The sequence below is a fragment of the Callospermophilus lateralis genome, chromosome 5 (genome assembly GCF_048772815.1).
Source record: "Callospermophilus lateralis isolate mCalLat2 chromosome 5, mCalLat2.hap1, whole genome shotgun sequence".
Taxonomy (NCBI): Eukaryota; Metazoa; Chordata; class Mammalia; order Rodentia; family Sciuridae; genus Callospermophilus; species Callospermophilus lateralis.
In genome coordinates this window covers 154,626,170-154,914,527 of record NC_135309.1, presented here as the reverse complement: position 1 = coordinate 154,914,527, position 288,358 = coordinate 154,626,170, and positions in this window count along the sequence as shown.

Genomic DNA, 288,358 nt, shown 5'->3' with positions numbered 1-288,358 from the left:
GTATTCAACCTAAATACAAAAACTCTTTAAAAACAGCTGGTGGTAGAAAGTGATAATATAAGACATACAATGGATTTGACGTGACATCACTGATTTGAAGGTTTAAGGGACCACGTGATAAGGTAGGTGTCCAGGCTCTAGAAATTGAATGGTGTTTGATTATAAGCCAGTGATGAGATCAACCTCTCACAAACCCACACAGGGATCTGCATTTGACCAATATTTTAATCAGCTTTTTCACTGCTGTGACCAAAGAACCAACCAGAAAAGTTTTAAAGCAGGGAAAGTTTATTTGAGGCTCATGGTTTTGGAGGTGTCACTCCATAGACAGTTCCATTGCTCCAGGTTCAAGGTGTGGTAGGACATCAGGGTGTAAGTGTGTGGTGAAAGAAAGCAGCTCAGGGCACGGCCACCACCAAGCAGAGAGAGAGTCTGTTCACCAAGAACAAAATATATACCTCAAAGGCACATGTGCCAATGACCCAACTCTTCCGGCTCCACTCTTCCTGCCTATAGTGAACACTCAGATAATCCTTTTCAGAGCATAATGTACTGACTACTTTAAGGCCAAATCATTTCACCTCTGAACTTTCCTGCATTGTCTCACACATAAGCTATTGGAAAACACATCATATTTAAAACATAACACCTTATAAATCGTTGCTTTGTAATATGCAATTTTTTAAAAAGCACTTATTTTTTGAAAATTTATCAATATATTCACATTTTCCTTGTTTTGGGTTAATTTTAACGTGTTATCATTCTACTATAATGAGATCACTAGATCACCTTTTATTTATTATAAAAATATAACATGTATGAACATGTACATCTATTCATGAGCTTTGGGGGTACACTTCGTATCTAAACCATAATAACCAACAACCTGAACAAACAAGGAGAGGCCTGGCCTTGACTTTAGCCGTATGAGACCATAAACAGGAAATGTTTGACCAAGGGTTTTAAAACTGTGAGATAATAAATGGACACTGTTTTAAGTGACCCACCTGTGTTGAAAACTACTCCAGGCTGAGAGCACAAAATAGAAAATCGTGTTGCCTTCAGACCAAGTGTGCCTTCTACTGGTGAGAGGGACCTTTGGCTATGAACTGCATGTAAGGAGTACGTCCTCAGCTGGGGGAAATGTACATCAATGGCAGGTAGCACCACCACACTCCCAAAGAGAAATGAGCAGGGTGCCCTCAGAAGTCATGAACTTGTGCACTGAGCTAAGATTCACTGGTAAAATGTGAGGCTCTAACATGGGTTGAGAACACCTTGCGAAGAGCCTCAGATGGTATGCTAATAAACTTTTATCTCTCATCAATGAAAAGCCATGGAAGCTTTTATTTAATTACTTATGTATGGTTCTATATGAGGAAATTACCACTAATTTAAAGCAAAGATTGAAAAAAAACAAATGTTTTAATTTTAAATCAGGTAATATGATTTAGAGATTATTAATTATAAGTAGAGCTTTTCAGCTGTGATAAATATAAATATTTTTTTCTGTGTTTATGTAAAACTTTGACCCTGATTTAATTTTTCTGGACTTTGCCTACAATTAAAACATAGCCCAGAGTATATAAGATCAAGTGAGAATATATTTTTTAACTGATACAGAAGTCAGTCTACAAAAGCCAAAGATACACACACACACACACACACACACACACACACACACATATACATATTTATTAATGGTCATTAGTTCACGAATCAGCATTGGTCTCAGCGGGCCTACTCATGTCTCTGAATGTAGCTGCAGCTGAGCATACAAGCTAACTATGGCTAGCTCTCCTGAATATTTGTTTGTAGGGTCTTAAACAGTGTCAGGTAAGAAAACTGAACTTTCCTCTAAGACAATGACTTTTATTGTCCTACAAACTATGTCTGTCTCATTATGAAACTCAGCCTTATAAATTATTGAACATAATCACCTGCATGTGCTTAAGGAATGAGTTATTCACAGGTGAGCTTGGCAAAGCCCTTGAGTAACTGATCTCACCACTCGATGGTGGGCAATGTCCTTTTGCAAGGATGTTAGGTGCAGGGAAGCATAACAATGAGCATCACTACAGCAGTGCATGTTTTTACTGTGCCAACTTCCCTACATGGTGGTGATGAAACCAGATGCTTTCTGAATCAAGAGGTAATAAGATTTAAAAAGGGGCCTGAATGATAGAGGAATGTGGTGCCTACAGCAAAACTGTGTGTGGAGGGTCTGTGAAGGTGATTTCAGGGACAGTTTCAAAAGCAATGTCCTGGCTAAATACTCTTGGAGAAAAAAATCAATTTTTGGCTATCATATCCCTTAAATAAAGGCTCATTTCACCACAGACTATTATTTTGAAGCATATACTTTGCTAACATTAACATTTGTTTGCAATGTAATATTTATAAGCACCATGAATTGTACACTGTACTAGCCCGTTTGTCTCTTCTCCACTCCCAACCTGCTCACAGTGTGGAAAGTTCCATGATATATTGTGAAAGAAGTTTTGCAAATTCAGCCGTTTTAATTTGTTTATTTTGAAGAGCATTCTTTTTTTAAGCATACAACACTATCAATATACATTAAGATGTTTGTCTATGTATTATTCATTCAATTTTATCTTTCTTTTTCTTGAAAGACTATACTTTTTCCTATTCTATTGCTGATAAGATCTAAATGGAATTACAGAACAAAATGCTTAGGATATTTAATTTGATATAATATGAAATGATAAGAAATGTTGAGTTTATTTATTCTGAAAGTGGTCCTATAATAGCAATTCCACAAATCTAAATAAAATGTTTGGGCATCAATAATGTGCTCTTAGATAATTCTATTTTAATATTCATCCAGGTAAACAAATGCTACTATGTATTATACTATATAAAAAGGTTACAGAGACTAACATTTATAAACATCTATGACCAACAAAGTATACAGTCCATATGGACTATGTATCACATGGAACAAATGTTAACCCCATACTTATAATTCACAATTGATTTGATTTATTTCCACACTCTAAGAGATATAGGTCATTTAGGCCTTGTTTGAAACTGAAGAAAAGTATTGCCATTAAAAGTCAGGAAATGATAATGAAACCTGGAACAAGTTATTTCCAACAATCTGAACTTATATGTCCTTGTTAATCAATTCTCTTTCCTCACTGTGCATATTAAAAGTAACACTTATCTAGTTAACAAATTCATTTAAAAAATTTGTTTTCATTAATTATATATGACAGTAGAATGTATTTATGCACTTTGATATGCCATACATAGATGGAAGAGAATTTCTCATTTTTCTGAGTGTACATGTTGCAGAATCATATTGGTCAATCATATATATATATATATATATATATATATATATATATATATATATATATATATACAGTAAAAATGTCTGTTTCACTCTACTATCTTTTCTATCCCCACATCTTCTCTCTTCCCCTCCCATATCTTCCCTCTACCTAATATAAGGTAACTCTATTCTTTTCTAGTGCTCCCTGCCTTATTGTGAATTAGTATCCATATATTAAAAAAAAAAATTGGCCTTTGGTTTTGTGGGATTGGCTTATTTCGCTTAGCATGATATTCTCCAGCTCCAACCATTTACTGGCAAATTTCATAATTTTATTCTTCCTTAAAACTGAGTAACATTCCATTGAGTATATATACCACATTTTCTTTATCCATTCATTCATTCAGGGACACCTAGGTTGGTTCCAGTCTAGCTATTATAAATTGAGTGCTATAAACATTGACGTTGCTGCATCACTAAAATATGCTGATTTTATATCTTTGAGGTATAAACCAGCGGGTGGGATAGCTGGGTCAATTGGTGGACCCATTCCCAGTTTTCTAAGGAATCTCCATACTGCTTTCCATAGTGGTTGCACCAATTTAGAGTCCCACCAGAAATGTATGAGTGTACCTTTTTCACCACATCCTCACCAACATTAATTGTTGCCTGTATTCTTGATGACTGCCATTCTGACAGGAGTGAGATGAAATCTTAAAGTAGTTATGATTTGCATTTCTCTAGTTGCTAGAGATGTTGAACATTTTTTCATATATTTATTGATCAATTATATTTCTTCTTCTGTGAAGTGTCCAGTTCCTTAGCCCATATATTGATTGGATTATTTGTGTTTTTTGGTGTCAAGTTTTTTGAGTTCTTTATATATCCTAGAAATTAATACTTTATTGGAGGTGGATGTGGTAAAGATTTTCTCCCATTCTGTAGGTTCTTTTCTCAGTTTATTGTTTTTGAATTCATCCCATTTAACAATTCTTGATTTTACTTTTTGAGCTTTAGGAGTCTTGTTAAGGAAGTCAGATCCTAGGCTGACGTGGTGAAGATTTGTGCCTATTTTTTCTTCTATTATGCACAGGGTCTCTGTTCTAGTGCCAAAGTCTTTGATCCACTTTGGTTTGATTTTTGTTCAGGGTGAGAGATAGACATTTAATTTCATTTTACCACACATGGATTTCCAGTTTTAATTTCATTTTGCCACTCATGAATTTCCACTTTTAATTTCATTTTGCTACACATGGATTTCCAGTTTTGCCAACACCATTTATTGAATAGACTTTTATCCAGTGAATGTTTTCAGCACCTTTGTCTAGTATGACATAACCATATTTATGTGGGTTTTCTATTCTGTACCATTGGTCTAATGTCTATTATTTTGCTGCCAATGCCATTTTGTTTTTATCACTAGAGCTCTGTAGTATAGTTTAAGTCCTGGTATTGTGATGCTTCCTGTTTTTCTTTTCTTGCTAAGGATTGCTTTAGCTATTATGGGTTTCTTATTTTTCCAAATAAATTTTCTAATCGCTTTTTCTAATTCTATAAAGAATGTCATTGGGATTTTAAAGGGAATTGCATTAAATCTGTATAATGATTTTGGTAGTATGGCCATTTTAACAATATTAATTATGCCTATCCAGGAGCATGGGAGATCTTTCCAACTTCTGAGGTTTTTTTCAATATCTTACTTTAGTGTTCTGTAGTTTTAATTGTAGAGGTCTCTCACTTCTTTGGTTAGATTGATTCCTAGGTATTTTATTTTATTTTTTGAGGCTGTTGTGAATGGAGTAGTTTTACTAATTTCTCTTTCAGTGGATTCTTCGATGATGTATAAGAATGTGTTTGCTTTATGGGTGTTTATTTTATATCCTGCTACTTTGCTGAATTCATTTATTAGTTCTAGAAGTTTCTGATGGAATTTCTAGGATCTTCTAGATATAGAGTCATGTCAACAGCAAATAATGATAGTTTGAGTTCCTTTACCTATTTGTATCCCTTTAATTTTTTTCTTCTGTCTAATTGCTCTGGCTAGAGTTTCAAGAATGATGTTGAATAGAAGTGGAGAAAAAGGATATCTTGTTCCAGTTTTTAGAGGGAATGCTTTCAATTTTTCTCCATTTAGAATGATGCTGGCATTGAGTTTAGCATATATAACTTTTACAATGTTGAGGTAAGTTCCTATTATCCCTAGTTTTTCTAGTGTTTTGAACACGAATGTGTGCTATATTTTGTCAAATGCTTTTTCTGCATCCATTGAGCTGATCATATGATTCTGTTTTTAAGTTTATTAATATGATGTATTATTTTTATTGATTTCCATATGTTACACCAACTCTGTATCCCTGGGATGAATCCCACTTGATCATGGTGCACTATCTTTTAATATGTTTTGTATGAGATTTGCCAGAATTTTAATGAGAATTTTGACATCTATGTTCATCAGGGATATTGGTCTGAAGTTTTCTTTCCTTGATGGGTCTTTGTCTGGTTTTGGTATCAGGGTGGTATTAGCCTCATAGAATTAGTTTGGAAGGATTCCCTTCTTCTATTTCATGGAATACTTTGAGAAGTATTGGTGTTAATTCTTCTTTGACAGTCTTGTAGAACTTGGCTGAGGATCCATCTGGTCCTGAGCTTTGCTTGCTTGTAGATTTTTTATGCTGTTTTCTATTTCATTACTAGATATTTATCTATTTAAATCATTTATGAACTCTTCATTTAGTTTGGGTAGATTATATATCTCTAAAAATTTGTCAATGTCTTCAATATTTTTTATTTTATTAGACTATAAATTTTCAAAATAGTTTCTAATTATCTTTTTATTTAAGATGTGTCCATTGTGATATTTTCTTCTTCATCTTGTATTTTAGTAAGTTGAGTTTTCTTTCATTTCCTCTTCACTAGCATGGCTAGGGGTTTATATATTTTGTTTATTTTTTCAACAAACCAACTTTTTGTTTTGTCAACTTTTTCAATTGTTTCTTTTGTTTCAATTTCATTGATTTCAGTTCTGATTTTAATTATTTTCTGTCTTCTACTGCTTTTGGTGTTCATTTGTTCTTCTTTTTCTAGGGCTTTGAGATGTAGTGTTAGGTCATTTATTTGTTGACTTTTTATTCTTTTAATGAATGCACTCAATGCAATAAACTTTCCTCTTAGTACTGCCTTCATAGTGTCCCAGAGATTTTCATGTTGTATCAGTATTCTCATCCACATCTAAGAATTTTTGTATCTCATCCTTGATTTCTTCTATTATCCATTCATCATTCAATTGTGTATTATTTTGATTCACTTTATTATAGTAGTTTTTTTATTTTATATTGATTTCTAGTTTCATTCCATTGTGGTCTGATAGAATGCAGGGTATTATCTCTGATTCTTTGTATTTACTGAGAATTGCTTTGTGGCAGAAGATATGATCTATTTTAGAGAAGGATCCATATGCTGCTGAGACGAAAGTATATATGCTCCTTGATAGATGAAACATTCTATATATGTCCTTTAAGTCTGAATTATTGATTGCATTATTTAGATCTACAGTTTCCTTATTTTGTTTTTGTTTGAAAGATCTGCCTGGTAATGACAGAGGTGTGTTAAAGTCATCCAGTATTGTTGTGTTGTGGTCTATTTGACTCTTGAAATTGAGAAGGGTTTGTTTGATATACATTAAAATTTATTTTTTAAGTCTGAGCTTCAAAAACTGCAAAGCTATGGAACTTCCTCCACTTCAAACTGTATATTCATATCTGAAGATGCTTTACTTAGCATGGCCATTATTTGATATATTACTATGAATACTATAAAAGAGCTTTCTATGATTTATTCCCCCCACTAAATCAATTATAAATATAAATGCATCATCTCTAAAAAATAGTCTTTGATTTATCTGTCCCTGTGCCAAATTGCTAGTAAATTATCTCTACATCTGTTATTTCATTTTTTCCCATGTGTAAACTTCAACATCTCAACTATTAATTCTCTAAAAGTAAAATGTTCTTTTTTGACTCATGTCATACTAAATGAAGCATGCTCAGTGTCTCCTATACTTTCTAGAATGTAGCATTTTCAGCTATATCCTCCAAGAGTATCCAAACTCTCAAAATTATGACTTTAACCTAGAGATTATCACAACTAATTATCCCTTATCACAACTGCTAATTACTATCCTGGTTACATTATATCATAAAATTGCTATTGAATCTCAAAAAACACCAAATATTAAGTGAGAGAAACCTAATAAATAGCTGGCATGGGTGTCAGAAATGCCAATCCAGTAATAGAGAATCTGAGGAGCAAGGAAGAAAAGAGCTTAACCAAAAGTATGAAAGATTAAACATGAATATCAGCTAAATCCTAGCCTCTACTTTTCACACAGTCATTTCCAAGTCTTCATAATTCTAACTACTTATTCCATAATATCTTTCTGTGGATCCAGTAACAAAACCAGGCTACAGGAACTCAGAAAATTTCAAAAGCAATTGTGCCACTCTTTATATGAAATGTGAAGCCAGTGACTTTGGATAAATAATGATATTGCTGATAATGTATTTTAAATAAAGTTTTTCATATATACACACACGCACGCACGCACACACACACGTTTGTGAGTGTGTGTGTGTGTGTGTGTGTGTGTTTAGTTTGTTTTCTTCGGATTTATCCAGGTCTAAACACATTGTTGTGTTCTAAGATGTGCAGCCTCTGCTGACATCTGACCCCTGCCTGCTCCAAACAAAGACATCACTGACTGATCCTTACTGTCAATTCCTTATCCATTGAGTGACAAAATTCACAAATGCTATTTACATGTATATGTAGAATATGATAGAACTAGCAAAATTTTTCAGCCCCCATTACACTGGGAGTGTAATTATACAAGAAAAATTGTTTAATTTACTCTTTAGTGTATTAAAACATCATATTTTCAACATTGTATTTTCCCATGTGAAATGTCCATTTTATAGATGTTTTTCCATTTAGATGTTTTTCCATATAGATGTCCATTTTATAGATGTTTTATAGATGATTTTTTTTTCAAAAGCTTACCTTGTAGTGTTATCTTATATTTTTATTATATTTTTGATACATAGAATCAAAATACTTTAAAATGTGTTCTTTTTAAAGTATCTTTCTCATTAGCAAAGCTGAGTCTACAATAACTCATCTTACCTCCTTTAAGATATAAACATAGAGAAGGTTTCACTTGAATATAATTCTCTGCTCCTTTTTTTCTATAATTAATTGCTTAATGAAACCAAATATTTTCACTGTGTCATACTTACATGGCATTGACTATAAGACATACACAAAGAAATGCTGAGTATATCACTCTCATTTGTAAAACTATGGTATGCAAAATTCACTAATTTTGTATGTGGCCAGCCATGTTTATGAAGAGAGAAGCCCCAGTTTTTCCAGATAAACAATAGGCAGTCACAGATCAGTTGTGTCCATTGTCACTGCTTATTATAACCAGAAACATAAAGGCTTCTAGTGAAGTTTTGATACCTGGAAGACAACCACAGCAGAAGTGCCTGGAAAATTTAGAACACCTCAATGCACCCAGATAGGGAAACAGTAAATAAATGAAAGAGTTCTATCTAGGAATGTGTTACAGGGATAGCCTCCAAAGCTAAAGGAAAACCTTGTATGCTGGGGTCCATGAATTTGCCACATATTGTCTGTTCTACAATGTCATTTCTTAGGGAAAATCAGCCAAGTGATTCACTTCATTCTGATGTAATATTCAATCCATCACTCTGATTTATTAAAGTAATCTATAAAGGGAAAATATAAAGCAATCTTGGATGAAATCAGTAGCACCTATATTCATCCACAATATCAACTGCCAACAGTTGCTATTATCAGGCAATGCACACACACACACACACACACACACACACACACACACACACACACACAATTATTCTAACCAGCCTCACCTGATTTAAGAAAATATACACCTTAAAAACACAGTACAGGGGCTGGGGTTGTGGCTCAGTGTTAGTGCAATTGCCAAGTACGTGTGAGGCATTGGGTTGGATCCTTAGCATCACATGAAAAATAAAATAAAATAAAGGTATAAAATATTTTGAAAACACACTAGAATCTTGTATAAAATTAAGGAAAAACAAGAGAGGTTTTATGTAAAAGAACAAGTAATGTCCAGCCACATTTTCAAACATTAGCAGTTTCAGATCTAGTTGACAAAAAAAAAAAATGGAGGTCAGGAATTGGACAAAATTTTATACCCTGGAGAAATTATATTCTTCATGTTCCAAGAGTCCAGAGTTACTGAAGAGTATGAATTTACAAACAAATCATCCCTAGATAAACCAAGAGGAAGTCCTAAAAGTTCTGAACAGTAATGTCAAGAGGAAGTCCAAAACGTTTCCAGTGTAGAAGATACACAAGTTTCAAAACTACTTTTTTTTAAAAGAAGGCATTCAAACCCATAAGTCTGAATTAGAAGATCTAGAAATATTACAAAAAGAAGAAGACAGGGTCTGTGTTTGAGGCTTGGGAAACTCCAAAATTCAGAGTTTGAAAATAAAAACTTACAAAATTAGTACTATATAAAAAGATCATCCAAAAAATTTGATAAAATAAAAAGTAAAACAAATTATTTATTTGATACATCACATATATGTATTTATTATTAATATATGCTAAATATTTATGTATATAAAGGTATAAAGAACTATATATGTGTTTTATACTTTGTATATATATATATATTTATGTGTATGTATATTTATAATATATACATCATACATACATGATCATGGGAAAATAGTTTTGAAGAAATAATGACTGCAATGTGATTGATTTTCTTCTGCTTTTCTTTTACATAAAACCTTTCACTTTCAAGTATTTTAGGGTTGTTTTTATTCCTTTATTTCCAATAATTATAGTTGCTTGCTTGCTTTAGCTAAATTGTATTTACCAGTCTTTTCAAAAATATACTTATAAAATTTAAAATATTCATATGCCTAATATTATTTCCAGTCGTTCTCTATTAAGAATTTTGTCATAGACAGGGCTTTGTATATGTTCTCTGTGTTCTCTACAATTCCTCATCTTTCTTGTTTGTAGGTTAGGACCACGTGCCCCTTTCTGGTCAATAGACTGCTCAAAATAGATTTGCAACATGTGACTTTCAAGCAGAAGCAATTAATGGCCAACTTCTCTTCTATCCCTCTCTTTCCCCATCACTCAAACCTTAGAACAGGTGTTTTGGAATGGCGGCACAATAGGTGAGAAAGGAGCATGTGCCTGGTGTCACTTCTTGGAAGACTGCTTCACATATGAGACTACTGTCAGCTATTTGTAGTGTACAAAAGAAATTCTAAAAATATAGACACAGACAGGTTGCATATAAATACACAGAATATGTTGCATTCCTTTTCTGTGGCTGTGATATAAAACCTCACACTTAAACAATACATTTATTATCTCCGCGTTTGTGGTTCAGAAGTTCAGGCACAGGTTCACGGTGTATTCTGTGTTTTAAAATGCTGCACAAATGCACAATGTCATCCAAGAACAGGGTGTCATGTGGAGGCTCTGGTAGGGATGAATCTGCTTACCCACTAGCATGGTTGTCAGTATATTCTTGCTGACAGATGTGGGGTCCATTGCAGCCTGCTTGGAAGGATAGGGAGGCAGAGACACTAGCAAGCTGGGTACAACACATATAAATCATGTGCATGCAAACGTACTCAGCCTGTCACTTTCATTGCATTATACTGGTGAGAAGAAAGTGAAGGTTCTGTCCACATGTAAGGGAAGAAGTTTCCACAAAGGAACAGACACTTACGTGTGACACAAAGGTGCAATGTAAACCCTCTAGGTATAGGGAGGAAGAAGTGGCTAAGCCAACATCAGAGAAAAGTGGGTTATCAGACAAAAAGTACAAAAGAGATTAAGGGGAATAGATCATAAATATTTTAGGGTGAATTATTCAAGCTATATTAAAAATCCTGTGCATGTTCACTCAATAATAAGACTTCTAAAAACTAGAAACAAAAACTTTGATTAAAGGGGGAAATACTAAGGCTACTCTAATCAATTGCTAGAAATGCTAGTAAAAGCTCAATGAAATCCCATATCATATCAATAGCATCAACAACTATGATACTCCGAGAACACTATACCAAATAATTGTATAAAATATATTAGCTTGAAGTATAGATGGTATATTTATCAAAACAGATTACATTCTGGGCAGTAAACAAGTCTCAATATAGTTAAGATCTATGAGTTCATACAAAGTGTTTATTATGAATTAAATTCTTATGACCTGCCACTCAGAAATGAACATATTTAAACTCTACCTCAACGTGAGGTCATTAGAAGGTGAGGTCTTTGAGATATATTGAGATTTAGATGAAGTCCTGGGGAGGAAGCCCTCAGGAATTGGATGGGTGTCATTATAAGTGTCCTTGGAGAGCTTATGTCCTTTTTCCAACATGTGAGGACATAAAGAGACTAAGGCCAGCGACACAGTAAATAGTCCCTCACCAGATAACAAGTTTGCCAGTATGTTGGTCCTGGAATTCCCAGACTCCAGAATTGTGAAAAATAAATATTTGTTGTTTAAACCACCTGACTTATGGCATTTTAGCTAAATTACATAGTATTGCATAATATTGGCCAAAAATTACATTAAAAAATCAAGGTCAACAAATTATCTAGGTGAATCTCAAATATTTTAAAAGTAAACACTTAAAAATAATGACTATGTATTAAAAATGAAATCACAAGGAAATATTTATAAAATTATCAATTAAAAATACTAAGAAAAGAGAATAATAAATATTGTAGGATTGGTTAAAACAAAATTTAGAATTAGATATGTAGCTTGGAAAAAAACTAAAAAAAGATATATCTGAAATCCTCAGAGATCCAAAAATATTAAAGGAGTTAGAAATGCAAGAAAAATTGCTCCCAAAGTATAAGAAAAAAAAGAAATAGCAAAAATCAATGTAACATAATGTCAGGAAGAAAATAAACAAAGCTATAAGTTGAATATTGGAGGAAATTGATAAAATTAATAATCTCTGAATAGACCAAAAAGAAAAAAAAAGTAGGAAAATATTGCCAATACTAGTAATAAAAAAGAGTTTGCCTCTTATCAAAATCAGTTAGACATCAAGAATATAATAAGAGACTATGATGAACAATTTGTAACAAAAGTTAGAAAATTCCTGACAACTCTTGGTGGGTTTGACACAGTAATGTTCAGTTATTGTAATAAAGTTAAAAACTGTGAAAAAAAAAGTTAGAAAATTTGTTTTATATAAAATGCAGATTCCTTGAAAGAAGAAAACTTACCACAATAATAAATGATGAACCATAGCATGTGACTAGCCCTATGTTCTTTTAAAAAAGAAATAATTATCAACAACTTCCTTTAAGAAAACACCAAGTGCAAAGTGTATCAGTGTTTGATTCCTTAAACATTAAGGGAGACATGGCAGCTATCTTTCATGAAGCTTTTCAGAAACTAGAAATATTATTTTTTCACTTTTTTTATATAACTAATATAACCATAAAAAGATAAGGAAAACAAGCAAGCAAACAGCAAACAAAACCCCAAGTTTACAAGCTAATTTTCCTCATTAACACAGGTGCAAAATTCTTTCTAAAATACTAACAAATTTTCTGGCTATTGTGTTGCCTGCCTGTAATCCCAGAAAGACTGAGGCAGGAGGATTTCGAGTTCAAAGCAAGCCTCAGCAGATTAGCAATGATACTTAGCAACTCAATGAGACTCAGTCTCTAAGTAAAATATAAAAATGGGCTGGGGATATGGTAGCAAAAATTAAAATAAAATAAAATCCCTGGTACCAAAAAAAAGAAAGAAAGAAAGAAAAGAAAAGATACTATCAAATTCAATTAAGCCACACAGAAAATAATATTGTATCATGACAAAGATATTTATCTCAATAATAAAAGTTCAGTTTACCTGTGAAAAATAAAACAACTTAAGTCATCATATCAACACAGTAATTGAGAAAACCTGTGTGATCACTTCAAAGTATGCCAATTTTTAAGTCGAACTAAATGCTAATTTTAAAAGGAAAATTCCTAAACTTGATGAAGAGTCTAAACAGTAATAACAATCAGCATCATGCTTAATGTTGAAAACTGCTTTCCCCATAAGACAGGAAGTTTGGTTATTTTAAAGCACTCAAAAATCTCCAAAGAGCATGCTCACTTAAGGCTTTCAGAAGAGGAATATATGGTACAGCAAGAAAATGGGAATACAGGATGCAAGTGGGTCCAGGAAACACCCAGGCATGAGCTCCCAGGGCCCACCATGTTTGTACATAGAGACAGAAAGCTGACCTCAGGTGAACCACCAAGATCTGCATGAGGATCTTAGCTTGTTAGCATTCTCTGTGTTCCCCTCTGGTTATGCAGTGATGTCTGTCTGTGCAGTGATGTCTGTCTGTTATGTGAGGTTAAAAGCCATCAAAAACTAAACTGGCCCCGGTTTTGATACCTGGAGGACCTTGAAATCTAACTGCCTATCACCAATCTCATTGATTTCAATTTGGTCAACAGTCAAAAGTAGGCCTACAGTTACATCTACCACAATTGAGCCTTCTCCATAGTTTGAAGACAAAATGTGACCATTTTTGCCACATCCAGGTGGAATATATTAGAAATCATATCTATTATAATGAAGAAATGGAAAAAGAAAAAAAAAGAACCTGAAGTATAAAAGAAAGATGGAAAACTACTTCTCCTTAGAGATAAAATCACTATATAGAGAGGAACATGAAAAAAATGATAACAATGTAAGTATCTAGCATATTAAGCGAGGTCAATAGATATAATCTAATGTATAGAAATGGATTATATCTGTATATATTAGGAGCAAGCAATTAGAAAATTTTATTAAAATAAAAATTGCTCCATTTCAATAAGAAAACTCCAAAATACATAGAAATAAAAATTTACAAAGAGTATGAGATACATTTACATTGAAAATCATTTAAGTTTTGAGTGAATTTTAAAAAATACAAAGTGAAGAAATATACCATGTACATGGATCTGAACACTCAAGATTGCTGAGATAGTCACCCATCCTGACTGAACTAAATACTTAACACATTTCCAGTCAGAATTCTGGCTTTCATAATTCCTAAAGTCAAGGAGAGCAGAAAGAAAGGAAACAGGTTTATTTTCTTTCTTTTATAGGGGTACTAATCCCATTCCAGTGGGTTCTACCTTCATAATCCAATTATCTTCCAAAGTCCCCACTACCAAATATCATCACATTGAAAGTTCAGCCTCAACATATGAATCTCTTAGGAACTTGCTTAATCTATTTGTAGCAGGAAGAATATGCTTTATAAATGTAATGTAAATTTTCAGTTTAATGAAGCTTATCCAAATGCACCCGTGAATTGTAAAGCAATTGATAAATCTGCCTGTATCTCAGAAAATTAATCATAACGGGTGATATGGACTTTCATATTTAGAAATAATATTTTTACGGGTAAGCAGTAAAAAGACAATAATAAAAGCACAAGATCAAACAATGGATAATAAAAATTATAATAAGAAAGAATGTCTGGTAGTGTGGCCCCTGTTAGAAGAAAAACTTTGAGGATAGGATACCACAGTGGCTAAGGGAAACCAAAGGTTCAAGAGCTGGCAGTGTTAGCAGTGGCAAATGTTATTGGGAATTTGTACAAGACAAGGGCTGTAAAGCGAGCATGACTTATTGACAGTAAAACCAGAATGAGCAGTTTTGATGAAGTAATGATTAGAAAAAATATGATTTTTAAACATGGATTAAAGATTAAAGAAGAAAATTGAATTTTTGCCTAAACAGTCACTCCAAGAAGATACACGAAAAAGACAACAGAAGAAGTCAAGAGCTGGTCATAGACTTGAGAAATGAGTACCTAAGTCATGTTGGAAAAAATTACAAAGAAATAACTTGAAAATGCTAGAAATACAGTGAGCTGTAAATTAGGAGATACTGGAGAAAAAGAGTGACTTTGAATTATGAATAGAGTAGACATTAGGGGGACATTAATTTAACTAGACCCATTAACAGAAGTCTGCCCTTATACGTGTAGTGTGGTATCTAAGGTAATGGTAGAAAGTCCAGGTACACTTCTTTTTTTGGATTTTATTCTTGCTGAAATACAGAATTTAAAAGATAATTTCTGAGAAGAGAGGTAGGAAAGGTAAATATGGAAACATTTGATTTGAAAATGGAAATGAGCTCTGAATGGGAAAACTAAAATTAACACTCTGTGCGACTGTCGGACAGTCTTGGTGCTTTACTGGCTTTGCCTGTCACAGTGATGTTGATTGATTAACCACCAATTCTTCTCTAAAGTTGTCCAGTCAGGATGTTGACAGATTTGACACTCTCCAGGTTGATTTGACTTAAAATACAATAAAGTGCCGATGAAGTTTTTTTTTTTTTTTTTTAATGACTGTTTGAATATTAAATGATGGAATCCAAAGTGTGGAGCCAGGGAGGGAAATATTGTCGATGAGAACACAGCACATGAGAACGAGGCGGGAAGTTGATAGGTCAACTCTCCTAAGTGTTTAGAGCTGGGGCACCGGTGGTATCAAGTTAAAGCAAAGGAATTGCCAAGTTTCCTTTGTTTTTGTTCTATCAAAAAACAATGTCTCTATATTGTCTGAGTTTATTTTAAAGTGAGGAAAAGTCCAAGGATATGAATTTTCAGCCTCATGGATCTGATGATTGAAGAAGGGAAATGATCATTTCTAAAAGGGTAGAGAGCATTGAGTGCAATATAACCAATAAATGCATAAATCACACATCATGGTGATGTGGTTAAGGTACAGAAGAGAAGACAAAATATATGTGACATCATGTTTATTGAAGGAAATGTAGTAGTTTGGGGTTATAGTAAAATGAATGGGTGGAACTGAAGAATCTGACTCAGTAAAAGTTCAATTAACCAGAACTGAATTTACCAAATAAAATAAGTGTTTATTGAATAGCAGTATATGTAGACTTGATGAATCTTCAAAGAGCCAAGTGATAAGTGGCTGCCAAAAAAGACTAATTGCAACTGCTCTAGAATTTGCCCTGGACCAGAAGCTATGCCTTACAGAACAACTGACTTTATTATTTCTTTTAAATTTTCAACTCTTTAAATTCCCATGCATTTGGAATAAAATTAAGTGTGTGCTGTTTTAGAAAAATCTCTGAACCAGGCATTTTTTGTCCTGAATCTGTTACTAACACTGAGATGACCTCTTTGAAAAATGAGCATGTATTTCTAGCTTTAACTTGATTAAAAGACATAATCAGTATAAAACACAAGAAGGTGTGTGGAAAATAAATGTTCTATATTGTTTGGTCTTTTTAGTCCTTTCTTTGTACCTAATTCTAGGAGGCATGTGCCTCTGGAGCCCAGTGGTTTCTCTCCTGCTGCAAGACTTGTGTAATTTGTGCCAATCTGTGCTATAGGAGAAATTGTATGCTGCCTACTTCACAGAGCTTTTAGAGAATTGAGAATGATAATGCATGTAAAAGTACATTGTATCCCAAAGAATTATATGAACACAAAGTGCTATGAATATTACTTAAAGTACTAGTTTTAATGTCTTCAACAATACACTAGACAAAAGTCACAGCTGAATGTAGAAAAGTAAAACCCAACCCTCAAAAATCTCAAGCTCATGAGAGAGAGAGGAATTTCCAAAACATATAAATGATGTAGTAGTACATATCAGTTTGTATTAACATTTGGATGTGCAAAGTGAATATCATGTCTTTGGCTGGTCTACAACTAGTCTGGTCCTTTCAATCTTTTATATGGTAGTCAGTGATGAAAAAAAGATGAATTTCAATAGGATAGAGAAAGTTGAACATTCTGTTTCTTCTTTATAAAGAAACAAGTTAAAAGAACCTCCAGTCTCATATTTTTCTGCCCTCCCCCACTCATCCCAGCACATTCCAGAACTGTCTGTGCAAGTGGAAGCATCAGGTCTCCCAATAAGTGAGAGTTGGGGAACTACATGCAAGATGTTCCTGACTCTTTCTGGCTTCGAAGACAATATGTCATTCTCCTTGCCCACAGTAGTCATGGTCCTTCTTTGGGGATCAAGTATCACTCTCAAGAATCATTGACGTGATCCTTTTGAAGATTCAGCTCTTCATCATGAAATTTCCTGGCTTCAGAACCAAGAGTCTGTCACCTCCTCCATTCATCCAGCCAAGATGAGGGAGAACATGATTCAAATATGCTGTGAATAACCTTGCTCAAATTATGCCCAGGTCAAATGGAGCTAAACCATCTTTGGAGCCTGGACCTGTCCTCACTGTCAACTCCTCTGCATCTTCTCTACCTGGCTGGATTAAGTGTGTCTCTGGGGCCTCTCTGCACAATGGTTCCTTCCAACAATATAAATTAAGAGTCTAGATTTCATCTCTGCTTCTCTTGTTTAATAAAACTTCCTATCTCTTTGCTAAGGCAGGAAAGGATAAAATTTGAATAAAAATATAATTTGTCTTCTTTACTTTTTCACAACTGATCTCCACTGACAGACACATACTCTATTAGTACAAAGAGCAAAGGTCCAGGCTCTGATGATAAAGGTGTAAGGATGTCTTCTTTGCTTTAAGAGAAAACACTATGAATTGGTTCCTATCGGTCAGTAGTTTGATTTAGGTAAATAAGGAAAACAATATAAGTAAATTCTTTTCAAATAAAAGCTGTATATCCTTAAACACATTCATTTTCTTATTTCAAAGTCCTTTTTTCCTGAAGTTTTTTTTTCTTTTTTACATTTTTTCCCTTTACATTTTGAGTTTCAAACCCAGGGATTCATGCATGATAGGTAACTGGTCTATCATCAAGCTATGCTGTAAACCTATTCTAATATATACAAGTTATCACCCCAAGAGAGGAACCTTTATTTTTAAATTCATTCATTATTTGCTAATTTTTTACCTTGCTCTTGTCTACTCAATCTAAGAGAGAAAGAGAGAGAGAAATTGTCTATAAAGTGTTATCAGAAAGGTAAACATAAAAATACCATTTTTAGTGGTATAAAATACCAACTTCTACAGAGAACTAACTACTTCATCATTGTTTTAGCACACTGACAGCACATTACAAACTAAAAACATGGGTATAGTTTTTGTGGAAAGAACAGAAATAACATGGAAATTGAGGAAAAATTAAGAAAACAAAATTTCATATTGTGCATATTGTAGTTTCTGCAAAAATCACTATGAAAAAAAATATTGAGGAAAAAAATTTTCAGTAACCAGGTTACATCAGACCTCTTCCCCTTTAGAAGAATTTCCTAAAGTCAGGTTGAAAATACCACAGCGTCTTCCCCATCTTCCACATATCTTTATTTGACATTTTAGTTTATCAGTTGCTTCAACCAGATAATCCAGCTGACTAGTACCCTAATTCCATCTGCAAAATTGCTTCTGAGTACCTAGAATAGTGGTTGAATGACTGTGAAATAGGAATCTTGGCGGGGGGGTGGGACATTGTTGGAATACTTTTCTGACCTTGGTGTGCTTACTTTTCAAATTTCATAATCAATAAAAGACTTATTAAAATAAAAAATGAAGTGTCAGACACCTTTCAGATGACACAAAAATGAATAAAAAAATTGATAACTCTCCAGTTCAAGTAATAAAACGTTTAGAGATTGAGAGACACATATTAACAATCTTCACAATAATCTGTGTTATAAGAAACCTGTTTATAAGTACGATGGAAAAGTCCCATAGAAACAACAAGATAGTGCTGACTCTCTTGGGAGATTCAAACTGAGGAAACTCTTCAAAGAAGAATATGATCCAAGTTTGCTAAAGAATTTTTGTGAAAAGCACAGAGAGAGGATGAACCAAAATTCCAGGAGAATGCATAGCTGCATAGCTGTGGATGAACAAAAGCACCTCATGTTTAGTAAATTGTGGGGAGACTATCTATGAGGTGTCAATGTGGCCAAAAGAAAGAACCAAACAACAGAGAGAATAAAGAAATGACATGGTGAAAGTAGACTGGAACAAATTTGAGAATGCCTTCAGTGCTCTTGCTAAGGAACAATAAAAACAATGGAGGTCAAAATCTAGAAACCCAGGTATGTGTCATGTATGAGCATGTGTGCACCTGTGTGCTTTTGAGCTAGCTATGGCCATTTTGTGCAATATGGGCAGGATGACTGGGGCTAATGCTGATAGACTTAAAAGCAGAATGAAAAAAATAATAATTTACATGTTTAATTAGTACAACACTCCAAGGTCAAATTTCCAGGCTAATGTAGTTCAACTCATTTTTATCTATGAATGCTGTAAATATGATATAGATTATGAGGGAATCCAATTGGATCTTTGGAGAGTTTTAAAATGGAATCAGGTTAGCTTCTTTATCTCCTCATTGCTGTTTTCCTTTCTCTATTTCCTTTCCTCTGTTCATGTTTGCTCAGCATATGTACTGCTTTCATATTTTAATCCTTGTTCTATTTATTTATTTATATTAACATTACCAGGTTTTATAAGATAATCCAGTTATGCACAGGCTCTTCTCCTCTACTGCTACAGAATTGAGAATTTATTCAAATACTGAATGAAATTGATTCGATTCATTATTACTGAAGCAAGCAGAAGATTGCCATCAAGTGAATTTGGGCTTATAATTCATGATCACAGGATGAAGAAATAACACAATTCAGGAAAATGGATGAGAGTAAAGAAGCATATTTTAAATATGTATTTGTGTGTTCACAACTGAGATAGTTCTCTGAGGAAATTATATTATATGGATTCATGACAATAACCACCTGCTATAAATTTTTTTGTGGCATACTTGGAAGACGGCACTGCAGACTGATCACTGCTAACATACACACCTTTCACAGGAGAAATGCACCAACAGACCACCGTCACAGCAGGCTGGCTTCATTCCATGAGCTGTTAATAAAACCACACACACTCCAGTAATAAGGAGCCACAGACGGTTATTTCTACAGAATATTAAATAAACATTTCTACATTTATCTCATCTTTAAAGTTTGATTTCAGGTATCAAATATTGAATGAATAAAGAGCCTTTGGTCTTTACTATTTTCTCTCATGGTATATAAACTATCTTCATGTTTTTTTTTTTTTTCTGACACCCTTAACTGATATAGCAGTCACATATTTTTTTTCAACAAAACTAATGGTTATAAAACGAAAGTGTATACATTTAAAAAGCACCATATATAAAAACATAGGTTCAAATTTAATTTGGAATTTTTATCTACTATTTGTAATAATTTAACTAGTGCACCTCAGTTAGACAGAAGAGTAGGAATCATTCTGACATAATCATACATGTGTGGAATAGAATTTGCTTCAGTTCAGCTGCCAGTACTTCCTCTTCCCTCCCCTGCCTCAGCTCTTCCCTCCCCTGCCTCATCCTATCCCATTTCCTCTACTGGTCTTCCCTCTATTAATTTATTGCTTTTCTAACTGGTGTTTTATCAATATACATAAAGATGAAATTTACTGTGCCATATTCATGTATGTACATAGCACAATTTTTTCAAGTTCATTCTACAGTCCCTCCTTTTTTCTACCCCTCTTCCCTCTCCCTCTATTTCTTCTACTCCACTGATCTCCCTTCTATTTCTAAGGTATCCCCCCCTTATTTTTCTCTAGCTTCTGCATATGAGAAAAAAACATTAGTCCCTTGACCCTTTTATAACTGTTGAAAAATTGTATATATAACACAGCTACATATACACAAGGTTGTGGAGAAAAAAAATAATTTTCAAAATGATGACCAAATAAAAATGTAAGATAAATATTCTACAAATATGAAAGGGACAAAAGAAACAAGTATCTTTTTTTGAATATGTAGTAAGGGTCATTATTTTAGACTTAATAATGACCCCCACTGGAAGTCACACCCCAATTGTCATAACTCAGTCCATAGAATCTGTGACTATGATAATTTACATGGAAAAAGAGGAACATGAAACATGTGATTAAGGATCCAAAGACTGGGAAAAAACCTGAATTTTCCAAGTGGGGACCGGGCCAAGAAATGACACTAAAATGAGATAAAAATTGGATAACCTTGGATTTGACATTCAGTTTTACAAGTTAGAACAAAAGCATGATTCATGAAAGAAAATAAGTAAGTTGGACTTTATGAACATTAAAAACTTTTCTGCAAAGACACTACTAGAAGAAGTATAGCCATTTGATAAACCAGGAGAAAATATTTGCAAAATATATATCCACAGAAGGATGTGTCTCCAAGGTGTAAAAAAGAACTCTCCAACTTCAGTGATTTGTAAACAATCCAATTTAAACATGAGAAATAAAGCTGTATAGAAATCCACAAAAAACGATAGACAGAAAATACATATATAAAAAGAATCACAAACTATGATTAAAAACTGAAATTAAAACAAAAATGGAATATTAGTACACCACTATCAGAATGCTAAAATATATTCTTAAAAATGCTAAATATACCAAGGCTGATTTAATGTGTGCAGGAACACAAACTTTTTTCAAAACTGATGGATAGAGAAACTTCTCAGGGTAATGAAACTATAAAATACTGTAATACTAGATATATCATGTCATGTATAGGTCAAAATACATAGGTTTACAATAAAAAAGAGAGCAGAACTGCAATGTCTGAACTTTAGTTAGTAATAATGCATAGCTCCAGATTCTTCAATTCTGGCAATTATGATAATTTAAGATGTTCAAAATAGGAGACGCTATATGGGAACTCTGTACTACTTCCTCAAATTTTCTATAAATCTAAAACTGTTTGCATTTAGCCAAAACATTCTCTTAATTAGTGAAATAAGGATGCTATATTCTGGCTTCATTTAAACTGTTTTTTATTATAAACAATATTTCTTGCCACCATGTATATAGTAGTACCACTACTGGAGTTTTGATGATTGAAAATTTTTTCCTGGCTTTATGCCCTGGGAAACACACTGCATTTAGATTTTTTAAAGAGACTCTTATTAGTTACTGTGATTTGGAGATGCTCTTCAGGTTTTATTCTAATAATGTAAAGACTTCGTCTTCTCCGCCACAGGAGCACTTTTGCTCAGTGGATTGCATTTATGTCATTCTGGATACTCCTTATCGGGAAAAATCAAAGGAAATGAGCCTAAGTACAAACTCCAAAAATATATTTGATGAGTGTGATTGGCCTGATTTGTGACGATGTGTGTGCTGCTTAACTCACTGAACTGATTTCATACCATATCTACAGACCACAGTTGTTCAATCAGTTGTGCTGGGCTGCGGTGCCTGAGCAGATTTCTTAAAAGGACACATTGTCTTTTAGAGAAGCAGGCAGGGTCCTTGGCCTGCAGGGAGCTCTCTCTTAAAAGGAGGTAGTAAATCTAATGGCAGAATTAAGGCCAAGTTGAGAAAAGTGGAAGGAGAAAATCCTCTCAAAACCCCACAGCTAGAACCACATCTCCGTTGGAAATGAACAGAGAACCAAGGAGCCAGAATCCTTTGGACCTATGACTTTGTATTTACTTTCTTCAAGTAGTGGTGTTAGCAGGAACATCAATCTTCATTGTAAGGCTTTTACAAAGTCAAGAATCTTTTCATTCAACATTGGGGAAAGCTAAGCCTTGCTTGAAAATGGGAAAGCAGGGATGAATTGACACACATGAACCACCCACATGCAGAAGTGCCATGAGCACGCTTCCACTGCAGGGAAGAGTCCTCCTGAAGATGGCTGGACACCCAAGGAATAAGCTATGAAGGTGTAGGTGTTCTTTATTTTCAGTACAAAATACAAATTTAAACTTTTAAGAACACATTTGTTTCATTTATTTTTATTTGAAAAGAATCCCCATCTCAGAGTCCTCCAAACAAGAAGCACACACCCAGGTCCCCAGGTGCTGTTCTCTTTACTGTGTGCAGGAAAGGGGAAGAAAGACCTAGACTGCCCACCACAATGATAACAGTGGCAAGTAGGGAACTGGATGTTTAATTCAAGGAGGGAGTGACACTAATGATTTCTAGTGAGACTGAACTGAGCACAGCAATAGGCTCTATGGAGACTTAAAAAATTGGAACAACGGTGTATTTCTTATCAGTAGCACAGAAATATGAAATAAGCTGCAACATTTTTAAATTTTGAGAAGAAATATTTTATCATCTAGAAATTATGCATTCAGGTAGAGTAACAATCCCAGCTAATATAGCACAATAACTTCTGAATTATACATGAGTTCATAAAGTTTATATAAGTGTATCATTTTTGAGGTGAAATGAGTACAACAATAATTTGAGCATCTAGTTACAAGCATGAAAATGAATACAAACTGAAAAAAAAATTAACTCAGTTGCTAAAGAGACCTTGAAAACTGCTTGCATATTCTAAGATGAACTCAGAGCTCTCAAATTAATATCACCAATAAAAATTGATCATAAACTAAATGGTAAAAATAACTGCAAATTTTATTGATATGATCAAAAAGGCACATGCAATCTTCAGAGAAACAGAAGATGCAATTATAAATCTATAAAAAGTAGAAATCACAAAACTTAGAAAAAGTAATTGTCATTAAAATATTTAGGAAAGGACACCATTTAACCTTGAAAGATAGAATTTTCTTATAATTGCAGTTACAGAAGATAAAGAGTATACTTCAGTCCTTTGGAGTCTGCAGAAAATAATATGCTGCTTTAAAAGAGCATCGCGGTTTAGATCTCAGGCTTTAGATTTAAATGGCCCAGACACTTATTTTGGATCTGACATTTATTAAATATGGCACTTTGGCATGTTCCTTAAACATTCTCTGGCTTTACCTCTGTTCAAAGGAGCACTAATCTGAGTTACTAAAAAAATAAAGATGGAAGCAGAGCTGGAATTGTAAGAGCAATTTAGGATCTACAATGCTAGGCTGTGGGTGTGAGGGAATAAGAAAACTGAGACCGGAGAGGATTAACACAGAAGTTGTCAAGTTAAAAGTTGAGCATGGTTTCTGAGGAAAACACAGCTAGATTTTGACCATGCATAAGTTTGCCAATTAAAACATAAAGAGATTCAGTTAAATTTGGATATTAAAAACAAATGTGGATTTAGAAAAGGGGAATCATTTTTGTTTTCCCTCAAAAATGATGGTTGCAATTTGGAAAATACTCTGATCTCAGAAAACTGCAAGCATAGCAGTTCAAACAGAAAAAAAAAGATATTTTATTTGTTGCTGTTACTATAAAAATAGGTAAGCAGGGCTGGCAGAAAACAGTCAAGCAGAATCAAGTGCGAGTGAGCAGACAGCATGATTGCTATGTTCTGACAGGAAACAAGACCCCACATGGTCAGCCAATCATTGAGATGAACAGATGAGGGAAGCTGATTCTGCCTTCCAGGGTTTTCTCAGACTTGGGGACAAGTGCAAGGTCAGAGTCTGTGAGGCAGAGAGACTCTAACTCAAGTTAGACCAAGACAAGGCAAAGAAGGTAAGAACTAAGCAACTGAGACCATGAGGTCATAACCAACAAATCTTTGCAGTTTTTGTTTGCATGTTTGCTTTGTATAAATATAGCACATGCATTGGGTTGAATACGCTTATTTAAAATTCTTATCTGGAACTTGTACAATCTAGCATGTAATCAACTTGTAAAAATCTGAAAGACAAACAGGTCCTTTTAGATCCATTGGAGAAATGATGTCATAGGTTAAACTCAAGTTGCAGAAACAGACATGTGTTGGGGGAATCAGAGTTATCTAAGCAGAAACCTCTTCTGTAACTGGGATAGAAAAAATGTGCCCTGTCATTGGTGAATTACTGAAGACTTAGTGTGGACAAATCTGAGAACTTGAAATCCCTAGGCAGCAGAGAGAGGCCCAGATTTTGTGCAGTTTATTTCCAGGAGTTTTTCCAGTTATCAGGAAAACAAAATTTCCTTTTTGCTTTCAACAAGAGGGAAGAAAAGCGACCATTTATAAATAAGCCAGAGCACTTTATTACACTTGACATGACTTGCCTTAAAACAAAACAACACAACCTATTTTCAGAGTCTAACCTATTGAGGTTCTGTCAGGAGCTAACTGTCCTGCAGAAAATGACACATATTGAGGCTTTTGTATCCATTCAGTCCTATCTGAGGGACAGAGAGGGAGGAAGAGAACCACTTGAGAAGTTCATAGCCCTGAGGCCCAGGCTCACTAAAGGACTGAAACATGGTCATTAAACTAGAGATTGCTCACAGTCGGCCTATGGCCAAACCTCCACCAGCAACACCTGCCAGAGCCCATCCTCCAGGCACAGGACCACCCCTTCTGACCAACAGACTACCACAGGAACTCAGGCCAAGCCCAGATCTACCCACACCATTCTGCACAGAACCCAGGCTCACAATAGGCCTGGGTCTACCCCTTTATCTGTAGGTCAGACACCCATCAGAATCCTGCCTCCAGCACTAGACCACCTCTTCTGACCAGCAGACTACTTCAGGAGCCCAGACCCACCCCAGATCCACTCTCATAGACTTGTGCAGGACCCAGGTCCAGGGTAGGTCCAAGTTCACCCCCACCCATGCCTGGGAGCCTAAGCCTAATGCACTTCCATCTTGGGCACTACAGGCATTGCCATAGCCTTCTTCATGCTACTGCATGAGCCCCTAACTTTTTGATAGTAGACAGGGTCAAGAAAATGCTGCATCTCAGAGCAGGCATCCCAAAGAGAGTGTGAGGCCCACCCTTTCAGCCCCATCTCTGTAAGACATTGCTCCATCTTGAGGCACCTTAACTATTCTATTATCTTGAGTTACCTTGGCTATTGCTGCCACCAACTTTAGATCCAGGCACCAGCAGAGGGTCACCAGCAAGGCCTGAAAGCCCAACATAAAGATGAGGTACAGACAATTTGCACGGGTACTACAAGAATATAGGGAAGAAACTGTAATATCTTAGATCCATGCTGCAATAAAGGAAGACATGTAGACAACATTAACAAGGGAGGAAAGTGCCCCCAAATAAACCAGGACACTACAATAACAGACCCCACGGATAGCACAGTTGATGGAATGTCAGAGAAGGAGTTCAAAAGGTTTATTTATTTTTTTTTTCTTTTATTATTTTTTTTTATTTTTTCATCTTCCATACATTTGATTTAAATGAGTTATGCATTTCCATTTTTACCCCAAATACAGATTGCAGAATCATATCAGTTACACATTCACAATGCTTACATAATACCATATTAGTGACTGTTGTATTCTGCTGACTTTCCTATCCCCTACTATCCCCCCACCCCTCCCCTCTCATCTTCCCTCTCTATCTCATCTGTTGTTGTTCCATTCTCTCCCTTCCCCCCCTTTCCCCTCACAACCTTGTATATGTGATTTCGTATAGAAATGAGGGTGTCCTTCCGTTTCCATGCACTTTCCCTTCTCTCTCCCTTTCCCTCCTATCACTCGTCTCAGTTTAATGTTAATATTTTCCTCATGCTCTTTTCCTCTGTTCAGTTCTTAGTTGCTCTCCTTAAATCAAAGAAGACATTTGGCATTTGTTTTTTAAGGATTGACTAGCTTCACTTAGTATAATCTGCTCTAATGCCATCCACTTCCCTGAAAATTCAATGATTTTGTCATTTTTTATTGCTGCATAATACTCCATTGTGTATAGATGCCACATTTTTTTTATCCATTCATCTATTGAAGGGCATCTGGGTTGGTTCCACAGTCTGGCTATTGTGAATTGTGCTGCTATGAACATGGATGTGGCAGTATCCCTATAGCATGCTCTTTTAAGGTCCTCAGGGAATAGTCCGAGGAGGGCGATAGCTGGGTCAAATGGTGGTTCCATTCCCAGCTTTCCCAGGAATCTCCATACTGCTTTCCATATTGGCTGCACCCTTTTGCAGTCCCACCAGCAATGTACAAGTGTACCCTCAAAAGGTTTATAATTAAAATGATCTGTGAATTAAATAATGACCTAAATGAGCAAATATAGGCAAAAATCGATCACTCCAACAATGAGTGAAGAGAGCAAATACAGGGAGAAAAAGATTACTTCAAGAGAGATATAGAGATTCTGGAAAAAAAAAGTCAGAAATTCTTGAAATGAAGGATACAATAAATAAACCAATTAAAAAAAACTCAATATAAAGCATAACCAACAGACTAGATCACTTGGAAGAAAGAAGTCAGAAAATAAAGACAAAGTATACAATCTGGAAAATAAAGTTGATCACACAGTGAAGATAGTAAAATACCATTACCAGAACATCCAAGAATTATGGGACAGCATCACAAGACCAAATCTAAAAGTTATTGGGATAGAGGAAGGCACCAAGTTTCAAACCAAAGGAATGCACATTCTGTTCAGTGAGATAATATCAGAAAATTTCCCAAGCATGAAGAACAAATTGGAAAACCAAATACATTAGGCTTACAGGACACCCAATGTACAAAATTACAACAGACCTACACCACTGCATATTATAATAAAAATGCCTAGCATACAGAATAAGAATAGAATCTTAAAAGCTGCTAGAAAGAGGAATCAGATCACATATAGGGGGAGACCAATTTCTATCTCAGCAGATTTATCAAACCAGAACCTCAAAACCAGGAGATCATGGAACAACATATACCAAGCTCTGAAAGAAAATGGATGACAGCCAAGAATCTTATACCAGAAAAACTAAGCTTTAGATTTGATGCTGAACAAAAGTTAAAAGAATTTACAACTAGAAAGCTTGAACTGCAGAACATACTCAGCAAAGTATTCCAAGAAGAGGAAAGGAAAAACAACAATGAAAATCAACAGAGGAAGGTATTACACTAAATGAAAATCTAACCAGAAGAGAAACCAAGTCACATTAAATACTAATAATAAACAAAAATCGTTGGGAATACAAATTATATCTCAATAATAACCACAAATGTTAATGTCTTAAACTCTTCAATCAAAAGACATAGACTAGCAGATTGGATCAAAAAAATTCAACAATATGCTGCCTTCAATTTCAAACAATGAAATAGAAGATGTCATCAGAATCCTACTAACAAAGAAAAGCCCAGGACTGGATTGATACACAGCTGAGTTATAAAAGACTTTTAAAGAAGGACTAATTCCAATACTCTTCATTTTATTTCAGGAAATAGAAAAAGAAAGAGCACTTATGAACTCATCTGAGAACAACTCATCAGAACAATATCTCTAATGAAGATACATGTAAAAATTCTCAAGAAAATTCTGGCAAATTAAATACAAAAGCACATCAAAAAGATCTTGCACCATGATCAAGTGGGTTTCATCACAGAGATGCAAGGTTTGTTCAACATACAGAAATCAATAAATGTTATTCATCACATCAATAGACTTGAAGATAAGAATCATATGATCATCACAATAGATGCAGGAAAAGCATTTGAAAAATACAGCACCCCTTGATGTTCAAAATACTAGAAAATTTAGGGATAAGAAGAAAATATCTCAATATCATAAAGGCTATCTATGCTAAATCCTAGGCAAACATCATTCTAAATGAAGAAAAAATTGAAAGCATTCCCTCTAAAAACTGGAACAAGACAGGATGCCCTCTTGCACTACTTCTATTCAACATAGTTCTTGAAATAATGGCCAGAGCAATTAGACAGACGAAAAAAATTAAAGGGATATACATAGGAAAATAAGAACTTCAATTGGCACTATTTGCTGATGTCATGATTCTATACCCAGAAGACCCTAAAAGTTTCACCAGAAAACTTCTATAACTAGTAAATGAATTAAGCAGTAGTAGAATATAAAATCAAATCCATGAATCACATGCATTTCTGTACATCAGTGACAAATCCACTGAAAGGAAAATGAGAAAAACTACACCATTTAAAATAGCCTAAAAACAAACAAACAAACAAACAAACAAAAAAAACCTTGGGAATCAACGAAAGAGGTGAAATATCTATAGAATTAAAATTATAGCACCCTAAAGAAAGAAGCCAAAGAAGACCTTAGAAAATTCATTTCTTCTCTGAATTTTCTTGCATTATCTCACATGTGAGCTTTTGGGGGACACTTCATATTTAAACCATAAAAAGAACCTCTTCCCAGAAACCATGTCAATGGTAATGAAACAAAGAAAAAGAAAGTGTTGAGAAAAAAAATCTCCAGCTTAGAATTATATTGAGAATTTTCCTAACAAAAATCAAGAGAAGTTGATGCCCATAGGCCTAAAGGAAATGTTGAAAGAAATTCTTAAGAAGAGAAGGAAAATAACATACATCCCAAATGCTATCTATATAAATAATTGAAGAGCATTGAAAAACAAGTAATTTTCCTTTTTCTTATTTGAACTGAGTAAAAGTTATTTGCAAAGAATTGTAGCAAAAAAATGTGTGTGCCTTCATATTAGTCAATATCACCAATATGGATTTTTAAATAACATAAATGTATCTGACACATAAAATAATCAAAAGTCCAAAAGTGCCTTTCTTCATTTTCACATGCTATAACAATTAGAAATGCCCCATTTTCATAGAGCATGTATTTGGGTATATTTTAAGATACTGATAAACAACCTGCAAAACATCCACAGAATATTATTGAGAATTAAGGAAAGTAATACATCACATCAAAGGTGTATGGATTGTAGGACCACCTGCACAAACCAAATTCCTGGATGCTGAAATCTCTTACATAAAAAACAACCTTATTTGCTGAAAACCTACATATATCATCCTATATAGTTCAAATCATCTCTAGATTACTTATAATGCCTAACACAACATCAATGAAAATGGAAATGATTATTATGTTATATTGTTAAGAGGATAATGAAAGAAGAAAAACTCTAAACCTCATCCATGCTCAGGACAAGTGTTGAGAAGCAATTCAACATATTTTGATTCACACTAAGTGAATTTCATCATGTAGAAGACACAGGAACAGATGGCTGACTAAACTATCTAATAACTAACTTGTTATCAAGGTGTCACCTCTTTTTTTTCTGAGAATTCAGGTCTAGATAATTGCTTTGAGAGTGATTATTTTTAAGGAAGTAAAATTTGAACATAAAATTTGGACACTTTCTATTGTACTGATTTGACTTTGAGATTTTTAGTAAAATGTCCTCCTTATAAAAAATAATTTAACCATAAATATTTAATTCAATATCACCTACAACAATTTTTCCAATAGTAAAGCTTTTTTTTGTTATTGTTTTACATTCATCATTTACTTAGCCTCACTTGGTTGAAAATTAGAAGATATGTGAGATATGTGATAGTTTGCTATTTCTCTGTAAGTGTGCGTGGTTGCTGTTGTTTTTACTTCTCTATGCTGCTAACAGGCAAATTTTCCCTCTAAATTCACCTTTTTAGACACTTGTTCTTATCAGTGATTCAGAAAGAAAAAAAATATCATTTTAATTATTATGTTCTTTCTCAGATTTGCTTATAAAGTTCAATCTTTAAAATATTTACTTGTGATATAATTTTGGTTCTTTTATTTTCTATGTGACATTATGGTTGTTCTTCAATTGTGTGCAGTTGAACTTTTACTTTGAATGAAGAAATCTGGAAATAAACAGAGCTCCTGCCCTCACAATAAGAAAATCTCAGATAATCTAAATTATCATTATTTCTTTAGGCCATTAGGAGCCAAACTCAAATTGTCTAAAATCTAAGAAAATAAAGAATCTTAAGTGAAGAGATTAAAGTAATCATTTGCTCAATGCATGCCTCCACACAAGGACGTCAAACAAATAGGTACAAATTCAGAAAAAAAATCACAGCAAACTTCTAAAATCTCAGTTTGAGCAAATATGAAACCACTTACCATAAAACAATTCTCTATAAAGACCAATATGGCAGTTTCCTCACAGAAAATAACTGCTTAATCTTGACTTGTTCTAGGGTATGTCACGCCACAGAAAATCATTGGCTGGTGATAGTTAGCTACCTTTTCTCTTTTGAAATGTCCTCAAACAATATAGCTCATTTGCTTCATTAATGCCAACCAAAGTCTTGCTGTCTTAAAAAACCTTACTGTGATGGTGAATCTGGATTGTCAATATGACTGGATTAAGAAACTTCTGGGTGTATTGGTGAAGGTGTTTCCAGAGATGATTGACATGTGGGACAGCAAACTAAATGGGTTGTATCTGATTTGAATGTGAGCAGCACACCCAATGGTGTTGAGACCAACAATGACAGACAGTGACACCATCTCTCTCTTGTGTGGGTGCTTGAATTGCTGCTGTAACTGCCCAAGGATGCCATACTCAAGTTCCTTCACATTTTCGAAGAAAATTTGAATCAAAGATTCTCGAGGGAGTTTCCAAGTCTCCAGCCCTGAACTGGTATTGAATGACTGGTACCTTTTATGATACTTCTCTGAGAAGCTACTTGTTCTTCCAACTATCCAGTCTGCAGATGACCATTATGACGCTAGTTGGATTCTGATACCAACATGCTATATATATGTATATACTATATATATGAATCCTGTTGATTCTGCTACTCTAATGAACTTTGACTTGTGATAATAAAATGTTTGCAATAGAGACTGTCTCATAATGCTTTTTTCTTCTATGTAAAGCTTACATTCCTTCCTAATCTCTATAAAGCTTTGCTGAAATGAATGAAATAATAGATGGGCTTCGTCAATACAAGTTTATGAACAAAAGTCTTTGTTAATTTTGATTCAGATTTAATTTTTTTTGAGAATATGAAACTCCATGGAAGGTCATCAGTAAGAAAAATTTCCTTATAATTATGGGCCTTTTTTTGTTTGTTTTTTCTACACAGGATACTTGAAAGAAAGAAAGCTTAGGGCATGTAGTAAAACCAGAAAAAGATTCTCTCCTGGTAGAAACAGAGAGAGAAAGAGAACACCGATACACAAAAGATAACAGTTGGCCAGGACTCTTCAATGTGGACTAAAAGCTGTCACAGAGCAAGGATAATAAGATATCTTGTCCCAGAGCACAGATAAAAATGTACTATGGTTAGGAAAATGAAAAGCAATAACCTGAAACCCTTTGTGCACAGGGAAGGATAGAAAATACTTCCGGCAGAAGAGACCCAGGGACATCTTGAAAGCATTTTAATTTTCACACACTGAGGAGAGGAAGATGAAACATGTTTTGGAACAATACTTACCAGAAATATAAGATGGGGTTTGCTTATTCAGAAAAAGTGGAAATCACTGGAGAAATACTATGAATTGAGCACTTTGATATAGGTGTACTTAAGAATGAACCTCATTCCAAATACACATTTGGAGGGCCCAAATGTGACTCCTTTTGTTTATAGCAAAATCCCACAGGTAAATATAGAGTCTTGACATAGCCAGCTACCAAATTAACTGCAAAATAAGGCTAGAGAATTATGAAACTGGTGGTATATTCAGAGAAACCGAAACAACCATAAAATTCAAACATATCTCATTTGCTTTGAGAGTTAATCAACTCTTTTACTAATGGCTTACAATCCTAGCATAAAAGAAGCTATGCCAATTGCAGGTTATGAATACTTTTTATCTCAGTCTTTACTCTTGTACACGTGACATCTAGCCTTCAATAAATAATTAGGTCACATACAAATAAACAAGGTTAGTTTTGTGTGTTTGTTGGCAGGTGGACCAGCTCACTCTGAACAGACAAAAATAATCAACAAAAGCAGACTCAGGGATGGCCCAAGTGAGGAATTACACAGGGACTTTATTATTAGTATAGTAAATACTAGGAATAAAGCAAGACATTGACCAGGGAAACCAAATTATAAAGAACAATAAAACAGACATGCTATTTGGGGAAAAATTTAAAGAAAAAAATAAGCAGTCACAGTGATAACTAATGCCATTGATATGTTTACCAGTTAATTCAACAATAAACTGAAGATGGATCCGTGGAAATTACTCACAATAAAATGCCATGAAATGATTAGTGATAATAAATTCCAAGATTTTGACTCTCTTTTAAATGGTCCTAAAAGATAATTTGTTGCCTGATACAAAACTAGTATTAAATTTTGCTCCTAGAATATATAAAATCAAAGTGTTTCATTACTGTATGGAAGATGAGAAAGGGGAGTGACAATTAATAAAATCAGGTAATATTATTTGAAGTTAGACTGAGTATATTGTAAAACCAGGATCAATCGAAAAAAAATAAGAAGTATAAATTATAAATCAAAAACTAATGTAAAATGCAACCATAAAACATAATTAGTGATTAAGCAGGCAAAAAAAGAAAAAGAAAAAGAAATGGCACCAAGGACAAATGTAATGAAGATGAAGAACTCTATTATAAGGATGGTAAATTTTTTTCCAAAATCTTATATATTATTAATTATATAAAATGATATAAAACATAAGATTCCTCATCTCAATTTCATTTCTGTTATTTTTTTATATTTATTTGTTTTTGATACCAGGGGTTGAACCCAATAGTGATCAACCACTGAGCTACATCCCCAGACCATATTTTTTTTAATTATTATTAGTTTTTTAAAAAAATTTGAGTCAGAATCTTGCTAAGTTGCTTAGGGCCTCACTAAGTTGCTGAGATTGGCCTCAAAATTACAATCCACCTATCTCAGCCTCCTGAGCTGCTGGAGTCAATTTCAATTTTTAAAAATAGAAGGCATAATTAGGAGTTGTCTATAGTAAACACATGTAAAATACAAAGAAAGATAGATTAAAAGTATTGCAGATGATACTCATGGTGCACACTCATCAAAAGAGAGCTGATGTGCCCAAGGTAATATATATAATGCAGATTTCAAAACAAGTAGTATCATCCAAGATGCAAAATAGAGAAGCTGTTAAATATGCATGAAACATTGTTACAAAGGAAGAACAATGTGACATAAAGACAAAATTATCACAAATATGCATGTACCAAAAATGAGCTTGAATGTATCTGATGTAAAATGTAATAGGGATGAAAAAATAAATTTTAAAAATCCTTTTGAAAATTTGCTCACTCGTTAAAGTAAGTGGTACTATTTTTCACATATTGTTTGCAAAATTCAAAATTACTGATAATATCAAAATTTTATGTGGAATAAGAACATATAGAAATATCTTCTCTTACTAATTGGAGTATAAAATATTGGAAATAATCATTATAATTGTGTAGCAGGTGATAGTAAAACTAAAGATACAATTACTTTTTATAAATATAATCCAATTTAATTTTTGAGATAAATAAAACAACCTTCTAATGAAAATGACCTACTACAAGAATATCAGTTTTTATAATGCTAAAAATAAAATGTCTATCAGTAGTTGAATGGGTAGACAAGATTTTGTGCATGATACCTGGCATGGAATGGAATGAACCACAATATATTCAAAATATGGATGATTCTCAAATACATTATGCTAAGCCTTTAAACTGAGCCTATTGAGGGCATTTCATATGACTCTATTTTTATAAAATTCAAGAAGAGGCAGAGCTTATCTTGCTTAACCAAAATCATAAATTATTTGCTTTTGAGAAGGCAAATTTACTGGAAAGATTATGGAGCAACTGTCAAGGGCAATGTTACTATTTGATATTTTTCTTTGTATAGTGATTTCACAAGCATAAACAAAATTTATGAAAGTAAATATTCTAGTTACGTAGTTATGTGGTTTCTTTTACATACAAGACATTTCTCAATAAGGTTATTTCTTAAATATATGATAGTTATGACATTGTAATTTATGACTGAACTAATACATTTTAAAAGTGAGACAATAAAAGGCATTTACTAACATGTAGAGGCCTAGTAATTTTAGGAACACACCCTTTTTTGTAGTATTGGGGATTGAATCCAGAGCCTCACACATGTCAGACAAGTGTCCCACCACTGACCTACATCCCCATTCCATCATGTTAATTTTAACTCGAGAAATCTACAAAATTTTTATTTAGAGAATTGTATTTTAATTTGGTCTGTATATAAGTGATAGGTTAGCATTTACCCGGAAGAAAGATGTTACCCATTAAGAAAATCTTGAACAAATCACAGCAAGTAAAAAGCTTTATAAGCACCTATAGTAGTCAAATAGCACTACTTAATTGAAGTATTAGAACTGTCAGAGCACACTTAGGGGATTACAAGGTTTAATTCAGTATGTCCAGGAAAAAATTTGAAAGGTTAATGTCTTCTTTTGCCGCAGTCCGGCTGCAGCAAACTAACAGTGGGGGAGACAAACAACTTGTGTAGATTGATACAGCAGGAGAGGGAGCCCTTTATTGTAGGACAGGAGCAGTATTTATACATTCCACACAGCTTATCTAATTAACATAAACTAGATACAGCAGTCAACCAATAAGGAATCTCCACACTTAATGGCTCACTGGCGTTACTTCACAAACCACTCCCTCTGGCATTTTGCCAGGCGCCATCCAGACTTGTTTACAGACTCTAACATTCTTTTATTGTTGTTGAGTGCCTAATAGATTTCAGGCAATGTTTTATTTGATCCTAAGGACAACTCTGTGATAGTGTCTGCTTTTAAAAACCCACATGTATGATGCCTTTAACATGTACACTATAGTCAATAGGTCAAAAATCAAATTAAATACTTGAAAATTTTGAATTGCTAAATTTTGATATCTGAGAACAACTCATCAATATTGGAGCTCCAGGACCTATGTAATTCTTGGCTTTCAGAAAATATGAATTTTATTAGTCAGACACAGAAATCACACTACAAACATCATCAGGAAGTCCTTTGTACAAACTCAACAAGCTTACCAAAAGTTAAATACGTACAGTGGTTTCACATATATTTCAGGAGCCAATCAGTTTCAGTTAATTTCCTAGCATTCTCAAAGCCACCTTTTTCGCCCCAGCGCCAGTTCTCATACAAGACTCAGAAATCCTTCCCAATAGCATCAGCTTCTGTTCTACCACCTTCTCCTCTTTCAGAAACAGTCTCTTTATTTGTCCTCCCAAAGGGCTTCCATCATTTACTGCAGTACTTGATGTGTTGTGTTTCTCTGCATGATACCATGATGGTGGTGTTCAGGTCAGGCAGTGAGACAGGCAAGCCAGAAAAGCCATCCCTGTCCTGGAAAGGGTCACTTTTGCAACAGAGCTGTCAAATGCTTCCTTAAAACCCTTTGATTAAAACAAACATGCATACTCCAAATTAAGTACCTTGCTTATGAATTAGGAAAGTGTTATCACAGGTTTGAACAGTTTGATTATTGTAACTACTTTAGAAGTTATTTATTAGTTAATTCCTGTAAAATATTTTAATAACATATCCATTTTGCTGCAAGCCCAGGTACTAATTTCAGTAATCAAACATAAAAGCATATGCTGTTTTTCTGCACTGCATAATACCGAGCATTAAGAAAGTAAAACAATGCAAGTGCATTAACATGGAAAATAGTATTCCAGGTGATTCATGAAAGTCATCAATAAATTTTAGCTATTACTATTTATTAGTTGTATTGCCTTGAGTAAATAAGTTAGCTCTTTGATTTTTATTAAAATAAGAGCCAGGATATATATTATATATGTATGTATGTGTGTATGTGTATATATATATACACACACACATATATATATATAAAATGTACTTATATATTTGTATATAATGCATTTAAATAAATAAAATAATGAAGTAAGACATGAATAACTTTCATTTACTCACATATGCAGCAATATTATTATTCTAAGCTAATGTCACTGTGACATGTACCAAAGTGTGCTGACCTAAGTCTCCATGGCACCTGCACTACTAAACTTTATCACACGCTTGATACGTAAAGGAATACTATAGCAATCTAAAGTCTTTGTTAGAATTTTCATAAAGTATATTTGAACCATTGCACATGATTAAACACAGGCAAATTTTTATTTCACAGAAAAAACAATGTGCTTCTTTTGTTGTTGTTGTTGAGTGCCTAATGGATATAGATACCCACAAAGCAATTATTGTAACTACAATTAAAGGAGCCTATTTTCTAGGTTCTTTCTAAACATGAATAATAAATAATCCTTATTCCAACCCTTAGGGAACTTAAAATTTTTTTAAGGGAGAACAAATTGAATGAAATAATCTGAATATATTTTAATAGTAATTAAGTTCATGGAAAGCCACAATAAGCAGTAGGAAAATGTAATCAAGATTTTTCTGTATGGTCATTACAATTTGTACATTGTTCCATTCTCCATACTAAATAATAATAATGATATATTAAATATCAAGTTTAGGTTCAAAATAATTTACAGAATAGAGATGACTAATAAGGAGCTGACCAAAACAATTGACAGAGTGATAAAAAATAGCTGGGAATTATTTAAGTTTCTTCTAATACATGGGCTGAGGATGTTGCTTAGTGGTACAAGTGCTTGCCTGGTATGAGTGAGGCCCTGTTTTCATCCTCAGCATGGCAAGAAAAAATACATATGTATGTAAACAGAAAATATGCATTATGATTTTAATGTATAAATTAAAATATCAGAATTACTAAATATCAAAAATATTAAAAATCAATGTAGACATACTAATAAATTAATATAAATATACTTAAAATTAATGTAAAACATGCTTTTGTTGCTTTTATTCAAAAATTTTATATATAACAGACAAATACTCATTGAAACAGAATAAGACCATAACAGACTCAACTATTTCACATACAGAATGGAAGAACTACTAAAACTTTGAGGAAAATATAAATAATGCATGAATCTTATCAATTTGTTATTCATATGAATAAAAGCAATTAGCCTTGTACCTCTTCCCATATGCAACATAAATTTATAGATTCAAATATTATCAGAAAAACTTGAAAATGTTTATAATACATCATGAATGTATGTTAACTTATGTACTAGAGAACAGTTCCATTAAACTTGACCAAATGTGTATCAACAACAATAATATTTTTGATAAATATGTCATAAAGCATGAACAATGAATCACTAGGACTAGAGAATATATTTCAAATGTATGAGGGTTAACATGTAGCACCTATAATAATATTTTCAATTTAATAGGAAGCCAATTTTTCAATTCCAGAGAAAAAATATACAATTTAAAAATGTGCAAAATATATAAATAGGAAATTTAAAGATAATTAGATCAAAATAACACTACACTTGTATTCAAGGAGATGAATAAAACAACTCAAAAAATAATATTGACAAAAAGGAAATAAATGTGAGCATTACATTTGGAAAGGAAATAGATAAAGAATAAGATCAAAAAATTTATAGTAAGATGCAAATAAGCACTTAAACTTTCGGGAGGGTCCTAATTTTTAAACATCTGAATAATGTATATCTTATCACTGGGAACTGCAATTCCATAGTGTTCTTGGTGATTTTTCACATATATAAAAGTATTTTTAACTAGTTGTATAACAAAAACTTAAAGGAAGTACAAAAGCATTAAAGATAATCAATAACAAATTAACATAGGTTAAGCTTGAAATGTTTGAAGATATTTGATAATCAAATGCACATCATGGACTAGATTCCATACTAGAATGAGGGAGGTGTTGCTAAGGAGAATTGGTGGGAGCCTAGGGAAACTACTGAAATAAGAAATGTGAATGAGGTAATAGCTTTGCATCTCTATCAATGTCTTAATTCCAACATTTACGTGTCAAGATATGTGTTTGTAAGAAAAGTTCTTATTCTTAGGAAACACATTGAATTACTTAGAGAAAATTGTCATAATATCTTTACATTTATCCCAAATAATTCAGAAAATAAATTGCATGTATGTATGTTTGTGGGTGTGTAGAAAAAATAATTAAAGCAAAGGTAAAAATGGCCAATCACTGAATATTTATTTTTGAATTATGTTTCAAATAACAATAAAATTTTACAAAATATTGAATAAAATAGATGACTACATGTACTCCTTGATATGTGTATTTAATTTCTTAATATATGTACTTTTATACTATGTGTTGCTTATAAATGCATGCATAACTATAAGCCAAACAAAGAATTGTTTAAATCAAGTTTATGAGGTTTGCTCTGAAGAAGAGCATACAAACATATTTATTATAAAAGATTGGGGTTTTATTACATTTTTTCATGTTAGAATTTTTTAAAATTGTTTCTCCATTATATTATTATCTAAATCAATATAAAACAAAGAAAGTTAATGAACAGAAATAGAAAATAATGTTTTTAATTATTTTAAAACTTATACTTCCCAAATGTAGTGTAAATGAGGATGGACGACCAGTAAAATTAACTTTTGACCAGTGGCTACAAGAGCACCTAAGACCAAACAGAGCTCCCAGAAAACAGCATTTCCCCAATGCTGAAATGCACACTGGATGTCAGAACCACATGCTTCAAACACTGTACTATCACTGGGAGCCTGGTTGCATCTGAGACTGTGAAGTAAATCGATAAACATTCCTGGAGGGCCTGGGGTTGGGGCTCAGCGGTAGAGCGCTCCCCTAGCATGTGCAAGGCCCTGGGTTCTGTCCTCAGCACCACATAAAAATAAAATAAAGATATTGTGTCCAACTACAACTAATATATATATAACATTCCTGGAGGAGACCAACAGGTTTGCTTTGCAATTTCCAGCCTATTAAGGACACAGTAACTGTCAGTGAATTGCTACAAAATACCTACACTTGTACACACCCATGCATACAAGTGCCCAGGTAACATACACACACACACACACACACACACACACACACACACACACTCCTTGTCTAAAGAGCTTCAGACAGGCCCAAATAGTGTCTTAACCAGAATGAATGACTTTTTTTTTTTCAAAATTCCTTTGCTACAAGTACATGGTTGAGGAAGATGGGTAGGCATGCGTAAATAAACATAATTGGATCACCAATCAAAAACGTTGACCAAAAAATAAAGGAAGGAACAATGAAAATAAATGTAGAATGTAAGAGACATTTTCACATAAGTAGAGGTGAATATTCTGATGAAAAGGAAATCAAAAACATCCACCAAAAATCTTCAGATTGTGCTGTACATACCTAGGTGTCAAATCAAAAGTGTAAGGATTATTGAAGATATGTCAACAAAAGGAAATAAAAAATTAGATTGACAGATCTTAAAAAAAAGAATGCAAACATAAATAATGAAGTCAAAACAAAACTAAATGCACCAGTGGAAGTAATAAAAAAGAAAAATCAATGAAAACTATACACAATATGGGTAGCATTGTAACTCTAAGAAGAAAAGTAAAAGGATTTCTGTACACGTCAAAATAAATTAGTGGAATATAATAATTTGCACTATAGAAAAAATAGCTAATGTTTGTAAAATAATTACCTGTGGGAACATAAATATTTTATATAGTAAAATACTTTCTAATATTAAGAATTTAATAATTAAAACTTGTTGAAATTAATTCTGAAGCAGAAAATATTTCTCACACGAACACCAAGAAATCTATGATTAGAAAAATATTCTCCCATATATGGATCCCAGAACAAAATCTAAATACATGCTGCACTGCAAAAGCTACATTTGAAAAAACGTTCCTATAATTTTCAGAAGTAAAAAATATCAATATTTTAATATCAAAGAAGTACAGCGATAAAGGGAAAATTGAGTGATGATATAAACTTTAGAGACCAAAAATCTAGGGCAAGTCATTAAATAAGAAAATGTGGAGACCCATAATTACTGAAATCCATCATGAATAACTTGTAGTCAGGAATATGCAGGTATTAATTTTCATGAAACAAAAATGAAAGACTAAAGGAAATTTTATCTTTCAGCTCTTTCAGTTCATAAAAATATGGAAAAAATACTAAGCAATAATTGTGAGAATCTAGTCAATGTAATAATTTATTAGATATAATCGTTATGTATAGAAAAATCTTCACAAGTGCTTATGCAATAATCATAACTTGTAAGTATATGTATATATTAATAATGACAAAGAAAATATACTGTGATGAATGAATTGAGTAGATAAAACCTTCTATAATTAAGATAGTATTTTTTAGAAAATTTAAGCACACATAGACTTGTATACACAAACGTATACACATAACTCTTGCAAAAAATGTTAAATTGCAGAAGTGAATTTCATAAAAAACAAACTTTCAATAAAAACAAAATAAAAATAGAAAGTGTAGAATATTTTTAACATAATCTTCATTACATTTCTGTAAATCACAACATATGTGAACACATAACAAAAATGTTACACACATAAATACTTCTATTAATTACAAAATAAGACAGAATGGAAGATTCTAAAAGTGTTTATGGCAAAAGTGTCAATAAGTCTGTCAAACTGTGTAAAGTGTAAATAAATAAAATCAAATCGTGAGTTGTTTCAGCCAGCTTTTCCGTGCTCTGACTGAAATACCTGACAATATCAATTTAGACAAGAAAACATTTATTTGGTTTCACGGTTTCAGAGATGGTCAATGGCCAGTCAATTCCATTGCTCTGGGACTGAGATGAGGCAAGATATCAATGGCAGGGTGCTGTGGTGGAGGAAGAACCAAGCTTATGGCAGCTAGGAATCAAAGAGAGACAAGATATAGTGAGGGACAAGATATTGTGAAAGACCATACCCCCAGTGACCTATGTCCTACGGCCACACTGACCTGCTTACACTTACCACTCAGTACTCAATCAAATGGATTAATCCATAATGACATTACAATTCCATAATCTAATCTTTGACCTCTGAATATTTTTGAATCACCTAACACATAGCTCTTTGGGGGATATTTTCAGATCCAAATCATAACATAAAATAATGAAAATATAATTATGAATTAAAATATAAATATAAAGAGTAATAATTAGAAAAAAAGAAAACAGAGTAATAAAAACACAACTTGAATTAGCCAATACAATCTAAGTCATCAGGAAAAAAAGTAAAATAACTTAAAATATTAAAAATAAAAACCACTGCTAAAATTATAGCTCAATCCTTCCTTTCTGGAAATAAATATTTCATCCACCAAAACTAGGACAATTTTAAAGAAACGTAAGTATCTTAAATCTGACATTAGAAGAATATAAACTCTAAACTAAGTATTTATCATAATGTAAAGGAATAAAAACTTACTTAAAATGCATAAAAATACTGAATTATTTTCTAAAGAAATATTAGAGAAGGATAAAAGTGAAAGTTGAAATGCTACATTCATTTTCTATTGCTACATTGACAAATTACCCAAAGTCATCTCTATCTAACTAAGATTTGCTCCAGCACTATGGAAAACATTTGGTAATGAAAATTCATTTCTATGATTGACATAAATAAAATGACATTTTATGAATGTTTAAGATTATCAGTTATAAATCTTACTTCATATGTATTAGAAAGTGGGCTAAACTTACCATTGATTTATTTTTTAATTTGTTTTAATTAGGTATAGAAGACAGTATACTTTAGATACTAAAAAACATAATATTAACAATCAGGATATGATTTCAAATACTGTTTTGAAAAAACATGTAAATTTTCTCTATTTGGTTCTTTTTAGTCATACATGACAGTAGAATCCATTTTGATATAATTATACAAGCATGGAATATATCTTTTTTCTAATTCAGACCCCAAGACCTCTCCTTCCCCTTTCCTCTGCCTGATCCCTTACTGCTTTTGATCTTTCTGTTATTTGCCCTTAGTTATTTTTTAATTAATTTTGGTTTCTACACGATGAGTTTCACTGTGGTATATGCGTCTGTGTACATAGGAAGTACGTCAGATTCATTCCACACTCTCCAAATTTGCTATCTTTCAGATTCTACAATTGGTTTTCTATTCTTAGACTCTTTATGTCAGACTGTGTGTGCTAATATTGAAAAAAAACTTGATGAGTATACAAGACAGTAGTATCATGTAATTATAATAATATTATGCATGAGATATCAGTAAAAGCTTCTGACCCACTGTCTATTGTTAAGACAATAATACAATTTTAAATTTTTTAAATGCATTTATCATTATTGAAAGAAATTTCACCATATAATTTTAATACCATATATGCAAATGATATTTTCTCCTCAAACATGTGAACACATTATTATGAGGTGAAATAAACAACAACAGAAAATTCCCATTTTTTAGGTCTGTGACTCCAAAAGGTATGACAAAACTTGAGGGAAAGTGTTACTGAATCTGGTTGCAGCCAAAAATATTTTCAACCTGTTTTGGCAAGAAAGGAATGTAGAAAATATGTGTTAAGTAAGAGAGCCTCACTGACCTATATATAATTAGGTCCATTCCCAAGCCTATCCAAAGGGATAATCAAAATATGAGAAGGAAACTTTCATATCCAAAGAATCATAAGGTTTTGTTACCTCATTGGCAGTAGGATAAAACAAAACCAAACAAAGTATAGGGGCAAAAATGCATGTGAATTCTGGAAAGAATTTGAAAAGGAAGTAAGAAAAATCTAGATTCTGTTCAATGTATCAATGAGAATTCTCAAACTAGAGGTTCGAAATCCATTGTGCTTGCTTGGTATGTGTACATCGCTCTGTTGAATAAGTTAGTTGTCTTAAAGCTAGACAAAAGATTTAACTCAGTAAATCAAAATATTAAGAATTTTTGGAATAATACAGAGAAAAGAATTAGAATAACAAGTTGAAATGACCTCAGATGAAATCCTTGCACATAATTTATAACTTGTATCTCACTTGCTCATTCATATCTGTCCATTTATAGAATCCTTGACTTGTTAAGTAATTAATGAAGAATTGAGGAATGCATTGGTAAAAAAAAAAGTTATTATAGTGCTTATTCTGTTTTCAACTAGGATTGTGGTTTGGAGGTACTTGCTTGGAAAGGGCTACCTTATTTTAATGATGATAATTATATTCTAGGGTGGAAGAGGTCAAGTTGTAACAATATTTGCCAGAGGCAAACTGAGTGATGGTGGTCATTATAATGGACAGAAGGTCCAAAGTTTCAACTAGAGCAGTCTGACTCACAGTGCTTTCACAGAAGCAAAAACATTGTGAAGCCCTTGGAGAAAAAATAAATGATCTCTCATCAGAAATCCTACTTATTATGCATTAAACAATACAAATATGAGTCTACTGAATACACAATGTGAGACGTGACATTCCGAAATAGAATGGATTGGCTATAAACAGATCCTTTGATTTGTATCAATTGAAAATCACAGAACCTGACGAACAAAACTGATAACAAATAAACTATAGATGAATTTGTATTACTGCATAAGAATACATTGATCTAAACGTGCCCCAAATATTCAACAGCTACATTATGTGTTTGTGTGTATGTGTGTGTGTATTTTATATATATATATATATATGTGTGTGTGTGTGTGTGTGTGTGTGTGTGTGTATCACATATATTACTCATAACATATATTATATAACATATGTATATTATATGCTATATATATATATCATATCATACATATGATATATAGTTTGGGAAGCTGAGGCAGGAGGATTGTATGTTCAAAGCCAGCCTCAGAAATGGTGAGGCACTAAAGCAACTCAGTGAGACCCTGTCTCTAAATAAAATATAAAATAGGGCTAGGGATGGGGCTCAGAGTTTGAGTGCCTCTGAGTTCAATCCTGGTACAAAAAGCAAACCAAACCAAACCAAAAAACCCCAAATTAATAACATATATAAAACGGAGATGTGTGTATAATATGCATAAGTGCATATGTGAATGTGTGTGTATAGCAGCTGCTAGAAGGAAGGAATTATACACACACACACATATGTGTGTGTGTGTGTGTGTGTGTATATATATATATAAATTATATATATATATATATATATATATATATATATTAGCTTTAAGTAACCATTTTTTTAAAAAAGGAGAGAATTGAGATTTTTTTTAATATTTATTTTTTAGTTTTAGGTGGACACATCATCTTTATTTTATTTTTATGTGGTGCTGAGAATCAAACCCAGTGCCCCAAGCATGCCAGGCGAGCGCGTTACCACTTTAGCCACATCCCCAATCCTAAGTAACTATTTTTTTGATTTTATCTCATGATTTTATGGGTGAAGAATTTGAACTTGGCTGCAGTGAGAAATCTTTCAGCTCCACATGGTATCAAATGGTATCCAATGTGGTTTTCTGCTGGCAGCTGGGCTATCCTGGAGGCTTCAAGGCTGCTTCACACTTAGGACAGGGTCCCTGCGGGATTGACTGGGCCACTTAGCCTCTCCAAGCCATGTCAATACCTTTTCTGTGGTTTCTCCTACAGGACAGGCAGGACACTTTTATTTATTTATTTGTTTGTTTATTTGTTTATTTATCTATTCTAATTTGTTATTCATGAGAGCAGAATGCATTTCAATTCATAGTTCACATATAGAGCACAATTTTTCATGTCTGTGGTTGTACAAAAAGAAGACTCACACCATTCGTGTCTTCATACATGTACCTAGAGTAATGATGTCCATTTCATTCCACCATCTTTCCTACACCCATGCCCCATCCCTCTCTCTCCCACTCCTTTGCCCTAGCTAAAATTCCTTCATTCCTCCCATGCTTCCCCTACCATTATGGATCAGCATCCACATATCAGAAAAAACATTCTCCCTTTGTTTTTTTTTTTTTTTTTTGAAATTAGCTTGCTTCACTTAGCATGATATTCTCCAACTCCATGTACTTGAAAATGCCATGATTTTGTTTTCTTTTAATGCTGAGTAATATTCCATTGTGTATATATACCACAGTTTCTTTATCCATTTATCTACTGAAGGGCATCTAGGTTTGTTTCACAATTTAGATATTGTGAATTGTGTTGCTATAAACATTGATGTAGCATGCTGTTTTTAAGTCCTTTGGGATTAGACAGAGGAGTGGGATAGCTGGGTCTAATGGTGGTTCCATTCCAAGTTTTCCAAGGAATCTCCATACTGCTTTTCAGATTGCTTTCCATACTGTAGTCCCACTAGCAAACTATGAGTGTGCCTTTTCCCCTGCTTCCTTACTAACACTTACTGTTGTTTGTATTCTTAATAGCTTCCATTCTGACTGGAGCTAGATGAAATGTTACAGTAGTTTTCATTTGCAATTCTTTAATAGCTAGAGATGTCGAACATTTCTTCACATATTTGTTGATTGATTGTATATCATTTTCTGAGAAGTATCTGTTCATTTCCTTGGCCCATTTATTAATTGGGTCACTTGGTTTTTTGGTGTTAAACTTTTTTTGGTTCTTTATACATCCTAGAGATTAGTGCTCTATCTGATGTGTGAGTGGTAAAAATTTGCTCCCATTCTGTAACCTCTCTCTCTCTTCACCCTATTGATTATTTCTTTTTCTGAGAAGAAACTTTTCAGTTTGAATCCATCCCATTTATTGATGCTTGATCTTATTTTTTTGTGCTATAGGAGTCTTATTGAGGAAGATTTGAGCCTACATTTTCTTCTATTAGGCACAGGGTCTCTTGTCTTATTCCTAGGTCCCTGATCCACTTTTGAGTTGAGTTTTGTGCATGATGAGAGATAAGGGTTTAATTTCACTTTTTTCATGTGGATTTCCGGTTCTTCAAGCCCATTTATTGGAGAGGCTATCTTTTCTTCAATATATGTCTTTGGCAACTTTGTCTAGTACGAGATAACTGCATTTATGTGGATTAGTCTCTGTGTCCTCTATTCTGTACCTCTATTCTGTCCTCTATCGGTCTACAAGTCTATTTTGGTGCCAAAACCGTGACATTTTTGTTACTATTGCTCTGTAGTATAGAATAAGATCTGGTATTGTGATACCACCTGCTTCACTCTTCTTGTCAAGGATCCCTTTGGCTATGCTGCGTCTTTTATTTTTTTCCAGATAAATTTCATGATTGCTTTCTCTATTTCTATGAGAAATGTCCTTGGGGTTTTTATTGGAATTGCATTAAATTTGTATAGTGCTTTTGGTAGAATGATCATTTTGACAATATTAATTCTGCCTAAATCCATTAACAAGGGAGAACTTCCCATCTTCTAAGGTTCTCTTTAATTTCTTTCTTTAGTATTCTTCATGTTTATTTTAGAGGTCTTTCACCTTACATTAAGTTGATTCCCAAGTATTTTAATTTTTGAGGCTATTTTAAAGGGGTTGTTTTTCTAATTTCTTTTTCAGAGAATTTATCACTGATGTGCAGAAATGCATTTGATTAATGGATATTGATTTTATATCCTGCTACATTGCTGAATTCATTTATTAGTTCTAGATGTTTTTTGATGGAATTTTGTGGATCATGTAGGCATAGAATCATGTCATTGGCAAGTAGTAATAATTTTGAATTCTTCTTTTCCAATCTGTATCCTTTTAATTTCTTTCATTTGTCTAATTGCTCTGGCTAGAGTTTCAAGAACTATGTTAAATAGCCAGTTTTTAGAGAGAATGCTTTTAACTTTTTTTTCCCCATTTAGAATGATGTTGGCCTTGGGCTTAGAATAGATAGCTATTGCAATGTTGAGATATGTTCCTGTTATCCCTAGTTTTTCTAGTGTTTTGAACATGAAAAGGTTCTGTATTTTTCGATTGCTTTTTCTGCATCTATTGAGATGATATTTAAGTCTATTGATGTGATGAATTACATTTATTGATTTCCTTATGTTGACCAACCTTGCATCCCTGGGATGAACTCCACTTGATCATGGTGCACTATGTTTTTGATATGTTTTTGTATTTGAATTGACAAAATTTTATTAAGAATTTTTGCATCTGAGTTCATTATAGATATGTGATCTGAAAGTTTTTTTCTTTGATGCGTCTTTGATATTGGTGATATTAGTCTCATAGAATGAGTTTAGAAGTGTTCCCTGTTTTTCTATTTTATGGAATAATTTGAGGAGTATTGGTATTATTTCTTCTTTAAAAGTCTTTAGAACACACCTGTGCATCTGTCTGGTCCTGAGCTTTTCTTGGTTGGTAGTTTTTGATGGTGTCTTCTATTTCATTGCTTGAAATTGATCTTTTTAACTTGTGTATATCATCCTGATTCAGTTTGGGCAAATCATATGACTCTAGAAATTTGTCTATGTCTTTAATATTTTCTATTTCATTTGGATACAAATTTTCAAAATAATTTCTAATTATCTTCTGTATTTCTAGTGTTTGTCGTAATATTTTCTTTTTCAACACAGATGTTAGTAATTTGAATTTTATCTTTCCTTCTCTTCATTAACATGGCTAAGGGTTTATTAATTTTATTTATTGTTTCAAAGAACAAACTTTTTGTTGTGTCAATTTTTTCAATTTTTTCTTTTGTTTCATTTTCATTGATTTCAGCTCTGATTTTAGTTTTTCCTGTCTTCTACTGCTTTTGGTGTTGATTTGTTCTTTTTCTAGGGCTTTGAGATGTAATGTAAGAGCACTTGTTTGTTCATTTTTTCCTCTTTTATAGAATGAATTCCATGCAGTGAATTTTCCTTAGTACCGTCTTCATATTGACCCATAATAGATTTTGATATGTTGTATAAGTGTTCTCATTTACTCGAAGAATTTTTTAATCTGCTCTTTGATGTCTTCTACAATCATTGTTCATTCAATAGGATATTATTTACTCTTCAGGTATTGGACTTGTTTCTATTTTTTATTTTATCATTGATTTATAATTTCATTTCATTATGATCTGATGGAATGCAGGATAGTATGTCTACTTTTGTCTTTTCTAAAGTTGTTTTATGGCATAATATATGGTCTATTTTAGAGAAGGATCCATGTGCTTCTGAAAAGAAAGTGTATTAACTTGTTGAAGAATGAAATATTCTATATATGTCAGTTAAGTCTAAGTTGTTGATTGTATTATTGAGCTCTACAGTTTCTTTATTTTGCTTTTGTTTGATATATCTATTCAGTGGTGAAAGATATGTATTAATGTCCCCCAGAATTATTGTGTTGTGGTCTATTTCACTCATAAAATTGAGAAGAGTTTGTTTGATGCACATAGATGTTCCATTGTTTGGGGCATATATATTTATAATTTTTAGTTCTTGTTAATATATGGTTCCTTTAAGCAGTATATACTATTCTTCTTTAAACCTTTTGATTAACTTTGTCTTGAAGTCTGCTTTATTTGATATGAGGATGGAAACCCCTGCTTGTTTCTGCAGTCTATATGAGTGGTATGATTTTTCCCAATCTTTCAGCTTCCATCTGTGGATGTCTTTTCCTATCTGATGAATCTCTTGAGGGCAGGATTTTGTTGGGTCTTATTTTTTTTTAAATCCAATCTGCAAGTCTATGTCTTTTAATTGATGAGTTCAAGCCATTAATATTCATGGTTATTATTGAGACATTATTTGTATTCCTGGACATTTTTGTTTACTTTTGGTTTTTAACTTGACTTGGTTTCTCATTTGATTGATTTTCCCTCTAGTGTAGTACCTCCCTTTGCTGATTTTCATTGTTGTTTTTCATTTCCTCCTCATGGAATATTTTGCTGATGATGTTCTGTAGTTCAGGCTTCCAAGTTGTAAATTCTTTTAACTTTGGTTTATCATGGAAGGTCATTATTTCATCATCAAATATGAAGCTTAATTTTGCTGGATAGAAGATTCTTGATTGGCATCCATTTTCTTTCAGAGCTTGTTACATGTTATTTCAACATCTTTTAGCTTTCAGAGTCTGGGTTGAAAAATCTGCAGAGATCCTTATTGGTTTCCCCCTATATGTAATCTGATTCTTTTCTCTATGGCTTTTAAAATTCTCTCCTTATTCTGTATGCTAGGCATTTTCATGATAGTATGCCTTGGTGTAGATCTGTTATGTTTTTGTACATTTGATGTCCTGTAAGCCTCTTGTATTTGATTTTCTAATTCATTCTTTATGTTTGGAATATTTTCTGATATTGTTTCATTGAATCAATTGTTCATTCTTTTGGTTTGTAACTCTATACCTTCCTCTATCCTAATAATTCTTAAATTTGGTATTTTTATGTTATTCCATGTTTCTTGAATATTCTGCTCATGATTTTTTACCATCTTCACTGTGTGGTCAGCTTAATTTTCTGAATTAAATATTTTGTTTTCATTGTCTGAGGTTCTGTCTTCCAAGTGATCTAATATATTGGTGGTACTTTCTATTGAGTTTTTAACTTAGTTTATTGTGTCTTTCATTTCAAGAATTTCTGTTTGTTTGGTGTGTTTTTTTTTCAGAGCCTCTATCTCTTTATTGAAGTATTCTTTTACTTCCCATATTTGCTTATGTAGCTCTTTATCAAAATGATCTTTTGCTGCCTGCATTTGTTCTCTTATATCATCTTTTTAATTCACAGAACATTTTAATTATGTATATCCTGAACTCTTTCTCTGTAATTTCTTTTGCTGTGCTGGCCACGGATTCCAATCATGTCATATCTTGGTTTGTTTGGGGCACATTCTTCCCTTGTTTTTTCATGTGATTCATGTGTCTTCTAGCACCAAAGATCCAAGATGCTACAGTTTTTACCTTATAGGATTATAGTGTCCCCGAAGGGTTCCAATACCTCTCCTTGATATTGCTCCTAGGTCCCAGCCAATGTCCAATGCTGAGAGTTGCCCCAAAGATGATGACAAAGATCTCCCAAGATGGTGGTAGCTACTTTCAGAGATGGGGGTATCAGGTCACATTGGGCTGGGTGGTGGCATTGGGTGGCATGTTCAGAGATGCAGAGATGCACCTCTATGGCATGCAGTTTTGTGGCTGGTGGTTGTTTCCAGACCCTGACCAGTATTCCCCAGTGCAGGCACCTGCAGGTGTGGGTCTATGGCAGTGCTTGTCATGTCCCAAGATGGAGGCAAACAGGGGAGCCCCATGTTGGTAGATGAGGGTCCACATGGAAGTGGCAGCTGGGTGTCTTTCATGGGAGCAGCAGCCAGGATTCCTACATGGGTGGGAGGTGAGGGGTCCTGTATGTGTACTGATGCTTGTGGTCCTGCTCAGGCATATCAGCTGGAGATCCTGCGTGGTTGAGTGGCTGAGAGTACTGTGCTGACACTGAGGCCTAGGGACCTGCGCTTGCACAGCACCCAGGGTTCCTAAGCAGGAGCAGCTGTAAAGGTCCTCCAATAAACTGCAGAGAAACAGTATTTCCACTACTTGAATCTCAGGTCACAGAGCAATACAGAATGTAGCCGTCCTCTAGACTGCCATCTTGGATGGGATTGGAAATCTGGTTTTATTCTATGGAAATTATTGCATATGGGACTCGAGCTAGTGTATTTTTCTTTTAAGAGTATGGTCTTACGAACAGTAAATGATAACATTTTGCCATCACTTCCTTATCTATTATCCCTAATGAGTTCAGAAACCCAATCTGTCATTTAGTGAGGTGAAAAGAGATATGTTTAGTATTAGGCAGCAGATCTATATCTATGAGAATATGTTTGCCAGTGCAGAGAGAAAGAAATAGGGTGAGGCAACTATTGGCATTTTAATCAAAATTTTCATGATGATCTGGAACAATTTGAGAGTTATGGACATCTTGACAACACCATCTTCCAATCTATAACATGATATTTTGCTCCATTTTAAAAATTTTATTATTTTCTTAATTGTTTTTATTAATTCAATATAGGTATCAATAATAGTGGGATTCATTTCAGCATACATACATGAGACATATGTTTTCCATCTTTTCCCCCAGTACTTCCTCTTTCACTTCCTTCCTCCCTTCTCCTGTTTCCCTCCCTGTACTCTACTGATTTTCCTTCTATTCATTTATTTCTTCTTAAATTGGTGCTTTTATATATATATATATATATATATATATATATATATATAAAGGTGGGGTTCACTGTATTATATTCACATTTGCACATTACCTATTTGGTCAATTTTGTTCCCAGTTCCTTCCTCCTGTCCCTACTGCCTCCCCCACAGTCTCCTTCCCTTACTTCACTGATCTACCTTCTATTTTCATGGGATTCCCTACTTTCCCCCTTATTTCACTCTATTGATTTTCTGAATCTGATTCACTTGGTTTTACATGATGATCTCCAGTGCTATTCAGTTATGAACAAATGCCAAAATTGTTCTTCTTTATGACTTAGTAAGACTACATTGTGAAATATACCACATTTTTCTTTATCCATACATCTGTTGAGAGACTCCTGGCCTGGTTCCATAGCTTGGGTACTATGAATCACACTGCTATAAACATTTATGTGCCTGTATCCAGACAGTATGCTAATTTTAGTTCTTTTGGATAAATACCTTGAAGTAGGATGGCAGAGTCATTTGCTGGCTTTATTTCTAGTCTCTGGAGAATTTCCATACTGATTTCCAAAGTTATACTAATTTGTGGTACTAATTTGTACTAATATGTTCTACTAATTTTTACTAATTTACTTTCCAGAGTGGTACTAATTTGCAGTCGTACCAACAATGCATGCGTGTACCTCTTCCACCACATCCTCACCAGCATTTATTGTTATTTGTATTCTTGATGATTGTCATTTTAACTGGAATGATATGATGTCTCAGTGTAGTTTTCATTATAATTTCCCTGATTGCTAAGATTGTTGAACATTTTTTTCCTATAATTGTTGGCTATTTTCATTTCCATTTCTTCTTTTGATTAACATTTGCTTAGTTTTTTGCCAGTTATTAATTGAAGATTTTTTTTGTATGTATCCTTTTTATGTATCTTTATATATTCTGGATATTATTCTCCCATCAATGAGTAACTGTCAAAGATCTTTCATTCTTACTTCGCTGTGTGGAAGCATTTTTTTCATATTTTATGTTTTATCTTACCAATTTTCAGTTTTGTCTCTTGAGCTTTAAAGATGTTATTGAAGAAGTGGTTGAGTGTGCCAATATGTTGGGTGGTTTATGCTATTTTTTCTTCTAGAAGCTGCAAAATTTCTGATCTAATTCCTAGGTCTTTGAACCACTTTTAGTTGACTTCTGTAGAGGGTGAGAGATAGCAATCTATGCTTATTCTTTTGCATATGGTTATTTAGTTTTCCCAGCAAAATTGGTTAAAAAAAGTTTTCTTCAATGTATGTTTTTGGCATCTTTGTCAAGTATCATATATTTGTATCCATGTGGGATTGCTTTGGTGTCCTCCATTCTATTCTATTGTTCATCACTTCTGTTTTTATGCCAATATCACACTGGTTTTGTTACTACATATCTATAGTATAATCAGAGATCAAGTATTGTGCTGTCTTCAGTATTTCTCTTCTTACTTAAATTTGCTTCAGCTATGTTTTCATCTTTAGTTTCTCTCAGTAAGTCTTATACTTTTGTATACATTGTTTATACATATATCAGTAAATTCATCCCTACGCATGTCATTTTTTATTTGCTTTGATTAAAAATAATAATATTGACTTAAATTTTGTGTTCCTTGTTGCTCAATATGGTTATAACGCAATGAACCTGATTTTTGTATATGACCTTGTGTCCTGCACGAGCTGGGATCATGATGATAATGGTGACTAGAAGCAATAGTGATCTTTCCTTTTCCATGTGCTAATGGAAAAACATCTAGCTGTATAATATTAAATTATTATATTACATAATAGCATATTATATTATATATTATACTTATAAAATAGTCTACATTATAATATCTTATACTATATGTTTTATATTACATATATTATTTATTATAATATTATATTTTATTATTAAATATGTGCTTAGTTGTAATTTTGTGGGGTGGTATAGATATCCTGTATTTGGGGGCATTTTGAGTGGTCTTAATATAGTCCTATGTTCATGGGACTTCTTTCTATAAATTTGATGAATTTATTCCAGGCCCATGGGCTTAGCTCTTTTAATTGGCTATTAATTGGCTATCTTCTTCAACTGGCATTTAAATTCTCTTGGAATTTTCACATAGGTAAGGGAGTGTAAATCAATTAACAGTGTGAGATTACCTCTTATGAGTTAGAGTAGCTATTATCAAAAAAGCAAATTACAGATGCTAGTACAGATGTGGAGAAAGGGGATTTCATTAGCACTATAGGTGGGAATACAAATTACTGAGACATTATGGACAAAAGTACATGGATCTTCCTAAAAACATAAGAACAGAACTACTGTGCAACCAGCAATCCCATTTCTGGGTATATATCCAGGGAAAATCAAATCATTATATCTAAGAGACATCTGATATAATTATTTTTGATAATTTTTTCATTGTAAAAATTTGAATTCATTAATCGGACATTATTTCCCTATGTACATGAATTACAATAAGATCAGTAGGATTGTATTCTACATTATGTAAAACAAGAAGAATGAGAAATTATACTTCATCTATGTATGATGTGTCAAAGTGCATTCTACTGTCATGTAGAACTAATTACAAAAAATTTTAGAAAGTAAGAATAGGAATTTTAAGGAGAATATGATAAAAGATTAAGAAAAAAAATTAAATTCAAAAGTAAGATATTCAGCTTCAAAATAAAAACAAAAGTTTGTATGAGTAAAGATACTTTAAAAATTTGAATCTATTATATTTCTATGCATGCAACAAATAAAATGTCTTACATTTCATATACTACGTGTGCCTTTTTGACCTATTACTTAAACTTTGTTTTCTTATACATATATCACATTGGTTAAGATAGCTTACAAATATCTACAATGAATATCTATAATAAATATCTACAATTAAATCAATAATAATAAAATAGAAAAAACATCTCAAAATAAAATCAACATAGTATTTTATTTATATATATATATATATATATATATATATATATATATATATATATATATATATATATAGTAATTACAATTTCCTTTCCTTCTAGGGACCTGTATTAATCGAGTGGAAAAAGAGAACTATATATAAAAAGCTGGGCTTGATAAATAATCTGAGCTCAGTTCACAATGTGAAATAGTTTATTATGCTAACTCTTGATATTATGGGTTAAAGGAGGTTGAAGATCTAGCTTTTCAGTATCCGTAAATGAGACCTTATTGAAAATAAGGTCTTTTCAGGTGATCAAGTTAAAATGAGGGCATTAAAGTGTACCCTATTCCAATATGATTAATGTTCTCCTAAAAAGGAGATTTGGGGACAGAAGGGCAAATATAAGGATACAGGGAGAACACCATCTGCAAGTCACAAAACACCTGAGGCCCCCAGAAATTAAGGGAAAGACTGTAACGAAGATTCCCTCACAATTCTTGGAACAGTGATCCTTGGAATGTCAGGTTTGCATTTTCAGCCTCCAAAACCACAAAGTGATATATTTTTTCTGGTTGAAAACATGAGTTCTCTGGTACCTGGTTACAATATCTCCAGGAAACCACGATATCTGAGATGACAATTTCGCAAGTAGCAGTTTAAAATGTTTTTAGACTGAAAGTAACAAACTATCTAAATGCTAGTAGTTTATATGTTTTACTTAAAAATATTTTTAGAGGGCAGTAGCAACTCAGAGCTGTCTATCAAGTCATTGAAGAATTCATGGTAAAGATACCTCAGTCTATCTCTGTTTTTCTTCTTATGGGGAAGGTGACCCCTGGTGTGGATGAGACACTAAGGATCTAGCCATTTTAGCAGAAGGAAAGGAGAAAGATATAAACCAAAGTTCCTCTATCAAATCACAGTCACATCTTTCCAAATGTTCATGTTTTCTCGCAAACTGTCAGAAGGCATATGATCACTCATTATCTGTAATTAAGGAGAACACAAAAATAAATATTATAATACTACAGTCTCTAAAAGGAAGCCAGGTCAAGGAGAAGTAGTTTAGAAATAATTTGGATATCCCACCATAATGTATACCAAATGGGCTTATACAGTGGGTGTGTCATGTTTAGCCATTCACTGAGTGCCAGCCTAAGGCAATTGTTTTGTGGGACAGCAGCATGCATTTTCTTTCATAAAGGAGAAAACATTGAATCTGGACAAGCATGTCCATGAGGTGAATAATAGCAAGCAACAAACAGCCTGTTATGGTTTAAATAAGAGGTGTTACCCAAAACTCATGTGTGAGACAGGGCAAGAATTATACAGAGGTGGAATGGTTGGAAGTGAAAGTTGTAATTTAATCAGTGGATTAATTCATTGATATGGATTAGATTACAACTCTCACAGTCCAACTACTGCGCCTCTGAGTGGTAACTGCAGCCAGGTGGGGAGATGCTGGAGGAGGTGGATCACTAGGGGTGTTCTTTGGAGCTTACATTTTGTGTCATTTGAATGGAGCCATCTCTCTGTTACCTGCTCCCATGTCCTGAGCTGCTTTTCTCACCCATGCCTTCCAGGGTGTTGTTCTGCTGTACCTCAGACTCAGAGCTATGGAGTCAGCCATCTATGGATTGAGACCCCTGAAACTGTGATTCAGTTTCCTTCTATAAATTGTTCTTATCTGGTCTTTTGGTCACAGTGACAAAAAAAAATAGTTGATGAAAACCTAAACTACTGAGGTTTTCAAATTCCTATTTTGGTTTATTGTATCTGCACTTGCATGCTTATTTGTAAATGATCCACGAAGGACATCGGAATGACAGGTGTTATTTTTTTTATAGGGTACGAAAGAGCAAGAATTTGTTAATATTCTCTATGCAGAAATACAAATTTATAGGGAGGGGGAACATGGGAGGAATATAGGAACTCTAGATAGGGCAGAGGGGTTTGAGAGGAAGGGAGGGGGCATGGGGTTATAAATGATGATGTAATGTGATGATCATTATTACCCAAAGTACATGTATGAAGACATGAATTGCTGTGAATATACTTTTTATACAACCAGAGATACAAAGAATAAAAAAGAAATACAAATGTAAATACAAAAAAAAAAACAAGGTATTTTTATACCAAAAAAGCATACTGTAGTCATTACACATTGATGCAATGTTATAATACCTTATTACTACAGCATTATCTTTAAATTTTTGTATTTAACTTAGTGAGAGATGTTTTACCATTTGTTTTTACTTAGTGAGTAGTTTGAGTTGTTAAAAATACACTTAACAACCATCTAGTATATAATATATCTGGTACCAAGAATTTGCAGTATTTCTTTCATTTATAATGAATTAGTTTCCCTGTCTATTTATTAAAACAATAATTTTAAATTATAATGAAATAAATTCTAATTAAATATTTCAAAATGTGCTTAATCAATTATACATTATGATGTAATGGAATGACAATTAGATGTATTCCCTCACTGATGTTTTGCAAAGGGACAGATGGATTAACCAGGATGCAAGACTTGCTGAGAGAATGAAGGGCAATTATTTTTTTAATTTTAAATGAATTTGGATGAATAAGAAAACATATATTGAAAATATCCTTGATATCATTAAACAACTGATGTTCCACACAGGCCAATTGGATGTGATGACAATCAGAGTTGATATAAGTGTATGCTATAAAAACAAATACAGAGTTCCTCTCCCTGATATGGTACTGGCTGATGCTGAGTAAACTACCAGGCAATTGCACCACTTACGAAGTTCATTCATTTGCTGATTAGTGGATTATAAAATACAATCTGGTTAAACATATGGAGAGGTTTCTTTTGTCTGACATAAAAGCAATCTATCTACTATGGTCAGGTCATTGTCATTATAGTGGCTCTAGAGTCATCTATCAATTTGCTCCATGATTAGCAGCAGGTGACTCCCAGGCTCAAATTGCTCTTGTAAGGCTAGCAGGAGAGAGCTGGCCAAGTAGAAGTGGGGCACTTCCCCACCAAGCTTCATTTAAAGACATGTCTCTAAAAATTCCAGGAAGTGCCTTTCACTCACTTTCTACTGGGCACTGCTAGTTTTAAATATTTAAATTATGTATAGTACATTCATACATAATTTAAATTATGTATATTTATTCTAAATAAAATTTAGGAAGCTATCACTAAAATGGGAAGAGAAAATGGATACTGGGACCACACTATTAGAAAAAGCAAGCAGATTCCTCACATGAGAGAAAATGTTCGACCCTTAACTTTCACAAAAGAAGAAAAAAAGTGTGTTTGGGAGGGTTGGAATCCTTTTAAAACAAAAGGGGGAGCAGTGGAGCAGAGGAAGATTGAAGGAGAGAGAGCAGGGAGAGGAAAATAAAGAAACAGGGGAAGGAAGTGGACTAAACTATGCCCTGTACGTACATGAATGCACCACAATGAATTCCACCTTCATGTCTACCTGTACATCACTGACAAAAACTTCAACCATAAATGAATAGAAGGAAGATCAGAAAGTAGAGGGAGGACAGGGAGAGGGAGGAGGGGAGGAAACGGAGAATTACTGCAGATTGAAGTGAAGCAAATTGTATTCCATGCTTTTATGATTGAGGAAAGTGAACCCTAACATTATGCAAAATTATAATGTAGTTATTTTTAATAAAAAGAGAAAGAAAGAAACAGGGTAAAGGTAAGTGTGTATTTATGGAATGGTAGATAAAGTGAAAATTCTAAACTATTTACCATAGGATAAAATTACATGACTGTGATATATGCTTGGATGTGGTTAAAACATTGCTACCTCACATCATATGAGTCAAGTATGTCAATACAGGTGAATCCGAAAGCAGGCTTTGGTTCATGATATAGAAATTTCAGACCAATGAAGAAAACTGTGAAACCACATCAAGGGTGTGTATGTATATTGACTGAAATAGGTAATTAGATTACATCTCTCTTCCTAGCCATTTTATTTTATTTTTTTTAATTTATTGTATACTCTGTGATGTGAACTTGGTGACCACTTTAAGAATAGTGGATTACAGGAGTCTGGGGATGTGGCTCCTGGGTAGAATGCTTGCCAAGCCTGCCAAGGCCCTGGGTTTGATCCCCAGAACAACCAGAAATTAAATAAATAAATACATAAGTAGTGGACTTAAGAATTTTGTAGTGATTCATTTTTTCTTATGGATACTCATCAAAGAGTCTTTTGTTGAGGTTGTAAAATAATCACTTATCAATAATGCTTCATAGAAAAAAATCATATTTCATATAGAAAGAGAAGACATAAAATACTGTCCATTAAACTTCTCATGAAAATGAAAGACATTTCTAATAAGTTGTTTCATATTTTACTACAAAAACTCCTTCACATGTGGTGTGAGTATTTTTATTAAATATTTAATTAATGTATCTTACTTAAAAAATAAGGAAATATCTACTTCTGTATATTGATGAATACTATTTATGTTGCTTTGTATTTATTTTTCAGAAAAAGCCTTCTGATATAAAATTTTCTGAATATTCCAAAATTTATTGAGACAAGAATTCAATCAATAAACAAGTTTCATACTTGTATACTTGTTTTTCAAATTATTTTAAATATACAATATTTTATACATTTATGGCATCAAATGTGATATTTTAATATCTGAATGCATTGTGCAAGCTATTTAACATAATCATTAGTTCATATTTATCCATTTTTGGTGGTGCCAATACAAAATCTGCTCTGATAGCAATTTCAAATAAGCAACATATTACTGTTAACTGAGGTCACCAAGATGTTCAATAGATGTCCTGTACTTATGTATCCTGTGTTTTGACAGACATCTTCTCAGTTCCCCCACCTCAGGGCTTACCCTCAATCAATGCTATTAGTGTCTTCTTTCCAGGGACATCTGCACAAGAACCTTTGTGGTAGTTCCAAGAGCGTATGCTGTTTATGTAATTGCCTAATCATAGACTTATCAAAATTTCAGTATTCTCTCTAGAGTAATGAGTAAAATTTCAATATTTTCAAAATATATTTTTGTTTCTCAGGAAAGGAAAACATATTAAAAGAAAAAAGTTCAACCACTTTTAACATTAAAACTATTTCAAGACATTAAATTCACCTTTGAAAAACAAGAACACAAATTTAGCCATTTTTTTTTACAAAGTTTGATTTTACATGTACAATATCAATATCCTGAATGCTTAATAATTATATATGATTATGGCTTGAAAATATTTTATTTCATCTTTATTTTTGTTAGGAAACACTATTTTATGGCTTTGCTAATTATGCTATGGATGTCCCTACATGATTTGAAACATGAAGAATTAACTGTCACCTGGTTTCTTTAACATATAAGTGAAAGTATTTTTGATTTTCATACCTCTACCAGTTTCTTTTTTTTTTTTACAACCAATCCCCAATGTATTTTATTTTATCTTTATTCCTTTTACTTCCACTTGTGTCTTTCATTGAAATTTTATTGTTTGTTTGTTTTAAACCTATGGCCTTACACATAAAGAGGATATATTTTATTGAATTTATATCTGCAGTGGGTAAGGGACTGCAGGCAATTCTCAAGGAGTGATCATTGGGAATATATAAAGGCATACAATTTTCGCATAAGAAAGAAGGGAATGCAAACCCACCTATTCTTTCTACCATCATGCACATTAAAGAAAAATTGGCTTTGTAAGTTTTCAAAAGCAATAACTATTTACAGAGCCAGAAAATCTAGGAGAAAGAAATATTTGTCCCAAGTTAAAGCAAAGTCAACAATACAACATAGAAATCTACATTAACGTGAAATTCACAGTAAGATACTTTAAAAAATATTCTTCTACCTGCAGGATTTGTCTAATCATGTCCCCTGTGGACTTCCAGATATATAATGTGACTCCTTCTCCATGGCATGGAAACAACACAGTCTTCTTTCTTATTCTCTGCCATAAATATTAAAGCACAATGTTACTTGTAGTCCTCAGGTTTTACTTATTTATTTTGAAATGGAAAATTTCTAAAACTCTATCAAAAAATTAATGCTATTCTCTCATAAATAACTGAAATCAGAATAATGCTTTAAAATGTCAAGAATGTAACAAAGCATTTGACAACAAGATAAGATAGAATATTCCTCTAAATTCAAAGGAAATTTGTTAAATATAGAAGTCTCCTTAACTAGCCTCCAACAGGGGACTGGGTGAAAAAAATCAGAGCTAAAGAAAAAGAATCATGTGTACAACAAGTACAATTACGACACTGGGTTATTCACACTGTGGAACAAAAGTTTAGCGCCTGCAGCTTTAACATCTCAGGGCTGAGCATGTAGCTATGGTAGAGTGTTGTCTAGCAAGAACCTGGGTTCCATCCCCAGTACCATAAAAAAAAAAAAGAGAAAGAAAATTTAGTAGATGTTATATTACTTTTGAAAATTCCTTAAGTAGCCATTATATTCAAAGACAAAACATAAACTTCAGTGTTCTTAGAAATAACATGTAGAACAATTCTAAATAGAATGATTAACATTTTCATACATAGTTAAAAATATCAGACCAGAAAACCAGACTCAGGAGATACAGTCATAACAGAGATATTTCAGACTTCAGCTGGTATGACTTCTATCACTCTTTCAAACAAACTAATGAAGACCAAAGGGTTCTCATGCTTAGAATGGTATTCAAGAGTCAAGTTCAAAATCTCAAGTGGCGGTATTCTTTGGGTTTGCACAGGGTGTAATGTCTTGTCTTTTTTCCTTTACTGTTAGATTAGCCTATCATTTTATTCGGTACTTATAAAAGAGGCAATCAGAAAAGAGAGACGTAAATTTAATAGATGTAAAAATAGAGAAAATGTGACATTTGTTACTGGGGAGCAGGAAGTGGACTTCATTGAGGGTCTCTTCATCTACAGGAATAAATTTTGCCTCTCCTTCATCTTTGTGTAATTGGAGTTGAAGTCCCACTTGCACGAGGGACTTCATAGAGATGGCTGTTGCAGGCTGAGTTATTTCCCTCTCCAGATTCTTTTGTTGAAGGCCTAACCCCCAATATCTCAACATTCAACTGCATTTGAAGACTGAGACATCAAAGAGTTCATTAAGTTAAAATTGAGATCAGCATGACAGGCTCAAATTCAATTTGGCCAGAGTTTTCATTAAAAAGTGATATTAAGACACAAACACATAGAGGGCAGACGATATGAAGATACGGCTAGAAAATTGTCATTGATATTCAAGGAGAAAGGCTCCGAAAGAAAGGGCTTACTTTTAATTTAGACTTAGAGCTCCCCAAACTGTGAGGAAAAAACTTTCTGTCATTTAAGCCACTCAGTCTGGGGGACTTGGTTATGAAAATTCAGGCAAACTAATACATTGTTTTTTGTTTTGCACTTTGAATATAAAGATGAAAATATGAATTGACAAAAGTCTAATTCTACGCATTACATAGAATATATAATTTGAATAAAATAACATGTTTAACAAACAGCAATCTTATTCAATGGTATATACTTCATCTGAATACTTATTTTCTTATCTGATACCAGCTCTTGTTCCTTAACACAAGATAAGAATATGCAAGTATTTTATAGTACCTGATGCTCAGGTGGGGCCTATACCGAACCTGTAATTGATCACATAATTTAACTATAGCTTCCTAGAAACAAGTGAATCTTCAAACTAAGTGGGATAATGAACATTAATCTTTACCAGCACAACAGTTCAGTGTGACAGAGTCACAAAAGCTTTTAGATTCTCAAGGCTCTGAGGATGGCAAAATTTCATATTGTTAATCTGAATATAAAACAAAATAATGTATGGTTCTAGTGTTAATCATTTTTCTGAATAGAGAATATAAAATCATTGAATGTTAAACAATTAAAAATTGTGTAAAAGATTTTTTCATAATAGAACATAATCTGCCTTGTGCTGTCACTTTTGGGATCAGAGTACCAAGATTTGTGACCCACACTTTTATTTGAAAGATTAATAGCCTACCACTTAAATAAATAGGGAGTTCCTTTGCAGGTAAGGTGACAGATGATTCTTTTTCAATCTAGTGTCATTGTTGTAGGATTTCTAAGTCTGGACTAACAGCAACTTGCTTTATAAGTCTCTAAAGAACAAAATCAGCAACTTTCCTATACTCTCTAACCATCAATTTTTCCTGAATTCTATCAGCATTACATTAGGCACTGGAGTTGCAAATGTCACTTTCTAGGACAGGCAACACTTGCTATTTTTTCCCTATTAACTTCTTCATGAATTTGCAAAATGCTGAAACAAAGACATATCTCTGCCCTATAAAAGAACATGTGTTAGTTTCCATCACTATAAAAAGTACCTGAATAATTAACTTACAAAAAAGAAAGTTTATGTTAGCTCCCAGTTTCAGAGGTTCCAGGCAACAATCGATTGCTCTTGTTGATTTCGGACCTGTGCTGAAGAGGCACATTAGGCAGGGAGTGTGTGATGGGGCAAACCCACTCCCCAATGGCCATCAAGGGAAAGAGAGCAAGGGGGCTGGAGTCCCACTGCCACCAGGGCAGGAACACCCTGAGGACTCATAGCTTCCCACTAACATTTTCACTACCACCCAAAAATGCCACAAGCTGCACACCAAATCTTTGACACATGGGCCTTTGCCATGTTTTAGATCTATAGAGTACATTCCCATAGAAAGGAGGTAACAAAGTAGATAGAAGGAAGACATTGTTACAGCACCTAAAACGTTTTGCAACCTGAGAGATGAGAAAATCCCAAATTTGTGTGTGTACGTGTGTAAGTCAGTTTTCCTTGATGTGACCAAAATACCTGATATGAAAAATTTAAAGGTGGAAAGATTTATTTCTGGCTCATGGTTTTAGATATTTTAGTCCATGGTCAGATTATTGTTTGCTTTGAGCATCAGGCAGAAGGTTGCAATAGAGAAGTGGTTCCGTTTGGGTAGCAGCAAACAGAAGAAGCAGAGGGAGCTGGGCATAAGCAATACCCTTCCTGGACCTGTCCCCAGACCAGCTCAGCTCTGCCAAGTCAATTATCCATTGATGTCAGAAAAAAATTGCATTTTTATTTTTAATCAAAAACATAAGACTATATATATTTATGGAGTACCATATGAAGTTTTGTTAGATGTATGCATTTTGGAATGTTTAAATGAGATTAAATACATTTATCTATTTTTTTGTACCAGGGATTCAAACCAGGGACACTTAAGTACTGTGCCATATCTCCAACCCTTTTTATTTTATTTTGAGACAAGGTCTCAGTAAATTGCTTAGGGCCTTGCTAAGTTACTTAGGTCCTCACTGAGTTGCTAAGGATGGCTTTAAACTTGGGATTCTTCTACCTCAGCCTCCCAAGCTACCAGGATTGCAGGTGTGTGCCACCACACCTGCCAAATCTATCTTCTTCAATACATTATTTTTATGAGTAAAAATATTCAAAATCCTTTTTTTCCCTAGCTTTCTGAAATAAAAGGATACCATTATTATCTATAATCATTTTACTGAGCAAGAACCTGTCACAACTTCTTAATGCTGACTCCGACAATACCCATTGACCAACTTTTCCGCACTCTTCCTCACTCCTACTCTCTCCAGAGTAGGTAATCTGATAGTCACCACTCTATTCAGAAAATGTTTTCGATTTCACGTATGAGTGAGAAGTGCAGTTCTTGTCCTTCTGTGCCTGGCTTATTATACTTTACAGGCAATTGTTTCACATTAACTCCAAGATTGAAATCCCTTCAGGTACAGCAGGAAGGAATGAAAGCTGACCTCAGTCCACCATGGCATGAAGGATTATCTAACATTCACCTGTAGTTAAAGTAGAATAATTTGTGCACACAGATCATCCTTTCTACTAACCATATATCCTCCTTTCAATTAAAATTCTTGCAAAGGCGTAGAAAATGAAGCTCCTAAAACTTAAAAAAAAAAAAAAATGATCCTGGCCAAAAAAAAAAAAAGTTTTAAAGGGCAATTATAATGTACACTATCAAAATTCTTGATAGTGATATGCCAGACAAAATATAGACAAATAGAATGTAACATTTAAGACTGATCTTAAGGTTGGAAGAAAACCATGGGAGAGAGAGAGATGAAACAAAGGAAGAAAGGAAGAGAATGATTTAGGAAATAAAACACACATAGAAAAAAAATGGTAATAGGAAAATGTTAGAATTTTAAATGCTGTTGATCCATAATGAAATGTAACTTTATTCCTCCTAATTTTTTCTGTATTTCTTGTATCTCAACAAGTGTTTTATTTTCAATTTTTAAAACATCATTTCAACTATCAAAAGTAGGCCATTATCTCTCTGTGTTTTCAGTTCAATGTTAAAGAGTTTTATAAAAATAATAAATAACTCAGAATCCAGTTCTTCATCTGCTAAGAAGACTGCGTGCCTGCTCTACTAGCCATCTGCTTCAGAAGCCATGGAAATCTGGTCATCCCTTCCCGTCGCATTCCCCATATGAGGATGAGAACATGTAAGGGACCCCAGGTTCCTGTTCTCCATCCAGCTCACTACAGCCAGGTTCTGAACATAATTTTGTTTGAATTAAGTTTTGGTATCTCCCCCCACCCCACCCCTAAAAAAAGTTTAATATCATTATCCTCCACACATCTGGCAGAAACACTGGCAAATGCAATCAGTTCCTTTCTCTTGACTCTATAAATAAATTCCATTTTTATTCCATTCTGCTGGCTTGTTTCCCATAAATTTAAAAGAGCATAACAGCAACTTGTTTGTTGTATTGATTTTACAACCTTGAAGGTGTTTTTAATCTGAGGAAAAGTAAACCTTTATTAACAAGTTGTCACTTTCACAGCAGATAATTCTAAGTTACAGGATTTCATTAGGAAAGGAAAACATCCCCATCCAATAATATGGAGTGCTTAAAATGGTATTTGCTAAGCCTGTTGATGTCTAATTTTCTAAAAGTATTACATTTAAGAAGTTCATTTGTCTGTATTACATAATACTTTGTAGGTTACTTATTTTAAACTAATGTTCACCTATATCTGCTCAACAGAGAGGAGGACAGCTAACGATGCCTTGATGCTAGTACAGGAAGAGGAGCAGAGTAGGAAGAGTTACAACACAAATAAGAGGAAAGAGTAAAGTCACATAAATGAGGGGTGCATTACAGGCAGCTTCAAAGGACCAAGCCAATCAATCTTTTCTAATTTAGACATGTTATAAGGTAGTTCTGCTCTAAGGAAAGACTTCTTTAATTTCAACTTTTTCTTCTACTTTAACCACTTGACTAACTCAATTAGAGCAGACATCTTTCAGTTACCAGTTAACATGATTAATTGATGTTCTGCACCTACATTTGCATGCTTCTTGACTGGGTGGAGAAAGTGCTAAAGTCAGCTGTCCCTTAGGGTATTGACTCAGAGAAGCAAAATTTATTCTTCTCCCTGCTGGATGGAGAAGAACTTCCATAGAGGCTGGAGTTTACTCCTATTATCAGACATAACTAGAGGTACCCAAACAGATGTTTCTAATAATTCTTCCTATCCTAAAATTTTGGAAATTAAGATCAGAACAGTAGACTTTCACCCTAAACAACTGTTTACCTTCCCAAATTATGGTTAATGATAGAGAGGATTTCTGTCTGACTCCATGGTATAAATGAAATCTAATATAAAATTGCATTTTGGAGGTTATACATTTGGAAAAATTAAGCTGATATATTTATTTCTATTTATTGCAAATCAAGTATTTAGCCCGTCCTTTAACACGATTCACCAGGGAAAGAGAGAGAGCAAATGCCTTTTCAAAGAGATTTGTGCCATGTTAGGGATGAGGAAGAACTGAAAATGGGGAAAAGTCACAATGGCAGAAAAATCGGGGATACAAATAAATCTCCTCACTCTGTGATCGTGGAGGAGATGTAGGGGAATCAGGAAAGGAAAGCAAGAAGAGAGATGGGCACCTGAGAGTTCCCTGTCTCCCTCACCTCACCCCCATTTACAGGACTACATCTTCTATCATATACCTTCCCAAAGCAGCTATGATAAAGTCAAATGGGTCCTGATCCTGACCTAATTTGGCAGAAGGATGTTGGATTTGGGCGCTCAATAATTTTTCTTGGAGTCTATGTGTTTAGCAAGATATGTAGGAGTTGCCCTCTCCTAAAGTTCCAGAAGTACCTAGGAGGTTGCTCATTTGCTCACTGACAAGCTTACCAGGGAGATATTTGGAACTGGATTTGAGTTACTTTGTAGTTGGGCAGCAAGACAAGAGATCAGAAATATTTTCAAGGTCAGCCGTGCCCCTGCTCCCTTGGGAAAAAAAAATATGAGAAAAGGAAACACACAAAACAAAACAAAAACGAAACATAAAATTACAAGAATGAACTAAGTTTAAAGAGCTTCATAGTTTTTCTATCCTACAACCTGCAGAATGGAGATGTAGCAGGTAACTGGCACTTAAGTTTTTCACCTGTTTGCATATATCACGTGTACACTGGTCACCACCATACACTTGCTTTTCAAAGCAATCCTGGCTCTAAATTACAGTAAATCCTTATAAATTTTAGACAATATATGCCACTTGTGAGTATGGTGTAATGAAGATAGAATGGGTTCAAATAATTTTAATTACTAATATAAAAGGAATTGTATAGACCAGAACCTTAATTACAAATATATTGGATTTAACAAATGTGTACTGTGAATCAGCTCAAGCAACTTACAAGAACACTAGCAATGTTACAAGAGGAAAAGGTCAGGTCTTTGAGATACTTTGTTTTTAAATATGACTGAAAGAAAAAAGGTTCTGTTATGAATCTTAATGTTCTTAGTAGTTTTTTCCTTGGTAATTCTTTTAACCAGTCTATGGGAGGACATGATGGGCTAATTATTCTGTCAACAAAAGGATGCAATCGTGTAGAAGACAATAAGAAACAAAAGAGGAAGCATCAGGATACTTCCTTTTGTTCTTTTATGATGTTAAGCACCATGCTGTTCCATGTTCCTATAGGAGTAGGATTTCATGCCTATTGTTGGTCTAGGGAAAATACATGCATATACCAAGGTATAAATATGTGTATATTATATTTGACGTGTATCTATATATTCCTTTCCCTATCTTAACAATGTGCATTATATGTGTGTTTGTGTACTATGAATTTATGAGATTTTCCTTCAGTTATTTAGAAGACTAATGTTATTTTTTAAAGCAATTATGACTATACTATAAGAATCCAAAATTTGAATTCTGTGTTTATATTTGAGATCTTTAAATAAAAGTTAAACCATTTTAATTCTTTAAAAAAGGAATTCCTACTCACCCGAGAATACTTTATGCCTAACAATTCATGACAACACATGACAATTGTAGCATAATTTGTAATACATATAAAATAAAAATGAATCCCTAAGGACCATGTTTCCTACTCTCAGCAGGTGTGTATGTGCTTTTACATACTTTGTTGCAGGGACTTGACATTCATAAATAAAGGCCAAGTGGTAAATATCATGGCATAGCTTTTTAGTTTCTCTACTCCCCACTGGTCTTGACCTTCCTAAACTTTTGCATGATGTATGAATATTGAGTGTTCAAAAGAGTAATATATTTTGCTGCAAATAGGGTAGTAAGCAAAAGGAAAAACATAGTAGAAGATTGTGCCATGATTCATTAATCTTTGTCTATTTGTAAAGAAAGAATTCACCAGTGTTTCTTGGCAAGGATTTGCCTTTTTAATTAAAAAAGCAGCTCAAGAATATGTATGATAACGGGCCTTGAAGGACAAAGCTCTGCTCACCACACCCCCCTATTTTCTCCCTGGTGACCAGCATTTTGCTGAAACTCAACACATTTATTAGGAAAAACTAGAGGGATCCCAAAAGCAACACACATGAATAAAGGAAGAGTAAAGGTGAAAAAAAAAAAAAACTATATGATCATTTCATAGGATTCATTAAACACTTTTCAATTCTTATGTGGGAAAGGAAGCTGAATTACACTGACCAGTACATTTTAAAATTCTATCCTTATAGAGAAATAAAAACAAAACGTCAATTCCAAATTTATGTTTTGTTTATTTGCTTTTTTTAAATACAAACTGAGAAGGCAGTGATAGTATGAAAAATCCACAGAAATGACCAAATAGTAGTGTTAAATTTAAAATTTAGCATTGGTCATTTCTAGCTATTGAACCTTGAGATGATCCATGCCACAGTATCTTATTATTAATGGTAATGATAATGATAATATAGGTCTCTCTGAAATAAATACTAAGAATAATCAGATGGGTAAAGCACATGAGAAACACTCTCAAATAGTAGCTACTCAAGATGTAAAAAAAAAAAAAAAGAGTTTCTTTTTCTCCTTTATCTCCACTTTTTAGTAGAGAAACTATGAATATCTTTTCTATGCTTCAGAATTCTTGGAAATTTTAAATAATTTAGATGTCTGGAGTCAAAATCTGATGTCCTGATATAATGATTTAATTGGTCTTAGGCTAGTCTGGACTACCCACACACACACACACACACACACACACACACACACACACACACGGACACTATCAAAGGCCATTTCAGTAAGCAAAACATAACCAGCACCACCTCTAGACATGGTGCAAGGACAGTGCCCCAGACCCAGAAGCTCCACCTGTGCACCTTACCCTGGACATCCTCTAACAAAACCTCTACACAGAGACTGTGTAGTTAGAGAATCTCTAACTACAGAGACTGTTTATACCCATTTTTATGTCTAGTAGTCATCAGTCAATATTATTTGGGATATTCATCAGTGTAATTATGTGTAGAAGTAGAAAACTCAGTGTCATTGTATGGATAGTGATTCCATTCTCTAAACATAACCATGAGTCTATACTCATCTACTCTCAAAGAGCATATGAGTAATTTCTAGATTTTTGTTTAGTAAAAATAGGGTTACTGGGCTGGGTTTTTGGCTCAGTGGTGGAGCTCTTGTTTAGCTTGTGTGAGGCACTGGGTTTGATTCTAAGCACCACATATAAATAAACAAATAAATAAATAAATAAAATGAAGGTTCATCAGCAACAAAAAAAATCATATATTTAAAATTGTAATGTATTCCACTATTGTCATGTATGTAAGAAATAAAAATAAATAAATTTTTAAAAATAGGTTTTCCATTGTACTGAGGGATACATATTTGGTTAACATGTATCTGTTGTATATTTTTCAAGCAATGGAAATTTTTGTTATATTATATTCATGAGGTCATATTTTTGCAAAACTGACAATTTTACAAATTGTTTCAATTACACTACTACATAAAAATATGAGATATTCAATGTTGCCTGTTTTTTTTCCCAACACTTGCATTTGCCAAAATTTTCATTTTGTCCTTTATTTTTTTATGGTAATTTAGTGGTATCATAATTGTACTTTGCATTTTTTTGATGATTATAAAACTGAGCAGTCTTGCATTATACAGATAAGCTTATTTGTGAAACTTTTTTTTGTCCCAGACTGTTCCTAAAATTCTGTCTATATTTTTCATTATTTTTAAGTTATTTTTTTCATATTAACATAATGGTCTGGAGACCAAGAGTTTGATGCTGCTGCTGTTAAATAATTATTATCAAAGATATTGCATCCTTGGATGACTGCCTTTAAATCTCTTAATGTTATACTTTAACACAGAATCCCTTAATAAACTTTATGTCAGATCTATCATTTTTTTCCTTAGAATTCATGATTAGAGGTTTATTGTTGTTGTTGTTTTCTGTGTATTTTTGAAGAAAAAGCTGCCTTCTCTAAAAGAACATAATTTTTGTTTGTTTTCAAGTGGAAGCTCTACCATAATTGTTGAAATCTAATTACAGTATCCTAAAACAAACTAGCCCTCAAATAAATCACCTTATCCTGTTACATTAGAACTTGTCTGATTCAATATCACACTCTGCTAGTTACTTAGGGTATTTGAACAACTATCCTGTAACTCTATCTACTGTGGAGATGGAAATAGGAGGATCACAAGTTCAAGATCAACCTTAGCAAAATTTTGAAAAATATAAATAAAAATTAACTTTTAAAATTTTTTTAAAAGGGTAAGATGTAATCCATGGTTGAGTCTTGCCTATTATGCATAAGATCTTTGGTTTTATCTCTAGCATTGCTAAAAATATAACAAAAGTGTAATATCTGTTGCATAAGGACCTTCAGTTTTATTTTCTTTTCTTCAATTTCATTACCCATATTTTTGTTGTTGTTTTCTGCTTCTCCACATGAATTACAGAGTAAGTTGCCAGTTCTACCAAAAAGTATTTGTTATTTTGATGGTGACAGTGTGGATTCTACAGATTTACTTTGAGAATTGACACACTTATAATGAAATCTTCTAATCCATCACAAAGCTATATCCTTTCATTTCTTTATATATCTCTAAATTCTCTCAATAATGATGATATTATTGCTTACAGCATGATTTCATGCTCATATTTAATTGAATTTTTCCTAAATTTTTTTTTCTGTGTTTAAAGCAGTTTTGTAAAGATAAAATTCAAATAACATGCTATGTATTAAAAGTATTTATTCATAAAATTGAATCACCACTTTCAAATGTAGAATATTTTCACTATTCCCAAATGAAACCCTGAACCCATCAGCAGTCACTTTACCTGAAAGCCAGAGACAACCTTCAGGCCACTTCTCAGTCCATAGATCTGCCGATGCTGGGCATTTCATACACATGGAGGGCTGTGGTCCCAGCTCAGTGGTAGAGCACTTGCCTAGCATGTGTGAGGCACTGGGTTCCATTCCCAGTACCACATGTAAATAGATACATAAAATAAAGATCCATCAACAACTAATAAAAATATTTCAAAAAATAGAGATGGAGTCAAACAGTATAGGAGCTATCGTGATAGACTTCTGTCCCTTCAGCAGGAAATAAGTCCACTGAGGTGTGGACAGTTGCCTCTCTCCTGTAAAGCCCATGGGATCGCCCTACTGTTGACAGCCAAGAGGAGCCCACAGCAACAAGGCGGTGGTCCTGGCTTTAGTTTCTGGAGAACATTACTGTAGGTCCCAGCTAGAAATACTACCACACAGTCCCTGGTGACCAGGACAACAGCCCAAGCTTCCCTGCCAGTGGGTAAGAAGCACATGTGGAGCCAGTGGGTAACTGAGAGCTGGGGCAGCCTGAGCCCCTTTCCACATCCAGGGTCCTGGAGCTGTTGACCCTGGACGTTGGCAAGTTTGGTTACTGTTTCCTGGAGGGCAGAGCTCCAGCTACCCCAGGATGTCCTCCAACCTGTCACCTCTGATGAGCTTTAAATAAAACATTCCATCATACTACCTCCTGGGCTCCTTCCCTCAGGCACTCACCAATGTTATCCACACCCACCAGTTCAGAATTGCCATTCAGGGCATAAAAACCCCTGGAGTTTGGACTTGTGCCATGCACTGCACAATCATGCAGCTTTGTTGATGGCTCTAGGGCTTTGCATGCTCAGTGAACCTAGGGGAAAAATGTGTACCAAACTGTCCCTCAGAGCTGCCATGACAATCGGTGGGCCAATTGGATTTTTCCTATTTTTATTTTTCTGTGTTTAAAGCAGTTTTGTAAAGATAAAATTCGGATAACATGCTATGTATTAAAAGTATTTAATTATATTCATAAAATTGAATCACCACTGTCAAATGTAGATGCATAAAAGAGATATTATTGTGTTTCCTCCCTTGATGTAAACTTCTTGAATAAAGATTGTCTGTATCAAGTTAGATATTATGCTCATTAAGTATTATAAGGTTTGACAAATGGTAGAAACTCAAGAGATACAGAATGTATGATTGAATAAATTAATTCTTTTTATGAGTAAGCATGGGACTTCCGTTAATTATATGAAGTACAACATTTCTAGGATCATTAAAACATCAGGCCTTCTCTCACCTTAAGGTAAATGTTAATACTTCATTACATGAGGAGTCAATGATGATGTAGTGACATTCACTGACTTATTCCTGATGCACTGTTTCCCAGCACAGAAAATATAAAACACACAAAACCAGAGGACAAATTTTATTTTTTTTTAAATATTTCTGTGAGCCCATAGATATGAGACTTAGGAAATGGAGTCTAAGCACCAGGTTTGAGATTTATCCATCTACAACCTGTTCACCTCTCCCACTAAAGGGGACATTATAAGTTATGATGTCTGAGTAAAGATTGAAACACTGACATGAGAGAATTACTACATAGCACCTTGTACTAACAATACAATTTAGATGCTTGGCTGATAACAAAGCAGTAGCATTTTGAACAAATTTTTTTCATATCTCTCACTATAGGTATATAAGCTTTTTGGAGGATTAGAAATAGTTGTATATTAGCTAGGCATGATGGTGCATGCCTATAATCCCAGAGATACCGGAGACTGAAGCAAGAGGATTGCTAGTTTAAGGCCCATCTCAGTAATATATTAAGACTCTCATCAAATTAGTAAGACCCTGTCTCAAAATTTAAAAAAAAAAATTAAAAATAAAGGACCAGAAAAATAATTCAATGGTAAAGCATTATAGGGTCAATCCCCATGAAAGAAAAAAGAAAAGAGAAAAATAATTCTTAACTAAGAGCCTTATTATCTCTTAACTATAGGTTAAACCAAAATTGCAGTTATCAAAGTATTATCTAGACTAGTGTTTAATCTAGATATGCAAATTCTGTTTTAGACCACTTTTTGTGCTACTGTGACAAAAAGTCCTGACAAGAACAGTTTTAGAGGAGGAAAGTTTATTCTGGGGTTCACAGTTTCAGAGGTCTCAGTCCATCGATGACCTACTATTCCTTGAGGCTCTAGTGGTAAAGCAGAACATCATGACTCAAGCTTGTGGCAGACGAAAGTGGCTCAGGACATCCAACATGGAAGAATTGAGAGAGAGAGAGAGAGAGAGAGAGAGAGAGAGAGAGAGAGCGCACAATGTTCACCAGGACAAATATAAACCCCAAAGTCCTGCCCACAATGACCCACCTGCTCCAACCATACCCTGCTTTCAATTACTCTCAATTAATCCCAATCTGGAAATTAACTCACTGAATGGGTAAAGGTTCTCATAAAACAGTCATGTCACCTCTAAGACTTCTTGAACTGTCTTCCACATGAGCTTTTGGGGGACACCTCATTATCTAAGCCAAAGCAAATTCATATATATATGATTAGTGACAGAGTTAAAAAGAAAAGACTACATGTAAAGATAATTTCAACTTTACAGAAACTTACTGAAATATGTATATCACAGTCATTTTTTATTTGATCTTTAACTGTATCAGTAGCTGAAATACCAAATAATCAATCTCCTTTTTTGTAAATCCCAACTTTAAACCTTAAGTGAATACTTTAAAAATGTGAGCAAGGATCTTTATTTTGTTGAGCATGTTGAATTTCCAGTTTGGTGTGTGTGTGTTTGGTGTCACACAAATGACCCTAATTCATTCACCTTGAATTCAAGAAAGGAAAGTTCAGCTATAGTACCCGGCAGCTAAAATTCATGATGTGAAGATGGATTAGTCGCATCTCATCTTGAACTGGCATTGAACTTTATTCACCCTCACAAGCAACTTTACTTGCTCACAACTATGAGCCACACATTTTTCTTCTTTGACAACAATGGAGATAGACATGCAGCTTAAACAGTCATATGCATGCAGCATCTGTTGCTTCTAGGCCAAGAAACAAGTGTTCTCCCCTGAGGAGGGAATGTCATAGGCTTCTAGAATTTCACAAGTCAACCAGCCCCAGTGTATTTTATGCCTTTTTTCTATTCTTTTATTAGTGGTTACTTAGTCTTAAATTATATGCTCCTATCCTGTACCTGAGTGTGGGTAAAAAGTGTTTTCTACATAACATTGTCCGTTCTTGGGTATACATAAAGTTCTTTTGAAAGCTGGAATTCTAGAATTGTAATTTCTGATTGAAAAGTTCTATACATTTATAATTTTAATACAAATCTCCAAATTATCTTTAAAAACATTTTGTTCATGTATGTACTCACCAACACTTGATAAGATTTTCATTTCTCTGAATCCCTGCCAATGATGAGTGTTGTTGAGTTCATTTAAAAAGTTTGTAAACTGATAGGTTAAAATCATCATTTATAATTTTTTTGTAATTTAGTTGATAAATGATAAGCATTAGTACATTTTCTGATGCTTGTGACTTTGAATTGAAAACCTCATTCATTTGTATTGGCACTTTTACATAGTTACAGGGGGTATATGAACTTTTCCTCCAACTGAAATATATCTCCACTTATTTAGAAACTTAATGTCCTGTTTTCATTTAGAAGCACTGTACTCATTCCACATTCACATGTTTATTTCACCTAGTTAGATCACAACTTTACAATAAAAATTAAAAGTGCACCTCTATTTTAAAGCCTCCTTTGCTGGCACTTGCTCAGTTCCGACTGTTTCCATCATTGTCTCTACTCTTCCCCAGTCACTTCTATCTCTTATTTATCTTTCTATCTGTTATAGTGAAAGCTTCATCCCGGAGTTTCATAAACTGACTTCCAGACCACTCACGCATAATCAAATCAAGCCTTTATTGAAGCACACTGGTGGCGGCTGACCAGAACATAAAGCTGTTCCCGTGATCAGCCCCGAACAATTGCAAGGGCACTCCTTATAAGCCCAAAAACCGCAAAAGGGATGTTCAGGGGTCTAGCCAATGCAAGCAAGCCAGGTTACAGAATCGAGAAAGTGCAGTCAAGTGGAGGGAAGCCTAACCAATCAAAGCCCAGTCACCCCAGTTACAGAAACAGAGCCCCGTTACCCTAGTTACAGAAACAATGCCCCATTAGGTAGTTCTGTGTTCTTAAAGGTTTCTATAGTAAAAGGAAAAGAACATCTTGCCCAAGTCATGAGCCTTCTACTTGGCATGGTTGTTTTACAGAATGGAGTCACAAAACAAAATGGAATCACATTTGCTTTTACTATCTCATATTTATTTATTTATTTATTCTAATTAAGTATATATGACAGCAGAATGCATTTGGATTCACTGTACACAAATGGAGCACAACTTTTCATTTATCTGGTTGCATACAATATAGAATATTCTAAGCAAAGTAAGCCAATCCCAAAAAACCAAAGGCCAAATGTTCTCTCTGATAAGTGGATGATGATCCACAATAGTGGGGGTGGGTGTGGGGCATGGGATGAGTGGAGGAAATTTGAATGGGCAAAGGGGAGGGAAGAGAGGGGGTATGGGGGCAAGAAATATAGCGGAATGAGATGGACATCATTACCCTAGATACATGTATAACTTTTAATTTTTATCATGTCCTAATGCTAGCATCCAAAATCAGAATCTAGGCCATGGAGGTTACATAAGCTTTTATCTGTAAATATTCCACCCTTCAGACTTCCAATGAATTATCAAAAGATGCTTTTAAAATGTAAAATATTTCAAAATTTTTATCCAAATATAGCACAGGAAGGATCACATTAATGGGAAAATAGTCAGCTAGGTTTTGTAGTCCTCTGAAATTTCAACATGACCTCTACACATCTAAAGAAAACACAAGCCCTGATTCAGCCTTGCTGACTAGCTGAGAGGGATTTGGATAGGAAGCACTTTTATTTCCTCTGATGCAGTTTATCAGTGCTCTTGGCACATGCAACCAAAGAAACCCAGTAGCCATATGGTGACTGTTAATTAAGACTTTTATTTGACCCAAATATTTATATTAAGTAGCGGCTAGGGGAGGGGCCCATTCAGAGTAACATAAGATTTCCCAGGTGAAAACTAGGAATCCTTGGTTTGACTAATGTCTACAGGGAATTTTTAGAAAAAGGATTAGGGAAAAGGGGCAAATAATTTATTTCTAAAGATAGTCAAAGTCAAATAAAGTCCATCATTGTGGGAATTATTAGAATTGTTTGAAAATACTTCAGTTTGCTTCTTGGGCATGTGTTATGACAGCATATCTCTACCTGCTCAGAAATTGGTAAGAAGATATGACTTATTGGCTGAAAAAGTATGAACACCAAGACTTGGTGTCATTTCTAGGGGGAAGGCTGAGAGTCATGGCATGGTTTGAGGGAGGGCCATGATAAAGTGGCATCTTCCACAGCTGAGAATTCAAGTGATTCTTTATTATAGGAAGATCTCTTTGGCAATAGAATTTATTTGCATAAATTCTTCAAATGACTAACGCTGGGGAATGTTTTATCCAGTGATACCCATTCTCAGAATGAAATACCATCATGCTGTCCTTGAAGTCTTAACATGACTTTAAACTCCAGAATGGCCCCCCAAAAAATCAACTTCAAATTCTAGTGAAGTTGGAAGGAAACATAATTTCAAATATTGACAAATCATTTCCACGAGATCTCAAGTCCATTTTGGGATTGTATTAAAAAGGTATTAAACTTAGGCCAAATATAACGTCAGATACAATCGATGTATACATGTACATCCATCCGGGACTGATTTCAAGAACATGGGAATATCTTATTTCAAGTACTTGGGAATATCTCTAACATATTTCTTGGTTTTTAAGTTGATTACTTGGTTCCATATTGGTCTATAAACAATAAGGCTGAGGTGCTCAAAATGCCCTATCCTACCATAAAGAGTTGGAAAGCTTAGCATAGCGGAAATGCAGAAATGGATTTATTGTGTGCAATTCCTCAGCCATATTCTAAATCTCCCTGGGAAAGATTACCAAGGGAGTCCACTTCCTTTTCAAGGTATTGACAATTGTTCCAGTAATAGGAGTAACACTCTTTTTGAAAAATGCCACTATAATATAGATATGATGAAGCAAATAGGTAATGTCGATATATTATATTAAGTAATAATTTATTTCATGAGAAGTACCTGTAGAAGTTTAAAACCACAAATCAATTTTTTATTCTTTTTTGTTTTTATTGAATTAATGTTACCTTGGGATAATCTGAATACTATGAGAACTTTGTGTTTAATGATTCCTTTTATGATATGGATGTGAGGTGTCCCCCAAAAGCTAATGTGTGAGAAAATGAAAGAAAGTTTGAAGCATAAATGATTGGGTTATAAGAGTCTTAACCCAATCAGTGAATCAATCCCCTGACGGGATTAACTGGGTGGTGGCTGAAGGTGGCTAGAGTGTGGCTGGAGGAGGTGGGTCACTGGGGGCATGCCTTTGGGGGGTTTATATTTTGCATTTGGCAAGTGGAGTCTCTCTGCCCACTGATCACCATGTGAGCCACTTCCCTCCACCACACTCTTCAGCCTTGATGTTCAGCCAGCTGTCTATGGACTGAGACCTCTGAAACCATGAGCATGAGCCTCCAAATAAACTTTTCCTCGTATAGTTGTTCTTTTCAGGTCTTTTAATCACAGCAACAACAACAACAAAGTTGACTAAAACAATTCCCTTCATTAAAAATCAATCAATCAATCAATCAATAAGGTATTAGTATCAAGAGACCAAAGAGGCAACTCTGAGCATGGTCTGTCTTTTTCCTGTTCTTACCTCTCCTCTCCCCTGTCTTCTCTTCCACAGGAGGCTGTACATAGAAACTGAATTCACCTGATTGGGCTGTTTTGTGGCCTCTGTTGCCTCCAGCCAGAAGAATGCAGGGTTTAAAGCAAATTCAGTCAAATAGTTGAATTAAAAAAAAAATACACCTAATTCCTAGGAAAGTTTTGTTTTATTTAGAAAAAAAATGTTTAAAAAGGTCACTATTATATTTAAATCTGGTTTATTTTCAACAGGGAGCAAAAGAAAACCTGTTGAAACCCTTGTAACATCAAAAAAGTTCATGATTTTAAAAAATAATAAAAAATAAACAGAATGGTATTGTAATAGCTTAATAAAATAATAGGAAAATTACAAATTAATAACGATTTTCAATAATGAGACTCAAAAACAAGTAATTTATAAGTATCCTGTTTGATAATTTCAAATTATCCTCAATTTATTTAGATAAGAAAAAATAAATAAAATTGAAACAAAAGTGGTTGTTATATGACAGAACTATATTGAAGATAATCTAATATTTATCACTAAGCTTAAAAATTATTAATAAAGTTACACTTGTTAGTGGTTAGGGTTATAGAAAATGACTAAAAAACTGTAAATATCCCCATTTATAGTTCACATGTGAATGTTGATATGTCTGCATTATTAGAACATTACTCTGAAATAAAATGAATAAATTCTGAATGTATATTGCAAAAACAATTTCAAAAACATTGTATTAAGAAAAACAATCAAACACAAGAGACACAGTATCACGTAAACCCATGTGCATGGTTCTTGAAAGAGGTAAAACTATGGAGTATGAAAAAATGTAGTTTTCAGGAGCTACTATAAGGATTATCTATAATGGGACACAATGAAACATGTTTGATTGATTAAAATGCTCCATAACTTGATTGCTATTATAACTACTCAACTATATGCATTTATGAAAACTCAATAAAGTATAATGTAGTATTGATTTTAATGAAGTAAATTATATCTCAGTAAGTGAATTCCAAAACTGGTTCCAAAAATTTAATACAGGAACAGCCCAATTTCAATAAAAGAAATAAAATAATCACAAAGAATTATTTTCAAAACAAGCATGCAAGCAAGTTTGTTCTATAAGTATTTCCAAATTTTATGGAAAGGCTCCTTAAACCTTTAAAAAGCAAACATTTTCAAGATCTCAATATGCTACTAGTGTTTAATCTGTAGGTAGGAAAAAGCATTTCTGTTTTACCTTCTACTATGAACTGCCACTTAGCATAGATTTGGTTAACTAGGAGGTCATCAACAATCTTTTATTACATAAAATGAAGCAAATAAATTAAAATGACAGTACACTTCAAAATAGAATTTAAATGTTTTTTATAGCAACTGGGGAGCACAAACAAAATGTAAATTCTTTTCAACATTTTATCAACATATTGTCATGTCAAGATTGTTCAGTAGTTCTTTAAAAAGTAGTTCTTTTAAAGGCGACAATTATGTCAATGATTTAAATAATTATTTTAAATAATTAATTTAAAATCCTTATTTTTTAAAATTTAAATCCTTATTTTTTATTACTAAGCCAATTAACAACACTTAACATATTTTCTTCTTTAAAATAACTCACTTTTTTGTGAGATAGACAAAGATGCTTCCATAATACAGACACCTGGAGGGGGAGGAGTGTAATTCAGTGGCAGATCACTAGCCTAGCATGCACAAAGCACCAAATTCAATTGCCAGCATGCAACAACTATACACATATATAATATTCAATATATATGTGTATATGTATGTATTGAATTTTATATATAACAGGTGGATTTGCTTTGAATTTAATAGGTCATGCAAACCAATCATACAGCTGTAACAACTGGTGTGCATATACATTGAAAAAAAAACAAAAATAAATTTAAAAATTATGCGAATCTGTGAGGCAAGGAAGACAAGATTGACTAAGATCCTGGGGAAAACAAAATCTTCCTAATGGTTGCTTTTTTTTCCTGGAAGCATTTATTGATTTGAGGTATAGGTTGTGTTTGGATGGTTCTACTTATACAATGTGGAACTAAAAGGGCTAAGAAAAAGTCCCTATAGTGTGCACACTATAGGGACACTGCTACATCCATGTTCATAGCAGCACAATTCACAATAGCAAGACTGTGGAACCAACCTAGATGCCCTTCAATAGACGAATGTATAAAAAAAAAAAATGTGGCATTTATACACAATGGAGTATTACTCTGCATTAAAAAATGACAAAATCATAGAATTTGGAGGGAAATGGATGGCATTAGAGCAGATTATGCTAAGTGAAGCTAGCCAATCCCTTAAAAACAAATGCCAAATGTCTTCTTTGATATAAGGAGAGTAACTAAGAACAGAGTAGGGATGAAGAGCATGAGAAGAAGATTAACATTAAACAGGGATGAGAGGTGGGAGGGAAAGGAAGAGAGAAGGGAAATTGCATGTAAATGGAAGGAGACCCTCAGGGGTATACAAAATTACATACAAGAGGAAGTGAGGGGAAAGGAGGAAAAATATGAGGGGGAGAAATGAATTATAGTAGAGGGGGTAGAGAGAGAAGAGGGGAGGGGAGGGGGAGGGGGGATAGTAGAGGATAGGAAAGGCAGCAGAATACAACAGACACTAGTATGGCAATATGTAAATCAATGGATGTGCAACTGATGTGATTCTGCAATCTGTATACGGGGTAAAAATGGGAGTTCATATCCCACTTGAATCAAAGTGTGAAATATGATATATCAAGAACTATGTAATGTTTTGAACAACCAACAATAAAAATTAATTAAAAAAAAAAAAGAAAGAAAAAGTCCCAAGGATAGCATGCTGGATCCCTAATACAGAATGTTGTTTTTTTGTTGTTGTTATTTTTTCCCTTGAGCCATTTAGTGAACGGTAGGATGATAGAAAAGACTGAGTGTGCTGGGCTAAAGTTTTCTAAAAATCTGAATGAGAAGCACTGACTCTTAAGATTGGGGATATTAAGTGCCATGAAAGAGAGAGGCCTCCTGAAATACACGCCCAGTCTCACCTGATGATATGACCAGAGTTTGGATTTATAAACCTCAAAAAAGAATTAAATTTCCCAGAAATTTTCAGTTCTAGGGACAGATACCCTGGAGGCTATCAAACCTCAAAAAGATAGAATGGAATCCCTTGGAGTCTTTCAGTGCTATGGACAGAGACCCATCAGGCCTGGGAGCAAGGAATAGAGCAAGGGCTGGCATGGAGCAATCTTAATCAAATACCAACCCATCTCTGTTCAACGTATATGCAAACTTCTGGTATAAAAGTGACATAATTTGCAGCTTCAAAAGCCAGTTTTGATATATATCATGTAAACAAAAATCATTATGCTTAAAAACATGAGATAATGACCAATAATCAAAATAAAAAATAATAATGGTTAGACACAGATCCACAAATAATCCAAAACCTGTGGTCAGAATAACAACATTTTAAAATAACTATGACAAATGTAAAGAATTTAGATATAAAAAACTCTAAAAAGGCAAAAAGTTGCATGAACTTGTGAAGAATATCAACCAAGAATCAGAACATATATAGAACATTTGAAATTAACATTTTGTACCAGTCCATAAATATAACAAAAATAACATGTAACTGAAACATTTGAATACATAAAATTTTGATAAATAGGTTTAAGAGTAAACTGCATAACTGAAAATATTAATTTACTCAATTTGTACTCTAATAACAAATGCCCAAATGATAGTGAACACAATAATTTAAATATTCATCATTATTTTTTGAAAACTTGAAAAAGAGAGCCTCCTAGGTATTTTAAATTTCTGTACCTTGATATGAATGGTGATTATAAAGATGTTTGAAATTCTTTGAGGTGTTCACACACATTATATTGTTGAGTGCAATGTTATATCTCAAAGCAAAGAAAATGAGTTGTGGGCTTGTCAAGAGTCATTTTTCAAAGTATAAGAAACAAACTGGACTAGAAACACTTACACAGGCCATTATGTCACCGTGTAACATATTGAAGAATGTGTAAATTATAACAGAAACAAATTAGGCAAATATCAATTACAAAGGAATACCACAATAGCATCTAAATCAGCAAATGGGTGAACTTATTCTAGGAAAAATTGAACAAACCATTCAGGAACTACTTTGCATTCCAGTGTCTTTCCAATTAAAGTTTATTCTTTATCATTAAATCAATGTCTAGCATGAACTTAATGTATTAGTAAATTAAACTCTTTCACAGTTGAGAAAGATCACTTAGTTTCAGATGATATATTGAGATATAAAAATAACGAAGACAGGTGAGATAGTTAAAAGATCACCCACATGATTAAATTGATGTTTAATGAAGACCTTCATGAAGACAGTAGCTATGGGGATGATAAAAATGGAGAAACAAAAATATTAACACATTTGAAATAAACAATCTTCATTTTTAGTTATTGGAAATGAGGAAGATAGGTTGAAAGTAATCAAACAGACCAAAAATTTTCTCTAGTATTTGGGAAGATAATATTTTCACTCAGAAATGCAAAAGAGAAAAATAAATCTAAAACATACAACTGGTGATGGGTTAAACATGAACATATCGAACTTGATATTCTTATGAAACTTCACAGAACATCGGCTTGTGAGTAGCTAGATATAATGGTCTGGAGTTCATGTGAATGACCTGAAGTAAATATGGAGATAAGGGAGTCATCTTGGTAAGCATGATAATAATATCAACACCTAGTAAATACTAGATGCCAATCACTGTTCTATGTGCTCTCAATATCTGCATCACCATTTATCTCCACAACCACCAAATGAGGTGAGTAATACCATTGGATTTCCATCTGTCAATAGAGGCAACTGAAACACAAAGGGTTAGGTGACTTACCCAAGCCCACAAATCTCATAATTCATGACGGTGAGATTTGAAACCAGAAAATGTACAACAGGACCTAGGCTCTGACACACTACATTACACACTGCTCTTAAGGAGAAGGTCGTTGAAGGGATGAGAAGAGGTGATATCAAACAAGGAACACTTCCAAAATGATAATAGATGTTCTGCACATCAAGGTGAAAGTCAACATTGAAAGTACTGTCAGAGGAAGAGGAGACTAGGGAGGGAATGGAAATGGACTCTCTTGAAAGGTAGGAGGAAACGAAGGAGTGGAGGGTCATGGTAATCAAGACAAAGGGGCATCTCAAGAGCAAGGGAATGGTGGTTTGGCAGCTTGAAGTGCAAAAGTGAGAGGCAAGATAGAAATAAGTAGCACCTAATGAGCATTGCAATTAAGAAGTTAAGAGAGGACAGGTTAAAGAGTTCGTCAGGCATATGCCAGGCCTAGACAAGAGTTCAGGAGAAGTGGTGGTAGCTTGTCTTCCCATGAATTTTAGTTGAAATATTAAAGACAAATTGAACACTTTTAAGTTCAGGAAGTAGACATTTTATTATAAAATGATACCCAATTGACTTAGTTATTCACACTGCTATAACAAAGGATCCTATTAGGGGAGTTGACATATGCTACTTCTGTGATTTCTGGAGGCTGGAAGTCCAAGATTAGAGATCAGAGCGACAGCCTGGTTGGGCTCTGGTGATTCTCTCCCTGTTGCAGATTGTCTAATTCTTGTGTCTTCACATGGTGCTAAAAAGCCACAGGCCTCTCTTTTACTTGGGCACCAGCCCCATCTATGCGTGCTCCCAAACGTGACTAACTATCTCCCACAGGACCCACCTCCAAACAGCATCACTTTGAGGAGAAGGATTTCAACACATAATTTGAGGTAGACACAAACATTCCACCCTTTTAACTAATGTTTTAACATGTTCTGTAATTCTATTCTAAAGAAGAAGAAGAAGCCACTTCACTAGTACTGTTATAAGAATAGGCTAATATATACCCTCAGAAATACATCTTCGGGGCAGGATCAGTGGCTGTGAGATATTTTTATCTCCACACACTAAAAACCATGAACTAGTTGATGCTTTCAGAAAAAAAAAAAAAAAGTTTGCTTTCTGCAACTTTTATGGCAAATGTCCTGAATAACTAAGGACAGATACCCCTAAAATTTGATGTCTTCTCTAGAATATAAGAACTAAGAAAATTATAAATTGTGCTTTTAAAGAAAAAAAATGTACACTATTATAAGTACAGTTTGTGAGTGATCAGAAAAAAACTATGAATTTAGAATTTCATAAATCTTATCATTTAGCATTCTTGATTTCAAATATAAATGAAAAACTGGGCATGGTAGTCTATGCCTATAACAGCCACCTTTGAGCTGTGGAGGCATACTTGAGGGCAGCACAGCAAATTAGAGAACTCTTAGAAGAAAAATGAAAAGGGCTAGGGAGGTAGCTCAGTGTTAAAGCATCCCTGGATACAATCATCAGTACTGAAGCACTCCCACAAACAGAAAATAAATAAGAGTAAATGCCTAGATATATTAGAAAATATTCTGATATTTTGAAGTTACAGGATGATTTTGAGAGTCTGTGGTTTTTCTTGGTTCTTCCCCCAAATAATGTTTACAGACTGATATTTGTACCCACATTGTGGTAACTTTGGGATTGACAGAAGGGACAAACTGTACAGAATTCTAAATGAATTTCATAAACACAATCCTGGGGGCAGAGAGGGTCCAAAGCAGTCTGCAGTCTACAAACCAATTTTGATGCTCCAGCAAATACAAGCTTCTCATGGAAACATCAGTAGTTTGAAATATATTTTTCCTAAAAGAAGTCTGCATCAGAAGCCTTTGAAATTGAACATGATGAAAACTTCAGAATTATATTAAAAATAAATTAAATTAACTTTAGCAAGCTTCTATTGCACAGACATCAGTCATCAAAAATTGTTCTAGCTTCTGCCTTTAGTTCAGAACTGAGAACAGAAACTGGACATGAAGTGATTAAATATAAACTAATGGGATGGGAAGGATAATAGTCATAGTATAATTTTCTAGGATGTAAATCAACTTATGGAAATTTGCTAACTAATTTCTCCAAAAACAGTATATTTTATAGTGTATTAAATGATTCTTCTTTATTATTTGCATTTAAAGACAACTTTCTTGGCTTAGCACTTGATAATGAAAAATTGGGGGACCAGTTTGGAGTTTTAAGCCCAAGGTCAATATAAGATTCCTTAGAGAACCTGGAAGCATCATCCCTGAGTGACTCATTCCCAACATAATTCTATAGGGTTGATCACTTTTCGTTTACTTATATTGAGTCAATATTTTCAGATTCTTATTCAATCCTAGTAATGAAACATTTTACAGCCATATCATAAATCATATCATATCACATTGAGATATATTTATAGAGATAGACATGAGGGAAATAAACTCCTCTCTCTTAACTTTTGAATAGTGAATAAAAGTTAACACTATGATGAACTTGCCATCCCCTATATACTTAACACACATAAATTCCTGAATAGGCAGGAAGAAAGTAAAGATTGACAAAAATAGGTTATCTCATGTAGATTTAAAATGTTTAATTTTCTTGTGAAACTATTACTCAGCCTGAAAAAAAAATAACTTGCAGTTTTCCTGAGCTATTGTGTGTTGTGTGGGCCCACACAGCAGGCCTACTACTCAGGGTAGAACAAAAGAGTCAGGACCTAATTAATTGTTTAACCAGCACCCATGGTAATTTGGATTATTTCACTCTGGGATATAAATATGGACGTGGTCCCTTGAATACAAGTGACTTCTTCAACTTGTCAGGATGATGAAAAGAACTATTAATATTGCACTTGTGACAGCAGCTAGGCAAACTGTCATGTTTATAAGAAAGCTCTGAGAACAATTCATGCAAACTGCAATGCAGCCTGTCATCTCTGGGTCTTGTTTGCTCTGGGCAAAGAGTTTATAACAATGTACTGACAGGTTGCAAAAATCAAAAGCAAAGAATGGCATAACAAGCGCTATTGTGAAGAAGAAAAAAGATTTCAGAGAATGGAAAGAGCAAAATCACATGGAGCTTGACCAACATGACTTGATTTCAAAAACGATTTCAGTCTTCTCAGAAACTGAGAAAATAGAAATGTGGAATGATTGTTCCCAAGTAAATAAAATCAAATAATTAAAAACAAAGTTAAAGCAACATTCACTGCATAGAGGAGATGACCAGAAATAAGAACTATGTTGATGAGAAGTTAGAGAGGAATAATATTTTCACCTTTGCAATTAAAATAAATTAGAAGGATTAATTCTAAACAGGCTACTTTAAATGAAATCATCACAAAGACATTAGTAAATAAGTCATAAACTCAATTTTTAAGAACTAGATATTTCACTTTGGTTTACTGTAATTTTCAGAACATATCAGTTTCTTCTGAGTTGTTGTCCTGGAAAATTGTGCAGTACATGAGAGAAAACATCATTTTCTGGAAAATTAAAGATGTCCCTGAAGAATATAAAAAGAAAATTTTCTAAAGTGAGTAGAAGGTGAATTTTCTGGGATAAGAAACTTAGTTTTGTTTTATTTGTATTCCTTCAGTGCTATAAACTTCTAGAATTGTTAGGAAAAAAATGATAAGACTTTCTTGCCCTGCTAAGACCTAGATTGTTCCCCGGGAGTCAGGGGGCCTGGTGGAGAAAGAAAAGAAAAAGAGCTATATGCAATATGGTTTGCAAATAAGAATCCTGACCAGAACTTCACAAGAGGCACTAGATGTCCAACAAATATGGCTGAGAAGGCTTTGAGGCAAGAAATCTTAAGTAGAGTCACATGAATAAAGATGCCACCAGTAAAGTAGTGACCGTGGGGAAAAAGATCACATGGCACAGCCCTCAGTCTTAATTTATCTTATTTCATTTTAAAGTTGGTGGTAATAAATGTAGTGCAAATTGTTGTATGTTTTGAGTATCTCATTAATATAATGAATAATGTATATCCACTAAATCTGACTGTGCAATTTTATGCTAAGAAAACTCATGATGAATCTGTTGCTTATTAAAGCTGATAACATCTTTAGAGCAAAACCAAGAAGAGAATGTGTCTTGATATATGCCTTGTCATACTTACTATGTATGATACCAAGATTTTATCTTAGAAATAAAAATAACTAGTATATTGTTTATCCTCAATTCACAAATAGAAAATTAACTCCCAGTCACCAAAGCAGTGTACAAGCCTTCTTTCACCAAAACTTGTGTACATTTTGTGCTTGATTCTGTAGTTACCATACGGTAAGAGAAGGAAATGCATTAAGTCCGTGTTCTAATAAGTGCTGCTGTGTGTTGTTTCTTGTGGTGTTAGTCTTCCTGTGTTTCTTCTCCCTATGATTTTTTGTTAATTGTTGTCCACTGTTTTTCAGAAATCCCCATATAAAATGCTCTTCATTTTCTTAAAAGGTCATGCCATCTCTGGGAGTTCTCAAAGAATAAAGATAAGGAACATGGACATAGCCAAGAATCTGATTTCTTTTCCCCTCCCAGGCACTAATAATTCTCATGATAAGTAGATTTATTTTATAACTAACTGCCATATTAGATTATGGTTTATTTCTCATTTCACTCAACAAGCATTTAGTGCTTAGTAGAGTCACCTGGTGTATCCTGATGAACAAAACATAGTTCCTGTACTCAAAAATAGTTGGGTCATGATGTCTTCTTCTAATGGAAGAGAATTCCTTCTGCAACCATGATACGCACCACAGGTCTGGATTCCTCGACACATATCTGATCAAACCAGAGACTGCAGTTAAACCCAAAGTTTAACCTCCATCTACCTGTACTCTTAGGTATCTGAGCTTCAGTGCCTGGTGTCCTGGGGCTATGAACTTCTCCAGAGCATTAGCTTCTCTCCCTAGCCTCTTCACTTTCTTTGGCTTCAATAATCCTAATCTATTTCTTTGACATCCTCATCCCTATTGACTTTTTTTGTTCTGTTATTTTCTTTTAGTTGGCATTGCCCCCTGCCCAGGTGAGACAAAATGGAGTGGCATGAGAAGAATCACCCTCTGAGAATGATGTTCTGTATCCTAGGCCCCAAGTTTGGACCTTTGTAGTGGATATGTCCCTGTAGCTAGTAACTCACAATGATTTTCTCGTCCCTTCCTTATCCAGGCCATGAGGAGATCTTGCTCAAATATTCAAAGGAAGAAAATATTGAGTTTCCTGAAAGTAAAGCCCACAAAAGCACAGGAGTCCCATCTCACGTATGTCTTTTCAGATTTCTGAGTGGCAGATATTCCTTACCTGAGTTTCCTGATAATCCAAGATAATTTATGGAATTTTCAGTTTGTCCAGACTTTGTCATAACAATGGATATGAGGACTTGGAAACTCTTTCTTTACTTGCTGGAGTACAAGTTGGATGTTCCAATATTAGCGACATGAACCTAACTTGTCAGTTTACATCCTCCAGGCTTTAGTGATTTGAACAATGAAAAAGACACAGGGGAAAAATAAGTTTTAAACACAGATACAGCATACAAACCAGGAATCTAAAATGTACTTCAAGAATTGTGATATACGTTTGGGAATGAAGCATTGAGATCTTGCTTCCAGTGGCAGTATTTTAGATATGGGGAGAAATGAATTACTGTTTCAAGCAGAGGAAACCTGGTGAGGGGCTGGGGTTGTATGTAGCTCAGCGGTAGAGCGCTTGCCTTGCATGTACGAGGCGCTGGGTTCGATCCTCAGCACCACATAAAAAGTAAATAAATAAACCAAATAAAGATATAAAAAATAAAGAAAAAGAAAACCTGATGAATTGACAATTAGAAAGTTTGGTACAGGATATAAAATGAGAATGAACAGTGGGAATTTCAAGGTTCACAGATCTTTTTTCAGCAGTGTTTTTCATAGCTTTTGACTGTGCATGAAAGTGTCATGAGAAAGGCAGACCAGCTCACTTAGGGGACCCCTCCATCACTGGTGAACTTCATCATTAAGAAGATAGTCAAGGGGTGGAGGACATTCAGTGCCAACTCAAAGTACCCTTGATTGATGTACCATGTTATCACTGAAGGTTGAATTCCCATCTTGTCAAAAGTGACAAGAGTCTTAAACATTGAAGCAAAAAAAGTTTTCATCCTCCAGTTATGATGAAGTCATGGTTCTAAAGAGTTGTCTTATGTAAATCTGTACCATCTTATAAAACAAAACTTAAAAGTGCTGTCATGCTTAAAACTTGGAGGGGTGCTCTTGGCGGGGGCTTTTAAGCAGCTTTTGAGAAATTAATGTCACCTGGAAGCATTTTATTGACAATTTAATGATTGACTTCTCAGATTCTTCTGAAAAGGCAGGAATTTGAAGGTGAAAGCAATGTCACTACTATTCAAATGACTTGCTCATTCTGAAAGGCAAATTATTTCAAGCCCTAGTCTCTTTGAAAATCTTGGGTAAAAATAATTTTGATTCTGGAACAGGTTGATTTGGGGCCATGTGTTTCCATAGAATGTCAGCTCTGTTACATAAAAATTGCAATGCATGGTTAGGGTTTTAAAAGAAAGTAGGATTCCACTTATCTTGCTTTATTGTTATAGCATGAGGTGCTCACTACATTCTGGTTTTTGTTTGGGATATATTAAGACTAAGTATATCCTCATGGTATCAGCATGAATCACACTGAGTTCATCATGGCAACTTGGAACAATAATATAAAATCTAAATATACCTAGAATAACCTGCCAATTTTGTAATCACATTCAAAATGCATTAGTTTAAATTGATCCCCAAATTCATCTATGGTTTGGGACACGAAACAGTTCAAAAAACTTTAATCTTTGAATAAATTCAGAGTTGTTTTTTTTTAATCAGAACTTATGAGTTCCATTCCTTCTGGAGTATCACTAGCCTGCACAGTTCATTCCCAGTGCTGGCTGCCAGGGCAATCCGAGGAAAGAAAAGCAATAATATCTCTGAAAGGCAAACAGAATCTGGAAATTTGAGAGGAGAGTTGAAACTTGGAGAGGAGGCTCACAAGGACTTGGGGATCTGCTTCTGTTTATCCCTTGTTTTCTTTTTCTCTGAGGCTTTGCCCCAAAGATTGGACTTGACTTACAGAGCAGGGCAGCATTCTGCACAGCTGTTATCCTGGTAGAAATACAGTGACCTAATCTCAGGAGTTAGGGAAAGAAGCCACCAGGAGCAGCTAAGTGCAGAGGGAATTCTGAAGAAGAGAGAGACAAACTAGTGAAGACTGTATTCTCATGTGCATCACGAAATTCTCAGCTTCACTTCCAAATTGCACAAGACAAGCCAACCAGCATCATTAAACAACTGAACTGAGATCGAAACAATTCCTGCACAGGATACATCAAAACAACCATTACAAAGGCTCGTAAAGCTAAACAGGTTTAAACTAATTGTGCTAGTCTCAGCTGAGCATATGTGTGGGACAATTGCAAAATTATGTAGCAAAGGCTCTGGCGATGTAACTGAAATATGGACCATTAGTTACAGAATGTGAGACAGAGTTTGCTGTCTTGTTGATTGTCCATTTAATAAACATTCTACTGGGAATTATTACAGGTTTCACACTATTTGAACATACCATTTACATTTCCCAAGACACAATGCAGTAATACTAAACATAAAAAAAACAAAAACAACAAGGTAAAATAAACAAAACAGAAAAGAGAAAAATGTAGCCTATCCTGAAATGGAAAGAGGAGTTTCAGATGACAACCTCTTTGGAATCCTTATATCACAAGTATCAGACAAATATTTTACAGCAGAGTTAAAACCATGTTCTGGGAGGAAAATAGATCACTTCTGAAATGAATAAAATATAGCAAATATCAGTGGAGCAAAAAACACTGTAAAGAAGCAAATAAAAACTTTATAGCTATTAATTATGATATTGAAAAAATAAAATCACTGAGTTAAAAAAAACAATATCACTATGGAGGGGACAGTGGAAAAAATCAGGGAAATTAAAGATACTAAATAGTAATTATCCAATCAGAACATGAGAGAGAAATTAACTAAAATCAAAGAATATTTTCATGAACCTGTGAGAAACTAGTGAGAAACTAGCACAAGATCTAATTAATATTTAATCAGAGAATAAGAATAGGAGCAAGAGATTTGAGTAAACACAGTATTTGAGAAAAACACAGTATTTGAGAAAACAATGAGTGCAAACTTCCAAGATTTTTAAAAAGACAAATTTTTACACGACAGTCAACAAATCATGAAAATGATAAATTAAAAGAAAACCAATAATAGTCACATCAAACCACCTATCTAGAATGAAAACCTAAGATAAGGGGAAATTTTGAAAAAAAAAAAAAAACAGAAGTTGGGCATAACACCTAAAGGGAAAAAAAACAAATTATCATATTTCAGCTCAGAGATCATGGAGGTCAGAAGACAGTCAGAAAATATCTTCAAAGTGGGAAAAAATAAATAATAAATTACTAACCAGAATGCTATATTTGGCAAACATATGATTCAGTAATAAAAGAAAAACAAAATGACATTTTCAAGTGAAGAAAATAATAAGAGGATTCCATAAGCAATGAAGAGGAGATTCTCAATGCTAAAAGAGGGGAAAAAACTATTACTTAAAAAGGAAAGGTCATCAAAATACCAAATATCCTAGAAAATATAAAATCTTTATCATGTGATGCAGTTTTTTAAAACAATTTACATTACAAAATGTGATCTTTATTTGTGATTGTTTCTCTTGTAGCCATGCAATATGTTTATTATAGTATCCTTAAGAAACTAAATAGAAAATAAAGGGCATTAGGGGTTAAAAAGACATGTATGTTATAATTATTTTACATTTTCTGTATTTCTTTTACACTGATGAAATATTAATTGTAAGTAGGTTAATATTAATTGTAAGTAGCAACTGCTAAATCCTAATAGAAACATTTTTGACAAAAAAAAAAAAATCCAGTAGATAATTTTAATGTTCTATTAAAATAATAACACAAAAGGAAGGAATTAGTTACACAGTGGAATAAAAACTACAGTCAAAAAAAGATAAATAATGAACTGGAAATCCTGACTTCAAATTTTTCATATTTTATTAAATGATAATATTCTAAACACTGAATTTTAAAGGTTTATAATGGCATTACTGATTCTAAAACAAGACTCAAGCACATGATACCTAAATTAGATGTCATTTAATATAAATAGAGAAATGGATTGAAAGTAAATAAGTGAGAAAATATAAAATGTACATATAATTGATATAATATTAATAGAACAGTTTTAAAGAAAGAATATTTCCAGAGATAAAGTAGGATTGTTTATGAGGAAAGGGTCATATTTTAAAAAATGCTTTAAAATAATTCATCTATTAATAGAAACTCAATATACATGAGGATAAATGTGAAAGGACCAAAGAGAAAATTGAACAAGAAAAATTAGTAAGGACATGAAATATCTGAGTAACCACACCAACCACCTTGACTGAATTGACATTTATAGAACACTGCATGTAACAATTACAGAATTCACCTTCCTTAAAGTTCCCACGGGTACTTTCATTCAGGTAAACCATATGCTGGGCTATAAAACATGTTTTGATAAATTTAAAGTACAAGATTTTTTCTCCTAATTAGGATACAATTAGCTAGAAAACGAGCACAATAAAATATCTAAGAAAATTTCATGTATCTTTAAATAAAACACTACACTACAGGAAAACAGATCAGTGATTCCAAGGGAATAAGGGTGGAAGAAAAGATAGATTATATACAGGCACAAGAATGCTTTAGGGAGTGAAATAAATATGGCTTATTTTTACCATAACAATGATTACATACATGTATTCACGTTAAATCTCAGCAGATCATATATATTAAATAAATGCATAACAATTATTACTCTATAAATTGGTGAAAACGAAAAAAAAACACAGATTTCCAAATATATTTTCATGGGTCAAATTTAAAAATTTTGTTTTAGTCTTATAAGATTTCTTTAGCATCTAAGTAGAATCTAATTAAAAGATGTGGACATGACATAATATGCTACTTTTTTTGGTCTACTAAAACCAAAATTGAATGAAATGAAAAAGATGGTCTAAAGTATCTTGACAGAAGAGGCACTGAAGCCTAGATCAGATGCCACCACGTCCTGGATCCTCCTGAGCAGGGACCCGCATCCTAGTTCAAGGTGCAATTGGAGTGGTTATTTTCCAGATGGGATCTTTGTTTTCTTGCCTTACTTGCTCCTAATGTTGTTCTTTCAATACCATACCTTTCCTTTTTCTTTCTTTCTATTTCCTTCATTATTCTTGTTTACTTTCTATATATTCTATATTACTTTAAAAATACCGTTTTCTTTTTGTACTCTGTCTCTGTTTCATATGATTACACATGCAATCTTATTTTTAATATTTTCATTATTTTCCATGTATTACTCCTTCTCTTTTGTTATCTTAAAATCTGTTTCTCTTTTCTTTTCACCATCACAATTATATACTTGTCTCATCTTTTTTTAAATTTTTATTGGGGTGTTATATACATAATAGTAGGATTTATTGCCACATATTTGTAGATGCAAAATATTAACAGTATAATTTAGTCAACTTCATTTTTACAGAACAAATCCATAGATGTGAAATTGATATGTAAAAAGCTATTACAATTTTTGATAAATGTTCCAAAGTGTATTCTCAAATCTTTTCACATATATTTGTATAGTATTATTATGTGTCCCTAACTAAATTGTAGCATCTGCTCCCGGAACAGGAGAAAAGTTTACTTTGTGGCTTGTTGACACTTTTCCCTTCATTACTGTGCACTTTGAGAACTAGAAGAAATTCACTACACTGTGGCTTTCACAGACACCTCATGTCTCACCTTGTAGTCACATGTTTGGAATAGAGTTTCCATATACCTGTTTCTGGAGAGGGAGAATCCAAAGCCAGCAGTCTTCTATAAGCATGCTTGAGGGAGGAAGGATTAGGATATTGTCAAAAGTAGATTTCAGGGGCTGGGATGTAGCTCAGTGGTCAGACACTTGCCTAGCATGCAGGAAGCCCTGGTTTCATCCTGCTCCAAAAAACAAAACAAACAACCAAAAAGGGATTTCATTAAACAGTGCATTGGAAATTATGGAGCTAGTCCTGGTTCTTCTGTTAATTGCTGTAGAATCTGTGGCAATAGCTTCACTGAAGTCTCATCTGGAAGTTGAGGGAGTTGACTAAATTGTCTTTAATAAGCTTTTAAGAACTAACGATCTAAGTTTTCTTTGGGACACATAGAATCTTTGTCTCTGATAGCAGTTTATTTTCCTAAATGAGAATTTTATCCTGTGAGTTCAATGTCATTTTTCAGCAGCTGACATTCTACTGAGATATAATTTGGCTTCCTAATCAAGATTCTTCTTTCCTTACTCCTAACTTACCATTTTTTAAAAATTAGATTATATGGTTTAATTTCATCCATTTGAATCAAAGGAAGAAAGATACATAATTGAAGTAATGGGTCATATAGTGCCAAAGTTTTAAATACACTAAAGATTTCCTTAAGTTCACATGCACACAAACAACACAAACACATTTTTAAATTTTTTTTAGTTGTAGCTGGGCACAATCCCTTTATTTCATTTATTTATTTTATGTAGTGCTGAGGATCTAACCTAGTGCCTCATACATGTCAGGCAGGCAATCTACCACTGAACCACAAACTCAGCCCCAACACAAACACATTTTTAGAGATGTTTTAGGGGTAAACATCTCTATTTTTCCCATTAACCTATTTTTAAATCTTATTTTTTTCATTGACACATAAAAATTATACATTTTATGAAATAGTCAATATGATTATACAATGTGTTTTTATACTACTACTACTACTACTACTACTACTACTACCAGTTTCTGTAATTGCAATTCCATTACTTTGTTTCATACATGAGAGACCAAATTCTTATTTTTTTCCTTTTTTCATCTTTTCTTGTTGGTTCATTTTAGTTATACGTGAGAATTGAATTTATTTTGACATAATTATAGAAGCAGGAAATATAGTTTCTTCTAATTTAGTCCCTAATACTTCCCCTTCCCCTCCAACCCTCCCTCCCCCATTTCATTTCCTCTACTCTAATGAGCTTTCTGTTACTTACTTAGAGTTGCTGTTGTTGTTTTTAAGTAGTGTCTTGTGGATATACATGATGGTGAGATTTCCTCTGGTAATTTTATATATGTGCACAGGAAAGTTATTTGAGATTCATTCCATTGTCGTTCCCCATGCCATCCCTCCTTCCTTCCCTTCATTTCCTAGTTTTGTGTCTTTCTGATTGTTCTGGTATAACTGAGTCGCTTATAAACAACAAAACGTTGTTTCTCACAGTTTGGGGCTCAAAAGCTCAAGATAAGCCACCTGCAGACTTGATGTCTGAAGATGGTCATTTTCTGGTACATATATAGTTCCTTCTATTTGTGTCCTCTCCTGTGTGAAAGGGAACTAAGAAGCTCCCTTTATCCTGTTGTGCACTCACTCCACTAAGGAGGACCTTACACTCTGACCTAAGCACCCCCCACAGGCCTCTACCTAATACCATTACCTGAGGGGTTAGGATTCCAACATATGAATCTCAGGAGGACACAAAACTTCAGACCTAACAATATGTTGATACAGCTATCCATGTATCATTGGATCTTGCATTTCTATGATATCCATGACTTTCTGAGCAGTTATAAATGTATCTTAATGTTTTCAACTTCATGTCACAGATGAAGATGGTAATATAATAGCTGGAAAAGCTTACTTTCACAATTGGAATTTAGTTGGGTAGAGACTTACCTGGGGTGTTTTTGATCCAAGAGAAATTCTTATTTTGTTATATCACATTGGTAATCCTGCCACATTCCTCCACACTGATAAACATCTTATAAACATACTATATCTAACTAATCTAAAACCCTGGCAACCTATCCATATTTGATTAGCAAGAATGACTTTTATTTTGTTTGATTCTGAAGTTTATTACTTCATAAATAATGAAGGTCACAGTTGGAATCATTAGAAAATAGAATTACTCTATCTGGAAGAGAAAATATGAATTTTTACCCAACGGTGTTACATATTTAAGAAAATATGATAGTTGAAAAAAATTCCACTGTTGACATACACTCAAAAATTGCTTGTCTTCCAACAGTCTATCAATAAAAGCATAGAAATACTTTGATAGTTAGAGTCTTTTGTGACCAAACAAAGTGTTAAATTGTGTATTCTATTTCTGTGAAAAAATTCATTGGTATATTGATGGAGATTATTTGGAATATGAAGGTTGCTTTGGATAGTATGGACACTTTAAGAATATTACCTCTTCCCATTCATGAACATGAGATATCTTTTTATGATTTGTGAGTTCCTCAATTTATTTCATAAAAGTTTGATAGGTTTTGTTGTAGAAAAATTAATGATTTATAGTGTCATCTCCTAGTTCAATTTATTCCTCAGTTTTTGGTAGTTACTATATAAAGGAAGGTTACTTGATTTCTTTTTCAGTAGTTTGATGTTAGAGCATAAAACACTAGTTATTTTTGTACATCAATTTTGTGTCCTATAACTTTACTGAATTTGTTTATCAGACCTAGGTGTTTTTTAGTGGAGTCTTAGGTTTTACTACATGTAAGATCAGATTGTCTCTCAGGGACAGTTTCACCTCTTCCTTTTTGATTTGTATGCATTTTCTTTCTCTTGCTTAGCTGTTCTGATGAGGACTTCTTTTACTATATTGAACAAATCTGAGGAGGACTTCTATTACAATATTGATCAAAAGTGATGAAAGTGGGTATCTTTATCATGTTATTTACCTTAGAGGAAAAGTTTCAACTTAACCCCATCAAGTATAATGGCAGCGGTGGGTTTGCTGAATATGACCTTTATTTTGTTGAGGTATATTCTTCTCTACCTAACTTGTTGAAACGTTTTATTAGGAAAGAATATTAAATTGTGTCAAATGCTTTTGCTGTATGTATTGAAATGACCACGTGTTTTTGTCATTTATTCTGATAATGGGATATGTCACATTCACCTACTTACAGACATTGAATCATCCTTGCATCCATGGGATGAATGAATTCCATGTGATCATGGAATTGTTTGTATCATGTTGTTAAATTTGGTTTGCTACTGTTCTATTGAGGAATATATTTCATTTCTCTCTCTCTCTCTCTCTCTCTCTATATATATATATATATATATATATATAGATATATGCAATAGGTTGACTGTCAAGGTCAGCATACAAAAGTTTTAAAATGACTATGTCACTATAACTATTCTAAAACTAATAATGTTGACATCAATAATTTACAAAAATAGGAATAGTTCCCTAATTTTAATTTAACTTAGTAATATATATGTATTTCATCAAACAACTTTTTTCCAAAGTTTGTGAAAATACAAAAATACATAAGTGAAGTCTGTGTTAGCTTTGGTTCAAAGTCCTGGTTAGAATAAGTGGTGCCTAAAAAACGTCTGTCATAGATATAAGAGCCTAAATATGCATACCAAATTCTAGCAATTTTCAGCCTAACATTTGGGATCTGGCACATGATTATAAATCACCAGCAATTCTTATTATCAAGCTTATGAAATTAGCACAAGAGCAGAATTTTCAAGTTCTCTTCTAAATATTTATATGCTACTATTTTGACTAGAGTCAATCACTAATTTTCATGTAAATTTTTCATTCATTCACCTCATTTATAATTTATTTCCAGGAATGATGGAAGTCTACCCTCTGATTCAGCTTAATTGTTGTGCATATATTCTCCCTACTGATTGAATTCAACCTTTATAAAGAATGATTTCCAGCTCAATATTTTCTTTTTTGTTATTCATCTCTTTCAAGCCCCTTTTTATACCTGTGGTCAATATAAAATTAGAAGTATCTATAATCTCTTTTGGAGTGATGGGAACAGTGAAATTATTTAGTTTGGGTTACCTTTTTGTTTTGTTCTGCATTAAAATGCAATAGTTCCTATCCTGATGAAGCTTTTGTTGGGTGAATGTTAATTATGTCACACAGGGCATGTCTCAAAATATAATGAATTCAAAATTATTGACATGCAGAAAGAAAAGTGCTTAAAATTGACACTTAGTGAGCAGAGTTTTGGTAAAAATCTAGTTTTCTACTGGTAATTTCCTTTTAAACCTGTCAACCTGCAGTTCAGAATGTATGAATATGTTGACATAGATTCCCCTCAGTGGGTCAAAGGCTAAATCCAGCCTTTAGGTAACCAAGAGGCTAGAAGGCCCAGACAAAATATTAGGTAGCCATCCTTTACCATGCTGGGAGCATGCCAAGGCAGCAGAGGGTTCAGTTAAGCCCACTGTCAGAGGAAGGGCCTACATGTGTGGTGACTGCAATATAAAATAATAGGAGCTGTTAAGGAGCAATTATCTTGCAAATCAAATGATGGTGTCAGAAAATACCTAGATACAGTTTCCTATGTCAAAAGCAAATTTCTACTTCTCCATGTTATTTATTTTTTTTACAGAAGAATGTCACCTGAATATAGTCTACAAGTCAAACCATAGTAAAAGCAATATCTAATATGAAACAGGATGTTTACTGTTCAGGTGAAGATAATTTGAAACAGGACGGAAACTGGCTGTGGGGCTGTAAGACAATTCCAACATGCTTTGTTTCTTCACAAAATTTTTTAACTTTTTAAAAAGGAAATTTCAAATTATGTGAAATTTAAAATTACCATTGTTAAATAACAGTGCTATATTAACACATATTTTTAAAAATTATATTTTATTAATTTGAGGTGCTTTCTCCTGACTGTTTGATTTTTATGTTGTAGGATGCCAACTGGAAAGGGCAGCTACCACCATAACTGTAATTCAACTATGCTCATTGTCTGCAAAGCAGTTAAGAATTCCACATGGAGTAAAAAAGGGACCTGTTTCTTTAACACAACTCTTGCATTGTGACTAGTTCCACACCTGGTCTTGAAATGGGACAAATCAATTAAGAAGACAGGAAACCCAGTAGTGTTTCCAACCCCCAACATAAGCCTGGACACACATTTCCAGCTTCAGGACTTACATCCACTTGGTATGTCCACGCCCATCCAGTAGATCAGACTCAGGAAAATGGTGTTCATGTGTGGTCATTTGTGACATATGTGGGACACAACTATCGATTATGAATCATTTCATCCTTGATAATTTGTGTCTTAATTCTTCTGTATAATCATAGTATGAGATGGCACACTCTTCTAAAGTAAGCTGAGTAGAATTACTTCAGTAGGTGAATTTATAAGATATGGAAGCTTAACTAGACTGAAAACAATGGTTGAAATTTTTTACTGAAAAAAGTTTTAATGAGATTTGTTCTTTGTTCTCCTTATTGATTTAAACAATTATTGAATTATTAGTTTAAAGAGCACCCATTTTGCCTCAGAAATCAGTTCAAATTAACCTAAAGTATAAACTCTCTAAAAATCATACCAAGCATGCCAAGATTTATTAATCAAACTATGTTGATTTAGGCATGAACTATTTGTTTCTATTCACATCAGGCTACTGAAGATTTATAAAGAGATTTTAGTCAAGTAATCATAACAATTCAATAAGTCACCAAATGTCTGTACCTTATTACCGCAAACCAGTAAGAAAACAGAGATTATTTTTATCTGAAGTTTGGAAAGGGGTAATGCAAAGCACACAACGTTTGTGACCTCATCTAAAAAAAATAAGAGTTCCTAATGTTTGTATTGCAGAGTTTGTGATGAGTTGACATCATTTCAAATGTGATGCAATGGGAAAAAATTGTGTCAAAACTAAACAGGGACTTGTCATCCTGTACCTTACAATGCATTTTAAAATGAAGAATTGCTCACTATTTCAGAAAAATAAAGATACCTTTCTATGTTTGGTACATCCTTTTATAATTTATCTCCAAAGAAGCCAAACGAACAAAAATCACTGAGCCAGAACTGGCAGCCTGTCAATTTTCACTTCTCAATGAGAGAAGAGCAAACAGACATAGCTCATCAGAGACCACAGGACTTCAGTTATCAATTAGCATCATGCTGTAAAATATTCTCTAGAATCTTCCAAAGGTGCACTTACATAGCATAAGTTAAGAAGAAAAACACTCTATAGAATCCATTGATTTATTCTAAACCCTGTCATTTTGATGTCTGGGAGGAAGAAGGAAGAACAAATTCAAATTATGATTACTTTTCCTAAGACTTTCAGTAGAAAAGATAAATGCAATTATTAAAGTAAAACCTAGTTTGGCAATTGTTAAAAAAATACCTCTGGATTATGGTTTTATTTTCTTTGACTTCATAAATCTCTGTTTCTAATTAAGAATCTCAGACAGACAGATGCCAAATATATCTGATGACACATACGGAGAGTAGTGATTAATTATATTTCAATAACAATAAGCCTTTTAATTTATAAATACCAGTATTCAAAGTATATTAATTTACTCCAATTTAAAGAGGAAATAAATAGGCCTTTCTCTGCAGTCAGCGTTGGCTCCTTTCATTACTGCCTTTGTGATGGGAGTAATAGCTATACACTTTGGCCCTATTGAATCAGGTAGTTTTGATGATTTAGATAAAACGACAGACATAGATAAAATAAAAGTGTGAAATAATTAGGTTAATTCATATAATTACTATTTTTGAGCAGTCTCTCTTAGGAATCAGTCAATTTTTTCTGGATCTTTTCTATGTGCTTATCTTATGAATTCTTTAATGATCAGGTTTTCCTTTTATTAATATAAAAATATACAAATTTTTTGGAAATCTGTTTGTAGTGATAGCCTGGAATGGTGACAGGTTGGAAATTGATGGAGATCTGTGCCTGGTAGCCCATTTTAGGAAGAAACCACTACATTAAACACAATGAGCAAATGACAGATGAATTTCCCAAAATACAGGTGTTTTTACACAAAATTAAGATGATGCCTTTCAATACTGAATTAGAGAAGCTATTTAGTATTTTCAGATAAATGACCAGTAAAGTCTATGAACCAAATGATTATCTGAGGGAAAACATTGTGGAGATCATTCCTTTTTTTTTTTTTCTTTACCCCAAAGAAATTATAAATATATAAAATGTATACAGATATACATATCTACATATGTGTATGATAAGATCCCATGGGTCACTTTAAATAAATTGTATATTTTGAAACTTCAATGCTATTACTAGTTTGGGCTGTTTATTTTATGGTAGATCTTATCTAATTTGCTTAACATTGTGATTACTCTAAGATGAAAATCCTTTCTTTCACTTTTAAAAAAATAATATCAACAATACTGTTTTATTATAAATCTGCTTTTAGCTCTGAAACATGCATCTGAAATTATTTTTTATCCTATCCTGTATATTAAATTAGAAATCTCACATGTAGAATCTGAGTTCTTAAATTTAGTTTGCTTTGAAATGAAAGATTTTCTTGCACAAATGTACTGCTCTCTGCATCGAAGTTTCACAGCTCTTCTGGCTGGCACCTTTACTAACCCATCATGCAGTTTCCCATCAAAAATATCACTTTAAATTCCCTCTCCGCTTCATTCTCTGAAATGCTTTATTATCTTGTTCTAAAGATTATTTTCTTAAAATGTTTTTGGTTTTATACTTTCTTCTTATTCTTGGTAACAAAATGTACACCATGGAATTACCTCACTGGATGGGGACAAGGTCAACATATGTGATGCAAAGACCCTTTGCTTTAGAAAGAGAGGTAAGGGGGATGACTTTTGGAGTGCTGTGAATTGCTATATAAATACAAAGCAGTGAATTTGAGAATTTGGCTGGGGAAAAGGCAGAGACAAAATAAATTCCGGGAAATGTGCTTTTCTCATTGTGTTAGAGACAACACAGATGGCTATAAACATTCATTCAGAAAATAAAGCCCAGGAGGAAAAACAACATCAACATGTTTTGCTGGAGTGCCCTGCTTCAGCAGGGCCACTGCAGGTATCATCGCTCCTAGTGGTAATGTACTTTTCCACTGTTGTGTGTCAGGAACGCATGATCTGCTGCTGGCATTAGCCAATGTTGTGCAGGAAAGTAGATGAACTGCCAACAATACATGCAGTAACTCACAGAACCTCTGCACACTGCTACATGCCACAGGACTGAACCCATTCTGGAAACAGGAGTGGAAAACATGTAGCCTGAAGAATGCAGCTGTGGTCTCTTCAGAAGCAGATCAGCTGCGGTTCAAGGCAGTACAAGGTTTTACTGCTAGTAAACAGAGTTTGTAGTTTTCAAATGCTTCCAAAACTCCTAGAAAACAGTGAGTTTAAGAGGATTATTCTAAGAGTCAATCTTGTTGAAATGACAAAATGGTATTTTCAAAATATCTTTCTTTAATAAATGAGACTCATGGCTTTTCCTCACCAATGAAATGATAACTAAAAATGCACACAATCTTGAAAGGACACTTACATAGAAAAGACCTTTTTAGAAAGGATGTTACTTTGAGGATTCTTTAAAAATAACTAGAGAAAATGGAGTATTTTTATTTAATTTAATTTACCCTATTTGAAATATCTGACTTGAAAATAGATTTATTTTGGTTTAAAAATTGGAATTATTTTGCTTACAATCATAAAAAAAAGGTCTCCTTAAAAGTCCTAGAAATGGCCTGATGAGAGAAACAGGAGAATGACCCTGGAAAGAGCACTAGAGTTTGCATCTGTCTTCTGCATTGAATTTTTTAAAACCTAATTCATCCATACAAATCCATAAAATTGTGTGTGTGTGTGTGTGTACACACACACACATATTTAATGATAAAACTAGAAGATTTAGCACTACATTATTTTGAGAATTCAGAGAGATTTGAGTAAGGGACATGAAAAAACAATCAGTTTGCAAAATTTAAATTATGTCTGCCTCAAACACTAATTTCCTACACTGATAAGTGACAACGTACATCAAATCTGTTTCTCATCTTGAAATGAAGCAGACTAGTAAATGTGCATGAGATAGATGTATATTTTAAATGCTGATAACAATTTAAAGATACATGGTTTAGGGAAAATTGTTACTTCAACTTTGGCATTTCGTTTTTTTCCTTCTTGTCAATCTCTTTACACATTCCAAAAATTTTAATGTGTAAACACTTGTATATATTTTGAAATAATTGTTCTCTTTCCTCCTCCTCTCTCTCTCTCTCTCTCTCTCTCTCTCTCTCTCTCTCTCTCTCTTTCTCTCTCTCTGGATACACACACACATACGCACACTCATGCACATATATGTATGTGTATATATCTCTAAGTATACATAATCTAAATTGACTTACTGATAGAGTTTTGAAGTGACTAGCTTGGGCATCTGTCCAACACAAAAGTGAATTTACAGAAAGGAATATTCCAAGACAAAAGTCCCCAATGTATCTGCATTTGCAAAGCTTTGTGTAACTCACTGTCCAAGCCCAGAGACATTGTGGGAGCAGACTACTCAAGAGCATGTCCATGAAAATGTACGATTCATCAAGGGTCACCAAAATAATAGTCTTCCAGAATGATTTAAGCATATACTTGTGACGTATCTCAGAAATATCTACAGATAGCAGCTGCCCAAATGTGAAGTCGTAATTTAATATAAGGTTATTACTTATTAGAACAGGTGCTCAGAAATGTGAAAAGTCAGACATTAGAATGAATCTGACATAACATTCTAATGTTCATGTGTAAATGCACAACCAGTGAAACTCCACATCAAGTCCAACTACAAGAATGAGATCCTAATTAGAATAAGTTATACTCCATGTAGGTATATATTAAAATGCACTATACTGTTATACATCTCTAAAAAGAACAAATAAAAATATAAATAAATGTTTAAAACTGTGAGAAGTCTTAAAAAGAAAGAAAAAAATTGGGGGAAACAGAACATTAGTTACAAAATTGAAGGCTTGATTTACAATCTTACTGAAATAGATAATCAAAGTTAAATTTCTTCAAATATTTACTGTGGGTGGAGAATAAGACCTAAATATAGAGATTAAGCTAGCAGGGGAGAGGAAAGAAAACAGAGGCTTGGTACCAGGAAGTTGCATGTGTCATCTCTTAGTTATGAGCCAAATTAAAAATATAACTCATATCATCCACATTTAGTAATATAATGTTTTTTTCTTGGTGAGAACTCTAGGGAAATAATTTTAGTTCAAGATTTTGGTTTCATTTTTGCTTTCTCCACAAACAATAGTAATGATGTCTTGCCCCTTAAAAAAAAAAAAGAGAGAGAGAGAGCTGTGTTAAAAATGATAAACTTATGTTGACAGAAACTCTGGTGCACATTCAAATTGAGGAAAGCAGAGGTGGTCTCGCCAGAGGCAAAGTACTGGGCTGAGTACCCATGGTAACCTGACTCAAGGCAGTGGAAGATCAGTGATGGGAAGGGTAAGTCAGCAGCTGTTGGATCCAGAACATTTAGCACAACCCATCAAAGCAAGGTCAGCAGCTGGAATAAGCTGTGCAGCAGAAAGATAAACTTCTGCGACAGATTCTGAACATATTGTCCACAAACCCATAACATGACTATATTTGTGTTTAGGGGTTGCAGAAAGGGCAGTGAAAAGTTCAGTAACTTTTTCAACCATGGGCAGTTAAACTGTCTTAATGAGCAGCTTCAAAAATGAAATACAATACATAGAAAAGATGCATGGTCTGACAAATCAGTATGGCTCAACTCCAATTGCCTTGCTACATAGGGAGTCTGACATTCTCCTGTTTGCTCCTTGGATATATTTACCAAACTACACCTTGTTCCATTTCATGCCTAAGTCTGCACAAGTTATTTTGGACAGCATTCTGGGAGAACACTGTGTTTCCAAATCACTTATTGTGATTTAAGCACAATAAGAGGCTCTATGCCTCATGGAGGCTGACAAATCTTTGCTTCAATCTTCAGTGTTACTCACAGTATACATCTAAGAAACTTAGTTTACAAAAGTAATTTTTTTCCATTTTTTCATTGTGTAAAAACTCCAGTTATTGACACTTATTTGTTACTTCATTTGAAATACTTTATTTCAGTTGTTTCTTATTATATGCTCCTGAACATATTTTTGCCAAATCAACAATTATCAGTAATGTGTCAGTTTGGCACAGCAACTAGATAAAGTCTGGATATTTTTCTTTCTGCACCTAATTTTGGTAGTGGGAGGAATAGATACAGAGGGAGACACAGACTCTGATGTAGGTATTCTGTGTTTGGGATTGGGGTCCCTGATGACTTCATGGCTGTGGCATGCTTGATGCTTGGGAAAGTTTCTCTGCAAAAGCATAGGATGCCCGGTTGCTATGGTAATGTGCTGCATGCTAGAGTCTTAATCAGCTTCAACCTTAATCTTAGGTACATAACTCCTGGGAATAAAGGAAGTTGCTTGCTTGATAACTGTAATGTTTCACCAAGCCCCAGAGCTCCTGGAGCTGCCTACCTAACGGTAACTTCAGACAATGGACCTTCTTGAAAACAGTGCAAAGCTCCTAGCATTGCATATTTTAACAATGAAATGTAACTGCAGAAGAAGCAATCTTATTGATACTCTGAACCATAATGTGGTTATGGTACTAATGACCTAATGTAAACTATTGGTATAAATAAATGTGGCCACTTGGACAAAGAGCCTCTCTGTCACGTTCCCTGCCCCTACACCTTGTATCTCTGTCTCCTCTTTATTATTATTCTTTACACTCTGAGATAGATCCTATAGGACACATGATGGTGTTGACAGTGCCCACAGGCACCCAGATTCGTGAAATGAGCACTGAGATTCTCGCTGCACACAAAGCATCAGGAGACGACCGCTCTGAATGATAAAGATGGGAACCAACAGTAGTACCAGAGATAATACTGATGGAAGTGCTCAGACTTGTAGAATACAGGAAGAATGCACACCATCTAACCTTGGAATTTTGTTAAAACAGCTTTATTTTTTTAATTAATTTATTTATTTATTTATTCCAATTTGTCATACATGACAGAATGCATTCCAATTCATAGCACACATGTAGAGCACAATTTTTCATGTCTCCGCTTGTACACAAAGTAGAGTTACACCATTGTGTCTTCATACATGCACATAGGGTAATGATGTCCATCTCATTCCACCATCTTCCCTACCCCCATGTCCCCTACCTTCCCCTCCCTCCCCTTTGCCCTGTCTAAATTTCCTCCACTCCTCCCATGCTCCCCGCCCCCCCAACACACACACACAGACACACACACACACAGACACACACACACACACACACACATACACACACACAATTATGGATCAAAATCCACATATCAGAGAAAATATTCCTTCTTTGTTTTTTTGGAATTGGCTTGCTTCACTTAGCATGAGATTTTCCAACACCATCCCTGTACCCAAAAATGCTGTGATTTTATTCTCTTTTAATACTGAGTAATATTCCATTATGTATACAGCCCACATTTTCTTTATCCATGCATCTACTGAAGGGCATCTAAGTTGGTTACTCAATTTAGCTATTGTGAATTTTGCTGCTATACATTTATGGGGCTGCATCCCTGAAGTATTCCTGTTTTAAAGTCCTTTGGGTATAGAGGAGTAGGACAGCTGGGCCAAATGGTGATTCCATTCCAAGTTTTCCAAGGTATCTTCACACTGCTTTCCAGATTGCTTGCACCAGATTGCAGTCATATGAGCAGTGTATGAGTGTGCCTTTTTCTCTACATCCTTGCTAACACTTAATGTTGTTTATATTCTTAATAGCTGCCATTCTGACTGGACTGAGATGAAATCTTAGAGAAATTATCACTTGCATTTCTTTAATTGCTAGAAATGTTGAATATTTCTTCATATATTTGTTGATTGATTACACATTATCTTCTGAGAAGTGTCTGTTCATTTCCTTGACCCATTTATTGATTGGGTCATTTATTTTTATGTTAAATTTTTGGAATTCTTTACACATCCTAAAGTAGGTGCTCTATCTGATGTGCAACTGGTAAAAATTTGCTCTTGTTCTGTAGGCTGTCTCTTCACCACACTGATTATTTCTTTGCTGAGAAGAAGCTTTTCAGTTTGAATCCATCCCATTTATTGATTCTTGATCTTATTTCTTGTGCTATAGGAGTCTTATTAAGGAAGTCAGGGCCTAATCCAACTTGAGGAAGATTTGGGCCTACTTTTTATTATATTAGGCACGAGGTTTCTAGTTTTATTCCTAGGTCCTTAATCCACTTTAAGTTGAGTTTTGTGCATGGTGAGAGATAGGGGTTTAATTTCATTTCGTTGCATATGAATTTCCAGTTCTCTTAGCATCATTTGTTGAAGAGGCTATGTTTTCTCTAATATATGTCTTTGGCACCTTTGTCTAGTATGAGAGTATTGCATTCATGTGGGTTAGTCTCTGTGTCCTCTATTCTGTACCATTGGTCTTCAAGTCTATTTTGGTGCCAATACCATGCAATTTTTGTTACTATTGCTCTATAGTATAGTTAAAGATCTGGTATAGTGATGTCACCTGCTTACTTTTCCTGCTAAGGATTACATTAGCTATTCTGGGTCTTCTATTTTTTCAGATGAATTTCATGATTGCTTTTTCTATTTCTATAAGGAATGTCATTGGGATTTTGACAATATTAATTCTTTCTATACAAGAACTACGGAGATCTTTTCATCTTCTAAGGTCTTCCTTTGTTTTTATTTTTTTCAATAATTTTTTATTTAGTTGTAGAGGGACACAGTACATTTTCATTATATATATTTATGTGGTGCTGAGATGTAACCTAGTGCCTCATCCATGATAGTTGCGTGCTCTACCACTAATTCATAAACACACCCCTTCTAAGCTCTTTAGTTTCTCTAGTGTTCTGTAGTTTTCATTATAGAGGTCTTTCACCTCTTTTGTTAAGTTAATTCCCAAGTATTTTATGTTTTTTGAGGCTATTGTAAATGGGGTAGTTTTCCTAGTTTCTCTTTCAGAGGATTTGACACTAATGTACAGAAATGCCTTCGATTTGATTTTATATCCTTGTACTATGCTAAATTCATTTATTATTTCTGTAAGTTTTCTGGTGGAATTTTTTGAATACTCTAGGCATAGAGTCATGTAGTTAGCAAATATTGATAATTTGCATTCTTCTTGTCCTATCTGTATCCCTTTAATTTCTTTCATCTGTACAATTGCTCTGGATAGAATTTCAAGAATTATGTTAAATAGAAGTGGTGAAAGAGGGCATTCCTGTTTTCTTCCAGTTTTTAGAGAAAATTGTTTCAATTTTTCCCCATTTAGAATGATGTTGGCCTACTTTTTAACATAGATAGCTTTTAAATGTTGAGATATATTCCTGTTATCAGTAGTTTTACTAGTGTTTTAAACATGAAGAGGTGCTGCATTTTATTGAATGCTTTCTCTGCATCTATTGAGATTATCACATGATTCTTATCTTTAAGTCTATTGATGTGCTGAATTACATTTTTTGTTCTGAATGTTGAGCCAAACTTGCATCCCTGGGATGAACCCCACTTTATCGTGGTGAAATATCTTTTGGGTATGTTTTTGTATTAGATTTGCCAGAAATTTTATTGAGAATTTTTGCATCTGTGTTTATTATAGATATTGGTCTGACATTTTCTTTCTTTGATGTGTCTTTGTCTGATTTGGGGATCAGGGTGCTATTGGCCTCATAGAATGAGTTTAGAAGTGTTCCCTCTTTTTCTATTTCCTGGAATAATTTGAGGAATATTGGTATTAGTTCTTCTTTGAAAGTCTTATAGGACTCAGCTGTGTATCCATCTGGTCCTAGGCTTTTCTTGGTTGGTAGCTTCTGATAGCATCTTCTATTTCATTTCTTGAAATTGATCAATTTAACTTATGTATATCATCCTGATTCAGTTTGGGCAAAGTATATGACTCTAGAAATTTGTCTATGCCTTCAATATTTTTTATTTTATTGGAGTACAAATTTTCAATATAATTTCTTATTATATTGTATTTCTGTAGTGTCCATCATGATAGTTCCTTTTTCAACATGGATGTTAGTAATTTGAGTTTTCTTTCTCCTTCTTTTCATTAGCATGGCTGAGGGTTTATCAATTTTATTTATTTATTCAAAGCACAACCTTTTGTTTTGTCAACTTTTTCAATTGTTTCTTTTATTTCAAATTCATTGATTTCAGCTCTAATTTTAATTATTTCCTGTCTACTACTGTTTTGGGGGTTGATTTTTTTCTTCTTTTTCTAGGGCTTTGACTTTTAATGTCAGGTCATTTATTTGTTGACTTTTTCATCTTTTAAAGAATAAACTCCTTGCAATGAAATTTTCTCTTAGTACTGCCTTCCTAGCATCCCAGAGATTTGATATGTTGTATCTTTCTTGTTTTCATTTACCTCTAAGAATTTTTAATCTCTTCCTTAATGTCTTCTGTAATCCATTATTCTTCCAATAGCATATTATTTAGGTTACAAGTGATGGAGTAGCTTTTGTTTTTTATTTTATCATTGATTTCTAATTTTATTTCATTATGATATGATAGAATGCAAAGTAGTATTTCTACTTTTTCATCTTTGCTAAGAGTTGCTCTGTGGCATAATATATGGTCTCTTTTAGAGAAGGATGCATGTGCTTCTGAGAATAAAGTGTATTAACTTGTCGATGGCTAAAATATTCTTTTTATGTCAGTTAAATCTAAATTATGGATTGTATTATTGAGTTCAGTAGTTTCTTTGTTTAGCATTTGTTTGGAAGATCTATCCAGTGGGGAAAGAGGTGTATTAAAGTCACCCAAAATTATGGTGTTGTGGTCTATTTGACTCTTGAAATTGAGAAGAGTTTGTTTGCTGAACTTAGATCCTCCAATATTTTGGGCATATAAGCTAATAATTATTAATTCGTATCAATATATGATTCCCTTATATCTTTCTTTATCCCTTTTGATTAACTTTCACTTGAAGTCTACTTTATTTGATATGAGGATGGAAGCCCCTGCTTGTTTCTGTAATCCATGTGAGTGGTATTTTTTTTCCCCAACCATTCACCTTCAGTCTGTAGATGTCTTTTTTGTGCGTGAAATGGGTCTCTTGAAGGCAGCATGTTGTTGGGTCTTTTTTTTTTTTTTTTTTTTTTAATTCAATCTGCCAGTCTATATCTTTGGTTGGTGAGTTTAAACCACTGACATTCAGGCCTATTATTGAGACATAATTTGTATTTCTGATCATTTTTATTTACTTTTGGCAATTTAACTTATCTTGGCTTCTCCTTTGATCTGTCTTTCCTTAGTGTAATATGTCCTTTTGCTGATTTTCATTTTTTTTCTTTTCCTCCTCATGGAATATTTTGTCGAGGATGTTCTGTATTGCAGGATTTCTAGTTGTGAATTCTTTTAACTTTTGTTTATCATGAATTTCTTTTTATTTCATCATCAAATCTAAAGCTTAATTTTGCAGAATGTAAGATTCTTGGCTGGCATCCATTTTCTTTTAGAGCTTGCTCTATGTTGTTCCAGGATCTTCTAGCTGTGTGGGTCTAGGTTAAAAAATCTGCAGAGATGCTAATTAATTTCCCCATATATATAACCTTATTTCTTTCTCTTTTGGCTTTTAAAATTCTCTCCTTATACTGTATGCTAGGCATTTTTACCATAATGTGCCTTGGTGTAGATCTGTTGTGATTTTGTATATTTGGCATCCTGCAAGCCTCTTGTATTTGATTTTCCAATTCATTCTTCATGTTTGGGAAAAATTTCTGATATTGTTTCATTAAATAGATTGTTCATTCCTTTGGTTTGTAACTCTATGCCTTCCTATATCTTAATAGTTTTAAATTTTAGTCTTTTTATGTTTTCTTATAATTCTTGAATTTTCTGCTGATGGCTTCTTACCATCTGCACCCACCGTGTGGTCAACTTTATTTTCAAGATTATATATGTTGTCTTCATTGTCTGAGGTTCTGTTTTCCAAGTGATCTAATCTATGGGTGATGCTTTCCATTGAGATTTTAATTTGGTTTATTGTTTCCTTCATTTCAAGGATTTCTGATTTTTTTTTTTTCAGAACCTCTTATCTCCTTGTTGAAATAATCTTTTGCCTATATAGCTCTTCATTAAAATGACCTTTGGCTGCCTATATTTCCTCTCTTTTATCATCTTTTAATTCACAGAACATTTTAATTATGCATATCCTGAACTTCTTCTCTGTAATTTCTTGTCATGTATTCTAATAACTTAGTATCGTGGTTTGTTTGGGGCACTTTCCTCCCTCGTTTCATGTAGTTCGTGTGTCTTTTCTTTATGTACTCTGAATCCGAGGTGTTACAGTTTTTACCCTATCAGCTTATAGTGTCCATGTAGGGTTCCAATCTCTCTCCTTTAAGGGGTATCAGATCCCAATACAAACAATATATAGCCTTAAATCAAATAGCTGCTATTAAGAAGTTTACACTTTTGTCACAATACACAGACATGTTGAGTCCAATTATTATTTAAATATAAAGAGTAGGTTTGCAAGAAGGTCTACACTTTGTGATGGTGAACAAAGACAGAACTAGGGGTGGGGTATAAGATGAGATGCTAAGGAGGTAGGAGATGAAGATATAGAGTTAATAGATCTTACAAAACTTGAAAGAAGAATCTAAACAAATTGGCTTGCAGCAAGAGAAAAGAAAGAAAGTGAATTGGGAGAAATAAGTGAGAAGAGAGTACAAAAACCAGACAAACATAAAAATTTTATATATATACATATAGATATAGATATAGATATATATAAAATTAGGAGATAAAGAAATATACAACACAACTGTAATATACTATTCAGACATCCCAGTCCTCACTAGCCTAATTCATGAAAAGTACCTGGATTCATAAATGTTGAGAATATGAAGACAGGAGAAGAGAGAAAAAGAGAGGGAGGGAGGGTGAGAGAGAGAGAGAGAGAGAGAGAGAGAGAGAGAGAGATCTCAAAGGAAGATACAAGGATTGTTTTTGTTGGAGATCTTTATCTTTCCCACTTCCCTTCTCATCCAACAGGTGGGGTTGTCTGTTGTTTGCTGTATCTCCACCCTCAAGATGGTGAAGGTTATTAGGGTGGGAGAGTTGGTCTTGGAGGCAGAGATCCTGGAAGTGGGGTACAGCACTTGCCATCCTGATGTGAGACTACACCCCACGGGTCTCCTTTGGGGGCCTGCTCATGTGATGTGGGTGCCAGGTCTTATCTCATTTTATCACCTATAGACCTCACAATTCCTTGTCTCTAATTTAGTCTCTAAGCTGTATCTCACTCACCCCCTCCCTTTCTACTTCCCAATCAGGAACCTCTTTCTGGAGGTCTTGTGGGTTGCACTCTGTAGTCTGCGCACCTATGCAGAGAGCTGTTTTGTATTGGGCAGTTCAGGGCCAGGCTTTGCAAGCTAGGAAGTGGCCATGCAGCCACAAACACTGTGCTGGGCTAGCAGCTGCCGGGTAGAGGGAGGAATTGGGAACTATAGGTACCTTGATATTGCTTCTAAGCCAGAACTGCTGTCCCAAGGTTGGAGTTGCCCCAACTAAAGATAGTGACAAAGGTATCCCAAGATGGAGGTGACTGCTTTCAGAGATGGGGTGTCCAGTCCGATGGGGCCGAGTGCAGCTCTGTGGCATGCAGTGTTGTGGCTGGCAACTGTCTCCAGATGCTGTCTTATGTCCCCAGATGCAGGCTACGGCCTGTAGGGGACTGTGTCAGTGGTGGCAGTCTCTCAAGATGGAGGCCACCAGGGGAGCCCCATGTTGGTAGATGGGGGTTCACATGGTAGTGGTGGCTGGAGGTCCTGTGTGTGGGCAGTGGCCTGATATCTTGTGCTGATGGGTGGCTAGTGGTCCCATGTGCTTGTTAGTGCCGGTGGTCCTGCTCAGGCACGGCACCTGGTGGTCCTGCATGGGTGAGCCCAAAGCAGCTTTTAAATAGGAAAAGATACCTCAATTTTAGGGGAAAAAATAATTTCTGGTGTCTATCTTGGGGGCAGATTAGTGTTTCACTTAAAACTAGACACCTTCTCACTTCTCATGGTGCAAAATGCTATATAATAAATAATTCAGAATTGCAAAACTAAGATACGCAATGACACATCTGCGGGGTAGGAGTTAATGTGAGACTGGCACATGAACAGGTTTGAGTAAAACAGCCATCTGCACATTATGAAACTTTGAGATTTAGAATGGAATTTTCTGCTCTGGCAGCCTCTTTGAAAGGTGGCTTATGTGTCCTCATGCTAAAGTCTTTGCGTGGTGATATTTTAATTATGAACATGTTAACACATTCCAAGCAGCAATTGCATGTCTATAAAAGTGGTAGGAAAAGGGCTCTTTACTCTAAAAATATTTTGGAATTTTTCACTAAAATTGAATTCTTTTGCCCTCTAAACACCTATTTGAGTAATTCCTGAGAAATTTTCATATAAATCCATAAAACATCATATACAAAGATATTTAGCATTGTCCATTTTAAAATTATCCATTTAAAAAAGTCCCAAAATCTCAACATTGTTGAGAGCCTCAGGGAGCTGAAGACAGCCTAGATTTTTCTGATGCAGAGAATATATGGATAAAGTACAGTGGATGCACACAATAAACGGTGATTTTTTTTGACATGAACCAAATGCAATTGCCTCTGGTATATGTAACAGTCTATTTAGTGCGTAATTTTGAAACTGTAGTGCCCATATGCATAAAAGCACATAAATATCTCATTTGCTTGAGTGAAAATGTGCACCAGGTCAGCCTCTGGTTGCTCTCCCTCCTCCAGTGAGACTAAGTCTAACTGCATGCAGACTTTCAAAGAATGATCACTGACTTCTGATGTCCCAAAGCCCCCATAGGGTTAGAGAATCAAAAAGGATTCCAGGTCACTGGAAGCAGAAACAGGTAAGAACAATAAGCCATGGCTCCAACTGTGGAGGCCCCTAAGAACTCCCACTGGGGAGGAGCAGAGTCCATGATGCAAAATCCATGTCCTTTGGTGGCTCCATAAGTGGAGACCTTAAAGGACGTGGGGAAAATAAATGGAACCTCCTTCTGATCTCAGAGCCAAAAAGTTAGATTAACAATTGAAGCATTCTATACCTGTCTCATTCTAAATTGCTCCATTAGGATTACAACAACATGGTGCTGAGGTTGTGGCTCAGTGATACAACACTTGCCTAGCACATTAGTCACTGGGGTTCCATCCTTAGTGCTACATTTAAAAAAATGAACTAAAGATATTGTGTCCATCTACAACTAAAAAAAATAAATATTAAAAAAATTACAAGAACATAAAAAAGCCTTAGTAGAGTTGTCTATAAAATATTATATAAATAGTGTTATTGGTGGTTATTTGTTTTTGTTAGCTGTTATTAATAACTAACAGTAGCATTAATAAGATCATTGTATTGTATAACAGGTTTATAGTTTGATAAGAGTATCGTATTTGTATAATGGTTTTTAGACACTGATGCAACTATTACCATTTCATTATGAGAATGTCATATCAAATATTTTTATTATCAGGATTAAGAGATCAGAAAAATATAAGAAAAAATAGTTCTTACACATTTCTTTTTTTCCTAGGAGAACCAATTCTGCATCTGAATAAAAATACAGTGTGTCACATTTTGAAAAACAGACATTGGATTTAAATAGAATATGTGTGGCACATTCTTTTTTATTTCAATCTCTTTACCTCTTTATTTGTGTCTGATATATTGAATTATCAAGAAACACTTCAGACAAAAAATAAGACATATGAATTAGACAAGTGCTTATAAGCTTTTTGTCTTTTGTAAATTTTCATAAAGCATGAAGATAAGATCAAGAAAGACTTATATTTGAAAGTTTCTGCTTATAGAATGACTTTTCTGATCTTGCCATTGTCCCTTTAGATAACATCTCTTTAAATTTTGGCAGTCATATGATATTCCATAAGGCAGTCTTTGGGACAGAAATTAAATAATTAAAGTAATTAAACCTTTGCTGGTTTTACTTGCAGAAAGTTGAATTTTAGCAAGTTATTTTTAGAAGTATAAGATGAAATCAGGTACCTTGGTGCATGTCTGCATTGCCAGCGACTCGGGAGACTGAGGTAGGGAGATCTCAAGTTCTAGACCAGCCTGAGCAACTAATCAAGATGCTGGCTAAAAAAAGAAAAAGAAAGAAAGATAAATACAATAAGAATAAGACAAGATAACATTGGGGGTGTGTGGGTCACAATTAAGCTACATAATTTTACAAAATTAAAATCTTTTGGAGGGATGATTATGGATAAAGATTAAAATCTAGCAATCTAGAAACTAAATGGATGTGTTGATATAAACGAAAGAAAAATATTTCAAAATATTTCATAATCATCCGATAAATTGTATATTTTTATATTTCTTGCTAAATAATAGTTTAAAATTTTTCCTTCAACAGAAATTATCTTGAAGTTATATCCCAAAGAAATAGTAGTGTAAAGATAATTTAAACTAAAGAAAGATGAATAATAAATCAAGGTCAATAACCATTATACTGGTATAAAATTTAATTACAAATAATATATAAAGGTTCTGTAGCTCTGGATATATCTTAATAACATATCTGGAAAAAAGCAAGACTGTATATTATGATTTAATGAAAATAAAAAAATTGAGTTGAAAATGTTTTTACTTCTTAAAAAAATATATAGACTATAAGCACAAAAGAATTCCCTTTTTTATATGCAGATAACATAATTGTCCATTTTTAAAAGTCCCAAAAGTACAAATTTAAGAGATACTAAAAGGAATAAGTATAGCAAGCTTCCACTTCAATGTTAAATATACAAAGTTAAATTCCTTCTCTATGTCCCAGAAATTAATTATCTGACTAAAAAAAAAAAAACACTGTCCAAAATGAAATGCCTAGTTATACATCTCACAGATACGTAAAGTATTTATACATGGGAAACAACCAAATGTGATGAGAGAAATAAAAGATGTGAATAAATGGAGTACTTTTTAGCTTTCTTGGGTCATAATAGTGACGTGATGAAATTGCTCACAACTGGATCTGTGTCCAGCACAATCACAGTGAAACACTTAGGAGACTAGTTTGTAGATGATAGGAAATGATTCTGCAGTGCCAATGTGTGATGGTTAATCTTGATTGTCAACTTCCCTGGATTAAGAGATGCATGGAAAGTTACAAAGCACACTCCTGGGGTGGCTTTGAGGGCATTTCTAGAGGATGGCTTGTAGTTCAGTGAGCTGAGAGAAGTTCCACAATAATTCTGGACAGCACCAACCCATAGGCGGGGTTCCTGGATAGAACAAAACGGCAGGAAAAAAAAAAAAAGAGGAGGGTGGTGATACCCCAGCAAGAAAGCTCCACTCCTCCTTAGCAGGTGTTTCTTTGCCACCATTACTCATGGGCGTCAGACTCCAGGACAAGCACCAGGGTCTCTCCAAGGAGTTTCCAGGCTTTCAGCAGGTGCATGATTGATTCTTCTAATTCTGAGGATTCCAGTTTCCATGACTCATAACTGTTGGTTTCCCCGGCTCTCCACCCTACAGACGGCCAGTGTGGGACTCTCCAACCTGTAATCATGTAGGGCACTCTAATAGCTCTCATGGCTTTGGACACCTTGAGAATCCTGACTAACACCATGTGGAAAGGCAAAGGCCAAAAAAAGCCAAAACAGTACTGAAGAAAAACAGAAAGTGAAAGGACTCCCACTACCCAATTTTAAGTTTATAAAATGCAGTAAACAAAAGAGGGTTACGCTAGGGAAACGAGACACAGAGATCAATGCCAGAAAATATGCAGTCCAGAAGTAGACTTGCACCATCAATGGATCTTTGAAAAATTATCAAAGGGAATTAATAAAAGAAATGATAGTCTTCAAAACAACTTGAAAAACTTGATATCCACATACAGAAAGTCAACCTGGTCAGAGAATTTACATCTTTCACTGTGAGGCAGGGATCTTAAAAGGATTATAAACCTAAAAGTAAAATGCAAAGCTATGCAACTTCTAGATGGGAACGTGGAGAAAATCAGTGTGCCCTTGGGTTAATGATGAGATTTTCGATACAATACCAAATCATTAGTGCATGAAAGGAAAGATGTTGTAAGTTGAATTTAATTAAAATTAAAAGCTTCTTTTCTAAGAAAGACAGGAGAATGATGAAAAACAATTTAGAAAGCATTTACAAAACACAAATCTGGTATAGAAATTGTTTGCAAAATATGAAAAGAACTCTTCAAACTTAGTAAGAAAACAAACAATCCAATTTAAAAATGAGCAAATGATCTAAACAAAAGACTTCACCAAGGATGTTAAAGAGACAGCAGCAAGCATATGGGAGGATGTTTAAGTTAAAGTGAGGAAATAGCTCTGGTACCTCCTAGGATAGTTAACATTGCAAAACTGAAAGTACAGCTATTCACAGAGCAACTGTAGCTTTCACTCACTGCTGGTGGGAATGCAAAACCCCTCCCAAGACAGTTCAGCAGTAGTCCTTTGTTGTTTGTTTGCGGGAGTGGTCTTTTTGCAAATCTAAGCATTGTTTTACCATAACATCCAGAAATCTTGTGCCTACGCATTTACCTATATAATTAAAAATCTGTGGCCCCACCAATTGTTCATGAAAGTATTTATAAAACCTTTATTTATAATTGTCCCAAACTGGAAGCAATAGATATGGAAGAAAGTATAATCCAAATATAGTACATCCAACAATGATGCACTCAACAGAAAAAAGAAAAAAAAATTATGAAGCCACAAAACCACACAGACAAAATTTAAATACATGGTTCCAAGTTAAAAACAAACAGACAAACAAACAAACAAAAAACCAGTCTGGACATGCTAAAAACTGTATAATTGACATTATTTAGCATCTGAGAAAAGGCAAAAGTTTAGAAACAATTAAATATCAGTAGAGTCCTTCTGGAGAAGCAGAGATTGAAAGTGTGAGCCAGAGGACATTTTTTAGAGTAGAAAATATTCTTTATGTTGCTATAATTTTGTATACATAACACTATTCATTTGTCAAAATCTATAGAACTCTGTATGTCAAAATCTTGAGTGCAAATTTTCCAAAAAAATATTATCTAGGAGGTCATGGAATTCCCCGGATGGAATGAGCAATATGACGAATCTGTCAAACTGTGTTAGAAATGTATGAATCCATTTCATGGAAGTAGGTTGGGGAAAAATGTGCTGAACCTGAGTAAGTTTGGGAGTAAGCATAGTATTCTATAGAACTATAGGTCAAAGAAACTGATGTCAATCCAGTGATTATTGTCTGCCATGAGGGTATGATTGAACAATTCTCATGATAGCCTATGCAAGGTGGAACCAAACAACCAATTAAAAGAATGTAGATGATGGAAGCCAGAACCCTCGTTCTTGAAATAAGAGATGACAGACAAAGCAGAGAAAGAAGGCAAGTATGATCCATGTAGGGATAGATTAGAGTCAGAGTTAGCATGAACTAATACAGATACTGACGGATGCATATAGACATGCTTTTCAATAGAGTATAGATTAGTATACTTACATATTTCCTTGCTCTACCAACTGAGGGCCCCTGAAGACAACAGAGAGTTGTTCTTATGGCCAAAGATCGAATATTTGAGCAACCAAATCACTAAAGCAATAATAAATACAAAAACCATGATTCCACTCTGATATGAATAAAATACTAAATAAATAATAAAATCAGACAGTTGTCTCATGCAAAAGAATTCCAGATAATATATGTACTTGCTTCATTCTCAAGAAGGGTGGACCATAAGCTTCCACAGTTAAACCTGTGAGTTGTGAATATTGACTTCCTTCCAAAGAATACAGTGTGAAAAGGAAGAGAAGGCCTAAGAATACAATCTAGGGCTGGGGATGTGGCTCAAGCAGTAGCGCGCTCGCCTGGCATGCGTGCGGCCCGGGTTCGATCCTCAGCACCACATACAAACAAAAGATGTTGTGTCCGCCGAAAACTAAAAAATAAATATTAAAAAAACAACAACAACAAAAAAAACACCACAATCTAGAAATCTAAGAAGCGCCAGCTCAGCCAAGTGGTCAATAAATTAAAATTCTAACCCCAAGTTGATGGTACTAGCAAGAGGTTTCAGGGAGGTAATGAGGTCATGAAGGTAGAGCTCTCCTGAATGGATTTAGTGTCTTTATTAAAGGAATCTCAGAGATCCATCTTACCTCCTGCCACCAGGTGAGGACACTATGGGAGGTTGAGAGTTTGAAACCTAAAGAGGGTCCTAATTAAAAAAAGAAAGAAAAGAAAAAGAAAACAGTAATTCTGTGGGGCACCTCAGTTTGGACTTCTAGAATCCCATAATCATAGGAAATAAATTCCTGTTATTCATAATCCATCCAGTGTATGACATTTTGTTTCTGACTTAACATTTGTTTTAGCCAGTGTTTTCACCAATGTGGACCAAAAGACCTGACACAAACGTTTTAGAGAAGGAAAAGTCTATTTGGAGCCCAAGGTTTCAGAGGTCTCAGTCCATAGATTGCCAGCTCCATTGCTCTGGGCCAGAGGCCAGGAAAAACACCATGGCAGAGAGCATGGCAGAGGAAGGAGCTCAGAACAGGAAGCAGAGAGAGTTCTACTTAACAAGGACAAAATACAACCCTAGAGGCACACCCGCCCCAATGACCCACCTCCTTCAGTACACACTACAGGTACCACCTAGTTAATTCGTACCAGTGGACTAATACACTGATTAAGTTAAGACTATCATAGAGCAATCATTTCACCTCTGAATTGTCCTGCATTGTCTCACATATGAGCTTTTGCTGAACATTTAAAATCTAAACCATAAAAACCTTGTTTTTCCGCATAAATCAAAAACTGTGTAAAATAAAAGTGTTCTTTAAAAATTATGATGGAATTTTCCATATTCAGGAACAGTGATTATAGCCCATCCATCCATTCCACTGAGCATAACTTGAAAAGCACCAAAATCTATAAACTGGTATCCAAACCTTAACAGAAGAATGAAGAATTACTGACCAGGAACTGGAAAATAATATGCCGTGAGTTTATGGTTCCTGTCCTGCTGAAGTTTTCTCCAACTTGACCAAAATACCTGGCAAGAACAACTTAGAAGAGCAAACTTTTATTTTGAACTTTTGGTTTCACAGGTCTCAGTCCATAGATGGCCAACTTCATTGCTCAGAGTATCATGATAAAGGTGTATGATGGAAGAAAAGTGCTCACGTCATTGGTAGCCAGGGAGTAGAGAGACAGCAGGAGACACCAATATATATAATCCCCAGGCATGTCCCCAGTGATCTACTTCCTCCAGCCATGTACCATCCTGCCTATGTTTACCACGTAGTACAATAGTCCTCTCAATTATTAATCCATCAAATAGGTGAATCCACTCATCAGGTTATAGCTCTCATATTTTAATCACTTTACCTCTAACATTCCTGCATTGTCTCACACATGTGCTTTCTGGGGACCACAAGTATCCAAACCATAACAGCCCTCTTTTCCCCATAGCTAGTTGCTGATGTCACAGCCATTCCTGAGAGGTTCACAGGCTAAAGTTTCAATAACTTTCTCAAAGGGTTGGAGAACTAAAGCTTGATATACAGCAAGGGGCAGTGCCTTGCTTTTGGTGGTGAATCAGAAGACTGCACCCTTTAAAGAATGTTCTGAAACTGCACCACTCTTCTCTTACCAAACCTCCCCAACCATCCCATCACAGTACACTGCTACCCCAGAGAGTGTGTGTTCTGTTTTCTCCCAGAAAGAAATGCAAATCCGTTTAATAGGAACACAGTACCTTTTGCACTGTAGCATTATTTTAACAAGAAATTTTGTAAAAGAAATATTCAGTCCATATTCACATAATCAAAGCTAAGCAAATATATGCACACAAAAGATAACACAAAAAAACTGTCACAGGAACCTAAAAACCTGTGTGTATGTGTGTCTGTGTGTGTGTGTAGATTTAATTTCGAATTTATTTTAAGAAAGTTTGCCTGACTATGGAGGCCAAGAATCTCATGGTATGAGCTCAGCAAGCTACAAAACCAGGAGAGCCAGTAATACATTCAGTCTGAGTCTGAAAATCTGAGAACCAAGGTCCTAGGGCAGGTAATGATGGAGGTTTCAGCTCAGGAAGAGAAAGCATGTTCTCATTTTCTCCATGTTTTTGTTCCATTCAGGCCTTCGCAAATTGGATGATGCCCACTCACATTGGGCAGTGTAGATCCAAACTTTACTCAGGAAATGACTCAATTGCTAATCGCTTCCAAAAACATCCTCACAGATTCACCCAGAAATATTTTATCAGACATGTGGGCATCTCTCGGCCCAGTCAAATTGACACCAAAAATAAACCAGCACAGTGTATCCCAGATTCTCATACAGATGCAAAGCTATTTTAGTTGATTATTAATAAAAAATGTGACACAATAATGCATATGAGGGCAGATAAACTTGTGCTTAATAAGATATGTAAATTTAGCTGCTTTTAGGAGGAAGGAGGCATGAGATCAATGACTGAAGATAAACCCACAGGATTAAAAGTGGAATAGTAAATGATACACAGATATAAAGGAACAAATAATAAATGCAAACAAATTAATGAAAGAATGGACTAAATATCAACAAAGGCAAATTTGATTGTGATGCTAAAAAATAAGAATCTGCTCAATCCCTGGTGATATTAATCAGGAAAAAATAAAAGAGAATAAACAAATTAACAATAGACATGTGGAAGATACCTATACATTATTCAGGCAACAACCAAAAAAAAAGACCACAAAATGATTTAATGAATAATTTTGTGCCCATAAGAAAACCAAAGGGAGAAACAAGGGAAATTCTTAGTGTTAGCCTAGTCCTTTGTTTACTGAAATCATTAATTCTGTGATACCCAGACTCATCTTGCAAGGAAAGAAACAGTGCAAACTGGCTATTCAGGAGAAAAAAGAAGGCAAGGCATCATCCAAATTATGATTATTTCTATTGAAAAATAAAGGTCCTTTTATCACATGTTTTCTTCTCATATGTCTGGACTTTGTTCATGGAAAAAAATCATTCTTTCCCACATTCATTACTAATAAATGGTTAACTTGCTAAGAAGAGATGCCAAACCACATCTTAGCCAGGAGAACAGTGCAAGAGGATGACTAAGAAGTTGGTCAGAGGCAGAATGTTCCAGACTAGGGATAACTGGGATGGATATTTCACATGGCTAGAGAAGGGCATTTTGGATGCTTTCAACAGCAAAGAAATGATAAGTGTTTAAGATGTTAGATTTGCCAATTACCATGGTTTGTTCATTTCCCAATGTATATATGTATCAAAACAACCCATTTTACTCCATAAATATGTATGATCCTTACATGTCAGTAAAAATGAAAAATAAATGTAAAGTTATAAAATGATCATTCTCACTAAGAATGAGTAATAATTATAACTTTCCTGACATACTTTTTTTTTTCTGGTACCAGGAATGGAATCCTGGAACATATACTTGCTAGACAATCACTCTACTGAGATACATCCCCAGTTCTTTTATTTTATTTTTTTTCTTTTGAAACAGAGTCTTCCTAATTTAGCCAGAAACTTGCTTTCCTTCTGCCTCAGGCTGCTGAGTATCTGGGATCATAGATGTGTGCTACTGCTCTTTGATTTAAGCTACTTTCTTTGGTCAACTCTCCAGGAAGAAAGATGGAGATAGAGATTCTTGTTCAAATAATTCGGGGGGTTTTCTTAGCAGGGACAGAGTAAGCTCAGATAGGGAAGAAAAAAATCACCCAAGCAGAAGTCAGCCAGATCACAAGAAAAAGCTCAGAGATGAATTGGGCCACAGCAGGACTTGCCAGAGTCCAAGACCTTGTCACCAGTGTGTCTTCAGGGGAGGTCTGTGAAGGACAGAGGGTCAGAGCTACACTTTGTATATCATTCCACATGAGGGCAGCAGATTTTGTTTGGCCAGAGCACGTCTGCAAGAAAATAGGACTCAGGCTGATAGAGGGCATCCAGAAGAGCAACACCAAAACATCACCCTAGAGAATCCCCAGAACCATCAGAACTTTTTCCTTTTTTCCTTTCCCATAATGTCTAGGACATCTGGAGAACTGCTGAGACAGCATTTCATGGAATTTTGTCATTGATTCATCTTCCAAGCATATGCAGGTTACATAGTCATGATTCTCTTAATCTATAGACAAGTGACACTCCCAATATAACTTGAGTATGTGCTTCTCTATGTTTTCAGACAATTTGTACAGTTTAATAACATGTGAAATAGAGACAGTCATTAAGACTATCACACAATTTTACAGTAGAAACTTCCAGATTTGAGGGGATCTGGTGCAGAACTTGCAGCCCACACCCTGCTTCATTTGGAGGATGGGTGTGACTCAAAATCTGTGGGACTGTATGAGTAAAGGGTAGTCCAGTGTCCACAAGTCAGGGACTCTTCATTTGCAAACACAAACCTCCCCCACGCGTAGACACACAGCCGTTGAAACAGTTCATCACAAGCTTGGCCAGGTGAAGGTTCCCCAAATATTCCTATATTTCCCAGTTGTTTTCCTGATTAAAAACAGGTTGTGTCAAGACATTCCCTCACTGACTTCTTTATCCAATTTTTAAAGCAGTAGTTAAAACTTCTAATGCATGCAGGATTCTGCCAAACAAAATATTCTGACTGTCATCTCTTACTTATTTTCTTCTCCAATACCTGGCATTGACTTCTTTTCTGAAGCCCTCTCTTTTTCTCTGATATTTCTTTAGGTGTAGAGTTCTACAAAAGCGAACCACACAATGCCATTGGAACAGGTTGTCATATCACTTCAGAGACTGCTGTTTGGGGAATAAAAAGCATGAAAACATGTCAGAGATCTATTTCCTTGTCAGCCTTTTCCCTTTCTAAAGAAAATAAATCCCCAGAAGACTGAAGTGTGCCCATCAATACCAAGCAGGAGGCTTTTTAAGGCCTTAACTCAACATTTTGGTTAAATAGGATTATTTAACTAACAAAATCGATGCATTACTATATGAAAGGAAAAATGGAATAAGCTTTTGCCAAAATTCCTCCTTTCATAAGGTTTTGAAGTGGTAAACATTTTAAGACAGCTGAAGCCTTCAAAGAGGACCTGGAGAGTTTTCAAGAGCTAACTCCTCCAGCCACTGCCTTGGGCTCTAGAATCATTGTTATAAGAATGTTTCAATAGCATCTTACTCCACAGCCCTTGTAAGAGGTCAGTTTACTCCGAAAGCACAGGTTGGGATCATCCATATAGCTTTTTTTCCTGGGTACTTCAAACAGTGATGATAACACTACCATGACAGAAATAATAACACAAACTTCAGTGACACTGGATTTGATTCACTTTTTCTGAACACTTATTCCTATAAACTATAAAACTCACAATTTTTGGAGACACAAAAACAGGCACAGAGAATTTTAGCAGGCTTCCCAAGCCCATGCTGTTACTAGTGCTATTGTTAGGATCTTGGAGTATTCCTCAAAGGCCCACGTGTGGAAGACTTGATTCCTGTCCATGGTGCTGCTGGAAGGTGGTGGCCAGTTTGCTCCTGCCAGCACAGGTCCAAAGCAATGGGGACCTGGATCTATGCAAAGAAAGCTCTGAAACTGTGAGTGGAAATACAATTTTCCTCTTTACAAGTTGTTTATCTCAGTTATTTTTGTCACACAGATGCCAAATGAAGCAGTAGAAAGGAATAGAAACTGAGATTCAAACATAACGGTGTAGTTCAGTAAATAAAGTTTTGTTCAGGGTGATCAGGAAAGCATTCCCCCTTCACAAGATACACCTCAAAAAACTCTGAATGTGGTCAAGGGAATTAATAGAGAAGCCAAACCTATGGTATGGGCAGGAGGAACCGGCAGGGAAGTACAGTCAGTATTGGAAGTTGTAAGGTGTGCTGCTCATAAGGTAGAGAGTTCAAAGTTCAACTTATGGATTTTTATCAACAACAGCAAATACTAAACAGTAGTGAAAAATGACCATCAATGCAGAATTCCATGCATAACCAAATTTCTACCTAGGAGGAGTTAAGGGGAAATAATATCTTTGACAAACAACTTGAAATCAAGCCAGGCTCATGAATTCAGCTGCAATTAGTCATGGCTTGGTCCTTTTTCCTGGTGGATGATCTCTGTGACTTTTGACTCTGCCCTGTGTCATCTTTACTATTCTGCACAAAAGTAATTCGTGCCTTTCAAATGAGGAACACAGATCTTTCTGAGGTCTTGATGTGTGGTTCTGCATCACATTCTTTATTTTATATTTACTACATTTTTCTGATAGCATGCTGAATTACATCTTTATTTTGGAAGTCTTTATTTGAGAGTTGCCAGTCACCTGGAGAGTGTGGAGATGAAAAAGAACTTTATTTTTCAATTCAGCAAGCCCTAGATCATTTATCTTTAGATCACCTCTTTCTGTTTCATTCCTGCACATCAGAAAATTGTCAGTGCTGCATGAGAATCTCCTTAGTAAATTGTCAAGTTTATCAGGCACATATCTTATTTTCCATCAAATGCAGGCTACCAACTATTATCACAAGGTAACAAGGCTCCTCTCTTCTCCACTTTCCAATTCATTCTTTTTACATTTATTTAACCCTGTATGGGATCTTACCCAGGTTTTGAGCATGTTGTAACCTTCTGGGTCCCTTGAAGACTTCATCAGCACTTCAAGGTTTTCCAAAGTTGTCTATGCTACTATTTGACATCCAGTTTAAAGTGCAATGCCACATATAACTAAAAGTTGGCAAAACCCTAATTTTTCTGTAAATTGATAATTGTTATTCCTTATTTCATGCCATATCATCTATGGGTTTTGTCATTCTGGCCCTTCACAGGCAACTTCCACTGTGCATTTTGTTGTATTACTATAGCACAGGTGTAAGTCTAAGAGCTATAATAAAAAAAAAGAACCACATTTCAGTGTTTACAGTAACAAAATGCATGGCTGGCTGAAGCATCTCTTCCAGCACCTCATGGTGCATTCCACTCATTCAGCAAACCTGGGGAGTGGGTTGAGGACTTCATGTGTCTTGACTGGTTTATATTCCATTTCAATACTATTGGCTTTACTTTTCTTTCTTTTTTTACTGTAACCTAAATATCTTGATTTATACATTTGTAACCAACTTCTAAGAACTGAGGGATAATTAGTATCCCGATTTAATTTTATCCTAGGCTTTATCATCAGTTCCATTGTTTATTTTCCATTTGTATTAATTTTTTATTTATTTGTGCCACCTCTACATTATGGAACTTTGTAAGCTAGTTCAAGTGAGTTTTCAAGTGGTTTTAGTAATGAAGTTGACTCTACACAGGGGGTTCATATGGCATAAAATATTGGAAAAATTTAATGCACCTTTTCTTCCTTTGACATCATGAGACAGATTTGCCCTATTATCCCAGTCATTCTGTTTGGCCATTTATTATAGAAAACATTATGAATATTCAAATAAATTTGCTACTCTGCTCTACCCAAACACCAGTGAGCCCCACTTATGACTGACTTACTGCCAGAGAGCAAACATAATCAGATCTCTCAAGATGCAGTGGTTTTAATGCTATTGAATTATGTGTCTATCAGTGTTTGATAAAGTTGATTTCTGCACACTTCTTTAATTTGGTTGATTCCAATCAACTGTTGAAGCTGCTATCCAAAACCAAAGTGCTCTTGTCATTTTCTAGACTTGGAAAGATTCAAATCCAGGAAAGATGATAGACGTATGGTATGCCTGGGTGGCAGTCCCAACAATGCATTCTCGGTTGACACTTATCTCTACAAGGTGATTGTGTGTATTTATGTCTGCCTTAGGAATAAGGCACTACATTTAAAATAGCATATAACCTGAAGCATAGAAAGGAGAGGGGTAAGAAAATTCCTCTTATTAACAATATCTAGGCATAAACATGCATTGGTCATGTACACGGGAACTCAACAATTTCATATCATGAATAAGGCATGAAGGAAAAGCATTTCCAACTGTATTTTTTAAGTTAAGTTATAGCTGCTTTATGGTTGTCATTTAGAAATGTGTTAAGCCATGTAAAATATGGTAAAATATTAAGATGATATGTGTATTCAGAAATTCCACTTTAGGGGGAAAAACAAATATTTTAAAAATCCACTTAAAGTTTGACTTGAAGAACTGAGATTTAAAAGAAGAAAAGGCTTAGTTTAAGTATGTTGAGTGAGAAGCATTGTATCAGCCTGTGATAGTGTACATTGAAAATAAAAATGACAGAATTCACTTATTTTTAGCAGACACCGGATTTTCTGAATAGTTAAATAGAACTCCCTGAATTACATTAGGATTATAGAGCAAAAAATAAATCCCTGAATATTTGCTTAGGTCTGATTCATTCTATTTGTGAACACATCCTCCAATCCATACCTGTTGACTGTATACTTACCAACTGCCAGTGACCATGCTCTATGCTGGGGACACTTTCAGTTAATTCCTTTATTCGAGAAGATCATGACAAAGTAGAGGTATTCCTGATGACAGAATGTTATTTCCCATGCTGTGATGAATAGATAGCAAAGAAAAAACAATGAGGACCAACTATTTGCCACCAATGGAATTTGCTAATCTATTTACCAAATTTTTATCCTAATCATACTATGTGTTAACCACTGAGGATGAACTGGTGGATAGAATATTTTAAATGACTGCTGAAATAAAAGTATATCAGGAAAGAGAATTTAAAACTAACAACAGGAGATGAACATTGTCTGTAAAGTAGAATAGACTATGTAGATGAGCATAGGCTTTGAAGTACCACTCAGTTGCCTCTGGTTCTTCCCTGTGCTACTTATGAAAAATATTCAATCATTCTTCACAACTGAGAGGCTCATCTGTATCCAATATTGTGAGGATATTTACCATTTATTTTTTGCAGCCTCCAAAGATTTATTAAACCCTGTTATTTAGAATACGTTCTGATATAGCATCACACATATAGGACATATGTAGAAGTTATGCTGCACATAAGATCAAATCTAGTGTAAGACTTAGAGATATGAAATTTATAAGGCTCCAAGATTGAGGAAGATTGATCATAATTGATAACATTTCACAAGGAATCCATAAAACCTAATGAAATGAATACTTGTTATCATAAAGCTTGCATTAGGAGATAGAGTCTAAATAAATGCATATGAGGTGAACGATTATAATAAAAATTACTGTGGTAAAGAGCTCAATAGAATATGGGGCTTACGGGGTCATACAACAAAGGGAACTAAGTTTAGCTCTCAAAGAAAAACTTAATTGAGAAAATTGTTTTCCTTCATTCTCTAGCATCTCACTGCAATATCGATATAAGTGAGAAAAATAGAATTTAATGAGAAAATAGAGATGAAAAATACAAAACTCTTTCACATTTTGCGACTAGAGTTATGCCCACAATCTCTTAATCTTTTCTAGTGCATTTATTAATTAAAATTACTCTTAATCCCAAAATGCTGGAAATTCTTGTCCATATTTACACATCACAAACCATGCATTTAAGAAGTGCTTATGTGTGTTGAAATTATACATCTGAACACTAGTCCCACTATATTATGAATCTTTCATTATTTTAACACAGTATCTGAAAAATAAAAGGCAATTCATAAAGTTTTTGTCTACATTTTACAATTAATTCTTCAAATTGATACATAGTGCATAACACACTTATAAGAACACAGAGGACAAAAATATAAACCATAAACCTTTATGATAAATAATAATGAAATACAAAAAAATAGAGGAATCTTAATGTACTTGTCTTTAGAACTTGGTGACTACTTTTCATTCACTGATTAATTTTCACTAGTGAAGTCTCCACGGAATCACTCATCATTTTGATGAGGTGCTGAGTGGAATAGTTACTTACCACACTTGTGCAGTCAATCAGCTGTGCTCATTTCTTACCCAAGTCATAACCAGACATTTCCATTTCTACAGCAAATATTAATCAGCAGATATTCTACCATGATTTCTGAATATCAGGAGCTAAATTGTGCTGAATTATGATGCACATTAATAAAGTAGAATTATGCAGAGACCGCTGATATATGGCAGTTGTAATTCCATTTGTAGTCATCATCCATTAAATTGTGTTAAGGTGAGAAACACCCCTTAAGTAAATACGTGAAACCTTACTCTTCCTGAATAATTTCAGTTTAGAAATTAATGTGTTAACATGGCCTGTCTGTCACTGTCTTCTTCACATCAACCACTGTGGAGGCAGAATATGCTCCCTTTATATTCTACTGCCCTCTGGCTGATAAAAAATGCTGCCAAGAGTAAGAGATTAGTTAACATTCAACATATGTTAATTAATGTTCTTTATTAAAATGTGTTATTGTTTCCTTTTATTCATTCTTAATACTTAATTCCTTGCTGTAGGGGATATAATAAAACCATTAGGGCTTTCCAAACAGTCATTAAACCTCACACAGCTGAATTAGATTTTTAAAAGTAGGATTCCTCCATTCATTTGCTGCTTCTTATAATAATAATCTTTTCACAACGTGTGGCAAACCATAATTTAAAATTTTATTACATCAAGGAAATAAGGAAAATACATTATCCTAGGTAATTCAATTGAATATGTGTGAAATATCCTGTTAAGAAGAGGCTAAATCTTATAAATTCACAATGATTGGCAAAGCCACTTAAGTTAGTGATATATACTCTTAGACATACAGTAGAACTCTCTTATTCAAGGTGGTTCATTCCTACTACAAAATAGGCTGGCTAACATCCAGAGTAGGTGGGAAAGTTTCTGTTAACAGAGGAAGTTCATTCCCACCAAGTGAATCTGATGGTCTTCAGGAGTCAATTATGCCAGCTCCCAACCCCTTTATATTAGGCAGGAAAAGCCATGCTGTGGACACCAAAGGTGCCCCAAGGGAGCCCCATCTCAGTGGCTTGTCACAACAAGAGTTTTTTTTCTTAGCTGTGTAGTCTGCTACACACTGGCCAAGTCAACTTTCCTTTAAAAATATCCAGACTGTTTATATGGCACATTTGTAATCCATTCATCTACTGGAGGGCATCTAGGCTGACTCCTCAGTTTGGCTATTGTGAATTGTGCTGCTATAAACATTGATGTGGCTGTGTCCCTGTAGTATGCTATTTTTATATCCTTTGGGTATAGTCTGAGGAGAGGGATAGCTGGGTCAAATGGTGGTTCCATTCCAAGTTTTCCAAGGAATCTCCATAGTGCTTTTCATAATGGCTGCACCAATTAGCAGTCCCACCAACAATGTATGAGTGTGCCTTTTTCTCCACATCCTTACCAACACTTGTTGTCTTCATGATCGCTGTTATTCTGACTGGAGTGAGATGGTATCCTGGAGTAGTTTTGATTTGCGTTTCTCTAATTACTAGAGATGATGAGCAGTTTTTTATATATTTGTTGATTGATTTTATATCCTCTTCTGAGAATTGTCTGTTCATGTCCTTGGCCCATTTGTTGATTGGATTATTTGTTTTTTGTTTGTTTGTTTGTTTGTTTGTTTTTTTGGTGCTTAGCCTTTTGAGTTCTTTATATACCCTAGAGATTAGTGCTCTATCTGATGTGTGAGGGGTAAAAATTTGCTCCTAAGTTGTAAGCTCTCTATTTACCTCACAGATTTTTTCTTTTGCTGACAAGAAACTTTTTAGTTTGAGTCCATCCCATTTATTTATTCTTGGTTTTAATTCTTGCACTATAGGAGTCTTATTAAGGAAATTGAGGCCTAATCCCACATGTTGAAAATTAGGGCCTACTTGTTCTTCTAATCGATGCAGAGTCTCTGGTTTAATTCCTAGGTACTTGATTCACTTGAGTTGAGTTTTGTGCATGGTGAGACATAGAGGTTTAATTTCATTTGTTGCATAAAGATTTCCAGTTTTTCCAGCACCATTTGTTGAAGAGGCTGTCTTTTCTCCCATGCATATTTTTGTCACTTTTGTCTAATATAAGATAATTGTAATTTTGTGGGTTAGTCTCTGTGTCCTCTATTCTGTAAATGGGGCATATATACACAATGTAATATTACTCAGCAATGAAAGAGAATAAAATCATGGCATCTGCACGTAAATGGACGGAGTTGGAGAAGATAATTCTAAGTGAAGTTAGCCAATCCAAAAAAAACACATGCCAAATGTTTTCTCTGATATAAGGTGACTGACTCATAGTAGGGTAGGCAGGGAGAGCATGGGAGGAATAGACAAACTCTAGATAGGGCAGGGGGTGGGAGGGGAAGGGAGGGGGTAGGAGGTTAGCAGTGAAGGTGGAATGTGATGGACATCAATATCCAAAGTACATGTATGAAGACAAAAATTGATATGAACATACTTTATATACAATCCGAGATATGAAAAACTGTGCTCTATATGTGTAATAAGAATTATAATGCATTCCGCTGTCATATATTTAAAAAATAAAATCAATTAAAAAATGTCGCCATCATTCCTTTTGTAGGATGGTAACCTGTGCCTCCAAGGTTGCTGGGGAGTGGGAAGAGGGACCCCCATGCCTCCTCTGGACTCCAAGCACTTTATCCTGCAACTCCTTTACCAGAGTTTCTCCCTCCAGAACCTGGCTCCCAAGGCAGGGAGGGCCGGGAAGTTCAGTGAGCACAGAACATTTCCTGAATTATTATTGTATAATTTAACCAAATTTAAACTAATCTGCTAAATCAGAATTTTAAAAAATCAAGATATAGTTATCTAAAAAGACACTTTTTTGATCCATTCATCTGTTGAAAGACGTGTAGGTTGGGTACATAGTTTAGTTATTGTAAATTGAGCTGCTATAAACATTGATATTACTGAATCACTGTTATAAGTCCTTTGGGGATAAACCAAGGAGTGGGATAACTGGGTCAAATGGTGGTTCCATTCCAAATTCTTTAAAGAATCTCCATATTGCTTTCCACCCTTTTCCCCACATCCTCATCAACATTTATTGTTAGTTGTATTTTTGATAATTGCCCTTCTGACTGTGGTGAGATGGAATATCAGTGTAGTTTTGACTTGCATTTCTCCAATTTCTAACGATTTTGAACATTTTTTCCTATACTTTTTGACCATTTTTGTTTCTTCTCTGAAGTATCTGTTCTGTTCCTTAGCCCATTTATTGACTGAGTTATTTGTTTTGTTCGTTCTTTGATGTTAAGGTTTTTGAGTCATTTTGTATATCCTAGAGATTAATGTTCTATTTGAGGTGCAGGTGGTAAAGATTTTCTCCCATTCTGTAGGCTCTCTGTTCACATTCTGATTGTTTCCTTTGCTGAGAAGGAGCTATTTAGTTTGATACCATCCATTTATTGATTCTTCATTTAACCACTTGCGCTTAAGGCATCTTATTGAGGAAGTCAGTTCCTAAGAGGACATATTGAACATTTGGCCCTACTTTTTCTTCTAATAGGTGCAGAGACTCTGGTCTAATTCCCAGGTTCTTGATCCACCTTTGAGTTGAAATTTGTGCAGGGTGAGTGATAGTAGTTCAGTTTCATTTTATTTCAAATCTAAAACCTTGTTAACTTTCATAAGGACATATAATCTGGATTAGTCTGCCAGATCTGGTATAATAAAACAACACACTGTGTGTCTTAAACTTTGAAAATATACTTCATAGTTCTGGGGTATAGAAAATCTAAAATCAAAGTGCTGTCCAATTAGGGCGCTCTCTCTGTCTCTCAAGGACACTAATCCCACCACTAGTGTCCCACCCCATGAATTCATCTAACTCCTAACTCCAATTATCTCTCAGAATTCTCGTTTCCAAATATCATCACTTTGGGGATCAGGACTTCAACATATGTGTTAGAAAGTGAACATAAACATTCAGTTCATAACATAAGCCAATACTATTTTCTATCAATAGAGTAGCATTTAAAAGTAATATTTTACTATCAGTAATTGTCTTTGCAGGCTCAGGCTGCCATACAAAAATGCCATTCGTCTAGGTGGTTTAAACAATGAAAAGATTTTTTTTTTTTTTCAGTATTCTGACAGCTGAAAGTTTAAAATCGGGTGTCAGCATAGTTAGGTTCCTGGCTTGCAGATGGCCACGTTCTCATTGTGTCCTCACACTCAAGAAAGAGAAGAAATTGCTCACTCTTTTTTTCTTCTTATCAGACCAGAGTCCTATTGGATTGAGGCACCTCATTTAACATCATCTGAAGACCCAGTTTCCAGGTGCAGTCCAGTTGAGGGACAGGGAGTGAAAGCACATGTGGATATTGGGGAGACGCAAATTAGTCGATAGTTTTAGTTGGTAAAGCAGAAGGGAAACAAAGAGGATTTTAGAAATAACAATTTGTCTATTATCATAAAAGAAAAAACAAAAAAACATTGATGGGTGCAGTGGCACATGCCTGTAATCCTAATGTCTTGGGAGGCTGCAGCAGGAGGACTGAGAGTTCAAAGCCTTAGCAAAAACAAGGCACTGAGCAACTCAGTGAGACCCTGTCTCTAAATAAAAATAAAAAATAGGGTTGGGGATGTGGTTCAGTGGTTAAGTGCCCCTGAGTTCAATTTTCGGTACACCCCCTCCTAAAAAAATAAATTAAATAACAAATTATGGTAAAGATGCAGAGGAAAGGAAAATCTTGTTCACTGTTGATAAGAATGAATATAATTACAGCCATTGGAGATCCAAAAAAAAAAAAAAACAAAAAGAAAGATAAGAAGTACACTATTTTTCAGCAATCTCACCTTTTAGAAAACAAAATTAGAATTTTGAAGTTATCTGCATCTTCATGTTTCTCGTAGCATTATTCCCAATTGACAAGATGTGAGATTAAGCTACATGTCCTTATTTTTCTTATGTAATAGTATGCTATTCAGCCTGAAAACAAAGGCTGTCTTTGCAACAACTAAAAAGGAAGACAATCTTTGAAACCAGTTTCTTGAATCTGGAGGACACTTTGTCAAGTTAAATAAGCTATGAATATATAAAGTTGAACACATAAAAGATGAGTATAGAGTGACGGTTACTAGAGGCTGAGGACAGGGGTCTATGGAATGATTTTAATCAAAAGCAACAAAGTTTCATTTACTGTAAGTAAGTTCTGGAGATTCATAATATAACATAATGACTAAACCTAATAATAATGCATTTTATATAGAAAATGGCTAAGGTAGTAGATCCTGAATAGTCTCCCAGCACAGGCACACACACAATTGTTAAGTGGTGAGGTGATAGTTCTGTGGAACAGCTAGATTAAATAATTTTAAAATGTGTAGATATATCAAAATCATGTTATACTCGTGAATATCTGAGATTTTAATTTGTCAATTATACCTTAAGTGGAGGAAAAATAAAAAATAGTTTGAAACTCAGTACAAATCCTTCCAGCATCTGAGAAGCAAGAGGAACATGTCAGAATTGGTAATGAAAATTAGGTAACACTCAAGACTGTTGGAATCAGGAATCTGACATGAATTAAAAATGCAGGTTCTTGGGGCTGGGGTTGTGTCTGGTAGAGCACTTGCCTAGCACATGTAAGGCACTGGGTTCAATCTTCAGTACCACATAAATAAATAAATAAGTGTATTTTTTAAAATGCAGGTTCTTTCATGTGGTGGAACATGGATCCATTTGAGAAGCAGCTCTGAAAAGCCATTTTTCAAAATGGAGCCATTCTTGCCACACCCCGTTAAAATGAAAAAAGAAAGCAAAACACTTGAGGATCCTTGCCCCAGGAACTATGTCACCAATGAGCACATCTAACAAAGCAAGCTGACTTATCCTTAATATTACTTTTACTTAGATACTGGCCCTAGAACAGCCAGCTATGACCTTACTAACTAGCATTGCATAGTAATTTGCCAATCAGAGCTTGTGTGCTCTAGCAAGTTCTGATGCCAATGAGCTTTCATTCAAAATGACTTACTTAGAAAAAGTAGAAGGAATTGGTTATAACTTTCCTATGATCTTATAATAATACATGAACAGTGAAACTCCACATCATGTACAACTGCAAGAATGGGAAGTTGTATTGGATTTATGTATCATATATCAAAATACACTATGCTGTCATGTATATCTAAAAAGAACAAATTTTTTAAAAAAAGTTCACGCATCTCAGGAATACAAAGAAAAAAACTTACTTAGAGTTCCCTATTCTAAGAAAACCCCCATTTCTTCCTTTGTTCTCCAGACACTAGTGGACACCTCAACCCATGCATGTGTGTCCCATATTACAGTCCTATTTTTTAATGCCAAATGAAAGTTCTTTTACTGAATATTCATCTCTATATTTTTTTTTATTTTGACATAGCAATATTTGGACATAAAGAAGAGTAGGCAATAGGAAGGCAGTTGGAAGTATTTATTAAATAGCAAAGCAATATCAAAGATTGACTCCTCTTTACTCAATCTGATAGAATTTTAACCTTCCTAAAAACAAACCTCAGTACTAGGTACCATGTATATAAAAAATGCATTTCATAGGGGCTGGGGATGTGGCTCAAGCAGTAGTGCGCTCGCCTGGCATGCATGCGGCCCAGGTTCGATCCTCAGCACCACATACAAACAAAGATGTTGTGTCCGCCGATAACTAAAAAATAAAAAATAAAAATAAGTATTAAAATTCTCTCTCTCTCTCCCCCTCTCTCACTCTCTTTTTTTTAAAAAAAACGCCCTCTAACAGGCCACAGCTCACCATGGAACACATATTGTAAAATACAGAACCATGTTGTAAATGAAAAGGTAAAGTTTTATTCTTGAGGATATGAGGACAGAGAAAAGAGATACACATTTTAGCTGGGGAAAGTCATAGATGGATAAATTCTCAGGGGGGATTCTGGAGCTGAGAAGTGGAATTAGAATTGGTTATTGAGGTCATGGTAGAAGGGTCAATAGAGCATTCCTTTCAGAGGAAACATGGGAAATAAAGTGAAGGAAGAAATAACCCAGCTTTGCTCATTCATCAGTTTCCAAGCAGGGAGTTCAGAAATGAGAAGGAGACAAGAACCAGTTCAGGGAAGGCCATCATTGTCCCCCCTGGGCTTTTGACATTGTCAAGTTAGCTGTGTCACGGAGGGCTTGCAGAAACTCCAACCCATCCATATGCAGGCTGTAGAAACATCACTCTGGAGTAGACGAGGAGATGGATTTAAAGGCAAAATAGAAGATGCAGAACTTCTTAAAAAAATGATTTGGATATTTACAACAAAATACATAAGAATAGATGCCCACAGAAGAGCAAAGGAATTAATTATCAGAAAAATGGGATGAGTAAAACCAAAAGAGAATGATGACTTAGAAACCAGAATAAAGCAGGACACCCCTGTCATTAGAAACATCGGAGTTTATCCCAAGCTGCCAGTATTTTCTCAGCCTCGCTTGTATCATTTCACCAGAGCAATAGCCAAGTAACGCTTTCTGCTGTCCCCATGTATTTTCTTGTAACATTTGCTCTTATCCCAGGTAACACATTTCATGAATTCCCTCAGGACTTACTGGGAAAAACAATGTAACAAACATTGAACCCCTAAGTTTTTGGAAATCAGTAACTTAGGTCATGTAAGGAGTCCCAATGGAGTCCCAATTCTGGGGAAGGCTCCAATGAATCTTAAGAAAACTGTCTGTTCTTAGAACCATAGAACCATTGCTGGCAGTGAAGGGAGGTTCAGAAGACAAGTTAACGAAAGACCATGTAAGAAACAAACAGGAGTCTACTCCTGAGAAACAGTCTATTCCTTGTACTCTTCCATATTAAATTGCTTGGTTACCACCATTTGTAGACTGAATTTACTCTTAAAAATCCAATTGTGTCAATTCATCTTCTAAAACTGGCATTATAAAACTCTGTTTCTTTGGATAATCAAAATCTTAACATGTCCTTCCATGCTGTCCTAATGTGACATCTGTGTCCCTCCCCTGCTGATCTCCCTCAGTCTCTGTGGTCCAGGCTACAAATTGAGAGAACTTTCCTTGGTCGATCCTGTTTGAATAGTCTTCCTTTATGTGTTTTATACACATATCCAACCAACTTATACTATGAAGCAAAGGAACCTCATGAAAAGGTCAAAATTCAATAACCATGAGGTATAGTAGAGTCCTTTCCTTCCAGGGGAATTGGTTTTGTCAAAGAATATTTTCCCCAAATTAGTCCTCAACTGATAATTTGCAAAATCATGATATACTTCATAGTTTCTTTTCATTAGGTGCCAATTTAATTACTTGAACTAGTAGATTTTTTTTTAAACTGAAACAAGAGAATGGCAAAATCATTAATTACACATTCTTAAACAGTACCACATTTTTAATTGTTCATTTTTGAGTAATCTATCTTAACACTGGAATTTAAAGTGTTAAATGAAATATCATGAGATGCTTTCTTACAGATTTATAAAGTGAATTTATACTTTAACAAGCAATAATTAATATATTACTATGAAAATTATATAAGCAGGCCTATGTAATATATTTTACAAAAGAATGCTCTACATACAAAATTCTTTGCTCAATTCTCAATCAGATGTCAATTCTAAATAAAAAACAAAAGTATTGGATTGAATGACTTCTTTGCTATATTATCTGCAGGAAGAGACAGCATATTTACACAATGGAGTATTATTTACAAAGAGAATAAACCAACAATAGCAATAAAAGTAAAATAAAATACAAAAGTAATTTCAACTTAGCCTTCAATACTTTTTATTATTTTCTGGGACTGTGTGGGGAAAAAAAAGCAAAACACAATCCTCTAATGAGTTAGAATAAAAATGAAAATACATAAAAGAGCAATCATTTCTGAATTCATTTTCTCTCCTTTGGAGTCAAATACAAAAAAAATGATAATTATAAATGTGATAAGCTAGCAACCTTCCAGGGTCTTCAAATAAGGCCCATTTTAAGGGATAGCAATCTACCAATTTTGATGTTTCTCCACTTTCTATTCAAATAGTAACATTACTCAATCATGTCAATTTGAACATGCTCAAATTCTACCTAGAATGAAGACCATTTGAATTTCAAATGATATTTGCAATACACAGACAAAAATTGTATTTCTTTTGATCTTTTGAAACTTGAGTCAGGATCAAACATTCTACCTGGAAGAAACAGGACCTTTGGTTTCATATATTTACTGAAAGTCTTTGGTCTTAATATAAGGGAAAAAATTCATTTTAGAATGAGATTAAAATAGACATATAGGAACCCAGTCTCTATTGATGCTTAGTTTATGAATGCAAATTTATAGCATCTATAAATATGATGGTAAATATTGAATCGGAAATGTTGCCATGTGTTGTTATACTCTAACAAAAGAAACTTCTTTGAAAATGAATGATGTAAGTACAGCATTAAGAGAAGCTCCTTGGGGGTTGCTTGTTGTGCCAAATAGATTTAACCAGAGCAGCTGGTCTCTGGGAAGGATTCCCTATGGTCCTGAGGATAGATCTGTTCCCAGCTTGTAAGAAAGTATTCCCTTATTGTTTCTGACAAGCATCGCAGTTTGGTCACAGGTGTGGAAGGCAGCATAAAAGAAATGGAAAAAAAATGAAATATCCAAATTCTGGCTGCCATTTTGATTGTGATTTCACAGAGAAAGGAAAATAAAAGTTACAATTTTTTAAAAATGTGACATTTGAAAGCATGTTGTATATTATAGTCAATAGAAAATCTGCTTTTAAAACATACATGTATTTTCTCTGTTTAAATTGTGCCCTACATGACATATCACCATATGCAAAGAGATTAATTATGTAATGCTTTAATAGGCTTATTTATCCATTCAGTTTACATCTAACACATGACTCAATCTAGAGTAGGCTCAAAATTGGCACCCAATTATACAAGGCATTATTAAATTGCATGTGATGTTAATTCAGTGGCTTAAAGAATCCTATACATTGCTTTAAGCTGTTTTCAGAATGTAGTTAGAATTTCAGGAGATGGGCCAACTGAAGCATTTCCATCATTCAATGGAATGTTCCAGTAACATAAATGATTTACCTTTTGCCACAACTGACCTCCTTTGCAGTTCTCATAGAATCATGTTCCCCTTCCTATGAACTTTCCTTTCAGATTATTTAGTATCCAGATCTAATTTTCATTTTTGTCTGTTTCACTGGATTATTCTATTCAGTTCCAATCATTTTTCTTCGTATTCAAATCCTCTTGCTATCTCAAGCTCCTTACAAATTTGTAAATCTTCTCAATTTTGCAAATGTTTGTGCATCAAAACCATTTGTTCATCCTCTTCTAATGTTTAATTCAGATTTTTCAAGAATATTTTAGAGTTCTCACAATGTAGCCAATTTAAATATCCTAAGAAGAGATAAAACATTTTAAAAAAGATTATATTGGCAACAAATAATTTTGCTACCCCTTGAAAAATAATTGTCTCATGCTGGTTTACATAGTATAGAGATTGTATATATGATATATATGTGTGTGGATATATAATTATGGATGAAATTTATATCAAAAATTATGTAATAAATACATTCTATTTTATATAAATCATATAAAATATAGTACATGTACATCAAGAACACAAATTTCCAGACATGCATGAAATACTTTTAGCCATTGCTCACAGTCTGCCCCACAGTAGAAACATAGCTGCATTAGATACACACATATCCTCTACTGTCTCACCCAGCTGTGAGACTTTCTAGAATCTTACAAGTGGGCACTCCGGAGGAGTCAGCTTTGCTCTCAAATCACCAAATCTATCTGCGCATTTTTCTTCCTCCTGCTGAGAAGGGATTTTACCTGAGGCTTCTCAGGGACCCCAGGATATCTGAATTTGCTTCTCTTTGAACCTCTCCTCACTTGCACATCAGGAAATCTCTACCTATTATGGTGGATAGGACAACCTAACTCTTTATAAATTCTTCCAAATCAATGTCTTTCACACTAATTCTTTAGGAACTGAACATCAAACATAGGCTATTTTTTTCCTCTGTTCTGTTGTATGACTCTTCTCCTGAAACAATGGAGACAATGATTCTAGCTGTTGGCTCTAGAGAAGTAAATAACAAGGGGAGAAGGAAAATATGGTCTTTAGACACCAAAGGCAAGGAGCATGATGTCCAAGCAAAAAAGAGCAGCTTGAAAAGCCAGGAGCTGGCCTCCACCCCAGGAGCCTTGGTGCTCTGTAGGATGTAACGTTGAAGAACATCAACCACAGACAGGACCATTTAGGGACCATATGTGTCGAAGACAAGAGCATTTCCACTTTGCAATCACTTCTGAACAAACAAAGCATGACCAGTATCCATGCCCTGATCCTGGCTGAGTGACCACTAGTGCTTTGTGAATTATAGCTTTTGATTCATCTCTAATCATCCTTCTAGAAATATGAAGTTATTCCTGACAGTAATTATCCATGATTCCTGACTGTAACGCAAAGCTAATCCTCACTTCCTCAAACCTTTCCAAAAACCAAACACAAGGCCACATCCAATAAAAAGCTTTTCCTAAGATCACCTACTGACATCCAATCTCTTCACTAAGAAGAGTGATAAACCCAATCTGATTAAAACAAGTGTCTGCTGAGTGCACTAGCAAGGCAAAGACCAAACTCTCTTCATAATGGAACCAAGTATTATATGACTTTTCCTATCTTTCTAAACTTGTACTAATTGTGCAAAATCAATAGTAGATAGAACTATTAAGATCCATGGTGTCAGTAGCTCATCTGACTGCCTTGTGACTATTACCTTACTACTATCTAGGTGAACCACCACACTTAGAAAAAAAAGGAAAAATAACAAGCATATCTTAAGAATGTACTTGTCAGAGTACATTTACCTTTCAACATTCAGTGTGATAAAGTTCAAAGTGCACATATAGCATTCTGTTGCCCTCTCCAAGTGCAATGGATCTTGGAGTAAACATCATAAATAAGTGTTTGAGTTGGAACTGAACAAGTCACGTTTTCCAAGCAGCACCAGCTTTGCTGGAAATGAAGACTAACAGCTAATCTATGCTAATTCAGCTTAGACACTCAGAAGATATTTTAAAATAGAATGAACAAATTATGAAATTAAGGCATTTGCTGGTGAATGGATGGAGCTAGAGAATATTACGCTAAGTGAAATAAGCCAATCCCCCAATTCACAATTTGTGGGGGGGCAGTGCTAGGGAAGAATAGAGTTATTTTGGATTAGCCAGAGGGGAGTGACAGGAGGGGAAGGGTGTGGGGAGAGGAAATCAGACATTATTACCCTATGTTCATATATGACTACATGACGGGTGTGATTCTACATCATGTAAAACCAGAGGAATGAGAAATTATACTCCATTTATGTATGATGTGTCATAGTGCATTCTACTATCATGTATAACTAATTAAAAATATATAAAAAATGACTAATAAAGGAAATTCGCCTATCAAAAAAAATTTAAAAAAGAAAATGGTCAAAGTGAGCTTAACACTAAAAAAATGATAGTATTGCTTTTTAATGACAATGTTTCTACTTCCTAATGAAGATTAGAATTTTTGAAGATTTAAAACTGTCACCATGAGCTTGACAGCTACCAACATTTAAAGGAGATACATTAACATTCAGAAAATCTGCATCCTCACTGAACTGATTCTTTCTAAATGCCAAATGCATGATAATCATGCACAGGAGAAAGATTCATCCAGAGTTCAAGATAATCCAGTGAATCTTAAAACAGCAAAGTATGAGAAGCTAATTGATGCAGTTTCAGACAACTGCAAATGACCATTAAGTAACTGCAACACGTCAAATTTTGTTGTACTCTCAAAGACAAACGTTCATAATTACCTGTAAAGGCACTTCAAACATTCCCACAAGTTCCAACTACATTATCTGTGTAAGGCTGAATTCCATGCATGCCCCAAAAAGTAAAAGTAGTCATAGACAATCAGTGCCAGATCAGCAACTCTAATTGCCCTATATTACTCCAGATATTAAAGACCTTTGCAACAGTATAATTCTGCCTTCCTTGTCACTGTTATTTTTTGACAATATAGTTTACGTGAAAGATATGTTATTTATATTAACATGATATATGTTTTCTTGATATATAAAATAATAAGTAACATATAATAAAATCATAAATAACAATTAAATATTGTTTAAAAATTTATTACTTTTAATTTCCAATAGCATAATGAGAGAGATATTTAAGCTATTTAAAAACCTCAATAATTATTTTATAGTGTACAGGCATCCTGAGATCAAAAAATTTAAGAGCTTTGGAATTAATGTATTAAATATATTTCTTACTACAATTTCAAGTAATTAATGCATAAATCTTTTTCTTCCCCTTTGTAAGCTTAGTATACTAAATGTAATACAGATAGCAAATTAGAAGTTCTAGATTAGTTTCAAGGGAAGATCAGCATGTTAAGACTTACACAATTAAAGGTAATATTATTTCTCTAATGGTATGGTTTCCAGGGTGATTCTACTTTAATAATAGTTTGGCCAGATTTATTTTTAGAAAACCATTGTTTTCTGGCATATTACAAATTTAAATTCTCAAATTTTAATATCTGCAAGACATAGGAGGCACTACACTAATAGTCAACATCAATACTATATTATATGTGTATATGAGTCAAGTATATAAGAAGCCACATACGGTTTTAGAAGATAAAGAAAAGAGCTGTGAATTGTAAAACTTTCATAATATAGCAAAGAAAATGTGGGGAAAAGACTGCTACTGATAAAGATTCCAATGATCCCTTGCAAAAAGACATGTAGAAAACTATATGTCCATGTTAACTTTTTGTGAATACAGTTATAAGGTATAATTGAAGGACTGACGTCTATTTATTATATACAAGATTAGATAACTTTTTTTCCATTTCATTTTTTGTCCATTTTTGTTTTATTTTTGTTTTTTGTTTGGGGGAGAAATGGTTAAAGGGACAGTATTATACCCCATATCATTGGATGAAGAAAAATGAGTATAGACAACTATGGACACTATATTTGGGAGTAGGAAGAATATTGTCACTTAGAAGCTAAACACCTATTTCTAGCAAAACTCATTTGATAGATTCATTTATTAGATAAATTCTTTTATTAGTTTAAATTCATTAAGCATTTGATACAGTTCCTAGGAAAGTCTTTGAAAAGGATTTACCAACTGAAAAACAATATTAACAATCTACTCTTATGAATCTTTTAGGTGATTAGTAAATAATTCTGAAAGTCTTGTCCTTGAACAAAAATCAAATTTTCTTTGAGTGCAAATTTGAGAGTTTATATTGACTTTGACAATTTAATCCATCCCTTCACTCCTCCTTCATATATGCTAATTTGTATTGTCCTTCAAAGTTAAATATTATAATTACAAAGAAAGCCAAAGCAGGACATTTTAAAAATGTTGTTGCTATTACAGATTGTAATTTTAAACTGAAAAAAAAAGAAAATTACTAATTCTGCCAATTGACAAAAGAAATTATTTTCAACATCTCAGGAGGTTCAGAATTCCTGATTAATAAAGTAAGCAAGCAAGAAAACATTATCGATTCCTATTTTCTGTCTAAACAAAATTATTTTAAATAAAAACGATCATGGTGCTGCATACCTGTAATTCCAGCTACTTTGGAGGCTGAGGCAGCAAAATCACAAGTCCAAGACCAGTCTCTGCATCTTAGCAAGACCATGTATCAAAACAGAATAATTAAGATGGGAAAAAATAGTTGGGAAAGTAGTCAGTAGGAGAGCACTTGCCATCACTTGCCTAGCATGTACAAGGTGCCTGGTTCAATCCTTAGCACATCAAGAAGAGAGAGAGAGAGAGAGAGAGAGAGAGAGAGAGAGAGAGAGAGAGAGAGACATGTAGAAGTAGGAAGGGAGGAAGAAAAGAGGAAGGAAGGAAGGAAGGAAGGGAGGGAAGGAGGAAGGAAGGAAAGAAGGGAATAGAAAAAGAAAGAGTAAAAAAACCCTTTAAATATTAAAGACAATAGTCAGGCTCATTGTGTCACAAAATATCTTTGTTACATTTGGCTCACCTTATGTAAGATAAAACAAATTATGAATGCTATCAAATAACATGAACATGTGCAGAAGCCTCAGGCTGTTTTGATGGTGCATTATTCAGCAGAACAAGTTTTTTTCCTGTCACTAAAATCTGCCATGGTCCAAACCACCTGTCAGTGTTTACCTACTCATGTACTGTACTTAAAAAATTGCCGAAGTAATACCAATAAAATAAAGAAAACTGGTCAGCAATAGCAATTCTTTTGTTTTGACAATAAGAGCCCAAGAACACTGGGTTGGATATTGTTTTACCTATAAAACATTTACAATGTAATTTTTCCTTCTCAAATTTCAATATCAAGCAAGTTAACAGATTTTTAGAAACAGTCTACAGCTTCTTTTTTCTCGTTTTATTTAAAAGCAATAAGAACATGCAGCAAGGGGACAGGATGACAATTGTGTCACTGTCCCAGCATGGAGAATCGGGGCATTGCCTTCTACCTGCATGGTAAGGACAGCGTATTTGTTTCAGTCAACTTTTTCACTGATGTGTCCAAAAGACCTGAGAAGAATGATGAGAGGAGGAAAAGTTTACTTTGGCTAATGGTTTCAGAAGTCTCAGTTCAGACAGCAGACTCCAAACCCTGGGGTCAAGATGAGGCAGAATATCATGGTGGAAGGGTATGGTGAGGAAAGCAGTTGAGCTCATGGCCCCAGGAAGCAGAGAGAAAGAGCTCTGCTCACCAGAGACAAAATATAAACCCACAGGTACACCCACAATAACCTACTTCTTCCAACTACACACTACCTGCCTACAACTCCTGCCCAGTTAACCCATATCAGAGCAGTAATACACTAATTATGTTAAGGCTCTCATAACCTAATCATTTCACCTCTAAACTTTCTTAAATTGCCTCACACAAAATTTTGGAAGGGGCAACCCATATCTAAATATAACATTATCTCAATTTATAATCATCCATATTCATCTTATTTTGGTAATTTCAAATTATGGTTTTTAACTCCAGCTTTGATTTCCTTGATTGAGTGAGATCCTACAGGGAGTTTGACTTCTGCTTACATTCATGACTGGGCTTAATAAAGGATAAATTCAACATTCAGCATAAAAGAGATCACAGTAAACTGCCCCTGGATAGTGTTTGAAGACTTAAGAGATATTAGTCAGAGGTGTTGGAAACCTCTTATGAAGAGACAAAATTGTCAAATTGAGCGATTTCACAGATAAATTCTCAGTAAGCAATAGAAGGGGATGGATTTAAGCCACTTAAAATATGAAAATTTTCACTTTGACCATTTCAGCTGGTCACTGCCATATCACCTGGAGTGTTCACAGGCTTCAGGCAAATGCAATGTTTGTCAATACACAGGCTTTGGAGAGCGGGCACCATGTTACTGGAAGCATTGTTGCCACATAAATATTTCAAAGGACTTGGAAGAGAAAATGAGGCTTATGACACCCTAAAAAGAAATTCTATTAAAAACTAAAATGTTCAATGAGAGCTACATGCAGAGTATGCCTGCTTAGAAACCTACCCTTGTAAATGTGGCCTACAGTTTGTGTTTTTCCATCTTCTCTTCCCTCTCTGCGTTACTTCAGGACCTCTAGCTCCAAGCTCCCCAGACTTACAGCCTGACACTCTCCCCACACTCTTCATCTGAACTCTCCCCTGGGACCTGACACTCTTGATGCTCTTGACCCTCTCCTAGGGCCTGTAAGTGAATTTTCATGGAGCCCTCCCCCTTCTAGGCAGGAGTTTCTCAGTCTCCTCTGTGAACTCACTCATCTTCTTCCATTCATCCTTGAAGTGAATGAAAAATTTCTGTTGCATCTAATTTCTCCATCATTATGCCTGGGAAGGTAACTTCAAGAGTTATATAAATCTAAACATATTCCATAAATCCATATGCAAAAACAATTTTCCCACTGTGAGTGCCATGTCTTACATAAGGCAGAGTGTATTCCCAAATTTTGGTGAAAATAATTATATATCTTTACAGTGCTATCTATGTTAAACTGTATTTTACCAATCATTTTTTTCACTGCATTCTTATTACTAGTATTAGACATTAAAGTGGCTATTTGCATTTTCTGACTAGTTTGGCATGTATAAAACTGACTCTCAGAAAGCTAAGTTAATAATACAAGTTTGGGTATCTAACATTACAATGAGCTAAGAATAAAAATGTCTTCTCTCCTTTCACAATAATAGTGTTTAAAAATTATAAAAACAAAACTGGAAGATGACATTGCATTCTTATTATCACATAGAGACTTTAAAGAAAGGCAATTTGAATCCTAAAGTTGTAATTGCATATGAATAAAAACAGCATTTAGTTTATTACTCATAAGTATTACTGAATATCAGTGAAAATATAATTAAGTGAATGTGCTAGAAAATACATTTCATTGATTGCCTTTGTGATACAATGTATTGTGGTGTCATATTTATGATGCAATGAAAATGGTCCCTCATCTCTATGGTCTTCCTTCCAGAAACATAAAACACAAGTCAAATCATGAGAAAAATATCTGAATTATGATATTTAAGGGTCAGACTATGTAACACCTGTTCACTACTGCTCAAAACCACCAAATCGTAACAGTGAGAAAAGTGGGAGAAACCTCATAGCTAGGAGGAGCTTGGGATGCCTCCTTTGCTATGTGGAAGGAGGCAGCCTGAATGAGATGCTCAACAGGAGAACACAGTAGGGACAAATGTCCTGTGTCTCTTGCCAGTTTTAAATTATATATTTCTTAAAAGAAGACACATAAATGTCAAAGAGTTACAGGAAAAAATTCTGAGTACTGGGGCTGGGAATATAGCTCAGTTAGTAGAGTGCTTGCCTCGCATGCACAAGGCCCTGGGTTCAATCCCTGGCACCACAAACAAACAGCAACAACAAAAAATTCTGAGCACCACTAATCATTAGGGCAATGCAAATAAAAACTGTGCTGAGCTATCCTCTCCTCTCACCCAATAAGAATGACTATTATCAAAACAACTAAAGATAACAGGTGCTGTCGAGATTACGGAGAAAAAGGGGACTCCTGCACACTATAGAACAAAAGCAATATGGAGTTTCTCCAAAGAATTAAAAACAAAACTACTGTTGTGATCTGGCAATCCACTACTGGAAATGTATCCAAAGAAAATGAAATCAGTATGTCAGAGAGACATGTACCCTGCCATGTTCATTGGAATACTAGTCACAATAATCAAGAAATGGAAACAACCTAAGTGTCCATCAGAGTCTAAAGGATTCAGAAACTGTGGTGCAGGTACCCAGTGGAGGGTCATTTTTGCCAGAGCGGCTAGAACTGGAGATGATCATGTTGAGTGAAGCCAGATAGGCACAGAAAGACAAGCACATCACATACTCTCGCTCATGGAGAATCTAAAATTATGATCTCATGGAGACAGTGGAACAATGATTCCCAGGGGCTGGGGAGAAGGGGAGGAAGGTCAGATGAGAAGAGGTTGACCAATGGCTATTAACTTAGAGTTAGAAAGAAATAAAATGTTCTGGCAATCTATTGCACAGCATTGTGACTGTAGATAATGAAAATATGCTTCAAAAATCTAGAAAAAAATGTTTTGAATATTTTCATCATAAATAAATGGAAAATATTGAACTATACAGAAATGTTTAATTGTAAATATTATATAATATATACATTACCAAAACATCATGTAAATGTATACAATTTTCATTCAAATACCACATAAATATGTTCAATTTTTGTACTTTTTATTTATCTCTTAAAAAAAAACTATTAGAAATGAGTCATGTGTAACTAATTAAAACAAATATTAAAAAGGAATGAAAATAAAATATGTGATTTAGTTAATAATATGATATGAATATTGGTACATTAATTGTGCAAATGTATAATACTAAATTAAGATGTTAATAATATGGGAAACAAGTTCAAGTATATGGGAACTCTGTACCATTTTCAATTTTTCTATTAATCTAAAACTGCTTCAAAATAAAACTGCATTTTAAAAAATTTAACTAAACACCCACCATTTCCCAAGTAGAATTAATTCTGTTAACACCAATGCTGATATGAGAATAGTAATTGATAACAGTAGTGTTTTATAGTAGCTTTATTTGTCATTGCCACAAACACAAGGGATGACTGTTATATGAACTAGAAAATTTATCAACTGTAGTTAATTTGTCGAATAAAATAACATTCGACACTCATAAGAAATGAACTTCTGACAAACACACAGTGATAAAACACAAATGCATTGCATTTAGCAACTAAGTCAAATTTGAAAGCTAGCTAGTTTAAATTTATTTGAATTCTCAGACTAACTCATTCAGACACAAAGCAAGTCAGATGTTACCAGATAAATTTTTACAAAAATAACTAGAGCACTATTTAGATAATGTGTTATTGTTCAATATTTTGACTGTGGTAGTGATTGTATAACTGTATACACATGTTTTAAATCACAGAATAATATTCTAGAAAGGGTGAATTTTGATGCATATATGCTAGCCCTTATTATAGAAAAATATCATATCTATTACAACAACATAAAGGGTCACCTTAAAAAATATATGGCACAAAATAACCTCTTGAATGATAATCAAAAATGCTAATTTCCTCCTGGTCAAATCTTGGAGAGTTTTACTAGCAGCCAGGACAATGTGGACTAATTTATACACCAGGACAAATTCTGAGAGTAATTTCCACTTAGAATCATAGAAACATGAGAAAAAGCATTGATAGGGTTGGGCAAAGTCTCTCAGTGAATGGTGTAAGTTATATTCAAAGTTAAGAGTCTGCTGGGGCTAAAAGTAATTAGAACTCAAGAGCACTATGAGGTAGACTGGTGTTGTAGAGCTCATTAGGATCACAGACCTTTTAGAACTCTTTAAATTAGATTTCAAAGAATGTGAACTCTGGTAGGATCACCACTATGAGGAAAATGAAGAAGTTAAGATGCTGGCCCTAAAAGGTTAATGATTTATCAGTTCTGCCTCTTATCAATGAATTCATTTGTTAGATGAAAATTTAATGACTTCATTACAACTTGGAAAAAAAGAAGTATCTTAAAATGGAAAAATTAAAGAGAAATCAGAGGAAGTGATTAGGATTAGAATGCCAAATTACAAAGAGTTTTGGTCCATCCCGTAAGCCGTACGTGGCAAGCACAGAACTGCCCATTTAAATGGTCTCTTATCGTCAAGTAGTGAGTGAACATGGCGGATATGTAACAGAAATTCTATCTCTTTTAATCCTCAAAGCAACAAAACATTAAGTTCTGTAATTATTACCCCACCTGTACAGTTGTGATTACCAGATGGTTTGATATCTGAATTTTTACATTTTATGGCTCTTCAAGATTTAGCCACCAGCCCCCTCACACTTTTCAAGAAGAGACTGGACATCCATAAGTATTGAATCCTATCAAGCAGCTTATAATCCTGAGGTACTTGGCAAAGTTAGGGTTAAATTTGACCGTATTTTAACATTGCTTTCTATTTCATTGCTATCTTTCTCTGTTTCTCCCCAGATTTCATCTGAGAGAACAGAATAAAAGTGACTAGATCAGAGTATAGAGACAGCCTTCACAGAGCCCTGGTCCTGACTGAACTAAACTGGACAAACTGCTTAGGACAGGCCATGGCATCAGAGATTCACATTATTTATGTAATCCTAATTTATTTGGATTTATTCTCTTTCTTTTCATGTATAACATCTATAGTTAGGTTCTTGACTCATTAATGCTCAGCCTTTCTTTTCCAATTTAATTATTTAAAACTATGAATTTACATATAAATGTTGCTTTAGCTGCATCTCTAAAAAGTGCTGGTTTTGACAAGCAGAATTTTGTCTTTTATGTCTAATCACCTAGTTTCCATTACTTTATCCCCAAATTATTGATCATTGGCTTATTTTTCTAGATTCCAAACATGATTTTTCTAGATCTCTCTCTCACACACTTTAAACTCAAACTCATTATAATCACAGAACTTTTCATTACTTTGAAAATATTTGAGAGTTGTTTTGTGTCCCAATTCCCACACAAACTTCCTATTTTATGGTTGTAACACTAGATCTAACTTTTATATTGATTTATTGAAATCTTTTGTGACCCTACTGATATTTCCGGTTATCTTTGTTTTACAACTATTAAGAAAGTCAAAACTTTGGATAGGGCAAAGGAGAGGGAGGAGAAGGGAGGGGGCATGGGAGTAGGAAAGATGGTGGAATGAGATGGACATCATTACCCTAAGTACATGTATGGAGACATGAATGGTGTGACTCTGTATACAAAGACATAAAAAATTGTGCTCCATTTGTGTACTATGATTCAAAATGCATTCTTCTGTTATACATAATTAATTAGAATAAATTAATTAATTTTTTAAAAGTCTAGCCAAAACCCCCACTGTGATTGTGAATTTTTTACTATCTTCATAATGAATTTTTCTGAAAAATTTTGCTTTCTATGTAGTTAGGTACATCAACTTAACTCTGTTTCTGATGAGTTGGAGCATTCATTTTTTTTTTTTTTAAGTTGTAGTTGGACACAATACCTTCTTTATTTTATTTATTTATTTTTATGTGGTGCTGAGGATCAAACCCAGCACCTCACATGTGCTAGGTGAGCTCTCTACTGCTGAGCCACAACCCCAGCCCCGGAGTTGAAACTAATGTAAGCACTAATTTCTTTTACTCCTAATGATGCTTTTTGCTAATTAAAATTACTTATTCATACTAGCCTAAGTTCATCCGCAGCCTCTTGGCTTGTAACTGATCAGTACCTGCCTATGTTTTCCAGTCTGCTCATTCAGATTGGCCAATGTTTGCCACCTTTTCTGTTCACCTTTCCCTTTTTCCATTCCAGAAATTCCATGTGAGATCACTTAATTTTGCTTTTCAGAAAAATTTTAAATATTTGCTTTAAGAGTGTCTGTGGTGTGAAATCTGAGCATTTTGCCTGAAAATATCTTTGCACTGCTCTTATCTGTGATTCTTCCAGTTGACGTATCTGTAAGCTCTGTTTTCATTTTCCACAATGTAAGCTATTTAAGACAGTTTTTCCCACCGTCCACTGAGTTTTGTTCCTGTGTTGGAGAAGTGAGCAGCAGGACCATTCTCCTGTCTTTGAAGACACTCTGCCTTTGCTCTTTTTGTAAAGCTGAGTTTTCTCATGGATGATCTCAATTTTCACTCCGACATACTTGGGCCAGGCATTCTCTTTATTTATCCTACTTGTTATTCTTGCACTTCTAATTATTTCTGGAATATTCTGTCATGCTTCCAACTTTGCCTCTTCCTCTTCCCTATTCTCTATTTTCTCAGGAATACTGACTAGATGTGTGTTTTTCTCCTCATTTTTGACTTTCATTGTTCTTGAATTTAAAAAAAATCTTAATGTTTTTGTGCTGGGTCCTAGATAATTTCTACAAATTTATTTTTAAACTAACTAATGTTGATTTCAGTTATTCTTAATTTATTGAACTGATTAAATTAGTTTTGAATTCACTTATTTTATTTTTCTCTTTAGTTTACTTTCAAATGTGATTCTGATTCTATTCATATATTCAAGTATATGAATATATGAACCCAGGAATGCTTTGCCACTGAATATACCTTGTTGAAGGTTTTTGAGGTCTTCCAACTATATGTAAGTAGTGATATCTCAAGGTTTTAATTTAATTCATTTTGTCTAATAAAAGCATATTTGATGTGATTTTATTTAAGTTTATTACTAAAGCATGAAAACATTTTGTATTATATTTTGGGTATCTTTGCATTTCTTTCTATCTAATTGATTAAAGTAAGTACCTGAAGTTAAGCCTCTCCTCCAGGCTTAGGTGAGAGTGAGAGTTCTTTTTTTTATGGTTATCAGTTGTGAAACCTTGAAAGGAACAAGAATCTCAGAATTCATTGGTATGTGATTGTTTTTCTTTAATAAAATAATCCAGATTGCATTGATGTGCTAGAAGATAATCTCTTCCCACATATTCAATACATATAGTTTTACTGATGTCCTGCAGACATTGAATTAAATACTCTGTTACAGATGAAGTACTGCCAAAAAGCTAGCCAAATCTCATTTTAAAACACAAGGCAAACTGAAGTGGACATAGATGATTCTTGCAGAACAAAGCAAAGAAAATAATTTCAACTTGTAATAGCTCAGACACATTTATGCTTGCTTTAGGTTGATAATTTTAGTTGGGAATTTAAATTGCTGAATTTGTGTCAAATAAATGGAATATTATTATTTTAAAAAAACAATTGAATTAGTAAATCAAAGTATCAGGTAGAGTTCAGTCAGAAAAAAATAGAAGATGTGTTGAATAATAGAACAGAACAGAAGAGTATTGAGGAGTGAAAACATGGAAAAGGTGACAGCAGACATTTAGTGGCAACCAGTGTAAGCAATAACAGGAAGCTGTTGCCACCTCTAGAGGGAGGTGAGTTGTCCTGGGCCTGCATCCAAGGCAAATGAAAGCTGCAGATATGACTTGGCTACTTCCAAACCTGCTTCCAGGAGCAGAGAAGAAGATGCATGTTTCTCTCATCCTTCATCCTCAGAGTTGGCCCCAGTGCATTCCATTGCCTACCAAAAGAGTGGGAAAGAGTTGGTTAAGAGGGAACCAATCTGTGAGCAATCAGGCAAAATTTAGTCCAGTGGGAATATAAGGAAATAAATTATACTATAATATTGACTTTCTGAAACTTTAATATGTGTTCAGATATTCCCCGAGGCGTGTTATTTGTAAGATCCCAAAATTAATGCCCCATAATTACCAAGCCCCTGGTTACTACATTTTCTTTAACTGCTGTTGCTATACATAAATAACATAATTAAATTAGAAAATGTGATTACATTTATTATGAATCAATTCTGTATTTAACTTGAAAGTAAAATTAAATGTCACTCAAAAGTCCAGGTAAACTAAGTGAGGAAAAAAATCAATTTGTATGTATGTATAAAGTGTGTGTAGTTGGTTTGAGGCATTCTTGCATTAGAATGCCCTAGAGTTTTGTTGATAATTATAATATTCATGCCCTCTAATAACGATAGGCAACAATAACTAGTAGATTATTTTTCAAGATATTTTCTTCTGGCACTTTCTGAAAAGGCTAAGAAAAAAACAAAGCTCCCAAATAACCACAAATATTAGTAGGGAATAAAGTCTATCATAGGCCAATTATTTAATTGGCTCATTTTCTCAAAGTTGGTGTCAGTTTACACTTTCTATACTGTTTTATCTGTGTTCTTCCTCACCTAAGGAACCCATTAAAGTCTAATTTGATGGGCTAGGTGATTTTTATCTCTCATTTATTAGTGAGACAAGGTTTAGAAAATCATTAAACCTCTCCAAATATTTTTTAAACATTTAAATATGGGAAAGGATGTAGTAATCAAAATCATTTACCAGGAATCCCAGTTCCCCCTAGGAATGTATCAGAGAAGATCATTCAACTCTCCAAAACCGTGTGCAGATATTTACTAAAAGCTTGGATACAGTGATGAATATCAAGTAAAAAACCAAAGACACAAAGACATGATCAATCCACCACAATAACTGACAAACTCATCTTCGTTAAAATTTGAAACTACTGTTCTGTAAAGTTAATGTCAACAGAATGAGAATACAAGTCAGAAACTGGGACAAAATATCCGCAAAGCACACATCTAATGAAGGACTGTATCCCAAATACACAACGAACTCTTAAAACTCCTCAATAAGATATCAATTTAATGAGGAAAAGAACCAAAGACCTGAAAGAATATTTCACCAAAAAAGATACACAGATGCTCCACATCATGAGTCATCAAGAAATTGCAAATTCAAGTCTCAGAGCCTACTACACATTCATCAAAATGTCAAAATATATAGAACCCCAACAAGAGGGATGCTAATGAGGACCTGAGACAACAAGAACTTGTGTTCATTGCCTGTGGAACACACAAAGTCAGAGCCACTTAGGAAGGCTGGCAGTTTCTTACAAAATGAAACACACCTTCACTATTCAACTCAGCAAGCACACTCCTTAGTATTTACTCAAGAGTGTTTTAACCTCATCACCACACAAATACCTGCACATCTTTCATAACTGCCAAGATTTGGAAGAAACCGATGTCCTTCAGTAGGTAAATGGATAGAAAATGAGGTTCATCTAGACTACAAGATATCATAGACATCATTCAGCACTACAAAAGAATGAGCTATCAAGCCAGGAAAAGACATGAAAACCTTAAGTACATATTATTAGGTGAAAGCCAACCTGAGAATGTAGTGTACTGTATGATTCCAAACATGTGACATTTCATAGAAGACAAAGCTATGAGACAGTAAAAATGATTAGTGGTGGTCTGAGATTTTGAGTAGAAGACAAATGAAGACACAGAACACAGATTTTTAGGGCAGTAAAAATATATAACATTAAAATAGTTGATAAATGTCATTATACACTAATAGAACCTAGAACATAAAGAATGAACCATAATGTAAATTGGAGTCTGGGTGATCTTGAATTTTCAATGCACATTCATTGGTTGTAACAAATGTATCACTCTGTCAGGGGATATTGCTAATAAGCGAGCTTACAAGTGTGAAGCAGGGGATATATAGGAAATAGTTGTACCTTTCTTTTTTGCTTTGAACATAAAATGGCTCTAAGAAAAAGTCTTAGTAGAATGAATTAGACATAACATTCCTATGTTTATATATAAATATATGACTAGGGTAAATTGACATCATATTCAACAAGAATGGGATCCTAAATAGAATAAGTTATACTCCATGTATGTATAATATAATATATGCTACTGTCATGTAGACCCAAAAAGAACACATAACCGCACATACACATGCATACTGATTTATTAATCCAAGTAAATCAGACTAGGTTAGCACATCATAGTACATCAGAATATTTCTCCATAAGGCAGGAAACTTTGTTCCAATAATTTACATTAAAGTATTACTAGGTATGGTGGTGCATGCCTATAATCGTAGCTTTTGGGAGGCTAAGATAGGAAGATTGCAAGCTCAAAGACAGCTTTAGCAATTTAGCGATACTCTAAACAACTTTGTGAGACCCTGTCTCAAAATAAAAAATAAAAAGGTCTGGGAATGTGGCTTAGCAGTTAAATCCCCCTGGGTTCAATCCCCAGTACTGAAAAATAAATAAATTGGCATGTCTTCCTCCTGAATATTATCTTTAATTCTTCATTGACATTCATAATTCCTTATCAGAATGCTATGAATGTTTAATGTATTGTCTGTCCTATTACTGCCTTTGGGTTTCTATTCTTATGCAAACAAAATTATTAGTTTAATTTCACTTGTAATGTGGGAATTTGGTATTTGAACAAATAATTAGTCATGGAAAAGCTGATATTTTTAAAAATGCACTTTATGAAGCTACTTATGTATGTTATACCCTTCTTATTCTGAAGGACTGATGGATGAAATGTATACTATTATAAAATAATTCTATTCCCCTTCCAAAATTTTCTAAAATCTTTGCATATCAAGTAAGCTCCCTGAAAATGGAAAAAAAATAGGTAGCTTTGGAAAAGACTTATTTGGAGAAAAAGAAGATGCTCATAGTCCATATTAGAGATTTGACAGGGCAGTAAATTAACATTAAGAATAATATATACTTTCTAATAGAGCATCTTTGCACAAAGTAGCAGAATAGACACTGTTTATGACTGCTAATGGTCCTTCATATGTACTCATTCCAATACTTTACAAGTTCAGTTTTAACCATTATTTTTATTATTGTTACCTGCTTTAGTTAGCTTTTTCACTCCTGTTACTAAAGGACCCAACCAGAACAACTGTAGAGGAGGAAAGATTTATTTAGGCGGCCACAGTGTCAGAGGTCTTAGTCCATAGAGGGCCTACTCCATTCCTCCGGGTTGAGGTTAGGCAGGATGCCATAGCAAAAGAGTGTGGAATAGGGAAGTGGTTCACATGATGATCAGATAGGAGAGAGAGAGAGAGAGAGAGAGAGAGAGAGAGAGAGAGAGAGAGAGAGAGAGAGACCCCACTAGCCAGATACAAAGATATACCCCAAAGCCACTGTCCAATTCCCATCTCCTCCAACCACACCTCACCAATTCAGGTACCACTCATTAATCCTTATCAGGGGATTAAATCACTGATTGGGTTAAGACTCTTAGAGTCTTGCATTGAGCTTTTGGGGGACACTTCACATCCAAACCATAACATTACCCAACACAACCTTGTTAAAAGGTGTAATAGGACAAAGTGTGGGGGGGGGCTGGGGTTGTGGCTTAGCACTACAGCATTCACCTAACATGTGCAAGGTGTTGGGCTCCATCCTCAGCACCACATAAAAATAAATAAATAAAATAAAGGTATTGTGTCCAACTACAACTAAGAAAACAAAACAAGACAAAGAGGAGCTTTAGAATACCTTCACTCCTAAGGAAATGTCTGCCAAAGGAAGTTCTTATTCAATCCTTGCAATTCTTTCTTTGTTCTTTGTCCAGATGTTTTTCTCACCCTCACTTTTTTCTTAGTTTGATCTTAGAGTACAGGTAGATGAAGGACACAGAGTTGATGATACTATAGCAATCGATGCTTTCACTTTTTTGGACTAAGAGATTCACAAAAGAACAAATGGAGCTAAAGTTTCCCTAAACTTAACTAAGAATGTTTTAAAATGTCTTATTTACCTAACTGGGAACCTTAAGAGAGTATTTGAAATAGAAACAAAGTGTTTTCATGGTATAAAAGGACTATGAACAATTTTGGATCCAAAGTGAAAACTAAATTTTAGGGCGCATTGAGGAGATTTTACTTTTGATTTATTCTGACTGAAGATGAAGAAAATCTTCACAAAAGAGGGTGAAATTTAAGCTAGCCTTGGAAGATGAGCAAGACTTTGACAAATGAAAATGTGTGGAAGAGCCTACTAGATATTCTGATATTAAAAAATGTGACAGTGCAACACTTTTGGCAGCTCTTTTTTTTTATTAACGTCCTTTTCCTCCTGAGCTCCAGGGAGACATTTAGCAATTAATCTTCTGGTGCTGCAATGACATAGGCACATGTGATTAGAATTGTGAATAGCTCCGTGAGAAGATAAAAGATAAAACAGACAGAAGTGACAAGTCTACGATCATAAAAGCAGCTGCTCACCAGAGATTAGATTGACCAAACTGTAGACTTCATTGTGGAGCCTTCAGTCACTGGACACCACCGGAATTCTTCCATTTGCTGCCCGGGTGGCATCTCAGGAGCAAAAAAAGCTGCAGAAGCTGCACCCTTTACTAACTAGACTCCATTCTGGAAATGCACTTTATCAAAGGAAAACAAATAAATTACTTCAATATTCAACTGAGAAAGAGATGGCTTTCACTTCCTTTCTAATGAATTCATTCACGTTTCTTCAAATTTGCATCAAGATTGATTCTATATTTTATCATCTTCAAAAATTTCATTTTGCTCTTCCTACTATGTATCCCATCCAGGAATTTACATTTATGACAATATTCCAATTTTGTTTTTGTTGGTGTCATTGCATATTCAAAACATACTTATACAATCTAAATCTATTTTTTTTCAGTGAAAATGCATGCCTTCGGTATAGCATATTTCTCCTTGGTTTTAGTATTTAGGAAATGTGCATGTTAATAATTATGAAAGCTCCAAAGTTTTTTTTTTGTTGTTGTTGTTGTTTTTTTGAGGCACGAGCAGAGCTTTAATTAAAGAAGCAGGAAAGCAAGGATTACTTACAATAAAGGGAAGAGGGAGTATGGATAATATCAGTATGAGAAGGCTAGAAAGTATTCTTGAGGAAAAATGTTAAGTCCAGCTCAAATTATTATACCACAAATTGAAGCATTAAACCATATAAAAACAAGTGCGTGTTCTCTATTCAGTTTTGCTAAGGGACCAAAATTCTGTACATACTCCCAAAATAAGAATTTGAAAGAGGTGTGGTATGATGAGTGTTTGAGTCAGGATGAACTCCCATGTTCAGACTGCATGGTCACTGTAGATAACAGTGGGTATTTGTAACAATTTGGAAAGGAAACTGGACTGCTCTCTGAGTTCGAAAAATAATTCTTAACGTCATTCTTATCTCCAACAAAGCTTATTTGAAGTGTAGGTAAAGAATCTAAACTGACTAAACAACAGGAAACATGAACCAGCTACAGACTGTGATTAGCATATACTAATAATAAGAGAGTATGAAAATTGGGCCATGACAAAGACAGCAGAAGTTCCAGAGGAAAAAAGCTCTACGGAGTCATGCACTTATAAGCATATTGCAGCCCAAAGTTGCAAACTTGTTGGCTTCAAGGATCAGCAATTGCATGAATTGTTAGAGCGTCCATAAAAATAAATAAATAAATAAATAAAGTTGAGAGAAGAAACTCTGGAAAAAGGAGAAAGCAACATAGACAAATTCCCAAAATATTCATTCTAGTATCTGATAAAATTACCTGATGTCTAAACTCAATTTTTCCAAAGAAGATCAGAGGTGAAACAACAAATATTAGACTAAAAATTATAATTAAAAAGATTTAAGCAACTTTCTAGAAATTAGAAAAATATTCTGGGGTTTAATCCTGTAAGAGGGGCTTCATAAATTTTCAATTGAAACCCTAGAAGAGGCAGAACATAGGTACATGGCCCACAAGTGAACCTAAGGTATATGCCTAAGATAAAACTTCAAAAGGAAAGAGACTTACTTTGAAAAACCCAAAACCAAAAATTTCACAAAATCCACAATAATTGCTGGTAGTTTAATTACCTTCTAAGGCAAAACCCAAGTTAAACTTCAGAGGAACATAATAAAAAACAATTTATAATGTATCACCCACAATTTACACTATGCACTAAAATATTAAAAATGAAGTACATATGGAGAAATAAAAAACATAAAAATGTGACCCTCAGTCAAATTAAAACCACGAAATACATGTTTTATTACTACAATATAACCTCTCTAGATATCAAAAATTATATATAGATAACTCATGGTTAAAGCTATAGTAATGAATACAGTGTGGTACTGGATACATATATGGACAAATGGTAAAGAATAGATATCTTAGATCCTGGTGTACAGGTTTGTGGAAACTTGATTCAGGACACACAAATGGAAACAAACACAGAAAGGTACTATTTTCCAAAATTGGTTCTATATCAGTAGAATGTTGTGTGGGAAAATGAATTCCAATGCCAAACATATGATATACAAAAATTGCTTAGTACAAAATTAAATAATTTTTTAAATGTAGAAGACAAAACTGTAAATCTTCTAGAAGGAAAAACAGCATGCTTTTGACTATGGGAATAGGCAGAGATATTAGTGCAATAGTTTTCCTAAATTTTAGTCGAAAATGAAAGACCATGTTAATATTATCTATTACATTTAAATTTTTAAGATTTTCTCAAAGTTTGTGGAAAATTCACCAGAAGACAAAATTAATAAGGGGAGAATTGGGAGCAATAGAATCAGAACAGCCATTTGCAACATGCTAAGTACCTAATAGTTCATACCTAAAATACAGTTTAAATTTGCATAAACTAATAAATAAAAAATAAGCGCAACCTAATAGTGGAAAGACAAGTAAGCAATAGAGATAATGCAAAATTATGAGTACATTTATCCAGAAGTAATTGTTTACATTAAAGAAAAGAAAATGAATGTCACAAAGGGATACTGATGCAAATACAGTAGCATGGCTAAAATGGTACAGATAAAACCAAGTCTTTATTTGAATGTTGCACAAGAACTCAGGGACTCTGCACATAGGAGAGCAAACAGGTTCAGCTATATGAGAAAATGTCCTATTGTCAAAAGTTAGTAATTCCAACACACACATATCCCAAGTCGCAGTGCTACTATGCACATATTCAATGAAAAATTATATTTATGTTCAAGGAGTTCTAATTATAGCTGCCAAAATTAGAAGCAATTATTACTTTTTAACAATTTTATCTAGTTATATGAACACTTTTATAGGTTGATTATGATGTGAAATATTTACTTAACAGAGCATTAATCTATAAGGAGGATAAACAAATGTTTTCTGCATGTAATAACATAAATAAAACTCATTAAAAATGGTAAGAAACAAAATCTAAAAACTGAAGAACATGCTCTGTACAATTCACATATAAGAATTTGAAAAAGTGGCAAAACTAAAAAATAGAAAGAGAGATTAGGGTAGAGGACTTTGTGGAGCAGTAGCCACTGCACAGAAATAATATGAAGCTTCTAGTACATTCTATGTTATACTTCTTTTGTTATTGTTGTTCTTTGATATTTACTTTTTAAATTTTTAAATGCATTACTCTTCTTATTACACATATAGAGCACAATTTTTCATATCTCTGGTTGTATACAATGTATATTCACACCAATTTGTGTCTTCATACCTGTACTTTGGATAATAATGATCATCACATTCCACCATCTTTAATAACCCCAGGCCCCTCCCTTTCCTTCCAGTCCCTCTGTCCTATTTAGAGTTTGTTTATTCCTTCCATGCTCCCTCTCTCAATCCCACTATGAATCAGCTTACTTATATCAAAGAAAACATTTGGCATTTGGTATTTTGGGATTGGCTAACATCATTTAGCATTGTCTTCTCTAACTCCATCCTTTTTCCTGCAAACTCCATGATTTTATTCTCTTTTATTGCTGAGTAATATTCCCTTGTGTATATATGCCACATTTTCTTTAGCCATACATATACTGAAGGGCATCTAGGTTGTTCCCACAGTTTAGTTATTATGAATTGTGCTGCTATAAAAACAGCTGTGCCTCTGTAGTATGCTACTTTTAAGTCCTTGTGTATAGACCAAGGAAAGGAACAGCTGGGTCAAATATTTTCACATATGGAAAAGTATACCTATTTTTGCTTCACTGTTTTTGTATAGCATGCTTCAATTTTTTAAGTTGATCATATCAAGAATTGGTAAGAACATAAGAAACTGGGAAATACTGCTGGGAAGTATTTAAAACATCATGACATGAGAAAATAATTCATCATTAACTACCATATTGAAAATAGAAACCCATGTCTCAGTAAGCACAGTAAGAGTTATGCTCAAGAATATATTTGCTAACAAGTTCAGAGCAGCAATTTAATGAGAGCAACCTTGATATCAAAATATAAATTGATAATTTATGATATACCCATATAATAAGTAAATACAATGTGGCCCACAATAATGAATGTATCACAGCCATAAGCAGCAAACTGAAGTAATTATAACAGCTTAATGTTCAGTAAAAAAATAAAAGTATCTGTAATTCAATCCATATAATTCTTAATTGTTAAAATGAAGCCCTCTTGCAAAGTATAAAGTAAAACAAGGAAGTGGTTTACTATGGAATTCAAACTGCTCCTGTGAAAAGTACTCTGGAATAGAACCCCAAAATTTAACATGTACACATAAAGAGGACAAAACAAAATGTAACTGATAAATGCATCTGAACACATGACAGTAATAATAACACAAGTAGTAATAGTTTCTGCTATTTAGCCTTCTAGCTGTGAGGTCACCCTGACCTGGAATAAATAGCCCCCAACACCCTGGATGTCTACTGCACAGGCTCCATCTTTACTCTCTTATTACCGAAAAAAAAAAAAAATCTAACGTGGCTAGGAGGAGAACTGGAGGCATTAAATTATGACACTCTGACCTTCAACTGTGGGCCTCCAGGGTCCCTAAACTTTAAACCTGAAGTCCTTCAATGCCAAGCCCATAGTAGCAGGTGAGCAGACCAAAACAACCACTCAGCTTTCGGCAGGCAGGAAATTCTACTGGATGTTCCCAACACACATTGTAGTTCTGCATTCCTAGTTCTATACCAACACATTCATATATTTATTATTTTTTAAAAAAATTAATATAACATCTTTGTTCAGAGACAAGCCAAGTAAGATGAATTTTGTAATTGTCAAAAAGTAATAAATTGAGAAATATAATGATTTTCTATTTACCTTAATCCATTTAATATTTTGCTATCATTTACCAAGAAGTTTCTTTTTTTCTATCTACATATTTTTAAGCAAAGACAATGCTTTAAAGATGATACTTGAAATCTGAAGAGATGTAAGGAAAGTATGGGAATTTTATGGATGGTGATTTTTAAACATCATTTAGGACCTGGGTCTCATACTCTGTGCCTTCAGTAAAACTGATTGGGACAAGTACTCCTCATCCAAAAGGTCATCCTCAATCATGTGAAGCTTCATGCAAATCTTTGCTCCACTTTTACTTTTATCACTCCAGGAGATAATAACTGCATCTTCTTCTCTGCTAATTAGAGAGAAAGAGAAGAGACAGGAAAAGAACTAAGACTTTAATTTTAAAATGTGTCATTTTATGAAAATTGCTCTCAAGGCTTGTGACACAAACAGCTGATATTTAATTATATCATTCTTCCTTTAGATCATTTCACTGTGATTTATCCCCTTCTTCATTTTATATGCCATATATTCTGATCCATGAAAAGGAAAGTTTCATTTTGAAAGAAAGCACAACTATTATTTTTAGGGTTACTACTTAGGGTTGTGAAAAGGGTCATTACTGACTGAAAATAAAATGCTTCCATTGAGAAGATAGACAGTCAGGGTGTAGGAAGTGTGGTGTCCCTTCCCCAGGTACCCAATATTCTTACAGGTAGTTGGTGCATGACTCCTCACAACATGATAATCTTAGAAAAATTGGTCTACATGTTTGTACTCCTCAGTGACTTGAATTTAATTGTTAGAGAAGAAAATAACAACAGTATAAAGACATCTGATAATTTAAAAAGACTGAATTAATTCATATCCCAGGTGAAGCCTGTTTTTGTGCACAACATCCTTGGATATCTGATTGATGAATATTTCAGATCTCTGTAACCTTGGGAAGTTGGATCACAACTGAAACCCAGAACCCTAGGAAAACCACTTTCATCACTATGATCAAGGCAATGAAGATATTCATGTGAGGTAAACTTGCCCAAGCTGCCTACCTGCCCACGCAATCTCATGATGACCCTCCTAGCCCGAGTTTCGCCTTGATGTGTGAATGGATGATTTAGCATAACCGTGTAGAAGAAAATGAGTGATTTGGTCTCTGAGGCTAGAAGAAAGTCAGACAAAGAGGGTGAATCCAAGGTTATTATATTTAATTTTTCAACAAGCAACCATGAGAGCAAAAGACTGGGATGAGTTGGCCCTAAAAATCAAGACATGACAAATTGTGAGTCAGTGAAATTTCCTAAGTGTGTGATGGAATGGCTTTTGAAGAATCTTTTCTGGAAAGATTTAAATAAAATTTAATATTAGTTTCAGGAATTTTATTTTAAAGTATATAAATGCCATGTTCTTATTTTTAGTTTTCTAACCTGTAATTTTTTTTCTTGAATATGAAAATGAAGCTGAAATATTCACTATGTGTACTGTTACATTTCTGTAAAACTATTTTGTCTATATTTTGACAATAAGTAGATATACATTTATGTGTTATATATATATATATTTTTTACATATGTAATATGTGTACATTCACACAAATACATATTTCTGACAGTGAACTACCTGAATATTCCCATTTGTACCAACTCTTAAAATGAATTCATAAATAATAAACCAGCACTTCTTCAGTTTAATGAGTATTCATAGGATCCCATGGCAAATTATGGCCTTCTGTTACATTCAATTCTAACATTTGCATTTAAATACAATATTTTGCATTTAATATCTTCTCTTTGCTGTAACAAAAAATAAGGCCACATTGAAATCTTGGAAAATATAATTGTAAAATCTAAACAAAAAGTACAATTTTTCTCTGTAAAAACTGTTAACAAGCTTTAGACAAAACTAATGCCATTTTTTTTTTCAAACAAAGAATGGAAATTTGTATTGGATAATTTCCTTTCTTGTTTTGAAAATGTGCCCTAAAAATGTTGTTTTATTATTAATTCAAAGAAAATTGGACATTGTTAAATTGGGGCAAATATTTTTGATCTATGCCTTAGTATCTGTACATTAGCTCAATAAAGATTTATGGCATATTTTAACATTTTTTGCATTTTGATTAATGATATAATGGTTGCTAGAATTTAATGCATTTAGCTACAATTTGATAAGCTAAGGAAAATGAAATAATAGAATGATAACATTGCACTTGTAAAGTCAATCAAAAAACACACAATTTTATACATTAATATTGTAGTTGATGATTTATAAACATTTTTTCAACAAGATATTTTAACAGCTAAATTTATAGCATAAAACCTCAGCCAAATTATTTCTACACCTCATCAATTAATTTAATAAACAGAAGATAATTCACATTAAGACAGGAATTAAGGATTGTCTCTCTATATAATTCCACAATATACCTCAGGGCAGTATCTATGAAATCTGATCACTTTTATTCCTCAAACATGGGCTTGTACAGTAAGATGTTTTATCATGAGCTTTGTAATGTTTTGAACAACCAATAAAAAAAATAAAAATATTAAAAAAAAAGATGTTGAGTCAAATCAAATCACAGAAGGAGGATTCAGCAATTACTTTTAGCAAAATTAACTGCCGTATCAAAAAAGCAACTGATTCTTTTAAGAAAGAGTTCTAATCAAATGTTTGGGACAAAAATGCTAACCTCTTTCTGGATTTTCCCGCCAAGCCTAACAAAAGAAGTCCAGGCTATTGAATGCTTCGATACAGTGACCTGTTGATGAACATAGGAAGACAATCTACCTTCTGCCCCCAAGAATATCCTGAACCTCTTACACCTTGGTAGGCTCTCTGGCACCTTGGTAGAGCCCTTTCTCCAAGAAATTTCCATCATGACTTAATAAATGGGGTGGAGTTAAACTAAAAAGCCTCTTAACAGCAAAGGAAACAATCAATAATGTGAAGAGTGAGTCTACAAAATGGGAGAAAGTCTTTGTCACCTATACCTCAGATATAGCATTGATCTCCAGGATATATGAAAAACTCAGAAAATTTAACACCAAAAAAAAAAAAAAAACAGAACAAAACAATCAATAAGTGGGGCAAGGAACTGAATAGGTACTTGACCCAATAAGAAATATAATTGGTCAACAAAATATGAAAGCATATTCAACATCTCTAGCAATTAGAGAAATGCAAATCATTTATCAAGAATACAAGCAACAATAGATGTTGGTGAGGATGTAGGAAAACATGTTCATTCATGCATTGCTGGTGGGACCGCAAATTGGTGCAACCACTCTGGAAAAGCAGTATGAGGATTCTTCAGAAAACTTGGAATGAAACCACCATTTGACTCAGTTATCCCACTCATCAGTTTATACCCAAATGACTTTAAATCATCATTACTATGGTGATGCAGTCACATCAATGTTTATAGCAGCTCAAATCACAAGAGATAAACTAAGGAAACAACCTAGATGCCCTTCAACATACAAATGGAATGGAATATTACTCAGCCCCCCAAAGAATAATAATAAAATGATGACATTTACAAGTAAATGGGTGGAACTGGAGAATATCATCCTAAGTGAAATAAGCCAAAATCAAAGTCTTTTCTCTGATATGTCAATGTTAGTTTCACTATAAGAGGAGTAATGTTAGGGAAGACTAAAAGTAATTTGGATTAGACAAAAGGAAATGAAGGGAAGGGAAGGGGAACGGGAATGGGAATAGGAAAGGTAATAGTACGAAACAGACATCACTATCCTATGTGCAAACATGAGTACACGACCAATGTGATTCTACATCATCTACAACCAGAAGAATGGGAAGTTATACTCCATATATGTAAAATCTATCAAAATATATTCTACTATCATGTATAATTAATTATAATAATTTAAAAATAAACTAAAACATGAAAAAAGTCTTGAAACAATAGCTACCCGTGTCATAGTTAAAAGACATCAATTGTTATTGGACAAAGAGTGAGGGTTTTAGCTATGGACTGTGTGTCAATCCCCCCACAACCAGCCCCCCATGGAGAAAGGCATTTGATTATCCTGTTTTCACTTTCAAAGGCAACAGCCTTCAGTAGGATGAGCATTTAAAAACTGTGCTTCTCTGGACAAGCAAAGAAAGTGACATCTTTTGGTTATGCCAGATTGAAAGGAATGAATAACTTTAAAAGAAAGAAATGCTCTTTAATTGTAAAGCAGGCTTTGAAAAGTGCAATGGAATGTTTCCAGTATCAAGAACTTCAGCTACCCCGGGAACCTGAAAGGTAAGGAACAATTTTTAGAGAGCAAAGGAAGATATGTGAGGTGAATTTATCTATCTTTAAATTATATCTGGAATTAATGAAATGGATTAAAGAATAGAGGGACATCTTTTACTTAATCTTTTTTTTTGGGGGGGGGTATTGTTTGTCTTTTGTTCATGCATGTATGATACTAAATAAATTTTCAAAATTTTACTTGGCTCTTTGTAACATATATTTTCTGTGGTTAAATAAATATTAGACTTTCTAGAACTAATCTACAATACATTAATTTTCTGTGTTCTTGATTCCTACTGAAGGATCACTGAATGAAATTTTGGAAAATGTGGCATTTGTCAGTTGGGGAATACCTGTTTAGTGGTTTATAGTACTTCTACTGTGATCTCTAGTTCAATAGGTCAACTTAGGCAAACATTGCTGAAAGTCCCAGCACCTCAGTTCTAACCAATGCCTCCCTGTCACCTGTGGATGTCCAATTATTTAATAGTCATATGCATATTGCTTATCATAAACCAAGCAAGTTCAAAACACTTTATGTGTTATTAATCAATAAAAAACAATCCTTGCAGGAACGTACTAATGCAGAATCCATTACAAATATTAAGAAACTGAGGCTCAAAGACATAACTAGACACATTAGTGTAGATCATAAATAAGAAAGTCAGTGTTCAAATTGTTTCAAAGTGATAATAATACAACAGGAAAATCTCAGGTAATCATAGTTTTTAATATCAAATACTATTTGTATGGTTCAGGAGAAATTGGAAAATCTTAACATTCTTCATCTACAGGTCTGATATATTTTATAACATATAATTATATTTTAATATCATGTGTCATGATAAGAAGAAGATCCCATGAAAGCTACTAAAATGTTAATAAATAATTAGATATAAGGTCATCTAATAAATATGTAGAATTTAAACATGCTGAGCTCTATTTCTATAAACATTATTCTTTTGATTTACTTATAGGTATTCATTCTAAAACACAAAGAAATTTAGGTTTATTAAAGGGTGCAAAATGTCTTTAAGCAGAGTCATATTTAGCCATTTTCCAGGTGTTTTTGATGTGTAAAGATTGTGATATGGGCTCTTTTGTCAGGGGAGTCATATCTGCTTTGAGTCGATATGGAACACTGAATGACTAAAAGACAAGGAAATAGAGCGTGCAGATAGTTTTTGAAGTCTACCTTCAGACCATCCTCTGGGCTTCTATGTGTACTACATATGTAGTTCTACCCTTATCACTGTCCTGAGAACAGAGGTATGGATTCCTCACTGCTAGGAATATTTACAGGGTCTGGGGATATAATTCTCTGCTAAAGCACTTGCTCTGTGTTCATAAAGCCTGGGTTGGATTCTGTGTACCACATAACAACAGCAACAACAACAACAGTAACAACAACAACAGCAACAACAAGAAATCTAGGGAATAAAAAAGACATTTCCAGCTGGTCTTTATCTGCTTTAGAGATTACAACTGGCATAAAATGACTTCACAACTATGTAAGAGATACAATGTGTGTGGAGACAGGCCATCACAGAGAAGAGATCAACATGGACAAGCATTCAAGGCTTCTAGAATACATCATCCATTTAATATAAAAATGACATGAGAATTCAAATAAAAGAGCATTCTTGGGCTGGGGATGTGGCTCAAAGGGTAACACACTTGCCTGGCATGCGTGGGGCACTGGGTTCAATCCTCAGCACCACATAAAAAATAAAATACAATTAAGATGTTGTGTCCACCAAAAACTGAAAAATAAAATGTTAAAAAATTCTCTCTCTCTCTCTTTCCCTCTCTCTCTCTTTTCTCTCTCTTAAAAAAAAAAAAATAAAAGAGCATCCTCTTTCTTTTTGTTTAGAACTAAATACAGGAATATGAAAGCCTCGGTTACAATGACCAGCGTGTTGGGAGGTAAGACAGGAGAGCCAAGTCAGTGACACTAGAGCTTGTGGGAATATAGACAATGCTCAAGAGCTATTTGTTGGCTAAATAAATTCATGAAGGACTTCAATGGCAAATGGAGAAATTCAAAAGCATTCTATGAAGTTAGTTATAGAAATAGATACAATTTATCCCAGATACTTTCTAATAAAGTATCATGTTTTTATTTTTCATGATGCCAAAAAAACCTTTCAGGATAAATATATATTTTCATAGGTTACAAATTAGAAGATTCAGATGTACAGCAGGTACTTGGGATGTCTGAGGCTGCAGTTCAATTTCTGTCATGGAAAGCAAGCAAGAGAAAGAGAGAGGGAAGGAGAGAGGGGGAAAGACAAAGGAAAGAAAGGGAGAAAGACAAAAGAAAGAAAGGAAGAAAGAAAGATAAAGGGAAAAAGAAAAAGAGAAAGAAAGGAAAGAAAGAGGGAAGGATGGGGGGGTAGATAAAGAAAATTATGGTTTGACTCTAAGGTGTTAATCCCCCCCAATGTTCCTGTGTCAGTGCAGGAATATTTGGAGGTGAAATCGTTACATTATATGGGCTGTAACCTAATTGGTCCATCCTGGTTTGAACAGACTCAGTAGATGGTAACTGCAGGTAGATGGTAACTGTGACTGCAGGAGGTGGGTCCTTGGGACATGCCCTGGAAGACTGCATCTTCCCAGTGGTCCTTTTCCCTCTCTCCCTCTGTTCCCTGACTCCATGTGCACAGATTCTCCACCACATCCTTCCACTATGATGTTCCGCCTCACCTTGGGCTCAGAGCAATGGAGCCCATTGACCTTGGACTGAATCCCTGAAACCATAAGCCAAAATAACCTGTGTTTTCTCTAAATCGTTCTCGGGTATCTTGATCACAGCAACAAAAATCCAACTGACACAAAAATAAAATAAAGGGACTTACCTGACGTCATGCATGCCATTCCCACCATTGGTGCTGCACACTCATGTCAAGAGGAGCCTTGGACATGCCAAGACATCATGCAAAGCAAGGTTAATACTTTAAGAGCCCATATATTAAATTTTTTGGTAAATTTTGTGTTCTAAATGAAATTTCTCATCTTCACTTAAAATGCATATTTTTTCCTCTGAATTTTTTTTTCCTGCTGTTTGCTAGAGGAGAAATAGCTTGCTCTTTCAACAAAGGCTTCACTAAGTTTTTAAATATATGAAACAAATACTATCTGATTTTTTTAAATTACACTAGAGTCCAAGTCCCTATATATAACTATGTCAATATTCTTGAAAGTGAAAAACTTATTTTTTTTCAAAAAATCAGACAGTTGGTCTTAATTCTGCACTAAACTGCAAAGCATAATTATCTTAATGATTGGTTTTCTCAGAAGCCTGGTAATAACTCAGGGGTGAGAATGGCTAATGAGTAAACCACATTAACCTACATTGAACATTTCTCTTAAGAAATGAGATTGTGATTTCAATTGGGATTACAGTCACCAGGTCTGAACGTCCTTAAATCATTATCAACATAACCCCCATGCATAGCCTCGGCGGTAGCACAATAACAGCAATCGCAAGGCTATAATGTAAAGTGATCTTTAAGGTCCCACCTCTCCCTCAATTTCATCAGTGTTGCAAAATGAGAATTTTAGACTACCCACATTTGACTCTTTCTCCTCAGTTTGCAATTATTCTTGTTTAAGCCACCCAGTCTGTTATTTTCTTACAGTAGACCAAGCTGAGGAAGGCACTTCCTGTTGCTCTATGTGCAGCTATTGTTTAGCTCGAAAAACTTAGGCAGTAACTTTTCATTTTATTTGGTGACAATTTGTGAATACGATTCAGTTTGAACAAGTTTCTGGGAGCCAAGGTTAAGATGAATTAGAACCCAATGTACAAGATTGTGTGTGTGTGTGTGTGTGTGTGTGTGTGTGTGTGTGTGTGTTGTGTATATCAGTGCTAGTTGAGAGAGGTCTCCATCGTATTTAGATGCTATTTTAATCTGAATAATCTGAATATCTAAGTAGGCCTCTGGACCCTGCCAGCTGAAGCCAAAACTTTAGGCAGTAGCAGAGTAGAATAAAATAAAATGCATCTTATTTACCTAGTGAAGCTTTTAAATGTGAGCAGACCTGTTATGTCTGCTCATAAAGCTACAGCTGTGAATGACACAGAAATGACAAGGTTTGCCACAGCAAAGAGTAGAGGAGCACCTCCCGGGGTGAGAGGTCCTGCTGACCTTTCCACAGGGGGTCATGCAGTGCAGAGCAACAGGGCAAATCTTTCTCTCTTCTCCCATCTAAAATTCTGCTGTGAGTAATGAAGGTGGACCTGACCTTCTGCACCATGATAATGATGAACACATAATGAGCTTTGGGGGATTCTTTCAGTAGAATGTGGAATGGAATAAAAAGGCATTAGTCCCATAAACATCAGGTTGTGCCCTTTTGCTTTAGAGTGTGGTTTATTTGGATTCATGGGCGTCAGTCAACCCAAGTTGCAGGGAAGAACAGAAAAAAGAGTAAGTTATAGTGTCTATTAAAGGAAGTAGAAATGAGGCAAGTAGATATACCCTAATTTTTTTGCCCCAATTTTTTAAGTATTCAAGAGGCTAAATCATCTGGATAATTAATTCAATAGCTTAATATGACTCATTTCTCTTCTTTACAACTTAGGTCATAAAGAATTAACATCTTAAAATTGAACAAAATTGAATGTTTCTAATCTAAGTTTTCTGTGAACAGTAATAAATAATATTTCTAGTTAATGAAATACCACAAAGACTCCCCTTATTTTTTCTGTAAATACATGGGAATTAAATTTTGGACCATAGCTAAATAACTCAGTGTATTGAGAACAAGGAAATGTGAATAATTCTGTTTGGTAATTTATTTTTTCATAATAATGCATGAAAATTTGAAAATACCACAAGATGTTAGGAATATTGATTATTTAGAAACATAATGTATAAAAATCATGTTTCAAGAATAAAGTGATTTTCCAAATAAAATATATTTAATTAATTCTTAAGGCATGCACACAAATTTACATTTTAAAATCAAATATCTATATTTTCAGTGAAAGTGGTGAATACTGAATTATTCAGAAAGTAGCTTCAATTTTCCACTTCAGTTTCCACTTGTTGATAACACACAAATTGAATTTCTTCTGGACCATAATTGTCCACATGAAATATATATTTAGGCATGGGTATACATAATACATACCTAAAATAAGGGTGCAGGGTGAACACTGGGGTATTACATACAAAATAACGTCCTCTGATCATGTGAATATGCTGTATCAGAACAATAATCTCTGAATATACTACTTTAAAATATTAAAATGGAAAGAAGTAAATTCTCAAAGAAAATAATGGTAAGCTTTTTTGTTATTGTTGTTGTTGTTGTTTTTATCTTACCCATTTAATTGATCCTGGTTCATATCAAAATAACATATTTGACATTCTGTCTTTCAAGTTGAGTAAGATGTAGACACTACCACCTAAGGCAATATTTCAAACATGATATTTTTAAACTTCACATCCCACTTCAGTGAATAATATTTCTTCCTATTGTTTCATATATTTCATTATCTAATTGACTATGGGATCTCTAAAAGCAAGAGCAGAATGCACCTATACATTGCTGTCCCAGGGAAGAAAGAAGCCACAACCAGGATTGACTGATAGGGGAGTTCAGTCTAGAACCTCAAAATGAGATCAAGCAGACCCACCCTTCAGTGCCATTCCTCCCTCCCTCTCTCTCCCTCCCTCTCCCTCTCTCTCTCTCTCTCTCTCTCTCTCTCTCTCTCTCTCTGTTTAGAGAGTCAGGACTGTGGATTGAATCCAGGACTTCTCAACCACTGAGCCACATTCCTAGCCCTTTCCCTTTTATTTTTTAAATTTTGAGTGTCACAAAATTGCTTAGGGCCTCACTAAGTGGCTGAGGCTGTTTTTGAACTTGTGATCCTCCTGCCTCAGCTTCCTGAGTTGTTGGGATTAGAGAAATGAGCCACCCTGCCCAGCACCTAGCATCATTTTTTAAATTGTGGTTAAGATATACATGTAAATAAATTATACTATTTTAATCATTTTAACTGTAACGTTGAAAGACATTAATTTTCCTACCAGTATTCTATAACTATCACTACCTTTTTTCACAAAATTTATCATACTGCTAACAAAAATTTTGTTTTCACCAGTCAAAAATTTCTCATGTCCTATTTCCTAATTGTGGGCAACTTCTCATCTACTTTCTATCTTTAAAAACATACTTATTCCAGATATTTGATGTAAGTGCAAAAATGTCTTTAAATTTCAATTTCTCTTTCATTTCCACCAGCTATTCATACCCATGTTCTATAGTGGTTGATGAGAACTCCCCAGGTACAGAGCCCATCCAAGGGAATACCTTGCTCTCTGCCATCACATGATGCTCCAGACTTGGAAGAATTTGACCAACTTTCTTCAAGAGAGAAGCTGTCTACACCCATGGTCTTCTGAAAGACAGACTGGTCATTCTCTATTAGACTAATATCCACTGAATTGGAAGCAGTTAAATGTATTGCTTCTTCCAAAGGTTTTTAAGTTTGTCTAGGAAACATTTTAAAGTTTCTTCTAGATGTAGTTGCTACTTCAACTTAGAAATAAGTTGCATAAAATGGAAATTTTGACACCATGATCAACTATAGAGACCTGTTGTTTCAAGAGATCTTGTCTTTGTAAAAAAAATATCACTGGAGACCATCTGTGGTTTCATATGTAAGCCTTCTCCTTCTTCCTTTATTTTTTCCTGAGTGTTTTTTATTATTGCAAGAAAATATACATAATGTAAAATATAACATCTCTACCATTTTAACTATTGTAAAAAGTTCAAATCAATGGCATTAGATAGATACACAATTGTACAACCCTCACAATTATCTATTCCAGAACTTTTTTTTTAATCCCAAGAAGAACCCCAAGATCCATTAAATAAGCTATCCTCATCCCAAGGTAACCATTAATCTACTTTCTGTCTTTGGGGTTTACCTTCTTTAGATAGTTGAAATAAATGGAATCGTACAACTTTGGGCCGTTTATGACTATGTCTTTCATTTAGCATTGGCTTTCAAGGCTTACCCTTTTTTAACATGTGTCAGAACTTCTTTTTATGATGGAACTAGATATTGTTACATGGATAGATCACATTTGGGGGAGCAGTGTGTATCAGCACAAGACTGATCTGATCAGCTTTCTGATAGCCACATTCCTATTAAGTCTCTGCCTTCTTGGGTGTAAGCATTGCTCCTGTTGGATGTGTTTGTCAAAAGGAACAAAAGTGATATATTTAAACTTCACATCCCACTTCAGTGAATAATATTCCTGAAGCTTCACACTTAAAACCTGATCAACTGGAACCTGAATGTAATGGTCCGTATCTCACACATTTTATGGAGTGACCAACGAGGCATAAGCTGTTATTGAACATTAGAATTCAAGTTATAGAATAAGATCTTCCATTTGAAGAAAAAAAAAATGTTTCAAATTTCTTGCTTAACAGCTTCCCAGCAATATGTATCCCTGGTAATGACCATTATTCACAGACCTGATTTGCACACAGTCCTCGAATTTCTCCCTGCCATTTTAAGTAGTGGTTGCTGTTCACACCATGAAAATTGAGAAAGCAGCTGTCGAATTCCTGTAGACAATTTAAAATACCTATTATTTTGGAAATGGAAAATATTTTGAAATATAAGCCTGAGAGATAAATACGTACTGTTAAACAGTGGAACTAATATTGCACTGTAGTATAACTGCTATAAAGCTGTAAATTTCCATGAAAATTATTTTAACCTATGTAAGTCACAAGATCCTAGATACTATCATTACATTATCTGAAGATAATGAAAATGAAGTCCTGCCTGATGATTCCTAAATCTGCCGTTCGATATTAGTTTTCAAAAAATCTAACTCATCTGTGATGCAGGGCAAAGGAGGCCTCATGCTCCCCACTGCATACTCTGTACAGGTGCCTTTGAATTTCACTCAGTTACCTGCAGATTATGAAAGAGTTTTCTGAAGGATAGAATGTATTCCTCTCAGAAAAAGCCTACAAATGTCCAGATCCTGTAGCTATTATTTAAATTTAGTATGTATTATACTACTTCAATTTATATAATAACTCATATATATGTGTGTATATACATATTATATATAATTATATAGACATATCTTCACATAGTATAACTATATATGTGTGTATACACACACACACACACACACACATAAAAATTACCAAATTCCTCAAAGAAAATTTTTACTAATATTGGCTCTGTAAGCTAAAATGTCAGTACTGAACACAAAAATGCAAACTTGGTATAAATTCTGACATATATGCTCTTCAATTTACTTGTCCATGTAAATAAAATGATAGTCTAGTTCAGATACATAAGATACTTAATTCTTTGTTCACCTGATGAATGAAAATATGCTGTATCATTTCTAAAACTGTGCAAAGTTCTCTTAAGAATGTGTTTATTGGCTGGAAGTTTCTTTTCAGGGAATTTTCCATTTCAGAAACAAACTTTATTGTAACAGATTTTTACTTCAGGCAAACAACATATAAAAGTATTTTCTTACAAAGTTACAAATTCTTGCAGATAAATACTAGAAAGGAAATGAAAGAAAGAAAAGAGAGGTTTGCATGATTTAAGTCTGAGGTATTGTGGTAATTTCACAAAGAGCTATGTTTTTTTCTATAAATGATTATACAAAATTAAATAAAATTTAGACTATGAATAAAACATTTTTCAAATTCCCTATAAGAACTGTATTTATTTGTGGATGTAATTGATCATAGACTCTCATTATAAGTACAGCACTTATTCCAGTTCTAATCATGCAATGCCTACATCTATTTACTTTTCAATTTTTAAAAGTCCCATGAATTTATAACATTTAAAAGGTTAATTGATCTAAATAATAGCTTTACTATTCCATTACACTGATAACAATCTTCATTTAAAGGCTTTAGAATGGAGGGAACAGACCTACAGTGCCAAGTCCTTAATTTCAGCATGCGGTGACATAAGCTGATGTGCTCCTTAAACACACTGCTGGCCTAAGTACCCTCCCCCGCATCCAGGCTCTCTAACTCAGAAGGTCTGGGGCAGGGCCTGAGAAAGAGTTCATCTAAGAAACTGCAGGTGGTTCTGATGTTTCTGAAGCAGGTCCAAACATGAAGAGCAGTGGACCAAAAAAATTGATTTTCATCTTTAGTTAAAACAAGTAATTTCAAAATAAAGATTTTCCTAGAATTCTAGGTTCATTTTTACAGGCTCCTGGAATCCTTATTCCAAGCATAATTGGAGAAAGGAAATCTGGCTAGGTAGCATTTAAAAACACTGTAGGAATTTAGCTTTCTGTTTCTGCTATGTACAGAATTTCCTTTCATCACATAAATGGATTTGATGTTTATATACGGAATTATTTGATGTTTATAAAGAGAAACAGATCTTGTGAAACTCAGACTACACAAAACATTTAGATTTCACCCTGACAATCTTCTGAAATTCCTAAAGTCAATATTATTTTTTTTTTTATCAGTTCTATGACTTTTACTAGTATATACCCCAGGACACATTTGCTTCATCTCTAACTGTCATTATAGTTTGCTGCTAAGCTCTCTATAATCATTTGATGAAAGAAAGACAGAAGAAGGGAAGGAAAGAAGGAAGGAAGGAAGGAAGGAAGGAAGGAAGGAAGGAAGGAAGGAAGGGAGGGAGGGAGGGAGGGAGGGAGGGAGGGAGGGACAGACCAGGGTGGTGAAAAGAAGAAACATATATTGATTTTAAAAAGAACATGTAAAAAACCACAACATTGATTAATCTCACACCTAAATATTCAATATTTCCAGAACATTTTTTTCTTTCCTGCATTCCATCCAGGAGAAAAGAAGGTAGAGCTGGCTTTATATGAAGGTGACTCTAATCCTACAGAGCTTCCTGATCAGACTGTCTCTGTGCTTGGCTAACCGTTTGGTTAAATTGTTTTAAAATTCTTAATAAGTCTCGAACAGATCCCATATGTTCATTTTCTGTCTGAATCCGGTTCTATACAAAGACTTACAGAAAATCCTGTTCTATAAATTTAAAATATTAATTTAAACAACTATTTTTCCTCTTCCATTGTAAATTTACACTTGTTAAGTAGATGTTTCAAATTTTAGAGCCGAATCAAATATCTGCACATAGGAAATATATTAACTATGACAAAATAATCAAAGAGAAGAAGATAAAACTTGGAGAAAAAAATGAGTAGACATAAAATTTGAGCAACTACACCCTGGGATTTGAACAAAGAAGAGACAAGAGAATATGAATAAAAAGACTTCCAGTCTTTGGAAGAACACTCCCTTTTCTCCAGAAGGAAGAAACCCTAACTTGTAAATGAGTTGGGGACATTATCATTTTATCTGGTGTGAGCAATGGACCAATCTAATAACTTACAAATTGTGTATGGAGGGATTTCTGGCCTAAATGATCATTGAATGACTCCCCCAGTAGCAAGGTTAATTCACTTGGTCCATGTGGGCATGAGTTCCATTTAGAAGGTTTTATTGAAATGATTTTTTATTAGTGCTTTATATTTATAGATAATATTGGGGTTCATTCTGACATATTCCTACATGCATGGAATATAATGTACTCCATTTCAATCCCCAGTACTTTCTCTTTCCTTCCCTTCCTCCCTCCCTCTCTTCCCCCTCCTCTATTGGTCTTCCTTTTTATTTATTTGTTCTTTTTTTAGTTGGTGCTTTATAGGTATATATAAAGGCGGAATTCACTGTGGTATATGCACACAACATAATTTGGTCGATTTCATTCCACAGTTTCTCCCTTTTCTTGTCCCTGCTCCCTCCCCTTTGATCCTCTTCCTCTACTTCACTAATCTTCCTTCTATTTTCCTGGAATACTGTTAAGTAGCTGTTTTTTATTTTATTTCTTTATTTCTCTCTAGTTTCCAGGAGACAAAACAAACATTCAACCTTTGACTTAGAAGTTTTTTATAAATTATTAAATCAATGCAACTTTATACTACCCACAGAAAATAAACAATTAATATTTCATTATTCTTATCAGATTATAAAAGTATCCCAAATCCAAAGAAAATACCAAATAGAGTTTTGTGCTACTTTCAAGGAGCCACCTTAAAGAAATGTCTCCATATGGAAGAGACAGAAGATGAAAGAAGTATCATTTTGTTACAGCTATAATGAACTTCCAAGTAGCAGGAAACAAATGTCCAACACGTTTTTGTTGTTGTTGTTGTTGTTGTTTTTAATAAATCAACCTCTGTTTGAAATAACAGAACACAGTATAAAAAGAATTACCCAGGGAATAAGGCATTTTAAAGTAGAATATTGGGCCTCCTGTTCATGAGTAATTTATTTTTACTTAAAAGTAGGTAAACACTAGGCACTGAATCAAAATTGTTCTAGAGTTTGAGCAGAAAAACTATAATCGATGAGCTTCATAATAATCAAAACTTTTCTGTAGTACATGCTACACTTCTGTGTAATGAGAATATTAAAAATGGGACTCTAGATCTTTCAACTCTTAGGCAAGAGTCATGAAATAATGATTAATTTATCCATGTTATTGTTTCCTTGGATCAGGAGACCGAAGAGTGAAATTAGCAGAAAACCTGAATAAGTCTCTAATTCAGCTTGCTCCTAGCGGCTTGACTTCCTCTCTGATTTGAGAAGCAGCCATGCTCTGAGCACGCCTTCTCTGAAGAAGCATGAAGGTTATTGCACATCTGTCATCCACGGATTACTTCTCTCTGCTTTCATACAGTGCTTTTATCCACTCCTCAGACCACCCGGCTCCTTTATCCCATCAATGCCCCTCAACTTTATCTTTGGGGTGGCAGATTTGAGACTTATGATCACATGTGTGAGCTTGAGCATCATGAGAATAAGCTGTTTCTTTCTTGCAAAACCTGTAGTTTCCGTGAATGGCATACTGTGCTGTGGGAAAAAGAAACCTGGACCAGTGACAATAGCATGGTTTATGTTTTTAAAATTTCACATTAAAATATGATTCAGGGAAGAAAAGTAGAGAATCGAGCTAGAGAAGATTAAATACTGGATCTGACACTTTGTAGCTCTGTGAATTTGAGAAACAGCTTCAATTCTGTGGGCCCTGCTTTCCCAAGTTCTGATAATGATAAAGATACCAAAATATGCAAAGGAGTAAATTAATCGGTAGATGTCAACTACTTAGAACTGTGTCTGATACTCTGTAAATAATAGTCGTTACTACTGTTTCATTACTATAATATAGCAGAGTCCTAAACTATAATGAGACATTCACAAAAGGCTACCCAGAGGCAGAAGTTCTCCAGCAAATTTTATGTGTACATTTACTGTAACACATATTGCTAAACTCATCTCATATACTACACGTATATATAACAAGGTCTGTGTTTTATGCTTAAAAAACTACTTGCTGAATTGAAATGACTATTTGACATCAACTTTCTCCACAAATTCTTTCCAAATATTATAGAAAGACTATGTTTTTTTTAAGAAGAGATAAAATAAAAAGTCATAAAATTTTCAGATGACTTACAAGAGACTTTAGATAACAGAAAGCCCAGAATCTTGAATGGAGAAATAAATCAGAAAACTTGACCTAGAAAAGGCAAATGCACATCAGAATACATAGTGAGTAACACCTACACTGAGATCATAAACCAGATTTCTTAGCTGTCTTGTCAACCTTGCTCAAATCAATGATGGGAATTTTGAGACCTTTCAGTTTCCAATATCCAGGTGTACAAGTAGCCTTCAGTCAACTGTTGAAGATGCCTAAAAGGTGATATACTTTCCTCTTTCTTTCTTTCTTTCTTTTTTTCTTTCTTTCCTGTGGCACTGGGGATTGACCTCAGGCCCTCACACATTCTAGGGAGCTGCTCTACCATTGAACCAATCCCAAGGGGATATATATTTTCAACCACTAGTCTGGTCTCCCTGATGGGGAAATGAACTCTCTACTTCCTTAGACATGGTGGTCTTTGTGTAAAGGGAGAATCAATGTAAACATTACATTCAAGGGAAATGCCATCCAAAAACTTTTCATCATTTCTAGTGTATTGAATATAGGAAACACAGGAAAATTCCATAAAAAAATGTTAACTTGCTCTGTGAGTCAAATGAATAAAAACCCAATATGAACTATTTTAATGGCAACAAATGCATTTGGAATTGAAGCAGTTAGAGTTAAATGTGTTTCCCTGAAGTCTCACATCTTCACAATTTTATAATGACTAAAAACATTTCTTCTTTTAGGGCTGAGATACATTCCTGAAGTGGTTTGCTTACTTTCAACATTTTGAAATCTTTGAGTTTACATCCCCCCTCACATCCGCAAATATACACACATGTATATATAGTGTATATGTACATATATGTGTATAACATGCATACATAGCACATATGTATGTATTGTATGCATATAATATGCAATGTGTACATAGGAATAATATATAATATGTATACATGTGTAATACATATCTTTTCTTGTTTATCATTCCATATATATAAAATTTTTCAGAATAAATTTAATAGTTCATAAAATACATTTATGAAATAGAACCATTCAAATTATCACACATTTGAAAGCTTTGAATAATATTGTGTGTTCTAAGTAAAATTTCTCTTCCACTGATACCTATTTTTTTAATGTAAAAAGATCATATAATTCATCTAGCTCGATAAACTCTACTGATTTTACACATCTCTCAGGATCCTCTACTAAGAGCAGAGAATCTCAGGTTCTTCAGGATACTCCCCATACACAGAACAGTGCTGGAAAACCAGTCAGCATTCCATGGACTTTGACAAATGAATACATAAATATATAAATGTATGTACAAATGAATGAGAGAGTGATTGGGGGCTTCTATGGAGAAGCTTTTGGTGAAAAATAATTTATGAACATAATTTTAAAACAAAATCTTTAAATGAAAGCCTGGTCTCAGTTCAGCAGCCAGAATAAAGTTGATAAAAATGTATGCCTACTATTCTGTCTTCCTAAAAGCCCTCCAAATTTATTTCCTGTTTTTAATATTTAATTTCCTATTTTTTTTTTCCAAAAGAAAACCTCTCAGATACAATATGACATCCTCTTACCTCTGTGACCTGCTATCCTCACATCCTACAGCCTCCCTGCCCTGATCCAAGCACATGCGTCACATTGCTGTTCCTCCCAAGTACCAAGGACCTGCAACCCCCTAGCCCTTCGCATTGGCTGTTAATACCTGGCAAGTGGTGACTCTTAATAATTACAGCCTGAAGAGTTAAAGTTTGATTTTTATATGATCTGCCCCTGATGCAGTCTTTCTTTAGAATAAAGTTTGTATTATTTTTTTTTAATTTTCTTTTAAAATTTTTTTTAAATACATATTTTTTTAGTTGTTCACGGAACTTTATTTTATTCACTTATATGTGGTACAGAGAATTAAACTCAGTGCCTCACACATGCTTGGCAAGTGCTCTACTACTGAGCTACAACTCCACTCCCTTTCTTTAATTTCCATACTTGCTATCAAAACTTTTGTTACCTCTGTATGTTATAGAGATTGCTAAAAGTTTACAGTTGATTCCTTTTAACCAACATAGAAACAACACATGCTGCAGCTTTAATAATTGCCACCCACCTGTCTAAATGCTCTTAAAGTCTACAATCAATTTCTCCTAAACATTGCATTATAAGTAACTATAGTCCCCATGCTATACACTAGTTCTCCACAACTTAGAACTATGAGTTTTTACTTTTGATGAGGTTCTGTTCTTCCCTACTCTTTTTATCTTGATCCTGGGTCACCACCATTCTTCTCTCTTTTTCTATGAATTTAACTATTTTGCAATATGCATGTAAGTGAGATCATGTAATATTTGTCTCTTATTTGCAACATAAGCTTAATGTGAAGGAAGCAAATAAGCATTGCATGGATGGAGGGAGGCATGATCTTGGTCCTTAACTGCATTGTACTATTGTCTTAAGCTAGATCCTGTCTTTGAATCTTCCACTTACCAAATGCATAGGTCTGACTAACATGTTAACTGAGAAAAGACTGATTTCATCAAACACAGATCTAGGTCCTTAAAAATTATTATTGAAAAATTTAAGTTGAGTTTTCTTGTCTGTTTGATGTTATGAAGTAATGTTTTAAACACATTCTCAAAAATCATGGTATTTTTCAAGTGCTGTAAGAATTTCAGAAATGGAATGAACTTTAAAAAAATCTGTCAGATTATGAAATAGATTTGTGAGCAGGCTGAGGAACAAAAATCCATTTTCCTCATTTCTAGTTTTTCCTGCAGGAGAATGATGGATGAGAACACTCCTCTAGGCTCCTTCAAGATTAAATACTGTTTGGCTTTGGTCCCACTGAACTGCCTATTTTTCCTGGAAACATCACTGCTCTGTCTTCCAGATGTCCTCCTCATAGCAATGACTTTCCACTTCAGAGTCATTAGCACCCTCACACACACACCCCAAGCTCTGATGGGTGCCTTCTCTTACAGTAGGTATTACAGAGCCATCCTGCTGAACAAGGTACAGTGAGAATAATTGCACAAAGTGGAGCATCCAGGGGAGGTTTTGAGATGTTCTTTCCCATGTATAACCTGAAATAAACTGGGGTAAAGTGGAAGAAAATATAATTTTATAGCCAGCTCACAAAAGTACAGATGCACACATAATTTGACACAACACTCCCATGTCAAGAAGTCTATCCTAGAATTCCAGCTGCATTAAAAGTGAAATGTTATGTGCAGAATTATTAACTGCAACATCCTTACTAATAGCAAAGAGATGAGAAATAGCCAGGGATCCATACAAAGGGCACATAAATAAACCATGAGTGGAATACTATGTTGCATAAAGAAAGAGTGAGAAAGCTTTCCATCCACAGATAGAAAATGAGTTCCAAGTTATGTTTGAAAGAAAAAAAACTCCAGGTTAGGAATAACATGCAAAATATGTACCAACATATTGGAAGAGAATGTGGGAGCACATAGGTATACAATATCTTTTTATATAACATACAGAATGTACTATCCATGAGCCGTGTAATGGTACTTCAATAAGCAATGAACTGCATACAAGGGAAAGGCCCCACTGGATTACAATCCCTAGTGGGGCTGTGGTTTTCTTAGTTTATGTACATCTTCCCTCTATGTTTTACACAGGATGAAATTGTCTATTAATGCATCTTTCAGAAAGTATACTAATCCCTAAGTGACACACGAATTATTCAATATTTATTCATAAAATTTCAAGATGAAGCCAAATAATTTTTACAAATTTTAATTTCTTTAAAATTTTAATTTTCAATAAGACTCTTGTAAAATAAAATACAAGTGCTACCTGTACATAATGAATGAGGGAAAAGATTGTTCTCAAGGAAGTTTTCTGCAACACAGGGTTTAAATTGTCTAAATTTGAACTTTATTATTGAAATTGTATTCAAATATGTTTTTGGAGTGAAATTCTCAAGTAGGATACTGACTTTGATTAAATTTAGAATGTTTCTATAGGAAATATATTTTTTGCATTTAAAAAAATTTAAATATTTTATTTAGGTGTAATTGGTAAATAAATATGTTATATCGCTAAGATCTATAATATGTGCATTGTTTAATGATTCCTACGATCAAGCTAATTAACATGTCCATGTAATAAGCTGTATTATCAATTTCAGGTACACATTGCATTATTATTAGCCATAGTCCCCATGATACACACTAGTTCTCCACAACTTATAAATGCAAGTTTTTACCTTTGTTGAGGTGCTGTACTCCCTTGCTCTTCTTATCTTAGATCCTTGGTCACCACCATTCTTCTCTCTTTTTCTATGAATTTGACTATTTTGAAATATGCAGGTAAGAGAGATCATGCAATATTTGTTTCCAACTTGCAATACTTACTTGTCCTCCAACTTCAACCACGTTGTACCAGATGATAAGACTTTCTTTTAAAAACTGAATAATTTCTTATTGTAAATACCACAATTTCTTTATCCACTCGTCCATTAACAACTCTCAGGTTGTTTCCACACTTTGGCTATTGTATATAATGTTCCTGTACTGTCCTCCATTGTATCTACAATTTCAAAACCATTCCAAAAGGAACAAGGAATCCACCAATGACAAGAAAATAAAGTACTGAATCCTGTACACATGAGGATAGTTACAGAGATACATAATTTTGTGATTTTTTCAGTGTAAAAATATCAGAGAGTACTCACACAATCTAAAGTGGCTACTGCATCACTAAGCAAAGTAATGTTACAGGGTTACTACTATTGAGGTCCATTTTTGACCAAAATGTCATCTTGCAATGGATGACTAATTTTTAAAAAATTGTAATAGAAAGTTCTTACCTATCAATTATTAATTTACTATAATTGGACTAAATTCCTCAATAAAAATGTATTCCTCAAACAACTAGAAAAGAAACCACCATTTGACCTGGTTATACCACTCACTGGTGTATATCCAAAGGACTTAAAATTAGGATACTACAGTGATGCAGCCACATCATTGTGTATAGCAACTGGACTCACAATAGCTTATCTATGGAACCAAACTAGGTACCCTTCAACAGATGAAGGGAAAAAGGAAATGTAGTCATTTGTTATTCAGCTGTAAAAACAAATGACTTATGACTTTTGTGAGTAAATGGATGGATGTGGAGACTATCATGCTAACTGAAATAAGCCAGTCCCCCCAAACCAAAGATTGAATGTTTTTTCTGATATATGGATGCTAAAACACAACAAGTGGTGAGGAGGGATCTGTGGAATAGAAGTTCAGTAGATTAGAAAAACTGAAATGAAGGGAAGGAACAGGGATGGGAATAGGAAAGGTAGTGGAATAAATCAGGCATAACTTTCCTATGTTCTTATATGAATATACTACCAGTGAAATTCCCCAGTATGTGTAATCACAAGACTGGGATCATAGTTAGAATAAGTTATAATCCATGTATGTATAATGTGTCAAAATATACTCTACTGTCATGTGTATCTATAAAGAATAAATCAGCAGGTGCGGTTGCACATGCCTGTAATACCAGCAGCTTGGGAGGATGAGACAGGAAGATCACAAGTTCAAAGCCAGCCTCAGCAAAAGCGAGTTGCTAAGCAACTCAGTGAGATCCTGTCACTAAATAAAATACAAATTAGGACTGGGGATGTGGCTCAGTGGTCGAGTGCCCCGGTGTTCAATCTGTGGTATAAAAAAAAAAAAAAAAAAACATAAAAATTTGTAAAAAGACATAGATCAACTCTTCTTGGATTAAAAAATAAGATTTGAGGCTGCAGATGCCACTGAAGTGCCCAGAGGTCTCTTCTCTAGGCATGACCTTGCTTGCCTCAGTTACCTCAGATGCTATTTCCCAAGCTACCTCTGTGGAATCTGCCACTGAACAGGAACTCTCCTGTCAATCAACTGCCTTCTTCACAGCTACCTTCATTGCTGCGCCTCTGATTCTGCTGCTGCCAGCCTGAGGTGGCTTGGAGGTCTTCTTTCTGAGTGCTGCTGCCACAGAAAACATCGCTGCCCGCAAGTAGCTGAAGCCAACACTGCTACTGACACCTGGACATTGCCTGGTGACACTGGCCCCACAGCTGCAGTTGCTGATGCTGTTGCTGCAGGTACATCTGCTGCCGGTGCTGCGGACCCGCTGCCTGCTGCCAGCAACCTCTGCCAGCAACCTCTGCTGCTACCATGGTCTAGAGGACTCTTCCAGGGAGACTCCGGGTTTGGTTGCATGCAGCTGCACCCATTTTGGGACACCAGCCACGACCTGGGGCCTAGGTGTCAGCAAGTTTACCACCACAAGAGCCTCTGTGTGGGGACTCCAGCTGGGACCTGAAGGTCCAGTGTGGGGTGCCTGTGGGTTTGGAGGAGCCTGGGTGCCGCAGTCCGGCTGCAGCAAAATAACCGGGGGGTGACAAATAACTTGTGTACGTTGATACAGCAGGAATGAGAGCCGTTTATTGTAGGACAACCAAGGTATTTATACATTTTACACAGCTTATCTTAATTAGCATAAACTAGATACAGCAATCAACCAATCAGGAATCTCCACATTTAATGGCTCGCTTTTGTTACTTTACAAACCACTCCCTCTAGCATTTTGCCAGGCGCCATCCAGACTTGTTTACAGACTCTAACATATCCCCCTTTTGTTTAATTTAAATAACGACCATAGTGGTTTTTACACAAACACCATAAATAACCTGCTAGAAACAGAAAGGGAGGATACAAAATGTTACAATTCCAAGCTAATTGATGGGTTCATGCAAGAAGCCCTTGGAAAAATTATACCAGCAATGACACCATTAGCAAAGATACCGAGTTACAATTTGTTATAGATTACAGTTTGTTGTCTCAGTCCAGATAAAGCAGTGTCTCAATAGATTAACTCACAGTCCAGGTAAATCACAGTCCAGGTAAGTTCTGCAGGCAGCTAGCTTAAATCACAGTCCAGGTAAGTTCTGCAGGCAGCTAGCTTAAGTTGTAGCAGCAGAAACAGCAACAGCTCCGAAGTCTCCTCGGGTTCTCAGCCGAAGTTTCCTCTGGTTCTCAGCAACACTGTAAATTCTTTCACCTTTGTTTTCACCGGCACTGGGACGAAGGCAGGAACTCCGGATGGCTAAAGAAAATCCTGTAGCATTTCACTAAGAAAACAACCTTTGGAACAATTTAGTACATTATTCCAAGGTTTTTTACATTTGAAACAAGCCTTAATAGTGTTCATTATTCATCAGCTTCCAGGTGTGGGAGAACCGATGTAGTTACTGGCATTGGAAATGATCAAACTTCAGGGACACGGCGTCTTCCACCTGCAGCATCCGGGGCAGCCCCAGATGGCCCCGGGAGAGTCCCGGACTCAAACTACTTCCGGGCACAGGGAGCAAAAGCTTGCAAGACTGTGCCTCCAGGTCAGGTTTGGATTTGGGCTCTTGGCAGTGGTGATCCGCTCCCCCGGGGAAGGGGGGCGGGGAAAAGCCGGCAACTGCCGCTTGGAAAATTCTTGCTGCGCCATGATCGGCTTGGGCAGGTGGCAGCCGCCTTGTCGTTTCACGCACTCTCCGGTAACGAAAAGTATTCAGTAATAGCCTTTTGCTGCAACTTTTTTCCTGATAATCCTTTTTCTTCTGAACTTTCTTTTTCTTTCTGACTAGAGTTTCTGGGCTTTTATCAACACGTGCCCTAACTATTCTTGGTTCCACTGGGGTGCCTTTTTCCCTTATCAATTTACTTCTCATCCCTTCCATATTTTCGTCACAAAGACAATACAACATTTCAAGACAAAACAAGACACAAGCATACTGCATCAATCTTCTCCATTTTCTCGAAATGGCCATTTTTCCTCTCGCTGTGTCTGCCTAGGGACGAGCAGATTGCTCCCATCCTATCTATGGACGGGCAGCTTTTTTCGTCACTTACCCCGGAGTGTCCCGGGGCTCCCCGTAATGGGCCACCATCTGCCGCAGCCTCGCTGCAGCAAAATAACCAGGGGGTGACGAATAACTTGTGTATGTTGATACAGCAGGAATGAGAGCCGTTTATTGTAGGACAACCGAGGTATTTATACATTTTACACAGCTTATCTTAATTAGCATAAACTAGATACAGCAGTCAACCAATCAGGAATCTCCACATTTAATGGCTTGCTTTTGTTACTTTACAAACCACTCCCTCTAGCATTTTGCCAGGTGCCATCCGTTTACAGACTAACACCTGGGGTCTTCCTGCTGAGAGTGCTGGTGGCTCTTGTCTTGCTGCTTTATCTTGAGGTTGCTCCTTTGCATGAGTGTATCCCAGGTGGTCTCTCTGCCACTGGGAGCAGCATTGAGATCTTGGGACTGCAGGGTGGCTAAGCCCGAGGTATCTGAAATCCAGATCAGTGGGATAGAGACTGGGTTTGTGAGGGCTGATCTGGGTTTGGTGATCCAGAGAGAAGTCAGAGACAGGCCTGTGAAACTGTTGAACACTGACAGAGACAGTTCGACTTTCCAACAAGATTTATTTTATTTTATTTTTTGATTTGCTAATCTCTACCATATTTGGAACAGGATATTTTTAAGCATCAGTGTGTGGAGGATAATAATATATAATTGGTGTTTTGCATTTTTGTTGTATTCTTGTTTCTTTATTTTTTTCTCTTTGTTCATATTCCTCCTCTTTCCTATTTTCTTGGATTTTTTCCAACTTTTCTCCAATCAACAGCTCCTCTTCCACTCTTCCTGTGAATTTTTACTTCTAACTTCTCTCTTCCTCCCTCATGAATATCTCATACTACACTACCTCAATTCTCTCATCTATCATTTGAAATGGTAAACCGTTTTAATGAATTTTCTGTTTGTACCATAGATAGTTATTGAACTCATCATTTTGGTTTAATACAAGACAGCAGTAGATGCTTTAGTGGGAGCTACTAGGTTTTAGGCTATATATTGTGTACACTGGGTGCTGTTGATATTAGTCTCAACATTAAAGGTGAAGTGCTAGAAACCTTCAGGGACACTGTAGGTCTACAGGGTAGAATTTATGCTGCCTCAGATCCATACTTCTAGATGGGAAAACACATGAACAGCATGAAAAATCAAGGGAATAAAGCACCCTAAACAAACCAGATGCTTCAACAACAGAAGCCACTGAAATTACAGTAGAAGAAATGTCTGACAAGGAATTCAGAGTGTACATAGTTCAATTGATCTATGAAATAAAGGATAATACAAGGAGTGAAATCAAAGAAAAAATACAGGAAGTGAAAGATCACTTCAATAAAGAATTAGAGATTATGAAAAGAAAAGCAGAAATCCTTGAAAAGAAGGCATCAGTAAATCAAATTATAAATTCAATAGAAAGCATCACCAACAGACTAGACCACTTGGAAGATGACAGAACCTTGGATGATGAAGACAAAATATGTAATCTTGAAAGCTGAGCTGACTATGCAGAGAAGATGGCAAGAAATCATGAACAGAACATCCAAGAATTATGGGATAACATGAAAAGATCAATTTTAACAGTGATCATAATAGATGAAGGAGCAGAGAGACAAACTAAAGGAATGCACAATGTTTTCAAGGATATAATAGCAGAAAATTTCCCAAATCTAAAGAATGCAATGGAAAATCAAACAGAAGAGGTTTGCAAGGTCCCAAGTGTACAAAATTACAGCAGACCCACACCAAGACACATTATAATGAGAATGAGTAACACACAGGAAAAGATAAAATCTTTAAGGCTATGTAAGAAAAAAAATCAAATATCATATAGGGGGAAACCAATTTGAATCTCAACTGATTTCTCAACCAAGATCCTCAAAGCTAGGAGGTCTTGAATATATCTCAAGCTCTGAAAGAAAACAAATGCCAACCAAGAATTTTATATATAACAAAATTAGGTTTGAGATTTAAAGATGAAATTAAAACCTTCCATGATAAACAAAAATTAAAAGAATTCACAACTAGGAAGCCTACACTATAGAACATTCTCAACAATATATTCTAATAAGATGAAGTGAAAAGAAAAAAAAATAAAAAAACTAGCAAAGAGAAGATCTACACCAAAGTGACATTCAACCAAATGAGAAACTAAGACAAATCAAAAAAACAGAAATAAATCAAAATGACAGAAAACACAAATTATATCTCAATAATAACCTTGAATGTTGATGGCCTAAACTTATCAATTAAAAGACATAGACTGGCAGATTGTACTAAACAGCAAGACCCAACAATATGCTGTCTTCAAGAGACTCACCTCATGGGCAAAGACATCCACAGGCTGAAGGTGAAAGGATGGGAAAAAACTTATCACACATATGGATTGTGGAAACAAGCAGGGGTTTCCATTCTCTTAGACAAGTAAACTTCAAAATAAAGTTGATCAGAAGAGACAAAGAAGCACATTTCATACTTCTTAAGGGAAGTTTATATAAGCAGAACATAACGATTATAAATATTTATACCCTTAACAATGAAGCATCTCAGTACATCAAATAAACCCTTCTCAATTTCAAAAGTCAAATAGACCACAATAAAATAATACAAGGTGACTTTAACACACCTCCATTACTAGTGGACAGATCATCCAAATAAAAACTAAACAATGAAAATATAGAACTAAATAATACAATCAATAATTTAGACTTAAAGACATATATAGAATGCTTAATCCATCAATGAGCAGATATACTTTTTCTCAGCAGCACATAGCTCCTTTTCTAAAATAGACCATATCTTATGCCACAAATCAACTCTTAGTAAATACAAAAATACAGAGATAGCACCCTTCATTCTATCAGAGCACAATGAAATGTAATTAGAAATCAAAATAAAATAAAAAATATAAGCTACTGTATAAAAAAGAAATCAAGGAAGTAATAAAAAACTCTTAGAGGTGAATGAAAACACTGATATAACATATAAAAATCTCTGAGGTATTATGAAGGAGGTACTGAGAGGAAAGTTTATTGCATTGAGTGGATTCATTAAAAGAATAAAAAGTCAACAAATAAATGACCGAACACTACATCTAAAGGCCCTAGAAAAAGATGAACAAATCAACACCAAAAGCAGCAGAAGACAGAAAATAATTAAAATCAGAGCTGAAATCAATGAAAAAGAAACAATTTTAAAAATTGACAAAATATAAAGTTGGTTCTTTGAAAAAATGAATAAAATAGATAAATACCTGGCTATGATAAAAAAGAGAAAATGAGAGGAATCTCAAATCAGTAAAATACAAGGTGAAGAAGGAAATATCACAATAGACATGTCTAAAATTATAATTTTTGAAAATTTATAATTAAATAAAATAGAAAATATTGACGAGATCGACACATTTCTAGAGATATATGACTTAACCAAACTGAATTGGGAGGTCATACATGATTTAAACCAATCAATTTCAAGTAATGAAATAGAAAATGCCATCAAAAGCCTACCAACTAAGAAAAGCCTAGAATCAGATGGATTCACATCCAAATTCTACAAGACTTTCAAAGAAGAATTAACACCAATACTCCTCAAAATATTCCATGAAATAGAAAAGGAGGGAACCCTTCCACACTCATTCTATGAGGCTAATATCACTCTGACACCAAAACCAGACAAAGATACATCAAGGAAAGAAAACTTCAGACCAATATCCCTGATGAACATAGATTAAAAAAATTCTAAACAAAATTCTGGAAAATTGCATATAAACACATATTAAAAAGAGAGTGCACCATAGTCAAATGGAGTTCATCCCAAGGATGCGGTGCTGGTTCAACATAAAGAAATCAATAAAGATAATTCATCATATTAATAGACTTAAACAGAAGAATCAAATAATCATCTCAATAGATGCAGGAAAAGCGTTTGACAAAATACAGCACACCTTCATGTTCAAAACACTAGAAAACTAGAAATAGTAGGAATGTACCTCAATATTTTTGGAGAAAAATTCAAAGCATTCCCTCTAAAGACTGGAACAAGACAAGGGTGTCCTCTTTCATCACTTCTATTCAACATTATTCTTGAAACTCTTGGCAGAGTAATCAGACAAAAGAAAGAAATCATAGGGATCTAAGTAGGTGAAGAAGAACTCAAAGTATTACTATTCATTAATGACATGATTCTATATCTAGAAGATCAAAAAAATTCCACAAGAAAATTTCTATAACTAATAAATGAATTCAGGAAAGTGGCAGGATATAATATCAACACCCAGAAATCAAACACATTCCTATACATAAGCTATGAATCCACTGAAAGAGAAATTAGAAAAACTACCCCATTCACAATAGCCTCAAAAATAGAAAAAGTACCTGGGAATCAAACTAACAAGAGAGGTGAAAGACCTCTACTATGAAAACTACAGAACACTAAAGAAAGAAACTGAAGAAAATCTCAGCTCAGAAAATTGAAAAATCTCCAATTTATTAAAAAATTGACAAAATATAAAGTTGAATTAATATTGCCAAAATAGCCATACTACCAAAAGCGTTATACAGATTTAATGCAATTTCTATTAAAATCCCAATGATATTCTTCTAGAAAAGAAAAAGCAATCACTAAATTTATTTTAAAAAATAAGAGACCCAGAATAGCTAAAGCTATCCTTAGCAAGAAAGGTGAGGCAGACGGCATCACAATATCAGACCTTAAACTATACTACAGAGCTATAGAAATAAAAATGGCATGGTATTGGCCCCAACATAGACTTGTAGACCAATGGAACAGAATAGAGGACACAGAGACAAACCCACATAAATACAGTTATGTCATACTAGACAAAGGTGCCAAAAACATTCACTGGAGACAAGAGTCTATTCAACAAATGGTGCTGGCAAAACTGGAAATCCATATGTAGCAAAATGAAAGTAAACCTCTATCTCTCACCCTGCACAAAAATCAACTGAAAGTGGATTAAAAACTTAGGCACTAGAGCAGATACCCTGAGCATAACAGAAGAAAAACTAGGCCCAATTCTTCACCATGTTGGCTTAGGATCTGACTTCCTTAACAAGACTTCTAAATCCCAAGAAGTAAAATCAATAAATTAATAAATGGGATGGATTCAAATTAAAAAGCTTCTTCTCAGTAAAAGAAAGAATCAATAATATGAGGAGAGAGCCTACAGATTGGGAGAAAATCTTTACCACATGTACCTCTAATAAATCATTAATCTCTAGGGTATATAAATAACTAAAAAAAAAAAAAAAAAACTTAACACCAAGAAAACAGATAACCCAATCAATATATGGGCTAAGGAACTTAACAGATACATCACAGAAGAAATACAACTGATTAACAAATATATAAAAAAAGTGTTCGACATCTCTAGCAATTAGAGAAATGCAAATCAAAACTACTTTAAGATTTCATCTCACTCCTATCAGAATGGCAGTTATTATGACAACAAACAACAATAACTGTTGGCAAGAATGTGGGGAAAAAGGTACATTCATACATTGCTGGTGGGACTGCAGATTGGTGCAATCACTTAAGGAAAGCAGTATGGAGATTTCTCAGAAAACTGGAAATGGAACCACCATTTGACCCAGCTATCCCACTCCTCAGTTTATACCCAAAGGACTTAAAATCAGCATACTACAGTAATGCAGCCTTTTCAATTTTTATAGCAGCTCAATTCACAATACCTAGACTATGGCACCAACCTAGGTGTCCCTCAATAGATAAATGGATAAATAAAATGTGATATATATTTTTTTTCAAGAGAATATTACTCAGCTTTAAAGAAGAGTGAAATTATGGCATTTGCCAGTAAATGGTTGGAGTTGGAGAATACCATGCTAAGCAAAATAAGCCAATCCCCAAAAAACAAAGGCAGAATGTTTTCTCTAATATGCAGATGCTAATTCACAATAAAGTGTGGGGCACTAGAGAAGCATAGAGTTACCTTAGATTAGGTAGAGGGAAGTGATGGGAGGGGAGAGGAAGAGATGTGGGGATACGAAAGATAATGGAATGAAACAGTCATTATTACTTTATGTATATATGCAACTGCATGACCAATATAATTCTGTAACATGTATACTCAGAAAAATTAGAAATTATATCTGATCTATATATGGTATATCAAAGTTCATAAATGCATTCTACTGTCATGTATAACGAATTAAAATGAATAAAAAATTAATAAACACAAGATTTGATTATAAGCTGCCTAAAAGTGACTATTTGTGCTTTAAGAATGTATATAGTGTTAGAAAATGATATTCCATGCTAATAAAAACCAAAAGACAGGAAGGGTAGTTATATTTATGTCAGACAAAATGGACTTTAAGTTAAAAACTGTCCCAAGAAACAAACAAACAAACAAAAAGATTATTATGTACTCGTAAAGCTCAATTCATCAAAAGGATAGAATAGCTCTATATACACCCAACATTAAAATGCTTATAATATGAAAAAATAGTATAGAGAAATAAAGACTGCAGTTTAATAACAACAATAAGGCACTAAAAGAACAATTTCCTCAATGAAACCAAAGTTTCTCATTGTCTTGTCAATGAGATCACAGGACTTAAGCAACACTTAGACCAGAAGGACAAGTTGCAAAGCCTTGCACTCACACCAGCAGAACACACTTCCTTCCCAGGAGCACGTGGAACGTTCTCTAAGACAGAGTGCAGAGCCGCAAAACAAGTCAAAGTTAACAAGCATGAAGTTGTACCAAGTAAATTTTCTGTATCAGAACAAAATGGCAGACACTTTACAAATACATGGAAAAATTACTCCTGAACAACCAAGGAGTCAAGTAAGAATTCAAAATTCTTAAGGAAAATTTAAAAATACCTTGAGACAAATGGAGAATGGAAATATCCTAATGTATAGATGGGGGCAAAAACATGACTATGAAGGACAACAGATAAAAAAGACCTCAAATGACAGGTCTCATGTTGCAGAAAAAGAAGAAACTAAGTTCAAAGGTAGTAAGTGGAAATCAATATTAAAAGCGGAATTAAATAGAAAATAGAAAAACCATAGAGAAGATCAACAAAACATGGTTTTTGTCTTTGCAAACATACAGTAAATTGATAAATCTTAAGCTAGACTAGAAGGGAAAGACAGAAACTGAAACATCAGGAATGAAAGAAGAGAAATTTTAACACTATAACTGATACCACAGAAATACAAAATATCAGAAAAAATGTTCTGAACCATTAAACAATAATGAATTTGACAGACTAGAAGTAATGGGTAAGTTCCCAGACACATACAACCTACCAACACAAAATCATGAATAAATAAAAATCTGAACAGACCAATAATGAGTAAAGATATTTAATTGTTAATTGTTAAAATAATCTCCCATCAAACAAAAGCTGAGGACCTAATGGCTTCGAGGATGAATTCTACCCAAACATTTGAAGACCTAATTTAATCCTTAAACTCTTTCAAAAAACCAAAGAAGAAAAAACACATCCAAATTTTTCTTACAAGGGCAGCATTACTTTGAAACCATAGCCAGAAAGATATACCAAAAAAAAAAAAAGAAAGAAAGAAAGGAAGGAAATTATAGGTCAATATTCTGGAGGAAAGTAGAAATTTTAGGTTTGAAATAACTTGTATTTTAAGTATTGTTATAATTGTTTTATTTTATATCAGCTCAACTAAATTGATAAATTGTTGTGAGTCCCTTACTGTGTCTAATTTTTAGATTAATTTTTTTCCTCAGTATATGTTTGTAGAAAAAAAATCATACCATGTATATGCACTTAGAGAAAATCAACAAAACACAGTTGATGTCCTTGAAAACATACACTAAATTAATAAATCTTAAGATAGACTAACAGGGAAAAACAGAAGACTGAAACAACATCAAGAATGAAAAAAAGATATCATAACACTATAACTGATACCACAGAAATACAATATATTCAGAAAGACTATTCTGAACCATTATACAATAGTATATATATATATATATATATTCACACACAAATATATCATTCTATGCTATCTTTTCAGACATTTGTGGGACGTTCTGGGGATTTTCCCCTGCAGATAATGGTGCTATTTACTACATGAGCACAATGAAGGATACATAATATATGATCAATGCAATATTCAGGAAAAATATTGACAATACATAATATATGATCAATGCAATATTCAGGAAAAATATTGACAAATTTTAACATCCTTTCATGGTAAAACTCTCACCAAATTAAGTATAGAAGGAATGTACAGGGGCCACACATCACAAACCCATAGCTAATCAGTCTTCATCTTGCACATTGAAACATTTCTCTAAGACCAAAAATAAAACAAGAATACACAGACATGCCACTTTTATCCAATATAGAACTTGAAGTCCTACCCAGAGAAGCCACACAAGTAAAAAAAAAAACAAAAGATATTCAAATTGGAAAATAAGAAGCAAAATTCTTTCTGTTTGGACATGATAAACAGGGAAACAGAGTTTATACAAGAAACCCTAAAGACTCAGAAAAAAAAAAAAGGTGTTAGAACTGATAAACAGATTCAGTAAAGTTGCAGGATCCAAGAGTGAACATTTCTATGCACTAAGAGTAAAGTATCTGAAAAATAAATTAATCTTGTTTATAATGTCATCAAAAAATATATTTAGGAATAAATTTAGTTAAAAAGTTGAATGACCTATATTCTCAAAATTAAGAAACATTAATGAGAAAAATAGAAGATGACTAGTAAATACATATTAAATATACTGTGTATATAGTAGGTATACTGTGTTTAGATGTAAGAATCAATATGCCCATACTACTCTAAGAAACACCTGGGAATACAAATGTATGGTATCTATTGTTTATACAGCAATTCTCATATTCCAGGATGACTTTAAACTTCCTCCCTGTACCCTCAAACAATGCCTTACAGATTTATCTTTTAGTTCTGAAAAAAAATGTTTTCCTTCTGCTAAATTTGACCTATTTACTACTTTTGTAGATATCTACCAATAAATAGCCAGCAGGTGTCCTATCTCTCTGCTAGGTGCAGACACCCTTCTTGGGTCACTGCTTTTACTTTTAGCAGAGGCGTCTGAAATGTTAATAGGAGCTTTTACAATGCAGGCCACAAATAGAACTGGATAATTAGATGGGAGCCCTTTGAGATTAAATATCTTAGGCAATAGAATTTAACATTAAAAAAAAAACTTAATTGAAATAATATTTGATAAAGTATCTCTTCGTGAATCTAAAGAGTACTTTCTAGAGTGAAAATTTTTATTCAGTTTGATTTATCATGGAGTAAGGAGGTAGCATGATCTAATGCAGAGTTTCAATTACATCAGCTCCTACACAATCCCATTTGTGTAACTTTTAGTCATTGGGCATGAAAACATTGCTTCTGGGAAAAGAGACTGAGAAATACATGGAGCATGATTTCTTTTTTTCTATTATAAAGAAATTTAATAAGAAAAGAAAGACAATATTTATTGCTCGCAGATGAATGTTCCTCTAGACAAATTAATTCACTCTATATTGATTTAAACAAATTTATTCATTCTGTCTTCCATGAGATACACTCCCCCTAAAAAGGATATCACATTTAAAATTAGTCTTTGAGAAAACCAAGATTTTATAAAAAAACATTTCTTTTAAAAATAGTCAAACAACAGCTTAGTGTGTTGCCACACTCCTGGTCTGTAATCCCAGAAACTCTGGAGGCTGAGATGGGAGGATTTCAAGTCCAAAGCTAGCCTCAGCAAGTTAGTGATTCCTCAGGAATTGAGTAAGACCTTGTCTCAAGATTTGAAAAAAGCACTCAGTGTTAAAGTACTCCTGTGCTCAATTTCCAGTTGTTTATGTCCCCCACCAAAATTCTAACAATATAAATATGTCAACTCTCTAGATTATAAATTCTAAAAACTTTTTTCATTCACAGGAACACTTTATATTACATAAATAGATTGAGGGTATAAAGGGATTTTTGTGGAATTATATATATAAATCTACCACATTACAAATTAAAACTATGAAATTTTAAATATATATTTACTAATTCATTTTAATTACTAATAAATATATTTTGTTCATATAAATAGTCTATCTTTATGAAAAAAATACTATATCTTACCATATTCTACCCCCACACACACCAAAAAAGAGAGAGAGTAGAATTATATTACAGCTTTGCACATTTTTTCATGTTTGGCTTAACACATCACAGCAGGGTTATTTCTTGCTTCCCACATATATGAAGTTTAAAAATGGAAAAGTTTTTAAAAAATTTTTTATACAATTGTGGAAATTATTTGTTTTAATAATAAAGTTTGACAAGTGGTGATTTGCTAGAATTATTAATGATTAGTTATAATGTAGAATCTAAATTTGTATTATGTACTTTTTACATAAAAATTCATTTTCTTTCAATCTGAAGGATCATTTACCCAGTTGTGATTTTCTCACATCATTTATTACTCATTTCGGATAGACTGGTTCCCTGCATTATGCAGATACTGGTTTTAGAAACATTTTATTTTTGTGGGATCAAGACATTGCATTTGTTAATATCACCTAGTTCTGTACAGGAAATTTATTTATTTATTTATTTATTTATTTATTTATTTATTTATTTATTTATTTATTTATTTATTTATTTATTTACCAGGGATGGAACCTGGTACTCAAGCACTGAGCACATCACATTTTTATTTTTTTATTTTGAGACAGGTTCTTTCTAAGTTGGTCAGGTCCTGGCTATGTTGCTGAGGTTGGCTTTGTACTTAAAATTCCCTCTGCCTCATCCTCCCAAGTGAATGTTATTACAGGCATGTACCACCATGCCCGGTTAAAATTTAAATTTTTACCACAATTACTCAACATTCTATAATGTTTATGCTATGAATTTGCATTATCTTAAAGTGACTTTCTGTTACTTACTTATACCATAAAATGCACATCTGATTTTGATATTAACACCTTATACACTTTCTCATTATCTCTTTCATGTATCATTATTTAGATCACTATATATAATGTATATACTTATTATATATACATATATTTCCATTTAGGCTTCTCGGGTATGTTATACACAGAATTTATATTATTTCTAAATTTTTAAGACCAATATCAATAAGAGTAAATGTTAAGAATGAGAAAAATTTTCTAATTAGCATTGGACTTCCAACTAGCTTCAACTGCATCCAAAATTAAATGAGGAATTTTATCAGTATCCACCAGGTATTATGTAGATGTCTTCATAATTATTGCATGTTAGAATTCTATTTCCTTATAATAAAGACAATTGGTTTATTTTTAAATTTTAACATTCATATAAAGTGTACTAAAGTGCTTAGATTTGAGCTGAGGAATGGTGAATAAAATAAAGTAACAGAGTCCATATTCTACTGGGTTCATTGTGTCAGACACTGGACAATAGAAATATTTAATAAAACTTTTCTAATTACTTTAAAATATCTAGATTAACTTCATACATGGTTTCACTTATAGAAGAATTTTTAAGAAATTGTAAATGTCCTTGAGCAAAAAAAGAGATCTGTTGTCAGATAATGAATTGGAGAATAATTTAGAAATAAGTTTCCTGAGAAGAAGTATAAATAAAAGGAAATTTTTAATTCCAATTGTTAAAAGAAAAATGGGAAGAAATTTCTACTATTTTAGTAGAGACAAAACAAGTGAAAAGTAGGAGAAAATGGAATTAAAAACAATGTGATATTTTCCCTTATGTGACCTAAATCACACCACATTAAACACAGTAAGCATTTCTTCCAGGGCATAGCACCAAGGACAAGCTGCTGTACAGGATATTTTAAGGTAATGGTTTAAATAATTTCTTTTACCTCATCATTAGCGGGGGAGTTAATTCACAGCAGTATTTCTATGTGCAGTGTTGGTGAGAAGCCCCACAGCCCAATTTAACAGAAGCACTCCTCACTGGGAGGCAAATGGCTTTCTTTGCTCTCCAGCCAATCAGGAGACTTCCCACAGCCAGGGCTTGGTGCAGGCTGGCCAGGAAGCCAAACACAGTTGCAGAGAACACTGGCCTTCCTTTGGAGGTGATAATTAGCCTTATAATTCATACTGGAGTCAAAGTAATTAAAGATCGGAAACTGTTACTTACAAGTTGCAGAACTTAGAAACGAGTAAACAGCAGCCCAAAAATCTAGATGTGGGCCCCTTTGCCCATGCTTACCTGGGAAAACTTGTGGGCATGCAACTTTCAGCATCCTCTGGTCCTCAGGAGGGCTGTAATGCCATGGAACATGCTTTTCTTCCTCCTTTGTCCCCAGTGTAGCCTCCGGAATAGTCTGATTTTCAGAAACAGGGGAGATAATCACCCCACAAGTGAATTTAATAAAACCATAGACAGCTGAAGGATTCAGAGAAAAAATGACTTTCCTTGTTATTTTCCCCATAATATCTTTTCAATAATGCCTAGAAATTTGATAATAAAAACTTTTGTTTTTCAGTGACCACTAACTCAAACTTTTACTCAGGAAAGGAAATGGCAAGGCAGTCAGTCAGCAGAGAGAAATGGATGTGGAATAAAGCTAGAAAGACGAATAAAGCCATTTTACTGAAAAGGACAGTGTGGGGGACTTGGTTCTCTAGAAAAAGAGAGATGAAAGTGTTTTAGGGGAGAGAAAGATATGTTGCCTTTGGCAATCAAAATGGTCTTTTGTGACTCAGGAGTAGAATGCAGCTATATGGAGATCTTGTGCTGACAGAATTCATCAGGGAAGTTTTCTTGGAACCATGTCTCCACATAGAGCTCAAGTCTGGCGGACTCCCATTTCCTCATGTGTCAAGGGCTCAGGGAGATAGTCTAGTTTTAGACACAAAAAGTAGTTTTTCCTAGAATTTTCAGTTAATCTTCTGTTCTGATTATTATGGGATTCTGTGAAAGGTAAGTTTTCTCTGCTTTTCTACTTCATAAAAAAATGACTTGTACAAAGGTAAGACTTCAATTTTGAAATATGCAGAATGTGTGCATGTGGTGGCATGTGTGTGGGGTATGTGTACATATATATAGTGTTTGTGTATATATATGAGTACTGTGTGTCAGTGTATACCTTTTTAGTTGTGGATACATGTGTGCATAGTGTGTGTATGTATGTGTGTGTGTGTGTTATTTTCAGGAAGGAAATGGTAGAAGTCCAGTTGTGAAACCTTAAATAAGATTTCACTTGATTTCTGTATGGGAAATCAAACTAATAAAACTGTGGTCTGATTCAAAGACAGCCGCACCTATTGTGTTGAGCACATTTCGTATTAAAAGGTTTGTGCATGATTCATGTTTTCTGTAGTACCCTGACAGTTCTCTACAGCCTGATCAGAGAAAGTAAGGAAAAGTTACCTCATTCTGCCCATGAATCTGTACTTTAGTCTGCCAGTAGACATTCTTCAAAGACACAACCATCCAAGGCCATCTCAACACTCAAGGTGAGATTTCAACCAGCAGTGAGCTCGTGATTCTTTCCTATAATTTCTCTGAATATTAACTATGCTTGACAGTTAATTCTATCATCTACATTTCATCTTCTTTGCACTTTAGGTTCCCACATCAGAATCCGTCTCTTGTTACAGAAGTGTGTACAGTTTTACCTGGAAAATATTTTAGGCCCACAAGGAGAAGAAGAAAGATTGTGTTGAATCTCATTTCTGGGGAAGGCAACTGAGCAGCCTCTTCTACATTTCCTTTTGGGAGAAGACTTCAGGAAAGAGTGCTTCAGGAAAAAGAAATGGTAACTGGTTAAGAATTCTTCAACACAAATTATATGTTCTAAAACTTTAGAGTCTGCAATAACGACAGGAAATCCCAGGATCTGAAACGTATTAGTGATCTGAAATTTAAGTAATGTAAATTTCCCCCCAAATGACAGTTATAAAGCATAGTGTAAAATAACATGATCCATAATTTTGCAGATATTTGTAGCTATTGAGTGTTGAGGAAAGGAAAAATAGGTACAGGAAGTATAATTTTAAAGCCATATTAAAATCAGTTTTTGCTAGGCTCTCAGTGGTAGAACTTTTACCTAGCATGCATGAGGCCCTGGATTTCATCCTGTAAAAATAGATAAATAGGGGGGAGAGAGAGAGAGAGAGAGAGAGAGAGAGAGAGAGAGAGAGAGAGAGAGAGAGGGGAAGGGGAAGAAGGAGGAGGAGGAGGAGGAGAAGGAGGAGAGGAAGGAAGGAAGGAAGGAAGGAAGGAAGGAAGGAAGGAAGGAAGGAAGGAAGGAAGGAAGGAAGTAAGTTTGATTTACTTTTTCCATTATGGGTAGGCATTTGGCACTGACCCATGACAGTATTCTCCCATAATCTGCCTTTGGAAAGCACCTGCATCCCTCAGTAAACCCCAGAGTATCACACATGCCTGAAATCCTATATCTGCTATCCTTGCCATTCATGTCTCATCTTGGTATTTAGGGTTCATACCTACTCATGATTTGTGTATTGCCTGTAGTACCTCCAGAAAAAAAAAATTCTAACAGTTCACTAGAGAAGATTATAATTCATAGAAACTAAAATTATTTTCATATTGGAATTCTGTCCAAATACAAATCCCAGATGGATGTTCACGTGTTCCTTAGTGACCCCAGCTTGCAGAGATTTGTGTTTTCTCCACCTGCCTTTTTCATTTATAGCTCTGAGCATAAACTTAATCACATATAGTTAACCTCTATAATTGTTCTCAGTGTAAATTATTATTCCGACAGTGTTTAATATCCTGTCAGCAGGATCTACGTTATTCCATATATATATCCCATGAAGTACCTAGAATACTACTTAGCAGGTACTCAAAAATGTTCATAGATTTTATTTGGTGATATCATAAATGGTAAATTGTAAAAGCACTTAATCTCTTCAGTTATTAGGATTCTAGACTTGGGTTCTTACTGGTGTGTGAGTCAACTCACTGTAAGCTGAAAGAATGTGTCACATTGACACTTAAAACTCTGCATGCATCTCTGTGCCCTGTAGGTTAGAATGCAAGCACATGGGTTCTTTGTTCAACCTAGAATGCAGTATGGGGTCCTCAGTAAATGCATGCTGAATGAAGAAAACTTATTCTGTCAGATTACACGGAATGTCTCCAAGTTCAAACCTCCACTTTTGAGAAGACTCCTTCCCCATCTGGAGGTGAACCTGGTAGGTAGTAAAGTCCCCTCTATGTTGGCCACAACTGACCGGCCCTGTGGTGTACAACTGACCTGATCAATCTAGTCAGATCCTTCCTTATTCTTGCAGAAGTAGTAGTTGAGGGAACTTGGGTACAAGCAGTGACTAAGGAGGGCAGTAAGGTGGACTGTGGGCTGGGAATGCCACATGCCACCTTTGCAAGATGGAGAGAAGAGAAAGCTGATCTATGGGGAGAGCAAATGGAACAAAGGCCAAAAGGAGGAGAGTCCGGTCCTGTGGCAAGAACAGGGGAGCTTTGCCCCAGCACCCTATCCTGACTCTGTTTCTAATCCCTTGGGAGATCAATTTACTTCCAGTCCTTAGTTTCCACGAGTCTTCATGATTCACTCCTGGACAATCCCAAGCTAGTTATTAGGGTTTCCCACCACTGGGTTACCAAAATTGTTTTTTTCTATTTGAATACAAGAACTGTAGTAGAGTTTGAACTATAAGATAATGTGGGATTTTTTTTTTAGCTAGTAGTCAGACAATTTGCCCCTCTATCAGCTCTACCATAGGCTGTGCTTGACTAAGTAATGTCTTAATTTTCTCATTGCTGAGTTAACGATGTTCATCCTGATGACATGGACAATTTCATCTCCCTACTTCTGTGATTCTGCCACAGCACCAGTTATGTCAATGAAAATGACAATAATAAATTAGCCAAATGTTTCCACATATTTGGACATTTTGTAACATGTGGAGAACATATCCAGGTATTTATATCATGCTTTAATTTTCACTTAGTTAAATTGGTACAGTTTCATTTCAAACTTATTTTGCAATCCTTCACATTGACGTAGCACCAGACTTTATTTGTTTTATTCTGAGATACTTTCCGAATAGCAATCATGAAATCAAAATTGTGCTTAAATAGGCTTTTCTAATCCATGTGCATGGAACACCTGTCTTTTTATGTCTACAGAAGGCTCTGTCTCATTAAAAATTTAGTACCATGATTTTATGTTCTTTTGTTCTGAATATATTAAAGTATCTTTCCCAAAAACATTTATAAGATTTCATGGTTGTAAGTAAATGTAAAAAATATAAAAAAATAAAAACTTGGAGTTTGGCCTTAATACTAATAAATACAGACCCAAGGACCAGAAACTGAAAAGATGGCATGTTGGGGGGTGGGAGGACAAAAAACACTTATCACATCCAACTCTAAATTTTTAATAAACCATTCATACTAGGTTCTATAAAATAGGATCTTAGATGGTTAGATTAAATTGCCATTGTTAAAGACAGAAAAAAATTTTCAAGTCAAAATTCATTCTATTCTTATTTCTTGTTAAGCTGCTACAAAATATGTCTCCTGACCCAAGTTCAATACTGTACATAAAATCATATTTCTGTTATACAACAAAGTCTGCCTAAAACAATGAAAACAATGTTTTAAAATGCTCTCATAACTGATTCCAAATCCAAAATGTTAGTTTTGCTTATGCAGTTATCTACAATATTCTGATTCCATGGGTAAACTCATATTACAAACAGGGCAGGATTATTTGGGGGGCCCAGAACTCATGCCTAGAGCCACAACATTAGCCTAGTGTCTTAGTCCATAACATACTGCCATCCAACCCAGTGCAGATGACCATTTGTCCCTGGCTCAGATACACGTAGACAGTTAAGGAGCTTACTCATAGGCATGAACCACTCTCTACATGGTGGAAACCAACTAGTCTCAGCATCCAGACTCATCTGCCATCTTTTCAGTTTCCGGTCCTTGGGTCTTTATTGATTAGTCATCCTCCAAATTTTTTTTTTATTTATTTAATATATTTTTTACATTTACTTATGACCAGGAAATCTTATGTTTTGGAGCACAACAGCAAATGTCGGTGACTGGCAGGAAACGTATGATAAGAGCTGTCTGATAACCACAGATGGGAAGAAAACTAAGAGATATGCCAAAATTAGGACTTCAGAAAATCTACAAACAGGTACAGAAAAATAAAAAAAAATAGATTAGTTTAGATGGTGCATGAAGGTAGTTAGTAGGAAATAAAACTAGAAATTTATACTGGAACCAGATTATAGATGACACTATTTGGCAAGCCAAGGAAGTCAAAACTTAAAAAAATATCTGAGACACCTGTTTTAGTCAGCTTTTTCATCACTGTGACCAAAAGACCTAACATGAGCCACTGAAAGATGACAAGTTTGTTTGGCTCATGATTTTAGAGGTTTCAGCCTCTATACAACTGACTCCAGAGCTCTAGACCCATGGTGACACAGAACATCACGGTGGAAGCATGTGGCAGAAGAAAATCTTTTGGGACATGGTAACAAAAAGGCAGGAAGAGCTTCATGACCATGAATGAAATATAAACCTCAAATACAGACCCCCAGTGACCCACCTCCCCAGCCACACCCTGCCTGCCTGCAGTTATCACTCAGTTAATCCTTTCAAGTCAGGTAACGCACTGATTTAGGTTAAGGCTCTCATGTACCAATCCATTCTACTTCTGAACTTTCTTGCGTTATCTCACACATGAGCTTTTGGGGGATACTTCGGATCCAAGCTGTACCCATGCCCTTTGTGATTTTTAAATTTTTTTTATTTGATCTGCTCAGTTATACACAACAGTAGAATGCATTTTGACATATAGTACATACAAGGAGTATAACTTCCCATTCTTGTGGTTGTGCATGACTGGAGTTACACTGGTTGTGTATTCATATGTGAACAGAGGACGTTTTGTCCAATTCTTTCTATTGTCTTTCCAATTTGTACCTCCCCTTCTTTCCATTCACACTTTTTTTTTTTTTGGTAATCCAATTAACTTCTATTCCCCTGCATTATAATTTAAGCAGAAAATTGAATTATAATAATGGAAACAGGAAAGACAACATCAGATCCTATTAATAAATCATAATCATCTAAATTGGGAATGGTATTGCATGAAAACCAAGCTTAATAAAGGATAGTATATGGGCTCAGAAAGGGAAAATTACTTAACATATACTTGACAAAATTAATAAAATATACCTGTACTATGAGATGGAAAGGTTTAATTTCTGTAAGAGAGGGCCAGAACGTTTAGAAATCTAGTCCCATGCCCTCCTTGTATCCTTTTTCTTTCATTCACCAACTCTATTTGACCCACTACCAATTCAGGGATACTTGTAATCTTCAAAAACAAATGCGATTTCAGAAAAAAAAATCAAATCCACTTTGATCTACTACTCGAAGAGAGCAAAAATCACCTTTACTGACCATAAAAGCTAATATCCACTGAGCACACTCTAGATGGCCAGGCCTAGTCCTATTCATTTTATAAACCTGATCTCATTGCATCTTTCCCAAAACACTACATGGTAACTTCTATTGTATCATTTTCTGAGTTTAATATATATTGAAGAATTTTCCCGAGCCTACAGAGTTTATACACTTTGCTCTTAGCCAACCCACATGCTTTGTACTACATAATTTAAAAACATAACCTCTGATCCGGGGGTGTCAAAAGCTCTCACATGTTCATAGTTTCTACTTTTTTCCTGTGAACCTGTCTGCCCCTTGTGCTCAAATTCTCTTACCTAAGCTGTGTCTGGTGGTTCCTGCCATAGTCCAGGTGGTAGCCTACAGCATTGCTTATCCCTGTCGAGCACTCCACTCCATTGCTCCATCCCCCAGGGAAATAGCACTGTGTAAAGTATGGCCACATGATGTGTTTTGGGCAATGATTTCTGAGTGCAGTGACAGGAATTCATTCTGGGGAGAGTACAGAAGAGCTACTGATAATTCCCCATGACCTATTTCCTCTCTGTCACCGGAAGGCCAATGACAGAGATAAAGAGTTCCATCAGACGAGCTCTCCGAATGGAGATATGTTGAGTCAAAGCACGGCTGACCTTCAGTGGATCCCCTCTAAGAGTCAAACTCTGTGTCTCTATCTTCTGTCCTGAAATTTGTGCTTTCTCCTTTTTAGCCCCGGTGACTTAGAGACTCTCCTTACAGCACCAGTTTCTACCCTAAGTGTTGCTGTAGATCCCATTCCCCAAGAAACAGACTTCAGAATGCTGAGATTTGTAGATGGAGTATATATTGGGACGTGATCATTAGAAAATCACATGCAGCAGTGAGGGAAGTAGGACTGGGGGATGGAAGAGAAGTCCTGATGCAGTTGCAGAGAAGCTTTTGGCGATGTTTAGAGACTGGGAACTCGAAACCCCTTGGACTTTTCCCAGTTGGGGAAAGAGGATGGGATCCATGTCTACTCCATGGACCTGATATTAGTCATGTTCTATACCCATAGGCAAGGCAGCTTCTTTGACAATGTCAATTTCCATATAAGGGCTTAACCTTTATCCATCATGGCAAAACTCTGTGCAGTCAGGACAATGTGTTGCTTCATAGTCTTAAGTTCAGTAGAACTTTTGCTGCATCTCCAAATGGAAGCATCCCCCTCTCAAAACTGAAACCTGCAAAGCAGACACGATTGAGAGTCTCATAAATGAGAAGGACAAATTGCCAAGTGTGAAGGTTGTAGTGGTGGTTGATTCCTCAAGAGACAGTGTAACATCAGGACCTCAGGATTGAATTATCCAAAGTAGTAAATGTGAATTATCCAAGTGAGTGGGAGTCCATGCTGTGTCAAGAGACAACGTACATTCCAGCAAGTATGATCATAAAGGTCACCATGAACATTCAATTTATATGTCCACTGTGCAAGCACTGGAGTTGCCACTGATATAGCTAGCTGACATAGGTCAATGCACTCTGTTGAACATTTATGTCATATAAAGATGTTCACACTTTATGCCCACTTATATATGTTAGCCAGATATGTCAGTTTTTACATAGTTCTTGTCTTTGATTGTCCAATATTTTTCATGCCCAGCCATTTACTAAGCAGCCAACCATGCTTTTTGCCCATAAGTTCAATATATTATTTTACTTTAGGATGACTTTCTATCCACACAAATTTCACAACATAATATATTGCCTGAACTTGGCCAATGGGAGGATTTCACATCACTGCTGTTTTTGAGGCCACCCTGAGAGAAATTTAGGATCTTCTGTTTTCATTTTGCACATGCCCAGAAGACTCATCTATCAACACTGATATTTTTCTTCTTCCATCAGCTGTTCATAAGGAAGTCTCCATGTGGCCATAGGTGTGAGCAGATGTAGACTTTAGTGAAATGTGGTGGATAATATGGAGAACTCAGTTGCTGCTTATGCAGCTTATTTGTGCTTTATTTCCTTGTCTATGTGTAAACCCAGATGTGCTTTTTCCATTTTTTTTTTTCATGGTTGCTTTCAGGACAACAGAATATATTGTTTTGAGAGGACTGATAAATCCAGTTAAAGATTGGTGCCTTAGAACACAGGACAGCTAATGCCTTATGGTCATTTTATCTTTTCCTTCCTATCTCAGTAACTTTTATGTGACATATAATTTCCTGTCATGTATGCCATATTGTGCTCCCACAACTCAGGTGTATACATTCTGATCATCTGGGAGTTGCCATAAATCCATACCATTTTTACCCACTGCAGCCACCTCTACACCACAAGAACTGTTTGTTTATATGGATCAAGTAGAAAGTCTGCTTCTAATGCAAACTATACCTCCTGCAGCATCTTTACCTTCTCTGTTCCTTATCACAATATGGCAGCTTTCATTGTCATTTTATAAATTAACGGAGTAGTTGCCAAGTATGGATTATGTTGCCCAGAACCTATAGAGACCTACCAGATCTTCATCTTTTTTCTTGGTGACAAAAGGAGCTAACACAGTGTGTTTGAGACCATTGAACCCCACAATCTTCTCCAATATGTTAGGGTCCTTAAACTTTTTAGTTTTATCTCCCATCTGTGGAGTACATATATCTTTCAAATGTCTTCAGCATACTTGCAATTTTTTGCTCTTCTTTTTCAACTAATAAGATGTCATGAACTTAGTAGATTCATGTGGTATTCTGCAGAATGTTCCTAGTTATTTCAGAATGTGTTAAGGTAGAGGGTAAATTAACACATCTCAGAAGTAAGACCATAAATGTGCACTCTTGATATGCCTGTGTGAGTGTGAACTGCTTCTGATCTTCCTTCCTAGTAGGAATGAGAAGCACTATACCAATGGCTGTTCACTGTCTACTTGAACTCCCACTAACATTTTCTGTAATAATACAGCACTTACTCCAGCTTTTAACTTGATTGAGTTGCAGTCATCAACTGTTATCCTCCAGGATCAATCTGTTTTTATAACCAAATTTATAAATTAAATGGGGATATGATGGAGACCATACTCCAAAAGTGTTGTACTTAAACATGACAGTAGTCTCTGATTCCTGTCCCCCATGAATGCAATATTCCTTAGGCTTTATGTATCTTAACCAAGAGAATGGTAGTGTCAGATGTCATTCTGACACTGCCCAATTTCAGAGTCCTTGCCAATAAGTCCAGACATTCTTCATTCTATTATGTCAGGAAAGGGAAAATTACTACTTAGTGGGTCCTTAGAACTAGTGGATCATCTGTGAGACAAAACTGGGCTAAGGATTCATCTACTACTTGACTTTATTATAACTCCACCCTAATAGGGTTCCACGATGATGCTTGAAGTTCCCAAGCACCAATTCTAAGAATGGCCATTGTCTAGTAGTCTTGAATTCAAGGCTCTAGTCCTGCTATGGTTTGGATGTGAGATGTTCCCCGAAAGCTCACATGTGAGACAATGCAAGAAGATTCAAAGGAGAAATAATTGGGCTGTAAGAGTCTTAACCCAATCAGTGATTTAATCCCCTAATAGGGATTAATTTGTGGTCACAGAAGTTGAAGGGTGTGGCTGAAGGAGGTAGGAATGGGACATGGCTATAGGTATATATTTTGTATCTGGAGGGTGGAGTTGTTCTCTCTCTGTTTTCTGATCTTAATATAAGTGGCTTCCCTCTGCCACACTCTTCCCCCATGAAGTTTTGCCTCACCTCAACCCTGAGGGATGGAGCCAGCCTTCTATGGATTAAGACCTCTGAAACTGTGAGCCCTAAAATAGACTTTTCCTCCACTAAACTTGTTCTGGACAGATTTTTTTTAGACATAGCAGCCAAAAATCTGACTAAAACAAGTCCCTTCGGTGAAGAACTGAAAAATTCATTACTGTTTTTTGCTCATTTTGACACAGAACTTCCTACACAGATTCTCTTATCTGAAGTCCAGAAACTCTTCTAGGGACGTGATTTTTCATCCAGGCCCATGACCTCTTCCTCCTGATCATCCCTCTGCTTCCTTCGGTTGTAGATGGGCCCGTACACTTCTTGTTTATGATATTCTCATCCTCAGTTGACATTCTCGTCGAGTTATTCATTAGAATTTTTTTGCCTATATCTTTATGGTTTTGTGCTTTTGTAATAGAATATGGTAGAGTTGGTAACTTACAGTGAACAGAATTTATTGACTCATATTTCTACAGAGTAGGAACTCCAATATAAAGTTGCTAGAATTGGGCAAGTCCCTTCTCACCTACATCATAACATGGCAGAGTGCTTCACATTGGTAAAAGAGGGGAGAGAGAGGAGCCAGACACATGAGTGAGCAAGGTAAATTAAACCCACTCTCACAACAATAAAATAGCTCCAGAGATAATGGCCTTAGTACATTTGTGATGGTGGATCCCCCAAGACTGAGACACCTCTTCATGATCCCACTTCCAAATACCATCACAATGGCCATTAAATTTCAGCATGAGTTTTGGAGGGAGCCAACACTTATATTATAACATTTTCCTTGTCAGTGAATAAGAACTTCCATTTGGAAAGTAGAAGAAAGATCAGTGGAGTAGACGAAGGATACTGAGGGGACCAAACATTCTTATGTATATGTAAGAATACGTTACAGTGCATTTCACCTCTATGCATATCCATAATTCATTAACCTAAAAAAACTATAAATAAACAGAAGAAATATCACTACAGTAGAGAAAACAGAATGGGGTAGTAAGATGGGTTAAAAAGGGAAGTATTAGGGACTGAATTGGAGCAAATTATATTCCATGCTTGTATAATTACGTCAAAATGAACCCCAATAGTATATATCTATCATGTACTATTAGAAAAACTGCCATGTGGCCTCAATTGTTTCAAAGTTCTGTCTTTCCAGTGGATTTCAGGGATCTCAGTATCTCCCACTACAGGATCTTTAATTCCATTCCACATCTCTCCCTTAACCAGCTTTGTATTCTATTCCTCATGATCCAACTTTCTCATATTTGGGTACAAATCCACTCTCAATGGAGCATCTTGGTTGAGCTCTGCAGACACTGGCCTGCATTATGCTTGTGCAGGCCCAGGACTCTCCCAGACAGGTCAGGAAGGGAGGGAGATAGAATTAGGCCCTGGAGGTTCATGTGGTCTGACAAGGCAGAAGCCTCTGTAACATCTTGAGGAAAGAGAAGAGTTCTAGCCTTTCACAGAACGGGTGGCTTCTGACAAGTTCAGGGGAATATGGAGATTTGAGGCTTTGAGGGTTCAATCCAGATGTTCTCATTCCAGATTTAAGAATCTCACTTCTTCACAATGGGCTTCCTGACCTTATCATACCAGATCTTTTACATAACAGATGTTGAAGATTCAGTGCTCTCTACATCTCTGCCACTCACTTCATAAATAAGACCTGAACTGGGTTCTCATTTATTCTGTCCACTGATCGCAGGTGCTAAGATGCTTTCCATGTACTGCAGCAACAGCTTTCTGTTCTTCATGCTTTGCTTTATTTTGGAGTTGTCCACTTTCAACTTCTGATTACGCTTCCCAGCAAGGCTTTCCTGCTCCACTTTGCTCCAGTTTCATCAAACACCTGATATGGAATGCATACCAACACATTCCCTTCCCTAGTATTCCATCCCAGGGCTGTACGAATGAGAGCTGAGTGTTTGCACCACAGCCCCATGTCATGAAAAATCATGCTCCATCTTCCACAACTAATACAGTTTTCACTGCCAGCCAATCACTGGACAATCCAGCTTGAAACCCACATTTCAGAGTCAGCTTCCTTCTGGGAACAGTTGGCATCAACTGTCATAAATAAGATTACCAGGAAACAAATATATTGAGTTTCTGATGTTTGCAAAAAAAAAAAAAAAAAAAAAAAGTGGCTTATTCAGAAGGAGGGATGAAGAGAGCAGGATAGGCCAGGTAGAGAGATTAAACTGTGGTGAAATTTTATGGGTGGTTCCAACTGATATTGTGGTGCGTTCTGGGGCTGGGAAAACTTCGGCTTGTTCTAACTGAGGCACGGGAGCCTCATATTCTATTCCTAGACCAATTCATTAAATTTAGGGTACCCCAAGAAAGCACACATAATCTTGCACAATACAGTCTCCCTTCACTGAGGGCAGTTCCTAGAGTGGAACTGAAGTGTAAGTAGTGAGCTGACAGGTCAAACACCAGCCAGGGCGGAGTGATTGCCTAAGTCCTGAAGAAAAGTTGGTTGGTACACCAGAGCAGGTGAAAGTGCTCAGCTAATTCCAGGACACTTTTTCTAAATTTGACGTTGATGAATTATTTCCCTATGGCTCACCTCCTTTAAGCCACATAAAGGCTCTTGTGTTAAGGCCACATCACTCTGTTGGCCTCAAGCTGTCGGGACACAATGAAATAGAATCTTGACTTTCAATCTGCTCCTCCAGTCTCTTAATGGAATTAAATGAATGGAATTTAAAGGAAATGCCAAATTCAGTGCTCTCCCATTTCTTTTTAGCAGAGCTAAGTTATTGGTTGATTACAGACACTTAAGGAGCTTCTATTCTTTGCAGTTCAAGAGTTTCACAACAATTTCAATTTCAAGTTCTCAAGACCCATGGTAGGAATGGAAATGAAAATATTTTGAAGGAAAGACTTTACTTCCCAAAATTATAACATAAGTGATTGCCTATTTATAAAGTTTGATCATAGTAAAATATCCCAATTTGAATCAATAACTATATACTTATGGGCCACAGTGAATTTTATACTGTGAGGAGATGGATACCATATGGCAGGCATTGTCTTTTCCAATAGAACACTTTATGTAGAAGGAAAATGTTCATTTATTCAAACAAACTGTGTTGACTAGTGGCCAAATACCAGTCATTTTCTAGCCACCTTAGGTGACACAGGAATAAACACACAACTTCTAAGTTTGCAATAAACTGGGAGAGCCAGAAAAACATAAAACTAATTATATTAAATAAGGCATGGATATTGGGTGAAGGCCAAATGTGAAGTCATTTTTCACATATTTCATAGCTGCTACCAGCACCCTTCAGAGAAATTCCTAGATAGATGCTCACAGTGAACTGTAGATGCAGTAGTCAACAAAGATGATCACACTGGACTAGGGGTAAGCAGTTCATGAAGGCTGTAATCAATACCAGAAATTGAACTAAATGTACTTAGAGAAGAACCCAACAGGGATAGTGGGAAAATAATTATTCCCAAGCAAAAGGAAACAATGTCTTTAATATTTCTGCATGTACTTGTTTGTTTTGTCTTTGCTGATAAATAGCTGGCAGTTTTCAAATGGGTTCAGACACCAACTATCTGAAATACAGGTCAATGACAATAGGTGAAGCACAAAATCAATACCCTGCATCTCAGGAAGTATTGATTTGCTTAACAGAAGGAAAAATACAATTCAAGCAAAAGCTGAATACAAAATTAACCTTATACTGCACCCCAAAGAAAGCTACACATGTGCTTTGAGAGCTTGTTTAGAGATTCTCGCAGGGTTGTACAGCTACTCATACCTAGGTCATCCTCTTCCAAAATGTGTACATCTTTAGAAGGGATGGGCATGGAGAGGTTGGGGAGGAAGGGAACACCCACCTCTCCAGCCAGATCATCCAAACAACTCTGAAAATGTAAACATAAGTGATTGCCTATTAACAAAGAATCTTAGGCAAGTTGCAGACTGGGTATTCACACCCAGGGACTGATGATAATAGAATTATATTATCTTTCTTTGCTTATTTTTAATTGTTACATTCATCTACCTAGGTATTTATTGGTACAACAGAGTACATATTATATCTCTCTCAAATAATGAAATATGATTTATCCATGAATAACATAAATATTTCTGTGTAAGCAAATGCATATTAATGGCATACTTAAATAGTGCGTTCAGCCCTGAAAAGGGCAAATATAAGCATGTGCTCTTATTTTCTAATGACCCTAAGAATAGTTCTTTAAAAGTCAGTGTTGTTCACTTACTGAACTTTATTGATTTTCCTTCATTTAATGTATTCAGTCTTATGTAACTTGAAAAATCAAGACCTATTTCAAACATTAGACATATTTGAGTTTGGCAGGAAGGGTGGGGTAAATGAAGATTTCATGAATATCCATTATGTATTTATCATTTGAAGCTAAATTATAGATTATATGTGTGTATGTATTCTCTTTTGTGAATCAAAACTGAAAGGAGTAATTTTAATGGCAACAAATAAGTTGAACTGAATCAACTTCTATTACTTTTGGTTTTCTAACCAAATTTACCCGTATCCAAAGATTACTAGTTCAATTTTTTCACTTCTAATTTACTGAAACATTCAGAGATTCCATTACACCCCAAATTTGAGAGGAAATATCTGAGCAGCCAGTCTAGTTATAAAATATGACAGAGTTCTGATTCTACTCCTCATTGGGAATATATTAGTTCATGGGGAAAAAAATAAATGTATTTATTAAAGTGTTTATTCAAGGCTAAATGCTGAAAAACAGAATTAGTTAACACTGAAATCATTCAGCTTATGCCTGACATTTCAGAAATAAAGGATGATTATCCTTGACTTATCTTGATTATAGCTTTCATAATGTTACTGTTGGAAAAGATCTCTTAATTAACGAGACTTCTCAAACAAATCCATATTTGAATCTATACTGCATTTACTTGGATGTTCTGCTTACATTCAGCAAGTCTCAAATCTTCACTTTTGTTTAAATAAAACATCAATTTTCTAATAATTATGCATTTAAAATTTAAGTATAGTGAAAGAACCAGGTTGAAAGTACATCAAAGCAGCACTTTTGTAAATAGGCCTCATTAATACTAAATTGGCTTCTTTTTCCATTCATCCTTTCTACATTTATGACAAAATTACAAAACTTAATGCTCTCAAGTCCTGTCTACTTGAATAAGAGGAAGTTGGTACTGATCTATGATGGTCCCTGTGCAGTGTGGGGCGTAGGGAACAGCCTGCTTTCAAGAGGCAGTTAGATCCCTACTCCTCCTCAAGATTTACCCTTTACCAGAATTTTCCATAACAGAGATGAGAGTTATAGAGGGGAACAGGTTTTTCATATAACTTACGATTTTTTGACAGTTTTGAAAACAAAATTTACAAATACTGTCAGTCATTGTTTGTTTACCACCAGATTTCCTGACTCTGCAATGATTTCTGTATTTTCTGTGTTTTCTTTTAAAATACCAGGCACTTTATAATTTTGCCTATACTTGTTTATACACATAAATTTTCTCCACAAAATATTTTTAGAACAACTTATTGCTAAGTTATTTTAAACCACTATCCATCTTTAAATTTTACATATAAATATACTATAGTATCAGATGTGAGACATTTAAATCAGAAGATTTCTGAAAAAAAATAGTCATGAACTTTTCTGTCATGGATTATATAGTCATGGATGATGCAAGAAGAGGCTATTGGTAGGAAGGGTAGGGCTAAGGAATGATTATTTTATGAAATACGGAAAACAATATAAACTGCTCAGCATATGACAAAATTGTCACTATATGTTCACTATTTGAAACTGAATAAATCCAGATAAATTGTATTCAGCCAAGTTAGAATTCTGTACATTCTCTAAAGCACGAAATGAGTCATTAGGCAGATTACAGAAATTTGGGAAACTCAGTTAGTAGAGGTGCTTGTTATAAGAGCCTTATCAAATGTATCTGCTCTCAATATTGAAGCTTAAAAGAAAGACAAGTTCAGTTATTCTTGGTAACTGTGGGGGACTGGATCTAGGACCTCCATGGAGAGCCAAACTGTAGCTGTTCAAGTTCCTTATATAAAAATGTCATTGTGTTTGCATACAACCTATACATATCCTACTGTGTTTGTTAAATTATCTTTAGCATAATTGTAATACCTAAAAAGTATAAATGTGATGTAAACAGTTGCATTTTTTAGGGAAGGATGACCAGGAAGTCTCCACATGTTCATTACTGTCCCAACCATCACAGCCTTAACTACAGAGCACATTAACAAGACACCAGGAGGGCAATGCTCCAACAAGTAGAGCTGGTGAGAGACTGGGGTCTGTGGAGTACTGGAGGCTGCTGCAGAGTATGCCTACAAACCACTTAATTCCCCTGGATTCATCGTGGGGATGGACATATGGCAAATTCAAGTTTTACTTGTTAGAAACTTCTGGAATGTTTGGAAGAATAACACTCATTCATATTTGGTTAAATGGATGTAAGCAAAATGTGTATACAGAGAGCCCACTGATTTGTTCTTCCCAGCCTGCCTTTCTGTGCCCGTCTAAGGCAGTAAGACTCAATACGAGCTAGTGCCTTTAACAGGAAGGGAAAGAAGAAGCTGGCTAGGGGCTCCTTCCTGACCTCGTCTTCCTGCCTTGAATATGGAGATGATTGTTGGAGCTGCAGAGATCTTGGCATTGGCATCATTTGCTACTGAAGCAAAGGTAACTGTTTGCCTCTGGTAGAATTCTCACAGGAGAAACATGTCCATTTACATAAGCCATTGTTGTAGCAACCTTTTTCTTGATTGCAAATGCACATGGCTTAAGCGAATCTCTTTTATAGTCTTGTATTTTTTATTCTTGTGCAAAATAATAGAAAGATAAAAGATACAAAAATAGCCTGAAAAAAATTGATGCATAGTAAATAAGTGCATTGAAGGAAGTGGTGTCTGAATTCAGGGTGTCCTGGTTTAAATCTCTGCTCCAATACTTAATATCTGTGCAATCTCACATCCCTTTGTGCTCCAGTTTCTTACATTTTAAAATGTATTTTATGAAGCAAATTTAAATGCATTGCATGACAGTAATTATTCAAAGCTATTTTAAGACAGAAGAATGAATACATACAACCCTTAAAATTTATCATTAAAAAAAGCAGTATTCATTTAACTCATAATTTTTATTCTGATAAAATAGAATAAAACTGTGCACTCATAAATAAAATATATATTGGAATATGCATATACAGAATGAATCATCGGGATACTACAGAAATAGATGAGAACTTAAAAGTTTTCCTCCTTTTCTTTCTCTTTCTAAAGCTCTTCTGATAACATTAAACCATCTTCCCCTCTGCACATGTATCATTCTTCCCCTGTCCTTAGAACTCCAGAGGATTGTCTTGGGCTTGTCAAAGAACAATTTTCAAGAACATACCATAAGTAATTAATTAGTCTTAATTATTTAAATAATTAAATAATTCAGTAACTTTTCCCCCTTTTTTGTCTACATCTCATTATTCTTAGAGTTAGCATTTCACTTAAGCTCTCCATTAAGGATATGAGGAGATCCACAGAAGAACACTATTCTTCTCCACCAGAGGTCTGAAGCATCTTGAGATTATTCAAAGGGGAATGGGAGTTGGGAGATGAGGATATCTTCTTCATCATTCATAAAACTGATATCAAGGAGCCACAATGCACAGAGTGGCTGAGGAGTCTTGGGGCTGCCCCAGACTACACTGTATATTGAAAACAAAGAGGAATAGCGCTTTGAACCTGAATCTGAACTCTGCCCCATGTTCCTTCTTCCACATGCATGATCAGTGAAAGACACTCCTCATTCACCAGGCACCAGGCACTAGGGAAGCAGGCAGAGGCCTGGAGTGTCATGCTGCTAGAACGTCCCTGAAATATACTAGTTGCAGGCAACTTACAAGAGGGGACACTGCCTTCATTCTGAATGCAGGTGCAACTTGTCTCTCTCCTACTTGATATTAAGGATCTCATACATTACCTGGATGGGTGCCCTATTTCTAATCCTTTTGTATTCTCAATGGTGGTGAAGATAGTCAACATAACATAATGAATTAAACTATTGTTCTTAAGTATTATCTCCTAGTCCCTAGTGCTTACATCTTTGGCTGAACAAATTCATCAGACCAGTTCAGAGAAATATTTTCTAGAGAAATTAATATTGGTGAAAATAGCCCATTTCAAATAAATATAAGACGGTTCTATGAATAAAGATGAAAAGTTGTTTTATTATTACATACATACCAGCAAATCAGGCTAATGAATATTTATATGTAGTGCTAGGTGATATAATAAAAATGACGAAAATGGCATTTGGTTACAACAAAATATGACTTGTGATGAAATCCATAAATACTTTAAATGTTTAATTTCAAAAAGGAACAAATACAAATTTAATTGGTGGCATAAAGCATAAAAACAAAAATTTAAGCAGCAATGCTACATGTTTACACCTTATCAACAATGTTTACAGAAGTTGTTACTACTCAAAATCTCATTAATTTCCAAAACACTCTATAGTACTAGTGCTACATACAATTGATCTCTCAGGGGTTTTAAGGCTAGCTTGAAAAAAAAAAAAAAAAAGGTGTGGTGATGAAGAAAGAGATAGAAGAAAGAAAGGGAAGGAAGGGCTAATGTTTTATAGAGATAAAATAAATCCTAGAACCAGCTATAAAGCAGCCAGGACGTTGTGGTAAACACTAAAGACTGAAATCTGATCAAATGAACTATCCTAATATATTTGCCCCAGGTGGGCATAGTGGTGCACGCCTGTAATCCTAAAGGCTCCGAAGGCTGAGGCAGGAGAATCATGAGTTCAAAACCAGCCTCAGCAAAAGCAAGGTGATAAGTAATTCAGTGAGACTCTGTTTCTAAATAAAATACAAAAAAGGGTTGGGGATGTGCGTCAGTGGTTAAGTACCCCTGAGTTCAATCCCTGGTACCTGCTCCCCCCAAAATATATATACACGTAAAGATATATATTTGCTCCAAAGCCTGGTCCAGGATCTGAACTTATAAACAAAGTAGATTTATAAGTGTTTTTTGTTTTTTAACTTGTCATTGTATCCTAACTACAAAAATGACCATGCTGACAGTGCCGACTCTTGTTCCTTGATGTTTAGTCATCCTGTCTTCTAGGGAAGGTCCTGTCACTCTCTGACAGCATTCGTCCCCCACAGCCACGTCCTTCTTCGGTTCTCCTTAAGACCACCTAAGTCATGCACAAATCCCACACTAAGTACTTTCCAAGTCCTCTTTGATGGAGATACCCTGCAGTTCCCCATGGTGTGAGTTCTGCCTCACCTCATGCTGTAGTAAGCCAACAGTTCAATTGCAGGTGTGCTGCTAGTGGTCTTGACTGGAGGGCGTTGACATTCCTATCACCTCTCCAACCCATAGCATGTTTTTCTTTGATGGTAGCTACTATGCCGCTTCTTTAAATGTGCTAAAACCAGGAAATACACAGTCTTGTCCCCCTGGAACCTGGATATGAAGCCAACACTTAAACACACAGTCAGTACATTCTGTACCAGCAAGGGGAGTGAACATGTGCAATTGCACACTGTAAGTGCCCACTAATCTCCATTATTTCAAACATAGTCTTAATGGGAGGTGCATTCGCAGCCATCCATCAGGACTGTGTCCTTCTAACTTTAAATTTTCAGTGTTCCTAGCAGATTTCTTTAAAGTCAATTATACTACAAGTCTCTGAAAAATGACCCCATACTAGGGAAGCTTTATTGTCATGGGTGTGAGATGTGTAATTTTTTTTTCCTGGAGAGCAGAGGAAAATATATATTCATTCTTTAATAAAGCAAGAATTATTTATTTCTTTGTCTTACTAAAATATTTTTGGATTGAAAGACGTATTCTGCATATTTCTGTACCAGTTTCTGATAATTTATATGATTTTTATACTAAACCAATTGATCAATTTACACATGTATCCTCTCATAATTTTTGTTCGCTTCTGATTTTGCCAGTGGGATGTCCAAATTGATTCATTACATGTATTTTAAAAATTCCTTTGTGTAAATTTCAAATGAAATATAGAGTAGAAAATATGATTTTTCGTGCCTGATGGAGTTTGTCTAATTTTCTCCATTTTCACATGTACTTAACTAAGTTCTCTTAATCTGTAAACAAACCCTCATTAAGTTGGTAACCCATGTTAAACTATGCTCTTACCTGTTCAGGTTTAACTGAGTTGGAAGCACCGCTCTTCTTTCTGACAGATGACATTCCCCAATGAGTCATGAACAAAGAAGGTGATCCCTGGGGCTGGGGCTGGGACTCAGCCATAGAGTGCTCACCTAGGACATGTGAGGCTCTGGGTTTGATCCTTAGCACCACATAAAAATAAATAAATAAAATAAAGGTATTGTGTCCAACTACAACTAAAAATAAAATATTCTTAAAAACAATTTAAAAAAATGAAGGTGATCCATGAATCTTTAAGACAGAACCACAGAATTTGACATCCCCTCAGAGTGAGAGAGATACAAAAATATTGTCATTTATAGGACAAAAAATGTTAGTCATCATATGAGATTGCATTAGTTCCCAAGGATTACTTTTTTATTGATTTTTTAATAAATGACAGCAGAATGCATAACAATTCAAATTACACATATGGAGCACGGTTTTTTCATATCTCTGATTATATATAAAGTATATTCACAACAATTTGTGTCTTCATACATGTACTTTGGATAATGTTGTCTATCACATTCGACCATCCTTGCTAAGCCCATGCCCACTCCCTTCCCTTCCAACCCTTCTGCCCTATCTAGAGTTCATCTATTCTTCCCATGCTCCACACCCCCCACTATGAATCAGTCTCCTATATCAGAGAAAACATTTATCATTTTGGAGGGAATTGGCTTACTCCACTTAGCATTATCTTCTCCAGCTCCATCCATTTACCTGCAAATGCCATGATTTTATTCTCTTTAATTACTGAGTAAAATTCTATATTGTGTATATATGCCATATTTTTTTTTATCTGTTAGTCTACTGAAGGGCATCTAGGTTGGCTCCACAGTTTAGCTGTTGTGAATTGTACTGCTATAAACATTGGTGTGGCTGTGTCCATGTAGTATGTTGTTTTAAGTCCTTTGGGTACAGACTGAGAAGAGGGATAGCTGAGGCAAATGGTGGTTCCATTCCCAGTTTTCCAAGGAATCTCCATACTACTTTCCATATTGGCTACACCAATTTGCAGTCCTACCAGCAGTGTATGAATGTACCTTTTTCCCCACATCCTTGTCAACACTTATTGTTGTTTGTCTTCATAATAGCTGCCATTCTGACTGGAATGTGATGAAATCTTAGAGTGGATTTGATTTGCGTTTTTCTAATTGCTAGTGACCTTGAACATTTTTTCATATATTGGTTGATTGATTCTATATCCTCTTCTGAGAAGTGTCTGTTGAAGTCCTTGGTCCATTTATTGATTTTTTTTTTTTTTTTGGTGTTTAGCTTTTGGAGTACTTTATATAACCTAGAGAGATTATGCTTTATGGTTTCTCCTGCTTCAATTGTTATCATTTATTAGCATGTTGATCATCAAATCTAATCTGTTAGGATGTTGTCTTTACTTTAGGATAATTAGAACTAACATTATTCTTTGCTTCTTAAGTGTAGTTTTAGAAACTCAAGTGTTTATCAAAATAACCCTAGAGAAACCTCAGATTCTTTGACAGATTCTGCAAAATAGAGAATGCCATGCTGTGAGACTCCTTCACCCTGTCTCCTGGTTAAGCATTCTGTGTAATAAGACCTGTAGCTCCGAAAGAAAAAAATATTATAAAATCAATATTTTATTTCAGAAAAGTTTTAGATTTATAGAAAAGTTGCAGAGGTTCTCACCTGGTTCCTTCCAGAGTTTATCTCACACTAATATGGTATGCTGGTCTAACTAAAGAGCCACCACTGATTGTACACTACTACTATTAAGAAAACTCACCCTTGGATGTTTGGATGTCATAAACGTGACTCTTGCCCCCATTCTCTTCCAGGAAATGATGTTTGTGTCTCAAACTTCTGTGTCCTATGACAGTTCCTCAAACTCTCCTTACTATTGATGACCTTGACAATTGTGCTAAGCACTGGTCTTATATATTGTAAAATTATATGAATCCTCTTAATTTGAGTCTCTATGATGCTTATCAAATGGTTAGCCCTGGGGTTAGGGTTTGGAGAAGGAGGGTCACAGAAGCAAAATATCATTCTCATCACATTAAATAAAGGATAAATAATATCAGTGTGACATCATTTCTCATCTGATTAAAGTACTGTTAGTCTGACTTTATCATTGTAAAAAAAAAAAAAAAAGTCACCTATACAGACTTTCACTCTCCCTCCAATACTGTGGTGCATGGCACTATGAGTCACTGAGTGCAGTGCACACTCAGGGAGGATGGCAGGTGAATTCCAGCTCAGAGGGGTTTCTGCACAGTTTGGACAATGGTTTTCCATAATGGCAGTTGTCTTTTATGTGATCCGTGGTCTCTTTCCACCAATTTATGTATTTATATTGGTATGGACTAACAGATATTGAGGTTAATCTTTGAGTTTTACTCAAATATTTGATTGTTTACTTTGTGATCTCAATGTTCCACCTTTGGCCATTGGGAGCTCTTCCAGATTGGTTCCTTTGTCCTCAATTCATGAATCATTTTATTGTATTTTCCCCCCGGGACCTTTTTAATTTTATACTTTGTATGTAGGTCTACAATTCATATTCACTTAATGTTTTAGAGAGACATAAGGGTAAGGGCTGGATCAAGGGCCTTTTTTATGTTCGGCATCCAATTTTTCTAGCACCATTTGTTCTGAAAATAATATTTTTTCCATTGGTTTGCCTTTGTATCTTTATTTTAAAATCACTTGAGCATGTTATGTGAGTGAACTTCTTGGTTCTTTATGCTGTTCCATTGGTGTATGTGTATATTATTTCACACTATCTTGTTTGACTCCAGCTTTCAAAGACTGGAAGTGTGGTAAGGTGATTCTTCTGTCTGTTCATTTTCAGAATTGTTTGGGTTGTTTTAGTAACTGCTTTTCCATATAAATTTTGTGATTAAATTTGTCAATGTTAAAAAAAATCTTACTACTATTTTTTGAAGATTATATTTTATTTATAGATCAAACTGTGAAGAACTGATATTTTAACAATATGGAGTCATTCAATCTGCCAACACCATGTCTCTCCATTCCATTCCATTCCATCTTGAATGTTGTATTTAGTCATTGCTTCCTACTTTGCTCAATATACATACACCCTGCACATCTGTTTTCTGTGGTGATAACTACTTCATTTTTGGTGCTATTGTAATTATAATCGTGTTTTTGTTTGTTTGTTTTTTAAGTGCAGTTGTTCATTGTATATATAACAATTGGCTGTCATTATTTTCATTGTACCCTGTGATCTCACTCAATTCATTCGTTTCCAGAAGAGTTTTGTTTTTGTTTTTGTGTGTTTGCTGGTTTTTGGAGTTGTCTACATGAATAACTATATAAAAAATCAGATCATCTGCAAAGAAATATAGATTATATCTTCTTTTCCTCTCTTGCATACATGACTTTTCCCCTTTTTTTTATAATTTATTAAACTAAATAGAACTTTCAGCATATTGTGGAACAGAAGTGCTGGAAAGACAATACCATACATTATTTTTAATGAAAAAACATGCAATTCCTGCACATTAGGTTGAGGTTAAGCCATGGTGAGTGTGTGTGTGTGTGTCTGTGTGTGTGGGTGTGTGTGTATACATGCCCTCTAATATATCAAAAAAACCCTTTATTACATTAAAAATTCCTTCAATTATTAGTTTTTTATAAAAGCTTTGCCACAAATGAGTTTGAATTTAATCTAGTAGTTTCTTTTTGCACCTATTGATATGCTTGTGTGCTTTTCATGAGTTTGTTAGTGTAAAGTATTATTAAATTTTGCTTAATATATAAATTTTTTTTCAAATTTTTCCTCCATATATGAGTTTTGCAACTGATATAATTTAAGAAATTGAAGGACTTTGTTCAATTTTTTTATATGGAGTCTTGCTGTACATGTTAATGAACTCAACATGTTTAGTTATGAACCATATACTCCTATTATAGTAAATAAAAAATTGATTATATCTAGGAATTAATACCCCCTACACATTTAGTAAGTATAATAGAAATTTTCTGAATGCTGTAGCATAGTTCTGCATAAAATCTTTCATATTTGAATATTATTTTATTTTTTCCAAACTTTCCCAGAGCCTTCAAGTTTTAAAGAAAAATGAATAGTGTGATTATTAAAAATTAAGTTTTTAATGAAATAAGTATCAAATAAATATCAATTTAAAAATTTAAATTTAAAAATTGTGAGTTTCTAAATACAAAAAAAAAAAAAAAGTGCAGGCAGTTTTTGTACTACACAACACCCTGTTAATTGAGACACTCATATTACAGTTGTGTGGAATGAGGATATGTTTTCCATAAACATGGGTTTCCCTTAAGGTACTGAAGGGCAGAGTGAGGATTTCTTTGTATGTAAGACTTGATCAAATTCTTGAAATTGCATATTCAAGTTACTACCATGTGACTTTTGTATGCTTGTACTTTAAATTTAATTTTTCTTTTTATATTTGTATTAGTGCATTATATTTTTATAAAATCTTGGGTTTTATTTTGATACAATGCAAGTAATATGAGTTCTATAATAGATGGAATTTCAATCCTCAGTACTTCTTCTTTCCCTCCCTCCTTCCCCCATGCCTCCTCTTTTTCTACTCTACTCTTCTTCTATTCATTTATACTTTTTTAAAAACTGGTGCTTTACAGATGTATATAAAGCTGACATCCACTGTGGTACATTGACACATGTGCACGGCATTATTTGGTGAATCTCATTCCACTGTTCCTCCTCTTATCTGTCCCTTCTCTCACCCCCAAAATCTCTTTCCTCTGCTCCTTTCATGTCCTTTCAATTTTCATGGTACTTCCCTTCCCATCTTTTGTTCCCTTATTTATGTCCAGCTTCTGCATATGAAGCCCCTGACTTTCTGAATCTGGCTTTTTTCACATAGCTTCATGTTCTCCCATTTTACCATTTACCAGCAAGCACCATAATTTCATTCTTCTTTGTAGCTGAGTGAAACTCCATTATGATATATGCCACATTTTCTTCATCCATTCGCCTGGGAATGAGCACCTGGGCAGTTCTAGTGTCAGAGCTTGGCTACTGTGAATTACGTTGCTATAAACATTAATGTTCCTGCATCATGATAGTAGACTGATTTTAGTTATTTGGGATAAATCCAAGGAGTGAGATGGCCAGGTCATATGAGGGTTCCATTCTTTGTCTTCAGCAATATTCATACTTCTTTCCAGAGTGATTGTACTAATTTGTGGTTCCACCAACAGTGTACAATGTACCTTTTTAAATATCAGAAATAAATACTTTAAAAATTGATATTTATAATACCTAAAATAATTACTAGATAGGAATTTACTTTTTGACCTTTGTATTCCTCCTAAGTGTCATGTTTTATTCTCTCTTTTTATTCTCTAGTTGCCCTAATGTGTATTTATGTCGTGAATGTATGCATTGTCACTTGATTATTACAAAGTTTTGTATTATGCTGTTTTTTACATTATGCTATTGTGTCCTGTGTTGTCCTTTGTCTTTTATCTCTATTTATTATACACTTAAAGAAGTATAAACATTTTATTTAATAGTAAGTTACAATGTTCTTTCTCAGGGCAACATCCATCTCAGAAGCAATCTCTTTCCAACTACAGAAATACTCTATATTTTCTCATGTAACTTTTGTAAGGTCTTTATATTCTTTCTTCCTTTTCAGAATTAAAATATCTCTGCTGTAAATCTACCATTAAGGACTCTAAGAAGCATCTTCTCATAAGTAATTTTATTTATGAGAACAAATTATTAAAGACAACTTGATATACATAAAAAGGGCCAGATAAGATATGGAATATATCAACATAAATATCTTCCTGTGGAAAGACAAGAAAGGCATGAACATAGGATATGTCTACCTTTTAAAGAGAAGAAGGACACTAGAACACAGCAACATGGTATAAGGACATGGAATTAGGGCATGCCAACATGGTATCTCTAGGCTGGCATTGAGTTAAAAAAATGAGATATTTGTCTACCTACAGGGGTATAAGAATACTCTTCATTTGTAATAAGGAACACGTCTATTTATTCTAAGGCTCTACATCAACAATGCCTACTCTATATCAGACATTCAGTAAATACTGTGTGACCTGGTGAATGTCTAGGAGGCCCACCAACTATTAATCCTGGTGTCATATAAAAGTGTGATCATGAGAAAATTGTGACAGTGAAGCAAGAAGATTTTGTACACTTTGTAGTTACCATATTGCTGATATGTCTTGTGCAACATGTTATGATGTTGTTGTTGTTTTTTTTGTGTGTGTGTATGCATAAAATTACTGGAACCCTATAATAGAGTCCTGAAAATGCTAGAAATCCAATAAAGATTTATTAGAAAAATAATGAAAATTAAATTGTTTAGAAACAAATTTATACTTTCTATTGGTGGGGAAGAGTGTTGGTGGGGGTTAATGAAATTTAATCCAGGGTTGCTTTGCAACTGAGTTACATCCCTAATCCTTTCTGTTTTTATTTTAAGACAGAATCTCACTAAGTTGCTAAGGCTGGCCTTGAATTTGCAACCCTGCCTCAGCCTCCCAAGTCACTGGGAATACAGATGTGCACCACTGTGCCTGGAGAAACACAATGACAATTAAGAAGAGCCAGGTCTTGAAAATCTCAGTTGCCTTTGCTTTCTAATATGTAAATCATTGCCAAAATAGGTTGTTCTTCAGAAACCTTGTTTTAGTATTCTAGTAAATCTAAACTTTAACATTCCCATATCTTTTAGGGTTTTGTGGCTTATATAAAACTATAAAAAGGAACCAACCTTGATATATTTTATGAAGATAGTTTTCATGTCAAATAATGACATTGGTTCAATGGCTTCAGTGGCCTAAATGGAATTGTATGGAAACTCCACTGGTGGCATTACTGACCCCTAAAATGCAGAATGCCTTCAAACACTCTCACCTTTAAGAACACCAAATCTAAATATTGTTTATATGTAGGCACACACCAATGGTTTCCCCAGAACAGTTCTGGAAGGGCTTTCTCCCTTGTGAGAAAGTGTTCCTGGGAAGAAAGAATAGACTACACATGAAATGACCTTCTCAAATTCCATTTGCTTATAAATTCTTCTGCCTCTCCCTGTTGACATTTCTCTCTGTTCTATTGATTGGACAAATCTTTGGTTTCCTGTTAAGAGAGAAGAAAGACTTAAGGTGATTTAGTCACAGAGAAAGCATTTAATGGTATCTTCCTTAAAGCCAGGATTAGGAGAAGGAGATACTCTATTAAATGCAACAAAAAATTTTAGGCTTTAAAAGGATCAGTTTGATGTCTAATTAATTTATTCAGATATTCATTTATGTAACAAATATGTACTGAATATATGTTCTGTATCAGACTCTGCACTAGCTGATGAAAACAGCACTAATGAAATAGAGTTTTCTTGGATTGTGTTGCCCAGAATTTCTTTTAGGGAGCAAAAATTTAAATAAGAACATACACAAATATGTAACGACTAATTGCTATGAATAAGATAAACAGGGTGTTTCTGTAGAATAATGGATCAGGGGTACTACTGGTAAATTCCTTGGTTAAAGAAAGTTCCAAAACAAAAGTTGTGTTACAAGTCAGAAGTGAAATATGAGAAAGATAATTATGAAAGGCACCTAGGCAGTGAGAGAGCATTCCAGCCAGAAGGAAATCTCCAAAAGCAAAATAAAGTTTTACCCATTTAAATAACTGGAAGAAAATCTACCAGGACCCTATTGAGACCCAACTCAAAAGAAAAATATTTAGGTCTACAATCAACAGGATAGGCTACTGACCGCTGTAATCACAAATGGACCCGAATATGGAGTAGCTTACGCTGAAGACTGCTTTTCTGTCACAATAAGTCCAGGACATGTTCCTAATCAAGGGTATCTGAGGTATGCATCCTTTCCATTTTCAATACACAGACTAAAGTTTTCCTGGTATCATGTGGCAGTCAAATAAGAGACAGTGTGCCTTCTGTTAACTGTTTCAGGTCAGAAGGGACAGTGCACATCAACTCAGATGCCTTGGTGAGACGCACATAAGCGTCAGGACTCATAAGTATGGTTTGCTCTGTCTTCCGAGACAAAATGTATATAATATACAGTTAGCCACTACTCATCAGGGATTTTGAGGCATCAGTAAGACTTGAATATGAATATGATACAGTAATAACTGGAATTCAAAACGGATACCATGGGAGTGGCCTGGTGAAATCAATGTTGAATTGAAAGCATGTTATTAAATTTAAAATCATGAAAGTGGAATATGATATTTTTAGAAGAAAATGTATAAAAATGTGGATACAGGCTAGCATTAGGGAAGCAAAGAGACAAAGAAGGAAGTTTAGGGATGGGAGACATTTCTCAAGATCTACAGTCACACATCAAATTAGTAACTGTGTTGTGTGCTGCTAAAACATCAAGTAAACAGGTAGAAAAAACATTGCATTTAGTTTTGATAAGTTTTATAAGAGAAATTTGGTCAATCCCTAATACAGTTAAAAGTAAAAGAATAAATATTTAAGAGATGCTTGGATACATATGATGCAGATGTTCAAGCTTTAATAAGCTAAATAAAGAGCAATTGAAGATGAAATGTATAGAGAGTAAAAAAGATGCACAGCAAGCCTAAAATATAAGGAAAATATTTCACTGTAATGAATAGAAACAACAAAACAAATATAAAAGAGAATAAGCAAGTCTGAAGCAAACAGGTCCTCCCTGGAGCCACAGTGGGTTTCTCAAATCCCAGTCTCTTAATGGAGATGCCTCCAACTGCCCTTATAAGATTGTCTCTGGGAAGGGTGGGACTCAGTGGGCAGAGGAAGAAACCAAGTCCAACTCCAAGTCAGAGAGTGTGTTAGGCCCAGAGAGAAAGAGACCTCTGGAAGAAGGAGGAAGAACAGAGAAGGAGAGAGATTCTCAAAATCAGTGTTCAAATACAAATTTGAAAAACACTTGAAGTAATGCAATGCTAACAGAAGACCAAGAAAATAAATCAGCAGATCATTAATTCACAATGAATAAATTTCATTAAAAATATATGTATAAAGACTTTAAAATCAATGTGTTTAACACATTGTGTTTTACTGTAAAAATAAAAGAAATTCTGCAACATGAGGACTAAATGAGTTGTAGATTATGGTAAAAAAAATATAAAAAAGAGAAAGCTAGAGTATCATCAATGAAAAATGAAATATCTAGAATAAACCCTAAAAAGTAAACTGTGGAGAAATTGACTAGTGACTGTGGAGACATTGCAATATGAATCTTTACTAGGCAAAAGAAGCCAATACCAAAAACCAAAAGTTGAATGTCCTCTCTGATATGTGGAGGCTAACATGCAACAAAGGGGTAGGGGTGGGAGTTTATTGAATTAGATGAAAGGGAATGAAGGGAAGGGAGGGGGTAAGGGATTCAAAAGACAGTGGAATGAATGAATCTGACATAACTTTCCTCTGTACATATATGAATACACTAGAGTGAATCTCACCATCATGTACATCTACAGGACTGGAATTCTAGTTAGAATAAGATATACTCCATGTTTGTCTACATACATCAAAATAGATTCCACTGTCATGTATACCTAACATGAACAAATAAAAATTAAAAAAAAAAAACACAGAAAGAGATAAAAGGCAAAGAAGAGCAAAGCTTTCCGGAAGCCCTTTCAATGCTGCTGCTGTTCTCTGGTTGGGGTTTTCTAATTGGGAAAAAAATTATAAACTAAAGAAATGTGTAAGTTGTATCCCAAATATTAAGCAGAAAAAAATGAGATCAGATGCATTTTAGAAACATTGTAACAAAATTGCTTCTTTAATGCAAAAATAAGGAAGCAGTAATAAAATCTTCCAGAGGAAAAAGACTTAATTCCCATCAACTGCACACCTTCAGTAACAAAGATGCCGAGAGTCATGTAATCATCTCATCAAGATTATGAAGAAATGTTCTGCTAGCTTAGCACTTTATACCAAGCCATGACTTGAGAGTGAGTGCATGATAAATATTTTCAGATATATGAAGACTAACTTAACTGGTAGTTATCACCAGATGTGGACCTCATGTATGTGTTTTATGCCCATGTGTTCCATTTCATAGAGGAATAAAGTGAGGTACAAATGGATTAAATGACTTTCTGAAGGTAACACTACTAACAAGTACCAAAGTGAGATTTTGGAGTCACATATTCTCTACCTTCAGACTCTAAGTTATATCACCTAAGAGTAGAGGAACTCTTAAGAAATGTTCATCAACAACTGGAAGAATCAGTTTCAAATCAAGGCAATGTGATCAAGCTATCCTTGAATGTTTCAGCTTGATATATAATTATGCTGATAAAAATTTTGAATCTGATACTATGCCTCATATCTCACATGGGGCCTGTTCCCTACATCACATAGTTCTGATTTTGAGATTTCAGTTTCTTGTCTACATTATATTCTACACAAAAATCTTCAAAAGGAAAGTTATGGAAAATGTCAAGTAAAAGCAAGCCTTTTGAGAATATGCACATAGGTGCAATAAAACCCAAGTGCTTGTCTGGTCAGTCTCTGGAACATATTCAAAGGAATAATAGATCTTTAATCCAGAAAACTCAATTCATGTTTTTTACTTCTGACTGAGGCTTTCTTAAAAGATCCAGGTCAAGGATTTTATACATTTTGTCTGATAAAAATGTCTATAGAAATCTTCTGCATACCTTATTTTTTTTATTATTATTATTTTTTAGTTGTAGATGGACACAATATCTTTCATTTATTTATTTAGTTTTATGTGGTACTGGAGATTGAACCCAGGGCCTCACACGTGCAAGGCAAGCACTTCTACCACTGAGCTACAACCCCAGTCCTCCATACCTTATTTCATTTTACAAAGAGAAGAAAATATTTAAGCACATGTAAAGAATGAAGTAGAAGGTCATAGTGGACATGGTGGTACATACCTGTAATGCCAGCAGAAGGCTGAGCAAAGAGGATGGTGAGTTCAAAGCCAACCTCAGCAAAAAGTGAGGTGCTAAGCAAGTCAGTGAGAACCTGTCTACAAATAAAATACAAAATTAAACACACACACACACACACAGCAAAATATTCAGAATAGGAAATCAGTTTTTAATGCCTTTCTAGTTCTCAGAACCAGCTTTCCTTGTGGCCCAGATATACTGTCTGCCCTTGGGTTTCTATAAAATTCACATGTAGCCTTCCGAACACAATTCTGTTTTATTTATTTTTTTATTTATTTCTTACATACATGACAATAGTGGAATGCATTACATTTATAATTATCCATTCACAGCATAATTTTTCATAACTCTGTATATAAAGTATGTTCATGCCAAATTATGCCATTATACATGAGCTCTCTGGTTTTTTTTTTTTTTTTGCATTACAATTCTTAATACACGTTTATACCACAATTCATCATATCTCTGTTTGTATATAAGGTATGTTGACACCAAATTCACATCTTCATGCATGTATTTTGTATAATGATGACCGTCTCCTTCTACCAGCCTTACTTCACAATTCTGTTTTAAAGGGGAGTGAAGACCATGTGATTTGATAGTTCATATAAAAATCCCTCAGAATATAGTCACATTAATGATCTAGTAGCTGAAGGAATAAATAAAGGACAGGAACAGGAACATTGTAAAATTAGGAGCATGAAAATCTAGTAGAGAGAGAGACAATGGCTGCTGATGCAGGAAGGCAGTAAGAGCCAAAGAAGTAGAAGTCCCTGGGAAAGCCAGAAAACATGGGATCTTGACCTCAAAGGGAGGGACTAGACTCTTGTGAAAGAAGGAACTAGAGTTGAAAAGAGAGAATGGGCTCACAGCAGGTCTTACAGGTACGTTTTGGTCAGGACCTGGGAAGAGGAGAGAGATAAATAGTGGTCTTATCATTTTTTGTCCATGAAATATAAAAATAATTTATCTTTATGATTGGAGCAGTGGAAAGATGGATGGAATGTAAGGACATATATAAAAACCATAGTCAGAGACGAAGTGAGTTAGTAAGCTTATTATAAAACTGTTTCTGTTTTACTGTAATGCAAGATTAGAGATTATAAATATAAGTAATAAATACCAGTGAGGATATAATAATATAGTTTTCTCTGACAATTCTTTTTTTTTTTTTAAAGAGAGAGTGGAAGAGAGAGAGAGAATTTTTTAATATTTATTTTTAGTTCTCTGCGGACACAACATCTTTGTATGTGGTGCTGAGGATCAAACCCGGGTCGCATGCACACCAGGCGAGCGCGCTACCGCTTGAGCCACATCCCCAGCCCCTCTCTGACAATTCTTAATTGCACGTATGTGCAGGAGACTAAAGACTGGGTTTATCTAGTTTTGTTCGGTGGTGGGGAAAAAGGAAGTGAAAAATGTAATAGTGTATGTAACAGTAGGAGTCCAGTGAGGAACTATGGAGTCTAAGCTGAAAAACAGGACAGATGAAAACAGAAAACCAGAAATCTGTGAATGAACAGATTGAAGATCTCAGTGAAATTGAGAAAGCTTGCATAGGGCTATGAGAGCACAGGAGAAGGAATTATATTTTTGAGAGACGGGAATGTTGAGCTGGGCTTCATTTGACCCCCCTGACTACAGGTTCCCTTTGAATTAGCTCTCAGTGCTTTAGATTCTGGTCCAAAAATCTGATCTCCAGTTTCTAATTAGCTCTTTTCTTGGCTTTAGAGTGTTTAGCCTGTCCCATATACACATGCACAGTATTCACTCTAATTAATTCTGAAAGGAACAGATTTAACAAGAGAGACTGAGAAGTTATAGAATTGATGGACAGCTGGAGAAAAATGCAGTCTGAACTTCTAAGAGCCACTCTGAGAATCAAAACTACAGCACTCTGGAAAAGGAGAAGACATTGTCAAGGTTTCCAAATGGTGCAAAGTTATGCAGGTGTCTCACCCCGCCCATTGCCTGGTTCAGCAGATAGGATGAACCTGGAACTTCTACATGTTTCTTCAGGTAGCTCTTTTAAAAATAAAACAAACAAACAAACAAAAAACACATTAAAGTGTTTGGTAAAAAATAAGCCACACTTTTTCTCTCCATAGACTTCAGAAGCTGGCAAATGGAACACTTTGGGTTTCCATGATGTAACTGACAATATGGAAACTACCAAAATGTACAGAATGGGGACAAAGGGCTTTTGCTCGACTTCAACAGTGCTCAGTAGAAAGAGCTTGGGTTGCTTCTTCCAGTAACTAAAATTTCTTATATCCTTCTGTTTTTAAAGAGTTTGGTTTATAAGTTTGTCTTCATCATAGTCTATAATTATTTATGCAGTACTAAATATAGAAGGGTTTCCACAGATGAGAAATTTGCAACAAGCACAGGAGAGACCAGTAGCCTTTGTTCTGCATTTTCTCCACACCTGCAGGGCCACATGCTTTACTAATAAAGATGACACTTTTTCAGAACACTTTAAAAACTATACTCCAATTTGCAAATTCCCAATTATTTCACAATTTCCAAACTTTGAAATATCTTAGATTGAAAAATATAAGAGTGCCCCAGCACTTCCTGAGACAGAATCATTTAACTCCAGAAAGCCTGGTACTAAACTGTGATGCTAACCGGGAAAGAAATTCATTTCAAATTCTAAAATTGGGCCATCACATCAAAACTACTTGGAAGACTACATTTTTTCAATGTTTTTCTTTGCCTCACTTACCAATACCGCCAATGAGTGCATATTTTTAGGCTAAATTTCCTATAATTACTTTGATTCTGGATCATATCACCACTGTCTAACTGATAATGTACTACCAAAGAGAAGTTGGAAAAACATTTTGGGTAAAACATTTTTTTTACACAAGACAACGAAACCCTGTAATTTTCACCAAGATGATTACATAAAAGATTACCTATAATTTTATTTAATTGTATCTTTGTATTTCATTTTCTCAGCCTAAAACTTTTTATTTCATCCTTGTCTCAGAAGGAAAGTGTTGAAACAATCTTCAAAGCACAATGTTCAGGGATATTTATATGGTTAACTATTCTCAAATTGTGTCTAAGATTGCAGCACTTTTAACACAGAAGTTAAAATTCATTCTAAAAATTAGTTGTCATTGTTACTAGTACAGGGAACTGCATTAAAATACTGATCAGAAAATCTTAATGATGTACTATGTATAAGTAAAAGTAATAAGAAAACTCCAAATAACATTCAGAAATAACAGGATATTACAGTGTATGCAAATATATCTTGCAGATCACTATGAAAATATATGTTCAAAATAGTGAACTTGTGTGTTAAGTTCCATGTTGTCACAAATATAAGATTTCCCTCTTGTTTAAGACTGAATAATTCCATTGCTGAACACTAAGTTGATTCCTTATTTAGATTACTGTGAGTGATGGTGTGAGAAGCGTATGAGTGTAGCTATCTCTTCAAGATCTTGGTTTTAATCCCTTTGGAGATGTGTCCAGAAATGAAATTGCTGAATCACATGGTATTTCTGTTCTTAAATTTTTGAAGAACTTCAGCCCAATTCTCTCAAGTAGGTGCCTCAGTTTTTACTTAACTATCAATACTGTACAAATTCCAGTTTCTCCATATTCTCACCTGTACTTAATATACTTGTTTTTCAATAATACGTGAAACAAGCCCATACTACAAAGACAAATTCAGAAATGAGAAATCTAAAATGTTGTAACTTATAGAAGCAAAGAACAGGATGGTGGTTTCCAGAGCCTGGGAGGGCAGATGGTGTGTGATCAACAGGGAAAATGTGTCGGCTATGTGAGATGAATATCTGGTGACCTGGTGTACAACATAGGATCTATGGTTGCACCACAGTGGTGTGGGTGTGCACTTACAATGTTGAACATAGTTACCACTAAAGAAGACCAGAAAACTTTTGCAGGAGACAAATTTATGTTTTACAGCCTGACTGTAGTAATAGTATTAGAGATGAATGTGTATGTTCAGATCCATCACATTGTATACATTAAACATGCAGTTTTTCATATAACAATTATATTTTCATAAGGAAATTAAAATTTTCCATTAAAAAATGTTTAAGCCAGGCATGGTAGTGTATGCCTGTAATCCCAGTGGCTGAAGAAGCTGTGGCAGGAGGATCACAAGTTCAAAACTATCCCTAAGTAACCTGGTAAGACCCTGTCTTAAAGTTTAAAAAAGTGCTGGAGATGCAGCTCAGTGGTTAAGTGCCCTTGGGTTCAACCCCCAGCAACAAAAATGCAAAAAAAAAAAAAAAAAAAAAAAAAAAAGAAAGAAAAAGAAAGAATAAAAGAAAGGAGGAAAGAAGAAGGAAAGAAGGATTTTTTTTTCATTGCTGTTGTTATATAGAGGGAGGTTGATGGTTAAGAATGTTGATTCTGAAGAAAAATATGTGAAATTCCCACACAGATCTGCCAATAGTAACTGCATGAGTTTCACCAAATCCTTTAACATCTCCATCTGCTTCTGCATCTGTAAAGTGAAAATAATAGAAGATGATATTTGTACCTACCTCATAGGATTTTTATGATGCTTAACAAGACTGTACAGGTAATCATGAACTAAGAACTTAAACCAGCACCGGCACATTGTGAGATCTCTATGCAGGTTAGCTTTGCTTAATTTTGTCCATATTTTAGAAACTTTTGATAGTGTAGATGGATGGAATTAATCAATGACTTATTTAAAAATAGTCCATTTGTAGCTTCCACTCCAGAAAAGATGAAACTTAAATCAAGTGGGTGCCTAAGTTTGTACTTAGCTACCAATACTATACAAATTCCAGTTTCTCCATATTCTTACATGTACTTAATATCCTTGTTTTTCAATAATATTCAGACAAATCCTCCATGTTTTTAATACTAATCAAAACTTCCAGAGCTTCAGCTAAAGTTCAGTTCGTCATCTAAATGGTGACTGGCAAATTTTTTCTGTAGAGGGCTCACTAGTTAAGAGTTTAATCTTTGCAGTTTACACAGTTACTGTCCTAGCTACTCAACTCTGACATAAATGCAAAAGTAGACCTTGGCGATACTTATGCAAAGGCCATGATTCTGAAAGTTTATTGACACAAATCGGTAGCTGCCAGATATGGGCTACAGGTGTATTTTGCTGATTCTGATAAAATAAGCCATAAGGGGCTGGGTATGTGGCTCAAGCGGCCGCGCGCTCACCTGGCCCGGATTCGATCCTCAGCACCACATACCAACAAAGATGTTGTGTCCACCGAGAACTAAAAAATAAATATTAAAAAATTCTCTCTCTCTCTCTCTCTCTCTCTCTCAAAAACAACAACAACAAAGAAATAAGCCATAAAACAAAAAAAGAGTGCTTAAATAGTTTAACTATATTTAATCTGTCCTAAGGAAAAGAAACTCAATTGAGCTGAGTATCACGTTTACATTTTCTGTGAGTTTACATCTAAACTCTCAATTCACTTAAATCAAATGAAGTATAAACAGTAATCTGAAAATGTGGTGTTTCTTGTTAGTAAGCACAACAAGTAGATAAAATAGCTTATGAGAGAGAAGAAATATGCCTGGTTCTCTAGTTAATAAGATGAAACAATGTTTCTCTCTGCCCACAGTATGAAGATCAAACACATATATGAATGTATCTCTATGGTTAAGAATGTTGATTTTTCTCATTCTCGAATTTCTCAAGTTATATAATCTCTCTTCTTTTTTCTTCACCTATCTATATGTCAAGAAAATATTGCTGGCCACTTACAATGTTTTAATTCTATAGAGGAGGTAATTCACATTAAAAAGAAGAAAAGGAGAAAAATAGTTCTTCTCTAGAATCAAAATATTTGACTAAAAATAAACTAAGTTCCCACTATTCCACAAATATAGTTACTAAATTTTAACAAATGTTCTTCCTAATATTACACATTTATAGTTGAACAAAATATACTTAAAATGAAGTACACTTAAGCAATAAATTATAATTTACTTTATGCATAATAAATTAAAACTAATCAGTCATGCATGATCTAATCCATTCCCACCCCATGTGTGCCTGATGCACCATAGATACTCCACAGACTCTCCCAGGCTGTGATGAATGAGTGCAGAATGAAATTGAGAGTAGTTTAAAGTGTTTATGGTACATTGAAGATAAATTTTGTGGCTGGTGATACAAAAGATAAAAAATACAGGCTTATACTTTGTTGTTTGCCCCAGATTTATTGAGACATAATTGACAATAATCACATATATTTAAGATAAACAATGTGATATTTTGACTTACTTGTACCTTGTGAAATTATTATAGCATGGTCAAGCTAATTAGCATCCATCACCTCAAGTAGCTATATTTTTTCTATTTTGTGTGATGAAATTTAAGATCAACTCTTTCAGAAGATTTCACTTATACATTATTTTAAACTCTCTTCCCCACACTGTATATTAGTTCTCCTGAATTTACTCATCTCATTGTGCCTTTTGACCAACATCTCCCCATTTTCCTTTATCCACAACCCTGCCCTTTACATCCTATGAGTTCAACTGTTTTAGATTCTACATAAAAGTGAGATCATACAATATTTGTCTTTCTATTTCTGGTTTAATTCACTCAACATAAAGTCCCCCAAGTATACCCAGGCTTTGGCAAATGGAAGAATTTGTTTTTTATGCAATATTTTATTTGTGTGAGAAATCTTTTATCCATTCATCCATTGATGGACACGTAGTTGTTTCCACATCAAGTCAATTTTGGAGGATGCTGCAGTGAATATTGGAGTGCATATGTTTCTTCAAGATCATTAATGATATTTCCTACAGATGTATACACGGAAATAGGATTGCTGAGCCACATAGTAATTCTATTTTTAACTTTTTGAGGAATTGTCATACTGTTTTACATAATGGCTGAACTAATTTACGTTCCTATAGGTCTTTTTAAAAATTTTCTGATTTATGACAGACTAAGGAAAAAATACACTACTTTTCCTGCACCACCAGAATTTTGAGATGCAAAGCTCCATAGTTAAATTCTCTAGTCCTCATAGTGTCACCACCTTTCACTCTTTTAAAACCTCTGCTGTAGTCTTACAGAGCAGCCCAGTATGGAAAACTTAGTCCATGTTACTTAGTACATGCTACCTATAGGGAACCATGGAATGGCATGGAGTTGGTGAGGTGTGGCTATAATCTGGTTGGGGAAAAAAAACAAAGACTAAGGAACAGTTAGGAAACTGGGGTGGTTTACAATGAAGACTTTATGGTGCACTGTAGATGAACTTCCACCATTTCAACAGCAAAGTTCTTTTAGCATCTAACTGTACTACCTTTTGCCAAGAAAAGTGCAGAAATTGTATACCCATCATGCATCTATTAAATCTAAGCAGTCATTCAAGTGGACAGTGAAATCACCTACATTTCAATAAGATCCCTTTGGGAATCCTGTTTTATTTACATTTTTCCTCTACCAACAGGACTGTTGAGCAGCAGTTAAAAGGGCAGATTTGAAGAGTTTCCTTCCCATAACTCCTTACTTTCAGATGAATAAAATGTGTTTTGGAATCTTCCCTCACCTCTAAATAGATTTCCCTTCACACATCACCTCATCACCTAATGAGAGAGGAAAATGAAACCCTCTTACTGACAACAATTTGGACTCAGTAGGGATGTGTTAAATCAACTGCCCCAGGACAAAAACATCTTTGTCACCCCACAATAGATGGGAACTGACAGATCTAAGAGGGGAAGGGGAATGCTCTTATCGTTTATGCTTTAAACCTTTCAGCGTTAGCCTGCAGCCAGAACCACCTGGTGTCCTTTGCTGCACGCACAACACACACTGACATTTCTTTTAATCTATGAAAAAGCATAAACTCCACAGTGGCAGTGAAGTCCCAATGGTCCATTAGCTACTTGGAGGCTTTTCTGACATTACCAAATAGTAGCAGAAATAGAGAGATGTTCAAAATCAATTTCACGTTTCAAAAACTTCCCATCTCACACTCAGCCTTCTTACAGGGATCACCACAGAAACACATGTAAGCAATACAAGGTTTGACAGCCTCCTTAAATATGCATGAAGTTCTTTTAATCACTTTATCCCCATTCTATTTTCACTAAAGCATATTCCCAGTAAATTTTGAAGCATATTTCACAGCAGAAAAAAAAGACTTAGTTAAATACACATCTGTACCATTTATTCAAGAATTTAGGTCTATACAACTTAACAAAAGAGAATTTGCTTTTCCAGTCTCCCTTGTTCTTCATTTAATTATTCACTTTAAACAACAGAGTGAATGTAAAATTCAGGTGACCTAAAATTAACTTTAAAATTCTGCAGACTTTGATATCCATTCAAAAGCTACAGTCCTGAAGATGGAAAAACATAGATCAAGGTAGATGGAGTTATTTATAGCAGGATTAGATTTAATTATTTTCAAGAATTTGCAAGACAATTATTCATCAATTGTAAAGCTAATTCATTACTACTGCATTAGTTCTAGAATATCATTACCACAATACCTTAATCATATAATTGAAGAGTAGTGTATTCCAACATAAGATCCATAACTGATTTAGTCTGACAATCACAGTTGCAGAGAGATTTCAGCCAAGGTCTTTTTGTAACACTTAGATATAATTTCAGAGCAAGAAGGATCAAATAGGTAAAAGGAAGCTATTGGCAATGTAATTTCAGCATTTAGATAAATAATAACCCTGTCAGAGAAAAATTCTGGGAATCTCTCTTATCTTTAACTTGAAGATCACCTTATTCTTTAGCATGCAAAATGTAGGTCTGGCTGTCATCTTCAAGAAACCAGGGGAGTTGGTGTTTATCTGTGTGTCCCTTGTACTATGCACAAAGGCACCTTAATATATAGTAGGTATTGCATTAACTGCTTGTTTGAATTAAGGAGTCTATTTAAGTTTGTCTTTGGATTGGAATACAAAAAAATCTCAAAACCTTATAACTGGCAAGAAAACACAGCCTACTGTTCTCTGGAATTTTAGTAAACATATGATAAAGTTGTCATTAAAGATTTGGAAACAAAACTGAACAGAACTAGAGGTTCAAATAGTAGAGATGAAACCAAAGACATTTTATTAGAGAGAGAATTTAAAAAAAAAAAACTATAAATGCTTCCAAGTTTCTGAGTATCAAGCTAACGTGAGACATTTTCTGGCATAACTGCTCATGCTTAAAGAGACAAGGGGTTAAAGCCATTCTGCAATGACTTAAAGGAAGATTTTTTTTGTATCTTCAGCTAAAGGGCAAGAGACTGCAAGGATATTATTCCTAATGAGCTCAACATGTCACTAGAGGGTGACTGTCCTGCTTTGCAGAACGCATCATAGGAGTGCTCTGGTCTGCCTTTAAGGAACCAAGCCCATAATGCCATCCTCACAAAGCAATGAGAGTAACATGAACGATTAGAACACCACACCACCACCACCCTCATCCTACAAAAAAGCAAAAATAGTGCAAAACAAACAAAACACCTGTTTCTATTCCTTACACTAAAAAAGTCCAATCTAAAATGAAATTTTAGAAGATGTTAAGATTGCATTCCATATCCTCTCTTCTTGTACAGTGTCCCTGTCCTATCCATACCAGTGAAATCATTGCTCTTATCAACCCAACAGACCTGAGCTCACCTTGCCTAGCACATCCATGGCCAGCAGCACCTACAGCATGAAAACATTTCTCCTCCGCTAACATGTCTATTTTGAGAACTCACATATCCACCGAGATAACACCTGGTACCTCCCTTGTTAGCATGTGATGAGTTAGAATAAAGCCTGGAAAAATAAAGATGTATATAAGGAACAAATGAATTACCTTAACTATTCTGTTGCTTCATTCATGATGCTACCAGAATTTATAATTGAACAAAAGAGACTGTGTTTGGTGAGTGTGTTTCAACATTCTAATTGATGACATGATGATAATGATAATGACTGATGCCTGTAAGTGTTAAAATTATACACAGAAGGGTTTAATTTTACATTATTCTTTTTTTATTTTTTTACTGTTTTTACTAATATGCTTTTATGCTCCAGGAATCTTTAAAAGAATAAGACTTCATTTATAACCCACCATAATGCAAGACCTACTCTCATTCAGTAAGAAATGAGGCAATTGTTCAGGAGTAGATGTGATAGTATAGGCTCAGGAGAAAAAGGATGAGACATTTTTATTAAAGAAAATGGCTATTTTAGATAAGTCTAACCTACCAAAAAACCAATCAAGTATCCATTGCATTCAGCTCCTAGCAACAGTGCCCAAACATCAAGTCTGAATTGGGACAAGATTGCCTTAATTGCCCTACAATTTCTCAGTGTGAAGTCAAGGTCAGTATTTTAATGGCAAATTCTGAGCCTTTATTTTGTTACCAAAGTTGAGAATTTCTTGAGAAATGTGGCAGAACACTTTAAGGTGGAATTGATAGCTGAGTAAGAATTTTTAGGGTCTTTGTCTTCATACTCCATGAGGATAAAACTTTTTCAATCAAAAGTTTAGAACCATCCTAGTTAATGTGAAGGTCCACAGACTTATGTTGAAATTCAATCAGTATGGGAAGTAAAGATGGAAAAACTTAGTGTATTCACAGGAGAAAAAAAATGGAGGGAGTATGAAATTTTTAATGTAAACAACAAAAAGTTTAAGAATTTCAGCAATATGAAATTTATATGAGTAGAAACTCCTTTGTGTGTAGAAATAAGCAAAAGTGCTATCTTAATTCAATTACAACTGCTTGTTTTTGAGGGACAGGTGGGCTGGAGAGAAGGCTCAGTCCTGGAGTGAATAGTGGTGGAGGTCCTTGCGCCAAGACCGACTGATAATGTAGCATGAGTAATAAATATTACTACATTGAGCCGCTAAGATCTAAGCTCTTGTTTTCAAAAGCTTTCCCTACCCACCCGACACTGAGCCTTGGCACTGAAGGCTGACACAGCAGAGAGAAGTGCTGTGTTAAACAGTGTGTTCTATACAATCGGTCATTTATCAGGAGTCGATGTGTTGTAAATGGTAGAGGCTTTGCTCTTCTACTTCCTACCTGTATGTATAGTCTCATTTTATTCTTCTTAGCATAGTTGTTTTTATTTTTTTTTTACCTGAACATTATATGACTTATTCTATGTAAACATTGGGCAGAAAATAGTAACACATCTTAATTTTTTTCCCTTTCTTTTTATATAACCTTACAAGTGCCCAAAATCTTCAATGTTTTTTCATATTTTTATTAAGAATTAGTTATTAAAAATAATATTCAAATATTATGTAATATGCAGCATCATGCAAGATCTATTCTATCTTTGAAAGAGGAATATAACTTATTAAGATCTATAAACTATATTTTACAGATTTACCAATATGTATCTTACACCATATTATAGTTTGGTTGTGAGGTGTCCCCTAAAATTTCATATTTGAGACAATGTGTCAGGGGGGGTCCCAAGGGGAAATTATTGGATTGTGTGGTGGCTGGAGGCAGGAGGGCTGTGGTCTCTCTCTCTCTCTTTCTCTCTCTCTCTCTCTCTCTCTCTCTCTCTCTCTCTCTCTCTCTCTCCTTTCTGATCATCAGGTGAACTGCTGCCCTCCATCACACTTTTTTTCTGCCATAGTTTTCAGCCTCACCTTCAGTATTTTTGAACCAAAATTACCATCTGCTTCAACACCATACATATCTTGGTTTCATATGTACTATTTGAACCTCTGCTCGTCAGAACAGAGCCTTCAGCCTCTCCTTTCTCTTGAGGAATGATAGAGCCTAACGTCTATAGATTGAGACCTCTGAAGCTGTGAGCCCCCATTAAACTTCTCCTCCGCTTTAATAATTCTGGTTGGATCTTTTAGTCACAGCAGTAATAAAGCTGACTAAAACCAACAAACCAACTGTAACAATAAAAAAGATTATTACTTATAGGAAATGTAACACCAATACATCAAATAAAAGCCAAATCACAAGTAATACCTTTCTGTACATGGACATGTTTTAAGTTTGGTGATAATCCAGATTTTTTTTTTTTACTTTGTTTTTACATTGAGTACTGCTGATGATCATTGATGGTTCTCTGACAGTTTCTCTATCCTATAAAGCTCTTCTATAAGAATTTTAGTCAAGATGGAGTAAATTATGTCTTCAAAAAAAGATCCTCTAACTCTTAGTGATTTAAATGTTCTTTGAGATAAATACTATGACTACAATGTACTTCCATCGCAAAATATAGTAGTCTACATATTGGTGACAACAATTATAAATATCATATGGAGAACAAAATTAGGCAAAATGATTAATACAATGTAGCTCCAAAAGAGCATGCTGTATGTGTGAGTCAACTCTCCAAGGCTATGACAAAGTACATGAGATTAAAACTTATAAAGATGGGAATATTTATTGAGGCCCACATTTCACTCCACGGTGAGTTTTCCTGTTTCCTTTTGGTCCTATAGTGAGGAAGAATATCATGGTGGGAGGGTGGCATAGCAAAGTTAATCATACCATGGCAGCTGAGAAGGAGAGAGAGAGAGAGAGAGAGAGAGAGAGAGAGAGAGAGAGAGAAGGTTCTGGATCCTGCTGTTCCCTTCAAGAACAAGCCCTGCAGTGAACTAACACCCTTCCATGAAGCTCTACCTCCGAAAAGTTCCACCACTTCCCAGTAATGACACAACCCAGTAATGACCAACCCTTAAACACAAGGCTTTGGAGAATCTTTAAGATTCAAACGACAACCACATAAATGACTATAGAAATCTGTATTTTCAATCATGCTGTTATATAGATTATTTTCACCTCCTATCCAGTCTGCAATTGTGTATAAGCCCATCATGACCTGGAGTTCTTGCCAGAATAATCTCGTGATACTTAGGATTGCCGTGCAAGACTTCTGTGGCCCAAACTGGAAAGGTCTCATAGTTTTTAATTTACTTTCTTCACACAAAAACTTAGTAATGTATTCTAGGCTACAACACATTGAACCTTTTGATAAAATAAAAAACTAGGTTCACTAAAATTATCAGATGAACACTTCTGACAAAATGTGTCAGTGATTTGGCTGAATATGTGGCCTGGCAGATCATTATGTTGAAACACCTTTTCAATGACTAGTAATGGAATGAATCAATTACCATCTGCTTCAAGACCATACATATCTTCCTTATTTGATGGTGTGAAAAGTAATAGCAAACCCAAATTCACTGGAACTTTTTCCAAAACAAATTTTTAAGTATAGCACATTATTTTGGCTTTCAGTAACTTATAATGTCTTTGCAGGTTTGTTTATATTCTAGAAAATTTATGGGAAACCCATTATTAAATTTGTCCCTATCTATTAAAAATAAACACCATTCTTATATCAAAGTGAGAAAGATTGCTTTAAAGTATGCCTTAAGAGCAGGGTATATTTTGTTGTCTCAGTTGTTTCTGGGTACCTGAAGAGATTCATGTAGAATGATCAAGAATGAATTTCCATATAAAATAACACAAAAGTATTGAAATAAACTCAAGCAGATCTTAAAATTGGCTCATCTTCCACACACCTCTCTGCTCCTGGCTCATACAGCATGCAGTAGGGAACCAAGAACACAATGACCACTAGGGTTGCCGTATTTGGGACGTACTTGTGTTTGGATAAAGCATTCATTATTCATCCAGGATTTAGATTTAACTGGGGGTTCTGCATATTATCTGGAAACCCTGTTGACAATACAGTTCCTTGAAATATTATAGTGGTCAAGTTAAATAACTGTTAATATTTCTTGTGTTTCTTTTCTTGGAATGAATTATTCATTTGTGCTGAGCAGTGTGCAAGCAATAATAAAGCCAAATCCACATTTTTGTGACACTCCTGACAAACTGCTGCTATATTAAAGAAATAAATTACAAGTCCTATATTGCTCAGCGGCACCACTCTCATCCCTGTTTTTGAAGCATTTCAATCAACCCTGCAGTCTTCACCGCGTTGTAAGATATTAAGCATATATTTTATCTATCTTGGAGTAGTATTTTTTTCTTCTGAAACTTCACAGTTTCTTCAATTTTTTTTCCAGATAATGGTCAAACTGGCCATTTGGGTTATAAATTAGTTTTTTCATGGCTAATGTACTTCACATCAGCACTCATTATACAATTATGTCATCACAAGGCTCTGGTATAACATGAAAGGAATGTAAATGTCAAGATTGATGACGATGGCTCCGAGCCAGCTCATTAAAGGCAATGGTGTGAATAATATAACTGTGTTGCTTTTGAAAGAACAGAATATGTATTATCCACCTATCAGTGTACCAAAGCAGAATCATAAACATAGATCTCTAACTGCAGCCCATTTAAATGATGAAAGGGTGTATATTAATCTATGAAATAGATTTCACCCAGGGGAAAAATTGTTCTATTTATGAACGTTAAAACATTCAGTGCACAGAGAAGCACTTATCTGATGAGCATCCATGGTATGCAGATGTGTTTTACTAATGTTTCCTGCTAAGATAAATAGGTCACAGTCAGAAAAGATGCTACCATAATTTACTAGAAATAAAGAAACTAAAAAAGAGCAACATGTAGGCAAATTTTTATAAAGCACAGAAAGTAAGTATTTTAAGCTACTGGACCTCCATATTCAATGTATTTAATTCAAAAGCTATTGACAAAACATGACAATAAATATAAATATATTACATAATATAATAGCCAAATGCATTTTCATGCTTAGTATTCCCTAAAGGGAAGTTAATAAATCTCTTGGTAATAATTGTATGCTTCAGAACCAACTTTATTTTCAGAATTATGGAACCTCAATACATGTTTTTTTTTTTTTCAGTTTAGAGGAAATTATTTAATGGTAATGGCTCCCTTTTCTTTACATTCATGATTAAATCAAGAAATTCCAGTTTACTCACCTCACTATAATTCTTACCAGATAAACTCAACAGATTCTTCTCCATGATACTTGCCACTTAGATATCTTTGAAGCGTCATATCTTGTCTATATAAATGGCATCCACTAAGCCAGAAGATAGAGGATATTTATATTTTGTGGACTCTCACAGATGTTTCTGGGCCCATCTCCTACCTGCTGATACCCAAATTACAGATTCCAAGGAAGAATCAAATGTCAAGCAAAGTAAGAAATAACTACTGTATTTAGGGACAAGTTAGAAGCTTCAAATATTCTAGTGTATAATTGTCCATCAATATCAGTGAGGGATTGGTTCCAAGACTCCCAAGAGATACCAAAACCTGCAGGGGTCAAATCCTTTACGAAAAATGTCCTTGTACTTTCATGTGACCTATGAATATGTTTGTATTCCTCTATAAAGGTCTAGATTACTTACATTATTTAGTACAATACAAATACTACATGAATCACTGCCATACTGTGTTGTTTAGGAAAGAATGACCGCCCAAAATATCTGGGCACATTCAGTAACATAAACTTTTTCTCAAAAATTTTCTGGTTTTGGTTGATGATTATCACCCTTAGATGTTCGGTAATGATGCATTTTTGAGACTAGGATGTCAGAAATGTAAAAGATCTTGCATGTTGCCTAAGGTCTCTAAGATGACAAGTGGTAGAGAATACATCTGCACCCAGGACTCCTCATGGTAGCGAGGTCTCTTTTCCCAGGACCTGTGATGGTTCACAGAGCAGAAGGAAGACTTTTGATGCTGGGTAAGTCTGACTCCATGCCCGTTACCTTCTTTCTCCAAGAGCATTTATAATGTTTCATTCCTGTTTCTCTTTCTTCTTGAATGATATCATCTATGATTTGGGCGTATCCCCTCCAAAACTCAGATGTTGCCCACGTCATAGTGCAATGAGGGAGGGGCTTTCAAGAGATGATGAGGCCATGAGGGCTCTTCCTTTGTGTCTAGGATGAAGAGGATTCATGCAGAATAGAGTATGCTCTCTTGTCCTTCCAGCTTCTGTCTGGTGAGGACACAAATTTAGTGATATTGAAATTTGTCACGAAACATGGTGCTGTATCACTCTGTCAATCTATTTTTTTTAACTTTAGTTTTCTATAATGCTGCCCCTTGTCCCTAGAATAGCTTTGAACTCTACCTCCAACATTAAAGTGTTTCAAATTTTTTCCATATTTTTAAAATTGCTTCTAATAACATTTCCTCTATGAACCACAATCCTCCCCTCCCCTCTCTCTCATCTATCTCTATGTGTGTGTGTGTGTGTACACGTGTACGCTTCTGCATCCTCAAAGGACTGTAAGTAGTGACTATGGAAATGATTTTCAGAGCTAGCTGACAACTCTAAGTTTAAAGCCTTGCATGGAGGATAAAGACACTAACTTTTCAGATGATGTTCTAGACATGACCCTTGTTCCCTCTTCAGTTTAATCTCTCTTTGTTTCCTTTCACATGGATTTTTACCAAACTATCTTTACTTTTGCAAAGATAACAACCTTATCCATATTTCCTGGATGTTTTCATGCTGTTTTAAATAATGAGAACCATCTTCTTTCCTTGAATAGATAAAGTCCAGCTCATTTACAACCTTTGTAATAGGTAATTTTCAGAATTTGATAGGTAAAAAATTGGACAGCACAGTACATCCACTTTGATAACAAATAATATAGATACTCAGTGGTTACAGCGACTTCACTTCTCACTCCCTTGTGTAGGCAGCTGAGGTTTGGCTGATAAACATTTTCCATGTACCTTCTCATTTATAGGGGGACCTAGGTAAAGGACATGTTCCTATTTTGATTTTTTTCCCCCTGTGGCAAGAGAAAAATATTTAAATAGGTAGCAGAACTATTAAATGCCCTTTATAGTTGCCTCTTGAATTTCAGTGCTCACCACAACCTGTCACCTGTCACTGGCAAAAGTCAGACACATGGATGAACTCAACAGGAACAGGAGGCCCTACATGTGCTAAGGCAAGGGTGAATTAATTTGTAATGGGAAAGTGAGTATTTGGAAACAATAATTCAATTCGACCTCTTTCATCCTCCTTGTAAGTTTATTTGAATTATGTATCTCTAGATTAAAAAATGTGATTTATTCAGCTTTATGACTGCAGTAATTAGCACAGTTCCTGAAAAACAATTATGTTCATTAATTGTTTATTAAATAAATTATTATATGAATGAATGAATAAATAAATGAAAAAACTAATAAAAGATATTTCATTGAGGTTAATTTTGATAATTTTACTGTCCAGACCATAACCAAAATTTCTTGAGGACATGGGTTTTATTCAAGCTTCTATCTCTTTACACCCTCCATTCTTCATCATGTGAATATATATTCAGAAAACCTTACTAAGCCATGAATAATATGTGACTGTAGGGTAAGCAACTGTATATAACTTATGTGAAACTAACCACACCTGTAACTGGGTTTTAGAATTAATCCTAAGTGAGTCTGTCAGGATCCTCCACTAGCTGCTCTTTAAGAAACACTTTGCTCAAAGTCTACTGATTTACATGTTAATCACAACTGAAAAGCAACATCCAGACCTTGGCTTTAATAAAGATATTCAAACGTATCCTAGAACAGTTGACACAAATAATTAACCATTTTATTACTGTCATCCATGGAGAAAAGGAGGAAAGTAAAGGCAATTTCCCTTAAATATCCTTTTCCTCTCCCAAGAAACTAACCAAGTTAAAGTAAGAACAAGCACAAGACTGAGCCAGAATATTCAGATCAATGTTATAGCTCAAAGAGCAACAGCTTTCTCCCATGTATGCTGGGAATTACAACAACTTATTGTGTCATATGCAGAGAGGTGCATGCAAAAAAGGTTGGGATGCAGGTCACACAATGGGACAAAGCCAGCTATGTTAGTGATGTCACTGAGACTGTAGTCTGACTTATGAAACCCTCTCCCTGTGCTGCAGTCCGGCTGCAGCAAAATAGCGGGGAGGTGACAAACAACTTGTGTGGATTGATAGAGCAGGAGTGGGAGCCAATTATTGTAGGACAACAGAGGTATTTATACATTCCACACAGCTTATCTTAATTAACATAAACTAGATACAGCAGTCAACCAATAATGGCTTAATGGCTAGCTGGCGTTACTTCACAAACCACTCCCTCTGGCATTTTGCCAGGCGCCATCCTGACTTGTTTACAGACCCTAACATCCCTGCAGTGGCTGGTGTGGAATTAAGGACACAAGAGCCATGAGAGACGGAGATGCTATTCTCTGGCATAGCCCCAAGAGGAATGGGCACGTTATCTATGCAGCCTGTCATTACTGGGCTTCCTGAATAGTGTCAAGAGAATTGCAAGCACGACTTGGTGAAGAACAGACAACTGCAGAGGAGCTATCTGTCCAGGCTGTTGCCACTGGATATTCCCCATAAACATTTTTCAATAAAACTTGTAATAAAAGGAAATAAATAGGGAAAAGATAGAAACTCTATAAAAATGATCAATTTTTTGCTTATTAAACCTAGCTCTGGGAATCATACTGTGAATGCAAGTTTGTTTGACTAGGTTTCTTTTAAATAGATCTGTGTAATGAAAATTCAAGGAGGAAGAACTATCTACCTGCAAATACATCAAATCTCTCCAACAAAACAAAGTCAACACATATACATCTGCTCCATTTTTAAAAAAGCTAAATTTCTTATTTCATTGCATTTTCTTGAAACAGCATGGAATTGAATAGAAAAAAAAGCTGCAACAGTTACTAAGAGAGTGAGTGGAAATGCTATGCAATGGTTACTTGTTCAGTTGGTGAGAAACCTTGACAGAGCCAGCATCTGTCACTGACAAGGACACTCTGCTGACCACAAAATGATGGTGCGGCCATAACTGGTATCATTGTTGGCACTTTGTCCTGAATTTGCATGACTTTGTCATTGATTCCATCCCAGGCTTGCCTGTCCCACTGGTGTTCTGTTCAGACTGTCCAATTTAACATCTTACTAAATTTCCCACCACACCTATAGTAATTTTTCCTGTTCCTGGTGCTCAATTTTGAGTGATTTTTTTTTCTAACAAGCTAAATTAAATACCTGTTGAGAACAGAGAAAGCATAATAAAAACTAATTTATTTGTCACAGTTGGGAAAGGAGGATCTGAAGAAAGTTTCAGGACCCCTGGTAAGAATCATAAAAAATAGCCATTTTGAAGGGAATGCTTCTAAAATATATACAAAAAAATCCTTATTTTCTTAAAAAAACACTCAAATCTATACTGCTATTACTATTTACATATGTATTTCCATACCATTTTCCTTGTTTTATGAAGGCTGTCAATTATTGTATTGTTTAGTGTTTCTATTATCCGTGATATACATTCCCATATATATTTTCTAATTCAGTACTAGTTATCAACAATAAAACTGGTAAAAAAAAATTTAGATTGCAAAAATTCTATGAATTTCAAGTGAAGAGGCTGGGAATAAAACCCATTTATACCAAGTGAAATGCAAGCCCTAATGGTATATTGCTGCTGTTATTGTTTTCTTCTATATCATGTTTTATTTTTTTAAATTTTTTTTTCTTCCCAGTTACTGTTCATTTTGGTAATTAAATTTGCCCCAATATTTAGGTCTGGTTCTTTGCTGAAGCTGATAGACAGGTAAATTAAACATACTATAATTTTCTAAAAACTGTAGGGCACCATTTAATATAAAGTATGTTATTATTTTTATCGACCTCCAGAAAATAAAAATACTTCCCGTGAAACTTCTCTTATACCCTAGAATGTTTTTTATGTATTCAATAAATGACTACTTATGAACTTACTTATGTATGCACTTTTATCTTGCATTGTCCAAAACAAAAGAACAGGAGTGGAAGGGGGTGGCTGAGACGCTCCTGGAACTGCTTACTCAGCGTCCTTGTTGTGCTGATCGACTTCCCTTCATTCTGGTTTTCACCACGAGGTATCATTTCTTTCAACCTGATTGTACGGCCCTAACAGTTTTCCCTCCGGTCATCTTCATCAGTTGCTTTATCAGTGTTGTCTAATTAACCAACCAAACAAAGCTCAGCTCTAAGACCTGAAAAAGCGTAGCACCAGGTTCGTGTTTATTTTCCCGGCTTAAATGGGAGAACACGACACTGTTCTGTGACCAGATGTTCACTATAGTTTTGCTTTAAAACTTCTGAACATTCTGATATATAACTCCTGTCTTCTCTATAGGGTCATCACACACACACACACACAGACACAAACACACACACACACACACACGCACACACACACACATACACACACACACATACACACACACATACACACACACAGACACAAACACACACACACACACGCACACACACACACATACACACACATACATACACACACACATACACACACACACACACACACACAAACACGAAAAGAGAAAGTTTTGTCCCAGGATCTGAGTCAAATGTAATACATCACGGCTGTATTGGCTCATAATAGCAGCTATTATTTTTTGTTTTATTATTGATGTTGTCAAGCGTATGCTCAATGTCTGGGTCTCTGTGATCTGCCCGAGCAATTTTGCCTTGATTGACTTTCTAGAGGTTTCCATGAACAATATACTTGTTAGATCCTTCAATGTCAAGGAGTCAGCTGCCCTTCCTGGAACATGCCCCATGCTGAGGTGACAAACAGGACACAAGCAGGACATGAGCCTTCTGTGCGCTCAGGAACCCCTGCCCTCCTGCTTCCATGTCTACTCTCATATTACGTCATTGTCCTCTCCACAGTAGCCACTGAGACTCTATTAGGACACATGTCCCATTTCAATCATTAAAATGCTTGGAGCCAAGAACTTTGGCAAGAACCACCCTTAAGGACCCATGTGTCACGCCGACCCACCTTGAGCACATTTCATTCCCGTCACCACTCTGTTAATGTCACTTCAGGTTTCTAAAATGCAATGTTATCTCTCTCATGGTTTCATTAGGTGAAACGGGTTAGATGACGGTACTTTGCAAACCCATCGACAGAAATTCACCTGCCTCACTAACGCAAATAAATCCAGCATCCAAGAAAGAAGAAAAGGAAATACCCAAGCACTGCCAGCGCTCTACTTTCCGATTCACCCGGGCTGATGTGGGGAGCAAGACTGCAGCTGCGTGTCTACCAGCCCTTGGAATCCATAGCTGGTGGCTCTAAGCCAAGACAAGGCAGATGGGACGCTGGTGTTTAGTTACAGTGGGCGTGATGTTGGCAACGACATTCAGTTGCAATTCTCCCTGTCAACAGGTCTGCCCTCCTGGGGAAAGAATGAAGGCATAAGCAAGAACTAAAGATGGAGGATGATTTGATAGTGTCTGTGGGGACAAGCAAAGCTCTCAGTTCAATGACAGTGTTATAAATATTATAATAGAGTTATTAGTGTGTGCAGACTGAAAAGCAGCTGGATGGAGCAGTCGAAAAACGCTGTAGCCTCAGGCCTGAATACGAGAGTGTACAGCTGAAAAGACTGCATCAAACGTTCTGTTCTGTACAGTGGTGCAGCCAGAGGAAGATACAGCATGCTCCGCTACTGGCTGGAGGGAATGGGTGTCTCATTACTCAGAAGGTTTACCTGGTGTTCGCTCCTGAGGAACAGCAGTGATGACATCTGAGTGAGCCTCTTTTGACAAGTGTGTCTCTGGTTGCAATACTGGGAACTGCAAGCCGTGTCTCTGGAGAAGAGGAGAGAACTTAAGACAGGATTAATAGTGCTTTCTGGAATGTGAAATTCCCAGGTCCCTTGGGACATGGCTGCATAAGCATGAATAAGAGAGAATGTGGCCACTTTCATTAGGATCATCAGCTATTGGCAGGTAGACTTAGGCACTGATGGGTCGCTATCTAACATGAAGAGGGCAGAGAGGCCCCACATGCACGGGAAGATTCCGAGGAAAAACAAGAGAAACAGACTGTTGTTCAAAGTAATACTTAAACTAGAGATTACTAAGCACATCCAGGCAGGCTTTCGGCCTTAATAACTCCTAATTGTTTTAGGAATAGTGGGTATCCATATTAAGTCCAGATCTCAAAAACACCTAGGACAGATATGCCAACTGGGGACATCAGTGATGAGAGGAAGCCAGTAAAATGCAGAAATAGATTCATGCAAAGAGACTCCGGTGTGTGGACGGGAGTTAATCTGTGGCCTACACATGGCAGTATAGTCACTCAGGTTGCTCTCACGCATATACAGTAGGAGGGGTTTAAGTAGGATGTAATATAAAACAGTTTCTACGGTGATATTAGTGCTTGAATCAAAGTAAGAGAATTGGCTTCTTAATTATAACTATTTTGACCACAGGTAGAGTCTGAGAAAAACAAATGATAATTTCAAAAGCAACGTTTTAGGAAATGTCATAGGGAAATAAGCTTATTATTCCTTGAGAGGTAGTTTCCAAGGAGCAACTTATCCTAAAGCCTCTACTTTCTACACAAAATAGTGTCTCCATGCACAGTGATCTTCCAGGAAAGATGAACTGATGAAACTAGAGTTGCATAAGACTTCAGAATCGACTAATGGATAGGAGGAAACTGATCAGGGAGGTTCCGGGTCAGTGTAGTTAAGGGTACCAGAAGGGTCGAAAATACAGAAGCAGCTGTCGTGTGGTCAGAAGGCAGCACCTCCAGGATGAGTTCACAGCCTTGCCCACCCAGTGACAAATGGGTGAGGAGAAAGTGCAACCTTGGAAGGCGGGTGTACAGAGCAACTCCTGAAGGTACCACAAGGTAGTGACATGGGCTGGTTAATATTGGATGAGAAGTTAAGAATAGAATATTTTATTTATTAAAAGAATACGGAAGGAGAGACCACTGACTCATAAGTTCCCTTCACAACATGAGGATGTAGAAGCCTACTCCTGAGAAATATGCTAGATGATTGCAGGTGATTCTGCCGGTGACTGGCCCCTATATTCTTGCCACCCTCGGCGACCATTCCCATAGCAAGCTTCCTGAGGGCGGGAGCCAGCACGGCCTCCCTGAAGGACAGGACAGGAGAGTTTGAAGCTCTGAAGTATCCCATGAACCATGACTAACAGGAGGTGGTGGGCCAGTTTCTCACTCTTCTGGAGGATCAATTCTGAGGGCTACTCTACACAGAGCCCTGACTTCTGACCTCTATAAAATACTCATTAGTGCAAGACACACTGAGTCACACGTGGAAGAAGCAGAAATTGTACAAGGTGAGAATATACAATGAAGCAAAGAAGTTGGAAAGTAAGAGGGCAAGGGACGGGTGGAGGGGTGTCTTCAGGCTAAGATACTGGTGGTACCTGGGAGGGTCAGGGATGAGTTCTGAGTGTTCACCTTCTTCTTTACGGTCCACCCCTCGGGGACACTTCATGATTGGTAACTCTGCTGTGACCTAGGATTCAAGACCAGAGCTCACTTTCTCAGTGTCCAGCTGCCTGGCATATCAGGGTTCTTCACATGACAGAGACACACCTCTTCTTTTGGAATTCTGGTTTTTACTTCTGGTATGGTATGCTTTTCCACTTTCTATCTCAATATTTTGGAAAAGTAGAGACAATGATCAGATAAGGGAAAGCTTATTCCAGACTTCTGAACAACTGGAAGCTTCTTTATGCTGTTCTTCTTCCCACTTCCCTAAATCAGCTCTATTGGCAAAGGGAGAAATCTGAACTCTCAAGACAGATTAGAACATTATCATTCCAGGGAAAAAGGAGAAACTTTGTGCATATAGTATGTGGCTCCACGGTGAAATCTCAAGCAATGATTCAGTGACCCTGGATTCAGTGATAAAGAGAGGTCACAATACCTGCAGGAGAAGAAAGAGTCCCAACCCTTGATCATCGGTCCCCTTCCCATCCTAGGTGGAACGGCCCAGCCTTTGTGTTTGGGTTGATGTGGAGGAACTGTGGAGCTTCTGAGAGATGCTGATCAGAGGCAGGGGTCCCAACTCTGCATGCTAGGACGGCACTGCTGTGCCCTTGTCAAGGAAAGAAATACTTCCTGAAACATCAATTGATCACAAAGAGAAAAAAAAGTTCTTTGAGTTTTCCAGTGTAGAAATGTAAGAAAACATTGTTGTGCCTTTGTAAATGAATAATAGCTCAGTAACACAGAGCTTCATTAATTCCAATAGCAAGTCATGATGACTGAATACCCACACCCGCTCAAAGAGAGGAAAGAGTTGAATCTGAGCCCTTCTTTTTTTTTCCTTGTCTTTCAGACTCAATGCGATACAGGAAGAGGGAAAAGACGGTGAACTGAGTGTTACTGAGTGGTTGTTTGGGGCCTGTTCATCCAGAACTCTCCAAGGTTACCCATCACCTCTCTTTTCATGAATCACTGTGCCCCACAACTAAGACATAACTTGTGCAGAACAAAACTTTCTATAAACAAAATGAAATCCCTCAGATTGAAATCTCACAGATAGGGAATCAGTGTGGAAAATATCTCATAAAAGTTGATTTAGAAAGAGGATTGGAACTTTGTTTTGATGGTGTTTACCCAAGAAGAAAGGCAAAGGCTGGAAGATAACTTTCTGCAGGCCATGATCGGTTCAGCTTCTGGGAGTGTGTGGAAAGAAATGACTTTCGGGAAGTAAATATGCTGAAATTGAGAGAACAACAACAACAACAAAAATCACCCCTGGGCTTATTTAAGTAAGATAGTTGAACTTATCCATTGACTTCACCCTTGGGCTGCAGCGTGGCAGAGTTCAGGTGCACGGAGATTCCTTGGTTGGATATTCATGCAACCATCCTGCAGAATCTTGGGGTCTGGAGTTTCTGGGTAGACAAGAGTATACCTCTCAGGATATTCTGAAATTCTCAAACCAATAACTATGGCCTAAAGGTACTCCCTCCCTGTGCCCCAGGGAGCCTGTGGCCAGCCCCCAGGAGGATGTACCCAGGAACGGCAGGGCACTGTTACCATCTTTGCAGAGGTGTGTTTTGTTGGCAAATAGAAAATTATCCACCAAGCAATCCTGAGAGTAGAATTTAACACCACGTTTGTCTTCCTCTAGCCAGAAAATTCATTGACTCATTGGGACATGCCCTCCGAGGAGGATTTCTGCGATTTGTAATCAGTGATATTTATTCTTAACAACATTTTATCCTTCAAGTAGAAGAGTAGAGTTCTTCTCCTATACCATGGCATGGACTGAGGTTTGGTGTTGAAGGAGTTTGGGGTTTGAGAAGGGAGGGGCCAGCATTAGATTTAATAGTGTTTAGGCTTTAAAATATGATTAGGGGCATGGGAGGGGAGGTAGAGAAGGGCTTTCCCTACCCACTAGCATCCAGTCTTCTTAATCTGCTAAAATGACATAATCATAAAACATATAATTGTCTTGTATGTCATTGGGCATGTAGATGTGAAGAAATCAAGTGTAAAATCATTCAGAAACTCTTCAACCTGGGAACACTGGGTGAAAATCCAAACTGTGATTTGTCTCAGGCATTCCTTTCTCCCCAGCTGCTTCACTAATCTTAATCTGTCTACAGCTGTGTAAAGTAGGATTACAGAGACATGGCTGGGTCAGGCAGTCTCTCACTGAGCAGGCAGGGCAAGAGACAAATAGCTCCATGTGTTATCAAAGTGATAACACATGTGTTATCCATGTGTTATCAAACTGAAAAATGAAAGATAGCTGGATCCTGAGTTCAAACGTGGGGACACATTCTCTGACCCTGGGTCTCTTAGAGGGAATAGGACCAACCCAAAGACCTTGATCCATTCTTGATTCAACCTGGGGAGAATGGATGTGCTCCCTCCACTTGTCTTAGCCTTAAGGAAACTGGGCAGAGATCCACCCCATTGTTCCTTCCCTACCCTCTTCTATTGTGAGGAACTGGAAATCAAGTGACAGAAAACACAGACAACAAGACTAAACAACAAAAGGGAAAGAACTAGCTCATGGAACTGCCATCTCTGGGAGCAGGATTGCTTTCAGGCACCTGACTTATAGTAGGGGTTTCATTGAAAGCCTTGGGATTCTGTTTCTTTCTGTGTCTTGGCTCCATTCTTCTGTGTTTTCAGTTCTCAGGCTTTACGTGGTGGAACCTTGATTTCCAACAAGTTCAAAGTGATGTCTTCCCGGGTTCAAGGGGCAGCTGAAAACAGGGTTCCTCTCTCAGGAGAGTCTCCATAAGTCTCATTGTTCCATTTGACTTTATAAAGTGGTATCACGTGTCACATGCTTAGGGGAAAGGGTGGATGACAATTATACCTACACACAGGCAGAAACTAAAGAACACAGCTGCTTTTTCTTAGAAATAAATCTTGATGCTTGTTTTTCAAGCATTAAACAAGCATAAAACAAGTGGAAGAGAGTCCTCTACCATGAAATCACAATGAGCTGTATTTCCCAAGGACCAAAAACATCCTCAATGACTTGAGATCCAAATACAAACAATGACAAATGTCCAGATGACACAGGGTGTTTTTTTTAATTATTATTATCTCTCACCTCAATAGAAAATAGATCTTAATCCATTAATCCATTTATACAGTTCACCAAATATTCAGGTTATAAAAATTTTCAGTTCCTTTGCCACCATTGGGCATGAATGTTCATCAGTGAATAAAACAATAATACAAAGGAAAAAAATCTGGGAAAACAGAGATTGAATAAAACCATAGTTGTGCTGCCACTCTCGTTCAGCTCTGCAAGCCAGGAAAAGATACAGGGGATTACGCTGCCCATAGCATACATTTATCTAGCTCTGCAGTTCACCTGGCTGCCCAGTGACACTCCCATATCTCAGTGAGTGTCAAAAAAACAAAACTCTCTGTGCTTCATATTTTTTATTGTTTTTAGATTTTTTAATATTGTTGTATATTAGTTATACAGAATGGTAGGTTTCACTGTAGCATATTTTTATAAGTATATAACATAATTTGATTAATTCCACTCCCAAGTACCTCCTTGTGTTCCCCACTCCCCCCTCATCCCTAATGGTCTCTCTGATCTGACCACAGAATGAGATTGTCCACTATTACCTTTCTTATTCAGTATAGTACAGAATGTTTTAGCCACAGCAATGGGTCAAGACAAATAAAACAAAAGGTATATGTATAAGAAGGATAAGTTAAATTAACCTTGTTTGCAGATAATGTGATAAATTAGAAAAATCTAAACCCTCAGGCAAGGAAAATTATTAGAGTGTTTAAGTAAGTTCAGTAACATTGAAAGATACAATAACAACATGCAAAAATTGGCACCAGTAACAAGATTGGTGAGAACAAAAACATAAAAGCAACTCAACTCACAATATAAAAATGAAATATCTGGGAATAAATCTAACAAATCAAAACTCTCCACCGTAAAAATTACAAAATGCTGATGAAAGAAACTTAAGATACAAAAAAATGAAAGCTCTTATTTTATAGATTTGAAGAATTAATATTTTTAAAATGTACATACAACCCAAAGTGAGTTACAGATTTAATACAATCACCATCAAAATACCAAGTACATCCTTTACAACACTAGAAAACATTTCTAAAATTCAAATTGAAGCACAAAAGATCATGAAGAGCCAATCTTGAATACAAAGATCAAAGCTGATGGTATCATAATACCTGCTTTGATACATACTATACAGTCATAAAACCAAAACAGCACGGTGCTGGCATAAATACACACAGATCAATGGAGCAAAAAAAAGATCCCAGAAATAAATCCATAAATCTACAATCACCCGATTCTCAACAAAGGAGTCAGAAATATACATTGGGAAAAGAATCGCTTCTTCAATAAATGATGCTGAGAGAATTGGATAACCACATGCAGAAGATTAAAACTTGAAGCCTATCTCTCACCCTGCACAATTCAAAATGAATCCAAAACCTAAATGGAAGACAAAATTACCAACGAAGAAAAAGTCATAGAAGAAACATTTCAAGATATGTGCATAAGCAATGATTTTCCTATATGAGGCCGGAAGTACAAGAAGAAAAACAAATCTACACAAATGGCCTTACGTCAAGCTAAAAAGCTTGAGAAGAGTAAAGAAAATAATGAACAGATGGAAGAGACCATCTACAGAATGCAGAAAATAGTCACCAAGTATGTCTGACAGAAGATCAATACCCAGAATATGTAAAGAGCTCAAAAAGCCTAACAAAAAGTAATCACCTAAAAAATGGGCAAATAATTTGAATAGGCACTTTCAAAAGAAATAACAAACTTCCAACAACTATGTACAAAAAGATGCTGGATGTCATTAGTCATCAGGGAAATGCCAATCAAACTTTCAAGGGGATATCCTCTTACCTCAATTATAACAACTACTATACAAAAGCAAAAATTCTAGCAAATATATAGTTTAAAAAGGAACTTACATACATTGCTGGGGTTGGTGTAAAGTCATACCAACATTATAGAGAATACTAAGGAAATTCTGCAAATAAATAAATAAATAAATAAAGATCTACCACCTGAACTGAGTACATTTTCAAAGGGATTTCAATGAGCATAACAAAAGAGACACCTGCATGTCCAAGTTTACTATGGAACCATTCACTATTCCTAAGATATAAAATCCTTCTAGATGCCCATCAATGGATGCATGGATAGAGAAAATTTGATTTTATATATACATATATACATGTGATTTTTCATTATAAAATATTACTGAGCCATTAAGAAGAATGAAATGCTGCATGTGGAATGCATGCATTGAAATATCACACTAAACCCCATTAATCTTCACAATTAATACATGTTAATCAAGATTAAAATTTAAAAAAAAAAAAAACAGCCTTGATATGTAAAGGCAGAAGCCTCTCATTTCTTGCTTTAACAATTGAGCAAGTTCCCTCAAGCAATGGGGGACTTCAGGAACACTGTTTACATTTCTTTCAATTTGCATAATTCTGTTGCTAAGGAGATATTGAACACTAACAACAAGAACTAAATAGACTTAATAAATTATTTATAATGTCAATAAGAATTTTTGAGATCCTTCCTTCAAAATTAAAGTGTGATTTCAGTATTTTAAAGATTCTGAGAACTCTCTCCACTCTGCTTCCCATAAAGAGGCAGTGGTGTTTAAATGTGAAAGAATAAAAAATCACTAAATTCCAAAGGTTTTAGAGAAGTTTTGCCAAATCGTAAAGAACATTAATCTTTTAATAAATTATTTATTTATCCTAATTTATTATGCACGATGGCAGAATGCAATTCATTTCATATCACACATATAGAGCACAATTTTTCTTTCTATTTATTTATTTATTTATTTATTTATTTATTTATTTATTTATTTATTTATTATTGGTTGTTCAAAACATTACAAAGCTCTTGACATATCATATTTCATACATTAGATTCAAGTGGGTTATGAACTCCCATTTTTACCCCAATTACAGATTGCAGAATCACATCGGTTACACATCCAAATTTTTACATGATACCATATTAGTGACTGTTGTATTCTGCTACCTTTCCTATCCTCTATTACCCGCCCTCCCCTCCCCTCCCATCTTCTCTCTCTACCCCATCTACTGCAATTCATTTCTCTCCTTGTTTTTTTCCCCGTTCCCCTCATAACCTCTTATATGTAATTTTGTATAACAATGGGGGTCTCCTTCCATTTCCATGCAATTTCCCTTTTCTCTCCCTTTCCCTCCCACCTCATGTCTCTGTTTAATGTTAGTCTTTTCCTCCTGCTCTTCCTCCCTGCTCTGTTCTTAGTTGCTCTCATTATATCAAAGAAGACATTTGGCATTTGTTTTTTAGGGATTGGCTAGCTTCACTTAGCATAATCTGCTCTAATGCCATCCATTTCCCTGCAAATTCCATGATTTTGTCATTTTTTAGTGTTGCATAATACTCCATTGTGTGTAAATGCCACATTTTTTTTTTCATCCATTCATCTATTGAAGGGCATCTGGGTTGGTTCCACAGTCTAGCTATTGTGAATTGTAGAGCACAATTTTTCAAGTCACTGATTGTACACAAAGTATTTTCGCACCATTCCGGTCTTCATACATGTACTTAGGGTGATGATATCTAACTCATTCCACCATCTTTCCTACCCCTTTGCCTCCTTCCTTCTGCTCCCTTCCCTTTGCCGTATCTAAAGTTCCTCCATTCCTCCCATGCTCCCCTCCCATCGCCATTAAGAGTCAGCATCCTCATATCAAAGAAAACATTTGGCCTTTGGTTTTTTGGAATTGGCTTACTTCACTTAGCATTATATTCTCCAACTCCATACACTTATCTGCAAATGTCATGATTTCATTCTCTTTTAATGCTGAGTAATGTTCCATTGTGCATATATAACCAAAGATTCCCTATCCATTTATCTACTGAAGGGCATCTAGGTTGGTTCCACAGTTTAGCTATTGTGAATTGTGCTGCTATAAACATTGATATGGCTGTGTCCCTGTAGTATGCTGTTTTTAAGTCCTTTGGGTATAAACCAAGGAGTGGGATAACTGGGTCAAATGGTGGTTCTATTCCCCATTTCCAAGGAATCTCCATAATGCTTTCCAGATTGGCTGAACCAATTTGCAGTCCCACCAGCAATATATGAGTGTGCCCTTTTTCCCACATCCTCACCAACACTTATTGTTTTTGTATTCTTAATAGCTACCATTCTGACTACAGTGAGATGAAATCTTAGTTTTGATTTGCATTTCTCTAATTGCTAGAAATGTTGAACATTTTCCATGTTTGTTGATTGATTATATATCCTCTTCTGAGAAATGTTATTTCACTTCTTTGACCCATTTATTGATTGGGCTATTTTGTGGGGGGGGGGTATTAAGGATTTTGAGAGCTTTATATATCCTACAGATTAGTGCTCTATCTGATGTGCTTGTGGTAAACATTTGCTCCCATTTGGTAGGCTCTCTAGTCACCTCACTGACTGTTTCTTTTTGTGAGAACAAGATTTTAGTTTGAATCTATCACATTTTTTGGTTATTGGTTTTAATTCTTCCACTATAGCAGCCTCATTAAGGAAGTTGGAGCCTAATCTGACATGATGGACATTTGGGCCCACTTTCTCTTCCATTAGGCGCAAGGTCTCTGGTTTAAATCCACTTTGAGTTGAGTTTTGTGCATGGTGAGAGAGAGAGGTTTAATTTCATTTTGTTACATGTGGATTTCCAGTTTTCCCAGCACTGTTTGTTGAAAAAGCTATCTTTTCTTCAATGTATGTTTTTGGCACCTTTGTCTAATAAAAGAGAACTGTAATTATATAGGTTAGTCTCTGTGTCCTCTATTCTGTACCAGTGGTCCACATGTCTATTTTGGTGCCAACACCATGCTGTCTTGTTACTATTGCTCTTAGTATGGTTTAAGGTCCGGAAGAGTAATGCCACCAGGTTCACTCTTCTTGCTAAGGATTGCTTTGGCTATTCTGGTTCTCTGATTTTTTGAGATGAATTTCATGATTGCTTTTTCTATTTCTGTGAGTAATGCCATTAGGATTTTGATTGGGATTGCATTGAATCTGTATAGTGCTTTTGGAAGTATGGTCATTTTAACAATATTAATTCTGCCTATCCAAGAACAAGATAGATCTTCCCATTTTCTAAGGTCTTCTTTAATTTCTTTCTTTAGGTGTGCTGTAGTTTTCATTGTAGAGGTCTTTTACCTCTTACGTTGTTTATTCCCAAATATTTTATTTTTTTTGAGGCTATTGTAAATGGGGTGGTTTTCCTAGTTTCTCTTTCAGAGGATTTGTCACTGATGAACAGAAATGCCTTTCATTTATGAATGTTAATTTTATATCCAGCTACTTTGCTGAATTTGTTTATTAGTTCTAGGAGATTTCTGGTGGAATGTTTGGGTCTTCTAGATGTATAATCACATCATCTGCAAATAATGATAATTTGGGTTCTTCTTTTCCTATCTATATCCCTTTAATTTCTTTAATCTGTTTGAATTTTCTGGCCAGAATTTCAAGAACTCTGTTAAATAGAAGCAGAATTTAGAGGGCATCCTTGCCTGTTTCCAGTTTTTAGAGGGAATACTTTCAATTTTTCTCCATTTAGAATGATGTTGGCCTGGGGTTTAGCATAGATAGCCTTTACAATGTTGAGGTACATCCCTGATATCCCTAGTTTTTCTAGTGTTTTGAACATGAAGGGATGCTATATTTTATCAAATTCTTTCTCTGCATCTATTGAGATGATCATATGATTTTTATCTTTGAGGCTATTAATGTGATGAATTACATTTATTGATTTCCATATGTTGAACCAAACCTTGCATTCCTGGGATTAAACCCTACTTGATCATGGTGCATGATCTTTTTGATATGCTTTTGTATTCAATTTGCCAAAATTTTATTGAGAATTTTTCAATCTATGTTCATTAGAAATATTGGCCTGAAGTTCTTTTTTGTTTTGTTTTATTTTGTTTTTGATGTGTCTTTGCCTGGTTCTGTAATCAGGGTGATATTGGCCTCATAGAATGTGTTTGGAAGTGTTCCCTCTTTTTCTATTTCATAAAATAGTTTGAGAAGCATTGGTATTAGGTCTTATTTAAAGGTCTTGTAGAACTCAGCTATGTATCCCTCCAGTCCTGGGCTTTTCTTGGTTGTTAGGTTTCTGATACACTTTCTTCTCAGTAGCACATGAATACTTCTCTAAAATAGACCATCTATTATGCCACAAAGCAAATATTTGTAAATATAAAAAAGCAGAGATTTGCATTCTATCAGACCATAATGGAATGAAATTAGAAATCAATAATAAAATAATAAAATAAAAGCTACTGCAACACTTGGAGACTAAATAATATGCTACTGAATGAACAATGGGTAGCAAAAGATATCAAGGGGGAGATTAAAAAATTCTTGGAGGTAAATTAGCACACCAATACAACATATTGAAATCTCTGGGAAACTATGAAGACAGTTCTAAGAGGAAAGTTAATTGCATGGATTTTATTTCTTCAAAGAAGAAAAAGTCAACAAATAGATGATCTAACATTACATCTCAAAGCCCTACAAAAAGAAGAACAAATCAACCCCCCAAAGCAGTAGAAGACAGGAAATAATTAAAATCAGAGCTAAAATCAGTGAAATTGAAACAAAAGAAACTATTAAAGAAATTGTCAAAACTGAAAGTTGGTTCTTTGAAAAAATAAATAAAGTTTATAAGCCATTAGCCATACTAAAGAAGAGAAGGAGAGAGAAAACTCAAATTACTAACATCCACGATGAAAAAAGAAATACTACGATGGACACAACAGAAATACAGAAGATAATTAGAAATTATCTTGAAAATTTGTACTCTAATAAAATAGAAAATATCGAAGTCATCAACAAATTTCTAGAGGAATATGATATGCTCAAATTAAATCAGGATGATATATACAATTTAAACAGATTGATTTCAAGGGACAGTTAGTCTTATGTAGGCTGTCTTCTAAAACTTCCTACCCAGCTTACTTCATAGGTTTAATTATAACATGAATTGCTATAACATGGAAATTGCCATGGTTTTTTCAAAGATTCATGTGTTGGAAGCTTGGTCTCCAGTGTGACAATTTTAAGAGCTTGTGACGCCTTAAGCTGTGAAGACTAGTAGCGGGAGTTTAAGTCATTGGGGATGCTAGTTCTTCCGGGACTCTATCTAAAAAAATCTACCAGAGTCACTCGTTATAAAAGAGTGAGCCTGGCCCTTGATTCCATTTTTTTTTTTTTTGCAGGTAGGTGCTGGGGATTGAACTCAGGGGTTCAGGGGTACTGAGCCACTGAGTCACATCCACAGCTCTATTTTGTATTTTATTTAGAGACAAGGTCTCCCAGGGTTGCTTAGCACCTCGGTGTTGCTGAGAGGCTGGCTTGGAACCATGTTCCTCCTGTCTCAGCCTCCTGAGCCTCCAGGATTACAGGTATGTGCCCCTGCAGCCAGTTCTTGCTTACTTTTGTGTGTTTCTGTTTTATGACACAATTTCCTCTGGACATGCTCCCAAAATTGTGATGACTTTCAGCATGAGAACTTCACCCGAGACCAGATGGATGTTGCCACTCAATCTTGAACATTCAACCTCCCAAACTGCGATCTAAATGAACCTCTTTTCTTTATAAAGCACCAACCCCAGGTATTTTGTAATAACAAGAGAAAACAGATGTACTACAGAAATATTATCTGTTAATTTTAAAGAAATTCAATTATCTGGATCAGGGAATCTGAAGCTTTTTGTGATGTTGGGTGAAGTCTATGTAGCCTCTCTTCAGAATAATGTTTTTATTTTAATATAATAAAATACAAAGATTACTCTAAATATCATACAGAGATATTATTAAATTATTTCAAAATTGACATATTTTGATGTAGAAATGTTATGCTTGTGTGTTAGCATGTGAAATAAGATGTACAATTGAAATTAAGCAAGAAAAAGATAAATTTTACTCTTTTAAAGCAAGATTAATGTGAAGACTATAGTGGCTACCTGAAAATTGATACCAATACCACAGAGACTAAACTCTAGGGTAGATTCTGACAACCCAACATGCATATCAAGCCATACAGAAAAAAATTTTGATATTTTGTTTAAATGTTACAAGTCTTGAAAATACAGTTCCCTAAGGATGTGTTGCTGCAAATGGAATTAAGGCTTCCTTGTATCATTTTACAAGATTAGGATTGCCTTTTTCAATGAAATATTCTGCAAGAACTTCTGAGCTAACCTTCATTGTCAGAATATGTGACATAATCATCAGCTGGCTGAACAACCACTAGAAGAAGCATCACCCAAAACTGGCAAGTGGGAGACTCTAAAATTGACGTTCTGGGACATAATTGCAATTTGATTATAGCCTATGAATATAGGCTGTGAATATATTATACTCTATGAATATATTCCTATATATTAATTTAGATCTTGCATAGGAAAAAATCCATGATTCCTATTGATACCAATACCACAGTAGTGTTCAATGTTCTTATGTGTTTCATCTTTATTCATAACAAAAGGATATACTAAACTAATCTTAGAGGTTAGTGAAAATAAAGACATGATTTTTTAAAAAACATAGATTCACAAATATCCTGAATTCTCTACTTACCTTCTGTCAGACTTATGAGCCAAAGATTAAGGATTATTTGTTTTTAGGTCCTGATAATATATCACCCTAGAATATTAATAGAACTAACCAGGTAGTGATAATATCACCCACAAATATAACAGAGAATGTCCTTATACTAGGACAACAAGAAAGATGTCACGCTCGTGATCATTGTCAATGTCAGTAGCTTACTTAATAACAATATGAAAAATACCGCACATATGCAGATGTTGCATGCATGTGTATTCACATGGGTCTTTCAACAGAGCTTACTTCACAGTAAATAGCATATACTGGATGACTATGTAAACTCTGAGGAAGGCCGGCTAGAGATTTAGAAGGAGAAACTGTGTAAAGAAAAAAAAAAATAACTAAAATTGAGCAAAGCAGATGAAAGCTGGTCCTTGAACAGGAAGCACAGGAAAGAGTTGCTCTGTAATGGCAGCAACAAAGGTGGCCCAAAAATTGGGTGAGAGAGGCAGGCTATTGACCCAGCATCCAGAATGGGAGATATACGGCTTCCACGCTTACTGTGGGCCACTCTTCCTAGGTGAAGGAATTCGGTAACAGTGAGGACTGTACTTTTCCACACAAGGCTGCTAAGTTGCCCTGACAATTTCTAATCAGCAGTCCAAGTTTGGGGTAAAGCTTTTAAAATTACGTTTCATGTAATATTATTTATGAAAATAAGATGACTATGTGAGAATGTTCAAAGATGTTTATTACCTGTCTGATATGTGTTTATATTATTTATTAGCAAGGTGCTGAGTAGTTAAGTACATGCTAGATATATTAAAATTTTTAATACTTGCCAATCATGTTTAATAAATTACCATAAACCTTGCTGAAATCACCTGGAAGTTTTACTAAATGAATACTGATCTCAAAAATAATAATTTGATTATACTATCACTTAAGCTGATTTCTAGACAATACTATTTTTAGAAGAAACAATAATAATTAATGATAATTACTGCGAAAACAGATTGCGCACCAGTCTTTAGCAGTGCACAGTGATACACCTCTCCGGTTAAAACACCTGAACCTAGCCACATCTGTCATTGTGAAATCTCTAAAGACTGAGCAAAAGCAGTATTTGAATTGTCCTGATTATAATCAACATTAAATAAGAATGTGCTCCCATAAGGATATGTAGAATTCGTGATTTTCAAAGCTATTTTGAAAATCAATTTAATATTCAGAGATTGATCTAGCTTTTTTTAAGAAATAAAAAAGAAACAAACATGAAATCCTTATAAGCCCTGCAAAACATTGGTTTCATTTCTTTTTATAATTAATGTATTATTTAAATATAAAATAACATGTGTTAAAGTACACTTGCAAAAAATAGTATATTTTGTTCATATTTTTTTGTCATTTTCTTGATACAAGCATATTTGACAATTTTAGACAAAATGCAAATGAACATATTCAGCCTTCATTTTTTTGCAGTTAAATTGTATATTTAAAAAGGAGGCATACAAAAACACAATGCTTTAAAAATTCCAAATATGTACCAGATGGAATTATGTGGCATGATAACCTTCCCTAAGAGATGAGCTGATGAAGAACAGAACAGACATGTTATACAGTGATATGGAGATGGTTAGCATGTGAATTAAATAAGCCAATAAACCAAATACACAGTTATTTTTAAAGTTTGAATGATTCAGTCTGGAATGCAGTAGAGCACAGGAGAGGAAAAAGTGAACAGACGCTCCAACCAATTTGAACACTTTAAAATATTTAGCCCTATGCATTTCTTATTTTTGATATTTTAAGCTTTTTGAATAATAACAATTAATGCCAAATTTCTCTTAGTCCTGCATCTTTCTTTTCTGGTGGCATACACTGGTTAACAGTATTGACACAAAGTATTCTTTTCATATAAATAAACACGAGTAGCCCCTTTAGGGCATCTGAGATTCCATTAATTGTCAAAGACAAATGTTAATGTCCTGTGCCAGGTTATTAACAGTAGGTTAGCAATTAGCAGTCAGGTTATGGATACGTTTAATAGGTAGAGCTAATAGGATATTCTGAGATGAGTTATGAGAGAAAATGAGAGAATCAGGCCTACAAAGGTTTTTACCAAGATGACTGTGACAATGATTTAATGTGGCAGGAAGGGCTGAAAGGAGAGTTGAAGAATCTAAATTATAGCAAATTTAGGATTGCCAAAATTTTGAGCCATTGAGGAATGGGTCTAGGCTATCCCCTTGAGCCAGGATGGGCTCTGATGTTGTTTTAATAGAATGTGGTGCAATTGATGCTGAGAGATGGATAGATAGATAGATAGACAGACAGACAGACAGACAGACAGATGAGAGGCCTACACACTGAGATGTCAGACTGTCAGATGGGTGTGTTAAGAGAAGAATCCTCTTAGCCATCCTGGAATGCTTACTCTCTACACCCAGACATACCAACTGATGTATTTTGGATCAGAGATCAAAAATCTATCTCCCTTTCCAAATTTCTGATCCACATGAACTGGAGCAAAATAACTGTTTTAAGACACTAAGTTTAAGGAAAGTCAGTTACATAGAAATACATTATAACAAGAATTGAGTGTTGAATTTTATACATGTTAATTTGAGATGCCCATAGACATTCAAGTGGCAATGTATCCAAACCTCTGTATATTTGACAAATATTTTTCTAATGATTAAAAGAGGTAATATATGCAGAAGGCCTAATTAAATCCCCCTATTATAAGTCACTAACAAATATTCAATGGTCTCCCATTTTGTAATCATGCAATAGCCAAATGTAAAAGAAAATTAAGTTATGAATCAGAAGCTCTATAAATTTTATAATTAAATCATGCAGAGAGATAAAGGGGAAAAATATAAATGAAATTAAGGGTGTCTATCATAATGCCATCATTTTTTTAGAATGCATAGCCTGTATGTATTTACATGATAATTAAATGTATGTATTAGCTTTTCATACCTGTATCCAAAGTGCATGCTAAGAACATCTTAGAAGAGAAAAAGTTTATTTTAGGCTCCTGTTCTCAGATGTTCAGTCCATGATTAGCATACTCCACTGTCTTCGTGAAAGGATGTGTCAGTGGAAAATTGTTTAGCTATGGCCGCCAGGAAACAGGGGCAGGGGGAGGGAGGGAAAGAGACAGAGAAAAGAGGAAGCAGGAAGAAGTGGGAAACAAGAGGGCATGATTCTGGTGGCCTTCTCTAGCTACACCCCACCTGCCTATAGTTACTACTTATTAATAATTCAAATTATTAATCCATCAAATGGATTAATCCACTGGTTAGTCTATAGCTTTCATAATGTAATCATTCACCTATGCACATTCCTATCCTAAAAACTTTTAAGTTTTTTTGGAGACACCTATTATCCAAATCCTAAAAATGTATTTAGTAAAATATTTAAATAGCTATAGATATTAATTTTATAAAATTTAAATCTAGAATAAATTAAAATAATATTTCTAAATTGGAGTGATTCCAAACTGGCCATCGGCTGAAGATATAATTCTTTCTTTGTAGCAGAAAATCAATGTCTTCATATTAGTTTTCTACTATTCCCCAAACAAATTACTCTACACTTCTATATATATATATATATATATATATATATATATATATATATATATATCATGGAAAATAATATGGATTATAAAAACGATTTATATTAGTGATATTAAATGCATATTTTTCACATGCCTGAAATACATTTTAAATATATACACAAAAATTAGTGTGCTGGAGGGGAATAAAAGAGAGAATTATTTTTCATTTTTACTTTCCTAATTTTACAATTTCAAATGAAGACTTCAAAAAACAAAATTAATGTAAAATTTCAGTTGCCAATCCCCTTTCATTTTTTAAAATTGTTTTATTTGTTTTAATTCTATATGACAGTAGAATGCATTTATGCATGTTGATATATCATGCATAGATGGGATGTAATTTCTACTACATGTTGTAGAATCATATTGATTATGTATTCACATATATAAATAAAGTAATAATATCTGTTTTGTTCTACTATCCTTCCTATCTCCATATCCACTCCCTTCCCCTCCCTTCACTTCCCTCTACCTAATCTAAGGTAATGCTATTTCTCTCTTGTCCCCCCTGCTTATTGTGAATTAGCATCTGCATATTAGAGAAAATATTCAGCCTTTGAATTTGGGGGATTGGCTTATTTTGCTTAGGAGATATTCTCCAACTCCATCCATTTACCCACAAATGCCATAATTTCATTCTTCTTTAAAGCTGAGTGATATTCCACTGAAAATGTATACCACATTTTCTTTATCCATTCATCTATTGAAGGACATCTAGGTTGGTTCCATAGTTTAGCTATTGTGAATTGAGCTGCTATAAACATTGACATGATGCATCACTGTAGTATGCTGATTTTTAAGTCCTTTCGGTATAAACTGGATATATACCCAATATAAGAGTGGGATAACTAGATCAAATGGTGGTTCTATTCCAAGTTTTCTGAGGAATCTCCATACTGCTTTCCACCATGGTTGTACCAATTTGTAGGCCCACCAGCAGTGTATGAGTATACCTTTTTCTCCACATCCTCACCAACATTTATTGTTGCCTGTATTCTTGATGATTGTCATTCTGACTGGAATGAGATGGAATCTTAATGGAGTTTTGATTTGCATTTCTCTAATTGCTAGACATGTTGAACACTTTTTCATATATTTGTATTTCTTCTGTGAAGTGTTTGTTAAGTTCCTTAGCCAATTTATTTATTGGGTTATTTGGTTTTTTGGTGTTAAGATTTTTGAGTTCTTTATATGTCCTAGAGATTAATGCTTTATCAGAGGTGCGTGTGGTAAAGATTTTCTCCCAATCTGTAGGTTCTCTCCTCACATTATGATTGTTTCTAGAGCTTTTCTCCTATAAATCTTTCGGATATCACTTCATCCATGTTTATTTTAAGTCCACATTATATAAATACTTTCAATTAAAGAGTAAGGAATACAATGTGATATATTTGAGTTATTTTATTCTTGAATTTCCCGAGTAAACTGAATATCTCCACTCTGCCCAAGCTATAGACTCAGAGAGTTCTAATTTGTGTTTTTATCTTTCTTTTCCTTTCTAATTCCCATCAAAAACTTCCCTTTCACCACCATAATCATCTTCAGCTACGAACAACTTGTGGTACAAGATTCACACCAGAAATCTACAAAAGCAGCTTTTCACAGATAAATACAGAAGTAAAACTGATCCCCAGACTGGAAAAAAACTCAGTGGTAGAGGACTTGCCGAGCATGCACAAAGCCCTGAGTTCTATCCCCGGAACTGAAAAAAAAAAAAAAAAAAAAAAAGTGTGTGTGTACAATTAATATAGTGAAACAGTGCCATTTTGATGACTTGGATTATTATGTGACCAATTCATTTAATAAAAATATTTTTATCAAAATATTTTGATAACTGAGTGAACAGTGACTTACACCTACTGCTTCTGTTTGCTGATAGAAAGCTGCCCTGTCTCTCCCCATCCCTAAATTCTTCACACACACACCAATAAACCACATTTCACATTGCACATCTTACTTTATCATTGAGCCTTTACTTCTGTGACAATTATATCTATTAATTGTTGTTAACATTTTCCAATCAGAAAGGACTAAAGGAAATCCCTAAATAATCAAACAAACATGAAAAGAAAAAGAAAAGAAATGAATCTGTAGCATCTACGTGGAAATCTCCTAAAGTAAGAATCACTCCATGATCCTTTTGTGGCACTCTTGGGATTATTTTTCAGAGAAATAATACATAGAGAGAATCCTGTCACGAGCTCATTCTAAATGTGTTTTATGAAGAAAAATACATTTAAGCAAAAGAGGGCTAAAGAATTTTATTGCACTGAGGAAAAAAAAAAAAGTTGAGTTTAAGAAACTAATACCACACTATAGCTGTTTTATTAAAATTTCATCAAATTCGCATTTTCTTTTTCTGCCTTGCCTTCTTTACCTCTGCAGTGTATATTTATAACTACTGTGTGTACGATGTGCTCCACCTGTCAGGCTTCTTCAGGAAGTTTCTGCAGTCTAGTATTTGGGACAGTCTAATTTGCCACCATGCAAGAAACTATGACACATTCAGTGCAACATTGCTCTGGGGACTGCATTGTAGCTCACCAAGGAGATAGAGTGACCGGAAAGGTTATTTCTATCTCTCATTTTTATGGTAAAACCTAGGGCAGTGGTCATCCTTCCTGTCTCAAATTAATCAGATGGCTTACCAGGTAGACATGCAGCGATTTGGGGAATAAATAAAGGTAATGAGTGACAACTCTATAGGTAGGTTAAAATACAAAAGCTTTATGAGATTCCAGTAATAGGTATCATCCATTTAGAAAACGCTAGAACATGACAGAGGGGCTTTGGCTGAACAATCATGTTAAAATGTTGGGCAAGTCAGGGGGACTGGAGACAACAGAGGAAAAATAACCAGGAAGAGTGTAAATTGCTTTCATAATTCCTGCCATTTCAAAACAAACCACAGGATTAAAAGCCCTCACAGATTTACTCACTTGAGAGTTCTGATGGGTGTCAGAAATGGGAATTCTGACAGGCAAGACGAATCACACACAGAATTACAGAGCAATTGCAGGCATTACTAAGTTGGAATAGAAAAATGGAGCCCAACTGCTTTGCATTGACCACTGGGGAAGGTCTGAATTTCTGATGTCTACTGCAAACTTGGCAAATCTCTTCAACATCTAATGTATGTGTCTCTGCCTTGTAATTATAAATCAACACATTCCAAACCCTTGCATGGAAGTTGAGGTGAAAAGACTAGGTCAGGATGTTGCTTTAGCCCAGCTGCATTTTCTGAGGACAATCACTTTCCATAATTAAGCTTTAAACATTGTGATTTGAAGAGGAACTGTCTCTACCCACCAAGGATCATTCTGCCACAATAAAAAATTATTAAAATGAAAATTTACTGGAGACTGGGTATGAGCAATGTGAGCTGGGATATATAAGAAAGAAAGTTACATTAGAAAAACTACTGCTGTTTTATTTAGGTATGACCCTTCTTCCCCTTTCTATCATTTATTGCTCACTACCACTCTTCCTACCACCAAATGCACGTAACTCTCTTAATGCCTAGTGTATTAATTCAGTCAACAGCACTTGCTTTGTCTCTATAGTGTGTCATAAACTCATGATAAAGTGTTGAGAAAAGTCTTGTCATTATATAAGTAGGGCAGAAAGCTCATATTAGGAGCAACAGAAATGTCAGCATAAAATTACAATTTCGTACATTTGGTAGAAGCACACGTGCCAAGGACACACAAGGATAAGGGCACATAAGTTTTAAGGAGTGAAAATTTTGCCTTGGAGAAATGCATTCAGCACCTGAGATCAAAAAAAAAAAAAAAAAAAAAAGAGGGGGGAGTGGATTTCACAGAATAGAGCAAAAGTTCTAAGGCATTTGGAGCATAAGGTAAAAAACTTCCAAGAGAGCAAGAATTGTTCCACTTCAGCATTTCTCCTTGTATAGCTTTTATTCAGACATCTTTATCCACACTCCCTACCTTCATGCCTGCTAAAATATGCCACTTTCCAAAGCTCCTTCTCCTGGTATTTTCTGTGTAGCCTTCTTAAGGACTTCTCTCTTACAATTAGTTCTCCTTTGTCCCTATGTTTTGGAATTGCTTAACCATCACACATACCTCATAGTACTGAGCAAAAAAGAAAAATGAGACAGAAAAAAAAATCTCTTGACACTCATGCTAAGGTGCTTGATGACTTATCCTGAAGTTGGTGGACAGTCAGTGAAAGGCATTAAGCAACTAAATGACAATTAATGACTTAAAAATATCATTGTGGGTGCTGCATGGAGAATCAACACAGGAGGCAGGCACAGCTCCCACAGGCTTGCTCCCAGCCTCATCCAGACAGGGGCAGCAGGGGCAGGGCTTAGACAGATGAAGAGGAAGCCCAACGGTTGCAAAATGACAGAAGTTCATGATCAGATCATGGCAGTGGTAGCCTGTCCTTCCAGGGGCTCAAGAAATGTGGAGGGAGAGGGTCAAACTCCACATGATCTCCCTCCATCTGCCACAGAGCCACCTCAAAGCAACATACAACTAAAGTGAAAATGTGTGCACCTCTTCACAAATATACTTGTAAGAAATTTTCCTGGCCATTTTCTTGTGACCAGATTGCTTTCCCAGCTGGGGCTCTGATTGAGTGTTGAAGGGTTCTGGACGGTGAGGGAAGTAAAGAGCAAATTGCTGACTTTGGTCTGGGTATGGATCTAATCTGCACTAACCATCTAGAATATGTACAAAAAATCTGTCCTGAGAGGAAAAGGAATCACCAGAGGAGGTGGAGCTGGATCACACATTTAGAGTAGCCTGTTCAACACCTCAAATGTTGGTGTCTAATGAGCTTTCAAATGCAGTTACTATTCGTGGGCATCTGGTGCTTGGCAGAATAAACTGATGAGAATTTTGAAGTCTCATGGCCTTAAGTTCCAATCATAAAACATCCGTAGCTTATACACATGCCCTCTTTAAGATATTAGAAAAAAATCGAGGAGAAAGCTCTATGAATATTATCTCTTAAGAGTGCTGCCATGTAGACCACCTTATACATGTTTCAAGCTACTTGATCTCAGTTCTTAATCTATTGTTGCAAACTATTTCACACCTGAGCTTCCTTGGAATACAGTTTCCTCAAGTATAAACTAATGAGATTGGAATGGAGAATTACAAGGTTTAGACTACTTTCTAGTTCTAGAATTTTCATTCACTTCAGTGTCTGATTCTCATACCTAATTTTAAACTTCAGAGAGAAAATCCTATTTAATTTCATCGATATTCCAGCCCCTCAATTTGAATCCCCTGCCAATCCTGTCAATTAGAAGTTCCACACCAAAAGGGACCTCCTTTCTGAGGCAGACTTGGAGCCCCCTTGTTTCTGTTTGATGTCACTCAGGAGCATGCTCTGATATAAGGTTTTGCATGCAGGGTAGTGAGGTGGAGGTTACAAAACACCAGAACAGTAAGGAAAGAAAGACAATAACTGATATAACTAGAGTCAGCCCTCACTGTGGCTTAGGTGATTTTATTGCCACTAGGAGCTCAGCATCCAGAGCCTATACATCTGAAGGGTGAGAGAACTGGGGTATTTGCACAACACCTGTCGTAAGACTTGCCTGAGGTCTGTGTGTAAGGCCCTAAAAGCCCACTACACACAAGCCATGGTGCTCTACAACAACAGAGAAAAATTAGGTGCTGGAAGATGAAAGACCCTCACAGGTGCAGGATCATATGATAAATCAGGGCCACTATCTGCTTTCTCACATCAATCAGAATAGAGTCTTCAAGCCCAGAAGCCTGAGGCCCCCGAGCCATGAGGAAATGGCTGGATAATTCCTATAAGTTTAAAACCATAGGAATATATTCCACAGCCTTTAATAAGTCATTACATAACCTTGGGACTTGTATATATCTTAACAATTAACTTCACCTTTACGTAAATCAGAATGTAGAGATGAAAATAGCAATTAAGAGAGGAGTGCATTATGATGAACACTGTCTAGAAGAGAAAATGAGACTGGTTGGAACAAATTGCAAAGGCCTTATATATTTCATCGGCTATGCAATCTATTTCCTGGGGATTTCTTGATGGAATCATATTGTGATCTCAAATATATGGATGTCAAATTTTTCTAATTCACAAGCCATCTTTGAGAATAAGAAACTAAAACAGTAATTAGAAATGTCAGTTTTACTTTCAAAAATCGTAAAGTTAATTTAGTAACTAAGAATAACAAGTCCAAATTCTTCAGTGAATTTGCTGTTGTGAGTAAAATCACTTTCTTGTATATTCAGGATAGAATAAACATTTTCTATTTTCTTTCCCCAAATCTCTTAGAGTTTGTTAGGATAATTTCACTTGGTTAGTTTTTTCAGAAAATAAATGAGATGTAAATAAATGAGAGTCTATCTTACTTTATTTTGATCTTTGCTGTAATTTTATTTAAGTAATTTATAATAAGAGAATTGCTATAAAAATGCGAATTTGATCTAGTGATTAGAATAAACTGTCATCTAAATCTATGTCCTGGGTGCCCATCTGATGCCCGTATGTGATGAAATATAGAAAAACTTTATCAAAATAATATTACTTCTCTACTCTCCTTTTAATTTGTCCTCTCATAGACCTGTGTGTGTAGGGGTGTGTGGTTATGCCTCTACAGGAAGCCCAGTAGTCATATCTGAAAGTGTCTGAGGAAGGGCAGGCTAACTACATAGCCATATAAGTCAGGATTGGCACGGTAGCAAGTGGCATGGCCACAGTGTGTCCCAGCTGGGGCTGTTTTAAGAGTCCTGAGTTTTATGATTATAGTGATTTACATGGTGCACTGCACCTCAAAATGTATATATAAGTACAAATACAAAAGCATCTTTTTCACCCAAAATTTGTTAATGCAATGTTGTTAGGGAGTAAAAAGGTAACTGTAGTCTGAACATCCCGTAAAAATCCATATGTTGGATATTAATGTGACAGTAGTAAGATGTGGACTTTAGAAAGTAAGTAAGGCATGAAGGCCCCTTTTTGATTCCCTTAGGAATAAGTGCTTGAGGGGCCTCAAGCAGCAGGAAGATGCCTTCCATGAGGCGCACACCCTCACCAGTCACCAAATTACCCCACACCTTGACCTTGAACTTCTCCGCCTTTCTGTTGTTTATAAAGGGACCAGTACAAGGCCTTTAGCAACCAGAACCAACTAGGACAAGGGTCTTTCCAAATGCAAATAAAGTAAGGCTCTCCAGCTGAACTCCTTTTGATTATCTGACCAGTCCTAATTCCAGTAACAAGTGTCCTTGTAAGAGACACAGAGGAAAGGCCACAGGAAGATGGAGGCTGGCCTTGGAGTGATGTGGCCACAAACCAAGGAACACACAGAACCACCAGAAGCTAAGCAAGAATAAGAAAATTGTCTGCACTAGAGCCTTCTGAGGAAATCTTTGCTGCCAATACCTGGATTTCAAGTTTCTGTGGGGAAATAAATTTCTGTTGTCTCAAGCCACCACATTTGTGGTCATTTGTATGGCAGCCACAGGAAATAATACAGTTATTATCTTTTCTATGAAAGCTATTTTCAGTCTCATAAGTGACCTTTTGAATGGATTTTCCATTTTCATATGCCTTGAAAAGCTAGTGAAGGTTGTGGTTGTGATGCCAGCTCTGACCTTTTTAGTCTGAGCAAGTATGGTACAGGACCAGTGTTCCCTCTGTTTTCCTTAATTTCTCTGCACATGGAGTATTTTGCTTCTTTACTCCTTGGTAAAGAAGTAATATACTATGGTGTTCTTTGTTGTTGTTTTGTTTTGTTTTGTGTTTTGGGGTGTTTTTTTTTGGGGGGGTACTGTATTTTTGTTTTGCTTTGCACAGATGACCCAGTGTCCAGTCTGTTTAAGCTGCTTTAACAAAATGTCATAGTCTGAATGCTTATCGCTCCCAGTTCTGGAGGCTGGGAAGCCTGAGATTGGCGTGCCAGCCTGGTCAGGTGCTTGGTACAAACATCACATTGATGCCAGGGCTTCAACACATGAATGTTGAGGGGACACGTTCAGTCGACATGTTAGAATGCAGGTGCACTAGATCAAAGCAGCAGATCCTGCCCTAAAGTAACTCCTGAGAACAGACTGATGTAAGCAAGAAGTGAATTTCTGCTATGCTAATGCATGACTTACAACATAAAAGAACAGAAAATATTTGCTGAAAAATCACAATTCCCAAGGTCATCATGTACAACTCCCCAAATATTCAAAGCCTGGATTTTTATTATAGTTTTCAAGAGACTCGTAGATATGGACACCCTCTTCCATCAGTAATGCTTTGGGACCTCAACGGCCCAAGTACACATATGGACTTGCTTGGAAAACCAGTCTTTTCCAGTCATGGATTCATGTAACTATTCACAGTTTATTGTTAGTGGCAGTAGCATGCAAAACCAGAAATGCTCAAATAAGCCCAGATGCTCTTCCAATTCATGGGCAAGCTGGAAGTTTATAAAAACAATTAAAAAATTAAAAAATCCTCCCTGACTAAAAATGAATATTGAAAGTAAAGCATAATACTTAAAATAAGGGAATATTTTAAATAAAAACAAACAAACAAACAAATAAATAAAACATGGGACCTAAAACTTAATATTTTTAAACTCTTTATTTGGGATTGGTCTAATTTTTGTTTAACATCCTATGTTCTGGGGCGGGAGGGGGAAGCCTAAGAAAAAAATAATATTTATGTATCCTTATCCCTGGAATTTGTGAATATGTTACTTTATACGACAAAAGGGACTCTGCAGATGTCATCAAGGATCCTAAGAGGTGAAGATTAACCTGGATCATCTCGGTGGGCCCAGTGCAATCACAGGTGTCCTAGTGAGAAGCAGAAAACAGAGGAGACAAGATTCTACACTGGTGGCTTTGAAGATGGGGAAAGGGCCAGGAGCCAGAGAATCCAGGTAGCCTCTAGAAGCTACGGGAAAAAAAAAAAAAAAAAAAAAAAAGATAGCTCCTTGGTCCCTTCCAGTGCTCAGAGGGAATGAAGGCCAAGCCAGTGCCTTAATTTTGGCCCCAATAAAGCAGCTTTGGACTTCTGATCTCCACAAATGCAACATCATGAATTATGTGCATTTTTTTAAAAAAGTACCTTTATTTTATCTATTTATTTTTATGTGGTGCTGAGGATGGAACCCAGGGCCTCACACATGCTAGGCAAGCGCCCTACTGCTGAGCCACAACCCCAGCCCTTATGTGCTGTTTTGAAGCTTCAATTTGTAAAGATTTGTTAGAACAATAATAAGAAATTAGAAACAGCTTTCACTTTTTTAACACTTACTTTATTTTCAGTCAAAAAACGTTCTATGGTTTTATCTGTCCTCTTCAGCAGTTTGGTATTTCAACTTGCTTCATGCAATTAAAATGCTTCAGGAATTTTGGTTTCAAAACGCCTCAGTGGAGAACTTATAAAGTATTGGGGAAACCTTACTTCCTCATTGCCCTGAATTAGGATGAAGGGCTTGAGTTCAGGAAATGCTTCCTCACATTGCCCCTCCCACGTACCAAGTCCCCACGATTTTACCATTGATGCATGTTGGAAAACTAGATTATATGCTCATGTCAGGAGAAAGATAATTTAACATAGCAGAGACAGCTGTCTTCTAGTTTCAACCAGGTTCCCCATATTTATCAGAAATATGTAAACTAAAATATATGGGTCTACTTGTGGATTTTGATGTTTGTTTGTTATTTTTTAAGTGCTGCTCTTTGATAAAATGACCCTTCAGAGACAAACTCTGGTTCCTACAAGAAGCAATATATTCGACCATTTTTATGAAATGTTTGAAAACAGTATCTTTAAAACCAAACTGTGTCTTCCCGGCAGAGGAAGCAGTGGTGGCTGCTCTTCCTGTCTTGGCTTCTACAGGCAGGCAAAGGGCCCCTCCCTGTCGGCCTTCCTTCTAACAGCCCTGCCCACGGTGACACTGACCAAGGCCCTGGGGAGACGGGCACTGATGGAACTTCCAGACTTTTATCCCTAGAAATGAGAGAAGGTCAAAAGTAAAAAGTGCACAGTTCGTGGACAAAAGTCAGCAAGTGCCTTAACGGCCAAAATACCACTTTTTTTTTTCTTTCTTTCTTTTTTTTTAAACAGGCAGCTGAAAGCTTTGTCTGAATTGATTTTGTAAATTGTATTAACACCTCATGTTTGCTTTGCTCCTAAATAATCCATGGATCATTAAGATAAAAATTGTACAAAACACTGCTCTATTATTTCATAAAGATGATATCGGGCCTTTCTGATTAAAAGAATAAATTATTTTCAAAAGTCTGTGATAATGTTAACATTCCAGATATCACTGAAGATTTATGGCCATTATTCAGTCATATAAGAAAAAAACTTAAAAGCGCTGCTTTGATCGTCTGACAGTTATATTGACCAGAAAACTGATCTCTGTTAAAACAGTGGGAAGTCCATTAATCACCGTGACAAGTCCATTAACTAGTCCCCACCAAACCCACCTAGGCGCTGTAGCAACTGAGCCCCTGGTGGTACTTCTGACAGACTCTCCGACAGGAGGAAACAGGGGGATGAGTGCCACTTCATTGTTTTGGTCCCCCAAATTCGGAAATTTTGACTTAACAAGAACATAAAGGACATCATTGCAGCACTTTTTTTTTTAAATTTTAAACTCACTTCAATTCACTTTTTCAATTTGAAAGGCATTTAAATATTTTCCAGTGTTTCCTTAAAGCAAAGACGTTTAAAATATTTTACTCAAATAAGGATTTTTAAAACTGTCTGGTAATGGTTGTTCATTTAATAACATGACATCATATTGAAAAATAGGAATTATATACATTGTTCATTTGGTAATTATTTGCATTTATATTACATGTTTTATAACTTTATAACTTTCTTCATTATACAATATATTTTATTGCTAAGACAAATCCAGGTGAAAATTTCTACTTAATTTTTAATGTCTTCTGTGACATTGATTTCTAGATAGGCCTCCTAAAATCAAGTTTTAATAAATCATGAGCACAAATCTTAATAATTAGAAAATTTATAACAAACTATGCTTCATATGACCTTGTGTTAGAGGGAAAAAAGAAGTTCTTATAGAGCATGTGTTATAAACCACAAAGGATTTTCCACAATTCATTAAAATGGGAGTACATGATTAAATAATTTTGTGTTTTCTGTTTATTTCTAGAATATTAGATTCTACCAGATTTATAAGTAGCTTTAGATAGTAAATAAAACTTTCTCAAAAAAGTATTAATCGAGAATTTCCTGATAAAATGATATAATAAGTAGGGCTTACATCCATTCTCAAACTAGTTAAGTATATTGAAAATATAATGTACAAATCAATGTAAAAGAAGCTGCTATATTTGAAAACTAGCATAAATATTTGTTATCAAAGCAAAATCCTCATATATGCAAATATGCATACATTCATATTTGTGTATGTGTGTGTGTATGTGCGAGTGAGATATGATTTGGGTGTGAGATGACCCCCAAAACCACATGTTAGGCAATGAAAAGATTTTCAGAGGAAAAATGATTAGATTATGATTACTGTAACATAATTAGTGAATTGATCCATTTGAGAATGCTAAATGGATTACTGGGTGGTAACTAAAGGTGGCTATGGTGTGATCACTGTGAACATGCCATTGGGGATTTATTGATTTTTACCTTGTCTCTCACTCTCCCTTTCTGCTTCCAGGCTGCTATGAACTGAGTGGCTTTCCTCCACCATGCCATTTCACCATGACGTTCTGCCTAACCTCAGGCCCAGAACCATGGAGCGAGCCAACCGTGGACCAAGGCCACTGAAACTGGGAGTCAAAACAAGCTTTTCTGCCGCAGTCTCTCGGCTGGGCACAAATCACGAGTCTCCACACAGCTTGTAGATTCAAACAGCAATTCTTTATTCCCGAACTCACACCGGCCGTCTACAAACACGTTCTGGGGGAATCCACGTTCTCTGCCCAAATCCACTCCTGCCTAAATCCACTCCGCATGGGCTTCTGTTTCTCAAAAAAATACTGTCTGACCCTAAGCACTCAAGAGGAACTCAGCAGCAGGATACGCCCTATTCCAAAAGAGGAACACCCTAATCTCCTATTACTAAACCGCCCTATTCTAAAGGGGAAACACCCTACTCTCCTATTATGCTAAACTGCCCTATTCTAAAGGGGGAACACCCTAAACACGGATCCTGCCCTGGTCCTTGAGCAAGGTCACCTTTCAGAAGTCCTTCCACTAGACAGCATGGGAGTAAGCTGGCAAGGAATTTGTCATACCTACTTGGCTGATGGCTCCCAGCACTTTTCTGCCAGGTAGTTTGATAAAAGCAACGAAAAACTGACTAGTAGGGTAAACTATATACGTGTTTGTGTGAGTATGTACACATTATTTGCTTTACTGAAACACAAGACAATGTAATTGTTTAAATCTAAAATGTAAAAATTACAAAAATAAAAATCTGTTTAAAACTGACTAATTTTTAAACTTTTGCCTAATTTATCAATGAAAATAACAAATGATAAGAAAATGCTTACATGTCTAATAAAACTGTCTCTAGTTCATACAACTTTCCTTGCTTACCCTTTTTATTTATTTTTTAATTGATTTTATTTTTTTAATACATGACAGCAGAATGCATTACAATTCTTATTACAAATATAGAGCACAATTTTTCATATCTCTGTTTTCTATAGAGTATGTTCACACCAATTCATGTCTTCAGACATATACTTTGGATAATGATGTCCATCACATTCCACCTTCACTGCTAACCCCCTGCCCCTTCTCTTCCCTTCCCATCCTTCTGCCCTATCTAGAGTTCATCTATTCCTCCCATGCTCCCCCTCCCTTGCTTACTCTTTAATAAAGATAATATTCTGTAAACTAAGCTTAATACAAACCTCTTATTGGGTGCACATTACCTGATATCAGGCATGCATAACTAGATAGTAATAATAACCTGAGAGATTTTTCCATGGATGTTTTATGGGCAAGAGGAGAAAGGACATGATACTGCATACCAGGGGCTCAATCAAGCATGTGCTGCAACAAAATGGGGCTTTAATTAAAAAGGCATTTTAAAATGTTCTCCCCATTGCCACATTCCACAGAGAACGCTATTCAGAGAAGAATGCAGCTCCCAAAGAGAATGAAAACACAGCTTGCCAGAATTTCGGAAACAAAAAGTGACTATGTCAGACTGTTGCTTAGACATCAACCACCAGAAACTCACATAATCTGCAGTTAGTAGGAAAAATCCTAAGGCATACTGTAGAAATCAAGATAAGACAAACTCAGACCAAGAACTCTGACCAGGCAAGATGGTAAAGCACCATCAAAAGCTATTTAGAGGTCAGTTTAGAGAGAAGAACAAAGAACAGGAGAATGATTGATTTTTTTTTTAAAACTTGTACTTATAGCATGTTTAAATATGTTATTTATAGCATTCTTCCTCCTCATTTGTATCTACCATCTTTATAATAAATTAAATATCTTAACTGTTTCTAACAGTGCCTGATTATTTTCATAACTGCCATGGAAACTTAATTCACAAATTATTACTTTGCTATCTCCCAGTTGAACAAGAGTAGTCTAAAAAGTTAGTCTTTATTGTAGATATTTGTTAAGGTCTGTAAACAAGTCAGATTGGCACCTGTTATTTTGCCAGAGAAATGTTAAAGTCTGTAAACAAGTCTGGATGGCGCCTGGCCAAATGCCAGAGGGAGTGGTTTGTGAAGTAACAAAAGCGAGCCATTAAGTGTGGAGATTCCTTATTGGTTGACTGCTGTATCTATTTTATGCTAATTAGATAAGCTGTGTAAAATGTATAAATATCGCTCAGATCCTACAATAAACGGCTTCCACTCCTGCTGTATCAACGTACACAAGTTATTCGTCACCCCCCCGGGATATTCTGCTGCAGCCAGCCTGACTGCGGCAGATATTATGAAAAAATATTTCTTATAAATTTTCTAACTACAAAATTACAACTTTTAATACACTTTTAGAACTATAAAATGTCCCTCTTGATTTTCCAAGAGACTGAATTGTCTAAGCAGATGCAATTTCTTATCCAAATTTTTATCCTCAACTTACAGTATAAAATCTGATCATCAAAAATGTTTGATCATAGAATAAAGCATAAAGAATTAAAAGAACAGATCTGAAGATATATGTTTCATCTCCAGTTTTGCTTTTAACTAATCACATGAAATTGACCTATCATCTGAAAAATTAGTGTGTTGGATTGGCAAGGTTTCATTTACCACTAACATTGTGTAAGTTTATAATCATCGTTCATGATTATAAATATGATAACTTAGTTCATGATTCTGTGCCTGCCTCTTTGGAGAATGGAAAATGTATGTCTTGAAAATTTCATGAAATTTAGAACAGAATCTAAGGAAATGAAATAAATTTTTTTTTATTTAAACACAGTAGATTAACCATATATATCTTTCTACTCTCAAAACTCTTCTAAAATGATAGTAAAATGTTTAAACCATAAATTCTAAAAAACATTAGTAAAAAGATCAAAGATAGAGAACAAAAGATTTCAGCAAATACTCGGAAGACAGTAAGCTAACAAAAATGGTCCACTTTTCAGAGACAAGAAACTGGAAGGGCATCCAGGGGCCAGTGCTGGCGAGGAGCAGAAGATCCACCTTTGGAAGCCCGTGGTTGGAAGGCAAGTGAGAAAGAGAGGGGAGTCTTAACATGGGGTGTTGAGAGGAGGTTTTCATGTACTCTAGAAATCTGTGCCCCCAAACCTGAGAAAATAATAGAGTTAAGTAGTGTAAGAATACAAAATATTTACTTTTCATGAATGCCTTTTTATAAATCAATTTGAAGAGACAAAATAATAACAGAAAAGAAAAACAATTGATAATCTACCCAACAAGGAATTTAGCAAAGAAAATTGGCAAAGAAGAGATTCAGAAAACAACTTTACAATGTTCCTAAAATGAATCCTGTCTAGATATGGCTGGGAAAATGAAGTGCTTCAAGCAAAAAGTCTTCAAGGAGAAAAACAGCTTTGATATGTGATATATGTTTTAGTACATGAACAAAAAAGCATAAGTGGGTAGGATACATGAAAAAAAAAGATTTTATAAAATAAAAAACTAAATATCTAGAAACTATATGTTAAAAAATGTCAAAAAGAAAAAGTTGAACAAGAACTATAAATTAATTATGCTATCTACTTCACTTTACATAAGCAACATTAACATGATCATGTTATAATGCTTATTAGTATTTAAGTAAAATACAGTAAAATATTTGGAAAGCTAAGATGGTATAAATAGATTTTTTTTTCTTGTAAGTAGAAATAATGGAATAGATTTTAGAAAGGATCCTTTTAAGAAGAAGTTTGGATATTTTCTACCTGCATATGTGAGGATCTCAAGTAGCAAACAGTTTTCTGTGTGAGGTTGACTTCGGTGCAACATTGACAAAACAGGTAGCAAATTTCAGCCTGACACTACTCAAGAATACTGGCACTTACATATTCTAAATCTTCTTCCTTAAAACATAGGTGCATATGTTTCATTTAATTTATTATTGAACACTTAAACAGAAAAGATCCTGTGGCTTGAAAAACCAAAAAGGTGAAACAACAACCACAACTTTGCTGCCTGTTGGTTTGTAGCAATGATCCACATCTGAGTTTCACGGTAGGGACAGAGGAAGATGGCAAACTCTTGCTAGATTGCCACCTACTTCATGTAGAGTGTAAAGAGGGCCACAAAAGGATGTATTTCCTGCCCACTGACATTTCCATCTTATAAAGTTTTAAGACATGTATATGCAGATTTTTAACAATCAGCTAGAAGAACTACTCTTGCTCCACAGGTTCAATCACATGATATTATCAATATAGTGGACTAGGAAGAAACTGCATGGGATAAAGAGGCAATTAACGTCCTTTCAAACTAGATAATGACAGAAAGTTGGACATCTCGAATAACTATGAGGTAGATCATTGAATGACTGACTATGAATATTGAAAGCCCACTATTGGTGATTTTTTTAAATTTCATTTATTCTTTTTTGTTATACATGACAGTAGAATGATTTTTTGACATATGAGTCATACATTGAGTATAACTTCCATTTTTGTGGTTGTACATGAGGTGGAGTTACACTGCTTGTATATTCATATATGAACATAGGAAAGTTAGGGCTGATTCATTCTACTGTTTTTCTTATTCCCAACCTCATTCCCTTCCCTTCATTTCCTTTTTGTCTAATCCAGTGAATTTCTATTCTCCTCCATCCATCCCACTTATTGTGAGCAATCATCTACATATCAGAAAGAATATTTGACCTTTGGTTTGGGGGGATTGGCTTATTTAGCTTAGCATGATAGTGTCCAGTTCCATCCATGTACTGGCAAATGCCATAATTTTGTTCTTCCTCATGGCTGAGTAATATTCCATTGTGTATATGTACCACATTTTCTTTATCCATTATCTGTTGAAGGGCACCTAGATTGGTTTCATAGCTTAGCAATTGTGAACTGAGCAGCTATAACTATCCCCGTTGGCCATGTCACCACAGTATGCTGATTTTAAGTCCTTTGGGTACATGTTGAGGAGTTGAATAACTGGGTCAAATGGTGGTTCCATTCCAAGTTTCTGATGAATCTTCATGCTGCTTTCCTAAGTGGTTGCACCAATTTGCAGTCCCACCAGTAATGTATGAGTGCACCTTCCCCCCACATCCTCACCAACATTTATCATTGCTTGTATTCTTGATAATTGCCATTCTGACTGGAGTGATATGAAATCTAACTGTAGTTTTAATTTGCTTTTCTCTAATTGCTAGAGATGTGGAACTTTTTTCATATATTTGTTTAACAATCATATTTCTCCTTTTGTGAAGTGTCTGTTCAGTTCCTTTGCTGACTTATTGATTCAGTTATTTGGTTTTTTAGCATTACATGTTTTGAGTTCCTTATATATCCTGGAGATTAATGTTCTATCTCTGGTGCAGGTGGCAAAGATTTTCTCCCATTCTGTAGGCTCTCTCTTCACATTTTTTTTGGGGGGGTGGGGGGTGGCACTGGGGATTGAGTTGCTTAGTGCTTCAATTTTGCTGAGGCTGGCTTTGAACTTGCAAGCCTCCTGCCTCAGCCTCCCAAGGGATTACAGGCATATTGTTTCCTTTGCTGTGGAGGAGTTTTTAGTTTGATATCATCTCAGGTGTAGATTCCTGATTTTGCTGCCTGAACTTTAGGGGTCTTGTTGAGAAATTTGGTTCTTAAGCCAACGTGATGGAGAGTTGGGCTTATTTTTCTTCTAGTAGACACGGTCTCTGGTCTGATGCCCGGGTCCTTTATCCACTTTTAGTTGAATTTTGTGCAGGGTCAGAGACAGGGGTTAAATTTCATTCTGCTACATACGGATTTCCAGTTTTCCCACCATAATTTTTTGAAGAAGCTATCTTTTCTCAAGTGTATGTTTATGGCACTTTTGTGGAGTATGAGATAACTGTATTTATGTGGGTTTGTCTGAATCTTCTATTCTGTGCCACTAGTCTTCATGTGTGGGTGATCTTTCATAAAGGGTATAGAGGCAAAAAAAATTTTTAAGAGCTCTCTAGGTCAGTAATTGCTGGTATCTGAAAGATACATTGCCTTGTTCATGTCAAGAAAACACTGCTAGAGCAACATTTTTAAATTTAAGTCAGAACAGGATACAGGAAATGACAATCCATTGCTATTCTGAAAAACCCATCTCTTTGTGTGTTTGTTTGTTCTGGTACTGGGGATTGAACCCAGGGACACTTTCCACTGAGATAGATAAATAACCAGCACTTTTTTTTTTTTTAATTTTGAGTCAGGGTCTCTCTCAGTCGCCAAAGCTGGCCCCAAATTGTAATCCTCTAGCCTCAGTCTCCCAAATAGCAGGGTTTACAGGCGTGCACCACCAAACTTGTCTTTTTATTTTGCATAGACCAGATGGATGATTAAAATGGGAGCATGTTAGAAGTCACCACCCTGGGTTCTTCAAGTCCTAGTAAGTGGCATTAATTCCTGAAGACATTCTAGAAATGCAAGATTGATTTTGGTTAGCCAGCTTTATAGACATGAAAACTCTAGCGCTTCAATTTTGCTGAGGCTGGCTTTGAACTTGCAAGCCTCCTGCCTCAGCCTCCCAGGGGTTTTTATTTAAGTGATTGTATTATAAAACTTCTCACTCCACTTGTCAGAGAATCTACAAAGGTATTCTGTATATTTCTGAGTCATTTATACTAAACTGTGCATTCAGAAACTGCAAAAAAAATAGCCATGAATATATTCAGGAACCAAACAAAACCATCTACAGTGAATCCTAAACTAAAGTCCATTACCTACCTGGATTACATATGCCCCTAATCTACTTGATAATCTTTGGACATTATAGGAACTAAAGTCAATATAGTCAACTTCAAATAATCCTGGAAACTTGAAAAACCTATTGTTTTGCTCATTGCTCAGTCACCCTCGTAAGTGATCATAGCTTGTTTCATAAATTAGGAGAAATATTTTCAATGTAGATGTTTGGTAAGAGAGATCCTTGACAATGTGATGTTTTGATGAATTATTCCCCTAGGGATTCCAGTTTTATTTTTATTTAAGACATTCTGGTTCCATAGTGGTGTATTTGTATGGGTGCACACATGTGCACACACATACATATGTACATATGTATGGACATATATACATATATGTTTATATACCTATGAATCTATATACATTTAATATCTACATAATAAGCATCATGTTGTATACCATAAGTATATACAATTTTTGTCAATTAAAAATTAAACTTTTTAAAACACCATTTGAAATCTCACGTACATACACAAAGAAGCTCCACATTTGTGAAGTGGCTCAAATATGGAAGAACATGACTCGTATATTTATTCGAGTCAAACTTCTATTCACTTCAACTTCAACTATGGCTGCTTTTCTTTTTACTATTCTTTTGATCAACACAATATTTGTCAGTATTTATGGATACAATGTGATGTTTCGGTGAAACAAAACATCTGTCTGGGTGAAGCCCCACTTTGACACTCATTGGAAGAATCGCACCTGCCTTGTCACTTAAATTTAGTGCCACAGTGTGGCTTGTACCCCTTGAGGAACCCATCATGCGCAATGAATTGATGTTGCCCAGTTCAGTGCCTAGTGATGACGACTTTTGCAAATATTCATGACCATGTGCGTGTCTTCTCTTGTTAATCACTCAAATGCTTTGTGCATAATTTATTGATATTTTGCACTTATTCTAAGTATATTGTTTGTCATTCTTGTTTGTTGGACATATTCCTTCTCATTCTCTAGCTTGACTTTTTTATTTTCTCAATGGGCATCTTTTGATGAATATAAATTTGTAACTTTTATAAAGTCCAAATTGGACTTTTTTTTTTTTAACTTCCTTATGTCTATTTGTTTTTTGTTTGTTAGTTTGTTTGGGTTTTATACCAGGGATTAAACTAAGGGGCACTTGGCACTGAGCCATATCCCCAGCCCAATTTTGTATCTTATTTAGAGACAGGGTCTCACTGAGTTGCTTAGCACTTCCTTTTGCCGAGGCTGGCTTTGAACCTGCAATACTTCTGCCTCGCCCTCCCAAGCATCTAGGAATACAGGCATGTGCCACTGTGCTAGCTTGTTTTTGAGTTTTATTGAATAAATTGTCT